Source organism: Narcine bancroftii, chromosome 8 (assembly GCF_036971445.1).
Source record: "Narcine bancroftii isolate sNarBan1 chromosome 8, sNarBan1.hap1, whole genome shotgun sequence".
Classification (NCBI taxonomy): Eukaryota; Metazoa; Chordata; class Chondrichthyes; order Torpediniformes; family Narcinidae; genus Narcine; species Narcine bancroftii.
The window spans coordinates 45,556,386-45,844,743 of NC_091476.1; the positions used below are offsets into that span (position 1 = coordinate 45,556,386).

General features: G+C 42.4%; 3 protein-coding genes, 1 long non-coding RNA gene and 1 other non-coding gene across 8 annotated transcripts in view; 4 read left to right on the forward strand and 1 right to left on the reverse strand.

Moving 5' to 3' along the window:
- Positions 1-15,028, forward strand: part of rbmx (RNA binding motif protein X-linked) — a 17,337-nt gene extending 2,309 nt beyond the window's left edge. For 2 of the 4 annotated variants that reach the window (XM_069893551.1, XM_069893552.1), the window contains exons 3-9: positions 675-781; positions 1,431-1,593; positions 5,108-5,236; positions 5,319-5,430; positions 6,734-6,862; positions 6,952-7,043; positions 7,636-8,300. In XM_069893551.1, the coding sequence (XP_069749652.1) occupies positions 675-781; positions 1,431-1,593; positions 5,108-5,236; positions 5,319-5,430; positions 6,734-6,862; positions 6,952-7,043; positions 7,636-7,943 (1,040 nt within the window). In that variant the 3' untranslated portion in view covers positions 7,944-8,300. The other 2 variants (XR_011343084.1, XM_069893553.1) reach the window with 2 other exon arrangements.
- On the forward strand, positions 6,175-6,246 carry LOC138742203 (small nucleolar RNA SNORD61). Its single transcript, XR_011343992.1, has one exon. It is a non-coding gene; the product is annotated as a small nucleolar RNA SNORD61 (small nucleolar RNA).
- A 41,619-nt stretch (positions 15,029-56,647) lies between the features above and the next one.
- On the forward strand, positions 56,648-215,285 carry arhgef6 (Rac/Cdc42 guanine nucleotide exchange factor (GEF) 6). Its single transcript, XM_069893554.1, has 22 exons — positions 56,648-56,916; positions 65,646-65,729; positions 94,741-94,828; positions 135,853-135,980; positions 138,027-138,228; positions 142,717-142,787; positions 153,014-153,108; positions 153,753-153,848; positions 158,671-158,793; positions 162,310-162,448; positions 187,837-187,896; positions 194,197-194,343; positions 199,880-199,966; positions 200,130-200,208; positions 203,330-203,463; positions 205,022-205,213; positions 205,658-205,678; positions 206,040-206,133; positions 208,186-208,275; positions 213,147-213,246; positions 213,344-213,398; positions 213,505-215,285. Exons 1-22 carry the CDS (start codon positions 56,752-56,754, stop codon positions 213,625-213,627), a joined length of 2,373 nt encoding a protein of 790 aa, XP_069749655.1. The 5' UTR covers positions 56,648-56,751; the 3' UTR covers positions 213,628-215,285.
- A 41,470-nt stretch (positions 215,286-256,755) lies between these two features.
- Positions 256,756-265,411, reverse strand: cd40lg (CD40 ligand). Its single transcript, XM_069893555.1, has 5 exons — positions 265,132-265,411; positions 264,167-264,262; positions 263,085-263,151; positions 260,696-260,785; positions 256,756-258,625 (listed from the first exon to the last, which is right to left on the reverse strand). Exons 1-5 carry the CDS (start codon positions 265,357-265,359, stop codon positions 258,213-258,215), a joined length of 894 nt encoding a protein of 297 aa, XP_069749656.1. The 5' UTR covers positions 265,360-265,411; the 3' UTR covers positions 256,756-258,212.
- Positions 265,412-268,396: 2,985 nt separating this feature from the next.
- On the forward strand, positions 268,397-275,075 carry LOC138740638 (uncharacterized). The gene is made up of 3 exons (XR_011343087.1): positions 268,397-268,499; positions 273,588-273,695; positions 274,882-275,075. It is a non-coding gene; the product is annotated as an uncharacterized lncRNA (long non-coding RNA).
- Positions 275,076-288,358: the final 13,283 nt, after the last annotated feature.

Sequence of the window (288,358 nt, forward strand, 5' to 3'; positions counted from 1 at the left end):
TTACTGCAGCTGTATGGGACCTTGGTGAGGCCATACCATAATTGTTTCTTGCAGTTTTTGTCTCCTAACTTGAGACAGAGGTTTCTTGCTATGTGGGAGTGCGTTGAATGATTCTGGGGTGGGGGGTAGGGGCAGGACTGGCTTATGAGGAAAGGATGGATAGATGGGTTAAATCCATTTGATATAGAAAAATGGAGGCAATCTCCTGGAAAATTCTGATATGTCTAGACAGGTTAGATGCATGAAGAATGTTCATGATGTTGAAGTCCACAACAAGAGGTTGAGGCATACTGTGGTAGCAATTTAGGATTCAAAAGAGGAGAAAATATTACCACAATTTTTGAGAGAGGTTGGATGATGCCCTTGTGGCCAAAGTGATAAATGGGTGTGGAGAAAAAGTCACATGATCATAGTGAATGGTGCTGCAAATTCAAAGGGCCTAATGGCCTACTCTTACATATATTTTGTGTTGCAAGATCAATATGGTTTCATTTGAAGTGATTGGATGGAGGATTGATGTTTATTCAGAAAATATCAATCCAGTTAGTTAAAGTATTTGGGGAACTGATGCACAGTATCAACAATGAACATCTCAAAGAGCAGATTTGGGGACTGGTCATTACAGGAATTTATTTGCATTGACAGCTTGTAACTAACTTGTATCTTCCTTTTAGTTCTGCTAATGAAAGACCGTGAAACAAACAAATCAAGGGGTTTTGCTTTTATTACTTTTGAAAGTCCTGGAGATGCCAGGGATGCAGCCAGGGACATGAATGGAAAGGTGAGTTGTTGCATTGTGTCATGGACAACATTTTAGGGCTTTGTATTTAACTGTGATGAACAAGTAGGAGACGGTTAATTCAAATGTTGATGGAACTCTTGTTGAATTGGAGGCTTTGAGCTTTGAATTTACCGTCTGCATGCTATGTTGGGTCATCTTGACTATAAATAGTTTACTCATAAATAATGGCGCATGTTTTTACGTTTTACAATTAATTAGAAGGCATGTTGACTGACTTTCAGTTGATGGTTTTCTTTGTGCTTGGGTTCAATTACCAGTACTTGATGAAATAGCAGTTAGGGTTAGCATTCTTGAAATGGGCATGTGCTTTATCATCTTATTCCAATACTCCAGTGAAAATGTTGTAATAATTTTTCAATAATTCTGGATTCTCCGCCATAATTGCAGTTTCTGGAATTATGGAAATTAAGGAAATACTTTGCCTTAATTTGCTTCCTTCTTTGGAAGGGATCATATCTTGTATTTTTCTCAATTTAAAAAAAAAAGATCTACATAGAAATTTGTGGCTTGCCTCCAATTACATGTGAGATCATATCTTTGAAGTGTCTTAATTCAAATATTGTAAAATTGAATCCATTCCTGAGTGCACAACAAACATTTTCATTACTCCCTCTTAATTTTTTTAAAGTCTTTGGATGGAAAACCCATTAAAGTAGAGCAAGCTACTAAACCTGCATTTGAAAATAGTGGACGACGTGGACCACCCCCACCCCCAAGAAGCCGTGGTCCTCCTAGGGGGATTCGAGGTGGAAGAGGAGGTAGTGGAGGAATGAGAGGCCCACCTCCCAAAGGTAAATCATCAGAATCTGACTATACAAGAGTTAACGGGCAAATCATTTGCACTCACTAGTCAAATTTCTAGAGATATTTTTAAAATTTAATAATTCTTGAAAAAAAGAACTAGTTAGGTTTTGAATTAATGAACAGTTTCAGACATATTGGGGGAATGTAAACTAAAATTAGTATTGCTGTGTTCATACTCTTGTTCTTGTTGAACTTGAATTTGAACATTTTGCATTGACTTGCTGATCACTAATCTTTTGCGATCCTGAACAAATTTGAGAGCAAAATGTTGATTTCCTTTCACGTGCATGTACTTTCTGCTCTAGAATTGCAATAAAAATATTAATTTACTTTATATTAAATTTCTTTGGAACTTTGCAAAAGTTATTAGTTGCAAATTTAATACAGCCTTAATAATACTGTCCAATGAGGTTCCCACGTCACTAAAACAATGTTTTAGTTGAAAATTGTTGGCATATGATCTTGGTACTTGGGAAATGGGTAGTAATAAGATGTAAAGAAGAATTAAGGCCTTTTGGCCCATTGAGTCTTCACCATTTGAACAATGGCAGTGTTTTTCCTCAACCCAATTCTGCCTTATCCCCAAAACTTTTGACATCCCTATTCAGAGCCTATCAATCTTCACTAAGTATATCCAGTGACTTGGCTTCCACAGCTCTGGATGAAGACTTTTCCTCCTCTAAAGGGGCATCCTTTTATTCTGAGCCGGTGTCCTTGGATCAGAGTTTATTCCCCCACTACTGGAAATGTTGTCTACATCCACCCCTTTCAATATTTGTAAGATTTTAATTAGATCTTACCTCATCCTAAACTTCAGTGAATACAGGTCCAAAGCTATTGAAGGTCATCATGGGTTAATCTGCATTTTTGGGGTTATTCTGATACCTTCTCTGGATCAATGTCTAGAGATGGGGCCTAAAACTGCACATAATATTCCAATAGGATCTCACCAAATCTGTTCTGTTAATCCTGCACTGGAACTCCCATGCCCCTTTGGAGTTCTGAATTATCTCCTCTTAGAAAATTGTCTTGTTTATTTCTACTAATGTGCATGATAATACACCCCTGCAACTTGTCCATTCTCACAACTCTACAAGTCTTTCTGCAGACTTCCTGCTTTCTCAATTTATCTGCTGGTGACCACCTCCACCTATCTTTGTACCATCTGAAACCTCGCCACAAACCCATCAATTCCCTCATCTGTATTGTTAACATATAATGTGAAAAGTACTGGACCAACACCTCCTCTGTGGAACACTGTTAGTCATTGACAGCCAGCCAGAAATGGCCCCCTTGGTTTCCACAGTTTCCATTTTTTTTTTGATCCATGCCTTTCAGAAGGTACCGTGGACTCTGATCTTTTGCAACCCATGCTGCATCCTGTCAAAGGCCTTCTGAAAATCCAAGTCCATTGAATGGATAAGTAAGCAGCATGGATTTGTGTGTAGGAAATTGCCACAAATTTGATTTTTTTTTTTAGGTGATCAAGAGGATTGAGGGCCAGGCAGTGAAAATGGTACTTGTGGGCTTTAGCAAAGCCTTTGACAAGGATGCAGAAAAGTGTGATAAGGAAGTTGCCATGATTGGAGGGAGAGATTTGATAGGCAGGGGCTTTCCTGCATGGAGTCCTGATGGTTGTGAGTGACCATAGAGGTTTAAAAATTCATGAGGGGTAGAAATATGGTAAATCATCATAATGGAGTCTTTAAAATCGACATAGATTTAAGATGGGGGAATTAAAAGGCATTTGAGTGGCAACTTCAGAGAATAGTGAGTTTGTGGAATGAGCTGTTGGAGGATATGGTTCATGTAGAGGTAATTGTTCTTTTAAAATATTTTAATTGAAAGAAATATTACATTTATATATTTAGATATGTAATGCAATACAGATTGAGTCATATAAATTATACATTGTTTTATATAATTCACAAAAAAGTGAAGCCCTTATGAGAATTTTACCTTGTATTCTAATATTGAGATATACATTTGATTATCTAAATAGACCAATCTCTTATAGTTGTAGAAAAAATAAAAATAGAAAGAAAAAAATCCATACTAATCTAGCCCTTCTCACTAAAGGTGGTCACCAGCAGATAAATTGTAAAGAATAGCGTATCTAATTATGTTCAAAAGACTTTCATTTTCTCCTGGGATTGTTTCTGTCCCAAGAGGAATATTGCCAAATGCAGGGTCAGACAACTTGTTGACATGTACGAGTGAGACTGAAGGCTTGCTTTCTGGCTTGTACATTGTGGTGGAGTTTGAGTGTAAGAAAAGATTTGTGAATATTTATCTATAGAGAGGATGATAACAAATTTAAATTGCTACATTTTTATGATCTGTATCAACTTAAAAAGTGCATGTAAACCAAGTTTTAGTGATTTTTTTTTGTTTTCCTCGTTCCCTCTGGGTGTTTGACTTCAGGCTCCTGTACCACCTCCCTGATGGTAGGATTGTGAAGAGGGCATGGTCTGGGTGGTGGGGATCCTTGATAAAAGTCACCAACTCTTGTAGATGTCCTCAATGGAATGAAAACAAATGTTCAAGATGGCACCTGCTGAGTTCACAACTCAGTATTTTTTTTCTGTCCTCCGTTGGCCCCTCAGTCAGAATGCTCTCCATAGTACACCTGTAGAAATTTGCAAACAACATTGATGACATACCAAATCTACTAAAACTCCTCACTTCCGAGCCTCCTTCGTGATTGCCTTCTCACGGAGGCTATAGGACTTGAAGTTTTTAACCCTTTCCACTGCTGACCCCTCGATGGGGACTGGTTTGTGTTCTCCCGATTTCCCCTCCTGAAGTCCTTGGTTTTACTAACATTGAGTGCAAGGTTGTTGTTGTGACACCTCTCAACCTGTTGATCTCCCACCTGTACGCTTCCTCACTACTGTCTGTGATTCTGCCAACGATAATGGTGGCAACAGCAAATTTTTAGATGGCATTTGAATTGTGCCTATCCACTCATGAATAGGTGTAGAGTGAGTAGAGCAGTGTGCTAACCTACTCGATCGTCAGTGAGGAGGAGGCGTTTCCAATTTGTACTCTGGTCTTCCAATGGGAAGACGCATTCTATTGTTTATTGATTAAAGTTTGTAAATGTACAGTCGCACCACCTATGGAGGGAAATAATATTTTTAATTTGATGGCCTCATATGAATGGTGTCTCCATGAATGCTGACTGACCCCATTGCTCCCAGCATTCAGTATTTATTCAGCATTTAGTTTTTTTTCTTCAAATATGATGGTGGCTTTTTTTCAAAGCCTGTTAAGATGTCATTTTGAATTTTTTTTAACTTTCAATGTGCCATTTGTAAATATTAAACTTTATCTGAATGGTGAAATTTAGAGCTTCATGAGAATAAGATGTGGTTGGGCTTAACTCTAAATGTATCAGGGCAGCACAACCACCTGAATTTGACACCACAAACCAAGAATGCAAATGCAAGTAATCCAATTTGCATAAACCAATAGCAATAAGTATTTTTTTATTTTAAGTCACCTCCAGAGGGCCACCATTGAAAAGGGGTCCTCCAGGCCGTGCAAATGGACCTCCACCAAAAAGGCCTCTTCCTTCAGGGCCGATGCGAACTGGGGGAATGGGTGGAAGAGGAAGTGGATCGAGAGGTAAAAAACATTATTCAGTAAGTTAAAATCCATTATCTCCTTTGATTAATGTGAAATTTATGTGACTGCACTTTATTGCTAGGACCTCCTTCACGTGAAAGGGACAGTTACGGGTCGCCTCCATCCCGCAGAGAGATGATGCCTTCCAGAAGAGATGAATATATTCCTCGAGAAGATTACTACTACAGAGACAAGTATAATCTTATTTGGTCTGGGGAACTAAATGGCTTTAAGCTACCGGTGTAGGTACATTTTTGGCAGAAGGATTGTCATGAACCTCAAGATGCTGCTTGAAACATAATTGTCTATTTCTCAATTGGGATATAGACGAGGGAAGTCGTAGGAGAAATTTACCAGCACAATTCGAGGCATACAGGAAAGAATTATCTGGATAAAGTGGGGAGAAATTTGCGGTTGTGTTCCATGGAACAAAGTTGAGATAAAATTATGGTTGTTTAACCTAGAGTATAAATTAGATGGCAACGAATTTCTTGTTCACAGAGGAGTTGAAAGCTCTGTCTTAACAGAGCTGTGAAGGCGGGCTTAATTGTTTTAAGTGGGAGTTGGGCACTCCAATCTGGCAGCATCAATATTGACTTCCACTTTCCAATAACCATTTCGCCAGACTCTTGCGCTTCTGTCGGAAAGGAAAGAATTGTACATGGTTACAGAAGAGAACATGAGATTAGATTGCTTTTAAATTGAGAATATGATTGTCTGCCTCTGATGTCTAGTCATGCAAAGAGCCCTGACTTTTTGCTGCCTCTGTTAGGATAAAAGTCCAGACTGCGATGCTGATCTCTCGGTCACCTCATTGAAATAGCTGCTGGTTTACAACATGCTTGGGGCAGGAACCTCCAGCCTAAATAATTAGCTTGAGTGGCATTTACATTTTTCATTTATCAATACATTTAGCATCTGCATTGGGTTTATCATAAGCAATGATGACTTCTTGAGCATTGATGGTGAGAAATGATATTGTTGCATCTCCTCTAGGAAGTTCTGAGCTTTTCCAGCAGTTGCTTTAATTAATTTCCACCTTGCAGTCACACAAATTGGGTTTATCACATGCCTAAATCATATTAGGTGGCAAACCTCTTGATGGGGTGTTCTATAATAATTGAACTGCTCTGCAAACATTTATGATGTGGAAAGAAGAGTTGGAGTGTCCAATCATCTTTGCTGTAAATTGCCAATGTTTAGACATTTTGTGGTCATGGTATCCATTGTTTGGCTGTTCACAACTGAACGCTGGAGTGAGTTCAACAATCATAGCTATAAGGAAAGAAGCTCCATTCTCATTTAACCGATTATGTTTGGATCTATCCTTGCTAGAATTTTGATCCTGTGGTTTGGATAATTGCAACGTACTTTTTTTTAAAGAAAAACAATCACAAGAACCATAGTCATTTGAGTGAGTTGATTGCACCCCACTCTACATAATGATTTGTGCTTTACAAGCTGCCATGCACCTTCTCATTGTTTTGTACATTGCAGTTACTCTAATAGAGATTACCCAAGCTCCAGAGATGCAAGAGATTATGGTCCATCACCAAGGGATTCGTATAGTTCCCGTGAATATTCCCACTCGGGTGGACGTGACGATTATGGATCACGAGGATACAGGTACGGCCAGGTTTGAGCCAGTTTTATGAAGCCATTGATTGAATTGGGCACTTTGTCTTAAACAGTTATGATGATTCATTTCCATCCAGTGATCGCGATGGATATGGTGGACGTGACACACGTGATTATTACAATGATCGCCCAAGTGGTGGCTCCTACAGAGACTCGTATGATGGCTATGGTAAGATGGCAATTAATTAGTGTCAGCTTTCCCATTGATGTAGACATTCTAATTATATTTTGGACAAGGGCATACATTTTCTAACTTGAGGGTTTCTTTGTCATGCATATGTCTTGAATTTTAAGCAATTTATTTCTACAGTGATAAAACCCAGTTGAAATCCACGGCAAATCAAATGAACTTCAAAAAAAAGAGCACAAACTTGCCGATGAGCATTATCCGACAAACAAAACGCCTAGTCATTTAAGAAAATGCATATTCAACTTGTAATCAAATAAAAATCAGTTACATGTGCATACCTAAACCTAAAGGCTGGAAATATTTCTGCATAACCTCCCCATCTGTTCCTGGAAGGATGACAATGTGAGACACTACCAAAATGAGTTAAGTCTTGCATTTAAAATCTTCATTACTTTGCTCAAATGATTCCCAATGATGGGAGCATCTCAATGCTGCATCTTTTCAAATGCTGCAAGTGCAAACAAGTTTTTAAAAATGCAAATTTCAACAAAGCTGCAGTAAGTGAGTAAATCTTATAAAATGTAAGGAATATTTCAAACGTTTCCATATGACCTGACCATTGACCCTGCAGGTAACTCACGAGGCGCTCCACCTGCACGAGGGCCACCACCATCTTACAGTGGAGGTGGCCGTTACGATGACTACGGCAACAGCTCTCGGGATGGATATGGTGGAGGCCGTGATAACTACAGCAGAAGTGATACTTACTCAAGTAGCCGCAATGATCGTGTTGGTAGGCAAGATAGAGGCCCAGGTCTTCCAATGGAAAGAGGCTATCCTCCGCGCGATTCATACAGCAGCTCAAGCCGTGGAGGAAATCGTGGATCAGGGCGTGGAGGAAACCGCTCTGACAGGGGCAGTGGCCGAAGCAGATATTAAAACTGAACTTCATATAACTTGGACCAAAAAGCCCTTGCTCTTAGTGCTGTTTTACTTACTGAAACACAACAAACAATTTGAGGTGAAAGAACTGTCAAGTGCTTTCCATGCAAGCGGATTTTGAAATTTTAATTTGGTTTGCTGTTTATTGTTAGTTTTTGTTTTTTTTAAAAAAAAAAGTCAGTTTGTACTTTCTAGTGGGAATGGTGCAGAGACTGGTTAAACATTAAAAAGGTTCATGTAATATTGGTGCTACTGTCTGTGGCTTTTCCAGAAATACATATGGATATATAGAACTAGATCTTGCTTTGTTGCACCAGTGCTATTGTGAAATAAAAACTGAAAATTTTCAGTGAATCATGTTCTGTTGTTTCACCAAACTCCTTGGGTGGGGTGGGGTGGGGTGGGGGGAGGTGATGCAAAGAAAATATTTTAGTTGTGTTTCCTTACAAAATGGGGAGGAAAAAAGTGCCCAGACAACGCAATTCAACTAACAGCAAGCAATGCCGATGAACGGTTCATAACTGCCCAATGAAACCTTGCAATTTCAAAATATACCAGTTGTATTTCAGTCTCCTCCAGTTACAGATCAACATTCAACCTCAAAAGCTCCAGTCTCAGCTGACTCTGAAGCAAGCTGGTTAAAAAATTTACAAACCATCAGCAGTGAGTATCTTTAAAAGTGATTGTTTTTAACTTCTGGCTTAAAGTGGATACAAATCTTAAAATTTCCCAAATGTCATTTAAGCACTTTTATGACTCCATTTTCTGCAAGTGTAGTATCTCACTTTAAAAGGATTTTGCTATGATTTTAAGCATTTGGCATCAAGATTTGCAAAGAATCCTACAAAGGCCTGTTACTGTTTAAAAGCTGGAGACTTAGCAAAGGCAGTTAAATCTAGGACATTATCAACCGAACCAAAGAGCCATTTTTATGTGAAAAGAGCAACTCCGTCTGGTAAGCAACGCAAACCTTTTTATATTAACCTACTAAATGAAACCCATGGTTACATACGGAAGCACTTCGCTCACCAATTATAACTCCATGTTGAATTAAAACAAAATGGAATTAACGTAGGTAATCAACAAACCATTTTAAGTTACCAACTAAATGAAACCCGATTACATAAGGAAGCCTATCAATCACCAAATATTGTCATCCTTCTGTTCAATTTAAATGAAATGGAATTCTGTACATAACGCAAAGTCAAACCTGCAAAGCAATTTTTCTGAACCACGTTGGACAACTGTTGAATCCTCAGCAGCATCAGTGGACTGACTGGAAAGACAAAGGGGGAAAAAAGTAAATTGTGATTTGAATGATTTTAAACTTTTTGAGTAGCAATTTAATGAATTGTAAATCACAAGTATTGAAATGAGTTCCTCTCAGTACATGTTTCAGTGTGTATTTTCTTACAGGATAAAGATATAGAAAATCGTTTTTGAACATTTTTGATGTGGCCATCTTTTGGGTGATGGTAGTAACCTGATCTGAAACAAGATGAAGATCATTTAATCAGGTACGCAATAATTTCCTTGTGTATTTTGATATGTGCAATTTATTTTATACACCTGCATATTTGTTTTGTGCTTGATTCAGTGCTATTGTAAAATAAAAATATCGATCCTATTAAGAACGCTTGAAATGTTATTGCAAGGGCAGTATCTTGGTTTATTCTAAGTGTTGCTGTGTTCTGAACTTGATTTTAGTGCAAAATGTGGAAAAACTGCATTCTTCTGGCAATTTCTGACTTGCCATGAAGTAAAGGTTTGCAGCCAGAACGATAACGAGTATTGTATTCAAACAAGAAATTGGCATGGTGTTTCTTGGTTGCTGCAAGGAAGAGCCCATATGGCTGACACAGGGTAGTGGTGAAGGGCAACAAGTGTGAAAGCAGTTTTGACATGTTGCACTTAAATTTTAAATTCTTGGGAGTCAACATCTTGGAGGATCTTTCCTGGACCCAACACAATAATGGCATCATGAAAAAAGCATGTCAGCGTCTCTAGTTCCTCAGGAGTTTGCAGAGGTCTGGTAAATGGGGACACCAATACCCCAGAGCATAAAAGTCTTCCAAAGGGAGTGGACACAGTCCAGGACATCACAGGCAAAACTCTCCTCACGAAAAGAACATCTACAGGGAATGGTGCCATTGGAGAGCAGCAGCAATCATCAAAGATCCACATCACCTAGCATATGTCCTGTTCTGCCATCAGGAAAGAAGTATAGGTGTCACAAGACTAGCATCACCAGGTTAATGAACTGCTACCCCTCCATCAGACTCAACAATAACTAATCAGGGACTCATTTGAGGATTATCTGTATTACATAGTTTACATTCATTATCTGTTTAGTCCTTTAATTTTTTTTAACATGTATGTATACTATGTACAGCTTTCCCCCCCCACTACCATTAAATGTTGATTCTGTCTTGCCTCCAGAAAAAAGAATCTCAGGGTTGTAAGTGATGGCATTTATGTACTCTGACAATAAATCTGAAATCTAAATAATGGTGAAATAAAAGTTTTGTGGGCATTCATGATCACCCAGTTGAGAGATAGATGAAGAACTTGAAAGGATGCAGGAAAGATGAAAAGATGTTACTGGAACTGGAGGGTTGAATGGGATAGAGTTAAAGGGTAATGATCCGAAAGGGTCCAACTTGGATAGGTATGGAATGAGTGGGCAGAAGGACCTGTTTTCTTTCTATACAATTCTCACGACAAGTTCAAGTTTAATGTATAAATAGAAAATTTGCTTGCAATCAGGTTAATGGACATGGTGCACAAAAGAAAATCCAAAATGCAGAGTTCGAGAATCAGAATGCCACAAATTACTGTGGTTAATTCAAGAGTCTTAACTATCCTTCAGTCTGGTGGTGCATGATCTTGTGCTAATCTTCCTTGCAGGATTAGGGAGGAGTGTGTGACGGGTGGGACGATCATCGGAGGTCTGGCTTTTGATGTGTTTACCATTTTGCTGGTCCACTTTAAAGTGGCTGTGCATTTGAATTTCACTTACTGCAGAGCTTTGATTCCTCTATACCTATCTGTTCTCGTCTCCATTGTCTTCCCTCGCTTGGATAACTCTCTATCTTTGCCTGGCTCATTTTCCAGAATTGTCCAGCAGTAGAACACTACAACATAGCTCAGGCACTTTGGCCCACAATATGGCCAATCTTCTTCAGCATGATGCTGAACCAAGCCATGAAAGACCCCAACAATGAAGACGCTGTTTACATCCGGTACCGCACGGATGGCAGTCTCTTCAATCTGAGGCGCCTGCAAGCTCACACCAAGACACAAGAGAAACTTGTCCGTGAACTACTCTTTGCAGACGATGCCGCTTTAGTTGCCCATTCAGAGCCAGCTCTTCAGCGCTTGACGTCCTGCTTTGCGGAAACTGCCAAAATGTTTGGCCTGGAAGTCAGCCTGAAGAAAACTGAGGTCCTCCATCAGCCAGCTCCCCACCATGACTACCAGCCCCCCCACATCTCCATCGGGCACACAAAACTCAAAACGGTCAACCAGTTTACCTATCTCGGCTGCACCATTTCATCAGATGCAAGGATCGACAATGAGATAGACAACAGACTCGCCAAGGCAAATAGCGCCTTTGGAAGACTACACAAAAGAGTCTGGAAAAACAACCAACTGAAAACCCTCACAAAGATAAGCGTATACAGAGCCGTTGTCATACCCACACTCCTGTTCGGCTCCGAATCATGGGTCCTCTACCGGCACCACCTACGGCTCCTAGAACGCTTCCACCAGCGTTGTCTCCGCTCCATCCTCAACATCCATTGGAGCGCTTTCATCCCTAACGTCGAAGTACTCGAGATGGCAGAGGTCGACAGCATCGAGTCCACGCTGCTGAAGATCCAGCTGCGCTGGATGGGTCACGTCTCCAGAATGGAGGACCATCGCCTTCCCAAGATCGTGTTATATGGCGAGCTCTCCACTGGCCACCGTGACAGAGGTGCACCAAAGAAAAGGTACAAGGACTGCCTAAAGAAATCTCTTGGTGCCTGCCACATTGACCACCGCCAGTGGGCTGATAACGCCTCAAACCGTGCATCTTGGCGCCTCACAGTTTGGCGGGCAGCAACCTCCTTTGAAGAAGACCGCAGAGCCCACCTCACTGACAAAAGGCAAAGGAGGAAAAACCCAACACCCAACCCCAACCAACCAATTTTCCCTTGCATCCGCTGCAGTCGTGTCTGCCTGTCCCGCATCGGACTTGTCAGCCACAAACGAGCCTGCAGCTGACGTGGACTTTTTACCCCCTCCATAAATCTTCGTCCGTGAAGCCAAGCCAAGAGAGAATGGCCAATCTATATATATATATTGTATCTACAAAAAAACCCTCCCTATCTCATAACCCACTATTTTTCTTTCATTCATTTGCCTATCTAAGAGTCTCTTAAATGCCCCTTTTGTGCCAGACTCTGCCACCACCCTGGAAATGCATTCCACACACCCAGAACTCTGGCGGGGGGGGGGGGGGGGGAAGAAATCTTAGCACCTAATCTTTCCTGAACCCACAGAAGTCCTCTGGTACTGCTATTAGCAAAAACATTGATTTTTCTGAGCTCACTTCAGAATTTCGTATTCCTTTGTTTCATTTGTTATTTTGAATCCTGTTTGCATTCAAGTAGTTAAATTCTTCCATTATCACCGCCTGCAACGATAATTTTTTGGTCTAATTCCTTGCCAACATAGCTCAATAATCTTTCCACAGTTGCCTGAGAAATATCAATTTTTTTTGTTGAGTATTCTTAGTTTTGCACTTGTATTCATTAACACTTTCTCCTTTCTGAGCATCTAGCCAGAAATCAAAAGCCAGTAGTTTGCTTTTTATAAAGTCTTGTTAGAATTAATACCATGATTGAGTAGCTACTATTTTTTCTTTCAGATCAAAACAAATCTGGATTTAAATGATGTAACTTTTGAACATGCAATGTGAAATTTTTGAAGAGGGCTTGAAATCCACTGGACCATTTCTCAAGAACAAAAGAAAGTTGATTTGAGGTGTATGCCACTATATGTTTAAAAGTGCATTCTGACTTTACATATTAAAGTGGCATCTAGGTTTGGATCCCATCCAGAAACCAGATGGGAATAAAAGCAGTATGTTTTTGTGCATCTGTTCTGCTGTTAATCTCACCTTTTCATTATCATTTCTCATGCCCTTCCTTAATCACCCTCTCTGCAGATCAGTTGACTGAGATATAATGGTAGAATTAATCTCATGAACACTTGTTTCCTTAGAGAGTGTTCAAAAGAGTAAAGTGGAATAGATGCTGAAAAATTAGATAAAATTGAAATATTTATTACTGTTTTCTCCTACTCTGGGCAAGCATTCACCCAATCTATTCCACTTTGTATACCCTATGAGATAGTTCCAAGGAATAAAGCCCCAGCCTGCTCTAGCTCTGGTAACACTCTGGTAAATCTTTGCACCCTCTTCAGCTTGATGTCATCTTCCACAATGACCCAAATGGGGCCTCATTAATGTTGTTCAACTACAACATGACTATTCAATTTGTATCCTTGAATCTTTTGACTGATAGTCAATGTGCTGAAAGCCTTTCTGAGTGTCCTGAGACTCCACTTTCAAGGTACTTTCCCTGTGCTAGATCCCTCTTCCACAACACTCTACCACCATTCAATGCATAGGTCTTATCCATGTTAGACCTCCCAAAATGAAACCCCTCATTTCTCTTAAATTTAGCCAATGGGCAGCACAGTTACTGCAGCAGTTACCACAATGTTTTTACTGTGCCAGTGACCTAGGTTTGAATCTGGCACTGTTTGTTATCAATGTCTACTTGGTTTTCTCTGGGAACTCTAGTTTCTTCCCACATTTGAGTGACATACAGTGTTAGTAGGTAAATTGATCACATGGGTGTATTTGGGCAGAGTGGGATTATGGGTTGGTAGGCCTTTTAACATGCTGTAGCTCTTTATTACCCAATCTACATTAGTGTATACCATGAATGGTTGAGGCCTGAAATAGTGGTGAATTAACTTGTCTCTTGGGATGCTGCATAACCTGCTCAGTTTCACCAGCAATTTTTTGTATTAACTCCCATCACAGTGTAGACTTGCTTGTGGAGCACGTCAAAGGTATCTAGTCCAAACAAAAAGCTTCAACCTTCATCCTCTGCTTTCTTCCATGAAGCTAATTTTCTGTCTGTTGTTTATCTCACCTAGTATTCCATGCAATCAAACCTTCCAGAGGAGGCTACTGTGGAACCTTCTCAAATGCCTTGCTAAAATTCTACATCTACACCTACCCTCACCAACCTTTAATCATAGCTTCAAAAATTTCAATCTGATGTGTGAGACATAACCTTCCACTTAGTAAACTGCATATTGCCCTGATTCCATGTACATCTCCTGTGTCTGCATGGGTTTCCTCTGGGTACTCTGGTTTCCTCCCACCCTACAAAAAAAACATACAGGGGTTGTAGGTTAATTGGACAACATGGGCTTGTGGGCTGGGTGGACCTTTTAGTGTGCGTATAGTGGACAACATGGGGTTGTGGGCTGGATGGGCCTTTTAGTGTGCTGTATGTCTAAATGTAACATTTTTTTTAAAATTCCAACCCCAGATGTACTCAGTGGCCTGCCATTTAAGCCTTTTCCCTGTAGCCCTTCTTGATAGAGGCCCTGAAGCTTCACACAATGTCTTTGGATTTATTTGATCAGGTTCAGGTTACATCAGGACTTTAAACGCCACCTTAATGTAATACTGAACTCAAATCACTCAAAGTTCCAAAGACTTCAATGGCTTTTTTCATAGTAAAAAAAAACTGGAAATACTCATTGAGGAAGAACCTCACCACTTGGTTCCACATGGAGTTCACTACTTTAATTCCAGAGTTCTATTTTTTCTCTGGTTATGCAAAATATATTGGGACCATCTTTGATGTTATCTGCCAGTACAATTTTTGTGTCCTTTTTTTTGCCAGTCTGATTTCTTTTTTTCAGCAATCCTGCACGTTGGTAAATGTAAAAAATAATGTCATAAATGTACATTTTTAAATGACTAAAGTTTGCAATAAATCCTGATTGCTTTGTTTGTGGAGTTCAGTTGTCTGATTGTGTCCTTTTCCATAATTCCTCGTGTCCTTAATGGCTTGGAAGATTCTGCCAAATGAGTTTGTGAGTAACTGCTGTGCTCAGAATTTGATTATTCTTGCAGGGTGATCTGGGTGGTAAGGTGAATAAGTTTATAGATCAAATAAAAATGAGTAGTAGATATTGAGGAAGATGCTAACTTCCTTAACTTGGTCAGTCAGCTGAGAAATTAAAATGCTGTATAAACTTGAGTTTTGAAAACTCATTTATATAGATGGGGTTCAGATTTCATGATTAATATTTTTGTCCAGCAGGTGTCATATTAACAGCATATTGATGATAACCCTCGAGCTTGTTATACTATGGTCATGGTGTGACTGGCATCGCTATCTGGAAAATTAAACTGGAGAATTGTAAATTTACTCAGCAATGCTATCTTTGCTGACTCCAGATTATGTATAAATTTGAAGCAGTAAACCAATACACTGATTTGCATTACATTGACTGCTGAACTTTAAGGTCAGTGTGAAGAATGATTGCAATTTCAATTATCAGGAAGTTCAGGAGGATGACGACTTTGGGAGACGGTGGCTCATTATTTTGCTTATTTTTAAAATTTTTGCACATTCATCTCAATAACATCCACAATATATACATAGTGACATTTTTCTTTTCCCCACTCTCCTCTTCCCTACCCTCATCAAAAATCAATAAATGATAAAACACTTAAAACAGAAATAACCCAAAAAAAGGGAAAAATTGCATTGTCTACTTTCACATATTTAAATCTTACTGTGCTCATAATTATGTTTTATGAGATGGAGGTTTGTGGTTGGCATTCTCTGACATTTTATGTATTCCCAAATTTCAAATAATGTACACTTGTCTTTCAGATTGTATGCACTTTTTTCTGTAAACCACTTGTATTTTAAGGTTTGTTTCCAATTTCCAAGTTGTCATGATGCATTTTTTGGCGACTGCGAGTGCTATCACAATAAATTTTGTTTGGGCAGTCTAATTTTAGTCCTAATTTTTTTTGTCTTTTATATTGTTTAACAGAATTTTTTTGGGATCTTTTGGTATTCTGTTTATTTGAAGAAGGGCTTAGGCTGGAAAGACCGGCTGAGTTATTCCAGCATTTTGGTGTGTTTTATTACAATCACATCTGCTGACTAATGTTTCACTTTGAAGTGATTGAATGCCTGTCCACTAACATTGTCCAGAGAAAATGAGGATTGAAGGTCACTTAATCTAGAAAAATGGACATCTGCCTACAAAACATCCAGATCTAAATAGTGTTCAGCTGTATGCAATTAATCTTAAATTAAAATGTAGGTTTTGATAATTAATTTAAAGATGTCATTCTAGTTACCATGCAGTACATGAAAAATGAGCTGGAGCTCTTCCTCCTCCGCCCCCCCACCTTCACAGCTCATGGGTTTTATTTGCTTGATTTGTTCATTGTTTCACAAGCAAGGGTAATCAATTTCCTCATTTAATAGAAACTTAACTTAAATTTAAGTTATGTGGTTATGGTATTTTTTACCAGAATTTAAATTTTAATATCTTTTACACCACAGTAACAGGTAATTTTGGCCCACGTCCATGCTGCCCAATTCGCATCCAATGAACCTACAGCCCCTGCTATATTTTGAATGGTGGGAGGAAATGGGAAAACCCACACAGAGTATGTATGAATTTAGACGGCCCTGCTACACATAAAGCCAGAAAAGTACCTTCTGCCTGATAAGTTCATTGCTACTATTTGCCCAGTATGTGGAAGCTGGTTTAATTCTGGTCACAATTTCATCCTGACATGATAAATTGCTGAAAGTCTGTGATACGCAGATTCACTACCACCTTTCCCATCAAAGAACCACAGTCGTAATTGTGACAAGTCCACTTTGACGTTATTGAGATGATTACCATTTAATTTGCTCTTGGTCATATTGAGGATTGGAGGATGGAAAACTATCAAGCAGATTCTTTGAGAGAAGGAATTAGATTTGATAAGAATTTGTTTACTGAAGTTTTAAGTTTACCAAGTAGCTGTATTTTCGATGAAAGGCATTAAAGTGAGATTATTTAAAATCAGGAAATTTTCTACTGAATGGTAATGAACATTCTGCTCCCATGTTTCCTGGTTAAAGCTAAGACTCAGCTGGAGGATGAAATTTTATTTTTGTGGTGGCTCAGGAACTGGATGTCCTCAGAATTCAAAGAATCCTGAGTCCCACAGCATAGAGACAGCCCTCCAGCTGTGTGATCTCAGACAGACCATCAACCAGATACTTCTACAAATCCCACTTAAAATCAGCAATGCAATGTAGATTTTCCTGAATTCAACACCATCCATGCAAGCTGATTCCATGTGTTTCATTTGACTTGCATTCTTCCAAGCATTTCTTATTCTGATATCTGTCTTAATGTAATTTGCCACTACAAGTTTTCATTTTAAATTTAATTTGGAGATGCAACACAGTAACAGGTCCTGCTGGCCCATGAGCCTAACTGCTTACATCCATATGACCAATTAACTTAGTTACCCCATTTGTAGCCTGGAAGAAGGCCCATGCGGAGACGGAGAACAAATACAGAGTGGTGGATTTGAACCCAGGTCACTGGTGCTGTAATAGCATTGTGCTGTGCTAACCATGCTATCAACCCCCTCCCCCATACTCTACTGTGCACTCACCAGTTAATTAACCTACCAACTTGCCTGTCTTTGGGATGTTGGTGGAAACTCGTGAAGCCAAAGAAAAACATACATACTCTGCATGATCAGACTTGACACTGGGTCTCTGGAGATGATTCGAGCTGCATTAAAATATCAATTCCAAAACTCCTGATGCCATAGCCAGACAACATTCACTATAGATTGCAGTAATACAGTGGTCTAACTTCCCTATGCTGACTAAAATATCCCAACCATATTAGTGGCATCTGCCTGCATCTGCATTTGGCCCATATCCCTTTAAACTATATATCTCCATTTTTTCCTTAAAAATTGCAATTGTACCTTCCTCAACCATCTCCAGCAGCCTATTTCAGACAAATAGAACCCTCTGTAAAAAAAAAAAATGATTACCCCTGGTAAATCTCTCCCCTCACTTTAAACCTATATCCTCTGGTTACTGATTCCCCTCTGGGTAAAAGACTGCATTCACCTAATCTACCCATATCATGATTTATGCACCTCTAGAATACCTTTCATGTTCCTGCATTCAGAGAGGTTAAGGCCTAGCCTGCTTCACCTCGTAGGAATGGCACCGTGCTCATGAATCTCGAGCTTGACATAGCATGGTGATCAATACTGAACAAATGGGGATGCTGCAGCAGCAAAATTACAACTTCTATTCTCAATACTCAGATGATGGTCAATGTGCCTAATGCCTTTTTGACCACCCTATCCACCTGTGTTGTCACTTTCAAAGTATGATCTACCTGGACTTTTAGATCCCTCTGCTGCAAACGCACTCTAGATCCCTTCCATACACTGTGCAGGTCCTACCCAAAATGCAACAATTCACATTTCATCAACCATTCACCTACCCACGTGATGGAGTAGTGGCCGGACGGTGAACTCCAGCCCTCTCCAGAAAAGTCGGGAAAAACAAAAGAAAACACAAAGGCACAGAAATAAAAGTTACAGAAAAGTGAGTATAAAGGTGGAAAGAAGATGGCGACAAAAAAAGAAAAATCGAAAGCAACGGTAAGAAGAGAGGAAGAGAAGACAAAGGAGGAAAAAGGTGAAGGCCTTACCTGTCCGAAGAGGCCCGCTGCGGAGAGAGAAACCCGCTCCCTCAGGTCGGTAAATAATGGACTACAAAAATGGCTCGCAGAGCCGAGTAAAAGTGCGCAACCGCGCATGCGCGAAGTATCGCGCATGCGCGATGCGAATGAAAAAAAACACACCGACGGGAGGGGGGACCAGCTGGGGAGTCGATCTCCACAGCCGGCAACGACAGCTGCAGAACACCTGCAGCAAGAAGAGACCACAGAAGACAATAGAAACAAGAAAGAAGAGGAGGAAAGGGCACCAAAGAAACAACAGATGGCCAACCCAGAGGAAGAAGAAGAGGAAGAGTACAGGGAAATAGAAGAAGAAAAGAAAGGCAAGGTAAAGGATATACTTGCTCTTATTAAAGGATACATGGAGTCATTTAAAGAATGGCAATCACAGGAATTTAAGGATTTAAGAAAAAGAATAAACAACATAGAAGAGAAAATAAATAAAATGGAGATGACCTTAACAGAAATGGGAAAGAAAATGGACAAGATGGAAGAGCGGGCAGTAGCAGCAGAAATGGAGGTAGAAGACTTAAAAAAGAAATTGGAGAAATCTAATAAAAAAACTAAAGAGACACAAGAACTACTAGCTCAAAAAATAGATACAATGGAAAACCATAACAGAAGAAATAACATAAAGATAGTGGGCCTTAAGGAAGATGAAGAAGGCAAGAATATGAGGGAGTTTATAAAAGAGTGGATCCCTAAGACCCTAGGATGTCCAGAACTACAGCAAGAAATGGAAATAGAAAGGGCACATAGAGTATTGGCCTCTAAACCACAACCACAACAAAAACCAAGATCTATTGTAGTAAAATTCCTAAGATATACTACAAGAGAAAAGGTACTGGAGAAGACAATGGAAAAAGTAAGAGAGGGCAACAAACCACTGGAGTATAAAGGGCAAAAAATCTTCATTTATCCAGATATAAGTTTTGAACTCCTAAAGAAGAGAAAAGAGTTCAATACAGCAAAGGCGATTTTATGGAAGAAAGGGTATAAATTTATACTAAACCATCCAGCGGTATTGAAAATATTTATTCCAGGACAACAAAACAGACTATTCTCGGATCCAGAAGAAGCACGAAAATTTGCAGAACAATTACAAAAATAGACTGAGGGAGGAAGACGGGTAATGAGAGTTAAAATGATCACGATTGATATGTATGTGGGTAAAGACAAAAATAGACTGAGGGATGAAGACGGGTAATGAGAGTAAAAATGATCACGATTGATATGTAAGCGGGTAAAGAGGTATAAGAGTGAATAGAGACAATGAGCATACATGAATGTATCTGTACTTAGAGGAAAATATAGATAGTATAGACAAGAATTAATAAGGGAAGGTAATGGAATAGAGAGAATAAGGAGGGAATTAAAAGAGTGACCTTTGTGACATATGAAAAGTGAAATCTTTTCTGGGGGAGGCGGGGTGGGGGGAAATAGCGGTCACTGCAAAATCAGTTGACGCTTGCGAGTGGATTCGCAAATCCAAATGGAGAGGGGAGATGTGGTTGTCCGACAAGGGATAAAGGACAACTCAGGAGGTGAAGGGGAGATTGGGGATAAATAAGATAGAAATAGGAGAATAAGGAAAATGTTGGATGTTGTAGGAATGTTGTCTTATAAAGAGTTGAAAATAAGAAAACAGAAATGGAAAAGGAGGAAAGGTAATGATGGAAAAACGGAAAGAGAAGATAAACAAAATATAAAAGGGCTACGCTGAACTATATGTCTTTAAATATTAATGGAATACATAACCAAATTAAAAGGAAGAAACTACTAAATTTAAATGAATAAATGTATTCCATTAGAAAAAATAACATATAGGTTAAAAAATAATATTGAAATATTCGAACAAGTATAGGAGCCTTACATTAAATACAATAGCGAAAACCTACCGGGGACAAACATTACCTAAGTTGATGGAAGGAGAACAAAAGAAAAGAATGGACTCAGTAGAATTTCTGGTGTAATTTTGTTGAATGACAACATTGTCTGACTGGCTTAATGCAACCTAGATTGTATACCTAAAATGGATGAGAGGGGGGGTGGGGGGGTGGTTTGGGAGGAAAGGGGGGGGGGGGAGAAAAAGTCACTGTATATGTGTGAAAAAGAAATAGTGTATATCATGGCTAATGTGATTTATGGTGTGAAAAATAAAAAAATTAAAAAATTAAAAAAAAAACCATTCACCTACCCAATTGATAAGATCATGTTGCAATCTTTGGCAACTGTCTTCACTACCTTCAGTAGTGTCATCCGCAAACTTGCTAATCATCTAAATCATTGATAGACATGGCCATGGCAAACAGCAATGGACCGAGCACCAAACCCTGTGGCACACCACTAGTCACAGGCCTTAAGTGTGATAAACAACCTAAAAATATAACAACAGAAGAAATAGGAGTAGGCCACCTGACCCATTGAGCCTGCTTCACCATTCAATCTGATCATGGCTGATCTGATGATAGGCTCATCTCCAGCTACCTGCCTTTCCCCCATATCCCTAAAATCCCATACTGTGCAAAAATCTATCCAATCATGTTTTAAATATGTTTACTGAGGTATCCACTGCTAAATTTTCCACTCTCTGGGAAAAGTTCTCATCTCCGTCCTAAATCTACCACCCTGAATCTTGAGGCTATGTCCCCTAGTTATCATCTCACTGACAAGTGGAAAATACATACTTACCTCTATCTTACCTATTCCTTTAATCCTTTTAATTTCCATAATATTCCTTCTCATTCTTCTGAATTCCAGCAAGTACAGTCCCAGACGATTCAATCTCTCTTCATAGATTAACCCCCTCATCTCTGGAATCAATCTAGTGAACCTCTTCTACACTGCCTCCAAGGCCACTATATCCCTTCTCAAGTAAGGAGAACTGCACACAGAACGCCAGATGCAGCCTCAACAGTATCGTATAGTTGCAGGAAAACTTCCCTGCTTCAAAACTCAATCCTCTCGAATCTGCTATTTTGGATCTGGTCTTGTGCAATGAGACAGGTAAAATTAGCGCAAGACAAAAAGAACACTGATGGGAGGGGGGACCAGCTGAGGAGTCGATCTCCACAGCTGAAACTGACAACCACAACAAAGCAGCAAGAGGAGAACATAGAAAATAATGAGAACAAGAAAGAAGAGAGTAAAAAGAAATCAAAGAAACAACAGATGACCAACCCAGAGGAAGAAGACCAGCAGCAAGACACTTCTAGTAAAAATAAGAAGACCAAAAATACCCAACAAGATAAAACAAACAACCCAACAAGAAAACCAGAAGAGACAGAGGTAAAGGACACATCCTGGAGTGGACTCAGAAGAAGAAGAGGAAGAACACAGAGAAATGGAAGAAAACCTACCAGGGACATCTACCACCTAAAATAACAAAAGGAGAAGGAAATGAAAAGAATTGACTCAGTGGAATTTCTTAATGACAACATTTTTTGACTGGTTTAATGTATCTTAGATTCTGTACTTTAAATGAATGGGGGGGGAGGTAGGGAGGGTGGGATGGGAGAAGGTGGGGGGAGAAAATGACACAATATATTTGAAAAGGAAAATGTATGTATCTTGATCAATGTGGTTTATGGAGTGAAAAATAAAAATTAAAAAAAAACATACTCAAGAATAGACCTATTCCTGTTATCAGCTCACATGCAAGAGAGAGTTAGGAAAACAGAATATAAAGCTAGATTATTATCGGACCACTGTCTTGGGTAAACTTATACCTCTCATTTTGTTCATTTTAGATTGGTCACAGTGTTTTAGCTACCGAAAGAAAATAGACACACACACCGAGAGCAGTTCAGTTTATACAAATATTTATTACTAATTCAAAAGCTGATTTCACACTACAATATGCAAGCCCTTCCCAACTATACTTATCAACGCTTGGACTGTCCCAACTGCCGAAGCGAGGCAACAACTGCACACTTGTAGTAGGTTGTCAGGGCGCTGGTAGCAGCTTCTCCACCTCCCCCGACCGGGACGTTGCTCGGACTCTGGCTGTTCTTCCTTCTTGACAAGGGGTGTTCCCACCCCTCGGAGAGTCTAAACTTCAGCAGCAGGACCACAGGCTTATATACCCCAAAAACAATTAATCATGCGCCTACTCCTTCTAATATTTGTCAGTCAAAATCAAAACTGAACATTACATTCTACAATTTAGAAGATTAATTATTATGGAACCAGGATGTTATAATTTCCTGGTTTATCTCGTAGATACAAAGACTTATTAAAACTTCTCGAGCAAGACAGGTTGTGACCAATTCGTCAATTTCAGAGTGTTGCATTTGACAACTGCTTTCCCTGGGCCTCACAGTGGAATTCCATTTCAAAGTGTATCTTCAGATAAGTCCCCATGGCTGAGTTTAATTACATCTGCTAGTTCTGAAAGTAAGGTGACCTGCGTGTGGACCCAGTGTCGTCAGTTCCACATAAGCAAAAAGCATCTGGGTACATGGTTTTAATCCTCCATTACATCCCACCCCTTGGTCACAATCTGTCATTTGCGAGGCCTAACCAGTATTTGAGTACAGAGGGAGCGAAAAAAGAGAAATCAAAACAACAATTACAAAGATAAGCAATGACGCGAGCAACCAACGGAGGATAGTGTGGCCCACCCCCCCAAATGTAGCAGTTAGCCATGAGAAAGGATTCCAACCAAGGCTCAAATTATCCTTGTTGGCCACAATACCCAGGTACTGGAGCTCACGAACAGATTTTGAAACATGCTGAACAATAACATATTTATATAAGCTGCACTTGAGGCTGGTGACCGAGGACTTCCTTGGTGTAATGCATCGGACCGTGTTTCCCACGGGTAACTCCCTTGGAACGTCCTCGACATTACAAATCCAATTGCTGGCTTCAAAGCAGCTGTTAAGCCAGATCACCAGGAGTGTAAAATGGAGAACCTGGAACAAAGAAGCCTGACACATGTCACTCATGATACCATAAGCGTTCAGTGTTTAAACAGACTAAATCATCCTGTCCCTCAATAGCTACCCAGTGAGTGTTACCCTGGGCAGGTGTCACTATTTCCCCTTTTACAGGAGGGCCACTACCTGGTGGTGCCACCCATACCTTTTGTCCAACATTCTCTAGTTCGGGGATGGGGGGCAATGACTGTTATTCCTCTGGAATAGGCTGTAATTCAGGAGCGTGAAGAAGTCGGTGGAAAGGTGTACCTCCTTTTAAAGGGCGATGATTCAAATTGTCGACTGCCTGCTGCAGCACATGGCACCATCCCTTCTGGGTCCCCAGTGATGTTTCCAAACGAATTTGTTCCTTCAGTAAGCCGTTCATTTGTTCAACTAACCCGGCAGCCTGCGGGTAATAAGGAATATGGTGGATCCATAAAATACCGTTGTCATTTGCCCAATCACAGATTGCTTTCCTGGAGAAGTGCGAGCCATTATCAGAGTGAATCTCCTCTGGAACATCATAACGATAAATCAAATGGTTTAGTCCTTGGATAGTGCTAGCTTGGTCAGCCGTCTTGGTGGGAAAAGTAAAAACCAGGCCCGAAAAGGTGTCAACCATTACTAGGATATAATATTTACCCATACAGTCTAGCATGGGGCCTATGTAATCAATTTGCCAGACCGCAGCTGAGTGAGCACCCCATTTTATTCGGCCATGTGGACCAGGTGGAATGGTATGGAACTTCACAAGCTGACATTCTGGGCATGTACGTACGACCATGCGGACATCATCCTGATGGACGGATAAAGCATGTGTACGGGACCACATAGCTGATCCCTTCTCCCCCAAATGACCACTCTGTTCATGTGCCCATCGAGCCAGGGGGACGGTATCAGCACAGCTGATAGTGGCAAGCTGATCTGCTACTGCATTATGTTGAGCCATGTTAGTCGCCATATTGGTATGGGCATCAACGTGATAAACGGTTATCTCACGATGGTGGGAAGCATCCCACAACAGCTGCCACAACTCTTTGCCCCATACTGGGCGGTCATGTATCATCCAGTTGTTCTTTTGCAAATCAGGCATCCATACCACAAGTCCATTAGCCAAAGCCCAGGAATCAGTAAACAGGCGAAGAGGGTGATCATGGGGATCTAGTGGTAAAGTGACTGCCTTCAACTCAGCATACTGACTGGAGCCACCATCCCCCTCCTCCGATAAGTGAGTTCCTGACCTGGGATGGTAAGCCACCTGTTCGTGTACGTGGCCCACCCCTTCAGGCCCTCTGGTCGCATGACTCTGAATATACCACTTCCATTTAACAATAGAAGACTGCTGAGCCCGCCCGATCTTTAGATTAGCATCATTAGCCAGGACCCAATTCATTATAGGAAGTGCAGGTCGCAATTGAACATCTGCATCACCTGTCATTCTTTCAGTCTCTAGCAGGGCCCAGTAACAGGCTAGTAACTGTTGTTCAAAAACAGAATAACGAGTGGCAGCCTCGGGCATGGTACGTGACCAGAATCCCAGTGGGACTCGGCGACCCTCTTGTTTCTGCCAGAGGCTCCAGGAGGCCACATCATCAATATAATGGCGAATTGAGAGGGAAGGCGATACTGGAAGGTGGATGAAGGTATACTGGCGCCCCTTCCAGGTAAAGGCGAACTGATCCTGTGAATCCTCAGCTATAAGAATACTGAAGAAGGCGTTAGCGAGATCAATGACAGCATACCATGTTCCTGAGTTCCCAGTAGCAATGTTTTCAATAAGGGTGACAATGTCCGGAACTGCTGAAGCAAGTGGTGGGGCATGTTTGTTCAAAAAACGATAATCAACTGTCATTCTCCAGGAGCCATCTGGCTTCTGGACCGGCCAAACAGGGCTATTAAAGGGCGACGTTGCGGGCCTCACTACCCCTTCTTCTTGCAGAGCATCGATGGTGGCAGTAATCTCTTCCTGCCCCCCAGGGAGACGATATTGTGGAATGCACACTGGTTTCATGGGGGCTGGCACCATCACAGGATCCCACTTAACCTGACCCACTACTAGTTTTTTTGTAATAGTTCGAATTCCAAATTCAAATCCCCCTTGGCTAGTATTAAGGGCCATACCGGCCAACATATTAATACCCAGGATACACTCGTCAGTAGCAGCCACCAGGGCATGTAACCAGACAGGGGAAGGGCTATCACCCACCATGGCACAGACTTTTATTTCCTTTGCCAGGGTGACCGCTCCTCCCAACCCCTCTATTTGAAAGGCCGGTCTAGTCCAGAGGTCGGGATTACCAGGAATCACCGAGTGCTCTGCACCGGTGTCGACCAAAGCCAAGTATTGGCGATCATTACCCCCACCCCAGTGGATTGTTAACGGTATGTAGGGCCGCGGATCCCCGTGTGTGCGCCGTGTCTCGATGGAGTAGACACGGGAATCCTGCCCACACCTTGAGGCTTCAGAAGGGTTCGGGGGCTTCCAGGACCACATGCTATTGTTATCTTTAAGAGCCTGTTTAACCCATTGTTTTACCTCATCATGAGTAACTGGAGCAGGAGAAGCCAGCTCGATAGAAGCAGCAGTGGGAGCAGAAAGCACAGCTGGGCCAGGAGGACTCAGCAGCTGGGGATGATGTTCCCCTGCTTTTTGCCTAAATCGATCTCCAATGGCAGCCAGCTCTTTTACAGAGAAATCACGGATCATTGACTCCTTCCGACCCCTGTTCCCACTTTGACTCACAGGGTCCTCCACCCAGTCTAGGGGAGGAGGTGGTGGCCATCCAACAGAGGGAGTAGGCCATAGAGCATAAGCAGGGGTTTGGGTATTTTCCCCTGGGTCCACATGGGAAACCGGGGTATCTATCCCTTCCATCTCTACCCTTACATCATCCCCCCTTCTGTCTGTTTGGGAAATCTGCTGCCTTATAGGGCGGGCGTGAACAGCAGATGGAGAGGGTAGTATGTTAGACACATGCTGAGGAGTATCTGCATTATTACCATTGTCATTCCAGATATTCCCATCCCAATCCTCAATTACATCAGGATCGTTACCATTCCTTATCATGGCATGAATACGATATGGATCGGGTTCTACTCCATGCCTTTCCTTATCTGCACAGAGCTGCTGCCGGAGTTTAATATTACGGCAAATCATTTGGACATGCTTATCTTCCCATTCTTTGGCTCTGTCCTGACTGGTGCGAACAATCTCGCTCATCATGGAACAGCATTGTCGCAGGACTTCTAGCTCCTCCTCTAATTGCTTTCTTTTGCACTGAGATTCTACTTCTCTTTGAATTAATTCTGCTTCACGCTGAACGGAGTGGCGTAATGCTGTGGCCAGCAACCAAAAACCATTCGTCAGCGTTCCCTTTTTATCAGGAAATTTACTTTCTCGAAGGAGAGTGGCAACCCGCTCTCCCAGAGGTGCACTTGATGAGTCTAACTTCTCATCCCAACTAATGGGTGGTCCCAACAAAGACAGGGTATTGGCCAACATGCCAAACCCATCGTCTTTGGAAGTCCATCCAGGAATCAAGAACTGCTCAGGGCTCACCTCTTTCTTTCGGCGAAACATCTTGAGACCAATCCTGCTCGCAGCGCCAATTGTCTTGGGTAAACTTATACCTCTCATTTTGTTCATTTTAGATTGGTCACAGTGTTTTAGCTACCGAAAGAAAATAGACACACACACCGAGAGCAGTTCAGTTTATACAAATGTTTATTACTAATTCAAAAGCTGATTTCACACTACAATATGCAAGCCCTTCCCAACTATACTTATCAACGCTTGGACTGTCCCAACTGCCGAAGCGAGGCAACAACTGCACACTTGTAGTAGGTTGTCAGGGCGCTGGTAGCAGCTTCTCCACCTCCCCCGACCGGGACGTTGCTCGGACTCTGGCTGTTCTTCCTTCTTGACAAGGGGTGTTCCCACCCCTCGGAGAGTCTAAACTTCAGCAGCAGGACCACAGGCTTATATACCCCAAAAACAATTAATCATGCGCCTACTCCTTCTAATATTTGTCAGTCAAAATCAAAACTGAACATTACATTCTACAATTTAGAAGATTAATTATTATGGAACCAGGATGTTATAATTTCCTGGTTTATCTCGTAGATACAAAGACTTATTAAAACTTCTCGAGCAAGACAGGTTGTGACCAATTCGTCAATTTCAGAGTGTTGCATTTGACAACTGCTTTCCCTGGGCCTCACAGTGGAATTCCATTTCAAAGTGTATCTTCAGATAAGTCCCCATGGCTGAGTTTAATTACATCTGCTAGTTCTGAAAGTAAGGTGACCTGCGTGTGGACCCAGTGTCGTCAGTTCCACATAAGCAAAAAGCATCTGGGTACATGGTTTTAATCCTCCATTACAACCACTCACCCCAGTTATTGACAATAGAGTTAGAGGACATCCCACCAAGAATGTATAGATGGAGATTAAACTCCATGCTACTTAAAAGGCATGATTTTAGAGAATTGAAAGACAAATTAAAATGTACTTTGAAATAAATACGGAATCAGTGAAAGATAAGTTTATACTATGGGATGCAATGAAAGCGTTCATCAGAGGGCAAATAATAAGTTATGTAACCAAGATGAAGAAGGTCTCCAATCAGGAAACAGAGCAGTTGGAAAGGGAAATAGTAAGTATAGAAAAAGAATTACCAATGAAGGAAGACACAACTAAAAGAAGAGAATTGGCAGATAAAAAAATAAAATATGAAACACGACAAACATATAAGGTGGAGAAGAACATAATGAATACAAAACAGAAATATTATGAACAAGGGTAAAAAACGCACAAAATTCTAGCATGGCAGCTTAAGACAGAACAAGCTAAGAGAATGGTATTGGCATCAAGGAAAAAAGACAAACAAATCACATATAATCCAACGGAGATTAATGAAAACTTCAGAGAATTCTATGAACAATTATACCAAACTGAAAATGAAGGGAAAGAAGACAAAATAGATGAATTTTTAACTAAAATTGAACTAGCAAAATTACAAATAGAGGAATAAAATAAATTAACAGAACCATTTGAAATAGTAGAAATACAAGAGATAATAAAAAAACTACCAAATAATAAAACACCAGGAGAGGATGGATTCCCAATAGAATTCTATAAAACATTTAAAGATTTATTAATTCCTCCCCTCCTGGAAGTAATCAACCAGATTGACAAAACACAAAGCTTACCAGATTCATGCAAAACAGCAATAATTATAGTAATACCAAAGACAGGGAAAGATCCACTCGCACCAGCGTCATATAGACCAATATCATTACTTAACACAGATTATAAGATAATAGCTAAACTATTAGCAAACAGATTAGCAGTTCATGTACCTAAAATGGTAAATCTAGACCAAACTGGATTTATTAAAAAAAGACGTACAACAGACAATATTTGTAAATTTATTAACTTAATTCATGCAGTAGAAAGGAGTAAAGCGCCAACAGTAGCAGTTGCTTTAGACGCAGAGAAGGCCTTTGACAGAGTAGAATGGAATTATTTATTCAAAGTACTACAAAAATTCAGTTTACCAGAGAAATATATTAATTGGATTAAAGCATTATATAAGGGGCCATTGGCGAAAGTGACAGTAAATGGATATATATCAAAGCAATTTAATTTAAGCAGATCAACAAGGCAGGGAGGCCACTATCACCCTTATTGTTCGTGTTAGTTATAGAACCACTAGCAGAATTGATAAGAACAGAAAATAAAATAAAAGGGATAAAAATAAAAGACAAGGAATATAAAATCAGTTTATTTGCAGATGATGTTATAGTATACTTAACAGAACCATAATTATTAATAAAAGAATTACATAAGAAATTGAAGGAATATGGAGAAGTGTCAGGTTACAAGATTAACGCAAATAAAAGTGAAGCAATGCCAATGAACAATGCGGATTTCTCAAAATTTAAGAAGGAATCACCATTCAGAAGGCAAATGCAAGCAATAAGATACCTAGGTATACAAATAAATAAAAACCTCGGCCATCTATATAAACTCAATTATTATCCCCTAATGAAAAAATTACAGGATGATTTAGAGCATTGGAAAGATTTACCACTAACACTAATAGGAAGGATAAACTGGATTAAAATGAACATTTTCCCAAGGATACAATACCTATTTCAGGCATTGCCAATACACTTGACAGAGAAATTCTTCAAGGAGTTAAAGAAAATAATAAGGAAATTTTTATGGAAAGGGGTGAAACCGAGGATAGCACTGGATAAATTAACAGAATGGTATAAACAAGGAGGCTTAAAACTGCCAAACTTTAAAAATTATTATAGAGCCGCACAATTAAGATACCTATCAGATTTTTATCAAACAAGGGAAAAGCCAGACTGGACTAGATAAGAACTAGATAAAATAGGGGAGAAGATACCTGAACATATATTATATAAATGGGATGAAAAATTGGTACAACATAGGAGTTCTCCAGTATTACATCATCTGCTCAATATTTGGAAGAAGATTCATGTAGAAAGGAATAAAACAAATTACCAATTTCCAAAACTAATACTGACGCAAAATCAGTTAATCCCTTTTACAATAGACAACCTTTCCTTTAGAGAATGGGAGAAAAAAGGGATCAAAAGAATAGAAAATTGTTTTTCAGGAAATAAATTACTATCCTTTGAACAAATGAAGGATAAATATAATATAACTCAAGATACAGTGTTGGCATACTACCAACTGAGATCCTACTTGAAGGACAAATTAGGAAGCAGTCTGAGTTTACCAGAGGGAAGTAACTTTGAATATGTGATTACAGATACAATGATAATTAAAAAATTTATAATAAATATGTATATTAAACTGCAAGAAAAGGAGAATGAGGAAACAAATGGTAAAACTAAACAAAAATGGGAACAAGATTTAAACATAAAGATAAAGAAGGAAACATGGGAGAAGTTATGCTCTGGAACTATGAGAAATACCATAAACACGAGGTTACGTATGATACAATATAACTGGATACACAGGCTATACATTACCCCTCAAAATTTAAATAAATGGGATCCAACAGTATCTGACAGATGTTTTCATTGTAAAAAAGTAGTGGGAAGAACAATTCATGCAATCTGGACATGTGAGGAAGTGGAAAAATTTTGGGAAGATCTAAACCAGATATTAAATAAAATTACAGAAAACAATATACCAAAAAACCCAGAGATCTTCCTCCTAAGTAACATAAAAAACAAAGAATTTGGACTTCATTTGGATGGTGCACAAAAAAGATTTGTTATGATAGCTCTAGCCGTAGCAATAAAATGTATTATGTCAATCTGGAAATTAGAAGATAACTTGAGAATAGAACAATGGTATATAGAAATGAATAAATGTATTCCATTAGAAAAAATAACATATAATTTAAGAAATAATATTGAAATATTTGAACAAATATGGGAGCCATACATGAAACACAATAGAGAAAACCTACCGGGGACATCTGCCACCTAAAATAACGAAAGGAGAAGGAAATGAAAAGAATTGACTCAGTGGAATTTCTTGTTTATTTTTATTGAATGACAACATTGTTTGATTGTTTTAATGTATCTTAGATTCTGTACTTTAAATGAATGGGTGGGGAGGTAGGGTGGGTGGGATGGGAGGAGGGAGGGGGGGAGAAAATGACACTGTATATATTTGAAAAGGAAAATGTATGTATCTTGGTCAATGTGGTTTATGGTGTGAAAAATAAAAAATTAAAAAAAAAACATACTCAAGAATAGACCTATTCCTATTATCAGCTCATATGCAAGAGAGAGTTAGGAAAACGGAATATAAAGCTAGACTATTATCGGACCATTCACCCCTGTTATTGACAATAGAGTTAGAGGGCATCCCACCAAGAATGTATAGATGGAGATTAAACTCCATGCTACTTAAAAGGCAGGATTTTAGAGAATTAATTGAACGACAAATTAAAATGTACTTTGAAATAAATACGGAATCAGTGAAAGATAAGTTTATACTATGGGACGCAATGAAAGCGTTCATCAGAGGGCAAATAATAAGTTATGTAACTAAGATGAAGAAGGACTACAACCAGGAAACAGAACAGTTGGAAAGGGAAATAGTAAGTATAGAAAAAGAATTAGCAATGAAGGAAGACACAACTAAAAGAAGGGAATTGGCAGATAAAAAAATAAAATATGAAACACTACAAACATATAGGATGGAGAAGAACATAATGAATACAAAACAAAAATATTATGAACTAGGAGAAAAACCGCACAAAATTCTAGCGTGGCTGCTTAAGACAGAACAAACTAAGAGAATGGTATTGGCATCAAGGAAAAAAGACAAGCAAATCACATATAATCCAACGGAGATTAATGAAAACTTCAGAGAATTCTACGAACAACTATATCAAACTGAAAACGAAGGGAAAGAAGATAAAATAGATGAATTTTTAACTAAAATTGAACTACCGAAATTACAAACAGAGGAACAAAATAAATTAATAAAACCATTTGAAATAGAAGAAATACAGGAGATAATAAAAAAAACTACTGAACAATAAAACACCAGGAGAGGATGGATTCCCAATAGAATTCTATAAAACATTTAAAGATTTATTAATTCCTCCCCTTCTGGAAGTAATCAACCAGATTGATAAATCACAAAGCTTACCAGAGTCATGTAAAACAGCAATAATTACAGTAATACCAAAGACAGGGAAAGATCCACTTACACCAGCGTCATATAGACCAATATCTTTACTTAGCACAGATTATAAGATAATAGCTAAACTATTAGCAAACAGATTAGCCGACTATGTACCAAAAATTGTAAATCTAGACCAAACTGGATTTATTAAAAAAAGACGAACAACAGACAATATCTGTAAATTTATTAACTTAATTCATGCAGTAGAAGGAAATAAAACTCCAACAGTAGCGGTTGCTTTAGACACAGAGAAGGCCTTTGACAGAATAGAATGAATTATTTATTCAAAGTACTACAAAAATTCAGCTTACCAGAGAAATATATTAATTGGATTAAAGCATTATATAAGGGGCCATTGGCAAAAGTGACAGTAAATGGATATATATCAAAGCAATTTAATTTAAGCAGATCAACAAGGCAGGGATGCCACTATCTCCTTTATTGTTCACATTAGCCATAGAACCACTAGCAGAACTGATAAGAACAGAAAATAAAATAAAAGGGATAAAAATAAAAGACAAGGAATATAAAATCAGTCTATTTGCAGATGACGTTATAATATACTTAGCAGAACCAGAAATATTAATAAAAGAATTACATAGGAAATTGAAGGAATATGGAGAAGTGTCGGGGTACAAGATTAAGGCAAATAAAAGTGAAGCGATGCCAATGAATAATGCGGATTTCTCAAAATTTAAGAAAAAATCACCATTCAGATGGCAAACGCAAGCAATGCGATATCTAGGTATACAAATAAATAAAAACCTCGGCCATCTATATAAACTCAATTATTATCTACTAATGAAAAAATTACAAGACGACTTAGAGCATTGGAAAGATTTACCACTAACACTGATAGGAAGGATAAACTGTATTAAAATGAACATTTTCCCAAAGATACAATACCTATTTCAGACATTACCAATACGCTTAACAGAGAAACTTTTCAAGGATTTAAAGAAAATAATAAGGAATTTTTTATGGAAAGTGGTGAAAACGAGGATAGCACTAGATAAATTAACAGAATGGTATAAACAAGCAGGCTTACAACTACCAAACTTTAAGAATTATTATAGAGCCACACAATTAAGATACCTATCAGATTTTTATCAAACAAGGGAAAAGCCAGATTGGACTAGATTAGAACTAGATAAAATAGGGGAGAAGATACCTGAACATATATAATATAAATGGGATGAAAAATTGGTACAACGTAGGAATTCTCCGGTATTGCATCATCTGCTCAACATTTGGAAGAAGATTCATGTAGAAAGGAATAAAACAAATTACCAACTACCAAAACTAATACTGATGCAAAATCAGCTAATCCCTTTTACAATAGATAACCTTTCCTTTAGAGAATGGGAGAAAAAAGGGATCAAAAGAATAGAAAATTGTTTTTCGGGAAATAAGCTATTATCCTTTAAATCTTCGTCCGCGAAGCCAAGCTAAAGAAGAAAAAAATTGAAGGATAAATATAATATAACTTACGATACAATGTGGCTATGGAAATTGTGGAGGCACTGGTTGACATTTTCCAAAGTTCCATAGATTCCGGGGAGGTCCCTGAGGATTGGAGAGTGGCTGATGTGGTGCCGGTTTTTAAGAAAGGAGGGAGGGAGAAAACGGGAAATTATAGACCGGTTAGCCTGACATCAGTGGTGGGGAAGATATTGGAGTCCATCATAAAAGGAGAAATAGCAGAACACTTAGTCAGTAATAATAGTATAAGGGCTAGTCAGCATGGATTCCTTAAGGGTAAGTCATGCTTGATTAACCTTCTGGAATTTTTTGAGGATGTGACAAAGAGGGTGGACTCGGGAGAGCCAGTGGATGTGGTGTATTTGGACTTCCAGAAGGCCTTTGATAAGGTACCGCACGGGAGTCTAGTGGGCAAGATCAGGGAGCATGGTATTGGAGGTAAGGTGCTGACATGGATAGGAAATTGGTTAAGAGATAGGAAACAAAGGGTTGGAGTAAATGGGTCTTTTTCAGAATGGCAGGATGTGACGAGTGGAGTGCCTCAGGGATCGGTGTTGGGTCCTCAGTTGTTTGTAATTTATGTTAATGATTTGGATGAGGGGATTATAAATAACATGAGCAAATTTGCAGATGACACTAAACTGGGTGGCGGTGTGGGGTGTGAGGAGGATGTAAGGAAAATGCAGAGGGACTTGGACAGGCTGGAGGAGTGGGCGGCTAAATGGAAGATGAATTTCAATGTGAACAAATGTGAGGTTATTCATTTTGGGGGAAGTAATAGGAAAGCTGAGTATTATTTAAATGGAGACAAGCTAGGGAGTGGGGAAGTGCAAATGGATCTGGGTGTACTTGTTCACCGGTCACTGAAGGCTAGCATGCAGGTTCAGAAAGCTGTGAAGAAGGCAAATGGAATGTTGGCTTTCATAAAGAGGGGATTGGAGTATAGGAACAGAGACGCCCTTCTGCAGTTATATAGGGCCCTGGTGAGACCCCACCTGGAGTATTGCATCCAGTTCTGGTCTCCAAACTTGAGGAAGGACATACTAGCTATAGAGGGTGTGCAGCGCAGATTTACAAGGTTAGTTCCAGGGATGGCAGGGTTGTCATATGCAGCAAGGCTAGAAAAACTGGACTTGTATCCATTGGAGTTTAGAAGGATGAGGGGGGGACATGATTGAGGTATACAAAATCATCAGGGGGATAGACAAGGTGAAGTCTGATTACTTGTTCCCAATGATGAGGAAGACGAGGACTAGAGGGCATAGTTTAAGAATACAGGGTAGGCCCTTTAGGACGGAGATGAGAAAGCATTTTTTTACCCAGAGAAGTGTGAATCTGTGGAATGCTCTGCCACAGAGGGTGGTAGAGGCGGATTCGCTGACTATGTTCAAAAGAGAGTTAGATAAGACTTTTGTGGGTAACGGAGTTAAGGGTTATGGGGATAAGGCTGGAAAGGGGTACTGATGGTAATGATCAGCCATGATCTAAAATGGCGGTGCTGGCCCGAATGGCCAAATGGCCTACTCCAGCTCCTATTGTCTATTGTCTATTGTCTATTGAAATCCTACTTGAAGGACAAATTGGGAAACAGTCTGAGGTTACCAGAGGGAAGTAATTTTGAATATGTGATTACAGACACAATTATAATCAAAAAATTTATAACAAACATGTATATTAAACTACAAGAAAAGGAGAACAAGGAAACAAGGAAACAAATGGTAAAACCAAACAAAAATGGGAACAAGATCTAAGCATAAAGATAAAGAATGAAACATGGGAGAAGCTATGCTCCGGAACCATAAGAAATATAATAAACACGAGGTTACATATGATACAATATAACTGGATACACAGGCTATACATTACACCTCAAAAGTTAAATAAATGGGACCCAACAGTATCAGACAGATGTTTTCGCTGTAAAAAGGAAACAGGAACAACAGTTCATGCAATTTGGACATGTGAGAAAGTGAAAATTTTTTCGGAAGATACTAAATAAAATCGCAAAAAGCAATATACCAAAAAACCCAGAGATCTTCCTCCTAAGTAATATAAAAAACAAAGAATTTGGACTCGATTTGGATGGAGCACAAAAAAGATTTGTTATGATAGCCCTAGCTGTAGCAAAAAAATGTATTATGTCAACCTGGAAATTAGAAGATAACTTGAGAATACAACAATGGTATATAGAAATGAAATTAGAAAAAATAACATATAATTTAAGAAATAACATTACAATATTTGAACAAATATGGGAGCCATACATGAAACACAATAGAGAAAACCTACTGTGGACATTTAAGAAGCATAAAGATAAAGAATGAAACATATTTAAGAAGGAAAATGTATGTATCTTGATCAATATGGTTTGTAGTGTGAAAAATAAAAAAATTTAAAAAAAAAGAAAAAGGGGGGCTAAAGTGAAGGTTGATCCCTTAGAAGATGAGAAGGGGGAATTGATATTCTGAATTGAGGAAAAGGCTGAGGGTTTGAATGATTATTTTGTGTTGGTCTTCACTGCAGAGATGTTGAACATGCCAAAGACAGATGTTATGGATGTGATGGTAGGTGAGGACCTGGAGGTAAAAGCTATCACTGAAGAGATAGTACTCAGAAAACTTGAGGGTCTATAGATAGATATCCCCTGGTCTTGATGGAATGCATCCCAGTGTATAGAAGGAAATTACAGGTTTTAGTTGAGGCTTTGGTGATAATTTAGCAAAAATCTCTGGTCTCTGGGCAGGTCGCAGTGGAGTGGAAGATGGCGAATGTCACTCCAGTACTGTATTAAAAAAAGAATGTGGGCAAAAAGAAGGAAACTATAGGCCAATTTGTTTAACATCTGTAGTTGGGGTAAATGCTTTTTTTTAAAAATTTTTTATTTTCAACACTATAAATCGCATTAACCATGATACACACTTCTTCCTTTTCACACATATACAGTGCCATTTTCTCCCCCCCCCTCCTCCCATCCCACCCTCCCTACCTCCCCCCTCCTGTCCATTTAAGGTATAAAATCTAGGATACATTAAACCAGTCAGACAATGTTGTCATTCAATAAAAATACACCAGAAATTCCACTGAGTCCATTCTTTTCATTTCCTTTTCCTTCCGTTAACTTAGGTAATGATTGTCCCCGGTAGGTTTTCGCTATTGTGTTTAATGTAAGGCTCCCATATTTGTTCGAATATTTCAATATTATTTCTTAAACTATATGTTATTTTTTCTAATGGAATACATTTATTCATTTCTATATACCATTGTTGTATTTTCAAATTATCTTCCAATTTCCAGGTTGACATAATACATTTTTTTGCTACGGCTAGAGCTATCTTAACAAATCTTTTTTGTGCATCCTCCAAATCAATTCCAAATTCTTTGTTTTTTTATGTTACTTAGGAGGAAGATCTCTGGATTCTTTGGTATCTGATTTAGATCTTCCCAAAATTTTTCTACTTTCTCACATGTCCAGATTGCATGAATTGTTGTTCCCATTTCTTTTTTACATCGAAAACATCTATCAGATACTGTTGGGTCCCATTTATTTAACTTTTGAGGTGTAATGTATAGCCTGTGTATCCAGTTATATTGTATCATACGTAACCTCGTATTTATTGTATTTCTCATCGTTCCAGAGCATAACTTCTCCCATGTTTCCTTTTTTATCTTTATATTTAAATCTTGTTCCCATTTTTGTTTAGTTTTACCATTTGTTTCCTTATTCTCCTTTTCTTGCAGTTTAATATACATATTTGTTATAAATCTTTTGATTATCATTGTATCTGTAATCACATATTCAAAGTTACTTCCCTCTGGCAAACTCAAACTGCTTCCTAATTTATCCTTCAAGTAGGATCTCAACTGGTAATATGCCAGCGCTGTATCTTGAGTTATATTGTATTTATCTTTCATTTGTTCAAAGGATAAGAATCTATTTCCTGAAAAACAATTTTCTATTCTTTTGATCCCTTTTTTCTCCCATTCTCTAAAGGAAAGGTTATCTATTGTAAAAGGGAGTAACGTCAATATTAGTTTTGGCAATTGATAATTTGTTTTATTTCTTTCTACATGAATCTTCTTCCAAATATTGAGTAGATGATGTAATACTGGAGAACTTCTATGTTGCACCAATTTTTCATCCCATTTATATAATATGTGTTCAGGTATCTTTTCCCCTATTTTATCTAATTCTAACCAAGTCCAATCTGGCTTTTCCCTTGTTTGATAAAAATCTGATAGGTATCTTAATTGTGCGGCTCTGTAATAACTTTTAAAGTTTGGCAGTTGTAAGCCATTTTGTAAGCGATTTTATGGAAGAAACGGTATAAATTTATACTAAAGCATCCAGCGGTATTGAAAATATTTATTCCAGGACAACAAAACAGACTATTCTCGGATCCAGAGGAAGCACGAAAATTTGCAGAACAATTACAAAATAGACTGAGGGATGAAGACATGTAACGAGAGTACAAAAGACTGAGAACTAAAAAGACACATAAGTTTTGAACTCCTGAAGAAGAGAAAGGAGTTCAATACATCGAAAACGATCTTATGGGAAAAAAAACACTATTCTCGGATCCAGAGGAAGCAAGGTAATTTGCAGAACAACTACAAAACAACCAGAGAGATGAAGATATGTAATAATAGTAAAAATGACCACGATTTATATGTATGTGGGTAAAGAGGTATATGTGTGTATATGTATAATGTGCATACATGAATGTATCCGTATTTAGAGGAAAATATAGATAGTATAGACAAGAATTAATAAGGGAAGGAAATGGAATAGAGGGAATAAGGAGGGAACTAAAAGAGTGACCTTTGTTACATATGAAAAGTGAAATCTTTTCTGGGGGGTCTGGGTGGGGAGGAGTTGCGGTCACTGCAAAATCAGCTGACGCTTGCGAGTGAATTCGCAAATCCAAATGGAGAGGGGAGATGTGGTTGTCCGACAAGGGATAAAGGACAACTCAGGAGGGGAAGGGGAGATTGGGGCTAAAGAAGTTTCAAATAGGAGAATAAGGAAAATGTTTGATGTTTTAGGAATGTTGTCTTATGAAGGGTTCAAAACAAGAAAACAGAAATGGATAAGAAGGAAAGGTAATGATGGAGAAATGGAAAGGGAAGATAAACAAAGTATAAAATGGCTACGTTGAACTATATGACTTTAAATATTAATGGAATACATAACCAAATTAAAAGGAAGAAACTGCTAAATTTACTGAAAAAAGAAAAAAATGATATAGCATTTTATGCAAGAAACACATTTAACTGAATTGGAGCACAAGAAATTAAAGAGAGATTGGGTAGGACACGTAACAGCAGCATCGTATAATTCAAAAGCAAGAGGAGTAGCTATATTAATTAGTAAAAATGTGCCATTTAAAATAGAAGAGGAAATAATAGATCCAGCAGGGAGATATGTAATGATAAAATGTCAGATATATTCGGAGTTTTGGAATCTACTCAATGTATATTCACCTAACGAAGAAGATCAAAAGTTTATGCAAGATATCTTTTTGAAGATAGCAGATACGCAAGGGAACATATTAATAGGAGGGGATTTCAACCTGAATTTGAATTCAAATATGGACAAAACTGGGAAAAAAATTAACAGAAAGAACAAAGTAACCAAATTTATAATTAAATCGATGGAAGAAATGCAACTTTTGGATATATGGAGGAAACAGCACCCAAAGGAAAAGGAGTATTCATATTACTCGGCTAGACATAAAACATACTCAAGAATAGACCTATTTTTGCTATCAGCTCGTATGCAAGATAGAGTAAAAAAAACAGAATATAAAGCTAGAATACTATCGGACCATTCACCCTTAATATTGACAGTAAAGTTAGAGGACATCCCTCCAAGAATGTATAGATGGAGATTAAACCCCATGGTGCGAGAAAGTGACAAACAAGATGTGCTCCACACCAGGGTCATGCCTAGCGCGGAATGCCACACTGACCACCGGCTGGTTCGCTGCAAGCTCAACCTTCACTTCAAGCCAAAGCCCAGGAACAATAAAGCCCCCAGAAAGAGGTTCAATGTTGGAAACCTGCAGTCAGACGAAGCGAGAGGAAACTTCCAGGCAAACCTCAAAGCAAAGCTCGACGTTGCAACCCGCCTCACGGACCCGTCCCCTGAAACCCTCTGGGATCAGTTGAAGACTACCATACTGCAATCCACTGAAGAGGTACTGGGCTTCTCCTCCAGGAAAAACAAGGACTGGTTTGACGAAAACAGCCAGGAAATCCAGGAGCTGCTGGCAAAGAAGCGAGCTGCCCACCAGGCTCACCTTACAAAGCCGTCCTGTCCAGAGAAGAAACAAGCCTTCCGTCGCGCATGCAGCCATCTTCAGCGCAAACTCCGAGAGATCCAAAATGAGTGGTGGACTAGCCTCGCAAAACGAACACAGCTCAGCGCGGACATTGGCGACTTCAGGGGTTTCTACGAGGCTCTAAAGGCTGTGTATGGCCCCTCACCCCAAGTCCAAAGCCCGCTGCGCAGCTCAGACGGCAAAGTCCTCCTCAGCGACAAGATCTCCATCCTCAACCGATGGTCAGAACACTTCCAATCTCTTTTCAGTGCCAACCGCTCAGTCCAAGATTCCGCCCTGCTCCAGCTCCCTCAACAGCCCCTAAGGCTAGAGCTGGATGAGGTTCCCACCCTGGATGAGACATATAAGGCAATCGAACAACTGAAAAGTGGCAAAGCAGCAGGTATGGATGGAATCCCCCCAGAAGTCTGGAAGGCTGGCGGCAAAACTCTGCATGCCAAACTGCATGAGTTTTTCAAGCTTTGTTGGGACCAAGGTAAACTGCCTCAGGATCTTCGTGATGCCACCATCATCACCCTGTACAAAAACAAAGGCGAGATATCAGACTGCTCAAACTACAGGGGAATCACGTTGCTCTCCATTGCAGGCAAAATCTTCGCTAGGATTCTACTAAATAGAATAATACCTAGTGTCGCCGAGAATATTCTCCCAGAATCACAGTGCGGCTTTCGCGCAAACAGAGGAACCACTGACATGGTCTTTGCCCTCAGACAGCTCCAAGAAAAGTGCAGAGAACAAAACAAAGGACTCTACATCACCTTTGTTGACCTCACCAAAGCCTTCGACACCGTGAGCACGAAAGGGCTTTGGCAAATACTAGAGCGCATCGGATGTCCCCCAAAGTTCCTCAACATGATTATCCAACTGCACGAAAACCAACAAGGTCGGGTCAGATACAGCAATGAGCTCTCTGAACCCTTCTCCATTAACAATGGCGTGAAGCAAGGCTGTGTTCTCGCACCAACCCTCTTTTCAATCTTCTTCAGCATGATGCTGAACCAAGCCATGAAAGACCCCAACAATGAAGACGCTGTTTACATCCGGTACCGCATGGATGGCAGTCTCTTCAATCCGAGGCGCCTGCAAGCTCACACCAAGACACAAGAGCAACTTGTCCGTGAACTACTCTTTGCAGACGATGCCGCTTTAGTTGCCCATTCAGAGCCAGCTCTTCAGCGCTTGACGTCCTGCTTTGTGGAAACTGCCAAAATGTTTGGCCTGGAAGTCAGCCTGAAGAAAACTGAGGTCCTCCATCAGCCAGCTCCCCACCATGACTACCAGCCCCCCCACATCTCCATCGGGCACACAAAACTCAAAACGGTCAACCAGTTTACCTATCTCGGCTGCACCATTTCATCAGATGCAAGGATCGACAATGAGATAGACAACAGACTCGCCAAGGCAAATAGCGCCTTTGGAAGACTACACAAAAGAGTCTGGAAAAACAACCAACTGAAAACCCTCACAAAGATAAGCGTATACAGAGCCGTTGTCATACCCACACTCCTGTTCGGCTCCGAATCATGGGTCCTCTACCGGCACCACCTACGGCTCCTAGAACGCTTCCACCAGCGTTGTCTCCGCTCCATCCTCAACATCCATTGGAGCGCTTACACCCCTAACATCGAAGTACTCGAGATGGCAGAGGTCGACAGCATCGAGTCCACGCTGCTGAAGATCCAGCTGCGCTGGATGGGTCACGTCTCCAGAATGGAGGACCATCGCCTTCCCAAGATCGTGTTATATGGCGAGCTCTCCACTGGCCACCGTGACAGAGGTGCACCAAAGAAAAGGTACAAGGACTGCCTAAAGAAATCTCTTGGTGCCTGCCACATTGACCACCACCAGTGGGCTGATAACGCCTCAAACCGTGCATCTTGGCGCCTCACAGTTTGGCGGGCAGCAACCTCCTTTGAAGAAGACCGCAGAGCCCACCTCACTGACAAAAGGCAAAGGAGGAAAAACCCAACACCCAACCCCAACCAACCAATTTTCCCTTGCAACCGCTGCAATCGTGTCAGCCTGTCCCGCATCGGACTTGTCAGCCACAAACGAGCCTGCAGCTGACGTGGACTTTTTACCCCCTCCATAAATCTTCGTCCGCGAAGCCAAGCCAAAGAAAGAAACCCCATGTTACTTAAAAGGCAGGATTTTAGAGAATTTATTGAAAAACAAATTAAAATGTATTTTGAAATAAATACGAAATCAGTGAAAGATAAGTTTATACTATGGGATGCAATGAAAGCATTCATTAGAGGGCAAATAATAAGTTATGTAACCAAAATGAAGAAGGACTATAATCAGGAAACAGAGCAGTTGGAAAGGGAAATAGTAAATATAGAAAAAGAATTAGCAATGAAGGAAGATACAACTAAGAAAAGAGAATTGGCGGATAAAAAAATAAAATATGAAACACTCCAAACATATAAGGTGGAGAAGAATATAATGAAGACAAAACAGAAATATTATGAACTAGGTGAAAAAACGCACAAAATCCTAGCTTGGCTGCTTAAGACAGAACAAGCTAAGAAAATGGTATTGGCATCAAGGAAAAAAGACAAACAAATTACATATAATCCAAAAGAAATTAAGGAAAACTTTAGAGAATTCTATGAACAATTATACCGAACTGAAAATGAAGGGAAAGAAGGGAAAATAGATGAATTTCTAACTAAAATTGAACTACCAAAACTACAAATAGAGGAACAAAATAAATTAACAGAGCCATTTGGAATAGTAGAAATACAAGAGATAATAAAAAAATTACCAAATAATAAGACACCAGGAGAGGATGGATTCCCAATAGAATTCTACAAAATATTTAAAGACTTATTAATTCTGCCACTCCTGGAAGTAATCAACCAGATTGATAAAACACAAAGCTTACCAGATTCATGTAAAACAGCAATAATTACAGTAATACTAAAGCAAGGGAAAGATCCACTCTCACCAGCGTCATATAGACCAATATCTTTACTTAACACAGATTATAAGATAATAGCTAAACTATTAGCAAACAGATTAGCAGAGTATGTACCGAAAATGGTAAATTTAGACCAAACTGGATTTATCAAAAAAAGATGCACGACAGACAATATTTGTAAATTTATTAACTTAATTCATGCAGTAGAAGGGAATAAAGCATCTACAGTAGCAGTTGCTTGAGACGCAGAGAAGGCCTTTGACAGAGTAGAATGGAATTATTTGTTCAAAGTATTGCAAAAATTCAGTTTACCGGAAAAGTATATTAATTGGATTAAAGCATTATATAAGGGACCGTTAGCGAAAGTGACAGTAAATGGACATGTATCAAAGCAATTTAACTTAAGCAGGTCAACACGGCAGGGATGCCCACTATCACCTTTATTGTTTGCGTTAGCTATAGAACCACTAGCAGAATTGATAAGAACAGATAATAATATAAAAGGAATAAAAATAAAAGACAAGGAATATAAAATCTGTTTATTTGCGGATGATGCTATAGTGTACTTAACAGAACCAGAACTATCAATAAAAGAATTATATAAGAAATTGAAGGAATATGGAGAAGTGTCGGGTTACAAGATAAACGTAAATAAAAGTGAAGCAATGCCTATGAATAATGCGGATTTCTCAAAATTTAAGAAGGAATCACCATTTAGATGGCAAATGCAAGTAATAAGATACCTAGGTGTACAAATAAACAAAAATCTTGGCCAACTATATAAACTCAATTATTATCCACTAATGAAAAAATTACAGGACGATTTAGAGCATTGGAAAGATTTAACACTAACACTAATAGGAAGGATGAACTGTATTAAAATGAACATTTTTCCAAGGATATTATACTTATTTCAGGCATTGCCAATACAACTGACAGAGAAATTCTTCAAGGAGTTAAAGAAAATAATAAGGACATTTTTATGGAGAGGGGGGAAACCGAGGATAGCACTAGATAAATTAACAGAATGGTATAAACAAGTAGGCTTACAACTGCCAAATTTTGAAAATTATTATAGAGCCGCACAATTAAGATACCTATCAGATTTTTATCAAACAAGGGAAAAGCCAGATTGGACGAGATTAGAATTAGATAAAATAGGGGAAAAGATACCTGAACACATATTATATAAATGGGATGAAAAACTGGCACAACATAGAAGTTCTCCAGTATTACATCATCTCCTCAATATTTGGAAGAAGATTCATGTAGAAAGAAATAAAACAAATTATCAATTACCAAAACTAATATTGACGCAAAACAAGTTACTCCCTTTTACAATAGATAACCTTTCCTTTAGAGAATGGGAAAAAAAAGGATTAAAAGAATAGAAAATTGTTTTTCAGGAAATAGATTCTTATCCTTTGAACAAATGAAAGATAAGTACAATATAACTCAAGATACAGCGCTGGCATATTACCAATTGAGATCCTACTTGAAGGATAAATTAGGAAGCAGCTTGAGTTTGCCAGAGGGAAGTAACCTTGAATATGTGATTACAGATACAATGTTAATCAAAAGATTTATAACAAATATGTATATTAAATTGCAAGAAAAGGAGAATGAGGAAACAAATGGTAAAACTAAACAAAAATGGGAACAAGATTTAAATATAAAGATAAAAAAGGAAACATGGGAGAAGTTATGCTCCGGAACGATGAGAAATACAATAAATACGAGGTTACGTATGATACAATATAACTGGATACACAGGCTATACATTACACCTCAAAAGTTAAATAAATGGGACCCAACAGTATCAGATAGATGTTTTCGATGTAAAAAAGAAATGGGAACAACAATTCATGCAATCTGGACATGTGAGAAAGTAAAAAATTTTGGGAAGGTCTAAACCAGATATTAAATAAAATAACAGAAAACAATATACCAAAGAATCCAGAGATCTTCCTCCTAAGTAACATAAAAAACAAAGAATTTGGAATTGATTTGGAGGATGCACAAAAAAGATTTGTTAAGATAGCTCTAGCTGTAGCAAAAAAATGTATAATGTCAACCTGGAAATTGGAAGATAATTTGAAAATACAACAATGGTATATAGAAATGAATAAATGTATTCCATTGGAAAAAAATAACATATAGTTTAAGAAATAATATTGAAATATTCGAACAAATTTGGGAACCTTACATTAAATACAATAGCGAAAACCTACCGGGGACAGTCATTACCTAAGTTAACGGAAGGAAAAGGAAATGAAAAGAATGGACTCAGTAGAATTTCTGGTGTATTTTTATTGAATGACAACATTGTCTGACTGGTTTAATGTATCCTAGAATGTATACCTTAAATGGACGGGAGGGGGGAGGTAGGGAGGGTGGGATGGGAGGGGGAGAAAATGGCACTGTATATGTGTGAAAAGTAAAAAGTGTGTACCATGGTTAATGTGATTTATGGTGTGAAAAATAAAAAATTTAAAAAAAACTTTCTTATTAGATTCCTCTAATTTCTTTTTTTTTTATTTTTTAATTTTTTTATTTTTCACACCATAAATCACAATAGCCATGATATACACTTTTTCTTTTCCACACATTTACAGTGACTTTTTCTCCCTCCCCCCTCCCTCCTCCCAAGCCACCCCCCCACCCCCCCCCCCTCTCATCCATTTTAGGTATACAATCTAGGTTGCATTAATTCAGTTAGACAATGTTGTCATTCAACAAAAATACACCAGAAATTCTACTGAGTCCATTCTTTTCTTTTCTTCTCCTTCCATCAACTTAGGTAATGTTTGTTCCCGGTAGGTTTTCGCTATTGTATTTAATGTAAGGCTCCCATACTTGTTCGAATACTTCAATATTATTTCTTAAACTATATGTTATTTTTTCTAATGGAATACATTTATTCATTTCTATATACCATTGTTGTATTTTCAAATTATCTTCCAATTTCCAGGTTGACATAATACATTTTTTTGCTACGGCTCGGGCTATCTTGACAAATCTTTTTTGTGCATCTTCCAAGTCAATTCCAAATTCTTTATTTTTTATGTTACTTAGGAGAAAGATCTCTGGATTCTTTGGTATATTGTTTTCTGTTATTTTATTTAATATCTGATTGAGATCATCCCAAAATTTTTCTACTCTCTCACATGTCCAGATTGCATGAATTGTTGTTCCCCTTTCTTTTTTACATCGAAAACATCTATCAGATACTGTTGGGTCCCATTTATTTAACTTTTGCGGTGTAATGTATAGTCTGTGTAACCAATTATATTGTATCATACGCAGCCTCGTATTTATTGTATTTCTCATCGTTCCAGAGCATAACTTCTCCCATGTTTCCTTTTTTATCTTTATATTTAAATCTTGTTCCCATTTTTGTTTAGTTTTACCATTTGTTTCCTCATTCTCCTTTTCTTGCAGTTTAATATACATATTTTTTATAAATCTTTTGATTAACATTGTATCTGTAATCACATATTCAAGGTTACTTCCCTCTGGTAAACTCAAGTTGTTTCCTAATTTATCTTTCAAGTAGGATCTCAGTTGGTAATATGCCAGCGCTGTATCTCCAGTTATATTGTACTTATCTCTCATTTGTTCAAAGGATAAGAATCTACTTCCTGAAAAACAATTTTCTATTCTTTTAATCCCTTTTTTTTCCCATTTTCTAAAGGCAAGGTTGTCTATTGTAAAAGGGAGTAGCTTATTTTGCGTCAATATTAGTTTTGGTATTTGGTAATTTATTTTATTTCTTTCTACATGAATCTTCTTCCATATATTGAGGAGATGGTGTAATACTGGAGAAGTTCTATGTTGTACCAATTTTTCGTCCCATTTATATAATATGTGTTCAGGTATCTTTTCCCCTATTTTATCTAATTCTAGTCTCGTCCAGTCTGGTTTTTCCCTTGTTTGATAAAAATCTGATAGGTACCTTAATTGTGCGGCTCTATAATAATTTTTGAAGTTTGGCAATTGTAAGCCTCCTTGTTTATACCATTCTGTTAATTTATCTAGTGCTATCCTCGGTTTCCCCCCTCTCCATAAAAATCTCCTTATTATTTTCTTTAACTCTTTGAAGAATTTTTCTGTCAGTTGTATTGGCAATGCCTGAAATAAGTATAGTATCCTTGGAAAAATGTTCATTTTAATACAGTTTATCCTTCCTATCAGTGTTAGTGGTAGCTCTTTCCAATGCTCTAAATCGTCCTGTAATTTTTTCATTAGTGGATTGTAATTGAGTTTATATAATTGGCCTAGATTTTTGTTTATTTGCACACCTAGGTATCTTATTGCCTGCGTTTGCCATCTGAATGGGGATTCCTCCTTAAATTTTGAGAAATCCGCGTTATTCATAGGCATTGCTTCACTTTTATTTACGTTTATCTTGTATCCCGACACTTCTCCATATTCCTTCAATTTCTTATATAGTTCTTTTATTGATAGTTCTGGTTCTGTTAAGTACACTATCACATCATCCGCAAACAGACTGATTTTATATTCCCTGTCTTTTATTTTTATTCCTTTTATATTATTATCTCTTCTTATCGATTCTGCTAGTGGTTCTATAGCTAGCGCAAACAATAATGGTGATAGTGGGCATCCCTGCCGCGTTGACCTGCTTAAGTTAAATTGCTTTGATACATGTCCATTTACTGTCACTTTCGCTAACGGTCCCTTATATAATGCTTTAATCCAATTAATATACTTCTCCGGTAAACTGAATTTTTGCAATACTTTGAACAAGTAATTCCATTCTACTCTGTCGAAGGCCTTCTCTGCGTCTAAAGCAACTGCTACTGCCGGTGCTTTATTTCCTTCTACTGCATGAATTAAGTTAATAAATTTACAAATATTGTCTGTTGTGCGTCTTTTTTTGATAAATCCAGTTTGGTCTAAATTTACCATTTTCGGTACCTGTTCTGCTAATCTGTTCGCTAATAGTTTAGCTATTATCTTATAATCTGTGTTTAGCAGAGATATTGGTCTATATGACGCTGGTGAGAGTGGATCTTTCCCTTGTTTTAGTATCACTGTAATTATTGCTGTTTTACATGAATCTGGTAAGTTTTGTGTCTCATCAATCTGGTTGATTACATCCAGGAGGGGCGGTATTATTAGGTCTTTAAATGTTTTGTAGAATTCTATTGGGAGTCCATCCTCTCCTGGTGTCTTATTATTTGGTAAATTTTTTATTATCTCTTGTATTTCTACTGTTCCAAATGGTTCTGTTAATTTATTTTGTTCCTCTATTTGTAGTTTTGGTAGTTCAATTTTAGTCAAAAATTCATCTATTTTCCCTTCTTTCCCTTCGTTTTCGGTTCGGTATAATTGTTCATAGAATTCTCTGAAGTTTTCCTTAATTTCTTTTGGATTATATGTAATTTGTTTGTCTTTTTTCCTTGTTGCCAATACCATTTTCTTAGTTTGCTCTGTCTTAAGCTGCCATGCTAGGATTTTGTGTGTTTTTTCCCCTAGTTCATAATATTTCTGTTTTGTCTTCATTATATTCTTCTCCACCTTATATGTTTGTAATGTTTCATATTTTATTTTTTTATCCGCCAATTCTCTTCTCTTGGTTGTATCTTCCTTTATTGCTAATTTTTTTTCTATGTTTATTATTTCCCTTTCCAACTGCTCTGTTTCCTGATTATAGTCCTTCTTCATCTTGGTTGCATAACTTATTATTTGCCCTCTAATGAATGCTTTCATTGCGTCCCATAGTATAAACTTATCTTCCACTGATTCCGTATTTACTTCAAAGTACATTTTTAATTGTTTTTCAATAAATTCTCTAAAATCCTGTCTTTTAAGTAGCATGGGGTTTAATCTCCATCTATACATTCTTGGAGGGATGTCCTCTAGCTCTATTGCCAATAACAGGGGTGAGTGGTCCGATAATAGTCTAGCTTTATATTCCGTTTTCCTAACTCTCCCTTGAATGTGGGCTGATAACAGGAATAGGTCTATCCTTGAGTATGTTTTATGTCTAGTCAAGTAGTATGAGTATTCCTTTTCTTTTGGGTTTTGTTTCCTCCATATGTCCACAAGTTTCATTTCTTGCATTGATTTAATTATAAATTTGGTTACTTTGTTCTTCCTGTTAATTTTTTTCCCCGTTTTATCCATATTTGGATCCAAATTCAGATTGAAATCCCCTCCTATTAGTATGTTCCCTTGCGTATTAGCTACCTTCAAAAAGATATCTTGCATAAACTTTTGATCTTCTTCGTTAGGTGAATATATATTAAGTAGATTCCAAAGCTCTGAATATATCTGACATTTTATCATAACATATCTCCCTGCTGGATCTATTATTTCCTCTTCTATTTTAAATGGCACATTTTTGCTAATTAATATAGCCACTCCTCTTGCTTTTGAATTATACGATGCTGCTGTTACGTGTCCTACCCAATCTCTCTTTAATTTCTTGTGCTCCAATTCAGTTAAGTGTGTTTCTTGGACAAATGCTATATCTATTTTTTCCTTTTTCAGTAAATTTAGTAGTTTCTTCCTTTTAATTTGGTTATGTATTCCATTAATATTTAGAGTCATATAGTTCAGCGTAGCCATTTTATATTTTGTTTATCTTCTCTTTCCGTTTTTCCATCATTACCTTTCCTCCTTTTCCATTTCTGTTTTCTTATTTTCAACTCTTTACCAGACAACATTCCTACAACATCCAACATTTTCCTTATTCTCCTATTTCTATCTTCTTTATCCCCAATCTCCCCTTCCCCTCCTGAGTTGCCCTTTATCCCTTGTCGGACAACCACATCTCCCCTCTCCATTTTGATTTGCGAATCCACTCGCAAGCGTCAACTGATTTTGCAGTGACCGCTCTTTTCCCCCACCCAGCCCCCCCCCAGAAAAGATTTCGCTTTTTATATGTCACAAAGGTCACTCTTTTAATTCCCTCCTTATTCTCTCCATTCCATTACCTTCCCTTATTAATTCTTGTCTATACTCTCTATGTTTTCCTCTAATTACAGATACTTTCACATATGCCCATTGTCTCTATTCACTCTTATACCTCTTTACCCGCATACATATCAATCGTGGTCATTTTTACCCTCCTTACCCGTCTTCATCCCTCAGTCTATTTTTGTCTTTACCCACATACATATCAATCGTGATGATTTTTGCTCTCATTACCCGTCTTCATCCCTCAGTCTATTTTTGTAATTGTTCTGCAAATTTTCGTGCTTCTTCTGGATCCGAGAATAGTCTGTTTTGTTGTCCTGGAATAAATATTTTCAATACCGCAGGATGCTTCAGTGTAAATTTATATCCTTTCTTCCATAAAATCGCTTTTGCTGCATTGAACTCTTTTCTCTTCTTTAGGAGTTCAAAGCTTATATCTGGATAAATGAAGATTTTTTGCCCTTTATACTCCAGTGGTTTGTTGCCCTCTCTTACTTTTTCCATTGTCTTCTCCAGTACCTTTTCTCTTGTAGTATATCTTAGGAATTTTACTACAATAGATCTTGGTTTTTGTTGTGGTTGTGGTTTAGGGGCCAATGCTCTATGTGCCCTTTCTATTTCCATTTCTTGCTGTAGTTCTGGACATCCTAGGGCCTTAGGGATCCATTCTTTTATAAACTCCCTCATATTCTTGCCTTCTACATCTTCCTTAAGGCCCACTATCTTTATGTTATTTCTTCTGTTATAATTTTCCATTATATCTATTTTTTGGGCTAGTAATTCTTGTGTCTCTTTAGTTTTTTTATTAGATTCCTCCAATTTCTTTTTTAAGTCTTCTACCTCCATTTCTGCTGCTATTGCCCGTTCTTCCATCTTGTCCATTTTTTTCCCCATTTCTGTTAAGGTCATATCCATTTTATTTATTTTCTTTTCTGTGTTGTTTATTCTTCTTCTTAAATCATTGAATTCCTGTGTTTGCCATTCTTTAAATGACTCCATGTATCCTCTAACAAGAGCAAGTATATCCTTTACCTTGCCTTTCCCTTTATCTATTTCACTGTATTCTTCCTCTTCCTCTTCTTCTTCCTCTGGGTTGGCCATCTGTTGTTTCTTTGTTGTCCTTTTCTTCTTTCTTGTTTTCGTTGTTTTCTATATTCTCCTCTTGCTGCAGGTGTTCTGCAGCTGTCATTGCCGGCTGTGGAGATCGACTCCCCCGCTGGTCACCCCTCCCGTTGGTGTGTTTTTTTGCACCTCGCGCATGCGCGGTTGCGCACTTTTACTCGGCTCAGTGAGCCATTTTTGTAGTCCACTTTCTACCGACCTGAGGGAGCGGGTTTCTCCCTCCACCGCGGGCCTCTTCGAACAGGTAAGGCCTTCTCCTTCTTCTTCCGTTGTCTTCTCTTCCTCTCTTCTTACCGTTGGTTTTGATTTTTCTTTTTTCGTCGCCATCTTCTTTCCACCTTTATACTCGCTTTACTTTAATTTTTATTTTTGTGCCTTTGTGTTTTCCTTTGTTTTTTCCGACTTTTCTGGAGAGGGCTGGAGTTCACCGTCCGGCCACTACTCCATCACGTGACTCCCCCGTTGGGGTAAATGCTTGATGCTATCATTAAAGGAGAGATAGGGGCATTTGGAGCGACACAAGCAGCATGGATTCAGCAAAGCCAGGTCCTGTGACAAATTTACAGTTCTTTGAGGATATACTGAGCATGGTAGGTAGAGGGGAGCAGATGGACATTGCTTACCTTGATTTCCAGAAGGTGGTCGATAAGGTTCCGCATAAAAGACATACAGAAGATAAGGATGCATAGAGTTGGGGGGGAGGTGCTGTATTAGCAGAGAGAGAGAGAATTGGTTAACCAATATAAAGGAGAGAGGTGGGATACAGGGGTGTTTTACTGGTTGGCAATCAGTGGTGAGTGGTGTGCCACAGGGGTTGGTACTGAGCTTGCAAATGTTGCAATTGAAGAGGGGGCAGAATGTAGTGCATCTAAGTTTGCTGATGACACTAAATTTAGTGGAAAAGCAAATTTTTCAGAAGATATGGAGAATCTGCAGAGAGGTAGAGATAGGTTGAGTGGGCAAGGATCTGGCAGATGGAATACAATATTAGTAAATGTGAGGTTATGTACTTTGGAAGGAAAAATGGAAGATCAGAGTGTTATTCAAATGGAAAGCAATTGCAGCATGCTGCCATGCAGAAGGATTTGAGAGTGCTTACCCATGAATCCCAAAAGTTTGGTTTGCAGGTGAATGATGGCCTTCATTGTGAGAGGGATTGACTTTCGGAACAGGGAGATTATGCTGCAACTATACAAGCATCGAGTCCACGCTGCTGAAGATCCAGCTGCGCTGGATGGGTCACGTCTCCAGAATGGAGGACCATCGCCTTCCCAAGATCGTGTTATATGGCGAGCTCTCCACTGGCCGCCGTGATAGAGGTGCACCAAAGAAAAGGTACAAGGACTGCCTAAAGAAATCTCTTGGTGCCTGCCACATTGACCACCGCCAGTGGGCTGATAACGCCTCAAACCGTGCATCTTGGCGCCTCACAGTTTGGCGGGCAGCGACCTCCTTTGAAGAAGACCGCAGAGCCCACCTCACTGACAAAAGGCAAAGGAGGAAAAACCCAACACCCAACCCCAACCAACCAATTTTCCCCTGCAACCACTGCAACTGTGTCTGCCTGTCCCGCATCGGACTTGTCAGCCACAAACGAGCCTGCAGCTGACGTGGACTTTTTACCCCCTCCATAAATCTTCGTCCGCGAAGCCAAGCCAAAGAAAGAAGATACAAGGTACCGGTGAGGCCACATCTGGAGTACTGTGTGCTGTTCAGCAGGGGACACCGAGCTTTCTTCAGCATTATCCTGTTCTCATCAAACTGTGCATAGATGTTCAGTCTATCCAGAAGAAAGACATAATTGTCCTTTATTTATTTACAAGGTTGACTTGTGATCTGTTTTCATCGTGATCCCTTGCCACGTGTTATCAGTGTCGCACAGCTGACTAGATCTTTTGTGTATACTCTTGATTGCAGGATTGCACGGTAGAGTTCAGCCCTGGCTAATCTCTGTGCCATCTACCTCCTGTCCTGAAGGCAGCATCATGAGCTCTGAGAAGGGTCCAGACCTCTGTTTAGGCACACTACACTTGTTTTGGGCCAAACTATTTGTATGTGGAACTCAAACACATTGTGATCACTCTTTCCAAGAAGATCCCTGACTACAAAATGACTAATTTGACCTCTCTCATTGCATAGGAAAATATCCAAGATGGCATGTACTTTGTAGGTTCAGTAACGTGCTGTTCAAGAAAGTTATGGATGCATTCTCTGAAGTCTTCCTCAAGATCAACCTGATTCCTCCAGTCAACGTGCATGTAAAGTCACTCTCAATAACTGCTGTTCCATTATTACATGCTTCCAATATTTCTTGATTTATTGTACATGCCACTGTAATATTATTGGGGGGCTTAGAAATCACTTACACCCGTGAATTTTTCCCTTTACTCTCCCTAATCTCGACCCACATTAATTCAACATTTTGATTCTTAGATCTTATATCATCTTGCATTATCATCCTGATCTTATTCAAGAGGCTCTAAAGGCTGTGTACGGCCCCTCACCCCAAGTCCAAAGCCCGCTGCGCAGCTCAGACGGCAAAGTCCTCCTCAGCGACAAGATCTCCATCCTCAACCGATGGTCAGAACACTTCCAATCTCTTTTCAGTACCAACCGCTCAGTCCAAGATTCCGCCCTGCTCCAGCTCCCTCAACAGCCCCTAAGGCTAGAGCTGGATGAGGTTCCCACCCTGGATGAGACATATAAGGCAATCGAACAACTGAAAAGTGGCAAAGCAGCAGGTATGGATGGAATCCCCCCAGAAGTCTGGAAGGCTGGCGGCAAAACTCTGCATGCCAAACTGCATGAGTTTTTCAAGCTTTGTTGGGACCAAGGTAAACTGCCTCAGGATCTTCGTGATGCCACCATCATCACCCTGTACAAAAACAAAGGCGAGAAATCAGACTGCTCAAACTACAGGGGAATCACGTTGCTCTCCATTGCAGGCAAAATCTTCGCTAGGATTCTACTAAATAGAATAATACCTAGTGTCGCTGAGAATATTCTCCCAGAATCACAGTGCGGCTTTCGCGCTAACAGAGGAACCACTGACATGGTCTTTGCCCTCAGACAGCTCCAAGAAAAGTGTAGAGAACAAAACAAAGGACTCTACATCACCTTTGTTGACCTCACCAAAGCCTTCGACACCGTGAGCAGGAAAGGGCTTTGGCAAATACTAGAGCGCATCGGATGTCCCCCAAAGTTCCTCAACATGATTATCCAACTGCACGAAAACCAACAAGGTCGGGTCAGATACAGCAATGAGCTCTCTGAACCCTTCTCCATTAACAATGGCGTGAAGCAAGGCTGTGTTCTCGCACCAACCCTCTTTTCAATCTTCTTCAGCATGATGCTGAACCAAGCCATGAAAGACCCCAACAATGAAGACGCTGTTTACATCCGGTACCGCACGGATGGCAGTCTCTTCAATCTGAGGCGCCTGCAAGCTCACACCAAGACACAAGAGAAACTTGTCCGTGAACTACTCTTTGCAGATGATGCCGCTTTAGTTGCCCATTCAGAGCCAGCTCTTCAGCGCTTGACGTCCTGCTTTGCGGAAACTGCCAAAATGTTTGGCCTGGAAGTCAGCCTGAAGAAAACTGAGGTCCTCCATCAGCCAGCTCCCCACCATGACTACCAGCCCCCCCACATCTCCATCGGGCACACAAAACTCAAAACGGTCAACCAGTTTACCTATCTCGGCTGCACCATTTCATCAGATGCAAGGATCGACAATGAGATAGACAACAGACTCGCCAAGGCAAATAGCGCCTTTGGAAGACTACACAAAAGAGTCTGGAAAAACAACCAACTGAAAAACCTCACAAAGATAAGCGTATACAGAGCCGTTGTCATACCCACACTCCTGTTCGGCTCCGAATCATGGGTCCTCTACCGGCACCACCTACGGCTCCTAGAACGCTTCCACCAGCGTTGTCTCCGCTCCATCCTCAACATCCATTGGAGCGCTCACACCCCTAACGTCGAGGTACTCGAGATGGCAGAGGTCGACAGCATCGAGTCCACGCTGCTGAAGATCCAGCTGCGCTGGATGGGTCACGTCTCCAGAATGGAGGACCATCGCCTTCCCAAGATCGTATTATATGGCGAGCTCTCCACTGGCCACTGTGACAGAGGTGCACCAAAGAAAAGGTACAAGGACTGCCTAAAGAAATCTCTTGGTGCCTGCCACATTGACCACCGCCAGTGGGCTGATAACGCCTCAAACCGTGCATCTTGGCGCCTCACAGTTTGGCGGGCAGCAGCCTCCTTTGAAGAAGACCGCAGAGCCCACCTCACTGACAAAAGGCAAAGGAGGAAAAACCCAACACCCAACCCCAACCAACCAATTTTCCCTTGCAACCGCTGCAATCGTGTCTGCCTGTCCCGCATCGGACTGGTCAGCCACAAACGAGCCTGCAGCTGACGTGGACTTTTTACCCCCTCCATAAATCTTCGTCCGCGAAGCCAAGCCAAAGAAAGAAGAAATCACTTACACCCGTGAATTTTTCCCTTTACTCTCCCTAATCTCGACCCACATTAATTCAACATTTTGATTCTTAGATCTTATATCATCTTGCATTATCATCCTGATCTTATTCAAGAGTGGTCCCCACCTCTTTTCCTGCCTGTCCTTCCAAATTACTTGATAATCATCTCCCTCTGGTTTATTCCATGAGGTCAATTTTCTATCCATTCTACAATCTTACTTTGGATCCCATGTAACTGAACCTTCCAGAGCAGCCTACTGTGCTGAACTTAAGTTGGGTTGTGGATATAAATGCAACCTAGAGATGCTGGAGCCTGTTTCTGTTACTCAGAGCAGTTTGTTTGGTGAGCTGGGCATTAAAGGGACTGCCACCACAAAATGGAAATCTGGGAGAGGATGGGGTGGGAGAGGGAGCTGGGAGAGGATGGGGTGAGTAAGAGAGGTGGGGAAGGATGGGGTGGAAGAGGGAGTTTAGGAGGGGAGATGGGGTGGGAGAGGGAGCTGGGAGAGGATGGGGTGAGTAAGAGAGGTGGGGAAGGATGGGGTGGAAGAGGGAGTTTAGGAGGGGAGATGGGGTGGGAGAGGGAGCTGGGAGAGGATGGGGTGGGAGATTGGGAGGAGAGATGTTGGAGAGGGAGTTGGGAGATTGGGAAGAAAGGAATGTCGGGTAGGAAATGGAGATGAAAATGGATGGGAGCAGGTTCTGGAGAAGATTGGGGAGGAGGAAGTGGAGGGAGAAGGGGCGTGGATGAAGGGAGGAAGAGGGGAGTAAATAGAGAATGAGGATGGGATAGGAGGGAGATTGCGGCGGGGGGTAAGGAGGGAGGGGGGATTGGGGCGCGGTGGGAGGAGGGGGAAATGGGGGCGGGTTTCACGCCGCCGCTCCGACTCTAGAGGCGGAAGCGAGGGCGGATTCGCCGCTGTGCGCCGCGGATGTGGACGAGCCCCAGCCCCGGTGACGGCTCCGACAGCCGCGTCCCGCCGCCTGGCACAAGCCATGACTCCTGCCGAGCAGAACGTCACCTGGCTCATCTCGCTCGGGGTGCTCGACTCCCCCAAGAAGACGCCGTCCGACCCCGAGGAGTTCCTGCAGAGCGCGCTGCGCGACGGACTGGTGCTATGCCGGCTGCTGGAGCGCCTGATGCCCGGCTCCCTGGACAAGGTGCGGGAGACCCGCGGGGAGGACCGGGGGAAGAGGGGTGGTGCGGGGACCCGGGGGAGGGGGAAAGGGAAAGGGATGTGGTGTTCCGGGCAGAGGGGTGCTGGGTTCGGTAAGAGGGGAGAGTTGTGCCGGGGGAAGAGAAAGGAGGGTACTGGGCCACCCTGAGGTTTGGTGGAGGTGGGTCTCTGTCATCCTCAATGCTGGTGTGGATCAGAGAGGGAGGGCTAGTATCTGGGGGCGAATGGTGGGGTGTTGAGTGAGAGGAGGGCGTGAGGTGTAGTGGGCTGTGGGGAAGGGTGGTGGACGGGAGGGTTATTGAGCATGGGCTGTGGGGTGTGGAACCCTCTAGCTTAGGGTCCTGCTGCAGGGACTGCTATTCTGGTGTCACCAGTTGGAAGTGAAGGTGCAGGGAATATGTGGAGTTCTTGCTAGATGCAATGTGATCCATGTTCAGATGCATCTGCTGCTCTTGGTCCACGTTTCAGCTTGGCCTTTGCAGCACATCTCTAATACTCAGCTGCACACATGAGGCTACTAACAAGAGCCCAGGTGGGTCAGGGAGCTGGTCCTAATAGAGTGATGCCCTTTGTAAGTGGTGTTCCACAGAGTTTGGTGTTGGATTGGGACTGCTTCTATTTATGTGGTCTATTAATAATTGGGATTATGGAATGATTGACTTTGTGCCCAAGTTTACAGATTACTTGAGGGAGGTTGAGGAACAAGGGAGGCTGCAGAAGGACTTGGATTAGGAGAATGGGCAGAAAAGTGGCAAATGAAATACAATGTCGGAAAGTCTACAGTCATACACTTCGGTAGAAAAAAAATAAACAGGTTGGCTATTTTTCTTAAGTGAGGAGAAAATGGAAAATACCCAGATGCAAAGGGACCTGGAAGTCCCTCGTGCAAGATTGCCTGAAAGTAAACCTGCAAGTTGAGTCGGTGGTGAAGAAAGCAAATGCAATGCTGGCATTCATTCCAAGGGGTGTGATGTTGAGGTTTTATGGGGCACTGGTGGGACCTCACTTGGAAGTATTGTGAGCAGTTTGGGCACCTCGTTTAAGTAAGGTTGTGTTGATGTTGGAGAAGGTTCAAAGGAGGTTCACTAGGATGATTCCAGGAATGAAAGGGTTATCATATGAGAAGCGTTTGACAGCTCTTGGCATGTATTTGTTAGAAAAAGAGGGGGGGAAAACTCATTGAAACATTTTGAATGTTGAAAGGCTTGGATTGAGGAGATGCAGAAAGGTTGTCTCCCATTGTGGGAGAGTCAAGGACAAAAGGGCACAACTTCAAGATTGAAGGGTCTAGGAATTTCTTCAGCCAAAGGATGGAATTTGTTGCCATTGGTAGATGTGGAGGCCAGGTCATTGAGTGTATTTAATACAGAGATTGCTAGGTTCTTCATGAGCCAGGACTAATAGGGAGAAGACTGGGCAGTCGGGCTGAGTGGGAAAATGGAACAGCTCATGATTAAATGCTGGGGCAGACAATGTTTCCTGCTCCTATGTTTTATGTAGTTGCAATGGGCTGTCCTGTCATTTCACCACCAACCAGATGCGCACAGAAAAATTCCACAGGCAGCAAAGTAATTGGCAAATTATCAGTCTCTCACATGTTCAAGGGAGAAATATTGGCCAAGGACAACTAGGAAGAACTCTGATCTATTTTTGCATGCTTCAGTTTAACATTGGCATCTTCAATACTGTAGCACTCCTGCAAAACTGGCCTGAGGAATGGATTTTAATCCTTGAGCGCCTGGGATTTGAAGCCATGACTTCATGCCTTCAAGGCAAATGCACACCTGACATCCAATTCCTAACAACAAAACATGTTCTGACGATACACACATAAATAGTTGCCCTGTAGATTTTTTTTTGTGAGCACCAGGCGTGCTCTATATACTGGTAATAGACATCAATGATCGAGGGTTGGATATATTTATTGATCAAGCTGTGTGTTATTGTCAAATTCAGGCTATGATCTCATTGTGTAGGACAGTGCTCAGTTTGTGACTTGATCCTTGGATCTATGCTGATACCTGCAACTCTTTGGCTGCGTGAATCTGTTGGAATCACATTTCCCTGGTTTCTTTTTCCATTCACCCATCACAGTCTACGGCTCTGATCGACACCAGCTGAGGTGTAGTTGGTGAAATTTCTCATATTCCAATCCTTACATTCTTCACCTCATCTTTGGAATCTCCATGGATGTCCTGACTTCTGGAGTTGCTTTTGCATGTCTACCTTCAGCAGCCAGGCTCCCAACTACAGCAATTCCCTCATGCAATCCTCTTCCTCCTTATCAGAGGCCTTGTTTGTCAGCAACATCAACAATTTGGATTGAGAATGTAGTTAGTATGGTTGGGAAGTATAGTGGAGAAGGTTATCCAAGGTAATCTGGGAAAGTGACCAAAGAATGGAAGGTGGAATTTAACATGGACAAATGCAAGGTGATGTACTTTTGGATCCAGGCAAACCCTGGAGAGTGCTGAAGAACACAGATGGAGAGGTTCGTAGTGTTCAGTATCAGGAAGTGGTGACACAGCTTTAAACTGAACTGTTTATTGTCATGTGTACCAAGATACAGGAGTAAATTTTGTTTTGTGTGCTGTCCATGCAGTCAACCTCCCTGTAATCAATCAGGCACTGCTTGAATAAAAACAGGGTGTTACAATAAAAGAACAGTGCAGTTTACAAAGATATGCAAGGCAAAAGCACTGAGTACTGTGTTAAGGAACAATATACTGTTAAACTGTGTGAAGCAAATTTGATACCAATGTTCCAATCCACATCTCTGAAGGAATGTTTCATTTTTGCTTTTCCTTGCAAGATTGTGCCAGAGCATGGTAACTCTTTGCTAGTCTCTGACTGGCACATAAAAGAAACTGTTACATGGTATCTCAGTACATGTAGCAGTAATTAATCAAAATCTGGGCGGTTCATTGAAGTCTAATGGCAGAAGGAAAGAAACTGAGGTCTTTTTTAAAAAAAAAATTATTTTCTGTCTGAAGGGAGAGGGAAGAAGCGAGTGGAGTGAGGTGGGTCCGGAGACGACAGCAGGTATGGAGTGGAGGTTGATTTGTGTAATCACCACAACTCTACAATTTGTTGAAGTCTTAGGCAGAGCAGTTACAGAACGGAGCAGTGATGCATCTGGAAAAGAAACTGCGTCTGTAAAATCTGGTATGGGATGCTGGGGCATTCCAAATTCTACTCTGAGAAGGTTGAGGCTTTAATGTGCCTTGGGCTGCAGTGTAAATGTGGCTGGATCAGGAAAGGTTGCGGTGATGTTTGTTCACTCCACAAAGCTTAAATCTATGCACCATCTCCGCCTCAGCACTGTTGATAGACTGAGTGTTCCACTCTGCCTCCTGAAACCAACAGTCAACTCCCTTGTTTTGCTGACACTGAAGGAGAGGTTGTTGGCCTGACACAGTGCCATCAGACTCTATCTCCTTCCTGTACTCCATATCGTCCTTGTTTAAGATCTGATGTTTGTCCTTGTTTGTTATCTGATGAAGGATTTTGGCTCGAAACCTTGACCATTCCTTTTCTCCCACTGATGCTGATCAACCCTTTGAGTTCATCCAGCAGAGTGTGTGTTAGGCACTTGGCACACTTGCCTTCATTGTACAGCGGCTGGGACATCACATTGTAAAACTACACTTTATCCATGTATTATTTATTTAGAATTGTCATGGGTACAGAGATGCAGTGAAAAGCTTTTCTTTATCTGCCATGCAAAGAATTGCTACACCAGAGATGAGATAGAAGGTACAATCAGTGAGGATCTCACTCCCTCCTCTGTGGCTGTCTCCATCGCCCTATGTCCAGTTGTTTCTGCATGTTGTCCAGCTGTGGGGCCTGAAGCCACTGAGCTTGAGCCCACCCACCCACTCCTCGCACTCCATCACACCTTCTCCATCCTTGGTCTCAATCCCCAAATGCCACCTGGGTCCTGGTGGTAGGCCTTCCATCTTCAAGCCAGAGCCTGCCTTATCCAGCCATGTTGACCAGTGTTGCCCCCCTCCCCATGTTCAGCTGTTTTCACCACATTGCCCTCCCCGGTGGAAAAAGAGAAGAGAAAACTGACCCAAGAGAGCAGCGTCTCTTGGGTTCAGTCCTGGCTGACCTAGTCCATGGCAATATCATACACAGATATGGAGGAAGGGTGTCATTAAACCAGAAAAGATTCACAATGACTTTATCAGGACTGGAGGGCTTGAATTCTGAGGAGAGACAGGATTGGCTGGGGCTCTTCCCTTGAAGTGACAGAGGCAAGGGGAGGACTTTATAGAGGTTTAAAATCATGAGAGTGTGGTCAAGTTGAATGGCCTCAGTCTTTTAAAAAGGTAGAAGAGTCTAGAACTGGAGAATATAGGTTCAAGGTGAGAGAGGAAAGATTTGAAAAGGATTCAAGGGACACCTTCGTCATACAACAGGTGGTAGGTTTGGGAGGAAGTGGGAACAATGACAACATTTATAAGACACTTGGACTAGTGCATGGACAAGAAGGATGAGAAGGATATAGGCCAAATGCAGGTAAATGGGACCAATCTTTGTTAGCTTGGCCACCACACACAGGTTGGGCTGCTGGGCCTGTAAAATTATATGGCTCTCTAACTCATCTGCAGCTTGGCCTGGAGTTCTGTGTTGTTGTGTGAAGATATTTGCATTGAGTGTTTGAGTGAACAAATCCAGGCTGAACCATGATGGAAAAAGTGACACAGGCAGGATCTGCATGTGGAAATGTCGCTCAGTAACAGCAGAATCAGATTGTCATGGAAATGTAATACTTGTATTTATGAAGTACTTTCATCCCACTCTCCATCTCTTGGTCTAACCTGACTATTACAGCTCTTCGGGCTCACCAGGTGCAGGGCCTTTGTATAACAATGATATTGGGTTTATTGTCATACACACAAATACAATGCACACATGCACTGAAATTCCTACTTGCTGCAGCTAAATAACCAAGATAAACCAACTACAATAGTATATATTAAATTACTCCACTACAGAAAGAGATAAAATAATATAAAGGTTAGATAGATGTATATTCACAGTTTCAGTTCATGACATTTCAGTAGTACAAATCGATCTCTTGGTGGTCCCAGAGTACCTCATTGTCAGGGTCAGGGTAGTACAGGAAGGTTCGAGCCTGGTAGGTGTTGGATAAAATATGTTCTTGAACCTTGGTTTGCTGGACTTCAGGCTTGAAGGTAGCATTGAGAAGAGGTTGTGACCAGGTGATGAGGGGCTTGAATGACGTTGGCTGCTTTTGCTACCTCCTGTGTTCCTGGGTATTCGAATTGCTAAAGGTGTCTCCCCTTCAAGACTCCTACCACTCTATTGATCAGAATAACCTCTTCTTAACTCATCTCTTGTCCTTCTACCAAAACCCCAAAATTGCTGAGAGGTTAGTATTATTTTTCTTTCCCATTATGTAGAAAGAACTCAGCAATTCTCTGATTTATTTTTTTCCCTGCAACCTGTGAACTCCCCAGAATTTATTGTCATGTGCCATGTCACAAAATTTGTTGTTGTAAAAAATATTTATTTAAAAAAATAGATGAATTAGTGCAAGAGAAAGAGAGATGGCATCTGTATTCAATGTCCATTTAGATATCTGATGGCAGAGAAGGAACTGGGTTTTTTTTTACCATTGGCTGTTTGTCTTCAGGCTCCTGCACTTCCCTTTTGATAGTAGCATTGATAAGGGGGGCATAGCCTGGCTGGTGAGAGTCCTTGATGATGGAGGCTGCTTTCTTGAGACACTACCTCTTGTAGATGTCCTTAATATACTGAAGGATGATTCGCATGATGGCACTGGCAGAGTTCATCACTCTCTGTAGTTGTTTCCTGTACATTGGGACCTCCATTCCAGACAGTGATCCAACTCAGCTCTCCATGGTACACTTGTAGCAATTTGCAAGAGTCTTTGGTAATGTACCAAATCTCCTCAAACTCCTCACGAAGTATAACTGCTGATGAGCTGCCTTCATGATGGAGGCCCCAGGATTGCTATTTGGAGATGTTGACACCAGGAATCAGTTCTTAAGTCTTTCCACTGCTGACCCCTCTATGAGGACTGGTTTGTGTTCTCCTGATTTACCCCTTCTGAAGTCCACTATTAATTCCTTGATTTTGCTAACATTGGGTGCAAGGTTGTTGTTATGGCACCACTCAACTAGCTGATCTATCTCACTCCTGTACACTTCCTCATTGCCATCTGTGGTTCTGCCGATGACTGTGGGGTCATCAGCAAATTTGTTGTTGGCATTTGACTTGCCTAGTCTCGCAATCATGGATGTCAAGTGAGTAGAGTAGTGGGCTAAGTGATGCGCCTGTGTTGATTGTCAGTGAGGAGGAGACGTTTCAATGAGGCAGTCAAGGATCCAGTTGCAGATGGAAGTGCAGAGGCCCAGGTTTTGAAACTTACTGGGTATCTGTGGTGAATGTCTGCCAAGCTGCCTTTATTAATTGAAGTGCCAATTGATGAAGTAGACAAAAACGATGTGGTCAAACAATAATCATGGCTTTTATTAGCAGAAACTCATGGTACAATAATTAAAGACAATAGATGCATATACAGTTATATCCAAGGGGAGTGTCCTTAACAGTAGAGATAATGCACAGCCAATATTAATACAGCAAGACTTGCCAGAGGGGAGACGGGCAGCTTGGCAGACATTCACCACAGTATCATTGACAAAACCCCACCACACATCACATGAGCAGACTGCCTGGAGCATGTTCTGCCTTTGTTTCAGATTTCCAGCATCTGAAGTTGTTTCTTTGATATCGTAAATCCATGCCCAGCCCAATTCCAGGTTCTCTGCTGAAGGAAAGGTCCCACCTGTTAACCCTGTTTGGCTTCTGCACTCAATTAACTCCCTCAGTCTCATAATTGTAACTCACCACCTTACAAAGCTATTGGAGGTCTCCTTCATGTCCTCTCCAGTGATGTCACTGGTCTACAGAAAATGTGTGACCAGAACTGTCCCCCTTAGTCCGGCTGTGGCTTCAGCATTGTTTATACAGGTCCAGCCTGCAATCCTGCCCTTCTACTTTATGCCTCGTCCATTAAAGACACAACATGGTTACCTGTCCTGCAGCCTCTGGGATTGGTGGGCAGGCACTCTGCGGTTGCACCATTCCTCTGCACACCTTGGTAGCTGACTAGTCACTGTAAGGTAGTGGAGTTGAACTTGTAGTCAGATCAGTCATGATGCCACTGACTGACTGGCAGGGCAGGCTCAAGGGGTCCTGTCCCCTCACCTCTTCGACATGTCAGCTTGCACTTACCCAGACTGGTTGTCGGGCACTCTTTTCCCAAACCGGACCAAAACTGCTGTTGTTAAACATCTTTGACACTTGTCATTGCCATGAGCCTTCACTTTCCAAATACACCACCCTCAACACGCTCCCTTCTCATAAATTTTATTTGTTACATAACTTTCTTTAAGGAATCCATCCTGAGTGCCCTGCTTAACCTTGAACCTCTTCAAAGGTGTACTGCAGCAGTGTTTAGAGAGTTGGGAGATCATGCAGTAGTTATTGGAATGCAACATAGAAACAAGAAGGGAATGATCACTCCCCTACCCCCAAATAGTTGACATGAATTAGAGGAGCAGATGTGCAGGGAAATTGCAGATGACAGGGTGGGAGAGGTTCAACAGAGCAAGTAGGGGATTGGAGAGGTTGAGAATGATTGACAGAATGGGAGGCAGAGACATTTGTTTGGCAAGCACCGATGAAGAGAGAGAGAGAGGTAAAAAAAAAGGGGTTAGGAGGGAGATGAGACATACAAGGTGAGATAGGAGATGGCTGGAGGGGGGTAATAAATGGAGACAAAGGCTCTAGATATTATGGATGAGGTTTGCAATTGCCATAAATTCTTCTTCAGGTTCCCAAGCCAACATTACCAAAGGTGCATAATCTCTGGGAGTAGGGATCTCTGGGACTTTTCAGATAATTTTGGTAGAGATTGGATCCCAAGCTGGGTCTAGATGAGCCATGCAAGGGTGTGTGGATCTGATGCAGAGGAGGGGGGTGGTTGCCAGAACTGGGGAGTTGGTGCCAAGTGGGGAGGATGAATAGAACCCTGGGACAAGGACAAGGGGTGATCCGGTGTTGGGGCAAGTGGATGTCCCGGGACGAGGGGTGATCGGTGTCAGTGCGAGTGGATCTCCTGGGACGAGGGGTGGTCCGGTGTCGGTGCGAGTGGATCTCCTGGGATGAGGGGTGATCTGGTGTCGGTGTGAGTGGATCTCCCTGGATGAGGAGTGATCCAGTGTCAGGGCGAGTGGATCCCCCGAGACAAGGGTTGATCCCTTGTTGGAGGCAGGTGGATACCCCTGGGGCAAGGGGTGATCTGGTGTCAGGTTGAACAGATCCCCTAAGACAAGGGTTGATCCCCCCGGGTGTCCGAGCGAGTGGATCCCGCAGGTCAAGAGTTGATTCTGTTTTGGGTTGGGTGGATACCATTACAAGGGTTGATCCCATTACGGGGGCGGGTGGATTACCCCCGGGGGCAAGGTTTGATCCGATGACGGGGCGAGTGAATCCCCCGGGACAAGGGTGGAGGCGGGTGGATCCCCCCCCCCCACCCCCCTCCGGGGCATGGGTTGATCCGGTGTCGGGCGAGCGCCGGGTGGGTGGTGAGGAGAGGCCGGGGATGACGGCCTGCTCCCGGCCTGTGTGACCACAGCCTCTGCTCCTCCACAGGTGTGCGCCGAGCCCCGCACCGACGCCGACAGCTGCAGCAACATCCGCCAGTTCCTGCGTGGCCTCAGCACGCTGCACATTGAGGTGAGAGCGAGGCCCGGCCGCTCCGGGCTCGGCCTGGGCGGGAGTGCGGGCCGGAGTGGGGGGAGTAGGGGAATGGGGTCCGGAGGAAACCGAGGACCAGCTTGGGAGGGGAGGGGAGTGGAGTGCGGGGCCGGGGTGGGGGAGTCCGGGTGCGGGGGAAAGAGCATGGAGGCCGAGGACCAGCCCGGGCGGAAGGGGAGTGCGGGTCGGGGGCCGAGGACTAGCCCGGGGGTGGGTGGAGTAGGAGCCGAGGTCTACCCCGGAGTGGAAGGGTAGTGTAGGGCCGGGGGGGGGGGGGGTGGGAAGAGAAGAGTCGGGGGCCAGGGGGTTGGGATAGGGAGTGTGGGGCTGCGGCGGGGGAGGGCAGTAGTGGCTGAGGACCAGCCTGAGGAGGATGGGAATGGGGGGATATGATTAGGGAGTGTGTTTGGGTGGGGGGGGGGGGGGGTGTGGCGTGAAGGCGGGCCGGGGCTGACACCGTTGCGGTTAAATTGCTGGTTCTGAGAGGTTGCTTGCTGCGGGTTGCAAGTTTTGCTGGTTATTGAAGTCATGTCTGACCCTTGCCCTCAACAACACTACCTGGCACTAATCCACTCCATCCATTTCACAACATCCATTCATCACTGCTCGAGCATTCTTGGTGACTGAACCCCCGCTGAACTTTGGAGTAGAGATGCCAAATATTCATCACTATCTGGGTGAAGAATTTTGTCCCCATCTTGAAAGGTTCGGCCCTTATTTTGAAATGTAAACTCTTGCGGATTCCTGCACCCATCTCGACTGTTCCCATTGTGGACCGATGGATCCGTCAGGAGTTCCCTCCAACAGTCCAATCTTTGGTGCTGAGGACATGAGAAGTCCAAGGGGTTTTGCAGGCTTGCATGCCTTCAGTGTGTTGTGGTGTCAGCCCCAAACTCTGGCCTTGCCTGTCGACTTTTCACAGTAGTTGCATCAACTTCAGCCTATCCCTCTGCACCTACATTCTCCAAGGAGTGGTTCTGTTAACAGGATTTGGTGGTCTTAAGATGGGTGATTTTTTTTTTTTTTTTAAAAAGTCCTTTCACCCAGTTACTTGTCTTTCACTAGTAGTTAATGTTTGTGTGAGCCCCTGGGAAATGCATGCTGAGTACAATCCTGTGGTGTGCAGCTGTGATGAAGCTCAGCATCTCTTTCCCAAATCTTTTGACAAATATGTTCTAGGTGGAGATGGATGATGGTTTTATTCTCATTGTTGCTGAGATAGCAGGGTAGAATGGAATACAATGTGAATTAAATAAAAGTCTGACGGAGGGCCCTTCTTTCCACCAGCTAGGCAAAGTCTTGATCTTGTTTGAAAGTTCTGCCAATCTAATCAGGAATGTGTGACCGGATACTTCACCTCTTCTCATATGGGGTCCCTGATGTACCCTGAAGACTACCCATTACCCAATTGACTTGTGGTCACAGTTATTCTTCTGCAGAAGTTTTCCATTGAGGGTCAGGTGCTGTGTCATGGGCCACAGAATAGATGATTATATAAGAACATTTTGAGGCCCATCCTCAGCCACACCAGGGGCAGATGGAACATCAATTCAGTGACATTCAGTGTTTGCATCCTGGCTTGATGCAGTCACATTCAATGGTAGCCATCAATATATTGTCTAGGTTTAGGGTAATCTTCCCTTTCACTGAGTTGTATATCAGTCATTTCTGATGACTGCAACAGTGAAGGAACTGGCTGGGCATCTCACCTGTGTCATCAATAACAATGTTATGCCTCAACACTACTTTCCCCACTCCCAGTATCTTGTGCTGTCTTTATGCTGCCTACCCAAACTAATTGCTTGCATTTGGCTCATATCCCTCAAACCCTTTCTTATAATGTACCAGTCTATTGTTTTTGTAATTGTGCCCACCTCCACAACTTGCTCTGGCAGCTCATTCCACACACCCACCACCCAGTGTGTGAAGATGGCCCTCAGCTCCCTTTAAAATGTTTTCCCTCTCACTTTAAATTTATGTATCTAGTTTTAAAACCAATCCCCTCCCTACCCATCCACCACAACATTAAAAAACGACAAACCATTCACCATTTTCATGCCCTTTATGATTTTATAACCCTCTAAATTCACTCCTCAGCCTCCTATGATTCAGAGAATAATGTCCCAGCCTGTCCAGTCTGCCCTTGTATCTTGAGCCGTCCAGTGCAACTGGCATCCTTGTGAACTTTCTCTGCGTATTTTCCAGGCTTGTTGAAATTCTTTGCATTGCCAAGGTGACTGGGATTGCATTCAGTACTCTGAGCATGACCACTGCCTCATGCACAGCTGTAACATGATGTCCCTGACTGATGAAGGCAAGTGTACCACGCACCTCCTTCGCCACTGTTTACCCATGTTGCCACTTTCATGGAACTGTACCTATGTTCATTCCTGACAAATGGGTCAGGCCTGAAATTTTGATTGCGTTTTACTTCCTATGGGTGCTGTGTGATGTGCTGAGTTTCTCCAGCATTTTTGTGGATTGCTCCTGTACCTCGATCTTTTTGTTCTGTGATACTCTGTAGAGGATTGCCCTTCACTGCCAGTCCTGCCCTGATTTAACTTCCCAAAATGCAACATTTTGCTCATGTCAGAGTTAAATTCTATTAGTTCTTGGTCCACTTTCCCAGTTCGTCCAGATCCTGTTGAAATCTTGGATCACTTTCTTCACTGACCCCTATGCCACCAATTTTGGTGCCATGCCCAAACTCACTAAACCATGCCCCTACACTCCTGGCCTGTGCCTTGTAGGTGACAGGAAGGCTCTTAGGAGGTGACTCACTTCCCACAGCATTTCCGCTTCTGATCACCCTTTGTATTCATGGGGCTGGGCCAGTTGAACTATTGATCATGGTGCCTGGAAGAGGGTGGTGATGAGAGGGTTCAGGAACAGTTATGCAATTGAATGTTGCGAATAATTGTTTAGACACTTTATGTAGAACTGCCCCTTCAGCCGAGGTGTCTGTGCCAAACGTGTCTAAATCAAACTAAAACTCTGTTGTTTGCACCTTTAGATATCCCTCCATCGCCTTCATATTCACGTCTATCAAGAAGCCTCTTAAATGTTACTATGGTGTCTGCTTCCACCACTAGTCCTGGCAGCCCATTCCAGTCACCCACCATGCTGTGTATATTTTAAAAAAAATTGCCTTGCACTTCCTCCTCCTCCTCACCATAAATGCATGTTACTCTGGGTAGGGGGTAGGGGAAGATTCTGACTGTCCATCATATTAGTGCCTCTCATGACTTTGTACACCTCTATCAGGTCTCCTCTCAGCCTCCTACGCTCCATAGAAACAATTCAAGTTTGTCAGACTTCGTCCCATAACTCTTACCCTCTAAACCAGGTTACATCCTTGAATGTGCTGCCACATACTTCCTGTAATGGGCCAATAGAATTTCACACAGTATTCCAAGTGTGACTGAAGCAAAGTTTTTTATATATAGCTGCAACATGACTTCCTTACTTTTGTACTCAATAATGCCCTGCCTCATGACGCCAAGTACATCCTATTCCCTCATCACTGTGGCCACATTTCAATATCTAGGGATCTGGAGCCCCAAATCCTTTTACACATCCATGCTTTTAAGAGCCCTACTATTAACTGTATACATTCCCCTTATACTTGATCTCCCAAAGTGCAACACCTCCAGATTAAATTCCATCTGCCATTTCTCTGCCCAACTCTGCATTCTACACTGCCCACAACTCCACTAATCTTTGTATCATCTGAAAACATTAACCCACTCACCTAATTTTTTTTTCATCCAAGCTGTTTACAGCAAACCCTGTCGAGCACAGCTGGTCAAAGGCCTCCTCCTGAATAACTCCCACCTCTAACCTCTGACTTTCTGGGCCAAGCCAGTGCTGTATCCAAACTAATAACTCATCATGGATCCGATTCATCTCCAGCTTCTGAATCGGTTGACCATGAGAGACCTTGTCAAATGCCTTATCTTCTGATCTATCCTTATAAACCACATTTGTCTCTCCCTCAAAAAATTCAATGAAATTGGGAAGATATGAGCTTCCCTTCTCAAAGCCATGATGACAGTCCTTAATATGGCAACGTCCTTCCGAATGTGTCTCAATCCTATTGTTAAGGATCCTACCTAATAGATTTCCTTCACTGATATGAAGATCACCAATCTTTGATTATCTATTTCCCTTCTTAAACAAAGGAACAAAATAGGCTATTCTCTCGTCCTCTTCGGTTTTGCTTGTTACAAGTGAGGACAAGCAAAAAAAAAAAATTCAAGGTTGTATTTTGATGACGTGTATGTACTCGAACAATAAATCTGAATGTTTCGACCCTGAGCCCTTCCTCGAGGTATGGGAAAAGTAATGTATCTTTTCCTTCTCTGGGTGCTGCGAGACCTGTTGAGTTCCTCGAGCATTTCTGTGTTGATACTGCAATCACAGTGTCTGCAAACTTTTGTGTTTTTTTTAGACAAAGATCCTCATCAAGGCCCCAGCAATCTCTACCCTTCTTTTGTTCTCATCATTTGTGTTTTTACATCCACCTCTTTCCTTATTTCAGATACCCTGTCACTTTGGTTTCACTGTTCTACTTGGTGAAAACTGATGCAAAATACTCACTACCTACCTCACCCACTTCCCTCTTTTATCCATAAATGGCCCTATCCTCTCCCTCTTTTTGATCCTCTTTTTTTTTTAATGTAAGTATCAAATGTTTTGGGATTTTCTTTAATCTTTCTCACCCAGGACATCTCGGCCCTTTGTTGCATTTCAAATGCCTGCTTGAGCTCTTTCTTGCAATCTTTATATTCCTCCAGGACCCCCGTCTGATTGTAGCTTCCTGAACCTTGCATGGGCCTCTTTTTTTCCTTCTTTTAATTGAATTTACAGCCTCTCTGGTTGTCCAAGGTTCTCTGACTTTGCCATCCCTGTCCCTCTTTGCTCGAACAGCCAGTCCAGCTGGGCCTTTAAGAACTTGCACATGTCAGTTGTGATCTTGCCTGACAACAGCTGCTCTTAATTAATGCCCCTCCCCCTTCCCTCAGCTCTTGTCTATTAATTTGTCCTCCCCCAATTTAGTATCTTCCCACAAGGTCCCTGCCTATCCTTGCATCTATGTTGAAAGTTAAGAAATAATGATCACCATTTCCAAAATACTCTTCGATTCAAACTCCAGCCACCTGGCCAGGGCTTGTTTCCCAGGACACTGACCAGTATAGCTCCTTCCTCGCGTGCTGTTTCAAGAGGTGCACCTAACGAGATCTTTCCCATCAAAGCCTCTCCCACTAAGGACATTCCAGTCAATATTGGAACAATTGAAGTTGTTCATGATGACAACACTGTTGCTTTTACATCTTTTCATATCTGTCTGCATAGCTGTCTCTCCTTTTCTCAATAGCTACTGAGAACTGTGTAGAATAATCCAGAGTGACTGCACCTTTCTTATTTTTGATCTCTACCCATGCTGCTTCAGTAGAGGAGCTCTCCGTCATACCCTCTCTGAGTGCAGCTGTTCCAGTAATACAGCCTACCACCTCTTTTACCTCCCTCTCTAGCGTGGCTAAACTGCCAAAACCCAGGAACATGGAGCTGCCAGCCCTACTGCCAGGTTTCTGTAACCACCACCACATCATATGTTCTTATGCAGACTCGAGAAGTTCATCTGCCTCATTCACAATGCCTCGTGTATTAGAATAAACACAGTCTTGACTATAATCTGGTGATTTTAGCCTTAAGAGCTTCCATTTTCTCTTAATATCTAGAGCTTTTTAAGGAATTGACTCAAATATCTGTTTTCCTTGTGGGGTTGGGTGGAATGATTGAGTGGATTTGATTGCCATGTGCTAAGGTGTGCCACAGTCTCACAGAATGTTGGGGGGGGGGGGGGGGTTAATTAGAAGCAGCTGTTGTCAGGTGAGGAGCACAGCCTTTTAAATTAATGTTAAAACTCTCTTCTTCTGAACTCTGCTACATTTTGTGCCAATAGAATGTTCCAAGGGCTCTGTAGTTACAGTGATACAGAAACACTGCTGCCAAATTGTGCATAGTACGATCCCACAGCGATATCATAACAAATACTGCATGAGGAGTACTTGAGATGGCTCTACTGTTCCATGAGGTCCAGGCTTGTCTCAGCAGTGTGATAATAATGGCTCACGTGATTTTAATTTTGGGGATGGTAGACCTATGGAATGTGTTCAAAATTTATGAATACAGGCCATCACCTGTCTTTTGTATATAGAAACAAGCTTCAGGAGTCTGAATGGCAGAATTAATTTTCTCTTTCCACTTTTAATAATTGTCTTTTTTTTTATCATGCTAATGTTCTATTGATGCCACAAATTCCAATGTTATGGAGGAATGATTATATTGAATAATTTTTGTGTATCTTTTGACTTGTGAATATCTGTTTTTTCAAAAAAAAACATGAAACCTGTTTATAACCTGGGCTAGTCTGTATATGAAAACTCAGTGGCTTTGCAGAATTGGGATTCCCCTTTTTGACTTTTTGGAGAAGAAGTTCAGCCATAGTGACAGTTTGTTCCCGTAGCAGGACTTGCTTCTGCTTCCTGAGTGCTCTTGCCACCACTTGCAGAGTCGGTGCTGTTAGCATCCAGCAAAAATATGGAAGCATTTCCACAGCAAGATACACATTCAGGACAAAGTCCTTCATTATAACAAGGAAACTTGACCTGCCAATTTATTCGTCTGTTTAAACCACTTGTCCAAGCCTTTGGTAAGTCTAGATTTGATTGTTATAAACCACAACTGGTGCAACTGTCAGAAAATTGTTGAGGTAATCAGTTGATGGTCGTCTATCCTAACATCGTCAAATCCTCCTCCGCTAACAACCTTCCTCCCATTCATCTGCTTTGGTTGCACATTAAACCGTGCCGTGTTTTAATATTCTCACCCCTTTGTTCATTCTGAACCACAGACTTACCATCTCCCAATCTCTGTAGTCCCCAAGGTCTTGGGCCTGCTCTCATTCTGGCCTCTGATCATCCCTGATTTCTGCTGCTCTGCATTGGTGCCCATACCAAGAACTGCCTGAATGGGCTCTGCCCCAGGATTGCTGCCCTGTCCTCCTTCAGGTGCTGTGTGAAATGCCTCTTGATAATCAGGCTTTTGTAGATTGGTGTCAGATATTGGAGCTTGAAAGCTTTTACTGTGGAGCTTGTAAAGTAGCACAAGGTTCATCTCCCACAGGATACACAGGAATTTTTTTAAAGGCCATCCTTCTCAGCAATAGCCTTCTGAGGAATAAGAGATTTTGCATGCAGTCAATTGGCTAGTTGGTGCTGAGGAGGAATCTTTTTAATGTCACAATGAATCTGCCAGTTGAAGAGGCTCGAGTAAAAGTGGCAACAAATCTTGTTGATTTTCAAATGAGAGACTGGAATAACTGCAGCTCTCGTTCTTGTTGTGGATGTGGATAACAAGATGTGTTACTGTTCTTTCTGGGGTGCTTTGATGTACAGAGCTCGATGATAAAACTGAAACTGTTAAAAATGTGTAAAGGAGAACAAACAATGTGTAAAGGAGAAGAGGCAAGGTAATCTGCCACTTCATGTGATGGCACTCAGTGTCGCATTTAGTTTCCTCTTGCAGGTTAATCATGCCATTGGATCCCCACAGTCTATTATTAATGTTTCAGAACCCAGGATTATGCAACTTGTCAGGTTGACCAACTTCTCCTTGCTCATTCCTTGAGGAATTTAGGGCACAGTCATGTTCACTGACTGTGCTCTATCAGGCTCCACCATTAACCTTCTGAGACGGTGAGGGGAAGAGAGCACACATGGCATTGTTTTCTGCCATGAGACATTTGAACGAGTCAGCAGTAGTTCAGAGTTGCATGAAAACCACCAGCTGCCCATTTCAAGTTGTGACAATTCTTCAACTGGGTCCCTCAACTGCTTCCCAATCTGAGGTGATCCTGTTTTTCAACGTTAACAGTGATGGTTGCAATATCATCCACAGTTTCTTGCCTGCTGAAGGTGGTGAGTTCCCCAGTCCTGTGTCCCTCTGCTGCAGAGTGATGCAGCAAGGGATATGTGCAGAACCCAATCAATGTTATGTTGACACTGAGATCATTTCCTGTTAGATCTGCAAATTCTTTTTGGATTTCTCTCCACACTCTGCTCTTGCTAGCTCCTTGTACCTCTGCAGGATTGGATCAGCCTCTGGGATTGAGTCAGAGTTTTGTACTAGGTGCTCATTGGTTACATGGTGTAGTTGAGTTATAGATCAGTTTGGGAGAGAGGGCAACTGTGAGTGAAAAGACTAATTCACAGAACACAGGAAATGGGAATAAAAATTATGACCTGTATTGAAACACAGACTTGTAATTATCTGTTTGGAAAGTGAATATGTGCTGACCATACAGTGGAAAAACCTAAGGACTTTTTTGCACTTTGAACATAGAACAGCACAGTACAGGAACTTCAAACCACAATGTTGTGTTGACCTACATAAATATACTCCATAACAATGTAATCCTTCCTCTCACTTAGAACTCTCTCTCTTTCTTACAGCCATATGCTTGTCTAAGACTTTTTTGAATATTTTATTTTTTATTTTCCATAAATACATTCATACAATCTTTAAACTTTTATACACGTCAAATATATTAAATATCTGCAAAATTCCCCCCCCCCCCACCCCCGCCACAAATACAACTTCATGTACTGTTAGAGCTCTCATTTTTCATAATTCTTTTTCGGGAATATCACATCATTACATACATTGAAAGATCAAATTTATAATTGGAGCCCTACATAATCCAAGTATGGTTGTCATTTATTTTTTAAACTTTATTTAAAAGATCTTTAAAAAAAACATACAGTCCAATTACAAAAAGAAATCTATTTTGTATAAGTATGAAAAAGAAAACAAAAACCCCACCCCATCAGCCAGCTCTCTTAAGGAGAGCCAAAGATGTGAATAAAAAGAAAAACTGAAAATATTTACAATAAATCAAAGTATTTCTTTCTTTCTTTCTTTCTTTTTCAATCTTTTTATTATTATAATTTATAAACACATACAGTTCAAAGAGATATAAAAAATACATAGTAAGTAATGAATTAATACAGAGATATTAAACAATAATATTACAGAATAAAAATATATCATAAAAAAATTTTAGATCAGTTTAGGGTGTGAACTATCTCTAAAAAAAAAAGATATAATTAATAACAATATATGAAAAAAGAAAAAAAAAAACCCCAAAAAAGAAGAAAAAAACAAATCTGAATTTAAAAAACTTAAAAAAAAAACTACAGATATAGCTAAACCACGCCGATCACTCCGATCTCATCTTACAGCCCAATTATCATACATAATCATAGAAAGAAATCAGAGCCAGATCAACTCACCACAAATGAAAGTATTGAATAAATGGTCGCCAGATTAACTCAAACTTAGAAGGGGATTCATAGACAGAGTTTCTAATTTTCTCTAAATTTAAACATAGTATAGTTTGGGTAAACCATTGGAAAACAGTGGGAGGATTAACCTCTTTCCAATTCAATAGTATAGATCTTCTAGCCATTAGTGTAAGAAAAGCAATCATACGATCCGCAGGAAGAGATAAATAAGTCACATAGGTAATCCAAAAATTGCAGTAATGGGATGTGGTTGTAAATCAATATTCAAAACAGTAGATATAATGGAAAAAATTTCCTTCCAATAATTCTGTAAAGAGGGACAGGACCAAAACATATGTGTAAGGGAAGCTATTTCCAATTGACATTTATCACATATAGGATCGATATGAGAATAAAAGCGATGGAGTTTATCTTTAGACATATGAGCTCTATGAGCAACTTTAAACTGTATTAGTGAATGTTTTGCACATAAAGAAGAAGAGTTTACCAGTCGCAGAATTTTATTCCAATTTTCATTGGAAATATGAAGGTTGAGTTCTCTTTCCCAATCATTTTTAAACTTTTCAAAAGTCCCAGAATTTATTTTTGTAATTATATTATATAATTTAGATATCACACCTTTTGGAGGGAATTTGGAATATAGTATATCCTCTAAAACAGTCGTAGTCTCCCGATTGGGAAAAGAGGGTAAAGTCGAAACTAAGAAACTCCTAATCTGCAAATATCGAAAGAAATGAGATCGAGGTAAATCATATTTCATGGATAATTGTTCAAATGACATGAAAGAGTTATCCAAGAATAAATCCGAAAAGCATGTTATACCTTTAACTTTCCAGAGTAAATAAGCTTGATCAATTAGAGAGGGATGAAAAAGGAAATTTAGTACAATAGGAGTTTCCAAGATAAAATGACTTTGGCCAAAAAATCTCCGGAATTGAAACCATATACGTAGTGTATGTTTAGCCATTGGATTGTCAATTTGTTTATATAATTTAGTAAGAGTAAAAGGGAGAGCAGCTCCCAAAATAGAGCTAATTGAAAAATTTTGTATCGGTTTAATTTCTAAATTTACCCAATGGGGATTTAGAGATAATTCTGAATAATTCAACCAATACCTTAAGTAACTAATATTAATTGCCCAGTAATAAATTCTAAAGTTGGGTAAAAAGTATTTCTAAATGCATATACTTTCCAAGTAAGGAGACCACTTATTAACAAAAAAATAATAATGGTCATGCAAGTTATATGTAATTTTTTCCATAGTAATACAAGCTCTCAATTCATTATGCCGGCGTACTATATTAATCTCTGTATTATCTTTCCAAGTACTAGCTACACACTTTTGTGCTACAGACAACACTAAGCATACAAATGCAATTTGAAACTTATCCAACCCTAATCTCCTCAAAGAGACCATATAATTCAATAAAAAAATTGATGGGTCTAATGGTAATTTAATGTTATATAATTTTTCAAAAATTAACCTAATTCCTTCTCGAAATGGTTGTAGTTTAACACAAGACCAAACAGCATGTAAAAAAAGTTCCAGTATATAAACCACATCTAAAACAAGAATCTGAATGACTAAAACCATATTTTTTCAATTTCTCCAGAGTTAAATATAACTGATGTAAAAAATTATAATTAACCATTCTATATCTTACATTTGTCAATTTAGTTACACTATCATAGCACATATCCTCCCAATTAGCTTCCGGAAAAATATACGTTAAATTATTTTCCCATTTAAGCCATTTCTCCCATTCCAGTTTATCCATACTATCTTGTAACACTTGATACATAACTGAAATATAACCCTTCTTTGGTATAGAGGAAATCAAAGATTCAAAGTTCGTCAATATAGGTAAATTCATCTCTTTACCATAATTATCTTTTACCAAAGCTCTAAGTTGGTAGTACACAAACAAAGAATTTACAGATATATCAAATCGTTCCCTCAATTGATTAAAAGAAAGAAACTGTCCTTCCTCAAAACAATCCTGCGTTATCTTTATACCCTTAGAATTCCAACCCTTTCAATGATTATTAAACATTGAAAGAGGAATAAGCTGGTTATTATATAATGGAGTTAAAATTGATAATTTACCTTTTGATCCTAAAACCATATTTCTTTGAATCCAGACCTTTAACAAATGTTTTAATACTGGCATATTACATTCCTGCAGCAAATTCATATTCCATCAAAATATAAATTGATGTACCTCAACTTTTGAAATACAAGCCATCTCTACTTTCGCCCAACTTGGGGGTTGATCTAAGTCTATCAATCTACTAACAGATTTCAACTGAGCTGCTTCGTAATAATTTTGAAAATGAGGTAACTGAAGTCCATCTAATGCATATTTCCATGTGAGTTTATACAATGCTACTCGAGGTAATTTACCTTTCCATCAAAACTCCTTCACCACTTTATTTAAATCCTGAAAAAAAACCCTTTGAAAGGAAACATGGTATCGACTAAAACAAACATTGAATTTGAAGAAAAATATTCATTTTAATACAATTTACCTTACCAATTAAGGTTAATGGAAGATTTTTCCATTTAATTAAATGTACTTTAATTCTTTTTAATAAAGGAACATAATTTAATTTATATAAAGATTGATAATCAGCATTTACAATTACTCCTAAATATTTAATTTTATCTGACCATTTTAATTTTATGATATTTTTATATTCTGAATAATCACCTTCTCCAACTGGCAAGATTTCACTCTTATCCCAATTAACTTTATATCTAGATAGCTCTCCAAATTGCAATAGTTATTCTTGCAACTGTGACAAAGACTTTTGGTTCTGTCAAATATATCAACACATCGTCTGCAAATAAATTAATCATATTCATCATCCATAACCCTCATCCCTTTTATCTTATAATTTTGTCTTATTGTTTGAGCTAACGGTTCAATAGCCAATGCAAACAAGGCTGGTGACAATGGACAACCTTGTTGAGGCGAACGTGTCAATTTAAATGGCAAAGAAACTTGACCATTTGTCACCACCCTGGAAATTGGGTTTGTATATAAAGCTTTAACCCAACCAATTAAAAAAAAAAAGGGCCAAATTTAAACCTCTAACACAGGGGTGTCAAACTCAAATTCACCGAGGGCCAAAATTAAAAACTTGGACTAAGTCGAGGGCCAAACTAAATATTTATTGAAAATTTTCAACAACATATGCATGTTTTCTCTCAACATATGTAATGTTAAACTTTTTCTTATTAAAATAAATGTTTAATAATAGTTTTGGTTAAACTCTTTCCATAAGAAGCATTAACAAATAAGAAATAAAATATTCAATAAATAATATTTCTCTCTAGCCTTTAAGCCAAGGATCGCTCGTTGCCGAGAAGCATGCCAGGGAGCGGAGGTCTGCAGGGATCCCTCCCCAGCCCAGCCAGCAAACCCGAGCGGCATCCCTCCCCTAACCCCCTCTCCCTCCTCCGCCCCTGCCTCCACCTGCCGCAACCGCCGCCAACAACCCAAGGAGTCCCCGCTGGTCTCGCCATCTCACCGGGAATACCGTGAGAGCGGTGGAACTCGTCCGCGACCTCCACCCCAGTGGAAAGTCCGATGCCCAGCAGCACCCGCTCACAGATGAAGCTCAAGGAGACGCAGAGGTGACCCACCATGTCCAGGCACATGGAGCTAGGCGGCGGGTCCGTTGCAGCTAGGCGGCGGGTCCGTTGCAGCTAGGCGGCGGGTCCGTTGCAGCGAGGCGGCGGGTCCGTTGCAGCGAGGCGGCGGGTCCGTTGCAGCGAGGCGGCGGGTCCGTTGCAGCGAGGCGGCGGGTCCGTTGCAGCGAGGCGGCGGGTCCGTTGCAGCGAGGCGGCGGGTCCGTTGCAGCGAGGCGGCGGGTCCGTTGCAGCGAGGCGGCGGGTCCGTTGCAGCGAGGCGGCGGGTCCGTTGCAGCGAGGCGGCGGGTCCGTTGCAGCGAGGCGGCGGGTCCGTTGCAGCGAGGCGGCGGGTCCGTTGCAGCGAGGCGGCGGGTCCGTTGCAGCGAGGCGGCGGGTCCGTTGCAGCGAGGCGGCGGGTCCGTTGCAGCGAGGCGGCGGGTCCGTTGCAGCGAGGCGGCGGGTCCGTTGCAGCGAGGCGGCGGGTCCGTTGCAGCGAGGCGGCGGGTCCGTTGCAGCGAGGCGGCGGGTCCGTTGCAGCGAGGCGGCGGGTCCGTTGCAGCGAGGCGGCGGGTCCGTTGCAGCGAGGCGGCGGGTCCGTTGCAGCGAGGCGGCGGGTCCGTTGCAGCGAGGCGGCGGGTCCGTTGCAGCGAGGCGGCGGGTCCGTTGCAGCGAGGCGGCGGGTCCGTTGCAGCGAGGCGGCGGGTCCGTTGCAGCGAGGCGGCGGGTCCGTTGCAGCGAGGCGGCGGGTCCGTTGCAGCGAGGCGGCGGGTCCGTTGCAGCGAGGCGGCGGGTCCGTTGCAGCGAGGCGGCGGGTCCGTTGCAGCGAGGCGGCGGGTCCGTTGCAGCGAGGCGGCGGGTCCGTTGCAGCGAGGCGGCGGGTCCGTTGCAGCGAGGCGGCGGGTCCGTTGCAGCGAGGCGGCGGGTCCGTTGCAGCGAGGCGGCGGGTCCGTTGCAGCGAGGCGGCGGGTCCGTTGCAGCGAGGCGGCGGGTCCGTTGCAGCGAGGCGGCGGGTCCGTTGCAGCGAGGCGGCGGGTCCGTTGCAGCGAGGCGGCGGGTCCGTTGCAGCGAGGCGGCGGGTCCGTTGCAGCGAGGCGGCGGGTCCGTTGCAGCGAGGCGGCGGGTCCGTTGCAGCGAGGCGGCGGGTCCGTTGCAGCGAGGCGGCGGGTCCGTTGCAGCGAGGCGGCGGGTCCGTTGCAGCGAGGCGGCGGGTCCGTTGCAGCGAGGCGGCGGGTCCGTTGCAGCGAGGCGGCGGGTCCGTTGCAGCGAGGCGGCGGGTCCGTTGCAGCGAGGCGGCGGGTCCGTTGCAGCGAGGCGGCGGGTCCGTTGCAGCGAGGCGGCGGGTCCGTTGCAGCGAGGCGGCGGGTCCGTTGCAGCGAGGCGGCGGGTCCGTTGCAGCGAGGCGGCGGGTCCGTTGCAGCGAGGCGGCGGGTCCGTTGCAGCGAGGCGGCGGGTCCGTTGCAGCGAGGCGGCGGGTCCGTTGCAGCGAGGCGGCGGGTCCGTTGCAGCGAGGCGGCGGGTCCGTTGCAGCGAGGCGGCGGGTCCGTTGCAGCGAGGCGGCGGGTCCGTTGCAGCGAGGCGGCGGGTCCGTTGCAGCGAGGCGGCGGGTCCGTTGCAGCGAGGCGGCGGGTCCGTTGCAGCGAGGCGGCGGGTCCGTTGCAGCGAGGCGGCGCTGTGAATATCTAATTAACTTTCCCGTTAACTATATCGGTGTACTGCTGTGCCTGCTGTGGAAGTGCTAAAAACTACTATGGTAGTGCTTGCTGCTGTGCATGTGCTATACTTGCACGGCGGCCAGTGGGCCAACTCTAATATATATTAAATATGATCTTGCGGGCCAAATATAATTTGGCCCGCGGGCCAGAGTTTGACATGTGTGCTCTAACACCTTAAATAAAAAATCCCATTCAACCCTATCAAAGGCTTTTTCTGCATCCAGCACAATCACAATTGGGTGGTTGGGCTGCTTTTGATATGCATTGACCAATGTTATCAACCAAAGAATATTATCTGACACATTCCTATTCTTAATAAAACCTGTTTGATCAATATGTATCAACTTAGGTAAGAACTTAGCAAGCCGATTTGCTAACACTTTTGCTATAATTTTATAATCTACATTTAATAAAGAAATAGGTCTATATGAAGACACTTTCAATAGGTCTCTATCTTTTTTTGGAATTACAGTAATTAAGGCACTTGAACAAGATTCTGGTAACACCTGTTCTTCAGTTATTTGTGGTAATACATCTGTATTTTGATACAGAAGATAAATCATAAAAGATTTTATAAAATTCCACAGAGAATCCATCATCCCCTGGTGACTTTCCATTTGGCATCTCCTGTATATCTTCCTTAATCTCAAAATCTGTAAATAGAGATTCTAATTCCATAACATATTCCTCCACTAATACCGGTAACGTTAATTTAGATAAATAAGATTCAATAAAACCATTGTCCTGCTTCCCCTCAGAAGTATATAATTTTTGATAGAATGAATAAAACTGGTCATTAATTTCCTGAGGTTTGTAGGTAACTATTGAATTCTTTTTAACAGCATTAATAGTCTGCAATACCTGTTCCATTTTTAATTGCCACGCAAGTACCTTATGTGCCCTCTCGCCCAATTCACAATAACGCTGTTTAGATCAATTAATTAAATGCTCAAATTGATAAGTTTGTAATATATTATAACTTAGTTTCAAATTCACTAAAGCAGCTTTTTTTGATCTTCTGTCACATCTTTCTGAAAATCTTTTTTTAACTCAGCAATTTGTTTTTCCAATGCTAAACTTTCTGCCATATATTGTTTCTTAACTTTCGTAGTATAACTAATAATCTTCCCTCTCATAAGCATTCAAAGCATCCCATAGTACAAAATGACTTTCTACAGAATTAACATTCTCAGCCAAAAACAAAGTAATCTGTTCTTTAACAAAAGTAACAAACTCTGTTTTTTTCAATAACATTGTATTAAACCTCCATCTGTAAGACGAACGTTCCACTTCCGAGGATACACAAGAAAAGAGCAATAAATAATGATCCGATATAACCCTACTTTTATATTCAGCCTGTAATACTCTAACCTATAAATGTGCCGATATATAAAATAAAATCTATTCTGGAAAATGAATCATGTTGAGATGAATAAAAAGAGAAATCTTTCTCCATAGGATTAACTCTTCTCCAAATATCCACCAAATTTAAATCTTTCATCAAGGCCCCAATTTGTATCGCCATCTTTGATTTCCTTATATTTTTCGGAGATCTATCCAATAAAGGATCTAAAACACAATTAAAATCTCCCCCGACTAGAATATATTCATTAGCTTGATTTAACAACAAAAAAGATTCTGAAATAAACCATTTATCATCTGTATTAGGTGCATAAACATTAAACAAAGTCCAAGATTTAGCAAACATTTTACAGTTCACCCTCAAAATTCTCCCAGCATTTCCTTCCAATGATTCTAATTCAAATGGCAAACTCTTATGAATTAAAATTGTTATGCCTCTCACCTTAGAATTAAAAGAAGAAAACACATGACCAACTCACTCTCTGTTCAATTTCAAGTGTTCTTTTTCAGTCAAATGTGTTTCTTGCAAAAAAGCAATATCAACTTTCATTTTTTTTATATATATATATATATAGGCTAATACTCGCTTCCGCTTAATTGTATTATTCAACCCCTGAACATTAAAGGTTGCAAATTTCAAATTAGACATTCCTACAAACTAATAATACACTACAAAATATCGCTCCCCTTATAAATCTTTAAAATCGTAAACCCTTCCCCTATAAAACGTCAAATTAAAAAAAATAAAGAAAAATCACCCCTAAAAAAAACTACCCAAAGGTAGTAACGCCCTAAAAATCTGTGTGTGGTAAAGCCCACTAGTGGCAGATGACTATCAAAGATTTCAGTGCTATCCACCCCTTCTCAGCCAGACATATATACATTGTTTAATTAAACACAGTCAAATATAGTAAGTATATTCAACTCAGTGATTCCAGCCCCAATGATTGTTCCGGGTACTAAATATCAAGAAGACTTCATGTCAGCTCTTCTTTCTTTTGATTCTTTCCATGCTTCCCATTCTTCCCATTCCCATTTGCCTTTCTTTTAGGTGACAACGATGAAGACTGACCATTCCTTTGCAAATCTGGCAATGAATTAGCAAAAATGAATGCATCATGATCATTTTCAAAAAATTAGGATTGAAAATTTCCATAAAGAAACTTTCAACACCACAGGATAATGCAAAGCTAATTTATAACTCTTCCGCCACAATACTTCTTGAGCTGAATTAAATTCCTGACATCGTCTAATAATTTCTTGACTCAAGTCCCCATAAAAGAATACTCTATTATTTTGAATTATCATTTGGAGTTTGACTTTGTCGCGCCTTCTGCTCCGTCAGTCGTAATATTTCTCTATCTTGGTATTTCAAACAACGAATTAAAACCACCCGTGGTGACTGTCCTGAAAACTGCTTCTTCTTTAATGCTCTATGTGCTCGATCCAACTCCAGACCTTCTGGAAAAAACTCATTGCCTAACACCTGAGGGATCCATTTCTTAAAAAATTTTATTGGGTCAGAACCTTCAATATCTTCTGGAAGACTCATTATTTTTAAATTATTCCTCCGACTTTGAAGAAGATTGAATCATTGAAAAATCAATAATTCCTTTTTCCATTTTTTCCCTATTACTTTCTACTTGATTTTTACATTAAAAAAAAAGCTGCTTCAATTTTTTTGAAATTATCTTGTACAGTGTCTACTGATTTTATACATCTATTAACATCACTTTTAACTATAGTCATATCTTGCTTCATATTTGTCATTTCTTCACACATAGTACACATTTTAGTTTACACTTCCAAAATTCTTGAGTCATTTGCTTCGAAATATTCTCCATTTGGTAAGCAATCCCTTCCAAAACAGTAAACACAGAATCCAGTCCAGATTCCATCACCTCCCTTTGAGGCCTACCTTCTCTAGTCTCAGCCCCTATTTCTTCCTGTGTACATTCCAGTAAAGTTAAATCCTCTTCTTCTTCAATCACAACTGGTCCTTTTCCGGTGCAGCTGCAGGTCTGGACACCCGAAGATGGCGCACCAACCTTGTCAGGTCGCCGTCGCTCAGGTTCCCCCACAGCCCACACCTTTTCCAGTAATTCATGCGCCCGCGGAGCACCGCGCATGCCTGGCAGAACCATCGATCGCGCAGGTGTGTCATCCAATGCTACACTGCGCGCCCCCGGACCACTAGGCAACATCACGGGCTCGAGGGCTTCTCTCTTGATGCAGGATTGGTGCCAGCATAATACATAACCGTGCAGAAGTCCTCTGAGGCCTGGAAGCTTCCATCGACGACTCCGTGGTTTCAACTTGATAGGTAGGCCTCAATTCTTCAACATTTTTATAAGGTAATTTCTTCTGTAATTGATCTTTTGACTTTTTCACATTAGTAGCCATTGCAATCCTCCACTATTCCAAAAACTGTAAATACTACTTTTAACCACTTTTATAAATTTTAAAATTGGGTATTTAAAAATCTAGCTGGGGGAGGGTGGAATTGCACATCTGCCTGTCTTCTATTCCATCTTGCCACGCCCCCATCATATTTATTCTTTAAGTTGTAAGTGATTTTCTCCATGGATGTACAACTACGCAACTCTGAGGTTCATCGAGCAATAAGGAAGGGAGAGTCAGATTTCCAAATGATCACTATACACTTCATAACCACAGCCACAGCTACTTTAACAAAGCAAATTTGAAATTTAGTCAGTTTTTAGATCATGTCCATAAGATTGCCTAGAAGGTACAGCTCATGGGAAAGTCACTCTTGTTACTCTTAGTATTTCAGCATTATCATACCAGAATGGTCCTACCTTTACACACGACCAGGTAGAATATAAAAAGGATCCAATTTTAATGCCACATCTGAAGCACATTTTGGATACTTCAGATTTTGATTTATGCAGCTTTTGTAGTTAGAGATATAGTTGATGTTAAAAAAAAAAAATTGTATTGAATTAGTCCATATCTCACATTGATCATTGATGTCATGCTATCAAACCAACACTCCACTGGTATTTTAACATCCAGGTCCAACTCCCACCTCTCCCTCAACCTTTGTAGGCCTTACTTAGTACTTTCACCTTGGAGAACAAAATACATCCTAGTTATAAATTTTGGTATATTTTCCAGCCTAACATCCCTTCCATTTCATTACTTGAAGGCAGGACCATTGCGGGACCCCCTCTTTCACGCCAGAAGAGCTTTAATTGAAGAAAGCAGTAAAAAGTTCCATGGATAAGTCATATTTCTGTTTTAGTTGTTTAAAGGACATAAGCAGCCCTTCCTCATAAATAACTTCAATATTCCTAATTTCTTTCTCATATCAAGTATTCTTTCTCAGATTCATGGGTAATAATTCATTCTGGCACAGTGGTGCTTTTGGTGATATCCCCACCTTTTTTTCCAATTCATTCATTAATCTCTTGCCAAATTTTAATCATGTATGTTAAAATGGTCTTTTTTAAATTAATTGAACATTCTATTTATAAATAAAATCCTTCACTGCCCCCTCCCTCACTGTACGTAATCCTATTTGGATCCATGAGGGAGAGCACTCCACTTCAAAAAAGGATGAAAGGAGCCATGTCTGGGGTACTAGATAATATTTTTTAAAAATCCGGCAGTCTTAATCCCCGCAGTTTATATTCCTACGTCAATTTCATGGAGATACTAGGCACTTTATTGTTCCAAAGAAATAGTCTTATTTGACCATTGAGTGTCTTAATAAATTCCGAGCCAAGGGAATAGGCAGCAACTGGAAGAGGTATTGCAGTCTCGGCATCACTTTCATTTTCACACAACCTTCCCAACTAAAGTTCTAGGCAGGTTTTTCCATCTTTTTAGATTATCTTCTATCTTTCCAAGCATAGGGAGATAGTTAAGTCTTTATAGATTTTGTAAGTTATTATATAACATTATTCCTAAATATTTAATTCCTTTCAATTTCTATTTAAACTGACTTTCTTTTTGGTATTTTTCATAATCAAAATTTATTAATGACATAACTTTTCTTTTTTCCAAATTAATTTTGTAACCAGAAACTTCCATATTTCTCCAGTATGGTCTGTAGTTTGGCCAAAGACTCATTGGGGTCTGATAAATACAACGGCTCATCATCTGCAAACAAATTAATTTTATGCTCTTCCTGGCCAACTTTAAATCCCTTTATGCCTGAATCCTTCCTTATGGTCTTTGCCAACTGGATCTACTCATAGGAAACATCATCATCATTAACCATTCATTATAATTTTGGACCATGCCTTATGATAGAGTTCTTATTCCAATTAATTAATATTCAGCCCATTCCAAACTTTTCTAATACTTTGAATAGAAATGGCCATTCTAACTGATCAAATGCCTTTTCTCCATCTAAAGATACAGTTATACCTCAGTTCACTTTAGACTTAGCCAGATGAATTATACTGAATAATCTGCCCAAATTGTCCGCAGTGCCTTTTTTTTTTTAAACGAAGCTTACCTGATCTGTATTTATCAATTTAGATAAATATTGTCCATGTCTTTAGCCAGAAATGGATCTATATGAGGACTATTTTAGTGGATCTGTTTTTTTTTTCCAGATAACCACTGTTGAGAAGGATTCCAGGAGAGCCTGAGTCTATTTATCCTTCAAATCCAATCTCCAGTACTCTTTCCACCTCTGTTATTTCTTTCTCCAGATGATTAACCTCTGTCATCTGTTCCTTTTTTCAGTTTATGAAATTATCTGTTCCCTTAAATAAGCCTTGAGTGTATCCCATGTTTTTTTTAAAAAAAAGACCATCATTGGTAGTGGGACAATTCGTTTCACAAAACAGTTCTAATTGTCACCTAATAAAATTACAGAAATCCGTCCTTCTCAACAGTGTATAGAATTAAGATGTCATCTATAAACACTCTCTTGTTTCTTTGGCATCAGTATCGTTAAGGTCAGCAGTGCATGATCAGATAGCAATCGAGTTAGGTTCTGTTTCAACCACTCTGTTTTCCAATTGTGCAGACATATATAAAAAAAGACCAATTCTTGTATAAGGGTCATGAACCTTTGAGTAGAATGAATAATCTCTCTCCTGGGGTATGACTGTCTCCATACCTCTATCAAATTTAAATGCTTCATAAAAGAAAAAGTAACCTTTGCAACTTTTGCTTTAGTCACTGTCTTTGCTGATTTATCAAGGATGGGGTCCAAGCAAAAATTAAAATATCCCCCAAGCAATATATTTTGTCTTCCTTTCACTGCTTTTAAGAAGACATTCTTCATAAAGGATTCATCATGAATGTTCAGAAGCGTCCAGGATTTTGTGTATATCCGACAATATGCCATTTCAAATCTTCTTGCTGCATCAATGGATATATCCTCAACCAACACTAGCATATTTTTGTTATTTAAAACTGCCACCCCTCTTGCTTTGGAGTTGAAAGAATATGAAATGACTTGTTCCCCACCCAGTCCCTTTTTAATTTATTATGTTGCAATATTTAAGGTGTGTTTCCTGTAGATAAACTATGTCTGCCTTTAATTTTTTTTATGCCAAGATTCTTTTTCCTCTTTTTAAATATTTTTAATTTTGTCAACAAATAATACCAAGTTATCATCACTGATAAGTAATTAAATGTGAATCATTAATACATGTTCCAAATATGACCCCTCTCCCCCCTCCCCCAAACAAAACTCCTAATGAAGAAGAAAAAAGTAAGAGAAGGAAACATGAAAAAGAAAGACGAGAGAAGATGAAAAAAAGAGGAGAAAGAAAAAGAAAAAGAGAAGGAGCTATCTTGATCTGAAATCCAATTCAACAAACAAGAGGCCCAATTATTTTTATCTAAATTTCAATAAAAGGAAGAAAAATAACTAAAATAAATGTCTTAACTCTTTTCCTCTTTATAGATCTCTTTAATCTGTTACATTATAACTAGTAAATTTTAATGTTTTATGTTCATATTTACACATATCCTGCCATATGACTCTTCTGTTTATTCATACAGTAAATAATTTTTCCCTTTTTTAAAAAAAAACATGTACAATGCCCCTGCATTAACATTGATGTAAACAAGAAATCCCAGAAGCCTGCGAGAAAAGCCCATGGTACTAACTAAAAGAAAACTCCTCCCCTAACTTTGGCACATTTTTGTAAAAATATCCCCTTCTCGGACACCTTTAACCCCCCTTAAATTGGGGTACCCGCCCTGCTACTTTTTAACTAAGTATTCACCCTCTCTTGAGCTCTTATACATTTCAATACTACTTTAATTAACCAATAATAGATGATTCAAAATATAACTCTCTTGACTTTTACTCAGATTTTTAAGTTCATAGCTCACTTTGTCTTTTTCTTATTTTTTTCCCTGGATTCTGTTCTGAGGTCCACTTTATAGTCCTTGTGTATATATCTCTCAACCTCCTTTGGAGATTTACAGAATTTTCGAGGTCCCTCCGACACGTCGATTCTCAATGTTGCTAGGTATAGCATCGAGTACTTCATGTTCTGTGTCCACAGTTGTCACTTGACACCATCAAATTCCTTTCTTTGTTTAACCTAGTTCACATTAAGGTCTTGAAAAAAACACTTTTCCACCTTCCAACTCTACTGGGCCATTATTTTCCCTGGCATATTCAACTGATGCTCTTAGTGATGCCTCCTGATCCCAATAACTCAAAAGTCTTACCAGGACTGGTCATGGTCTTTGATCATCAGGTCTTCTGGGCTGAGGGTCCGGTGGGCTTTCTCAATAAGCAGGATTTCTTTGAATATGCCTGTTCCCAAACCTTGTGGAATCCATTCCTCAAAGAACCCCACTGGGTCATTCCCTTCTTTAACCTGATAATATGGACATTATTCCTTCTGCTGAAATTCTCCCTATGATCGATTTTATCCAGCAGCAGTTTATCCATTTTCCATGCTGCTGCCTTTACTTTTAGGGCCATTGTCAGGTCATTTCGACCTGGTCCATCCGAGTCGTCAGGTTCTCGGGCGCTGTCGCCATTACCAATATTTTGTCTGCCATCTTTCTCAGTATATTTTCTACCTTGGAAAATCGTCCACTCAACGTCTCCCAATGTCTCCATTGTTTTCAGCAACTTTTGTAGATCGGGTGTGGACCCCCCTGTCTATTTGAGTGGCGGCACCTTCTTCACTACTCCCTTGTGGACTTTCTGTCAATGATCTCGATGACTTTTGAACTTCTTCGGCCCTAGGTTTTTTTAACCTGTCATTTTCTATTTTTAATGCGCAACATCTTTGGAATGATAACTTTGAATCATCTTTTTAATCACGGAGAGCTCTTCTAACCCACATCTGACTAGTTCTTTCGCATGGCCATGCACCCTGTCTAAGAGACAATATCCCTATTGTACCAGTCTCCTCCACCACCCCCCGGCAATGCATTCCAGGCACCCACCACTCTCTCCCTAAATTTTCCTCCACTCACCTTAAACAGATATCCTCTGGAATTTAATTTAAAAAAAAATCAATTTGATTTTTATTTACAACACGGTAGAAATCAATTCTAGCCATTGAAACCAGTGTTGCCCGATCGTACCAAATTAACCTACAACCCCATGCGTTTTGAAGGGTGGGAGGAAACCAAACCACCCGGAGGAAACTCATACAGACATCGAACTCCTGACAGGCAGTGGCAGATTCGAACCAGGTTGCTGACGCTGTTACAGTGTCACGTTAACTGTGCCACCCTGCAATTTGCAGTTGTCACCCTGTGGTTTAACAATTTTTGAAATTGTTCTGTGGTGATAACTTGATTTCCCAGCATAAAACATGCTGGAAATCATTTGCTGCCTGCAACCAAGTTGAATGCATTCAACTCCCATTCAATTTCCTCAGATTTCAGTTAGGCTAAATTTCTGGGACTCTTTTCAGAGAAGCTTGAGGGATAATTGATGGTGTGTACAAAGATTTACTAGGGTAGATGTAACATGGTGCAAAAGAAAGGACCATAATGGAGGATAGTCACCGATAAATCCAGAAAAGTTTGTTCAGCGTGTCTCTCCCACATGGAGTGGCTGAAATGAAATCCACGGAAATAATGGATTAACAAATGGGGATGGGATGAGAGGAGGCCCATGCATCCACTCTAAATTAAAATTAATCTGGGTACATGATTCCACACTGACCACTTTGGTTAATTATAATTATAGACTTCATCTCTTAAACCTTGTGCTCTGCAGACATTACCCAGGACAGTTTTATTTCCAGCGTTTCCGACACACTGCAGCAGCTTCATGCAGGTTTTACCACCTTGACAAAAGACCAACTTCTGAAGTTCATGAAAACAGCAGTAATATCTCCTTGTGTTATTTTTCTGGTTTTCTGAGGAGAGAAAGGCAACGGAGAAGTCCCAGCAGCAAGTGAGAGCGAGTCAGCCAGTGAGATGAAGCCCGCTGGGTTGGGCAGTGCATCAGGTGACATTTGGGAAAACTGCAACAGGTTGACCATTCCAGTTTTTGTGAAGTTGGTTGGCAAGGCCAGGAAAAGTTTGATGGAAATACAAAGACAACATTTTAATTAATACACAAAACTGCTGGAGAAACTCTGCAGATCTTGTAGCGTCTGCAGGAGGCAAAGATTATATAACCAACGTTTCGGGCCTGACCCTTCAAGAGAAAGTTCAGCATGTCTCTCCTACAGGGAGTGGCTGAGATGAATGCTAGGGAAATAATGGATTAACAAATAGAAGAGGGATGGAATGCAAAGAGACAACCACTTGAATAAAAAGGTGGGGTGAGGAAGGAAGAAGGTGCAGGGGGAGGAGCACAGGCCAACAGACAAGAGGCCACAGGTGGACATGGGTGGGAAGACAGTGGAGAAAAGCCAAGAATTCATTGGGGGAATGGGGTAGCTCTATGAGAGCTCCAGAGCTGGAGGAAAGGAGGCAGAGTGGTAAAGTGGGAGAGGGGGAAGAGACTGAGGTTGGGGAGCCAGAGGAAAGGAGACATAAGGAAAGGGAAAGAGAGAGACAGGGGGTGCTAACAGAAACTGGAGGTTGATGTTAATGTCATCTGGCTGGAGGATGGCCAGATGGAATATGTGTTGTTGTTCCTTCAATTTGTGCATAGTCTCAGTTTGGCAGTACATGAGACCATGAACAGACATGTCAACATGGGAAATGGTAGGGAATTGAAATGGGTGTCCACTGGGAATCCCAGCTTTTACAGTAGATGGACTGAATGTGCTCAGTGAAGCGATTTTTTTTTTTTTTTCTTTTTCCCCCCCCCCCCTTCCAATCTGCATCCAATCTCTGATGTAGTGGAGGCCACAACAGGAGCACCGGATGCATTAGATGACTCCTGCGGATTCACAGGTGAAGGGTTGCGTCACTTGGATTGTTTGGGGTCCTAATTGGTGGGAAGTGATGAGTGAACGACAATGAAAGCGTCTGCAGACTTTCTTGTTTCACGACAATATTTTAATCATTTTTGAAAGGAAATGTAATGGGTTGTTTCTGCATGAAGGAACAAGCATGAAGGAACTTGTGTACAATCCACAATGCCTTTCAAAAGGGGTTTAAAGTTCAAACTTTGGGCAGTGTCCAGGTAGATGCAAAATATCTGCAGCATTGTTCAATTTGCAGGCGAGTTCCCCACAGCCTGAGCAGATTTGATATGTTGTCCTACAGGGTGGCGAACTTCTACAACTGCACAATGGAATGGATACTGGCTGGTTGCATCACAGCCTGGTTTGGCAATTGAAGTGTCCAGGAACACAGAAGGCTGCAGAAGTTAGTAATGATAGCTAGGTCCATCACAGGCTCCAAATTTCCATCCACTGCAGACATAATGTGTGGCACAACCTCAAGAAGGCAGTGAACATCATAAAGGACCTCCCATCTCTCTGGTGACAACCTCTTCTCACTGCTATGTTCATGTGGAAGGTACAGAAGAATGAAATCCAGCAGCTCTAGGTTTAAAAACAGTTTCTTTGCAACAGCTATCAGACTCTTAAACCTTCCCTTGTAACACTAATCACAGACTGCTCTGTTAGTGCAAAAGGACTGTCTGTACTAATGCAAGTCATTTTGTTTTTGCTCAAGGATTACTGGGAATATTTATTACCTAATGCATTTATTGTCTTATAGTTTTTCTATACAAGTACCTGTTTGGCTGCAGCAAGTAAGAATTTCAGTGTACATGTACATTGTACAATGTGTACAATAATAAAACCGTCACCAATGATTACCTATTACACAACACATCAATAGGTTAGTAATTTAAATATTTAACATTAAATTTAAAATTTAGGCCTACAGCACAGTAACAGGCCCTTTCTTCCAACGAGCCCGTGCCACCCAATTACAGTACATCCAATTGACCTACAACCCCAGAATGTTTTGAAGGTTGGGAGGAAATTGGAGCACCTGGAGGAAATCCACACAGAGACCGGGAGAATGTACAGCGCCATTCTTATAGACAGCGCCAGTTTCATCCCTTCTTTATTTGTGTGCAAGCAATGCATACATTGACTTCATTTTTCTGCAATAATGAAAACTGTACTTCAGAATAATTTTTTTTGTTCTGGGGATTTGTGAAGATTTTAACTTGAGTTATGTCCTTGTGTTACTGAAGTGGATCTAACAAATCAGACTCCTAGTAGTTGTGGTCTCTGCTGCACACAATCATTAATCTCATGTGCACACATACTTTCTGCTGAGAATTTCAATTTCTGGCAACATTTAATAAAGAGGAAGGAAACTTGGGTCAGATGGAATAAAAAAAAACTCAATTGCTTCAAGCAGAAGGTCTTTAATTCCTGCCTGGTTATGCCTGCAAGTTAAATGGTTGGCTGGAATAGTCTGTTCTTATCTGGCGATTGAGTTGGATTGAATATTTAATTCTGAATATGTTGACTGTATGGAGGATGCTGCTTGAGCCACTGGCCACCAGCTTTTCACTGTTTGTATTTTAAACTTTCCTTGACCACAATGAGTCATACAGAGATATGCAGCAGGAAATAGGCCCTTCAGCCCACAGAATCAATGCCTCCCATTTACACTCATCCTACTTTAATCCTTTTTTTATTCTTTCCCACATTCTTATCAACTTTCCCCAAATTCTACTTCTAATTACACTTTGGGGCAACTCATGACACAATTCAATACCAACATGAGCATCTTTGGCATGTGGGTGGAAACTGGAGCATACAAGAGGAACCCACATGGTCACAGGGAGAACTTGTAAACTGCACACAGGCAATACCAGAGGTCAGGATTGAACCTGGGCCCTTGACGCTGTGAAATAGTGGCTCTCATGGCTGTGTCACTGTGCCATCCAGAGCTGTATAAAAAGGTAGAGCGCAGGTGAGAAACTTCCTGCACGTGGACAATGTCATTGTAGTCTGGTCATATTCACTGTTGGTCTACAGTTCAAGCATTCACAGCCTGTTCAAAGTGGCATCCAAGGCCATCGTTAGTCACGGCAAAGGAATGTTTTCATTGGCATTTGTTCCAGCCAATCCTTTGATTCCTTCATCATTATGTTTGATGGTGCCGTGAATATGGCTGCAAGAACTAGGGGGGGGGGGCATTTACCCAAAGTGGGGCTGATCTTGTAAGGCCTGTGCTCCTCATTCAATACAGGAAAGAACCTGGAGGTCAGGGTTAGAAGCTCTTTAGTTGCTCCATGCTGCAGAAGTTGCCCAAGCAATTCCAGTTTATCTGGAGAGTGAAAATGGATTATGCGCAAATCTTCAGAGAATATTTGGTGTGGTGTGAGTGGGAATGTATCCAACATGGCCCTCATTCTAATCCCTATCCTGTTTGTGACTGTTGAGCTTCATTTGGATCCTGCTGAGGTTATCTCTGACTTATATGGAGGCTATGGGATTACCTTCCATTGAACCAAGTAAGACATTCAGTTGAATTTATTTGACTCTATGCCATTCAGTAGTCTGCTTGGCATAAATTCAAATTCTGCAGGGAAGCTAACATGATGGATCCTTTTGGATAATTCCCCAGCAGACTGTTAATGTCATTTTGCTGTGCTTTATTGCCAGAACTTTCAAACAAGCAGCAAGACCTTGCTTAGCCAGTGGTGAGAAGGGCTCTCCAGTTGACCCTCCAAGCCCTCAAGTGTCAAATGACCAAATGTTGTATGTGATCCCACTAAGTCCAGACTAAGTGCTGAGGGATGCGCTGACTTCAGTGTTGGTACCATTTGAGTTCTCTGAGGAAACCCTTAGTTCAAGCCCCTCTGACCTGGAACCGGTGTGAAACTCTCCTGGACTGTTGGTTCAGACTATGTTTCTGAGGGGCAATTAATATCATACAATTATTGAAAGTGACAAAAAGTGATTCCATGTTAAATAGTTTTAAAAATAAAGGAATATATTTGGAATGGATTAAAGTTACTTGGAGGCTGTCATTTCACAGGAATGTTAAATCAGTGTGTGCAATGTAGTAGTGAGAGTTAATGAGATGGTGTTTGAATTCGTAACAAATTTAATGTCACTTATGGAGCTGAACTTGCATTGAAGAGTGTGTTCATCACAAATATTGTGGTCAGCATGTTATTTCTGATAATCTGAAGGCCAAGAGTAATAATCCCAGCAACAAATTTAAATCCCACTGTATGAGACGAGGACAATTTAAAAAAAAAATCAATACCTGTCATGAAAATCTGGTCTCAGTAAGGGTGACTGAAGTTGTTAGTATTGTAAATGCCCTGCAGATCCCCTTGTGTGCTGGGGGAGGAATTCTGCCACTCTGACCTAGCTGTGGCACTGTGTGGTTCTGAGTCCCCCTTAGTGGGCTGGGTATCACTCCTTGAAGTGGTCCAGGAGGATCCATCTTGCTGCCACCTCCTCTAAATGCTGGGCTAGCCAATTCGACGCACATCTTTCCAAAGTACTGATGTTCCTTTGCCAGTTTGTAATGAACTTGTTCAACTTTGTTTACAGCAAACTTTCGATGTCTATGACCTGTTCAAAGGCCAGAACTTCAACAAGGTTTTGACCACCCTTTCAGCACTTAACAAGGCGACTGAAGGTAGGACTTGGCTCTTTGACTCCCTGTCTGCTAAGTAATTACAGGTAGTGGTGACATGTGTCTGTCTGGTTGTACATTGTTGTTCTTGGCCTGGATTGCACAGTGCCTAGAAGCTCATTGTGTTTACTGTTGTGTCAGTGCTCGTTGAAGCTCAGTATAGTGCACGTGTTGCTAAAGCTGGTTCTGGAGGCACAAGCTGACAATGAGTGTGAAATCTACTTCCGATCTGGTTATGGGTTTGAAACAGGAAGTGAGTTGTTGATTCTCAGAACATCACTATTGGCAGAGCCAAGTTATTAAACAAAATGAACCGTTGTTGAAATGAAGCAAAATTGGGACCCAATAGAGCTTTGCTTGATGACTAGGTACGAGCGATTCTGCTGCTGTGTACGGGTTCTCCTTTTCTCAGCCCTTTCCTCCTCCACTCCAAAAACCTGTTGAGGTGGGCTGAACAAGACAAGCTGATCCAAGTAAAGAAAGAAATAAAATACAAAAGTAATTGAAGTAAAAATATAATGCAGGAGAAACTCAGCAGGTCAAACTGTCGTTTATATAGCAAAGATAAAAATACATAACCAATGTTTTGGGCTTGAGCCCTTCATCCATACATCTGAGCCCCTCAACAGTGGACCAACTATTTAATAAGATTATCCTGATCTGATTGCATTTTCAAGTTGGCATTCCCATGTATCCTCAGTAATCTTTTACCCTCTTGCCTGCCAATTCTAATCTTTATAACCAATAATAAGATTATTTTACTGCATCCTTTAAAATAGTGAAGCTTCTTCACCACTCCTTGATAATGTTGGAGCCTTGTTAAAAAGTACTAACTTGTGGGAGGACAAATGATGACACAATTAGAATGGAACTGGGGAGTAAAACAGGAGCATATGTTATCGGGCAAATCCTTAACCGCGTTGTTTAAGGACAAGTGATTCCAGGGCCAGCATGTTGTAGTGCAAAGGATGGGGATAGCAAGGTAAAGATGACCAGAGAGGTTAGGAACTTGGTCAAAAAGAAAAGGAGGATATGTATGGTTTAGGAAGCAATAATCAGTCAGAGCCCTATGGAAATATAAATACCGTAGTAAAGAGCACAAGTAAAATATTAGAAAGGGCAAAGGGTGCTGTGATATGTCCTTATGAGCAGCATTAAAGAAATCCTTGCTGATGATGAGAGAGAGGATAAGACCACTCAAGGATGAGGGAGAGAGTTTATACATAGAGTCAGAGTAAGTGGGCGAAGATTAAATGAGTTTGTTCCATTGGTATTTACCAGTGTAAATACATGGACAGTGATAGGGAGCATAAAGTGGAGAATGCTCATTGTTGGGGCATTTTGAGATCAAAAAGAGGTGGTACTGGGTCTTTTGAGGAACATTGAAGTGGACAGGTTCCATGGGCCTAATGGGATGTGTTCCTGGTTATTGAAAGAGGTAAGTGAAAAGATGAAACATGAAATAATATAAGCCTTTTGGCCTACAATATTGCCAATCTAATCCCTCCCTCACAACCCATACCCCCTAATTTTTTCTTATACACATGTGCTGAAGATTTTTAAATGTCCCTTTTAAATCAGTCTGAACCACCACCTCCCCTGGGACCCACCACTTTGTGTGTGTATATAAAAAAAAAACCTAACTCTGACATGGATTAGATTGTTAAGTAGGTTTACATAAGTCAGCACAACATCATGGGCCAAAGGGCCTGTATTGTGCTGTCATGCTCTATGTTCTTTCCTAAACTTTCCTCCAAATGGGTGTCCTCTTTTTAAATTTTAAATTTTTTTTTAATTTTTAAAAATTTAGACATACAGCAATGAAACAGGCCAATTTGACCCACGAGTCCATGCCGCCCAATTTATACCCCATCAACTTACACCTTCTATAAGTTTTTGAAGGGTGGGAGGAAACTGGAGCCCCCATAGAAAACACATGCAGATATGGGGAGAACGTACAAACTCCTTACAGACAGCACAGAATTTGAACCCTGGTCTAGTCCCGATCGCTGGCGCTGTAAAGGCATTGGGCTAACCACTACGCCAACCCTGCTGTGTATTGACCATTTCCGCCCTGGGGAACAAGCATTAGCTGTCCCCCTCGTAAGCCTAATCTTGTACATCTCGATTAATTTCCTCTCATCCTCTGTCTCCAAAGAGAAAAAGGCTGAGCTCACTTAACTTTTCCTCACCAAACATTGTCTTTAATCCAGGAAGCATCCTGGTAAGTCTCTCAATACCTCTTTGAAAACATCCACATCCTTTCTATCATGAAGTGATCAGAAATGAACACAGTACTCTATTGTGTGGTCTAACCTGCAACAATACTTCACTGCTCTTGAACTCATTCCCCTGATTAACGAAGACTGGCACATCATACACCTTTTTAACCACCATGTTAATTTATGTGGCAACTTTGAAGAGTCAATAGACTTGGACTCCGAGATCTTGCTATTCTTCCACATTGTTAAGAATTGTACTCTGCTTTCAAGTTCAATCTTTCAAAATGTGCAAGTTGACACTTTTTCAGATGGAATTCCATCTGCACTTTTCCACCCTCTCTGCGTCCTGTCTATAATCCTGTGTTAACCTATGACCAACGCTATCCACACCTCCAATCTTTGTATCATCTGAAAACTTACTGACCTACTCCTCCACATCCTCATTCAAGTAAGTTATAAAAATCACACAGGGCAGGGGGTCCTAGAACGGATCCCTGCAGAGCACTACTAATCCCAATCTCCAAAGTACAGTGCATCCACTACTATCCTTTGCCTTTTTCAGGCAAAACAATTCCAAATCCAAGCAGCCAAAGTTCTCGGATCCCATGCCTCATTACTTTCTTGGATGAACCGACTTTGTCAAACTTCTCATTGAAAGCAATTTTCACCACAACCACCTCCTTATCTTCATCAATTTCCATTGTCTTCTCCTCAAATCTCAGTGAGTCTCATGATGCATGATCTGACTCTCACAAAGCTATGCTGACCATCCCGGAGAAGACTTTACTTCTCCAAATGTTTGCAAATGCTGTCTATGAGAATCCTCTCTAATAGTTTGCCCACCACTGACGCAAGACTCACTGGTCTCCAATTCCCAGGATTGTCCCTATTACCTTTCCTAAACAGGGAACTACATGTGCCATCCTCTGGTACCACTCTTGTGGCCAGGGTGGCCACCAAGATAATCGCCAATGCCCCAGCAATCTCTTCCCTCACTTGCCATGGTATATTACATCTGGTTCCAAGAGCTGGTTTATCCAAATGTTTTGCAGAAACTCTAATACTACCTCTTTCCTAATCTTGACATGTAGTACATTAGCCTGTACTACATTGATCTCACATTCAGCGAACTTGGTCTCCCTAGTGACCACTAAAAAAAGTATTCATTAACGATCTCCCCTACTTTCTCCACCTCCAGACACGTTTCCATCTCTATCCCTGTGCAGTTCTACCCTCATTCCAGTCAATCACCTGGTCTTCACATCAATCCATCAATGGGATTTTCTTTGATCCAACTTGCCAAGGTTCTCTAAATTCCTCTTCATGCTCTCCTGATCCCTTCTTAAATTCCTTCCTGGGTACCTTATAATTCTCAAGAGGCCTGCCTGATTTTTGGTTCCTAAAACTTGAGTATTCTTCCTCTTGAGTAAATGTTTCCCCTCTTGATAACCATAGTTCCATTATCCTACTAGCTTTTCCCTACTTCAGAGGGACAAACCTCTCCACATCCCCTAAACATAGTCTGCATTCTGCTGTGCATTTTTCTGCAAGCATCTGTTCCCAATTAATGCTCCCAATGCCATTGCTTCCCAATAACATTGTAATTAGATCTCAACCTGTTGCTGATTGCTGGGATCTTGAGCAATGGGATAGTAGCAAATGTGGTACCTTTGTTCAAGAAAGGAAAAATAAATAATCTGGGAAATTACAAGCCAGTTAGCCTCCATCAATGGTTGGGACACTATTGGAAAGGATATTTACGGAGAGTATTTATGCACATTTGGTTGATCATGATCAGATTATGGACAGGCAACATGGCTTTATTATGTCTTACCAATCTGACTGTTTTGATGAAATGACAGAGATAGTTGATGTGTGTAGGGTAGTGGATGTTGTCAAGGTCCCCCATGGTTACTGACTCAGTAGGTCCAGATGCACTGGATCTAGACTGAGTTGATAATTTTGATATGGAATTAGCTTTCCCTTAGAAACAGAGTGATGGAGGCTGTTATTTGGGTTGAAGGCCTGTGACTCCTGGTGTTCCATTGGGACTTCTCTTGCTTGTAATATACATAGATGATTGGATGAAAAGGTGATGTGTGTGTTAATCACATTGCAAATGTTACAGAGATTAGTGGAATTGTAGATGCCATCTACAAGTTTGCCGATGACACAGTTGTCGGCAGAATCACAAGCAGCAATGAGAAAGTGGACAGAGTGAGATAGATCAGTTCTTTGAAAGGTGTAACGACAACAAGCTTGCGCTCAGCGTTAGGAAGGAAATCAGGGGAACACGACCCAGTCCTTATCGAGGGCTCAGTAGTGGAGAGGGTCAAAAACTTCAAATTCCTTGGTGTCAACATCTCCGAGGATCTGTCCCATAGCTTCTGCATTGATGCAGTCACAAAGAAAGCTCGCCAGTGGCGAAAATTTCTACAGATGTACCGTGGAGAGCATTATGGCTTGTTGCATCACTGCCCTGGTATGGAGGTGCTAACTCTCAGGACACGAATAAACGCCAGAGGGTTGTTAACTTGGCCTGTGACATTACAGGCACCAAACCACTCCATCGAGGACATGTACATGAGGCGGTGTCTTAAAAAAGCAGCCTTTCTCCTCAAGGACCCCCACCACCCAGGCCATTCCCTTGCCACTCTGCTACCACTCAGGGCACGCCTAACCTGAATATGCCCGGGATTGTCTGATCTCGGAAGCAAAGCAGGCACAGGTCTGGTCAGTACTTGGAGGAGAGACGGCCTAGGAACACCAGGTGCTGTAGGTTTCTGTGAGGGACGCTGGACAAAAGTGGCAACTCTGTCTGCCTTACGGTGGATAAAAGTTAAAGAATTTCATGTTTGTTACATTCTAAATGCAATATTACTTGACAACAATGGAACCTTTACCATCAGGAAAAAATACAGGAGCCTAAAGATGAACACTCAATGGCACAAGGACAGCTTCTTCCCTGCTGCTTCAGATTCCTGAATAATCAATGAACCAAAGACACTGCCTTACTTTTCGTGCACGACTATATCTATAGTAATGTTGTAAGATGGTTATAATATGAACGCTTGGGCTGTGATGCTGTCGCAAAACCCCGAATTTCATATCTTGTTCATGACAATAAATTCTGATTCTGAAAAGTGTAGAGGGCTATCAAATAATTCAATGGGATATTGTCTGGATGTAGAGTTAGGCCAAGAAATGGCAGATAGAATTTCATCTAGACAGGTGTGAGGTGTTGATCTTTTGGAGGTTAAGTGTAAGGGGACTGCATTCAGTTAATAGGAGGGTTCTTAAAAACATTGATGTGCAGAGTGATCTGATGGTCCAGAGCTCAATGAAAATGGCCACACAAGTCGATCTGGTGGTAAGGAAGGCATATGGTATGTCTGGCTTCATTGGGCATGGTATTTATTAAGTATAAAAATGAGGGAATTATGTTGCAGCTATATAAAAATATAGCATCAATGGTCTGCCAGGCTGGGAAATGGCTTCTTCCCGCTGGTTGTGAGATTGATGAGCAGTATCCTGTAACCATGGGTCTCTGTACATGAAATGAGTAAATTATTCCAAAATATTTACATTTATATTGTAGCTTTATGTATATTTATGATAATTACATGCCATGTATGTGTGTGCATGGTGGTGCAGAGAAACACTGTTTCATCTGGTTCTATATGTACAGTTAGATGATGATAAACTTAAACTTCACCTGCACTTGGAATACTGTGTGCAACTCTGGTGACCCCATTACAGGAAGGATGTGGAGGCTTTGGAAAGGAGACCGATTTACCAATATTTTGCCAGGTTTGGAGGGTATGAGTTACAGGGAGAGGTTGGACAAACTTGTTTTCTCTGGAGTGTTGGAGGCTGAGGGGAGACCTGATAGAGGTGTATAAAGTCATGAAAATAATTGATAGGGTGGACAGTTAGAATTTTTTTCTCCCAGAGTAAATATGTCACAGAGTAGATGTGTTTAAAGTGAGGGGAAGAAAGCTTAAAGGAGATGTGTGGGGCTAATATTTTGCATAGGAGTGGTGGGTGCCTGGAAGACCCCTGGCAGTGGTGGAAGCAGAAACAATAATGTTATTTAAGAAGGTTCTAATTAGACAATGAAATGGATGGAAGGCATCTATCAGGTGCAAGCAGTAGTTTTAGCTTGATTTGGGGTCATGTTTGGAGCAACATGTAGGCTGAATGGCCTGTTCTGCCTCTGTTCTGTGTTCCATCTCAAACACTACCATTCCAAAAGGGCAAGTATGCTTTTGTAGGCCATTGTGCCGCACACAGAGCCCATCACCATTCGGCTTGGCCTCCTGGCTGTGCTCTCACAACTGCTCAAACAGCACTTTTAAATGTTTCCCGCTTGCCGTTGATGGTTGTCTTCAATTTGGTCCACTTTTATTCTGTCAGTTATTTCTTTCTATTTATTTCACCGTTGGTGATTGATGCCTTCAGCATCTAACTCTAAAAAACTCATAAAAAGCAGAGAACACTCATCACCTCACGTCCCACCTGTGACAATACAAACCTTTCATTTTTTCATGTACAAGGAAGAACTCAGCAGGTCATTCCTCATACCTTGATAAAGGACTGAGGGCCAAAATGTTGGTATATATCTTTGCTCCCTGTGGACAGTGTGAGACCTGCTGAGTTCCTCTAGCACTTTTGTATATGAGCATCTGCAGACTTTAGTGTTTCACAGTGAGAGTTTATGTTTCCGGTTGAAGACCCTTCATTCACTTTCTAAATCTTTTTTTAATCAATCTCACTTCACAGAGCTTTATTGGGTTATCTCATGTTGGTTTTTGTCTCAGTGAGTGAGATGCTGATGTGTGAAACTGCTGCCAGGGGTTCAGGGAATTTTCACACCACCCCCTCAAGAGAGCTCAGCAAACAGAATGAATGTGGCATCCACAAACCAGGGATAAATGAGTGAGGACTTAGTTTGAAAGCAATATTGTTGTATGCTCCCAAATGCTTTTGAAGGGTTAAAATTCCTACTTTGTTAGTATGAAATGATTTAGAATAAAATCTCATTATTATACCATGAGTAGAGTGGAGATGAAAGCAAGGGGGAGTCCAGTTATGTGTGCTGGAGTCAGCTCTTCGACCAACCATTAATCGCATTTCTCTGAAGTAATTTCCATTATTGTCAGTGGGTGATCCAAGGTCAAACATGTCGATCTCTCCTGTTATAGTGCAAGATCCTGGCCATTTTCCAAGTATACTAGAAATATTAGGTTAACAATTTTAAACACTTACAAAGAATTTGCAGCACTGTTTGAGGAAAAATCCATGAGTAGTTCTTGGTCCAATGGTTAACCTACAGATGCTATCAGTTGGCAGGTTATTTGGCCATTACATCATAGTTGTCAGAGAGATCTTCATTTGTGCAATGCAACTGCTACTTTTCCAACTGTGTGATTGTAAATGCATAAAAAAACTTTAATTTGGGATGTGCTGAGGTCAAAGAATCAACAGTTATTTTAAATCTATCTTCTATCTTTAGACATGAAAAGTACAGATAATGTTTAAATAGAAAGGGAAAGTGTTGGTTATTGAGGAGAGAAAGATAATTTATTGAATATTCTCAGTGGGCAGTTATATTGGGGTGAAGCTCTTTGTCCTATGGTGCTTGCATGAGTAGTGTGGTGAAGGACAGTGACAAAGCTACTACTTGCTGATGGATTACCCTTGTTTGTTTCCACCTGATGAATCATACAAGAAAGCCGTGATGATCAGGAATTCAAGTGCAATTGTTTTACCTCCTCAAAATTCAATTAGGCTCGTTAGGTACAACCTGCCCTTCACAAAGCCATGCTAACTATACCTGATAGGATTTTGCTTCTCCAAAAGCTCATAAGTCCTGTCCCTAAGAATCCTCTGCAATAGTTTGGCCACCACTGACAAGACTCACTGGTTGATAATTCTCAAATTCTCCCTATTACCTTTCTTGGAGCCACATTTGCCAACCTCCCATTCTCTGGATGTAAAGATAATCATCAATGCCCCAGTAATCTCTTCCTTCATTTCCTGTAGTAACTTCGGGGTATATCCCCTATGACCCAAGGGATTTATCCTAATGTTTCTCGCACACCTCTTCACCTCAGCACATTAGCCTGTCCTACACTCTCATATTAATCAAGGCCTTTCCATTCTCAACGGGGGTCCTACCCGGAGCCATGGAACATTTACGTAAAATCGTTGTTTTTCTTTTCACCTCAGGTAACATAAATTTTTAAATTTTTTTTTAATGTAGTTGATAGGAGAGAATTACGGAATAAATTAAAATTTGATTCCTTTACGGGAAAGGGGCCATAAACTTCAAGCAGAATCCTGGGGACCATTGCCAAAAAAGTTGAAAATGGGCCATCAAGGTCCCTCTCCCTGCTGAACACTGAAGCAAAGTATTAATTGAAGACCTCCCCTCCCTCCTCTGCCTCAAGTTTAGTTTATCCCTGAGCAGTCCTACCCTCGTTCTTGTCGTGCTCCAGTTCTTCACGTAAGGATATAATGCCTTGGGGGTTTTCTTAATCCTTCTTGCAAATGAATTCTAGTGTCCTCTTTTAGCTTCATCCCTTAAATTTCTTCATGGCTACGTTATAATTTTCAGGTTCCCTGTGTGATCCTAATCCTTAAGTATGCTTTCTGCTTCCTCTTGACTTCTCTTGTCAACATGGTCCCTTTACCCTACCATTCTTTCCTTGTCTCAGTGAGCCAAACATACACTGAACCCCATACAAGTGGTCCCTAAATAATCTCTACATTTATGTTGTGCATTTCTGAGAAAATCTGTTCTGAATTTACTCTATCCTGCCATATCCCATCATAATTAGCCTTTTCCCATACTTCAATTTTGTTTGATCCTATCCTTGTCCAAGATTATACTAAAAGTAGGAAGTATTGTTCACCATCTCTGAAATGCTCATTGTGGAGAAGCTGGTCACCTGACCAGGTTCACTCCCCAGTATGAGATCAAGTATGGCCTTTCCTCTGGTTGGCTGGTCCACATACTGTGTCAGGTATCCTGACAAATCTTGCCCTATCTGAACTTTTTACACTCAGAAGGTGCCAGTCAATATTGGGAAAGTTGAAGCCTTCCTTAGGAACAATCTGATTATTTTTGCACTTTTTAAAATTTGGCCAACTTTTCTGCACCTCTGCCCAGGAGGCTTTTCAAGAGCAGATGCAATAATGGTCCCTTTTTGATTCTGACTTCCACCCATACTGACCTAGTAGATGATCCCTCCATAACATCATGCCTTTCTGCAACTATGATACTATCCCTGATTAGCAATGGTGCTCCCTCCCCTCCTTCTCCCCTTTGAAACATCTAATCCCTGAAACATCAAGCAGCCAAATCTTTGTAATGGCCACAACAATGTAATTCCATGTATTGATTCATGCTCAAGTTCATCTCCCAATTATTAATACTTCTCACATTAAAGTAAACACGTTTTGACTTATCCAACTGACGACATTTATGTCCCATTCACTGCCTAAAATTCCTCACTGCATATTGCATCTACCTTTCCACCAACTGACCTAAACACTCTGGTTCCCATCCCCCCGCCATACAAGTTAAACCCTTCTCATCAGCTCCAACAAACCTGTCACAAGGAAATTTGTACTCTCAAGTTGAAGTGTATTGAGTTCCCTTTGTACAGGTTATAGCTTCCCCAGAAGCAATCCCAATGATCCACAAATCTCAATCCCTGCCTCCTGCACCAACTCCTCAGCCACGCCTTCATCTGCCATAAGTTCCTATTCTTGCCCTCAAGTGACGTGGAGCAATCCAGAGATTACTACCATTGAGGTCCTTCTTAAATTCGGGACCTCATCCCTTTTTATATCAACATCACTGGAACCAATGTGGACCACAACATATGCCTGTTCACCTTCCATCTCAAGAATGCCATGGACTCGATCAGAGATGTCTCTGACCCTGGCACCTGTGAGGCAACCATCTGGGACTCTCGATCTTGTCCATAAAATCTCCTGTCTGTATTCCTGACCAATGCTATCGCTCCCCTCTTCCCTCCTTCCCTTCTGAGGCAGTAGGAAGACTGATTTTTTTTAAAACAGTAAGTGATAGAGGTCTTTTGGATACTACCTGAACAGGTGATGGAGGCAGAAATCGTTGTTACATTGATAAAGTCCTTAGAGCAATGTCATTCAAGATAACAGCGTGCTCAAAGGTGGAATAAGGTTAACTAGCAATTTTCAAACAGCAGAGTCGCAGTGCAACTCATTCTCGATCATAAGCTTTCTAAAAATGTATCCCTCTGAGGGAAGTGCATGAGAGAATAAAACAGAAGCTGCTGGGAATGCTCGCCATGTTGAGCAGTATCTATAGAGTGAGAAAATGTTAACATTTCAGCTGGAAATCATTGCTGACCTGAAAATGGTGAGTTTCTTTCTGTCTCTACAGATGGCCTGAGCATTTCCAGCATTTTCTGTAATTGTTTCAGATTTCCTGCATCTCTAGTAGTTTGATTTGACAAAAGGAGACAGGAATAGATGGATATATTATATTGAAAGGGCTGTGAGGAAGCTTGGATTTGGTTTTGCAAGTGCTCTCATTCCTGTGTGGACTCTCCTGATGTTTTTTATTGTGTGAGGCTTGGTCTTTAAAACAATCGCATCAGAATCTGGGAACAGTAGGCAGAGCAGAATACTGTTGCAGTGAATATTAGTGATCTCGGTGCAGAGATAAAAACCAGCCTGCAGAACTGCCTTGGGATATGAACATTCACCCTTTCTGAGGAACTCTGTTCCTCAAAGGGAACATCAAGCAGAGTCTTTCAACTTCTTAAGGCAGAGGTAGCTATTCTTGATAATCAGGGGGATGAAAGGATACTGCGAGTAGCCAGGAATTGGAAATGCACTTAGAATCACATTGAGCAGGCTTGATGGGCTGAGTGGCCTCCTGCTCCTCACTTGAAGTGCTCGCATGCACCGCTGGCAGATTCCATTCCCATCCTCTGTGATTCACAGTCCCTTCTGAAACTGCCCTATGGAGCTGGGACTGTCCACTTCCTGAGAACAGGTTTGCTGTGCTGCTGAGGAGAAGGTGGCCACCGTTGCTTTTCGATGACTGAAAATTAAGGAATGTTCTCCAGTGTGCAGGATAAGTTTCTGAACATGGGAGGAAAGAGAATCAGACTGTATAAGGGAATGTAAGGAGCTATGGCTGTTTGTGGTGTGTATTGTGCAAAGGACCATGAAAAGGAGCGCTCTGAGTGATGGGACATGTGAGCAGCCTGTCCCAGCTCAGTGATATGACAAGATTGGAACTCCTTGACCTCATTTACAACAGTTGTGAAACACTTTCCCCTCATATTGCCCATGTTATGAATAAAGTAATCTTTTTCCAAAAATTCAATCCATCTATTTACATATCAGTGACTCTAAAGTTTCATCCTTAAACTTTGCTGGAATCCATCCCCTTGGGGTCCAGCGATAGCAGGCCCTAGACTGACCTTCTCCACAGAGCCTTGGCAGTGGCTGCCCTGAGCTTTAGTATGTCCCTCAGCATGTCCCCTTGCCCCTTGGAATGTGCCAGTTGGCAGCATACCCTTGCATCTCTGAGGCAGAAGATCAAAGTGTTGTCCACAGCTGGCAGATCAAGTTGCTTTGAAATATCAGAGCACGAAAATGTGAAGTATTTTTCAACTTCATATTAAAATGGTTTCTGTGATCAACATGATGGTCCTGGTAAACTTAATCCAAGTTGTATAATCCTTTGATATTCATATCATTAGTCAACTAGTTGGAAAAACTTGACCAAAACTCTTACAACATTACTGGAGTACACTGCTGGACATTTCTGATATTATGCAGCTGAATAATCTTCAAAGGTATTTGATGATATCTGCTATTAAATGGTATCTGTCTTTATCAGTGTACCAGTGTATCAATACTGCCCATCCAATCAACTCTCTGAATTGCTGTTGGAATAACATTCTGATGGAAACTCCTTTGCACTCACTGCCTTGCCGGATGGGATGGGTCTCTGTCCTGGTTCCCTCCATACTGAGCAGAAGGTCACTCAAGCCTGAGCATGGGTTACCGATAGTTTGGACCAAAAGCTGTGTGGCTGTGGGATTACTGGAGGTGAATCCATGGACATTCAGTAGCCCCTTTTACACTTGCATCCCACTAAATTGGCCATTTAAGTCCCAGGATAGCAGTGGCATTTTTGTTGTTCACACTTGACCACTCTTAATTGGGATGCTGCACTTGCAAGGAGCCATCCCCGGGGTTAGGACCTTCTACTAGTGACGTCCTGATCCATCGAGCGATGGTGGACCTGCCCTAAATCCTTATCAATGTATTATGATCTTATATTTGAACAAAATTAATCATGCCTAATTACAATATAATTAAGTTTTATATACAGCACAGTATGAGCCCTTCAGCCTCTGTTGTGCCGACCTATATAAATCTTTGTAAGGGACTGTGGGAAAGTGCTAGCAATAAATAGCAATAGCGGACAATTTTTAAACAGCATGGGGAAGTTGGTAGCGCTATCGTGCACAATTTCTAAATACCATGGGGAAAAAGGAGATGGCGGACCTGACCTCCCAGAATTCTGTGCGGCAGAGAAAGGGCTGTATACACGACTGCATGCACAGAGCACTCATGGAGGGATTTTTCTGCCGCATGGCTTTCTGGGAAATTGGGTCCTCCCACAGTCTTTATAAATTGCCAAATTTACCAAATTTCCCATGCTGTTTAAAAATTGTCCGCTCTTGCTATTTATTTCCCCTCTATATTTTTCCCAATCACTGCGATTTCCCCACAGCAAAGTTTATATCTTCATTTTAATATTTTCTTCCTTCACATTCCTGCACTCACGCAAAAACTTGGGTCATTTCTGTCTTAGAATACAACTGCCTGTTCTTCACTTGTCGGATTATAATGCTAGCGTTTGCATATGCCTGGGATTGCACTAGGGGTTGAGGCAGTCATTTCATGCTGACATGTTTTTCATTCCATACTAGACCCTCTTTAGGTTGATTGGCTGTTAATTCCTGGGACCACTTGCAAGTGTGAAAGGAGCTAATGATTCTGGGGAATTCTCTTTTGCTTCTCTCTCTCTCTGACTGTAAGGGGCACCAGGCAATTTGAGCTGATGGCGAATCTTTGCCTTACGGTAGACTAAAGGAAATTTGCATTCTCTGTTTTATTACATCACAATAAAATAATTTTGAACTCATTGGGATGTTCCTTTAAATTGTGGGCAGGGGCAAATGGACTAAATTGTCTTCTAGATTAGAAGAAGATTTGAATTTTAAGATTTGGAAAAGCCAGAAAGATGCAGTTTCTGTGATCCTGGTGATAAAGATTTTGGTCAAAGAAGGGAGAAAACTGGAGAATGTGCGGACATCCATAATTAGCACAAGCTACATGGCTGATGCCCAAACTGTGATGAGGCTTCATTGAAAAAGACTCATCGACTGAAATAAGCACAGCCTTGCACTGCTTTGAGACTTTGATCAAACAGCAGAAATCAAAGGTTTTTAAATCAAAAGAAGTATGAAAATCCAGGGTCCCTCAGGGAGAGATTCCCTTGTAATGAAATAAATGAAAAACTTGCATTTATATAGTGTCCTTTATGCCCTGTGCCTCCCAATCTACTAATGATCAGCACTGTTGCTTCAACTTTGTAAATAATTAAGCAAGAAACGATGCACAGGCATCTCGTATAATTCTCATTTTAGAAAATTCTGCATCAGCCTACTATTCCCAGTATTAGGACGGGTTGAGGTGAAGACATGGCGAAAAAAGCAGTAAAAATAAGTGGTTTATATGATGAGTTCCCATAGCTCGGGTTCAAACCTTTTATCAATTGGTTTGTTGAGGTTGCTCGAAAGCCTCCTTGTGCAGAATATTTGTTAAAACTGGGATGTCCTGTAGTCATAAATGTGCTTTCTGATTACAGACATTCCTGATCAGAGCAGATTAGTTTTAGAATTTTTCTCAGCAGGTAACAGGCTTCCATTGTTAACAGGGTTTCTGTTTTTAAACCTCTGTGGATCAGGATTCCAAGAGCTCCATGTCCCCAACCTCAGTCTCTCCTCCTATGAAATCAGTATAGTCACCAGCTCCCCAGTGATGTCTCCTCTCTCTAAAACTTGCCACAGTCTTCTGCACCTTCAGATCAACCTGTTGGAGGAAAATAATCAAAGTTGGGGATATTTGAGCTCTGGGTTTCCTGATCCCAAGCCCCTTCATCCCTCCTTGTTGGATAAAAACGTGGCCAATAAATAAAGTGGCAAGCATTCTGTGAGCAGACTGTTCTGTAAACTGTGAAATTCTCTGCCCAAGGAAGCAGGAGGGGCTGCTTCATTAAATCTATTTAAGACAGAGATCAATATATTTTTTTTGGGCGTTGGGGAATTATGGGTTATGGGAAAGAACAGGTAGATGGAGCCAAATCAGCAAATATCTTATTGAATTGTAGAGCAGGCTTAGGCCAAATGGCCAACTTCTGTTCCTATTTCTTATGTTATTTTCTTATGTTCAGAAGCAGTGGAAAAGGTATAAGTAGCCAGCATGCGTTGATTCAAACAACAGTGGGATCCAGAATGTGAACCATTTGAGATGTATGTGCAGAACAAGTGAAGGAGGAACCTAGGGTGTTTTGGATTCTCTATCAGTAGGTGGTTCTTCTCTGCCTATCCAACATTTGCACATATTTGCATGTTATAGGAACTTGGATTATAAAAGCTGCACTCATTCGAGCTTGATTTCATTTTAATCCAGCAATTCCTTAGTTGGGTGCAGCCCATTAAACAACTGGGCACGCTCCAGAGTGATACACGTAGGTTTGATTGATTCTGCGATGCAAGACATTTGGTTTTGCAATTGCCAGTGACATCTTGATGGTGCAGTAAAATCCCTGGTATCTGGAATTCAAGGAACCGGCAAAAAAATTGACAAAAATTAATATTAAGAATTAAAATAAATAGGTAAAAAATACATAACTTTAAATTTATACATAAAAGTAAACGTTCTCTGAAATAATAAATGTACATTTGGTGAAGATGGGAGCAAATATTCAGCCAATGGAGTGCCACAATCATGCTTTGCTTTTCGAAGCTGTTTGAATAAAGTTTTTGTGAAACAGCAATGGCGTTGCTGAGGATGATGAATTAGTTGGTTGATGCTACTCACCATTTGGGTGATTCTATTAAAGTGTCTCTTTATCCCTGCTTAGTAAGAATCTCCCCATGCTTTATCTGTAAACTTTGGTTGGGAGGGTTAATTATTTATAATGATATTGTTCTGGGCAACTCTGGAGTGAAAGAACCTGCAGCTGCAGCGACAGTTAAATGTTTTCATAGGATGTGACTGAAAATAAAATAAAATGCTTTAAGGTTTATATATTCATGCAAGTGAAGTTTGTTCAGTGTAAGCACAGTATTGTCTTTGTCTTTTAAACTTTGTTCCTAATGTAGGTGTATTAATATTCAAACCAGAGGCCATGGTTTGAGATTGCAGGGGGAAAATTATGAGGGGAAATTTCTTCACGCAAAGGGTGGTTAGGATGTGGAATAAGCTTCCAGCAGAGGTGGTTGAAGCAAGAAGGTTATTTACATTTAAGGAAAGACTGGATAATTACATGGAGGGGAGGGGAGAGGATTGGAGGGGTATGGACCAGGTGCTGGTCAGTGGGACGAGGAGGGTGGGGATTTATTCCGGCCTGTTCTGTGCTGTATATGGTAATATGTGATATAATAATTAGGCATTGCAAGAGTAAGTCTCAAGCAACTGGAAATGACACCTTATCCAGCATCTGCCTATCCCCTTCGGTGCTGGATACCAGGGGTTTTACTGAATAAGATTCCAGGGGATCAACTGACCATGTCCTTGCAGCACCATCAGAATGGGAATGTCCAGCAATGCACAATAGTGCAGCCAACCATAGAGTTAGATTTCAGAGCAATATTTTAGCATTGATGAGAAGCAGCTTGCCTTCAGTCTTCTCCTCTTATCCCTGTCTCTGAATTTTATTTAGATAATAATTAACGCTATCCTCTCGAGGGAGGTTTGAACCGGAGATGGATCTCGAGGATCAAATTGAAAAGGAGAAAAGTTGAGGAGAAAATGAGTAATTAGAATGTTGACAGTGGAAGGCATGTGTGCTAGTGGTGGAGGGGAGCAGCCATGGTCAGGTGGTGTTAGAGAGAGGGTTTGAGCAACTTCCTTTTTGAGTGTGTATAGTTCTGGGTGATGAGCTGTTCAGGAACGGAGCCAAGATCGTCTTCCTGTGCTGCACATCAGAAGTTTGAAACTAATTAGCCTGTGTGGCGGGGATATGCAGAGTTGTACTTGCGCCCATAAGGGGGCAAAGGCACCATGAGACTAAACCACAGTGTCTGGATGTTTTTTTTATAATTTTTGTCATGGGATTTGGACGTTGCTGGAATGCCAGGTGAAGAGTCACCCAGGTTGGTGGGTTGACTCGTCAAAGAGACGAGCAACACCTTGATCCAGATACTCAAACCTGATGGATTTTACCATCATCAGAGTGAGGTGTTGTAAGTATGTCCACACTAGCCACATCACGACAGGAACTGATGACTGTTGGACCACATCCACTCTCAGATACCCTGAGAGAATGCTTTTCTCAGACAGTATCTCACAGACAATCTGCCAACTTCCAAACAGCAAGGGTTACATAATGCCCATCGTGCCCTCAGGTTCACCATAATAATACTGAAAGAAGCACCTTGCTTCACATCACAATTTGGTCCTTAACAATCCCACACCTCGCTATTCGTTCACTCGCTACACATTTCAGATTTATTCTCAGAATACACACATGACATCGCACATAACCTAGAGGTTCTTTTTCCTCCGGGCCAGACAGAATTTCGATTTATCGGTAATGCAGAAAAACTGTACTCAAGAAAATATATGTTTTCAAAAAAGAGAAATGTAATCAAAAAGAAATGTAACCAACTGGGCAATATAGAAGAAAAAAAATATTCAATAATAAATAATGTGCAAAGTATGAGTCTGTTGTTAAGGAGTCTGATGTTCCTGTTCCTGATCCTGGTGGTGCGAGTCTTGTGGCACCTCTCCCTCTTTGCTGATGACAGCAGCGAGAACCAAGTGTGTGCTGGGTGATGTGGGTCCTTGATAGTTGCTGCTGCTATTCTCTGACGACAGCGTTCCTTGTAGATTTTCTTGATGGTAGGGATAATTTTTCCTGTGATGTACAGGTCTTCTATCTTTTGGAGGGCTTTCCATTCAAAGGCATTGATCCTTCCATATCAGGTGGTGATGGAGCCTGTCAGCACACTTTCCAATACACATCTGTTGAGATTTGCCAAGGTTTCCGATGTCATACAGAACCTCCGAGCCTCCACAAACTCCTGAGGAAATAGAGGCGTTGACGTGCTTTCTTCACTATGACAGTGTGTTGGATCCAGGAAGGATCCTGTGAGGTAGTGGCTCCCAGGAATTTAAATTTGCACACCCTCTCCACCTGTGATCCCCTAATGATCACTGGATTGAACACCTCTGGCTTTGTCTTCCTACGCTTGGAATATTGCATACAGTTCTGGTTGCCTCATTACAGGAAGGATGTGGAAGCTTTTGTAGGGTGCAGAGGAAATTTACCAGGGTGATGCCTGAATTGGAGAACGTGTCATGAAGAAAGGTTGAGCAAGTTTGGGCTTTTATCTTTGGAATAACAGAGATGGAGGTGATGTAGAGTCCTTTGTTTTGTTCTCTGCACTTTTCTTGGAGCTGTCTGAGGGCAAAGACCATGTCAGTAGTTCCTCTGTTTGCGCGAAAGCCGCACTGTGATTCTGGGAGGACATTTTCGGCGACACTAGGTATTGGTCTATTAAGGAGAATCCTAGCGAAGATTTTGCCTGCAATGGAGAGCAGAGTGATTCCCCTGTAGTTTGAGCAGTCTGATTTTTCACCTTTGTTTTTGTACAGGGTGATGATGATGGCATCACGAAGGTCCTGAGGCAGCTTTCCTTGGTCCCAGCAGAGCATGAAAAACTCATGCAGTTTGGTATGCAGAGCTTTGCCGCCAGCCTTCCAGACCTCTGGGGGGGATTCCATCCATACCTGCTGCTTTGCGACTTTTCAGTTGTTCAATTGCCTTCCCGGGTGAGGACTTCATCCAGCTCTAGCCTTAGGGGCTGTTGAGGGAGCTGGAGCAGGGTGGATTCTTGGACTGAGCAGTTGGCACTGAAAAGGGATTGGAAGTGTTCTGACCATCGATTGAGGATGGAGATCTTGTCGCTGAGGAGGACTTCACCGTCTGAGCTGCGCAGAGGGCTTTGGACTTGGGGTGAAGGGCCGTACACCGCCTTTAGTGTCTCATAAAAACCCCTGAAGTCGCCAATGTCGGTGCTAAGCTGGGTTCGTTTGGCAAGGCTAGTCCACCACTCATTTTGGATCTCCCGGAGTTTGCGCTGAAGATGGCTGCATGCGAGATGGAAAGCTCGTTTTTTTCTCTGGCCAGGAAGGCTTTGCAAGGTGAGCCTGGTGGGCAGATCGCTTCTCTGCCAGCAGCTCCTGGATTTCCTGGTTGTTTTCGTCAAAACAGTCCTTGTTTTTCCTGGAGGAGAAGCCCAGTACCTCTTCAGTGGATTGTAGTATGGCCGTTTTCAGCTGATCCCAGAGGGTTTCAGGAGACTTGTCCGTGAGGTAGTTTGCATCCTCGAGCTTTGCTTGAAGGTTTGCCTGGAAGTTTCCTCTCACTACGTCTGACTGCAAGTTTCCAACATTGAACCTCTTTCTGGGGGCTCCACTGTTCTTGAACTTTGGCTTGAACTGAAGGTTGAGCTTGCAGTGAACAAGCCAGTGGTCAGTGTGGCATTCCGCGCTGGGCATGACCCTGGTGTGGAGCACATCTCGTTTGTCTCTTCCTCGCACCAGAACGTAGTCCAGGAGGACCTCACTAAAGTCTTTGACACCATGAGCAGGAAAGGGCTTTGGCAAATACTAGAGCGCCTCGGATACCCCCCCAAGTTTCTCAATATGGTTATCCAACATGGTTATCCAACGAAAACCAACAAGGTTGGGTCAGATACAGCAATAAGCTCTCCGAACCCTTCTCCATTGACAACGGCGTGAAGCAAGGCTGCGTCCTTGCACCAACCCTCTTACTATCTTCTTCAGCATTATGCTGAAACAAGCCATGAAAGACCTCAACAATGAAGACGCTGTTTACATCCGGTACTGCACAGATGGCAGTCTCTTCAATCTGAGGCGCCTGCAAGCTCACACCAAGACACAAGAGCAACTTGTTCGTGAACTACTCTTTGCAGATGATGCCGCTTTAGTTGCCCATTCAGAGCCAGCTCTCCAGCACATGACATCCAGTTTTGCGGAAACTGCCAAAATGTTTGGCCTGGAAGTCAGCCTGAAGAAAACTGAGGTCCGCCATCAGCCAGCTCCCCACCATGACTGCCGGCCCCCCCACATCTCCATCGGGCACACAGAACTCAAAACAGTCAACCAATTTACCTACCTCGGCTGCACCATTTCATCTGATGCAAGAATCGACAAAGAGATAGACAACAGACTCGCCAAGGCAAATAGAGCCTTTGGAAGACTACACAAAAGAGTCTGGAAAAACAATCACCTGAAGAAACACACAAAGATCAGCGTGTACAGAGCCGTTGTCATACCCACGCTCCTGTTCGGCTCCGAATCATGGGTCCTCTACCGGCATCACCTACGGCTCCTAGAACGCTTCCACCAGCGTTGTCTCTGCTCCATCCTCAACATTCATTGGAATGACTTCATCACCAACATCGAAGTACTCGAGCTGGCAGAGTCCGCAAGCATAGAATCCACGCTGCTGAAGACCCAACTGCGCTGGGTGGGTCACGTCTCCAGAATGGAGGACCATCGCCTTCCCAAGATCGTGTTATATGGCGAGCTCTCCACTGTCCACCGAGACAGAGGTGCACCAAAGAAGAGGTACAAGGACTGCTTAAAGAAATCTCTTGGTGCCTGCCACATTGACCACCGCCAGTGGGCTGATATCGCCTCCAACCGTGCATCTTGGCGCCTCACAGTTCGGCGGGCAGCAACCTCCTTTGAAGAAGACCGCAGAGCCCACTTCACTGACAAAAGACAAAGGAGGAAAAACCCAACACCCAACCCCAAACCACCAATTTTCCCTTGCAACCGCTGCAACCGTGCCTGCCTGTCCCGCATCGGACTTGTCAGTCACCAATGAGCCTGCAGCAGACCTGGACATACCCCTCCATAAATCTTCGTCCGCGAAGCCAAGCCAAAGAAGAAAAAAAAGAAACAGAGATTGAGAGGTGACTTGACTATCAGAGGCAAGGATAGAAGGGCAAGCCAGCACCTTTTTCCAGGTGCTAATTGGCCAATACCTGATGAATCTTTTCTACACCTTTGTTGGGAGGGCAGGCCTGTTCCTGCACTGTACTGGTGTTTGTTCTGTGTTCTACAGTTCTGGTGAGGTTACAGCTCACTAAAGCATGTAATATGTGGGCAATTTGACCATTTGAGTCCAGCTCAAAATAGCTGACCAAAATATTGTCACAGTGCAATAACTAGTTGTCATTGCAAAGTATTGCTGGTTTACTACATTCTTCAGAAAGAAATCCTGTCTTCCTTTCTGAGTTAGACTTGAATGTGAGTAGTCCAGGTGTGGGTGTAACCACCAGCATTGCAGGATAAAATTAAAGGTAGGGTCTTTTGGTCACAGACGTGAGCTGTATGCACCTGCCTTTAGCATTGTGTGGCCTGTGGTCTAAAAACTGTGCATGTTTCTTACACTGTTGGTGGCAGGAAATTTACAGAAGGTGTGTGTCAACTGGAAACACTAAAGATTGTTTTGAAAGAGCTAAAATATGTGCATTGTTGAACATACAATTGGAACCATAGAACACTACAGCACAGAAACAGCCCCAGTCTGTGCTGAACTATTAACTTGCACCCAGGCTATATCCCTCCATACCCCTCCCATCCATGTGTGTGTCCAAATGGTTCTTCATGTTCGACATCGAGCCCACAATCACCACTTCAGCTGCAGTTTATTCGACACTCCCACCACTCTGCATGAAGTTCCCCCTCAATGTTCCCTTTAAATGTTTCCCCTTCCACCTGTAACCCATGCTCTCTAGTTCTTGTCTCATGTGACCTCAGTGGAAAAAGCCTGCTTCCTCTGCCCCTCCATGTATTAATGGGTGGTTTCTGGCGCAGGAGATGTCACTGACATTACAGTAAGTTCCCACTTCTGGAAACATTGGTGATATGACTGAAGTCATTGAGAACCAGCAGGAAAGGTCTGCCAGAGGGTATAAATGAGACCTGTAACCAGCATGGGTCAGATGAGTTGAAATATCAAGCAAGTGTAACAAGGTTTTGTCCAGACTGGGATCAAGATACTGAGAGCCAGATACATCCAAACAGCATGCTGACTAGACTGGGTCTGTACCCTTGGAACCAGAAACTGCATGCTCAGCTTGGTCGTGGTGTCAGCATCTTCTGCTTTCTGAATTACATTACTTCAGACAGCTTCAAAATATGTGGCTTCATTATCAAAGTGTTGGATTTACCCTGACATTAGCTGACTGTGTCATCTTCGATGTACAAAGCAGTCCTGAGGCAGCTAGGAAAATGGTGTAGATGTTCAATTGCACAAGTTCAATACAGAAGACTGACAGGGAAAAGAATAACAGTTCAGCACAAACTAGAAGTGCCTGTTTGCTGTAATGTTCTGTGCTTCTAAGTCAAGGAATCAAGAGATTTCAATCGACATGGGATAGGCAATTTATTTCAATGCAAGAAGCCAGATGGGTAAGGCAGATAAACCTAGGGCCTGCTCAGTTCACAAGGCTAGGACATTATGGTCATGACAGAAACTGACTGAAGGAGGGGCAGGACTGGCCACTAAATGTTTCAGGATCCACAGGCTACATTCATGATTGAGTTGCAGGTAAAAGGCAGGAGAGCATTTTTAATGTTGGAACTGAGAGGATTTTATGGGGCATCATCCAGTGAGGTGATGTGGGTGGAACTTAGAGATAAGAAGGAGAGATATTAAAAAAAAAAGTGGCGGCGATGCCGACTGGCGCTGGTGCAGAGCTGGGAGAGCAGGGAGTGGTGGCTCAGCACTCCCTCTCAGAGATCTACCGCCCAGTCCTTCTGATGACAACTCCCTACAGGCTATAAGCAACATGTTAAAGGAGTCCATGGTGTTTTATTTAAAATTCTGTGACAACGAGGTCTGGGACCAAGAAGACGGCGCCTATGTACGGCAGAGGACTCGAGGGGTTGCCGACTCCAGGGGGAGCAGTGAGTTGGCGCAGGTCACCATTAAGAGGGAGAACACCTCCCACTGAGGAGGAGAAGCAGAGGAAACAACCCCAAAGATGGTGACCATGGAGGGTGACGAGCAAGGGGCTCTGCAGCTGAAGGATGCACACAGGCTGTGGGCTGCTGGGAACAAGGTCTACAGGCTCGCACCAGGCTGCATGCGATTGTCTTATAAGAACCAGGTATCAAAATCAAGATTTGAGAGAATGCTGAGGCCAAGAAGGTCTCCCAAAGAGCCCAAGAAAGGCCCTGGGCACTGAAGGCTTCCTCATCATGTTGGAGGTTTGGATCTGGGCTCAGGTTGCCAATGTTTTGAACTGAACTTGAGTCTTGTGAAGCAGCAGAGGCTGCGGGAGCACTGAGGGGAATTCTCTTTTGCTTCTTTCTCTGACACTGGATAATGCTAATGGTGAACCTTTGTCTGGCAGACTAAAGACAACTTCATGTAATATTGCATTTCTGTTTTATTACAATACAATCAATAATATCTCATCTGTCTTTGGGGTTGTGCTATAGGCCTCCAGTAGTCAACAAGAATTTGAGGAGAAAATGTGTAGGGAGATTGCCAATATCTGTAAAACTAATAAGGTTCTAATTGTGGGTGTTTTTAACTTCTGGGAACCAGGATGCCAGAATGTGAAGGGCTGGACAGGCTAGAATTTTGTGTCCAGGAAAGTTTTCTCAAACTATATGTAGGTGACCCCACTGGAGAGAACACTGGATGTTTTGGGAAATGAGATGTCAGTGGGAGAGCACTTTGACCATAATTTAATCAATTTATAAATAGTTAATGGAAAAAGATAGGATTGGTCGACATCAAAGTCTGAAATGTGGGCAAGGCCAGTATTGATAGTGTTAGGTACTTACAAAGGTTGACTGGCAGAGGTTGTTTGCAGGTAAAGGGATGTCTGACAAAGTGGAGCTTTCAGAGGTGAAATGGAGAGAGTTCGGGAACATTGTATCCCTGATAGAGTGAAGGGCAAGGCTGGCAGGAGCAGGGAACCCTGATGAGGGATGTTTGTGACCCTGCTCAGAAAAAAAGATGTTAGCCAGATATTGGCAGTTGGGATCAAACAAATCCCTCGAGGAGTATAAGGAATGCAGGAGTACACTTAAAATAGAAATCAGGATATAAAAAGAAGACAGAGATAGCTCTGGTAGACAAGGTCAAGGAAAATCTCAAGAGATTGTTCAAGTACATTAAAAGGAAAAATAGCTCAAATTTTCAGATTTATTGGCAGAGTACATACATGACATCGCATGCAACCCTGAAGCCCCTTTCACGTTGACATTTGAATCCAGTAATTAACTGGCAATTTACCAGTTCACCTGCCTAGGGAGGTCGTATCATTGCCAATCCTTTTTGAATTGGCATATGGGACATGAGATTTTTTTACATGTGGGCGAGGCAGAATTACCACTTATTGGTAGTGTGGAAAAAAAACTGTACACAACATACACATGTAAACAAATAAAGAAATATAACCAAACTGATTGTGCAATACAGAGAGATAAAAAAAACAATAAAGCGCAAGAGTCCTTAAATGAGTCCCTGATTGAGTTTATTGTTGAGGAATTTGATGGTGGAGGAGTAGCAGCTGTTCCTGAACCTGGTGGTGCAAGCCTTGTGGCACCCACACCTCTTTCCTGATGGCAGCAGTGAAAATAGAGCACGTTCTGGATGGTGTGGATCCTTGATGATTTCTGCTGCTCTCCAACTCCAGCATTCCCTGTAGATGGTGGGGAGAGTTATGTCTGTGATGTCCTGGGCTGTGTCGACTACCTTTTGGAGGGCTTTATTATGCTCGGGGTTATTGGTGTCCCCATACCAGACAATGATGCAGCCGGTCAGTACACTTTCAACCACACATCTGTAGAAATTTGCCAGGGTTTCCGATATACTAAACCTCCACAAATTCCTGAGGAAGTAGAGGCAATGATGTGCTCTCCTTATGGATCAATGTGGTCATCTATGTGTGTAGCCACAGGAGTTGGGAGAGATTGTGAATGAATTCTTGTCATAAATATTTACCATGGAGAATGTCATACAAGGCAAGGAATTGTAGCAAATTAGTTGTGCTACTTTGGACAATATCCAAATTGCAGGAAGATATGCCAGCTGTCGTCACATATAGTGCCCTCCATAATATTTTGGACGAAGACACATTTTCCATTATTTGTCCCTGTGCTCTGCAGTTTTAAATTTGGAATCAAACAATTCACATGCAATTAAAGTGCATATTTCCAGAATTTATTCAAGGTTATTTGTTTACATTTTGGTTTGACCATGTATAAATTGTAGAACTTTTTATACAAGTCCCCTCATTTCAGGCACTATAATGTTTGGGACATATGGCTTCACAGGTGTTTGTGAGTACTCGGGTATGTTTAATTGCTTCATTGGTGCAGGTATAAGAGAGCTTCAAAGCTTTTGATCACCTTTGGAGTCTGGAGTTGCCATTTTTAAATACGAGGACCAGAGTTGTGTCAATAAAAGTCTAAGAAGCTACGATGAGGCTGAAAAACAAGAATAAAACGGTAAGAGACACTGCCCAAACCTTAAGATTACCAAAATTAAGATTTGGAACATCATTAAGAAGAAAGCGTTCTGGTGAGCTCAATAATGGCAAAGGGACTGGTATCCAAGGAAGACTCCACTGCTGATGACAGAAGAATTTGCATCATGTGAAGAAAAGTCCCCAAACATATGTCCAACAGATCAGAAACCATCTTCAGGAGGCAGCTGTGGATATATCAATGACTATTGTCCACAGAAGACTTCATGAACAAAAATACACTGCAAGATGCAAACCAGTAGTTAGCCACAGAAAAGATGGCCAGATTAGTTTGCCAAGCCTGCAGAATTCTGGAAAAAAGGTCTTGTGGACAGAAGAGATAAGATTAAACTGAATCGGAGCAATGGCAAGAGTAAAGTGGAGGCGTAAAGGAAACTGCTCAATCCAAAATATACCACCTTTGTCATGGTTTGCATCTCATCGTGGCAATTTCTGATTGGAGGCCTGTGACCAGCAGTGTGCTGTAGGGGTCCATGCTGGATCCATTGTTGTTTATCATCTATATTAACAATTTGGCTGCAACGTAGTTAATTGGTTGCTAAGTTTGCAGATGACACGAAAATTAGTGGTGTAATGGGCAATGTGCTAAGTGGTCTAAGTATAGGATCGCGATTCATGGGGACCTGATAAATGTGTTGTGATGTATTTTTGAGGTAAAGTTAATGTTTCAGAATCAGATTTATTGTCATGAACATCTCATGAAATTAGTTGCTTTGCAGCAGCAGTATTGTGTAGAACAAAGTGAAAAATTATTATAAATTCCATAAATACAAGATTTTAAAAACTAAATAGTGCAAAAAAAGAGAAAGTGAGGTAGTCTGTCATTCATTGTCAGTTGAGAAATCTGATGGCAAAGGGGAAGAAGCTGTTTTGTAATGTTGGATGTGTGTCTTAAGTTTCCTGTACCTCCTTCCTGATGGTAGCAATGAGAAAAGGGTGGTCTGGGTGATGAGGTTACTTGATGATAGAGGCTGCTTTATTGAGGCACTGGCTCTTCAAGATGCCCTAAATGGAGTGAAGACTAATGTCCATGATGACACTCGCTGAGTTCACAAACCTTTGTAGCCTGGTCTTGTCCTGTGCATTGGCACTTCCGTACCAGACAGTGATGCAACTAATCAGAATGCTCTCCATGAGTTACGTACAGCTAAAAATATCTCCATTCCATCTTTTCTGGGATCCTCATTTCCGTTTTCTTCAGATAAATCTGTTAATAATCCAGTTGTTAGGCACACTCTAAGGATATGGGCCCAGTTTAGAAATTATTTTGGATTTTATGGTGTCTCTCTTTCAAGTCCCATTCTATCCAATCATTTCTTCCAACCTTCCTTACACGATTCTGCATTTCAATAATGGCATCGACGGGGGTCGTGGCAAGATGGCGTAGAAGGAAGATATGTGTTCCACCTCTCCCCAGCTGGATCATTAAATATCCGTTTTTTTTTAAAAGCATGAAAGTGATTAAAAATAAGATTTACAGTTATTTAAGTAACAGTGCTTTATGTTGGCATCTAATGTGAAATAGTTTAAACCTCAGCTTCAGAAAAAACTACCATATAAAAGTGCGGAAGAATTGAGGCCTACCTGCATAGCTGAATCCATGGAGTCATTGTTGGGAGTCTCCAAGCCTCAGAGAACTCCAGCCCATTCAAATTTGACTCTGGCGCCGATCCTGCATCCGCAAGATGGCGCTGGCACATCGGTGAGTTTGGCTTTTGCCGACCCGCGTCCATGTGAAGCTGTGCGTGCGGGTGGCACGACCGATAAGGGGACCCGTGAACCCGCGACCTCGCTGGGCAGCCCGGTGGCGCGCAGGGTAGCGTCGGAAGACACCTCTGCGCGTTCGACAGCCTGGCCTGGCCTGCGTGTGGCATCGCAGGCCTGGGAGCTGTTGGAAAAAATCGGCACTGTGGGGGAAGCCAAACGCCGGCATCCTGAAGATGTCAGGGTACCGACATCAGGTGTCCAGACCCATAGCCATTCAGTTAAAGGACCTGTGATGACTGAGGAAGATGAGGAACTTTACCTTATTGAAATATATCCAGGAGGAGGAGCTTGAAGTTAAAGAAAGTGAATCTCAAAAAGTGGAAGTGGAATCTGGACTGGATTCAGTGTTCACTGTTTTGGAAGGGATTGCTGGTCAAATACAGCAAATGCATAATATGTCAAAACAAGTATCAAGGATTTATGGAGATGAAAATAAAAATGAATACTTTGTGTGATGCAATATGTCAACTGTGAAACAGGAAATGACTGTAGTTAAAAGTGATATTAATAAATGTATAAAATTAGTAGACACTGTGCAAGATAATTTTAAGAAAATTGAAACAGCTTTCTTTGAGTGTCAAACTCAGGTAGAACGTAATAGAGAAAAAATGGAAAAGTGGAAGGTTCTTTTGTAGATTGGGGGATTCAGAAAAGAGATTTAATGAAGAAGGTTGATTCATTGGAAAATCAAAGTCAGAGGAATAATTAGAAAGTAGTTGGTCTTCCAGAGGAAATGGAAGGTGCTGACCCTATAAAAAAATTTTAAGCACTGTATCCCAGAGGTGCTGGGTAAAGAGTTTTTCCCTTAAGTTTTGGAATTGGATAGGGCTCAGAGAGCTCTGAGAAGAAGACCATTTTCAGGACAAGCACTGAGAGCAGTCTTGATTCGTTGTTTAAAATATCAAGATCGTGAAATGATTTTACGTATGGCAGTGCAGAACGCAAGACAGAATTGATATCCATTAATGGTTCAACATAATAGGGTGTTCTTTTATGCTGATTTGAGTCAAGAGATTATTAGAAGACGACGAGAATTTAATACAACTAAAGATGATGTTTTGTGGCGTAAAGGTTACAAGTTTGCTTTTCATTATCCTGCAATTTTGAAGGTTTTCTATGGAAATGTTCAATCTCAATTTTTTGAGAATGATCATGATGCTTTGGTTTTTGCCAATTCTTTGCCGGAATTGCGAAGAAATGGATCTTCTCCGTTATCTCCTAAGAGGAGAGTGAATGGAAATGGAAATGGACATGGGAATGGAAAGAATGGAAAGAAAGAAGAGATGACACAGTCTTCTTAATGTTGAAGATCCAGGGTAGTCGTTGGGCTTGAAATTATTGGGTTGAATATATGGACAATATTCGATTGTGTTTGATTATAATTAATATGTATCTGGCTAGGAGGGAGGGAGTGGATGACACTGAAAACTTTGACAGTCATCTGCCACTAGTGGATTTACCACACCCAGTTTTTGGGTGATTTTTTTGTTGTTTTTTAAAATTTTTTAATTTTTAAAAAAATTTTTGAGGGGGGGTTTTCTTTTTTGGAATAATTGTAGAGGGGAGCATTATTTTATAGTGTGTAACTATATTAGTAGTTAAAAAAGATGTCTCAATTGAATTTTGCAACTTTTAATGTGCAGGGGTTAAATAAACCAATTAAGAGAAAGAGAATATTGGCTTATATAAAAAAAAAATGAAAATTTATATTGCTTTTTTACAAGAAACACATTTGACTGAGAAAGAACATTTGAAATTGAAAAGGGATTGGGTTGGTCATGTTTTCTCTTTTTTTAATTCTAAGGCAAGAGGAGTAGCGATTTTGATTCATAAAAATGTACCCTTTGAATTGGAATCTTCAGAGGGGTATGCTGGCAGGGTATTAAGAGTGAATTGTAAAATTTTTGCTGAATAGTGGACTTTGTTGAATCTTTATGTCCCTAATATAGATGATGAGCGGTTTATTTCAGAAGCTTTTTTATTGTTAACTCAAGCTAATGAAAATGTTTTAGTTGGTAGTGATTTTAACTGTGTTCTCGACCCTTTATTGGATAGAAATCCAAAAAGTATGAAGAAATCAAAGATGGCAACACAAATTAATGTGTTAATGAAAGATTTAAATTTGGTGGATATTTGGAGAAAAGTTAACTCTACAGAGAAAGATTTTTCTTTTTATTCTTTGAGACATGATTCATTTTCTAGAATTGATTTATTTTTGGTATCAGCACATTTACAAGGTAATTATGAGCTGAATATAAAAGGAGATATATCTGATCATTCACTATTACTTTTTACTTGCGAAGGTTTTAATGTAATGTTATTGAAGAAACCAGAGTTTGTTACTTTTGTTAAGAGCAGATTTCTTTATTTTTGACTGAAAATATTAATTCTGTGGTTAGTCATTTTGTAATATGGGATGCTTTAAAAGCTTATTTGAGAGGGCAGATCATTAGTTATTCTACGAAAGTTAAGAAACAATATATGGCAGAAAGTTTCGAGTTAGAAAATAAAATTGCTGAGTTAGAGAAGGACTTTCAGAAAGGGGTAACAGAAGATAAAAAAAAAAGTTGCTTTAGAGAGGTTGAAATTACGTTATAATACTTTACAAACTTATCAGTTTGACCATTTAATTAATCGATCTAAACAACGTTATGATGAGTTGGGGGAAAGAGCTCATAAGGTACTTGCTTGGTAATTGAAAGCTGAACAGGTGTCTTGGACCATTAATGCTATTAAGAAGAATTCAATAATAACATGAACCTCAGGAACTTAATGATCAGTTTTATTCATTTTATCAAAAATTATATACTTCTGAGGGGAAACAGGATAATGGTTTTATTGATTCTTACTTAACTAAATTAAAGTTACCGGTATTAGACGGAATTGATATTCAGGAATTGGAATCTCCATTTATGAATTTTGAAATTAAGGAAGCTATTCAGGAAATGCCAAATGGAAAGTCCTCAGGGGACGATGGATTCCCTGTGGAATTTTATAAACTTTTTAATGATGATTTTTCTAATGAATTTGGAGAGGTGTTGAATCAAATTACTGAAGATTGGAAGTTACCAGAATCATGTTCTCTTTCGCTTGGCTTCGCGGACGAAGATTTATGGAGGGGGTAAAAAGTCCACGTCAGCTGCAGGCTCGTTTGTGGCTGACAAGTCCGATGCGGGACAGGCAGACACGATTACAGCGGTTGCAAGGGAAAATTGGTTGGTTGGGGTTGGGTGTTGGGTTTTTCCTCCTTTGCCTTTTGTCAGTGAGGTGGGCTCTGCGGTCTTCTTCAAAGGAGGTTGCTGCCCGCCAAACTGTGAGGCGCCAAGATGCACGGTTTGAGGCGTTATCAGCCCACTGGCGGTGGTCAATGTGGCAGGCACCAAGAGATTTCTTTAGGCAGTCCTTGTACCTTTTCTTTGGTGCACCTCTGTCACGGTGGCCAGTGGAGAGCTCGCCATATAACACGATCTTGGGAAGGCGATGGTCCTCCATTCTGGAGACGTGACCCATCCAGCGCAGCTGGATCTTCAGCAGCGTGGACTCGATGCTGTCGACCTCTGCCATCTCGAGTACTTCGATGTTAGGGGTGTAAGCGCTCCAATGGATGTTGAGGATGGAGCGGAGACAACGCTGGTGGAAGCGTTCTAGGAGCCGTAGGTGGTGCCGGTAGAGGACCCATGATTCGGAGCCGAACAGGAGTGTGGGTATGACAACGGCTCTGTATACGCTTATCTTTGTGAGGTTTTTCAGTTGGTTGTTTTTCCAGACTCTTTTGTGTAGTCTTCCAAAGGCGCTATTTGCCTTGGCGAGTCTGTTGTCTATCTCATTGTCGAGCCTTGCATCTGATGAAATGGTGCAGCCGAGATAGGTAAACTGGTTGACCGTTTTGAGTTTTGTGTGCCCGATGGAGATGTGGGGGTGCTGGTAGTCATGGTGGGGAGCTGGCTGATGGAGGACCTCAGTTTTCTTCAGGCTGACTTCCAGGCCAAACATTTTGGCAGTTTCCGCAAAGCAGGACGTCAAGCGCTGAAGAGCTGGCTCTGAATGGGCAACTAAAGCGGCATCATCTGCAAAGAGTAGTTCACGGACAAGTTTCTCTTGTGTCTTGGTGTGAGCTTGCAGGCGCCTCAGATTGAAGAGACTGCCATCCGTGCGGTACCGGATGTAAACAGCGTCTTCATTGTTGGGGTCTTTCATGGCTTGGTTCAGCATCATGCTGAAGAAGATTGAAAAGAGGGTTGGTGCGAGAACACAGCCTTGCTTCACGCCATTGTTAATGGAGAAGGGTTCAGAGAGCTCATTGCTGTATCTGACCCGACCTTGTTGGTTTTCGTGCAGTTGGATAATCATGTTGAGGAACTTTGGGGGACATCCGATGCGCTCTAGTATTTGCCAAAGCCCTTCTAGTGCTTTAATAACTGTCATTCCAAAAAAAGATACAGATCCATTAAAAGTGTCTTTGTATAGACCTATTTCTTTATTAAATGTGGATTATAAAATTATAGCGAAAGTATTAGCTAATAGACTTGCTAAATATTTACTCAAATTGATACATATTGATCAAACAGGTTTTATTAAGAATAAAAATGCATCAGACAATAGATTTCGATTAATTACTTTGGTCAACGCCTATCAAAGGCATAGATGCAGAAAAGCTTTTGATAGGGTTGAGTGGGATTTTTTTATTTAAGGTGTTAGATAAATTTAAATTCAGCCCTTTTTTTTATTGGTTGGGTTAAGGCTTTATATACAAACCCGATTGCTAGGGTGGTGACAAATGGACAGATTTATTTACCATTTACTCGTTCAACTCGACAGGGTTGCCCATTGTCACCAGCTTTATTTGCGTTGGTTATTGAACCTTTAGCTCAGGCTATTAGACAAAATGAAGTAATTAGAGGGATGTGGTTTAAGAATGAAGAATATAAAATTAACTTATTTGCGGATGACGTGTCGGTATACTTGACGGAACTGGAACGGTCGTTGAAACAATTGCAAGAGTGTTTGTTGAAATTTGGAGAATTATCAGGATATAAAGTTAATTGGGATAAAAGTAAAATTTTACCAGTTGCAGTGGGAGATTATTCTGAATTTAAAATAATTATAAAATTAAGGTGGACAAGTAAAATTAAATATTTAGGTGTGTTTATGGATATGAATTATCAATCATTATATCAATTAAATTATGTACCTATATTAAGACGGATTAAAGCAGATTTGATTAAGTGGAAAGATCTTCCATTAACTTTGATTGGTCGGGTTAATTGTATTAAAATGAATATTTTTCTTTGAATTCAATATTTATTTCAGTCACTACCTTGTTTACTTTCTGAGGATTTTTTCAAGATTTAAATAAAGCAGTGTGAGAGTTTTTATGGAAATGTAGATTAGCTCGAATGGCGTCACATAGAAGTATACACTGGGTGGATTATAATTACCACATTTTCAAAATTATTATGAAGCGGCCCAGTTGAAGTTCATTAGCAATTGATGGATTTAGATCAGCCTCCTTGCTGGGCTGAAATGGAGATGGTGTGTATTTCTAGGGTTGAAATACATGAATTTACATTTCGTTGGAATTTGAATTTGTTACAGCAACATGATATGTCGATATTGAAACTTTTATTAAAGATTTGGTTAAAAAAATAGGGTGTTGGGGTCGAAAGATAAATGAACTATTTTAACTCCATTGTATAATAATCAGCTTATTCCTTTTTCAATGTTTAACAATCATTTAAAGATTTGGGATTCTAAGGGTATAAAGTCAATGCAAGATTGTTTTGTAGGGGGCAATTTCTTTCTTTTAACCAATTGAGAGAAAGATTTGATATATCTGTAAATTCTTTGTGTATTATCAATTTAGGGCTTTGATAAAAGATAATTATGGTAGAGAGATGATTTTATCTACTTTGTTGAGATTTGAATCTTTGATATCCTCTATACTGAAAAAGGGTTATATTTCAGTTGTGTATAATTTGTTACAAGATAGTATGGATAAACCAGATTGGGAGAAATCTAAACTTAAATGCAGAGTGATTTAGTATTTATTTTCCCTGAAGAAAATTGGGCGAGTGTGTCAAGGCAATGTAATTAAATTGACTAATGTGCGCCATGGAATGGTGAATTATAATTTTTTACATCAATTATATTTGACCCTGGAAAAGTTTTAAAAAAAAAAATGTGTTTAGTAATTCGGATTCTTGTTTTGGATGTGGTTCATGTATTGGAACTTTTTTTACATGCTGCATAGAATTGTGTTAAAGTTCAATCATTTTGGCAAGGAATTAAAGTAGTTTTGGAAAAATTATATAATTTTATATTACCGTTAGGTCCAACGATTTTCTTGTTGGGAAATTTATATTCGTTAAGGGGAATGGGATTGGATAAAATTCAAATTGCTTTTGTACATTTGGTATTATCAGTCGTGCGTAAATGTGTTGCTAGTACCTGGAAAGATGATAATGAGATTAATATAGCTCATTGGCATAATGAATTGAAAGTATGTGTTGTTATGGAAAAAAATTACTTATACTTTACATGATAATTATTCTTCTTTTATTAGTAAGTGATCTCCATATTTGAAATATATGCATTTAGATATACTTTGAAATGTTATTAACATTAAAATTTTTAAAAAGATATATAATTAATATTTTAAATTTTTTTTGGCTGTAAGGGTGGGAGGGGGATGGGTATTAATGAAAAATTTTCTATATATTTTTATATTGTATGCTATGTTTCTGTTATCTTTTAAATAAAGTTTGAAAAAAATGGCATAGACTGGATATTAGGTGGTTTTTAAGATCTTTTTGTTGATAACTGCTTTGCATCATTTGAACAAATATCTGAAAAGTTCAATTTACCAAATACCCATTTTTTTCCGATATTTGCAAATCAGACATTTTCTCCACTCTTGGACACCTAACTTCCCTGGTGCACCTGATACGCACATTGTTGATGTGTTTTTTTAAATTCACAACCCATTCTTAAAGGTTTAATATCTGTTATTTATGATAAGATGGCAGGTTTAAGATCTGCCCCTCAATAAAATCTGCATGGGAACAGGATTTAAGCCTTTTATTGTCAGATGAGGATTTAATCTTTAATTAGGTTAATTCGATATCTCTTGAGTCTGAAACTGTTGGTTGCAATTTAAGGTTGTGAATGGGGCTCATATGTCCAAAGCTAAATTATCTCACATTTATCTAGATGTAAATTCTCGTCATGATAAATGTAAGAAAGACGAGACCTCTCTGATTCAAATGTTTTGGATGTGTCCTAGCCTCAAAAAATACTGGAGGGATGTCTCCTAAACCACATCCTTAATCCTTAATTTAAATTTTGAACCTAATCCTCAGATTGCCCTCTTTGGGATCACTGGAGAGGATGATGTTTGTTTGACCCCAGTTAAATCTCAGCTTCTGTCTTTTGGCCTCTCTTTGGGCCAGACGTGTGATATTACTAAAATGGAGGGATGCTGGCCTGCCCATCTATTATGTTTTGTTTAAATCTAGAAAAGATTCGCTATTCTGTTAGTAACTTAGATATAAGGTTTCAAAACTTACGGTGACCTTTCCTGATCTACTTTCAGAATCTCTAGTTTTATTATAAAACCTGTTTTCCAACACTTTATTGTATTACTCTAGATATAAAGTATTCTTTAATTAAAGAACTTTGGCTTGGTAACAGGCTTGAGACATGGGGAGAAAATGAAAATATAATATTCAGGATAAATATTGTATGATGTTCTATTACCTGATAGATGTACACTATAAAATAGACAAATTTATTGATTTCTTTATTTGACATCTCTGTTGTGTATTTTACAAATTTTCTGCATATATATAACTCAATAAAATATTTGGTTTTATTTAGAAAAGAACGCTCACCATTCGGAAATCTGTAGGAGCCTTTGGTGAGATATCAAATCTCCTTAAACTCTTAATGAAATATAGCTGCTGTCGTGCCTTCTTCACGATTGCATCAACATGGTGGCCCCAGAATAGGTCTTCAGAAATGATGACACCCAGGAATTTAGAGTTTCTTACCCTCTCCACTGCTGACCCCTTGATGAGGACTGGTTCGTGCTCTGCTAGTTTACCCAACCTGAAATTCACAATCAGCTCCTTAGTTTTGCTGACATTACGTGAAAGGTTGATGTGGATTAGATTAGATTTCAGATTTATTGGCAGAGTACATTCATGGCATCACTTGTATCCCTGAGATTCTTTTTTTCTTGCAGGTGCAGCGAAATTAGCATTAATTGGTAGTGCAAAAAAAAACTGTACACAGCATATACATGTAAACAAACAAAGGACTGTAAGCAGAAAACAAATGTAAACAAACTGCAATACAGAGAGAGACAAAGAGAAAATTAATAAAGTGCACAAGTAAGAGTCTTTAAATGAGTCTCTGAGTTTGAGGAAGGAGTCTGATGAAGTAAAGGTAGCAGCTGTTCCTAAACCTGGTGGTGAGAGTCTTGTGACCCCTATATCTCTTTCCTGATGGTGGCAGCAAGAACTAAGTGTGTGCTGGGTGGTGTGGGTCTTTGATGATTGATGCTGCCTTCTGACGGCGGCATTCCCTGTAAATGTACTCAGTACTGAGGATGGTTTTGCCTGTGATGTCCTGGGCTATGTCCACTACATTTTGGCGGGCTTTACACTCAGGGATATTGGTGGTCCCATACCAGACTGTGATGCAACAGGACAACACACTTTCTACCATGCCTCTGTAGAAATTTGCCTGGGTTTCTGGTGTCATACCAAACCTCCACAAAATCCTGAGGAAGTAGCAGTGCTGACGTGCTTTCTTCATAATGCCATTGGTGTGTTGGGTTCAGGAAAGATCCTCTGAGATAGTTACAGCCAAGAGCTTAAAATTGCTCACCCTTACCATCTCTGATCCCCCAAAGATCACTGGATTGTATACCTCTGGCTTTCCTGAAGTCAACAATCAACTCCTTAGTTTTGGTGGTATTGAGTGCAAGGTTGTTGTTGGTGCACCATTCAGCCAAGTTTTCAATTTCCCTTCTTTGTGCTGACTCATCCCCTTCCTTTATACTTGTAGATTATGTTATTGTCATACTGAACCACACAGTTGTATGTATAGAGTGAATGGAGCAGGGGGCTAAGAACAAAGCCCTGGGGTGCTCCAGAACTGAGCAGATTATGGAGAAGTTCTTACCAATCTTCACTGATTGTGGTCTGGAGGTGAGGAAATCCAGGATCCAGAGTGGGGTGTTAACTTGCAGGTCTTGAAGTTTGCTGATCAGATTTGAGGTGATGATGGTGTTAAGTGCCAAACTGTAGCATCCTGATGTATGCAACTTTGCTGCCTAGGTATTCCACGGCTTTGTGTAGAGCCAGTGAGATGGCATCCGCCATAGACCTGTTACTACGATAGGCACACTGTAATGTATTCATGTCACCGCTCAGACAGGAGCTGATATGCTTCATCACCCGCCTTTCAAAACACTTTATCACTGTTGATGTAAGAGCTACTGGTCATTAAGGCAGGTTACTATACTCTTCTTGGCCACCAGTATGATGAATGCCTGTTTGAAATAAGTGGGTAACACCCCTGCTGGAGTAAGATACTGAAGATATCCATGAACACCTTGGTAAGTTGGTCAGCACAGTTTTTTAATACTCAGCCAGGTACTCCATCTGGGCTGGATGCTTTCCTTGGATTCACTCTCTTGAAGGCAGTACATGCATCGCCCTCAGATATGGACAGGATGGGATAATCAGGAACGTGGGTGTGCAGAGGTGTAGTTCTTCGCTGTTACTGACATCAAATCTGGAGTAGAAGGCAGCAAGTTCCTCTAGGAGGGAAGCTTTACCATCTTACCAGATTTGGTTTTGTAACAGGTTATGGTATTTAGGCCTGGCCATAGCTGTCAGGTATCCCTTGATATTTCTATTTTCATCCGGAAGCTCCACTGACTGGGAGATAGCTTACTGCAGGTCATACCTGATTATCAACCATGCTGTTGAAGACGCAACTATGCTGGGCAGGGCACGTCTCCAGGATGGAGGATCAGTGCCTGCCCAAGATTGTGGCGAACACTCCACTGGCTCCCCATGACACAGGGGCTCCAAAAAAGAGGTACAAAGACTCTCTAAAGAAATCCCTTGGTGCCTGTCACATTGACCATTGTCAGAGGTCTGTTCTAGCCTTCGATCGGGTGGTCTAGCGATACATCATTCACCAGTCTGTCTCCTCCTTTAAGAATGCACGCAGAGGACAAAAGGAGACAGAGGAAGAAGCAGTCACTGCAGCACCTCCAAACCCAGAACAAAATTTCCCTTGCAGCCGCTTCAGCTGGGCATGTCTGCCCCAAATCAGCCACCAGCAAGCCTGCAGCAGACATAGACAGCCCCCTTCCTATATCTTTGTCCGCGAAGCTAGATCTGGATCTCTGGTCATAAATGCCTGTGATCTGGCTCTCAGCAGGTTCCGGATTTCATTGTTCATCCAGGGCATCTGGTTGGCGAAAACCCTAAATGATTTAGAGGGGACTCACTCATCCACACCCGTTTTGTGGCACCACTCAAGTAGCTGATCTATCTCACTCCTTAACGTGTCCTCATTACCATGGTGATTCTGCTGACAACCATGGTGTCATCAGCAAATTAGGAGATGGCATTTGAATTGTGCTACCCATACAATGAATCTGTAACAAGAGTAGAGCAATGGGCTCTACCATTGTTTCAATGCACTTGTAAAGTTGAGTATCAATCGAGAAAAATTGTGGGAATTAATTAAAATGTTTTGACAAAGATATTTTATTGATTTGGGATAGGTTTGAAGTAGAGTACTAATACTGTACAGGAGGAGGCTATTTGGCCCATCATAGTTGGACCAGTTCTTGGCAAAATTTCCTCGAGTAGCCTGTATTCCCCTGCTTGTTCCCAGAGTTTACAACACTGATTTTTGCTTTTGTGGCAAAGCAGAAATAACTTTGAGTCATGGCAATTTAAGCATAGCGTTGAGTGGCTCTTCCTGTCCTTTAGTTCCTCTTTAATCAGTAACTAGGCAGTTCATGAATATCAACCTTGTCATCATTTCCTCCTTTCAGGGGAGATCTGGGTATATGTGATGAAGTTCTATCAAAGCTCTGGAAAACTGTGTGCATACCTGCTGCTGATAAAACACAAACAACCTGGAGGGGACTGTGCTCTCAACAGAGTGTTTTGTAGACTCTTGCTGATGGTCACAAAACCCACCTTTCGCAACGGACCTTCATGAAGGGAAATCTGCTCAAGGTCACTGCCCTACACATGAAAAGTCATTGACCTGAAGCGTGAACTTTTTTCTCTCCACAAATACTTCCAGCACTTTGTTTATATTTCACATTTTTTACCAAATGTTTTCCCCCAATAACTTTTAACTTTTTGTTTGTGATTAAAATTAAGCAATCAGTTGTACAAAACTGGTGAATAGTTTTGGAGTTTGACACAAAAGTCTGCAGATGCAGTGAGTGAAGTAAAACATTGGAGCAGTTCTAGAAGGTAGTCTTACATCAGTGCAGGGCAAAGGCAACAGCGGCCACACACATTTTAAAGATGCTCGTGAAAGCTGTGCGTCGTCCCTGTGCCAGCACCCTGATGGGCAGTGTGTTCTGTAATATCTGTTCACGTTGTGGCACCACTCAATCCACCTATCAGTCATTGATGAAAATATACACCAAGGAAAAAGTACACCATCTCTATAAAATTTATTGCTGAGGAGGCGTGTTTACATAGAGGGTGGTTTGCCTGTAGGAAGATGGAAGAAGTTAGCTAGAATAAAATGTTCTGCCTGATTAGTTGAAGCTTTTTAAAGCAAAATCACAGTGTTGAAGAAGCTCAGCAAGTCTTGAGAGACCTGCTGAGTTTCTCCTGTACTTAAGTGTCTTTACTACAATCACAGTATCTGCAGACTTCTGTGTTTCACCCTGAAGCCTTTTAAAGCACCTTTTATTGTAAGTTTGGTAACTGTATAGGTCATATGTAGAGTGAAACAATGGATGTTTCATATCTGCTGTTTGAACTGCTGAGAATTTCCAGCTTTTCCTGTTTTTAAAAAAAATTTCAGCTTGCCAGCATCTGCAATTCATTGCTTTTAAATAATTGTGTGGCCAACAAGTTTATTTTCCACCAATTGTGAGGGCTCAACATGTGTCAGCTGCAGAGCACCGAGAGACAAAGCCAAAATGACACGTTGCACCTTTTCCCAAAGTAAATCAAGTCCTTTCGTGGTGCTTCGTTGTTTGGAAATCAAGTTACAATTTTGAACGAAGTTTCAATAATCAGTGATGCATCTGCTCATGATTGATCATCTTTTTCATAATGCATGTTGAAGAATGAACATTGCTCAGGTCACTTGGAGAATGGCTTGCACTCCATTGAAATAGTGCCATGGCATGTGAATGGGCAGATGGACATTGGTTCAACATCCTTGGTGAAAGACTGCCCTGTGACTGTGTGACACTCCCACACTTCTGCACTGAGGATGTGGAATATTCGCTTGTGTCTCTGATGGTGGGTGTGCACCCTCTGACTGAGCCACTGCTCAGGTGAAAGAGCAGCTATGTCAAAGAATGTGGTGTCCACAATAGGAACTGATTGGGAAGCTCTGCCATCTGAGGCCTCTGCTGAGCAACCATTCAGTTACCCATCTCTGACTTCTATTTACTGGTAGAAAAGTTGCCAGTGTTTGTACACATTTGTATAATTAACAAAGCTAGAAATGGCCAACGTTAAATGGGAACATTAAGCTCTGAGCTCTGCTGTGAGATTTGGAGAGTTAACAATAGTTCCTCTCCTGTTTAATCTCACTACTTCCCTCCAAAGCCAAATACCGATAGATCTATGAGTTCTAGTGAGTGCTTTGCTTCCATGTGCTGGTTCATTGTGTGATTTTTGAAGGAGGCCATTTGGCCTATGATTTTTGCAGTTTTCCTTTTTAAGAACACAAGAAAATAGGACAAATAGTAGGCCCTCAACCATTTTCAGCCTTTCAATATGACATTGTCTGTGCTGGCCTCACTCTTTATCTATGCCAGATCCGAGAAACTGGCAATTCTTCAGCTCAGATTAGAGATCTTCCAAAATTAAACTGGGATTCAACACATCGGGAAACCTAGGGATGGGGAGAAGTACTTCTTTCCTGGGAATCAGCCACCTCACTGGGCCACTTCAGGACTGCTATGGAAGTCCTCTGGCACATCGCGGCAGAGGGAGGCCGCCCCCCCCCCCACCCCCCCGGCAGCACCCACCCCCACCCCGTTCTCAAGTCTCGACAAACCTGATTCTTTCATGACTAGTTATTCTACTTGTAAATTATACAGCACAAAAGGCAAAATAGCGGCCAGCAAGGCCAGGTCTTGCAAGACTTCCTTGTCACTGTTTTGGTGAGCTCTGGCACCTAACGATTTACCACTGCACTCTTGCCAGGAATGAGAGGGTTAACATAAGAGGAGCATTTGATGGTTCTCGGCCTGTACTTGCTGGAGATTAGAAGGATGAGGGACAATCTCAAGGAAACCTACAGAATATTGAAAGGGCTGGATAGAGTGAACATGGAAATGATGTTTCCAGTTATGGGAGAGTCAAGGAACAGAGGATACAACCTCAGAATAAAAGATTGTCCCTTTAGAACAGAGATGAGGAGAAGTTTCTTCAGCCAGATGGTGGTGAATGTGTAGAATTCGTTGCCACAGATGGCTGTTGAGGCCGAAGTATTAGGTATATTTCATGCAGAGGTTCATGATTAGTTAGGATGTCAAAGATTACAAGGAGAAAGATCATGGGGTTGGGAGGAAATATACATTGAACATGATTTGAATGGCGGAGCAGGCTCAATAGGCCTAATGACTTAATTCTTACTCTACGTCTTATAGGCACACAACAAATTTAAATAAAATCTGATGCATGAACTTATAATAATTGCAGGTTAGCATTGGTGCAGAAAGAAAGAGCAGAAGCTATATTTTTTTAATTTCAGAGCCAAGCTGAGGCTATCTGGAAGAAATGTAAAATAAATGGAGAGGTAACTGTCCTCTGCTTGAGAGAAGTGAGTGATCTGCAGCCACATTCACCAGCTTTGGGTGTATTTCTTTGTTTCCATTTAGATCGAGGGAGTGGAAGGACATGCTCATCTTTCTCATACAATCACAGTAACTCGGCTAGTTCCTCGAGCAGCACACAAGCACCAGCCACAAAAACAGCCAGGACTCTGCGGAGGCAGTCAAAAAATCTGGTAATGTATTTCCTTCAAAAGCTGTGTTTGAAAGGAAGTTAGTGATGGAATCTCATTCTTAAAATGCAGCTTTCTTTTTGAAATGTATCAATTGTTCTAAAATCTTGGCCCTGCCAGTGTTTAGGCTTGAAACAAGCTTCCTTTTTCTCCATCTGAACACATTTCACTTCCCCTTTCCTTGTGTTTATCTAGATTTTCCCTAAAGGTATTCTTCTGTTTGCCCCCATGTGTGAGTTTTACACTATCCATGTTGCATGAAGAATAGTGAATCCCCTCATGAATCTCAGAGTGACCAAGTGTTAATTCTGTGACTTAAGTCTCCTTAGAAAGTGATGTATCCAAGTCTCCCATGGAATATACCACAGGTTTCATGCAGGCCTTCACCCAAATACATGCAGAAGGTAATATTTTCCTCTATCTCGCTCCTTCAGTGGGAAGTGGATAGTAAAATCCTTATTTTGGTGCAGTGGGCCTTGTTTTTATTTCTTTCCAGCCTGGTCATTGATACTGATTTATTCTCTCATTGTTGCAAATCGCAACCTTTCCTGAATAACATACGTGTATCACCCTGTACTTTAATCAGACCCAGAGCTTGTGCTGATTCAGAATTGCTTGAGGTTTGCAGACAGTTCAGTGATGCCTGCTGCTCTGGTAATGAAACTGATGTTCCCACCCTGCCCATCACGCTGGCTGTGTTACTTTCAAAAAGCCCTGAAAAGTGATCCTTTTCAAATGCAGGTTAAACTGGGGTTAAAAAGATTCAGTGGAATCTTCTTTGACTCAGCTTGGGATGTGTAGAAAATTCTCCCAACTAAGCCAAATTTAGTTCAAAATCGATTTGTAATTTTCAGGTGTGCCTATAATATTATCCCATTATTTGGAAAATATGATCATACTTTCCTAGAACCATCTCAGGTGCAATGGGGTGAATGAACTTCTACTCAGCAAAAAAAAAGGTGGGCCGGAGCTACTGTAATGTTAATGCTGCCGCTGGTACAACCTTTGTAAAGTGGGGAGCGGTACGACCTGTGTTAAATGTGGAGTGGAGACAGCGCTCCCCCGTGGGGATCACACTGCACAGTCCAACTGCAAGCAGCTCTGTACAGGCTTTAAATAATCTATTTAAGGAGCCGATGGTAATTTATTTTAAAATCCTGCAACCGCAGTGTCTGGGCCCAAGGTGGCGGTGCCTATGATTGGCGGCAGCCACCGAGGGGTTGCAAACTCTGGGGAAGAAGAAGATTGGCGTAGGGCACCAGAAAATGGGGAGATCACCTCCCACTTCAAAAGGAGGAGCAGAAGAGACGGCCCACTGGACAGTGAGAATGGTAGCGGACCAGTGAGGGGCTCTAAGGCTGTAGAGCACACAGGCAACGGGCTGATAGTGATTAGAGGCTGCAGACTACTGGTGATTGCAGTCAAGGGATTTGCACCAGACTGCTGGAAACTGGGTCGAGACTGGCTGAAGGAGTACTAGGTAACGGAACCAGGACGAGAGAGGGTACCAAGGACACTGAAGGCTTCCTGATTGTGTCAGAGGTTTGCATCTGGAGCTCAGGTTGCCGATAGTTTGGACTGAAGGCTGTGCGGCTGCCGAAGCTGCAGGAACACTGCAAATGAAGCCATGGCCAAGCGGTGATTCAGGGGATATCTCTTGCTTTCCTTTCTCTGACAGTAAGGGATACTGGGAAATTGCTGCTGAGAGTGAATCCTTTGTCTGCCTTACGATAGACTAAAGGAAGTTTTGTGTAATATCTTTTTTATTACATGTCAATAAGACCTAGACTTATAAAATCATTTTGCAACTTGATTCCAAATTTAAATTTGAACTTGAGTTCCAGTATTTACAAAAATGCTGTCAATACTTTTTGGAATTTAAACTTAAATTAATTAATTTAACTGAGATGTAAATTATGGGTAAATTGGCCATGGTCTCATAGAATAGCAGAACAGACCCAAGGGCTAAATGGTCTCTTTCTGTTCCAACTTCAGAGCACTGAGTCAAATATCCGTCTGATAGATAAAGTACTGTTCTGTTTGTTTCAGGACATGACTGAGAATGGGAGCCATCAGATGATGGTGAAAGCTAAGTTCAACTTCAAGCAGAACAACGAGGATGAGCTCTCATTCTCAAAAGGTGACATTCTTTATGTCACTCGAGTGGAAGATGGAGGATGGTGGGAAGGTTCATTCAAAGGAAGGTCAGGATGGTTCCCCAGCAACTATGTACGGGAGCTAAAGCCCACTGGTGAGTTCAGTTCCTGGTGATGTTTGGCCATTTTGGTGGGTTTTAAGTTTCTAAGTCACTGTACCCATTTGGTTAATTCTCAGTGTGAGAAGTGAACTTTTCCAAATTTATGTTTGCCATATGGTCTTTTTTTTTTCCTGCTATTTTTCGTCAAACAAAATGAAAGATTGACTAACTTGGTCTTACTCTCTGAGAGTTTCTCTCCAATTCTCTTTCCCTAATGTTGCTAATTTATGGGGTGCGGGTGTTACCAATCTTCATTAACCTTCACAGACTTCCCTTGGAAAGGTGGTGATAAGCTAGCACCTTGAACCATTACAGTCCCTCGGTGGAGATTCCCCCACTATGAAATTGCAGAGGAGATTCCACGATTTTAGATCCACCGATGATGATAGAAAGGTTTTGAAGTGTCAGGAGTCAACACCTGCCTAATTTCCAGTCTCTGACTGACTGTAGCAGCCATGACATTTGTGTGGATGGTCTCAGCAATTAGTTGCCTGACAAAGGGATAATTTATGTCTGGAGCCAGGGGATGAAGGAGAGATCTAAATGAATACTTCATATCTGTATTTACCATAAGCTGCTTTCAGGTGCCTCCTCCGCCTTGAGGACAGCTGCAGGAGCAGATCCAAGCCTGAAGACTCACCTTTCAGGTGGCAGCCCTAAAAGGCTGCTACAGTTCACCTGAAAGGGCCTGTTTTTCCAGAGGTGCCTCGTAGTGCCTCCTCATCTGAAGGAGGTGGGGCAACTGGTACCAACCATCATAAATATGCGGCATAGCAATGGCTGTCTTATGGCCCTACCCATAATCCCCCATGCAGGTGGAACCGCTCTGTACCCCACACAATTCCAGCTGCGTGGGTGTTTACGGGTAGGGAAGACCACCATTACTATGCCACATTTTGAGCAGCAGAGAGCGGCCCCAGTGCAGAAGCGGCCAGTCGGGCTGTGACAACCCACACCGGCCGCCCCTGCCCCGCTGCCTGACAGACCCTGCCTTACTGGGGAGGGAAGGTTGACGGTACGTCAGGGCAGGGGATGTCAGGGCAGGGGCACCTGGCGGGGGACGTTGGGGTAGGGGCAGCGGGGAGGGGGGCTGTCGGGCAGCAGGGAGTGGGGATGTCGGGTCATGTGGTGGGGGGCTATCAGGCAGCAGGGAGTTGGGTTGCTGGCTGAGAGTGTCATTAGCCTGCCCCTTAGCAGCCGTTTTCAGGAGGCTGCATTCAGTTGCGTCGGGGGACTTCGCCAATCCGCAGGTTTATCCCTCCCGGAGGAGAGTTGGTGAGTGTGCCTCGGAGATGCATCAGGCTCTTTCAGGTGGGTACCCCGACAGCTGCATAGGGGTAGAATATGCGGTTTTACAGCGGGCTATTCTGGCCACCTGAAAGAGCCTATAGAGATGTACAGCTCAATGAATTCAAAGAGAGATGTGTTTAAAAAGATTGGAGTGATTCAGTCTTAAGAAGGTGGAAGTGTTTGCTTTTGGAAAGTTTGAATAGATAAATTTCCAGGGCCAAGGGAATGCTTTCAGAAATAATTGCTGGGACCCTGACAGAATTTTTGCATCTTTGTTCGGCACAGGCAAAATACAAGAAGACTGGAGGAAAGATCATTTTATTCTTTTATATAAGAAGGTCAGCAGGCAGGAGTGTCTTGTCAGTGGTAAAGAAGTGAGTAGCGAAAATTCAAAGGGATGGGATTTATGCATATTTGGAAAAGCAAGGACTGATTAAGGATTTCAACATTTCTTTGTGCGTGGTGTAACCGCAAGGAGAGCTGGTGCAAACTTTGCGATTTGTGACGAAGTTAATGACTTGGATATGAATGTAAGAGGTATATATAGTAAACTTGTGGATGGCTTGGTGCTGGGTCCATTGTTATTTGTCATCTCTATCAATGATCTGGATGATAATGTGGTAAATTGGATCAGCAAGTTTGCAGAAGAGACAAAGGTTGAAGGTTCAGTGGACAGGTTTTCAAAGCTTGCAGAGGGACCAGTCAGAAAAACGAACAGCAAAATGGCAGATGGAATTTAATACAGACAAATGTGAGGGGCTTCATTTTGAAAGGGCATACACGATAAATGGTAGGGCACTGAGAAGTGCGGTAGAACAGAGGGACCTGGGAATACAGATACTGTACATAATCCCTTGAAAATGGCAGCACATGGTATATAGAGTTATAAAGAGAGCTTTGGGTATATTGGTCTTCATAAATCAAAGAATTTAGTACAGGAGTTGGGATGTTATGTTGAAATTGTATAAGACAGTGGTGAGGCCAACTTTATTTGAGGGATTTCTTGGGATGGTGTGTTCTAGTCACGAGGGCGCACTTGGTCTGCTCTCCCTGGAGGGGAGAGGTTAAGAGGGTTTATGATTGACTTGTATAAAATGATGTTGGGTATAAGTAGGAACCTTCTCCCCTTCTCAGGAGTGAAGAAAACCAGAGGTCATTGATATAGGATAAGTTGGGATTCGGGGGTGAGCTGGCCAATTGGATACAGAATTATCTTGAATTGGTGGTAGTGAAGGGTTGTTATTCAGATTGGAGGACTTTGACCAGTGTTGTGGCACAGGGCACTGTTTTTTTTTTGTAATCGAAGTTAGCAACTTGGTTAGTAAATCTGCACCAAAATTGGTGGTATAGTGGACAGTGAAGAAGGCTATCAAAAATTACCACAGAATTGAAATGAACTGGAATGTGGGCCAAGGAATAGTAGATGGCTTTTAACTCGGAGAGGTGAGGTGTTGCACTGTGGTCGATTAAAATCAGGGCAGGGTTTCTAAGATGAATGGTAGCACTCTGGGGAGTGTTGTAAAACATAGTTGAATCAAAGTGGTGACACAGGTTGACAAGGTGGTGAAGAAGCCATTTGGCACACTTCATCGGTCTGGGGATTGAGTACTGGGCAGAAATCTCATGTTAAAACTGTACAATATGTTGTGAGTTTGCACAAAATGTGCTGTTTTGGTCACTCAGCTGCAATAACCTGTAACGGTTGCAGAAAAGAGCCACAAGAATGTTATCGGGACTTGTAGGTTTGAATTATAAGGAGGGACTGGATAGGCTGGTACTTTTCTTCCTGGAACATAGGAGGCTTGGTGGGGGCTTGTTTACGAAATCATGATGAGCCTAGAACATGTAAATATTCTAGTCTTTTCCCCTGAAAAGGTGAAGCTAAAACTAGAGGGGCATAGTTTTAAGGTGAGAGGCAAAGGATTTAAAGAGGACCTTCTTCAAACAGATGGTGGTGGGTGTCTGGAGCGAGCTACCAAAGAATGTGATAGAAGTGGAGACAGTTATAACAATCAAAAGATGTTTGGACAGGCATTTCGATAGCAAAGGTTTGGAGGTCAAGGTCCAAATGTGGGCAAATGGGACTAGCTCGATTGGGGTGGATGTTGGGCCAAAGGGCTTGTTTCCATGCTGCAGAACTCTGTGACTCTTAAGATTTTGTTTCCTCTGGAAAAACTCAGCCTGTCAAGCAGGAGAGGGAGATGAACGATGTTTATTTCTCTCCACGGATGTTGCCCAGCTGCTGACTGTTTCTGGTATTTTCCCTGTAAGACTTGAATCAGACTTCATTCTTCACTCTCTGAGCCTTGATCCCCAACCATTGGGACAAACTTCACTCTCTCCATCCATTCAATCAAACCAGCCTAATTCTAGAAATAGAACCCCAGTTCATTAGATCTTTCCTCATGATGGTCCCTTGGTGCAGTCTGCCTGGCCAATGAGTGTTTCCTAGAATTCCTTTGGTGCATTAGATGCAGTGTCATCTGGATCTGAATAGCTGAGATGAATAAACTCCCTCGCACTGATCTCCATTCCTGGAGGAATAAGGCCAGGATCTAGAAACTTCTCTTTGCCTGACGATGAGATTTTAATGTTCAGCATACAGAGGCCAGCCAGCCTCAGTGATGACTGACACTTTCTTCCATTTCTATTTGCTTACATCCTTTTGGAAGCGCTTGTTGTTCTTCCCTTTTTTTTTGCTCTAAAGTTGTTGACCTTATATTTTTCTGCATTAAATTAATTCAATTCACTAAAACTTTCTAGAATCACAAGAAATTCACCTTTGTCCTTGCTTGTTCTGTCTTTCAGACATGTGGTGTACATACTTTTATGTTGCCATCAACCTGGGATGTAAGTCTTCCTGCAGAAAATAAATATAGTGAATGGTTGAGGGCCGAATGTAGATCGAGACTGGGACCCTACAATGCTCGTCCAGCCAGTTAGTTGCCCCACTATTCTCCAGCTCTCCTACTTGCTGCTCAGCCAGATTCTGAAGGAGGGTAGTCATCTGCTTTCAGTTCTGTGAGCTACCAGCTGTATGCTTCTGGAAAATGTCTTATGGCAGTTTTGATTCCCAATCCCTGTTCCAGTTGGTTACTATTTATATGGACCTGTTTGCCCTGTGTACTGTCCTGAATTGCTCATGATGCCTCAGATGTAATCTGATCACAAAATAATATTATTCATTTGTAGATAAGCCACTTTCCCCCAAGTCCCACAAAGGATTTGAAACACCTTCTGTTACCAAGAACTATTACAGTTTGGTAAGTAGCCTGGCCCGATGAAACACTGCACGTGATGTAATGTTGCTTTAATCTTGTTTGAAATTTGGCGATTGGACTGAACTATTGTAACTGGCATCATTTGCTCTTTTTGAAAATTCCCAGGAACAGGCTCACAGTCTGTTAACAACAGTTTCAGGGCTTCCACCATGTGATTCTCAACTCATACCCTCAGAACGGCTCGTTTTCTCTTCCTTCCTTGCCATTTTAATTGGAAATTGTGGCCCGTCAACATCATTCTCAACATCTGAAAGCATAAGTTTGATGTAGAACTCTCTTCAGCTTTCAGATTGTAGTCTGGTCTATTATTAGAATCTCTACTACAGTGCAGGAGGGGACAAGTGAATAATGTGTTGAATGTAACCTTCCTTTGGCACAGCAGCCTTGTTGTATTCCTTGGAGATAGGGGTGGGGTTCCAGAATTCTGGGCAATTTAACAAAGCATGGTCACTGCTGAGAAATGGTAGGTACTTGCACAGTAAGATCTCAAACTGAAGTAAATGCTCACTTAGTGATGCATATCATTAATTTGTCAGTCACTGACACCTTGGACTCTTTTATGTCACTTGGAAGGCCAGTGTCATTTCTGACAGACGCCAGCTCACAGACGGGCATTACACTCCATCCTGGCACTGAGTGAGTTCTAGGATGGAGTGTAATGTCTGTCATTGAACTGGTATCTGCCAGAACACCAGTCAGTCAGTACCAGGATGGAATGTAATGCTATTGGCTGGTCTCCACCACCAGTCTTCAACCCAAGACCTCTGACTTGGTAATGAGAGCCATGCCATTATCAAAAGGAAGCTGGCATTCTATTAATGAATTGGGTGACAATAAGTCTGATGCAGGTTCTCAACCCAAACCATTGATGATTTCTCCTCCACTCCTATACTGCTCAAACCATTTACTTCCTCCAACAGGCTGTTTTTGCTCCAGATTCATGTGTCTGTGACAGCCATTTGTTTTGGATATGGCCTGCTTAGGACTCTGGTTAAGGTTTATGGGCATCCTTCCCTGTGAAGCAATCAAATTTAGTTCCGTACTTCCTTCTACTGACTACAAAAAATATTTTATGATTTCAGTCTGTGGCACCCCCCCCCCCTTTTAAAAGTGCTGTGGGCCCCCAAAAGGGTCTGATAACCGTCATTGAGAATGGCTGCTCTTGGAATCAATACATCCTTGTATGGCATGACATTGTTGGCATGGGATGGGTTTTGGAGAACGGTCATTAATTGTTCAGGAAGTACATTCTTTATCTTCTTTCAATTGGCCAATCATCAGACACCTGACATGCGGGGTTTTCATGCGATGTTCTCTGAAATATCCAAAGGATAAATTCTGTGAGCTGTCCACATCCTGACATGTTGTGTGGGTCTTACAAAGTGAATGCAAATTAAGCCAAAGGCTGGCCGATTTTGGAAAGTAAATGTAAATGATCTCACCACTTTATCCATAGACTAGCAGGTGAACTATTGGAAGCAGCAAATGTAAAGATTGCTTAACACATTATTGTTTGTGAGATGTTGCTGTGTGTTTATTGGCTGTCTGGTCTTTACATTGTTATATCTGGAAAATGCCTCTGATCATATAATGCATTGGAACGTACAAATTCACAGTTTCTTTACCCATTTCCATTCAAAATGGCCATAGTATTGTTACTGGAATTCTCCAGGAAGGCACTGGACACAGTAAAAGCTATCAGGTTGGATCACATTGGAGCTGTAGGACAAGATGTGTGCTCCAGAACTAGGCTTGTCTCCAGACAAGTTGTTTAGTACTGTTACAATATTGGCATCTACATGGTAATATTTTAAATGGCCTCATACATATTGAACATCTGGCCTACCATCAGAGACCAGATCTCAAACAATAAAAAGTTAGCATATTTAAAAAAAAATTAAATTTTATTTAGAATACGCTAGAAGCTGATTCCGGCCATTGAAACCCATGCTGCCCAATTAACCTACAACCTCATACGTTCTGAAGGGTTGGAAGAAACCAGAGCACACTGGAAAAACTCAGACACGGGAAGAACGTACAAGCTCCTTACAGACATGTTGGATTCAAACCCGGGTCGCTGGTGTGGTAATAGTGCTGCAGTAACCGTGCCATCCTGATAGAAGGGGAAAGAGCAACAAGTGACTTGGTGGCAGGACAACAAGCTGTCAATGTCAGAGAGACCAATAAGTTGGTTAGAGATTTGCTGAAAAGGAATGAAGCTCACTCCCCGGTTTTTACCAAAGTCCCAGAGGTGGAGAAAGCTGACAGCTTTAAGTTCTGAGGGCTAAACATTTCCAACGACATGACTTGATCAATACAACAACTAAGAAAGCACACCAGTGCCTTTACTTCTTCAAAAGATTGAGGAAATTTAGCATATCGCCTGTGTCCGTCAACAACTTTGAGTGATGCATCAGGTGTTGGAACTACTCTATCCAAGACTGCAAGAAACTGTAGAGTTGTGAACACAGTTTAGACCATCCCACACACCCCCTCCCCCCCCCCCCCCCATCTACATTTCCCGCTGCCTTGGAAAAGCAACCAACGTACAAGAAGACTTACACCCTACCCTGGCCATGCTCTCTTCACCTCCCTCCCCCAGTTGGGAAGAAGATCACACACCACCAGATTCGAGGACAATTTCTTTCAGGACCCCAAGCAGTCATTTCAAGTAAAGCAACCCTTCAATTGGGAGTGATCTTCTGCATCCTCTGCTCTCTTTGTGGCCTTCTCTACATCAGAGAGACTGGGAGATCGCTTTGCTGAGCACATTCACTCTGTCTTCATCAGTGACTGAGATCTCCCAGCGGTCAACCATTTTAATTCTGTGTCCCAGTCCCATACTTGCATGTCTGTCCATGGCCTTGTGTACTACCCCAGCAAGACCACTTGTAAATTGGAGGAACAAAACTTGATTTTCTGTCTGGGCACCTTCCAACTGGATGGCATTAGCATTGATTTCTCCAGTTTCTGCTAACTTACTCTCCATTCTCCCTCCCTTCCCTTTTCCCTTAGTCTGTTTTTCCCCAACCCCTCCCCACTCTATTCACAGAGCCATCCCTCCTCCCCCGCTTACTGCTGTGCCCTCCCTCCCTTATCCACCTACTACCTCCTGCCTTTGAGTCTGTACTCCTTCCCCCCCCCCCTACTATTTTGCTCAGGCACCTACAAACAATTTTCCATACCTTGATGAAGGGCTCAGGCCCGAAATGTTGGTTATATATCTTTGTGACATAAATTATACTGTTTGACCAACTGAGTTTCACCAGCATTGTGTTTTTACAGTTTATTTCCTGCTGTTATCAGATTCCTGAATGAATCCCACACCTGTAAAATAATGTTACTTTAGTCAGTTCTCATTGATCTCCCTCTGCAACTGCATTTCTCTACTGCTCTACCATGTGTGGGTTGACTAGATGGACATTGCAAAATGAACTTTCTCACTGTACCTCGTTACACGTTACATTGAACTTGACTATGAACAGTCCACAAAGAGCAGGCCAAACTCAACCTGACTCCTGATGAGACCTCAACTCATCAGCAAATGGCTAATTGTTATAGTCAATAGTGTGGTTGTGGTACCTCTTAGAGCTTTGAGAATTAATCTTTTCACCATTGTTGTACAATCAGTAAGGACAGTTTCACCACCACTTTGATCCAGACAGATGGTTTCATCTAATTGTGATTCAATCTTGAGCTTGTAACCCCTGTTAACTATCGGGAGGAGGTGGAATCACATCAGTCCATCCTGTGTGACTCTCTCAGACCCGGATTCCTGGGATAGCTGTACGAGTTCTCTGATCCACTCCAGGTATGTGGGAGACAACTGTTATAGTGGACGGTCACAGCTCGTGTTCTATTTGAAGATGTGACGAATTATAGTTATACATTAAAACCCCTGGTATGTGACAAATATGGGGATTGATAAATGCCGGATCAGTGAACTTTCCGTTGCTTGAGATTGTGTTTTGAGTGATTGGTGAACTAACAGCGAGGTGCTCCAGTGTTTTTTTTGTAATTCTTTATCGCATATGAACCATTTCAACCAATATATTTACAGATGCATCTCTTTAATTATTCACAGTGACATTCTCTCTTTTTTCCCCCATCCCTCCCTTTCCCCTTCCCACCCCCTCCAAGAACAGTAAATCTTCTCTTTGCCCTTCTTTGGCTTGGCTTCGCAGACGAAGATTTATGAAGGGGTAAATGTCCACGTCAGCTGCAGGCTCGTTTGTGACTGACAAGTCCGATGCGGGACAGGCAGACACGGTTGCAGCGGTTGCAGGGGAAAATTGGTTGGTTGGGGTTGGGTGTTGGGTTTTTCCTCCTTTGTATTTTGTCAGTGAGGTGGGCTCTGCAGTCTTCTTCAAAGGAGGTTGCTGTCCGCCGAACTGTGAGGCGCCAAGATGCACGGTTGGAGGCAATATCAGCCCACTGGCGGTGGTCAATGTGGCAGGCACCAAGAGATTTCTTTAGGCAGTCCTTGTACCTCTTCTTTGGTGCACCTCTGTCACGGTGGCCAGTGGAGAGCTCGCCATGTAACACGATCTTGGGAAGGCGATGGTCCTCCATTCTGAAGACGTGACCTATCCCGCGCAGTTGGATCTTCAGCAGCGTGGATTCGATGCTGTCGGCCTCTGCCATCTCGAGTACTTCAATGTTAGGGATGAAGTCGCTCCAATGAATGTTGAGGATGGAGCGGAGACAACGCTGGTGGAAGCGTTCTAGGAGCCGTAGGTGATGCCGGTAGAGGACCCATGATTCGGAGCCGAACAGGAGTGTGGGTATGACAACGGCTCTGTATACGCTAATCTTTGTGAGGTTTTTCAGTTGGTTGTTTTTCCAGACTCTTTTGTGTAGTCTTCCAAAGGCTCTATTTGCCTTGGCGAGTCTGTTGTCTATCTCGTTGTCGATCCTTGCATCCAATGAAATGGTGCAGCCGAGATAGGTAAACTGGTTGACCGTTTTGAGTTTTGTGTGCCCGATGGAGATGTGGGGGGGCTGGTAGTCATGGTGGGGAGCTGGCTGATGGAGGACCTCAGTTTTCTTCAGGCTGACTTCGAGGTCAAACATTTTGGCAGTTTCCGCAAAACAGGACGTCAAGTGCTGAAGAGCTGGTTCTGAATGGGCAACTAAAGTGGCATCATCTGCAAAGAGTAGTTCACAGACATATAAAATACTATAAAACAATATCTTTATACAAAAGGAATACAAACAAAAAAGGCATATCATCTACTTATACACATTAAATCTGATCGTGTTTATCTTCTTATCATTTTAGGAGGCCTGCGTTTTCTGTTATGTTCCATATATGGTTTCCAGGTTTTTTCAAACATTGTAACTTTGTCTTTTAAATTATATGTGATTTTTTTTCCAATGGAATACACTTAAACTTAGTTATATATTTCGTTAATGTTTATAGTCATATAGTCTAACATGGCCATCTTATATCTTTATTTTCACTTCTTTTCTGCCTCTTCACCACCTCCATCTTCTTTTTTCCATTACTGTTTTTTAAGTTTTCCTTTTTAATCTCAATATATGACAACGCACTTAAGATATGAAATACCCCAACAATCCCCACAATCAATTACCCTTTAACCCCAAATGAACCTCCCCTCCTTGAATTGCCCCTTCTCCCTTGATGGCAACCAAAACTCCCCTTTCCATTCGGTTTGCGAACTTTCTCGCAAGCGTCAACCGATTTCGCAGTGACTTTTATACTCCCCACCCCCCCCCCAGTCTCCCCAGAAAACACTATTTTCCTATACATATAACAAAGCTCTCTTTTTTCCCTCTTCTTCCCCTTCTCTTATCCATCTTTAAATCTTTATATATACATTATCTTTACTTTATATTTTTACCTATTTTTGTATATTTTCTTGCCGGTCTTCCTTCTTGTCACTCCTCATCCTCTCTTCTCCTGTCCTGCAAATGTTCAGCAAATTCTTCGGCTTTCTTTGGGTCCGAGAACAGTCTATTCTGTTCCCCAGGAATAAATACTTTGAGTACTGCTGGATGTCTTTATATAAAGTTATAACCTTTCTTCCATAAGATTGTTTTCGCCATGTTGAATTCCTTCTTCTTCTTTAAAAGTTTGAAGCTTATGTCCGGGTAAAAAAATATTTTTGTCCTGGTGCAACTCACCACTAGGCAGGCGAACTGGCCCCGCTTGTAAGCCACATGGCAGGGCAGCTGGCCAAAATTGTGCCGTTGGGGGTTTCCCTTCCTTCCAGCACGGGGCTCAGAAGCCCGCGCTGGGGGGACCACGTGACGCCTGGGTGACATAAGCACCCTCCAGCGCGGTTCTCAGCCAGGTCCGGGCTGGGAGTATAAGTGCAGCCCAGCAGCCTGCAATAAACCAGTCTGCTCACTGAGCTCAACCCGTCTGGTTGTGTGTGTTATTACAGGAGCAGTGTAGCTGCTGCTATAGTCCCTTATATTCCAACGGCTTTTTGTCTTCTCTACTCTTCTTTCTTGCCTGCTCCATTATGCATTCTCTTGTCGTATATCTTAGAAGTTTTACCAATATGGATCTCGGTTTTTGATGTGGTGGTGGTTTCGGTACTAGTGCTCTATGCGCCCTTTTGATTTCTATTTCTTGTGAATCTGTCATTCCCAGCACCTTCGGGATCCATCCTTCTATAAATTTCTTCATATCTGACCCTTCTTTGAGACCCACTATTTTTATGTTGTTTCGCCTACTGTAGTTTTCCAATACGTCAATTTTTTGTGACAATAAATTTTGTGTCCCTTAATTTTTTTTTGCTCTCTTCTAACTTCCCTCTTAAATCATTTATCTCCATTTCTACAGCAGCATCTCATTCCTCCACATTTTCTACTCTTTTACCTATTTCAGTCATGACCAACTCTAAACTTTGCATTCTGTCTTCAGCTCTTTTCATTTTTCTTTTGATTGAACTAAATTCTAATGATAGCCATTCTTTTAATGACCTCATTTGTTGTTCAAAAAAGGCTTTATCGAAATTTTGTCCTTCTATTTTATCTTAGAAGAAGAATTTCCTTTGAAATTCTTGGTCTTCTTCCTCCTCTTCTTCTGTGTCTGTATCTATGTCTGTGCCTCCAGCTGCTGTGTCTCCTGCTGTTGGGCCTCCTGCTGCAGATCGACCCATTGTTGGGCGTTCCACTGCAAGTCGCCCTCTTCCAGCCCTTCATTCTCTTTCTCACCACTCTTTTCTTCTTTCTTGCTTACTTCCCCCAGCCGAACGCCTCGATACTGGGTGTCTCTCAGCTGGCTGCTCCGTACCTGGCCACTCCCCAGCTGAGTCCCCCTCCCGCCGGTGCCCTCCCCAGCTGAGTCCCCCTCCCACCGGCGCCCTCCCCAGCTGAGTCCCCCTCCCGCTGGCACCCTCCCCAGCTGAGTCCCCCTTTTCTTTTACTTGCGCATGCCCAACTCTTCTTGGCTCTGAGAGCCATTTTTGAAGTCTGTCGGTCAGGAGGACACCGCTCCTCTGGGGACTCACCAACATTGGAGATCGGCCGCTCCTCTCCACGGTGGCTCTCTGCTCTGACGTGCAGGTAAGGCCTTCTTCTTTCTTCTCCAGTGATTTCCCTTCTTCTCTTTTCTCTGTTATTCTTACTTTTTCTCTTTTAGTGCCATCTTCTGTCTCTTCCTGTATTTTATGTTTATTGAGCTCTGTTTTTTCAAACTTGTTTTTTCTTTTCTCTGGAGAGGGATGGTTTCACTCGACCAGCCACTACTCCATCACGTGACTCCCGCGCTCCAGTGTTAAATCTGTATTTTTTACCTATTTATTTTCCATGATTTTTTTTTTGCTGGTCGCTCAAGGCTGCTGGTTGCTTGAATTTCAGATAACAGGGGTTTTACTGTATTTGAAAATAATTGATCTTTATATTGAAATGTCAACTTATGGTAGGACAGTGACCAAATGTTATAGGCATCTTGGACTCTGATATCTGACATCCTTCGCCAGGTCTTGCACACACAAATATCTCAGTTTAAGGCCTCCTTCCATGGTGTGTCCATCTGTGTGTGTGGATCTCTGGTATAGCTTGGCATTTGTGATTCTGCCTTGTCCCTGGTCACAGCTGGGGCTCAATCAGGAACCAAAGAAGGACTGCTGGCCTCTGCAGAGGTTTAGTAATCTGCCCTGGGAGCTTTATAGATGATAATCATCTTTGCATTATCAGCATTGTTGTATCTAACATAGTTAGTGTAGCAGTTATTACAGCGTCAGTGACCCGGGTTCAGATCCAGCCCTGTGCGTAAAGAATTTGTTCATTCTCCCTGTGTCTGCATGAGTTTCCTTCAGGTGCTCTGGTTTCTTCTTATCCTCCAAAAACGTAGGGGTAATGTATTTGTTGGGCATGGCCCCGTGGGCCGGAAAGGCCTTTGACCATGCTGTATGTCTAAATTGTAAAACTCCACAGGACAAGGCTGATGTTTTCTGAGTGTTGTCTTCTCTTGCACAAGATAACTGAGTTCACCAGTCACTTTTTACTCATTGTTCAGGATGGGAGCACTGCTGGCAAGATCAATCCCCAGTTGCCTGTGCAAAGGTGGTGGTGGGCTATCTTCCTGAACTGATGCAGACTTGGTGAAGGTGCCCCCACAGGGCTGTTGGGTCAGGAGTTACAGTGCTGAGACCCAATGACAATGAGGGAACAGCGATATGTTTCCAAGTCAGGATGGTATCTAACGAAGGGCAGTCTGCAGGGAATGTTCTCCTGTACATGTGGCCTTTGGCCTTGATGATACAGGTTATGTGGTTGGAAGCTGCCTCGGCAAGTAACTACAGTACATTTTCAATACGGTATGCACTGCATCCACTGTGCCCCAATGGTGAGGGGAATAAACCAACTGGCTGCTTGTTCCTAGACTCTCACATTGTGCAAATGTTGTTAGGACTGCATCATTCAGACAAATGGAGTGTGTATTCCATCACTCATGTCCGGTAACAATCAAACACTGTAGATGATGGGAGGGTGCTGAGGTGTGTGAGGTGGGTCACTCATAAACCCAGTCTGTGGCCTGCTCTTGTCACCTTTGATTTGAAATGATTGGCACAAGAAGTGTTCTGATCACGGGGTAAAATGTCTATCGTTTGGGCTGTCATTTTCACGAGCCTGCAGCATCACTTCCAGACACTTGAGTCATGTCCAACCATCACTAAACATGCAGTGTGTGATGCTTTGTGTTCTTTGTATTTCCAGGGATTAAAAGCAATGCTCGATGATGGGGAGAGGGAAAAGCATTTGTAGAGTGATGGGATAAGGATAAGAGAGTAGGAGTAATTGGGTGCAGTTCACAAAGGTGCTGGTGAAACTCAGCAGGCCATGTAGCTCTAGGAAATGAAGGGTAACCAACGTTTCAGGCCTGGGCCCTTCGTCGGGTATGAGCAAAAAAGCAGGCAGGTGCCTGAATAAAAAAAGTCGGGGGAGGAGGGAGCAAGGGGCAGGAGGTGGAGCACAGGTTCAGAGGTAAGGTCGTAGATGGATATACCTGTAGGTGGGAAGACAGGAGAAAAAAGATGAGATGAGGGAGGAAGGGCAGCTCTGAATGGAGAAGGAAGGGGTGAGGAGCTGGAGGAAAGGCGTCTCCCTACCCCCCCCTCCCCCCCCCCGGTCTCCTCTCCTGCTGCTCCCCACTCCCTTCCATTTCTTCTCCTAACAGAGAGCTATCCTTATCTTTTGCCCTCTTCCCCTACTATGTCTCAGTGTCTCTCTTCTACCCACCTCTTACCTGTTAGCCTGTGCTCTTCCCCCTTCCCGTTCTTCCCTCCTCTCCTCCTTTCCTTCCATTTTATTCTAGCATATGCCTGATTTAAAAAAAAAATGTATATGACGAAGCGCCCAGGCCAGAAATGTGGTTGACCCTTCACTTTCCATATATGCTGAATGGCTTGTTGAGTTTCTGCAGTATTACAATCACAGCATCTCCAGACTTTCCTGTTTAACCAATTAATTAGATGCCTCTTTGAAGCTAGTATGACCACAATGGCTCAGATTGCTTGATTTGTGCTCAGAAATTCTTCATTGGTCAAAAATAATAATTTTTATGTCAAGCTATGTTCACCTTGTTTGGATATGTGATTAATTAAAATCTAACATTAATTTAAAAATAAGGAGAAATTACTAACTCAAAAGACAGTGATGTCAATACTTTGTGCTGTAATTTGCATTGCTGGGTTAACTAACATGTGGTAAATGTTCTTTTCTTCCCAAAGGTTATACAGAATATTTTGGACAATGAACGTGATTATGCAAAGGAACTACAGGTCCTGCTCAGCACATACTTGCGATCTCTGCAGGCCAACGACAAGTTCGTATCTGTTACCAACTCCCGGGCCCCCAGCACGAGCTTATTGTCTGATTGTACCTTGATATCATGTTTATTTAAAATCTCTTCCTGTTTCTTTAATGCCCCTTAGTCTACCACACTCCCAGATCTCTCACTATTTCCAAACCTGGCCTCACCATCATCCCCAAGTTTTAATTTGCCAATCAATCCTCCCAGCCTATCTTTCCCCAAGTGTATTCCTAAACCAACTTCAATGACCAAACATCTGGATGGATATCTGCAATAAGTGTTGGTCCAGTCAATCTGGGAGAGCTTTGGTGGGATCACATATGGAATCTTTGTGCATTTTTTGCCATCTTACCTCAGAAAGTATATGCAGACTGAAAATCTCTAGTCTGGCATTTTGTGTTCTGGTAACTCCTGATTCTGGCACATTTTGAATCTAGTCCAGATCCATAATAAATAACTTATTCAAAAGGGGCATCTCCAGCTGATTCTGCTGGGTTGTTGTGCACATTAAAGAATGGGAAGGATAGATTTTTAGTCACGATGAATCATAGGAGAAGGGGATTAGGCAGAAGATCAGTCATGTTTGCACAGATTGACCACCTGTGCAAGAGGCCAACTGGTCCACTCCTATTCTAACTTACGTTCCTGGTTTCTAGGTTATCTGCTGCGGACATTGCTGCATTGAAAGGTAACCTGGAGGAAATCGGTTCCTTTCAACAAAGCCTTTGCCAGACCTTGGAAGAATGTGCAAAGTAAGTTGAGAGCTGATTCATTGCCACTGAAGTTCGTAGGTGAATTTCACCATGCTTGTTGAACTTTTTGAGACAATGATTTAGTTTTTTTTGTGAGGCTCGGTTTACGATCTGTCAGTGGCTCAGGTTGGAGGTGCTGAGCATGTCAGTCTGTTTGAATGTGGACCACTCAGGCTGAACATTGTCTGGCAAGGGCCAAATATACGATTCAGAATCGCATTCACCAACGATGTGAACTGTTGACTGATCCCAGCAGTGGGACTCCTCAACAGACCCTGTGCTAAACGTCAAAGTCACTTACAGGATCCTAGGATATTACAGTACAGGAGGCACCCACCTGCCACCTTGTGCCTGTACCAGCCAGCTGAAGGAGTAGTCCTGTTTCCCCCAACCCCTCTGCTGCTTCCCCTTGCTCTCAGATGTTTATCCAACTCCCTTTATAGAGTAACTTTCTGTTGCTTCCACTGCCATCTCTGATGAAAGATTCCAGAAAAACACCACTTACTTTAAAATGAAAAAAGTTTCATTATCTTCTCCCTGGTAGTTTCACCAACACTCTTAACTCTGCTCTGTCAAAAGATCATCAGTTGATACATTAACTTTATTCATCTCACCATCAACTCTGCCTGGCTTGCTGAGTATGTATAACTTTGCTTCAGATTCCCATCATCTGCATTATTTGCTTTAACAATAGCTCAGTATCCTTTTATCACTGAGCCTTGTGTGTGTATATGTGTGTGTTTTTCAGTGCTGAAGATAAAGCAAGGAAGGCACAGAGCTGAGACACACCAGGCTGCAGCTGCAATCTCAGCTGAAACACCAGGTCAGGCAGCATTGGTGGAGACCAAGGGATAGTCAGTGTTTCAGTCTGAGAGGACTTGCACCTGATCCTATCTTTCATTATGTTAAGGTGGATGATTGACTGGGGCCACCTGGCAGTCTAAGGTGGGGCTTTATCAGTTGGGAAGTCCACCTGAAGACTTGGGTTAAGGCAGGATTTTTACTCTTTGTAAAGCATGCTTTTCTTGTAGCCCATTGACTCACATTTAAAGCTTGAAAATGAATGAGAGTTGCAATTTGTTGGAGTTCAGCCCTGCCCGTGGAGCAATGCCTGAGGCAGGAGCCCAAGAGAAAGCAGGTCTCAAAGCTGTCAGGAACACTCAACCGTACTTCTGAAGCACAAACTTATGAAATAATTCCTTCCCACCTCATGAACCAGTGACAGTGCTGCGCAAGGAAGGAACAGGGGCGACTGGACAATTGTAGGTGACAATTCCAAGGGTAACAAACCTGAAGAATTGTAAGGGTCAGAGATAGGAGTGTGAAGGACCTTCAGCAATGGGGTCTAATGGAAAATCTGTTGGCAATGTTGTTTTGGTCAACTTCCCTTCAAGAGCTTTAACCAATGGCCCCAAATCTGTCGCAGACACACCTGCCGGGGAAGACATTCCATTTCATTTGTCAAAACCTTTCATGAGTTCAAAAATTCAATTTCCTCTCGAATCATCTGTGACTTCTCGATGTCCTGGTTAATACCAAGAGTGTGCTACTCTTGGGAATGTGGGACTGCTTTCAGTCTGCAGCTGCCTCAGACATTTTGGTGGATCAAAACATGCATTTGATACCCCTCTCCCAACCAGTATAAACATCATACAGTTGTGTTTGCTGGATGTTAGAAATTTGTCGAATAGGTTGGAGTTGAATGGAATGGACATCTGGACAGTAAAGATGCATTCATCAGGATGCTCTTTATCGACTACAGTTTGGCATTTAACATCATCATCTCCTCAAAACAGATCAGCAAACTCCAAGACTTGGGACTTACACCCAGTGTATAATTGGATCATGGATTTCCTTACCCCCAGACCATAATCAATGAAGATTGGTAAGGACATCGCCTCCAAAATCTCCGTCACTATTGGTCTGCTTTCTTAGTCCCCTGCTCTACTCATGTTATACCTAAGACTGTGTGGCTCAGTATGACAATAACACCATCTACAAATTTACCCACAATACCACGGGTAGTGGGTTGTATAAAGGAAAGTGATGAGTCAGCAACTAGGATGGAGATTGAAATCTTAGCTGAATGGTGCAACCAACAACAAACTTGCACTCGATGTCCCCAAAACTAAGGAGCTGATTGTTGTCCTCAGGAAAGGAAAGCCAGAGATGTACAATCCAGTGATCATTGGGGGATCAGAGGAGGAGATGGAGGACAAATTTAAGCTCTCGGATGTCATCATCTCAGAGGATCTTTCCTAGAGTCAATACACAATGGCATCATGAAGAAACCACATCAGTGTCTCTTCTTGCTCAGGAGTTTGCAGAGGTTTGGCATGACATTAAAAATCCTGGCAAATTTCTACAGAGGTGTGGTGGAAAGTATGCTGACCGGCTGCATCACGGTCTGGTATGGGAACACCATTACCCCTGAGTGTAAAGCCCTGCAAAAGGTAGTGGACATCACAGGCAAAACCCTCCCCACTATCGAGAACAGCTACAGGGAACACTGCCGTTAGAGAGCGGCAGAAATCATCAAAGACCCACACCATCCAGCACATGCTCTGTTCTCGCTGCTACTATCAGGAAAGAGAGGGGTGCCATAAGACTCACACCACCAGGTTCAGGAACAGCTGCTACCCCTCCACCATCAGACTCCTCAACAACAAACTCAATTGGGGACTTGTTTAAGGTCTCTTACTTGTGTACCTCATTGATTTTTTAAATTCTCTGTATTGGACAGACAGTTCGTTATCTGTTTACAGTTCTTTGTTTACACTTAGAACAGTTTTTCTCGCATACCAATAAGTGGTAATTCTGCCTCACTTGCAGAAATGGAATCTCAGGGTTGTATGTGATGTTTTGTATCTACTCCGACAATAAATCTGAATGTGTTCACTGTGTGCACGGACTGGTAAAGATGTGTGGAACGTGTTTACTGTGTGCTTGGGCTGGTGGAGATGTGTCAAATGCATTTACTGTGTCTGTGGACTGGTGGAGATGTATGGAACGTGTTTGCAGTGCGCGCAGACAGGTGGAGATGTGTGGAATGTATTTACTGAGTGTGCGAGCTGCTGAAATTGTGTCCATTGTGTTAACTGTGTGCTCTGGCTGACGTGGACATTACCCCTCCATAAATCTTCGTCCGCGAAGCCAAGCCAAAGAAAGAAAGAAGAACATGCACATTAGAAATATCTTCACCAGTCTGCTCACACAGCAAACACATTCCACACATCTCCGTGGAGATATGTGGAATTTGTTTACTGTGTGCACGAACTGGTGGAGATGTGTGGAACGTGTTTGCTGTGTGCACGGGGTGGTAGAGATGTGTGGAACGTGTTTGCTGTGTGTGCAGACTGGAGGAGATGTGTGGAATGTGTTTACTCTGCGTGGACTGGAGGAGATGTGTAGAATGTGTTTACTGTGTGCATGGGCTGGTGGAGATGTGTGGAAAATGTTTACTGTGTGCATAGGCTGGTGGAGATGTGTGGATGTGTTTACTGTGTGCATAGGCTGCTGGAGATGTGTGGAATGTGTTTACTGTGTGCATGGGCTGGTGGAGATGTGTGGAATGTGTTTACTGTGTGCATGGGCTGGTGGAGATGTGTGGAATGTGTTTGCTGTGTGAGCAGACTGGTGAAGATATTTCTAATGTGCATGTTCTTCTTTCTTTCTTTGGCTTGGCTTCGCGGACGAAGATTTATGGAGGGGTAATGTCCACGTCAGCTGCAGGCTCGTTTGTGGCTGACAAGTCCGATGCGGGACAGGCAGACACGGTTGCAGCAGTTGCAAGGGAAAATTGGTTGGTTGGGGTTGGGTGTTGGGTTTTTCCTCCTTTGTCATTTGTCAGTGAGGTGGGCTCTGCGGTCTTCTTCAAAGGAGGTTGCTGCCCGCCAAACTGTGAGGCGCCAAGATGCACGGTTTGAGGCGATATCAGCTCACTGGCGGTGGTCAATGTGGCAGGCACCAAGAGATTTCTTTAGGCAGTCCTTGTACCTCTTCTTTGGTGCACCTCTGACCCGATGGCCAGTGGAGAGCTCGCCATATAACACGATCATGTGCATGTGGAACTGTGAAGAAAGGAGAGCAGCGAGTAGAAACATTTTCAGCTGTGTGTGTGTGTGTGTGTGTGTGTGTGTGTGTGTGTGTGTGTGTGTTGACTGCCCCCTTGTGATGACTTCAATCATAGAGAAAATAAAAGGCTATTACTTTGAGAATATGGAGACACAGGATGTGAGTTTCTGTGAGATATTCTCTTGCTCTTTCACAGCAACCAGCTGAAGATGTCTCTTTGCTGGTGACCGTAAATTGCCTCCAAGACTCAGGACAAAGCCAATTAATGGGCATGAAACAATGCCCAACAGAACTGCCAGGAGGTCACAAGCTTTCCAGAGGGTCAGTGAGTTCACCACCGTACACGTCCAGACACTTCACAGAAGATATTTGGAGCAAGACCAGTGATGACAATTTTTACTGACATAAGTTGAGACAAGGGCAGACAATCAAGGTGACCTTGTCTGCTCTTCTCCAATGATTCATTGATTCATTACAGCTGTACTTGTAGGGTCAGCCTGGATTACACAGCAAAGGTCTTCATCCAGTGATATACCGAAACCAATGTCTCAGCTGGCATCAAATGTTTGCATAGTGAGATCCCACAAGAATAAATTAGCTGCCAATTGGCCGGAAGCCAATCCTTTACCCTACCTCCTTCCCTAGTGAAGAAACCACACTGAGAAAGTAAGCAAAAGTAGTGTTGGCACATTCGGGAAGTTGGCAGAGTTTGTCAGTGAATCTAACATGTCGATATTTTGAATCCCAGGTTGCCGGAGTCTCAGCAGAAGGTTGGTGGCTGCTTCCTAAATCACATGCCTCAGATGAAGTCGCTGTACCTTGCATACTGTGCCAACCACCCATCAGCCGTGAGTGTACTCACAGAGCACAGGCAAGTTGTACCTTCCCACACAACATCACTCCGAAACTAATCATGAGGACAATCCCCAAAGGCTTCAGTTCCTACTTTCCAATTTTTTTTCTCTAAACCAGAATGTTTATTTACATTTAAGTTCATAATAACTGAAAATTGAAATTAAGCCTTACATGTTAATGGATTGTTGTCATAAATGATCCCCACAAAATGAACAGCAAAGTTTGGTGCCCATCAATGCATTTAATCAGATGTGTTAAAGGGATATTTATCTCGTGTGAAGAACATGACTAAATCATATTCACCTTTTGTGGAATTTTCTTCAGCCAGCAGGAGGGTGGAAAGGTGTTCGGTTTAGAAAATAGAACATGAGGTTTGCTCATTTTCTTGGGCATGTTGAGATGAAAAAGGTGGTGATGTCAGGGCTCTTGGAGAACATACATTTTTTCAGACATAAAAGAATAAAAGAGACCAGAGTGGACAGTGTGCTGTAGATGTGGTAATGGAGAACAGAGCAATGGCAGGTGAACTTAGTCAGTATTTTGTATCTGTCTTCATTGTGGGAGACACCCAGAGATATGCCAGAAATTCAAGAGGTAGGGTATAGAAGCAAATGTGGTCACGATTACTGAGGAGAAGATGCTGGAGGACTGAAGGTGGATAAGTCATGTGGATCAGATGGACTACACCCCAATGTTCTACAAGAGGTAACTGAAGAGATTGTGGAGGGAAGAGTTGCGATCTTTTAAGAATCACTGATCTGGAATGGTTCCAGCGTGCTAGAAAATTGTGACTGTCATTCCACTCTTGATGTAAAAAGTGGTTGCTAAGATGCCAGAGTCCATTGTTAAAGGATGGAGTTTCCAGGTACTTGAAAACACAGAACAAAATAGGCCAAAGTCAGCATAGTTTTCATTAGGAGAGATCTTGCTTGACAAATCTGTTCTTTGCAGAAATAATGAGCAGGACAAAGGAGAGTCAGCAATATTCTTTACTTGGATTTTCAGAAGGACTTCGACAAGGTGCTGCACATGAGGCTGCCAAATAAAATGGAAGCCTTTGGAATTATGGGAAAGGTATTAACGTGGATAGAACATTAGCTGACTGGAAAAATGCGAAACCTTTGCTGTCTGGCTGCCAGTGACTAGTGGTGTTCTGCAGGAGTCTGTGTTGGGTCCATTACTTTACATGTTGAATGGAAATGATTTAGATGACAAATTGATGGCTTTGTGGCCAAGTTTGAAGGTGATGCAATGATAGGAGGTAATGTTAAGGAAGCAGGGAGATTGTAGAGGGACTTGAACAGCTTGGGAGAATGGGGAAAGAAGTGGCCAGATGAAATACAGTGTAGAGAAGTGTATGTTCATGCACTTAAGTAGAAGGAATAAAGAAGTAGACTATTTTCCAAATGGGAAGAACATTCAGAAGGCAGAGGTTGAAATGGGCTTCAGAGTCTTAATGCAGGATTCCTGAAATGTTAACTTGCAGGTTGAGTCAGTAAGAAGGAAAACAAATGCAATGCTTTCATTTCGTGAGGACTAGAATATAAAAGTAAGGATGTAATGCTGAGGCTTTAGGTATTGATCAGACCATATTTGGAGTATTGCAAGCAGTTTTGGGCCCCATATCTTAAGGAAGGATGTGCTGGCGTGGAGAGGGTCCAGAGGAGGTTTACAAGATGGATACCAGGAATGAGAGGGCTCTGGACCTGTGTCACTGGGGTTTAGAAGGATCGGGGGAATCTTGTGGCAACTTACTAAACATTGAAAGGATTGGATAGAGTGAATGTGGAGAAGTGGCTTTAGCTGTGGAGAGTCTGAGACCAGCGAGCACAGACTTAGAATAAAGGATATCCCTTTAAAACAGAGATGAGGAGAAATTTCTTCAGCCAAAGGATGGTGAATCTGTGGAATTCATTGCCACAGAGGGCTGTGGAGGCGATCATTGAGTAAAATTAAAGTGGACGTTACGTTATTATGTTCTTTATCAGTATGGGTGTTAGAGGTTAAGGGGCGAAGGCAGGGGAATGGGATTGAGAGGGAAAGTACATCAGCTATGATTTGAATGGTGGAGCAGACTTGATGGGTCAAATGGGTCATTTTGCTCCAACTTATGGAATAGTGTTTGAGGCTCTGTTACAGGGCCTTTTTTTATCAACTCGCTTGAAACACTGTACCTCCAGCAATGCAGCACCAGTGCAGTGTAGCACTGAAGTAGTGCAGAGTGTCCTGGTTCAGACTGGAGCAGTCCTGATTGAGACAAGCTGATGGTCTAGAGACAAGGCACATGTTGCCACTATTGCACAGTCATAGCACATACCGAGAGGCTACTCCAATATTCAATGTAGCTATTTGCACACAACACACTAGATCCTCCTGTGTTGCAAGGATGTAGTGTATTTGGATTTTCAGAAATCTTCTGCGAAAGTCCCACACAATGGTCAACAAAATTGGAGCATGTAGAATATGAATTGAAAATTGGTTTAAAGGAAAAGTAGGTTTTTCTGAGTTTGAAAAGCTGCGAGTCGGGGGCCACAATGATAATCAGGGTGGGTCCCCAGCTATTTATTGTCTTCAGCATTTTGGCTAAATGGAACATAGGTGATACATCCCCATTTTGTTGAGATTGTAAACGGAGACCAGATGGGGACCAAGATTTAAAGGAACCTGGCCAAACTGAGAACGTGGTAGGTGGAATAGAGTCTGGAAAAATGTGAGGTCCCGTCCTTCAGGAGACTACACAGGAATGCTGAGTACTTTTTAAACACGTGAGACTGGAAATTATCAGTGTTCCAAGGGAATTGGGTGCCTTGAAACATGTAGATGAATCATGCAATTAAATATGGAAAATTGAAGTACTAAAATAATATTTTCAATACTACCTTTTTATTCAATTACTTTGCCATTTATTATAAGTGGTGACTTCTTGAAATAGGTATTTTCATTAGAAATGGTAAAAAATTGGAATTCTTTTGGCAGTCAGCACCTTGTTTTTGAGTCAGATATATTCTTTCCAAACCATTGGGTTTTCCAGAGCTCTTTACTACTTGATGCACTGGGGTGATGTGAAATAGTTGGATTGACTTGGTCATGGGCAAAGATAAATGGTACAAAAAAAGGTTCAAATGTAAATTACCTCTGGATCCTGTGCGTTTATGGCAGTGAGAAGAGTTGCATTTCCGCTTGTTGGGGATAAATAGTTTACCAGAGAGCACTGCGCTGTATTTCCCCTGTCTTCCTCATCATGCTGTCAGGATGGAAACAAGGAGACTGCAGTAATGGGAAACTTGAGCCACATAAAGTGCTAAAGGACATCAGTGAGTCAGGTACAGGTATTTCCAGCGAAGGGCTCTGGTCCAAATTATTGCTTGACTTCCCATGGGTGCTCTCTGACCTGCTGGGTTCCACCAGTGCTTTGTGGGTGCATGCTATCAGGCACCTTTAATTTTATAAAATAAGGTTTGGAAGCATTTATCTCATTTCGAGAGCTGGCACAGACTGCAAGGATTGAAATGTTTTGCGTTTGTTCTGGCAGTGAGGAGTTGGACAAATTGATGGAAGGCCAAGGAGGCAGCAGCCCAGGCATCTTGATGCTGACGAGCAGCTTGAGCAAACCCTTCCTGAGACTGGACAAGTATCCGGCACTGTTGCAGGAGCTGGAGCGGCACATGGAGGTAGGAGGTTCAGACAGTGTGGGATGCAGCCTGAACATGTAACGCTAGAACTAGACAGCAAAACTGAAAATAAATATAACTCTTCCCTTGGGGCCCAAATAGAAGGTTAATCCATTTCTTCCCTCTTCACAAGCCACTGAGTTACTTATGAATTTCTGCATTAGATTTACATTAATAGTTTCCTAAAGTAAGAGTTGAGATGTGCCTGGTGTCAGAAGCTTGTGTTTATTGCTAATCCTGGGCAGGTGTCTGTGAGCTGTTGCTTTTTTTCAGAGTTTTTCTCTTTCCAAGTGTGGAAACCTCTTCACATCTTAACCATCTTTTGGACATCTGTTTGGCCCATCCATCACCTTTTTGTCCAGTCTGTCAGGTGGATGCCTTGCTGAGACAGGGTTTAGCAATGGGTTTCAATGGTCCAGACCTGATAAGCCTTCAGTCATCCTTCCCCAGATGAAGTGAGTGACTGTCTGGGGATGCACACAATCTCGTAGACTCAACTCTCCATTATTACAGAAGTCAGTGCATAGACTGTCCTGTATCATTCTGATTTCAGAGCTTATCAGTGGCTGTAGTGAATTCAATCCAATAAATAGTCATTTGAAGACTAAGTGAGACACTTTATTTGTGATGCATTTCAATTATTTCCAATGCAAATCCAGATGTATTTAAATCCTTTATTTTTACACATAAACTTGAAACTACCTTCTTTAATGTTGAAATGTCCATAAATAACATCCTTATAAACATTTAATTTTGTGTTGAGCTTGTGAAAATGTGAATACCGTGAAAGCGGACAACGAAAATTATGAGCAACATGTTATATAAACTCGAAGTGTTCTTCATCTTGTTTGTTACATTTGATGAAATGCAATTTCTCTCTTTTTGCATTGTTAGTAGCTGATCTTCAGTCTTGATTGTTTTCTATCTTCAGCTGTTTTGCATTATTAGCCAATGACTTGTTCTCTTTCAAAATATGTATCTCTTCCTCCAACCTTTTACATTTTGATAATGCTGAATCTCATTCCTCAATAACTATTAATTTCTTAAGCAATTATTTTCTTCCGTTTTCTAGTTTTGCAAATTTTATCTACAATTAAATCTTTATGATGACTGTTTTCATGATTAGTCAATGCTTCTAAGTCCTTTTCAACATTTTGTTTTCTGTATGCAGTTGCACCAGTTTGTTCGTCACATGCTCCTTTATACCATCGGTGCAATTTTCTGTGTTCAACAGTTTCGCAGCATGTTGCGAGATTTTTTCATTGAATTTGTCTGCTGTAACCTCTGGGCTACTAAAGTTACTTTCAAATTTGTTCTCAGTCATTTGTTTGAGTTCTGGCTTTAAATTCAAATCCACAGGAATAATCAGCAGTTGTATTTGCAACATCTTTCATCCATTTCTGAGGAAAATAATTCCTTCATTGTCATTGCCTTTGATTTGTTTTCACACTGATCTGTTTTCTTCAGAAGTGAAATTCTTATTTATAGTCTTTTGCGATTCTCACAACTGAGCATATTTCACAACTGAAATTCTGTTGATACTTGTCGCTAACTGTTCCTGAGCAATATTATTATTTCTTCCTCTTTCTTCTTTGGCTTGGTTTCGCGGACGAAGATTTATGGAGGGGTAAAGTCCACGTCAGCTGCAGGCTCGTTTGTGGCTAACAAGTCCGACACGGGACAGGCAGACAGGGTTGCAGGGAAAAATTTGTTGGTTGGGGTTGGGTGTTGGGTTTTTCCTCCTTTGTCTTTTGTCAGTGAGGTGGGCTCTGCGGTCTTCTTCAAAGGAGGTTGCTGCCCGCCGAACTGTGAGGCGCCAAGATGCACGGTTTGAGGTGATATCAGCCCACTGGCGGTGGTCAATGGGGCAGGCACCAAGAGCTTTCTTTTTTATTTAAAACTTTTTATTTTTCACACTATAAACCATATTGACCAAGATACATACAGACATTTTTCTTCTTAAATATATAGTGTCGTTTTCTCCCCCTTTTTCCCCCCTCCCTTCCCTCCCTCCCTCACTCCCTTTCCCATTTATTTGAAGTTCAAACATAAGATACATTAAACCCGTTAAACAATGTTGTCACTTAATAAAAATAAACAAGACATTTTACTGAGTCAGTTCTTTTCATTATCTTCTCCTTCTGTCATTTTAGGTGGTAGATGTCCACGGTAGGATATCTCTATTGTGTTTCATGTATGGCTCCCATATTTGTTCGAATATTGTAATGTTATTTCTTAAATTATATGTTATTTTTTCTAATGGAATACATTTATTATATACCATTGTTGTATTCTCAAGTTATCTTCTAATTTCCAGCTTAACATAATACATTTTTTTGCTACAGCTAGGGCTATCATAACAAATCTTTTTTGTGCTCCATCCAAATCGAGTCCAAATTCTTTGTTTCTTATATTACTTAGGAGGAAAATCTCTGGGTTTTTTTGGTATATTGCTTTTTGTGATTTTATTTAATATCTGGTTTAGATCTTCCCAAAATTTTTCCACTTTCTCACATGTCCAAATTGCATGAATTGTTGTTCCCGTTTCCTTTTTACAGCGAAAACATCTGTCTGATACTGTTGGATCCCATTTATTTAACTTTTGAGGTGTGATGTATAGCCTGTGTATCCAGTTATATTGTATCATACGTAACCTCGTGTTTATTGTATTTCTCATAGTTCCGGAGCATAGCTTCTCCCATGTTTCATACTATATCTTTATGTTTAGATCTTGTTCCCATTTTTGTTTAGTTTTACCATTCGTTTCCTCGTTCTCCTTTTCTTGCAGATTGATGTACATGTTTGTTACAAATTTTTTGATTATCATTGTGTCTGTAATCACATATTCAAAATTGCTTCCTTCTGGTAACCTCAGCCTGCTTCCCAATTTGTCCTTCAAGTAGGTTTTCAGTTGGTAGTATGCAAACATTGTATCGTGAGTTATATTATATTTATCCTTCATTTGTTCAAAGGATAATAATTTATTTCCCAAAAAACAATTTTCTATTCTTTTGATCCCTTTTCTCTCCCATTCTCTAAAGGAAAGGTTATCTATTGTAAAAGGGATTAGCTGATTTTGCGTCAATATTAGTTTTGGTAGATGGTAATTTGTTTTATTCCTTTCTACATGAAACTTCTTCCAAATGTTGAGCTGATGATGCAATACCGGTGAAATCCTACGTTGTACCAATTTTTCATCCCATTTATATAGTATATGTTCGGGTATCTTCTCCCCTATTTTATCTAGTTCTAATCTGGTCCAATCTGGTTTTTCCCTTGTTTGATAAACATCTGATAGGTATCTTAATTGTGCGGCTCTATAATAGTTTGGTAGTTGTAAGCCTCCTTGTTTGTACCATTCTGTTAATTTATCTAGTGCTATCCTCGGTTTCCCCCCTTTCCATAAGAATTTCCTTATTATTTTCTTTAACTCCTTGAAGAATTTCTCTGTTAGGTGTATTGGTAATGACTGAAATAGGTATTGTATCCTTGGGAAAATGTTCATTTTAATACAGTTTATCCTTCCTATCAGCGTTAGTGGTAAGTCTTTCCAATGCTCTAAGTCGTCTTGTAATTTTTTTCATTAATGGATGGTAATTGAGTTTATATAGATGGCCGAGGTTTTTATTTAGTTGTATACCTAGGTATCGCATTGCTTGTGTTTGCCATCTAAATGGCGATTCTTTCTTAAACTTTGTGAAATCTGCATTATTCATTGGCATTGCTTCACTTTTATTTGCGTTGATCTTGTACCCCGATACTTCTCCATATTCCTTCAATTTCTTATGTAATTCTTTTATTGATATTTCTGGTTCTGTTAAGTATATTATAACGTCATCTGCAAATAGACTGATTTTATATTCCTTCTCTTTTATTTTTATCCCTCTTATTTTATTTTCTGTTCTTATCAGTTCTGCTACTGGTTCTATAGCTAACGCAAACAGTGAGGGAGATAGTGGACATCCCTGCCTTGTTGATCTGCTTAAGTTAAATTGTTTTGATATATATCCATTTACTGTCACTTTCGCCAATGGCCCTTATATAATGCTTTAATCCAATTAATATATTTCTCTGGTAGGCTGAATTCTTGTAGTACTTTGAATAAATAATTCCATTCTACTCTGTCAAAGGCCTTCCCTGCGTCTAAAGCAACCGCTACTGTTGGATTTTTATTTCCTTCTACTGCATGAATTAAGTTAATAAATTTACAGATATTTTCTGTTGTTCGTCTTTTTTTAATAAATCCAGTTTGGTCTAGATTTACTATTTTTGGTACATAGTCGGCCAATCTGTTTGCTAATAGTTTAGCTATTATCTTATAATCTGTGTTAAGTAGAGATATTGGTCTATATGACGCTGGTGCAAGTGGATCTTTCCCTGTCTTTGGTATTACTGTAATTATTGCTGTTTTGCATGAATCTGGTATGCTTTGTGTTTTATCAATCTTGTTGATTATTTCCAGGAGGGGAGGAATTAATAAGTCTTTAAATGTTTTATAGAATTCTATTGGGAATCCATCCTCTCCTGGTGTTTTATTGTTCGGTAGTTTTTTTAATATCTCCTGTAATTCTTCTATTTCAAATGGTTTTATTAATTTATTTTGCTCCTCTGTTTGTAATTTCGGTAGTTCAATTTTAGTTAGAAATTCATCTATTTTGTCTTCTTTCCCTTCGTTTTCAGTTTGATATAGTTGCTCGTAGAATTCCCTGAAGTTTTCATTGATCTCCGTTGGATTATATGTAATTTGTTTGTCCTTTGTCCTTAATGCCAATACCATTCTTTTAGTTTGTTCTGTCTTAAGCTGCCACGCTAGAATTTTGTGCGTTTTTTCTCCTAACTCATAATATTTTTGTTTTGTCTTCATTATGTTCTTCTCCACCTTATATGTTTGTAGTGTTTCATATTTTATTTGCCAATTCTCTTCTTTTAGTTGTATCTTCCTTTGTTGCTAATTCTTTTTCTATATTTGTTATTTCCCTTTCCAACTGTTCTGTTTCCAGATTGTAGTCCTTCTTCGTCTTCGTTACATAACTTATTATTTGCCCTCTGATGAACGCTTTCATTGCGTCCCATAGTATAAAAATATCTTTCACTGATTCTGTATTTATTTCAAAGTACATTTTAATTTGTCATTCAGTTAATTCTCTAAAATCCTGTCTTTTAAGTAGCATGGAGTTTAATCTCCATCTATACATTCTTGGTGGGATGTCCTCTAGCTCTATTGCCAATAACAGGGGTGAGTGGTCTGATAATAGTCTAGCTTTATGTTCCATTTTCCTAACTCTCCCTTGAATGTGGGCTGATAACAGGAATAGGTCTATCCTTGAGTATGTTTTATGTCTACCCGAATAATATGAATATTCCTTTTCCTTTGGGTGTTGTTTCCTCCATATATCCAAAAGTTGCATTTCTTGCATCAATTTAATTATAAATTTGGTTACTTTCTGTTAGTTTTTTTTCCAGTTTTATCCATGTTTGAGTCCAAATTAAGGTTAAAATCCCCTCCTATTAGTATGTTCCCTTGCGTATCGGCTATCTTCAAAAAGATATCTTGCATAAAGTTTTGATCTTCTTCATTAGGTGCATATACATTGAGTAAATTCCAAAATTCTGAATATATCTGACATTTTATCATTACATATCTTCCTGCTGGATCTATTATTTCCTCTTCTATTTTGATTGGTACATTTTTATTGATTAATATAGCTACTCCTCTGGCTTTTGAATTATATGATGCTGCTGTTACATGTCCTATCCAATCTCTCTTTAATTTCTTGTGTTCCACTTCAGTTAGATGTGTCTCTTGTACGAATGCTAAAGCAATTTTTTCTTTTTTCAGTAAATTTAACAGTTTCTTCCTTTTGATTTGATTATGTATTCCATTAATATTTAAAGTCATCTAGTTCAACATAGTCATTTCATACTTTGTTTCTTTCCTTTCTGTTTCCTCATCACCACCTTCCCTTCTTATCCATTTCTGCTTTCTTTTTTTGAACACAATATAAGACAACATTTCTAAAACATAAAATATTTCCACTATTCTCATATCTAAAATTCCTTTAACCCCAATAGTCCCTCCCCTTTCTGAGTTGCCCTTTGTCCTTGTCAGGCAACCACATCTCCCCTCTCCATTTGGATTTGCGAATCCGCTCGAAAGCATCAACTGATTTCGCAGTGACTGTTATTCTTCCCCACCCAGCCCCCCCCAGAAAAGATTTTAATCTTCATATATAACAAAGGTCACTCTCTTAATTCCCTCCTTACTTCCTTTCTTCCCTTTCTTTCCTTTCCTTACTCTTTTTTATATATACACATATATATATATACATACACACATACATATAGTTTGTTGTCATTTTTGTTCTTGTTACATCTCTTCATCTCTCTGTCTGTTTTGTAGTTGTTCTGCAAATTTTAGTGCGTCTTCTGGATCCGAGAATAGTTTGCTTTGCTGCCCCGGAATAACTATTTTAAGTACCGCTGGGTATTTTAACATAAATTTATAACCTTTTTTCCATAGGGTCGTTTTTGCTGCATTGAACTCCTTCCTCTTCTTCAGGAGTTCAAAACTTATATCTGGATAGAAAAAAATTTTTTGACCCTTGTATTCCAGTGGTTTTTTGTCTTCTCTTATTTTTTTCATTGCCTTCTCCAATATATTTTCTCTTGTTGTATATCTTAGGAATTTTACTAGAATGGATCTTGGTTTTTGTTGTGGTTGTGGTTTAGGGGCTAATGTTCTGTGTGCCCTTTCTATTTCCATTTCTTCCTGTAATTCTGGTCTTCCTAGGACCCTGGGGATCCATTCTTTTATAAATTCTTTCATATTTTTGCCTTCTTCATCTTCCTTAAGGCCCACTATCTTTATATTGTTTCTTCTATTATAATTTTCCATTATATCTATCTTCTGATCTACAACTCCTGTGTCTCTTTAACTTTTTTATCAGATTTTTCTAATTTCTTTTTTAAGTCATCTACTTCCATTTCTATGGCTGTTTCTCGCTCTTCCACCTTGTCTACTCTTTTTCCTATATCTGTCATGATCATCTCTAATCTATTCACTTTTTCTTCTGTACTTTTTATTCTTCTTTTTATTTCACTGAATTCTTGTGACTGCCATTCTTTTACTGTTTCCTTATATTCTTTAAAAAAATATATCTATGTACTTGCCCTTCCCTTCATCTTCCATTTCTCTGTGTTCTTCCTCCTCTTCTTCTGAGTCCACTCCAGGATCTGTGTCCTTTACCTCTGTCTCTTCAGGTTTTCTTGTTGGGTTGTTTGTTTTATTTTTTTGGGTATTTTTGGTCTTCTTATTTTTATTAGAAGTGTCTTGATGTTGGTCTTCTTCCTCTGGGTTGGTCATCTGTTGTTTCTTTGGTTTCTTATTTTTATTCTCTTCCTTCTTGTTCTCGTTATTTTCTATGTTTTCCTGTTGAGAGTCTTGCTGTTGTGTTGTAGTTGTCTGTTTCAGCTGTGGAGATTTACTCCTCAGCTGGTCCCTCCTCCCGTCAGTGTTATTTTTGTCTTGCGCATCGCGCATGCATGGTTTCGCACTTTTATTTGGCTCCGTGAGCCATTTTTGTAGTCCCGAGTTTGGGGTTTCCACTGACCTCAGGGAGCGGGCTTCTCTCTCCACGGCGGGCCTCCTCATACTGGTAAGTCCTTCACCTTCCTCCTCTGACGTCCTTCCTTCTTCTTTTCTTCCCGTTGTTTTTGGTTTTTCTTTCTTCGCTGCCATTTTCTCCACACCTTCACTTTCACTTCGTTATGGTTTCCATGTTTGTGCCTTTGTTTTTTTCTCTATCTTTTTTACTTTTCTGGAAAGGGCTGGAGTTCCCCTACCGGCCACTACTCCATCACATGACTCCTCCCTACCAAAATTATTATTGATGCAAAATCAACTAATCTCTTTCACAATAGATAACCTTTCCTTTAGAGAATGGGAGAGAAAAGGGATAAAAATAATAGAAAATTGTTTTTTGGGAAATAATTTATTATCTTTTGAACAAATGAAGTACAAATATGGTATAATTCATGGTACAATGTTTGCATACCACCAACTGAAAACCTAGTTGAAGGACAAATTGGGAAGCAGGCTGAGGTTACCAGAAGGAAGCAGTTTTGAATATGTGATTACAGACACAATGATAATTAAAAGATTTATAACAAACATGTATATCAAGCTGCAAGAGAAAGAGAACGATGAAATAAGCTGTAAGCCCAAACAAAAGTGGGAACAAGATCTAAACATAAAGATAAAAAATGAAAAATGGGAAAAGCTGTGCTCCGGAACTATGAGAAATACAATAAACACGAGGTTACGCAGGACACAATATAATTGGTTACACAGGCTATATTCCACACCCCAAAAGTTAAATAAATGGGACCCAACAGTATCAGACAGATGTTTTCGCTGTAAGAAGGAAACAGGAACAACAATACATTCAATTTGGGCATGTGAGAAAGTGGAAAAGTTTTGGGAAGATCTAAATCAGGTGTTAAATAAAATCACAAAAAGCAACATACCAAAAAATCCAGAGATCTTTCTTCTAAGTAATATAAGAAGTAAAGAACTAGGCCTCGATTTGGATGAAGCACAAAAAAGATTTATTATGATAGCCTTAACTGTAGCAAAAAAATGTATAATGTCAATCTGGCATTCAGAAGAGAGTCTGAGAGCACAGCAATGGTACATAGAAATGAATAAATGTATTCCATTGGAAAAAATAAGATATAATTTAAGAAATAATGTCACAGTATTCAAACAAATTTGGGAACCGTACATAGAACACAACAGAGAGGGCCTACCGCGGACCTCCACCCCCTAAAAAGACAGAAATGAACTGACCCAGTGTGTAAAAGTAGGTGACACAATTTTCTTGTTTATTTTCAATGTGTGATGACATTGTTTAATGTGTTTATTGTGTTGTATTTGTGGAACATTTAGTGGGTAGGGAGGGGGGTGGGAAGGAGGAAGGGAGGGAAGGGAGGGGGGAAAAGGGGAGAAAATGACACTGTATATTCAAGAGGGAAATGTTTGTGTGTATTTTGGTTAATATGGTTCATAGTGTGAAAAATAAAAAAAATTAAAAAAAAAAAGATAGGAACTTTGTCCTTATCTTTTCTTAATTATGATCATTTCCTTATGAGGAAAATCTGCTTCAGTATTTTACATTGTAAAACATAGACCAGATAAGGAATTGCCTGCAAATGTGACAATGATACTCCATAGCAGCACGTTATTTTGCCAACCCTTCCTATGTTGTACCTAATGCAATTCATTAAAAAAAACCTTAAAAAAAAAAATATTGCATCTAAAAGATCTGATGAATGTTGGTACTGAAGTGGATCACCCATCATAAGCTTGAATTTCCTTCTTGGCTAAAGAAGAGAGAGACTGCAGCTGGATCAATTATGCAGTGATTTTGTTTTGTCTTCCCATGGGTGATGGCACATTGCTCTGTTCACCGCCTCTTGGAGCAGGTAATATATCTGGACACCTTCTATGTGTGTAGGTTTGCCCATATTTCTGAGGTTTGACTGGAATGCCAAGGGATCTGCACTGTTCGACTGAACCCAAGCTGCAGCTTTGTCTGTGGATGTTACCATTGGTACATGCTGCTTGATAACACAGTGCTCTGGGAGGATTTGTCTATGTATATGCATGTCTTGTACCCGTGGTACTAAAATATCTGCCTTATTAAATGTTTTTTTTTCCTGTGGTTCCTTTTCAAAGTATGACTTCTTACAATCATATACTTGAGAAATTTACTTCGAACACCAGTCACCGTTGAGCATTCTAGTACCTCCATTTTAGCCCTGGTAATCGCAATGTTTGGTTCCAGCTCATGCTGTTCTTCTAAAACATGTTTATCCTTAAGCGATTTTTGTCATGTAAGAGGAGCTGCCATTTCAGCTTTAATCTTTATATGTGTAGATGTTGTACTGGAAACTCTGGAGCTTGAACCAGAATAATTTTGTTTGCTTCCCCTGCTTTCAACATTTGACACCCTGTCATTGCTTGTATTTCTTCTTGCACGTCAGATGTTGATTTATTACTTGACTCTTTCTCTGGTTTGAATTGTACATCCTTTGCATCCTCTTTGTTTTCTTCATCCTTTTCATTTTCTTCATCACCATTTGGTGACATACCATCAGCTGTCTACATATTCAATTCTTGTCTTCTGGAATGATTTTGCAATGTCTTCATTCCCATTAGCTGAAGTTGTGGCTTCTTCCCTTGCCAGCTTCAGTCTTGCAATGAGAATACTTTTATCTCCACTTGTCTATTTGCTCTGTTGCTTCAGTTCTTCTTTGAGATCCGCAACCTTCATGTTTTCAATACATTGCTCCTTAACAGCAAAGACAGCAACTGCTGTAGCCATTTTTACTTGTTTTGTTCCACTATCCGTTGAGCATAAGCCAAATCGACAGTCCCTATTGGACTAGAGCAGTGGTTCCCAACCTTTTACTTTCCACTCACATACACTTTAAGTATTCCCTATGCTATGTGTTCCGTGATTAGTAAGGGATTGCTTAAGGTGGTCCGTGGGTGGAAAGAAAAAGTTTGAAAATCACTGTTTTAATCGTTCCAAATTGATTCGCTATGTGCACAGTTTCATAACTCCAAAGGAAATGGGCCAATGACAATTTTTCTCAAGCAAAATATTTCAGTAATAATTGGGTCTAGAGCAGTGATTCTCAACCTTCCCTTCCCACTCACATACCACCTTAAGCAATCACTTACTAATCGCAGAACACTTATGACATAGAGAATTCTTAAAGTGGTATGTGAGTGGAAAGTAAAAGGTTGGGAACCACTGGACCAGTGGAAGCAAAATCCAAACTGTGTTCACACTTTCCACAAATACACAGGAGTCTACAGATTTGAGCCTAACATTTAAAAAAAATGTAAAAAAATTTTTTTTCACACTGTGAACCATATCAATCAAAATACATACAAACATTTCCCTCTTAAATATACACAGTGGCATTTTCTCCCCTTTTTACCCCCCCCCCTACCTTCCCTCCCCCCTCCAAACCCATTAAACGTTCAACATATACAATACAATAAAAACATTAAACAATGTCATCACACAATGAAAATAAACAAGAAAATTGTGTCATCTACTTTCACACACTGGATTAAGTCATTTTGTCTTCTCATTTTATCATTTTAGGGGGTGGAGGTCCGAGGCAAGCTCTCTCTGTTATGTTCCATGTACGGTTCCCAAATTTGTTCAAATAATGTGACTTTATTTTTTAAATTATATGTTATTTTTTCCAATGGAATACATTTATTCATTTCCATGTACCATTGCTGTACTCTCAGGCTCTCTCCTGATTTCCAAGTTGATGTTATACATTTTTTTGCTACAACTAAGGCTATCATAATAAATCTTTTTTGTGCTTCATCCAGTTTGAGGCCTAATTCTTTACTTATATTACTTAGAAGAAAGATCTCTGGATTTTTTGGTATGTTGCTTTTTGTGATTTTATTTAACACCTGATTTAGATCTTCCCAAAACTTTTCCACTTTCTCACATGCCCAAATTGCATGTACTGTTGTTCCTATTTCCTTCTTACAGCGAAAACATCTATCTGATAATGTTGGATTCCATTTTTTTAAAACTTTTGGGGCGTGATATATAACCTGTGTAACCAATTATACTGTATCATGCGTAACCTTGTGTTTATTATATCTTCATAGTTCCAGAGCATAACTTTTCCCATATTTCATTTTTTATCTTGTTTGTTATAAATCTTTTTATTATATTTGTTTCTGTTATCACATATTCAAAGCTGCTTCCTTCTGGTAATCTCAATCTGTTTCCCAATTTATCCTTTTAGTAGGTTTTCAGTTGGTGGTATGCAAACATTGTACCATGAGTTATTCCATATTTGTACTTCATTTGTTCAAAAGATAATAAATTATTTCCCAAAAAACAATTTTCTATTATTTTTATCCCTTTTCTCTCCCATTCTCTAAAGGAAAGGTTATCTATTGTGAAAGGGATTAGTTGATTTTGCATCAATAATAATTTTGGTAGATGGTAATTTCTTTTTTTCCTTTCTAAGTGAATCTTCTTCCGTATATTGAGTAAATGATGCAGTACTGGTGAGCTTTTATATTGCACCAGCTTTTCATCCCACTTATAAAGTACATGTTCCGGTAGCTTCTCCCCTATTTTATCTAGCTCTATCTTAGTCCAGTCTGGTTTTTCCCTTGTCTGATAAAAATCTGATAAATACCTTAATTGTGCTGCTCTATAATGATTTTTAAAGTTTGGTAACTGCAAATCACCTTGTTTGTACCACTCTGTTGAGCCTACCACTTCTAATGTCTGTAATGTGCTATTAACCAACGAGTTTCCTCCGCAGCATCATCAATAATATCGCTGACTTTCAAGAAATGGCTTCACCAGCATGTCTATAAAACACTTTGCTATTAGATTAGAAACTTTAAATCCCTCTCTGGTTATTACTCGTAGAGGATGGATGTGGATTACAAACTTCCCCCAACTTGAGACTTTTCCAAGATGGCTGCTATATAACTCAATATCAATCCAAAGCATAGAAATTATTTTCTGTCTTCTATCCTTCAATACAATAAAGTTTTGATTGACTAAATGTAGCGACTTCTATCCAATAAATTGTTGCTTGAAGGCCAGATGAAATACTTGTTCGTGACTCGTTTCAATGATTTCCAATACAAGTCCAGATAAATTTAAATCCTTTATTTTAACACATAAACTTGTAAATATCTTCTTTAATGTTCACTGAAACGTTTATAGATAACAACCGTATAAACTGTCCAATTACATCTGTGTTAACTCTCCATAAAAACCATTAAAACCAGTCAACGAAAATTGAGCATTTCACTCACTCTTTTCTATGTCGCCATTTTATATAATACAGTACAACTGATTATCCAAAATCAGATTCTACAAAATCTTCATTTATCCGAAAAAAAAATTAAATTTCAGATAAATGAGGAAATCTGAAACAAATCAGAAATCCTCATTTATCCAAAATTTTTTCAGTCAAACTGACCTCACAGGTTTAAAAAAAAATTCACATGACATGAAACTGGAACGATGGTATCCTGGTTTCAGGTAACTCCCTCCCCTCTCTTTTCCATTTCTTCTTTACCTTCCCCCTATTGACTTTTCTCTTCCTCTCAAACTGTATGCCACTGCTTCCCAGCCGCAAGTATTTTGAAGAATCCTTTGTCCTGGTGTCATCAAGGAGAGTGACCTCCCAGGTAGGAGCGGGATCAGGGATCTCGAGGCTCAGTGATGTCTCCCCCACTCCCATCCTCTTCCCTACCTCCCCTCAGTCTACTTTCTCAGTGTGCGTGTGATAGGCCAAGGGGAGGATTCAGAGTTGGGACTCCGGCGTCAGGAGCTCCGCTGACTGGAGAGACAGGAGCCTGCCGACTCACCAGTGAGTGTTTCTCTGGCCTGGGAAGCCACCTCGGGTATCAGCGGCAGCAGTAGGTTTGTGTCGGGGATTGGCAGCGGCAGTTAGGTGGTCTTGGTGATCAGCGGCTGCATTGGGTTCATCTCTGTGATCAGTGGCACCCACCAATCTTTGGAGAGAATTAAACATTATTTTAATACTTAAAAGTCTTCCCTTGTAGTTTGTTGTTGTCTAAACATTGATGCAAGTGATTTGCTGTTGCTACTGAGCTGTTTTTAAAAAAATAACTAGTACTCTGAATAAACCTTTTATCTGACATAAGCCCGGTCTCCACCATTTCGGATAATCGGAGTTATACTGTACTTTCTAGCTCCCAATTCCTGCCGTACATTACCACGCATGGTCCAACCAGCAATCCAATACACGAACCCACTGCGTATGCTCCATCCAGCACTCCAATACACGAGTGCACCACGCATGCTCCAGCCGGAAGTCATGCATGCACACAATAAAAAGATGGCCGCGACCTGGCTAACTGACCCCAGAACACTGACTAAACAAGTTAAGTGAACAAATTACACATTTTGGCTTCTAAAGTGGCATTATACTTGGTCTTTTTGTACATTGAGATAGAGATGATAGGAATGTCAGACAGCCCATTTTTGCCAGGCCGACAGTGGCAAAGACCAGAGGACATTTGAATAAAGTGAGGTGAGGAAAATTTAGGGGGACATCAGAGATAAGTTTATTTATACGGAGAGTGGTGGGTCCATGGAATGCATTGGCAGGGATGGTGGTGGAGGCTGTTACAATAGGGACATTTAAAAGGCTCTTGTTTAGGTACATGAATGCAATAAAGATAGAGGGTTATGGTTGTGAGGTCAGTAAGGAAGGTTTAGGTGGTTCAGTAGATTTAAATAGGTCAGCACAACATTGTGGGCTGAATGGCCTGTAACGTGCTATAATATTCTATGAAGCTTGTTGATGACTGATTGGTGACTGTTGGCATTTCCTGAAAGTTGATATGGCATCTAGGTCTGTGAGAAGGTGGAAGACTGTCCTCAGGGTTGCACTGCAGCATCACTGTCTGCCCTCTCACTATTCAGTCTGGTTAATGCTCCTGCATTCTGGGTAGTTCATTCACTGCTTGCATTTCACCTCCCTCCTCTTCATTGCTCATGTTCTAGATGACCTCGATTTCCCTTTTTACACCAGAATGCTGTGAGCTTCCTTCTGACTGTGCAGTATCTTGTGTTTGTAGCTTCCTGTGCCAGCATGTTGTGTTAGTGATGCTCTCTCAGCATGCTGCATTTTCATTGTACTTCACTGTCTGCAGAGGGACCGAGACTATGGGAGACGATGCCTCACCCATCAAAACCAGTTTGTGCTCAGGAACATAGGACCAGTCTTATCAGACATTTTTTTCACTTGTACATGATTGAAAACCTAATGAACCACCATCATTCAATTTATAGAAGTTGGAGTCTTTGCTAGATGCACCGTCTGCACAGTGCAAGGTATTAGGTTCTGCAATCATCTGCAGCTGTGAGTATTTCAGAAAGTAATACAATCCACCCTTCCTTTCCAGCAGTCAGGCCGCAAGACTGCCTCTGGTCAGGCAGTGGTAACATTCCTGTCTGTGCCCCATCCACAGCATTTCTCCTTCCCTGCCACCCCTTGCTTGCGAATAGGGTGCATAACCAATTAATTTCACCCATTTAAGATCCTGAATTTGGGTGTGACAACATTTGAGGTGAGAAAGAGCGCCAGAAGAACATAGAAGCAGTAGGAGTTCGCCATCAGCCCTTCCTGCCTCCTCCATCACTCATCAAGATGTGGGCTGACCTTCCACCTCAACATCATTTTCCAGCTCTGTCACCACACCCTGACAGCTTTGGTTCTCTGTTCTGAATGAACTCAATGGGGCTATGAATACCCCAGGTTCATCACCTTCTCAATGAAGAATTTCCTTACCATCCCAATCCTAAATAGCTAACCCTTTATTCTCAAATTAGTGATGCCAGGATAGGCGGCATGGTGCGAAGATTCAGGATTCCACTAAAATTGATGGTGTAGGGCAGCCATTCTCATTGAGGGCCATACAGCCCCTCTGGGAGCCACAGCACATTAAGGGGAGCCATGGACTGAAATCATAAAATATTTTGAATGTTTTTTATGTTGTCGGAGAGAAGTACAGAAGAAACCAACAAAACTTGACTGGTTCATAGGGAAGGTGGGCACATAAATTTTGAACAGAGTGTTAAGTGGAGGGTTGGGCTGCATAGCCAGAAAATAAGTTGAGAACAGAGAAGACTCCACTGGGATCATGATCGGCGAGATGTGAAGTTTAACTCGGGCAATTGCAAGTTGTTGCATTTTAGTAAGTCCAACCAGGACAGGAAATGTACAATGAATGGTAGGGCCTGCAGGGTGTTGTAGAATAGAGATGGTGGGGACAGCTCCCTGACCATGGTGTACACAGATGAGCAGCATGGTGAAGAAGGCATTTGGTATGTTTTATGTCATCAGATGGAGCACTGAGTGGAAACGTCATGTTACAGCTGTACAAGTTGAAGCATAGGAAACTATGGGGGACCTTCTAGAGATTTATAAAATTTTGAGGGGAATGGTTAAGGTGAATGGTGACAGACCTTTCCACAGGGTAAGGGAGTCCAAAACCAGAGAGTGGAGGTTTAAGGTGAGAAGGGAAAGACTTAAGGGAAACTTTTTTGAAACAGAAGATGGTGGGTGTGTGGAACAAGCTGCCAAAGGAAGTGGTGGAGACAGGGACAATTGCATTGTTTAAAACACATTTAGAGTGGTGCATGGATAGGGAATATGTAGAGGGGTATATGTAGACAAGCTTAGATGGGCAACTTGGTTGGCATGGACAGGTTGGCTTAAGAGCCTATTTGACATTGAACAGTCCAGCACAAGAACAGACCCTTCAGTGCAGGTTTGCATAGAACATGATGCCCAAATGAAGCTAAAACTCTGCATATGCCTGCACATGATCTATATCCCGCTAGCCCCTCCATTTTCATGTGTTTATCTTGAAGTCTCCTAAACACTCCTATTGTAAATGCTTCCCCACTACCCCATAGACTGTCCAGGTGCCCGCTACTCTGATAAAACACAATGCACATCTCATTTACACCACCCCCTCCTAAGTTTCTGAGTTGCACAACTCCATGTCTCTAAAACGGGAGTGGGCAACCTTTTATTAAAACTCGCATTACACCTTAAGTAATCCCGATGCCATCGTTGCTCTGTGATTAGTAAGGGATTACTTAAGGTGGTCTCTGAGTGGGAAGGAAAGGTTGAAAATTATTGCTGTAGGCCCAGTTTTTTTTATATTTCATAATTTTTCACACAGGCCTGTACAATCATATTCCGCGTCCCGCCAATGATGGCAGTTCACAATCTCATATACATGTACATATATTCCTTTTCTCTATGACTATATATACAAGCCCATGTCATTCCCCACCCCTCCCCCCACCTATAAAACTAAACAATTTGTTCATCTAGACCCAATTGTTACTGAAATATTTTGCTTGAGAAAATTTTTCATTGGCCCATTTCCTTTGGAGTTCTGAAACCATGCACATAACGAATCAATTAGGGACGATTAAAACAGTGGTTTAAAACTTTTTCTTTCCACTCACACACCACCTTAATCAATTCCTTACTAATCACAGAGCACCTATGGCATAGGGAATACATAGGGAATGTTTTTTAAAAAAAAAGGTTGCCCACCCCTGCTGTGCCCCTGACTCAATGAGTCCGCCCAGTTGACCCTCCAAAGAATTTTGCAGGTTTCAATGAAACATGATGGAATCCAGTGTATTTGATCTCTCCTCATGTGTGAGAACTTGCATCCCTGGACCCAGTGCAGTGAGGCTTTGCTGTACTCCCTCTGTGCTCAGTGCATCAATTATGAAGATCAAAATTGGATACAGTGCTCCAGGTGTATCTTACCCAAGAACTCTTATGGTTGTAATATAACCTCTTCATTCTTGAACATGTATCCTATCATAATAAAGGCTAACGTTGCCCTCCTGATCACCTGCTGCACATGTACATTGGCCTCCAGTGATTATGTACAAGTGCACTTAGCTTGTTCTCGTCAATTAACAAATGCTAGCTGCACTGAAGTAGATGAGCTCACCTTGCATTTCTTTGCCGGGTACTTGTCCATGCATTCACGGTGTTTCTTTACATCCTCGTTACTCATTTCCACCTAATTTGGTACCATCACCAAATGCAGTCTAGTGTCCCGAAGTAAAACACAGAAGTCTGCAGACACCATGGTTGAAGTGAAAACACAATGCTGGAGAAACTCAGCAGTCAAACAGTGTTCTATATAGAAAAAAAGATAAAGATACATAACAAATGTTTCGGGCTTGAGTCCTGAAGGGGAAAAAAAACAACCATGACTTCCACAATCACATATATATAAAAAAAAATCATACCTTGAGACCAGCTGAGCATCTCAGTGTTTTCATTGCAATCACAGTGTCTGCACACTTTCGTGTTTCACTCCAGAATAGGCACACTGATTTATTCTATTTGACCCGCTCCACACATCTATTCAGCAGGAAAGGACACAGAAATGATTCTCAGTGATGATACTAGGACAGGAGGGCTGAGTTATACAAGAGGCTGTATAGGCTGGGACTTGTGTTTTATGGAGTTTAGGAGACTGAGCAAATGACCTTTTTGAGGTTTATGAATAAGGCAGATAGTCACAATCTTTTCCACATGATCCAAAACTAGGGGATGTAGGTTAAAAGCAGTGGTTCTCACCCTTTTTCTTTCCTCTCACACTTTAAGTAATCCCGATGCCATCGGTGCTCTGTGATGAGTAAGGGATTGCTTAAGGTGGTATGTCAATTGTTACTGAAATGTTTTGCTTGAGAAAAATTGTTATTGGCCCATTCCCTTTGCAGTTCTGAAACTGTGCACATAAAGAGTCAATTAGGTACGATTAAAACAGAGGTTTTCAAACTTTTTCTTTCCACCCACATACCACCTTAAGCAATCCTTTACTAGTTACTGAGCACCTATGGCATAGGGAATAGTGGTATGTGAGTGGAAAGAAAAAGGGTTTAGAACCACTGGTTTTAAGTGAGTAGGGAATGATTTAAAAGGACCTGAGGGACAACATTTTCACACCGAGGATGGTGGGTGTGTGGAATGAGCTGTCAAAGGAAGTGGTAGAGGTGGAGTGTTTAAAAACGTGGATTGGAAAGGTTAATATTCTTGCCCTCACTGGCATGTGGCATAGGCAACAATCCAGAGATTACTGCCTTGAGGTCCTGCCTTTCAATTTCCTACCTAGCTCCTTGCATTCACTTTTCAGGACCTCCTCTCTTTTCTTCCCAATGTTGTTGATACATTATATACCACAACTTCTGGCTGTTCACCCTCCCTTTTCAGGATATTTGCCCTGACCCTGGCACCTGGGAAACAACAAACCACCTTTCATGTGTCTCTTTCCTGTCTTCCTCACTATCTGCTGAATCTCCCATGTCTACCACTCTCCTTTTTTCCCTCTTTCCTGTCTGAGCCACAGGACCAGGCTCAGTGCCAGAGATCCGGTCACTGTGGCTTTGCCCTGGTAGGTGGCTCCCTGTTCCCTGGATAAGGAATTGAAAGAATGGGATAGTAAGTTTGCAGATGACACAAAAGTGAATGGTATTGTGGATAATCTGAATGATTAACAGAGGTAACAAAGGAACATTAATAGGAGCTGAGCTGAGAAGTGGCAAATGGAATTTAACCCAGAAAAGTGTTAAGTGATTAATTTTGGTAGGTCAAATTTGAAGGCAGAATACAATGAGAGTAGCTTCGAAGAACTGAGAAATCTTGGGGTTCGTGTCCATAGGACATGGTGTAAAGCTTCTGTACAAGTTGATAAGAAAGTATATGGCATGTTGGCCTTCATTAACCATGGGATCGAGTTCAAAAAACACAAGGCAATGTTTCAGTTTCACAATACCTTGGTCAGACCACACTTGGAATATTGTGTTCAGTTCTGATCACCTTACTTCAGGTGGATGCAGAGGAGATTTACAAGGATGGTGCCTGGATTGGAGAACCTCTCTTTTGAGAATAGGTTGAGTGAACTTGGTCTTTTCTCTTTGGAGCAACGGAGGATGAGGGATGATCTGATAGAGGTGAACAAGATGCTGAGAGGTATTGATTGTGTGGATGGTCAGAGGCTTTTTTCCAGGACTAAAATGGCTAACATAAGGGGACATAGTTTTAAGGTGTTTGGTAGTAAGTACAGAGGAGATGTAAGAGGCAAGCTCTTCACACAGAGAGTGGTGGGCGCATGGAATGCGTTTCCTGCAATGGTGGTAGAGGCAGGTACAATAGGATCTTTTAAGAGACTAAGAAAAAAGTTACGCAGTGGGGAAATTGTAGGCAGTTTCGAGTACGTTATTAGGTTGACAGAACACTGTGAGCCACAGAGCCTGTACTGTGCTGTAGATTTCCGTATTCTTCATTTTAGCATGGAACAGCACATCTGTGCAGATTCTTTGGCCCACAGTGTTGTGCCGACCTATATAAACCTGCTCCTTGATTATGTTAAAGGTACATCACCAATGTTTCAAGGGCTCAAGCCCGAAACATTGGTGAGGTATCTTTACCTTTGCTACATAAAGGCACTGTTTGACCTTCTGAGTTTCTCCTGTATTTGTATGTTTTTTTTTTCACTTAACCATGGTGTCACAGAATCCTGTGTTTTACCCCTACTCCCTGATAATGGTCCATAACCCCTCATTTTTCTGATTTCCATGTCCCTATCAAAGAGCCTTTGATCCACAATAGAACATGTAACATTATAGCGCAGTACAGGCCTTTTGGACCTCGATGTTGTGCCGATCTATATATTCCTAACAAAAAATGCATAACCCTTTCTACCTCATAACTGTCTATATTTCTTTCATCCATGTGCCTGTCTAAGATTCTCGTAAATGCCCTTAATGTTTCTACCATCACCCCTGGCAAGGCATTCCAGGCACTCACAACTCTGTGTAAATAAAAAAAAGTACCCCTGATGTCTCCTCTAAACTTTCTTCCCTTCATTTTGTATAGATGTCCTCTGGTATTTGCTTTTCCCACCTTAGGAAAATGGTGCTAGCTGTCCACCTTATCTATGCCTCTCACAATCATGTAGACCTCAAAGTCTCCTCTCATCCTTCTTCACTCCAAAGAGCTCTGCTAACCTTGCCTCATAAGCAAGACTTATTTTCCATTCCAGGCAACATCCTGGTAAATCGCTGCACCCTCTCCATAGCTTCCACATCCTTCCTATAATGAGGTGAGCAGAACTGAACACAATACTGGTCTCACCAGAGGTTTGGAGAGCCCCAACATGACCTGTTGATTCTTTTACTTAATCCCATGACTAATGAAGACCAGCATCCGATAGACCTTCTTAACTATCCTATCAACCTGCGTGGGAACCTTGATAACTTGATAGATGAATGGATTTGGACCCAAGATCCCTCTGTTCCTCCACACTGTTAAGTATTCAATCATTAACCCTGTACTTGGCCTTCTGGTTTGACCTATTAAAATGCATCACCTCACACTTATCCGGATTGAATTCATCTGCCACTTTTGCGCCCAACACTGCACGCTGACTTTTTCCTTTTGTAACTTACCACAACCTTCAGCACTATCCACAACTCCTCCAACCTTTGTATCATCCACAAACTTACTTACCCATCCTTCCTCTTCTTCATCTAGGTCATATATAAAAAAAATTACAAAGGGGTCCCAGAACAGATCCCTGCGGAACTTCACTCGTCACTGACCTCCAGGCAGAATATTTTTCATCCACTACAACTCTCTGCTTTCTACATGCTTGCCACTTTTTAATTCACACAGCCAAGGTTCCATGGATCCCATCCATGCCTCAGGGCTTTCTGAATGAAAATATCTTGTCAAATGCCTTACCATGTAGAAAACATCTACCACCCTACCTTCATCAATATCTTTTGTTACCACCTTTAAAAATTCAATTAGGCTCGTAAGGCATGACCTTCCCCTCACAAAGGCATGTTACCTATCCATGTGTCTACACTTCTCCAAATGCTCATAAATCCTAACCTTAAGAATCCTCCAAGAGTTTGCACACCACTGACTTAAGATTCACCAGTCTATAATTCACAAGATTCTCCCTTTTCACCTTTTTTAAACAAGGGGGCCACATTTTCCATTCTCCAATGCTCCAGTACCTCCGCAGTGGCCAAGGAGGACTCAAAGATCATAGCGATTGGCCCAGCTATCTCTTCCCTCTCTTCCCACAATAACTGAGGGTATATTGTGTCTGGTCTCAGGGACATCAATGTTTTTAAGAAGATCCAACACTTCCTCTTCTCTAATCTCAACGTCATCCAGCAAATAAATCTGTTCTATTCCGACCTCACCATTATCAAGGTTCTTTTCTCTGGTGTATACCAAAGCAAAGTATTCATTTGGACCTTCCCAACCTCCTCTTCCTTGCAGGCAAATATTTCCTTCTTTATCTTTAAGTGCCCCCACCTCCATTCTCATCATCCTGTTCTTCACATATGCATAGAACGCATTGGGGTTCTCCTTAACCCTAATTGCCAAGGCCTTCTCATGGCCCCTAAATCCTTTCTTGGCTACCATAATTCTCATGAGCCCTTCCTCTTTCCTGCTTCCTAAATCTAATGTATGCTTCCTTCTTCCTCTTAACTAATCTGTTTTGTCAACCACAATTCCCTTTTCCGACCATCTTTTCCCTGTCTCAGTGGGACAAACCTATCCTGAGCCTGCGCAAGTGGTCCCTAAACATCCTCCACATTTTCTCTGCGCTTTCTTCCATGAACATCTGTTACCAATTTATTCTCCCTAGTTCCTGCCATATCCCATCGTAATTAACCCTTCCCCAATTAAGCACTTCCCCATTTTGTTTCCTTTTATCCTTGTCCATAGTTAAACCTTGTGGAGATCTGATCATTGTTACCGAAATACTTCCCCACTGAGTGGTTTGCCACTAAACTTGTTAATTACCCAGTTCTAGATCCAGTATGACCTCTCCTCTAGTCAGCAAGTGCACATACTGTGTCAGGAATCCTTGGATACTCCTGACAAATTCAGTCAAGAGATGCCAGTCAATACTGGAAAAGTTGAAGTCTCCCATAACAAACGCCATGAAATTTCTGCACCATTCCAAAATCTGCCTAATTATTTGTTCCTCAGTGTCCCGAGGGCTATTTGAAGGCCTATTAGACTACTCCCAGTACAGTGACTGCTCCCTTCCTATTTCTAACTCCACACACTCAATAGACCAATAGACACTCCCTCTGCATTTTCTTCTATTTCTTTAGCTGAGATACTATCCCTGATCAGTAATGCATCTCCTTCACTCACCACCACCCCCCCCCACCCCCAGCCTTGCATCCCAATCCTACTCCTTTTAAAACACCTGAATCCAGTACCTGCATCAGCCAATCCTGTCCTTCTGCCAGTCAAGTCTCTGTTACAGCCACATGATCATAATTCCACATCCTGATCTATGCTCTGTTTATCCCTTTTATTCCTAATACTCCTTGCATTGAAATAGACATATTTCATATCTTTTAACTACTACATTTCTGCTTCCTCCCCTGCCTGTCCTTCCTCACAAACTCACAACACATTGCATCATGCTTTTGACCTTCTGCCCTATTCTCTGCACTCATATTCTGGTTCCCATTCCCCTGCCAAACTGGTTTAAACCCTCCCCAACAGCTGTAGCAAACCTGCTCGCCAGGACATTGGTTTCCCTCCAGTTGAGTGCAGCCCGTCCTTTTTGTTCAGGTCAGTCTTTCTCCAGAAGAAATCCCAATGATTCACAAATCTAAAACCCTGCCTCTTCAGCCATGCATTCACCTGCCACAGCTTCTAATTCCTACCCTCACTGGCATCTGGCACAAGCAACAATCTTGAGATTATCATCCTTGAGGTCCTGCTTTTCAGCTTCTTATCTATCTCCCTATATTCCCTCTTCAGGACCCTACTCCTATCTAAGTCATTGGTACCAACATGGACTACGACATCTGGCTGGTCACCCTCCCGTTTGAGAATGTTGTGGACTCAATCAGAGACATCCATAACCCTGGCACCTAGGAGGCAATATAACATCCGGGAACCTCTTATCTGTTTGCCTAACCAAAGTTCTCAATCACTATCACTCTCCTCTCCTCCCCCCTTCCCTTCAAAGCCAAAGACTCTGTGCCAGAGATGTGACCACCATGACTTGTCCCTGGTAGTTTGTTTCCTCCCCCTCCCCCCTCCCCCAACCCTCCAACAGTATCAAAAATGGTATGCTTATTGCTGATCACTGAAATCAAGCGGTTGATTTGGAATGCACAGATAAACCTGGTCCAATTAAATGGATTTCAGATTTATTGTCAGAATACATATATGATATCACATAAAACCCTGAGATTCCATTTCCTTCAGGCCACCTATTGGTAGTGCAATAAAAAACTGTATATGATGTACACATGTAAACAAATAGAGAAATATAAACAGAAGTAACACCCAAAAATCTGTAGACACCATGGTTGAAGTAAAAACACAAAGCTGGAGAAACTCAGCAGGTCCATCAGTGTCCTTTATATTAACAAAGGTAAAAAAAAATATAACCGACGTTTCGGGTTTCAGCCCTTCATCAAGGTATGGAAAAATGTCGGCAAGCGTCCAAACAAAAGAGTAGGAGGGGAGATGTGCTCACAAAGGCAGAAGGTGATAGGTAGAGAAGGGAAGGAGGAGACAGCAGTGATTAAGGGGAGGAGGGATGGCTAGGTGATGGGAGGGAGGAGAACTGGAAGGGGAAGAGGAGAGCAGGTTAACAGAAATCAGAAATGTGATGTTAATGCCATCTGGCTGGAGAGTGCCCAGATGGAAAATCAGGTGTTGTTCCTTGGTGGTCTTGTTGGGACAGGACATAAGGCCATGGACAGACATGTGAGTATGGGAGTGTGACACAGAACTGACATGGTTGGCTACTGGGAGGTCTCCGTCACTGGTGTGGACATAATGTAATGTAAGAAATATAAACAACTTGACTTTGCAATGAAGAGAGGAAAAAAAATTAATAAAGTCCAAAAGCAAGAGACTTTAAATGAGTTCCTGATTGAGTTTATTGTTGAGAAGTCTGATGGTGGAGGGGTAGCATCTGTTTCTGAACCTGGTGGTCCGAGTCTTGTGGCACCTGTACCACTCTCCTGATGGGATCAGAGAGAACAAAGTGTGCTGGGTGGTGTGGATCCTTGATAATTTCTGCTGCTTTCTGATGACAGAGTTTCATGTAGATGATTTCAATGGTGGGGAGGGTTTTGCCTGTGATGTCCTGGGCTGTGTCCACTACCTTTTGCAGGGCTTTACCCTCAGTGTTATTGATGTTCCCATTACAAAACCATGATGCATCTGGTCAGCACACTTTCCACCACAAATCTAGAAATTTGCCAGGGTTTCTGATGTCATACCAAACCTCCGCAAATTCCTGAGGAAGTAGAGGCGCTGATGTACTTACTTTATGATGCCATTAGCATGTTGGGTCCAGCAGGAAACTTAAATTTGCTCACCCCTCCAATTCTGATCCCACAATGATCACTGGATCGTACACCTCTGGTTTTACACAATTTGTCACATTTGTTGGAAGTTGGTTTTAGTGTGTGAGGCCAGCGTTCTTCCTTGCGATAATCACTAACACATACGAGAGGGTTTGCCTTTTGTGGGATTCGTATAAGATTTAAAGACGATGCATTTGGTGCCCATCCTTTGTTCTCTTGGGAGTTGGCTAATACCCAGCAGTTGTGAGTCAAAGAATGTGGATGAGTTACAAAATGCTTTGAATGTCCTGTCACTATACAAGGTGCTGTGGACATTGAGTTAATTTGAAATATTTTATGTAATTTCTTTTTATATTTCAGGAATCTCATCCTGATTATCCCGATATTTTAAAAGCAACAGCAGCTTTCAAAAGTCTAGTGGTAAGTCAACATTTAATTTTTTTGGTTTCATCTCTCACTGTGCAGAAACCTTCATTAGGATGTAAGAGATGACAAGCCTAATCACTATTGATTTTCCATGGAATTCATATTGTTAATTTCATTGGATAAATTGCATAATGTCTTCAAGATTCAATTTATTATCAGGTAGTAAAAACAGTGTATTAATACACAAAATTATTTTTGTCTGCTGTAAGGCAGACAGATTCGCCATCAGCAGAAATTGCCTGAAGCTCCTCTTACAGTTAGAGAAAGAAAAGCAAAAGAGAGCTCCGCCCCCCCCACCCAAGTCGCCAAGTGTCCGTGAATTCCCTCCAGAGCTCCCGCTGCCTCCACAGTCACAGTGTCCACTTCAAACCCAAGCTCCAGATCCCAATTTTCAATACGATTAGGAATCCTTCAGTGCCCTCGGCACCCTCCTTCATCCCAATTCCGATACTTAGTACCCCTTCACCCAGTTTTGAGTCTATATCCAGCAGTCCACAGCTTAGTGCGAGTCTCCAGCAGCCCACAGCTTCCATGAGTTCCTTGCCTCGAGCCACCAGCAACCCACCACCTCTATGGGTCCTTCCACTGCAGAACCCCTCCCTGGTCCGCTGCTGTGGTCACAGTCCTGTGGGTCATTTCCTTCTCAGACGGGGGTATTCACCCCATTATCTGGTGCCCTGCGCCAGTCCTCCGCTTCCCTGGTGTCTGCAGCCCCTAGTGGCTGCTGCTGATCATAGGCGCCGGCATCTTGGGCGCAGACCCTGCGGTTGCAGGATTTTAAATAAAATTACAGTCAGCTCCTTTAGCAGGCCATTCAAAGCCCACACAGTGCTGACGGCAGTTAGACTAGGGAGTTGGACCCTGCGGGATTACTGTGTCTCTGCTCCCCTTCACCCCGGGTCTGCACCAGGGGCAGCGCTGCATTAACCACAGCTCCAATAGCACCTTGAAGCCATCTTGGAGACATGATCTGAATTTGTGAAGGGTAACCAAATGTACACTCCCATAGTTCATCAGTACACTAACAGGTTCTCTGACAGCCTTGGCTGAGTTGCGAATTCACTCACAGAGTGACGCTGTCACTAATTTCACTCGCTCCTTTGTGAGGTTATGGATTTTACTCGCAGAGTTGGGGGAAAATAATTGCAAAATGTAAGTTCACAGCATCAGAGATCCAGTCCTGAGGGAACACTGCACTGTCCAGTGAGGGAGCAAAACCAACAAAAATGCTAACCTAGACCAACCAGTCACCTGGTTTAAAAGAGCTTGGCATCTTGCATGTCTTTAATAGACTGTTCACCAGGCACCAGGGGTTGGGGGGGGGGGGGGGGGGAAGGGTCAACACTTTGTCCTACGCCCCTCACAGAAACCTACAGCACCTGGTATTTCCAGGTGGTCTCCCCTCCAAGTACTGACCAGTCCTGTTTAGCTTCTGAGGTCAGACTGCCAAGGAACACCGGGTGCCACAGAACCTCCAGTTTGTTCGGTGACTTTTTCTGAGATGTGACACACCTGAGAATGTGGCCCAAGTGATAATCCAAAAAATTGAAGCAGCAGTGAGCCAGCAACCCTTTCTCTGATTCGGCTCACTAGTCAGGGGACTTCCTTGATATATTTCATGTGTATTGCTTTCCTTAAAATCTTGTAATGAGGAAGACTTGTATTTTTCCTCTTTCTACAGTCAGGATTATTTGGGCAGCACACTGGTGCAGCTGATAGATTTAGTGAGCTAGGATTCCATCCTGACCTTGGTGCTTTCTGTGTGGAGTTTGTTTTCTTTCTCTGATTGTAGGGTTTTCCTCCGAGTGTGCTTATTTTCTTCTAGATTCCGTGGATGTGGGCGGTGAAGTTAGATAGCCACTGTAAACCTTATTACAGCACTAGTGACCTGGGTTCAAATCCGCTGCTGTCTCTAGTAATTTTGTTCATTCTCCCCCTGCCCACATGGATTTTCTCTGGATGCTCCGGTTTCCTCTAGCGTTCCAAAGACATGCATGGATGGTAGGTTAATTGGGTGCTATCGGGCGTTGTTAAAATTTAAATTTGAATGGCCCCTGTTGTGTTGGCATGTGGTAGAAGCCACTGGAGGAAGAATAATGTGTGGAGTGTAAAACTGGTGCTTATTGGTTTCTGTGAAGGGTGAGCTAAAGGCTGGTTTCCATGTTCGCATGTCTTACACAAGGTTAGTGCCAGCAAGGAAGTAGGGAAGCTAACAACATTATTCATTGAAATCAGCTCCAGATTTTATCCTGGATGACTGGTGAGATGTTACAGAGGGGTACTGCATGGAAGCAGCTCCACTGTGTCTGTGATGCTCATCAGTACCGATCTATACTCCTCAGCCTTTCCCCCCGTCCCCCCGACATTTGATGTGAGAGTAGCTGCCTCTACTGTTTCCTTCGGCAGAGCCTGGTCCAACCCTATCCTCTTTTTTTCCAAATGTAATTGCTTTGGAACTGGACTAAACCCTGGGATGGGCAGTTGTGATATGAGGAAGGGTGAAAGGTTTCTGATGTGTGAGAGGGGTCTTGGCTGAAACACAAGGCCTTAAAAACTGGAGTTACTGTTTCAATTTTTGCCCAAACTTGCACATTCATCATTGTCTGTGTAACATTTGGCATGGAATCTCCATCCACTAATTCAATATCCATGTTTACCTGTTCCAACAACTTGAAGATTTCCCCTTTATTCTTTTGGCTAATTATTTTGCATCTTTGGCCACCAATTAACAATCCACTTGGCGGAAGAAATTTCTTATTTATTCTGTTGAAGCACTTTGTATTTTACCTGCAGTAATCTGTAATCACAAAACTGAAAACCCCATCTCCATCATAATGTTAAGGTTGTACAGCACAGAAACAGACTCTTGGGCCATCTTGTCTCTGCTGGCCAAGTTGCTTGCTCTGCCTTCTCTCCTACATCCTCCTCCTTGGTGTTGCTTTGTCTGCAGTTTCTTCCAAACCCCACTTCATAACAGGGAATTACCAGTGAAGTTCAGTAGGATGCATGGAGGATGGGAAAGGTGTTGTTTCAATGTAGGTAGCTTCTTTCATGCAACCTTTAACTTTGCCTATGGCTGTGTTTCTCAAGAACAGGTGACACCAAATTTTATGAAAGATGCTCTTGGCCTTCTGACAAAGGCCAGAGAGTAAAGTGGTGCAAATAGAAATGCCTGATTATAGAACATAAAACTATACAGCACATTACAGGCCCTTCAGCCCACGATGTTGTGCCAGCCTATGGAAACCTACTCTACAACAATCTAATTTTTCCCACCTCACATCTGTTAATCGTGAACACATGGGATCTGGGTTGGGGTGAAGTGAGAAATGAAATCAGAGAGGCAAAGAGAGAGGGTGAGAAAAGGCTAGCGCCAAACATAAGAAGGAATTCAGAATAGCCGAGAGGCAAGTATACAGGAAGGGGAATGTAGGAGGTGAAGCTGATCACAGACCAAAACGGAAATAATTCATGGAGGCAGAGGTACTGAAATGAGTACCGTTAAACAAGAAAGTCTGTACATGCAGGGGTCAAATGCAAAACAAATGTGCTGTAAAAAATGAGTATTTGTGGCACTCCTTTCCAAATAGGGTGTAGGTTTGAGGTGAGAAGGGAAAGGTTGAAAGTGGACTGAGGGACAGGTTTTCACATAGAGGGGGTGGGTAAGTTGAACAAACTGCCAGAGCAAGAGTAGAGTGGGGGCAATTATAATGTTTAAGAGATGTTTCAACGTGACATGTAGAGGAAAGTTTCAGAAGGATATGAAGCAAATGCAGGCTAATTGGACTGATGGAACTGGCTCAGGTGGGCACCTTGGTCAACATGGATGGGTGGGCTGACTGTGCTGTACAACACCATGACTTGAGGGAAGAAGTTGTTGCTGGCATCTCAGAGAGAAAGATGCAGATATGATCCTGGATGGGCTAAAAATGAAGTAGAGACAGGAGGACTTTGTAATTGCCTGGTTCAGATAGAATGCATCCCAGGTTACCCACTGAAGCCAAGGCCATGGTCTCTCAAATGTTCCAGGCTGCTCTCTGAGTATTGGGAATTGGAAATTGTACACCTTTGTTGTGCTGTAATATGCTACGGTTCTAATGAAGGCCAGAATTCAAATTAGGGCACAACTTCAGGATTGGAACAGAAATGCGGAGGAACTTCTTCAGCTCGAGGGTGATAGATCTGTGGAATTTGTTGCCACAGGCAGTTGTATAGACCAAGTCACTGGGTGTATTTGAGACAGATTTTTTAAAAAAATTTTTAAAAAATTTTATTTTTCACACTATAAACCATATTGACCAAGATACATACAGACATTTTTCTTCTATTTGAGACAGATATTGATAGGTTCTAGATTAGCCAGGGCATCAAAGGTTATGGGGAGAAGGCAGGGCATTGGGGCTGAGTGTGAAAATGGATCAGCTCATGATTAAATGGCGGGGCAAACTCAATGGGCTCCTATGTTTTATGGTCATGCCATTTTTACCATCCCCATCTACTTGTGTCACCACCTTCAAGGAGCTGTGGAGCTAAACTTTGAGAGCTGTCTGTAGATCAATGCTCCATGGACCTACCATTTACTGTGTTCCTTCAAACATTTACCTCTGGATTAAACTCCATTTGCCATTTCTTCCACATATTTCCAACTGATCTATACCTTGCTGAATCCTGTAACAACCTTCCTCACTACCCACAACTTCACCAAGCTTTGTGTCATCTGTACATTTTATGTACATCAGAAGTCTACATTTCCCTGGGAAACACCACTAGACATGGACCTCCAGTCAGAACAACACCTGTCCACCTCTGTCTTTTAAAGTCACTTCAGTTTTGAATCCAATCTCCCATGTGTATTAATCTTTAGGATTATTTTCCCAAGAGGGACCTTGTTGAAAGTTTTAGTAAAGTTTATATAGACAACATTCTCTGCCTACCTTCATTATTCATCCTCATCGCTTCTTCAAAAAACTCAGGGAAATTTGTAAGTCATGATCTTCCCATGCAAAGACATGTTGAGCCTAATTTTCCTGATGCAAGTAGATCATATCCCTCAGCATCTTCTCCAATAATCCCTACCACTGATGTAAGGCTGACCAATTTATAATGTTCAAGTATGTCTCTATGGTAATTAAACAGGGAAAAATTATTGACTGCTCTCTCACTTCTCTGTGTCTGTACCTGTAACTAAAGAGGATACAAAGATCTCTGTTAAGGCCCCAGCAATCTAATTTCTTGCCTCTCTCTATAACCTAAGATAGTTCCCGTCAGGCCTGGGGATTTATCCACCTTGCTGTTCTTCAAGAGACCCAAAACTACCAGCTTCTTGCTACCAATGTACCCTGGACATCAGCATTTCCCTCCCTGATCTCACTATCCTCCTTGTCCTTCTCCTTGAAGGTACTCAACTTTACCTTGTCCTCTGGCTCCAGGCAGACACATCCTCCTTTGTCCCTGGATGGTCATTACCATCTCCCTCGCTATCCTCTTGTATATATAGTGAGAAGAGGAGTTATTTTCAGGTGGAGTGCACTGTTCTGTAGGGTGGTGGAGGGACACACAATTATAATAGTAAAGGAAGCTGGATAACATTTGAAAGAGATGAGTTTACAGTGGTGGGAGGACAGAGGTGTGGGCAAGCCTGGTTGCTCATTTATCAAACCGATATGGCCATAATAAGCTAAACGCCTCCTTATGTTCTGTATCCTTTCCGTTACTGATCCTTTCCAGGTTGCTGTCTCTAAACATCAAGTGAAACTAGCATTTATTGTTAATATTAATTAAACTTTACCTCAAATCCTTTGCATGGTATCCTTTAAAGTTTCAGAGAGGGTGTGTAAAGAAAAGTGGGATCCTTACAATTTTGTCTTGCCTTAGAGGTGCCGTTGTGATAACATCAGTGCCTCAACATTCAACATTTCATTGATTTTTGCCTTTGAATTACTCATATTACTTCAAAATCGCATCTACTCTCTAATCTTACACCCAACACCCATTTCTCATCCTGAATTCAATTGTTCAACTAATGGTGGTCATACCCTCAGATGCTTGGGCCCTAAGCTCTGTAATCCCGTCTGAAACTTCTTCCTCTCTGAAATGTCTCCCTGATCAAGCTATCTGTCCAAGTATCTCTTTTCTCAATGATTTTGAGATGCTATATAAATGAGTTGTTTATGCTAAAAGTGAATGAATAAAGATGGATGGTGCTGGCATTTTACTGCTTGCACTGCTAAGAGTGGTGTTTGGGAAACTTGCACACCGTGGGTTTTGACCATCCTTACTCTCTTTGTCACCCAGACTCAGAGTCAGGAACTGCGGAAGAGGAAGCAGCTGGAGTTGCAGATCCTCTCTGAACAAATTCAGGGCTGGGAGGGTGAAGATATCAAGTCCCTTGGTAACGTCATCTACATGTCACAAGTCATGGTGCAGTGTGGGGTAAGTGAGGTAAGTGAATGTTCGGACAAAACAGCCTTGTCTGCAAGTGGAGAGGGGTTTCTATTACTGACATCTCATTACTGGAAAGGAATCCATTGGTCTGAAAACAAGCCTGCCCACTCTGGTAGGTGGTGCATTGATTTCTAGGTTGTGTACTGTTGTGATTACGGAATCTATGCCAGTACATTACCCCCAGTTCCATGCTTGCTGAACTTTTTTGACCAATCATCTTACTGAAAGTAGCCTTTATACATCCATGTGGACTTTGCTTTGTAATTACTTCTAAGTGCCTTGATGTCACATTCTTTATCGTAGAACAAAGAACAGCACAGGAAAAAGCCCTTTGGTCCATAATGTCTGCATCGAACTGATGCCCAATTAAGCTAAAGTTCTGCTGCCTGCCAAGATAGATAACCACTGCATAATCATATGTCTATCTTGAAGCTCCTTAAACATTACAGTTATATCTGCTTCCACCACTACCTTGGCAGTCCAGTCGAGGCACATATATAAAACAATAAACAAATTAAAAAAACCTTGCCCCACACATCTCCTTCAAACTTTCCCCTCTCATCTAAATACATGTCCTCTAGCTATACATAGCCAGGTCCATCACAAGCTCCAGTCCTATCCATTGAATACATCTATGTGTGATGCTGCCTCAAGAAGGGAGCCAACATCATAAAGGATTCCCATAACTTTGGTCACAGCCTCGTCTCACTGCTACCTTTGAGCAAAACCCTGAACTCGGGTACCTTTAGGTTCAAGAACAGTTTGTTTCCAATACCTACTGGACTCTTGAACTTCCCCTTGTTACACTAGTAAATCACAAAATTCTGTAGACACCGTGGTTGAAGTAAAACACAAAATGCTGGAGAAGCTCAGCAGGTCAAACAGTGCAAAGGCAAAGATACAGAACTGTCATTTCGGGCTTGAGCCCTTCATCAAAGTATGAGAAAATGTCAAAAAGCGTCCAAACAAAAGGGTAGGCGGGGGGTAGGGGGGTGGCAAAAGCAGGAGATGATAGGTGGAGAAATGAAGGAGGGGACAGCAGCATTGAGGGGGAGGGGGAATGGTAGGGATGTGTGGGTGAAAGAACTGGAAAGACAGGAAAGGAGGAGGAGGAAGAAAAGGCAAGCAGGTTAATGGAAACCAGTGAAGTCAATGTTCATGCCATGTGGCTGGAGGTTGACTAGCCAGAAAATAGGGTATTGTTCCTCCAATCTGCAGGTGGTAGGGGTGGGACAATACACATGGACAGACATGTGAGTGTGGGAATGTGACCCAGAATTGAAATGGTTGGCCACTAGGAAGTCGCTGTGATAACGAATGGAGCAGAGGTGCTGAGCAAAGCGATCTCCCAGTCTGCGACCTGTCTCTCCAATGTAGAGAATGCCACAAAGGGTGTACTGGATGTAGTAGATAAGTCCTCTGGATGGGGCCCTGGACTGTGGTGAGGGAGGAGGATGTGGGCACAGGTGTGGCACCTCCTACGGGCACAAGGGAAGGTGCCAAGGGTGTGATAGGTAGGGAGATGAGTGCATGAGGGAATCGCAGAGGGAGCGGTCCCTGCAGAAGGCTGAGAGGGGAGGAGAGGGAAAAATGTGTCTGGTGGTGGGGTCCTGTAGTAAGTGCCAGAAATTCCAGTGGATGATGTTGGATGTGGAGGCTGGTGGGGTGGTAGGTGAAGATGATGGGGAATTCTATCTTTGTTGTGTCTAGGGGCAGAAGGGGGGCAAGGGCAGATGAGTGGGAAATGGAGGTGATAAGAGTGAGGGCTGAGTTGATAGTAGTTGAGGGGAAGCCACGTTTGTGGATGAAGTCAGACATTTCAGAAGCTCTGAACTGAAAGACCTCATCTTGAGAACAGATGCGACAGAGACGGAGAAATTGAAGGAAGGGGATGGAATCCTTGCAGAAGGCAAGTTGAGAGGAAGTGTAGTCCAGGTAGATGTAGGAGTTGGAGGGTTTGTAGTTTTCATCAATGGAAAGTTTGTCTCCCGAGATGGAGGCAGAGAGATCCAGGAAGGGGAGAGTGTTATCAGAGATGGACCTGGTGAATTTGAGATTGAGTTGGAAGTTGGACGCAAAGTGGATGAAGCTGATAAGCTCATCAGGTGAATGAGGCGGCCCTGATCTAGTCATCTATATAAGAGTTGTGGGGGGGGTGATTCTTGCCTGTGTAGATCACGAAACCTACAAACAGGCAGGTGTAGCTGGGACCCATGCGGGTACCCATCGCTACTCCTTTGATTTGGAGAAAGTGGGATGAGTTGAAGGAGAAGTTATGTAGAGTGAGGACAAGTTCCGCCAGGCAGAGCAGGGTGGTGGTAGAGGGTGACTGGTCAGGTCTTTGGTCCAGGAAGAAGTGAAGTACTTTCAGACCTGTGTGGAAGATGGAAGTACAAAGGGATTGGACATCCATCATGAAGATGAGGCAGTCCAGTTCAGGGTATCTGAAGTCATTGAGGAGATGGAGGGCATGTGAGGTGTTGCAGATGGAGGTGGGGAGGGACTGGACTAGGGGAGAAAGGATAGAGTCAAGGAAGGGTTAAACGAGTTCATTGGGGCAGGAGCAGGCAGAAACATTGGGTCTGCCGAGATGGTTGGGTTTGTTTATCTTGGGAAGGAGGTAGAAACGGGCAGTGCGGAAGTGGGAGCCAATGAGGTTGGTGGCCGTGGAGGGGAGGTGATCAGAGGTGATGAGTTTTGAAGACAGTGGCTTGATGTGTGGTGTTGGGGTCCTGTGGGAGGGGTCGATAGGAGGAGGTGTCTGAGAGCCATCAACTGGACTTGGCAAGTTAGAGGTCAATGTACCAGACCACAACTGCACCACCCTTGTCTGTGGGTTTGATGGTGAGGTTGGGATTATTGCAGAGAGTGGAGGGCAGAGCGTTCTGAAGGGGTGAGGTTGGAATATGGGAGGGGGTAGTAAAGTGGAGATGATTGATGTGTCAACAGCAGTTGGAAATGAAAAGGTCCAGAAAGGGCAGCTGGCCAGGACGAGGTGTCGAAGAGGAGGAAGGCTCCTTGAACCGGGTGAAAGGGTCTTTGGAGGGGAGGGGGTGGTGGGTAGAGAGTCATGGAAGTGAGCCCAGAGGTGGTGGAAGAAGAGTTCAGCATTGTGGTGTGCGTGGAACTCATTGAGGTGTGAGCGGAGGGGGATGAAGGTGAGGCCTCTAACTGAGGACCGAGCGGTCCATCAGAGAGGGAAATGTCAGAGAGGATAGTAAAAACCAAGCATGGATTAGAGTGGGGATCGGTGTTGGGGGAAAGGGGAGGAAGAGGGTTGAGGAGGTCTGAGGTGGGGGAGGTTGGAGGGAGAAGGAGGGTGGTGCAGGGTAGCCAGAGAGAGGGGAGGGGGCAGAGAGGAGATCTGGGGGAGGGGAGGAGGGCAGAGAGGGGGAGATGGGGGGTGGAGTAAGGAGAGGTTCAGATGGATGGGGAAGGAGTAGTTAGGGGGATAAGTGAGTGGGATCAAGTAGCAAGATCAGAACTCGTGTAACAGTCTGTGTCAGGAGCCATGAGGTGAGAGTCAGCAACTGAGGCTCCACGACGCTCCCGACACAGACTGATATGAGGAATGGGGTATTCTCATATCATACCTCACAAACTGACTGAAAGGAGCCATCATCATCCTTTGGGATGGAGAGCCAGAAGAAGAGACACCGTTATAGAAGCTGGGGAGAAAGACAGGTACATCTCCTGACAATTGATAGTTTGGCACAGTTAGCAGAGTTGGTTTTCACCTCCTCAGTGTCTTGGTGTGAACCTGTCAGCCCTACAGTGGTCCAGGAAAGGTTATTTCTTGACTTTTTCTTTGTGTGCTTGGGTGAGCTCCTTGTCCAGGCGGTATCTGACAGGCCAAGTGCATGGTTGAGTCAAATTGACGAGAAAATTGAGAACCATCAGTTTTTAATTCCTTGTTACTTATTTCCAAATGATCGGTTGAGCAAGGTGAAGACCAACTTTCTCATTGGGCTGCTCCCTTTGTCTTGCCACTAATTCCATTTGCAAAGCCAGTCTTATTTGAATAAACATAACGACTTATTTGGAGTGACATCCTCTTGATTAAAGATTTGATTAAATCTCTTTAAAGCATTGATGAATAAGACCACAAATTAATGATATTTTCTGCCCACTTTTTCCATGCACACATTTTCCATTTGAAATGTAAGTTAACCTAAATATCACTTATTTTTAGATGAAAAATGTAGTCAAATCTTCACTTCTCCAGAAAGGGGACAGGCACAACCTTTATTGTGCTGCACCTTGTGTGATGGTGTCTTCTCCATCTACCTCACTGTGATGGAAAGTGTGCGTGGATGTAAACCAAAACTAAAGTCTCCCATGCCACAACATGACAGAAAGCAGGTTTATGCAGCGTTTGACAACATCCTCAGGTTATTGCAAACTTAATCAAGTAACATGTACATTACTGCTTTAACTAATGCTGTCTCCGTAAAATGTTTTCAATAAATTGTAGAGCCTGGAAGTTCCAATCTTGACCAAACCCTTACAAAGTAGTCTTACAGGAGTTCTAGTTTCCAACCTAATGCCTCAGTGTTTGAAGCATTCCCAGGAGCCCAGAAACATTCCTAACAAAGTAGTGCACAGTTGATGTTTGACCAAACATCAGCTTCAAGAATCTACTTCCAGAATCCTCCTTCTGCCCCAACCCCCCCACATCCCACCCCTCTGGAGAATTCATGGAGGGTGAGTGGAGCAGTGAGATTCTAGAACATGTTCATATTTCAGCAGACGAAATGTTGGGTATACTCCCAGGTCTAGAATCAATGCACCCAAGCACAAGTAGGAATAACCCAGGAAATTACCAGCTTGTGAGTTCAATCCTGCCCCATGACCTTTTATGTTTTTCTTTAATTCCACTCAAACATGTGTATTTTGGTTTGTGTTGAGAATTAATGCAAATGCTCACTGACCTGAGCTTTGGATCAGGATAACTAGTGGCTGTGACAGAGAGTCGGGCGAGGCCAGAACCCTCAACCAACTCATTGAACAGCTGAGCAGTGTTGGCCAAAACTGCAAGGAACTAGAGCACCCATTACCACTTTGCTTGATCAATAACAAAGAAGTAGGCAGGTCCTTTCCACTGGGAGGTGACACGAGACTAGTGGACATCGCTGCAAGTTGCAGAGGAGTAGATTTAAGGCACAGATGAAGAGGAACTGCTTCTCCAAGATTCTCTGTCCAAGGAAGCAGTAGAGGCTGCCTCATTAAATGTATTTAAGACAGATGGATTTTTGCATCATAGGGGAATTGAGGATGATGGGGAGCGGGCAGGTAGCTGGAGCTGAGTCCACAACCAGATAAACTGTGATCTCATTGAATGGCGGAGCAGGCTTGACGGGGCGGATGGCTCCTACATCTTGCATTCTTTGTTATGTTTATGTTCTTGCAATAGAGAATAATGGAGTGGTTGCATAATGTTAAAATGTGGGTGTGTTAACCTTCTGAGCTTGTGTCTTATGGATGTCACCTGTTGATTGACACCTGATTGTTGCTGTTGTGAACTCATCCTTAGGAGAAGGATGAGAGGTACTTCATGCTGTTTCCCACTGTCCTACTGATGCTGACTGCCAGCCCTCGCATGAGCAGCTTCATATATCAGGTGAGTCCACATCCTGAAGGGACGACTGTCAAAAGGCAGTAACTACTGTTTCATTCTGTCTTTTACTTTCTGTATATTTTGCTTCTTAAGCTGGATGCACATCCAGCCCAAGTCGGGGATCTCAAATTTCTATCTTGATAAAGTGAAAATTGCTTTTCTGCAGGGGAAACTGCCACTGACCGGAATGACTATAACAAAACTCGAGGAGAATGAGAACTTCCATCACGCCTTTGAAATCACAGGTCTGCTGTTTAAAACCGGGCAAATTAATCAGTCCATCGCCACTCTATAATGAGGAGATTAGATGTTGGCCAAGGCACTGTTGTTCAATGAAAGAGAGTGATAGGGATCTACTAATATTAATAATTGCTTGAGGGTTAAATATGTTTTTGTCAGTGTATATCGTCTCCAAAAGGCTGCGATTCCAGCAATATTGAAATAACACTCTCCTTCCGATTTGCCTTTTTAACGGTAAATCAGTACTGCCCCTTTTATTATTATTAATCCAAAAGTTACAAGTTCTACAATTTAGGCTATTCACACAAAACACGTTACAAATTGAAACATATTTATCTCCATCGATACCTTCAAACCCTTGGGGGGGCCAACCATTTCCAGAGACCCTCCAAAGCTGCCAGTGAGCACTGAGTGCTCTTTCTCCAGAGATACACGGGCACACAGATGTCCTCAGAAGAGTGGCAGACAGTTAACCAGAGCTGAACCCTTGACTGCCCGTTGCCTGGACCCATGGATGGCCATCTTGGCCAGGCCCAGTATAAGACCGACAAGGACAATCCTCAACCAACCCTCTCTCCTTCATACCAGTACCCAAAGATCAGAATTGTGGGGCAGAAATGCAACTAGAATGCACAAACAGGGGCTGTACTCTCAAACACTCCGTATCTCCATAAAACATGATGTCATCCAAACGCAGAAGTGACAGATGGCTGGCGAGTCCATGAATTGACTCAACTTGTGACTAGACCCACCACCTTTGCGTTTCGTAGGCAAATCGTTGATTTCCCCTCCATTTTCACACTCACTGTAATCACTCCCCACCATTGCCTTTGTGCCTTTCCAACTGTGATAGTTGGGGACAGGTATCGTGACCTCATTCTCATCTTCCAGTGATGTGAAAGAATTCCTGACCACAGAGGTCATTGAAGTCGCAGGCCCAGTGTAACTCCTGTAGGGCCCTGGTCCTTCAGAAGACGGGTCTGACATATTAACAAGAAACAAACGAACTAGACCACTCTATAAACAATAGTTCACAACAAGGGAGGGACAAACTGATTGAAGTCATGCTAACTCAGTCCTCCTCAGAGCGCACAATCCAGTATTCCTCACATTGAAAATGAGATTCCAAGGTCTGAGTCTGTTATCCAAACGATAGCAATGAACAAAAATCCCCGGATCCAGGGAACTGGCTCCCTGGCAATCCGCCAAACCCTCCCAAACTCCTTAAAGGTGAGGCTGAGGCTCCAAGGCCTTCAAGATGTTACAGAAGAGTAATTGACAACCAACCACCAAGCTAATCAGTCACCGTTAAAACTTTTAACGAGCAAACTAAGCGAAAGATAATAGTTCTGTGGTGGAATAAATCCACCCTGGCAAACTGCCTGCTAAACTGTATGGTTGGAGACAACAGAGCTTTACAAGCAAGCAGTGGACAGCTTCTGAACAAGAGGTCTGCCTGAGTACACCCACACCACTCGCACAAAACCTCCTTTTGATTCAAATCCCATTTCAGCCGTTTGAATCGCTTATGTTTCTATGTACCTGGCAGTGCAGACTATGACCTGCCCCACTGCTCCCACAGTGTACCCCTCCCACAGTGTGACCCTCCTTCACTACTGCCTCTATACCGAGAACAGTGGGAAGAGTTCTTCTCCAAATAGATCAACAGGTTATTTCTAACATACATACATCCGTGTACAGAACTCAATTTACAGAGTGTGGGATTACATTGTGAAGCAAGATCGATTAACATCAAGCAAGGGCAGCGTGAGTGCATTGTTATGGGGTTCATTCAGGAGCCTGCCTTTAAGCATGTTTGTGTTCACTTTCACACTCTTGAGCCTTCTCCCCAATGGGTGGAGGGAGAAAAGAGTGCATATGGGGTGTGATGTATGTTGGCTGCCTTTCTCAGTCAGCGGGAAATGTAGATGGAGCCCACGGAGGGGAGGAAAGTTTGTGTGATGACCTGAGCTGCGTTCACCAGCTTCTGATCTGGAGTAGAGCAGTTTCCTTCCCTCACTGTGATGTATCCAGCAAATCTGCTTTCGACAATGCAGCAGTAGAAATTGCTGAGTGATGGGTTGGGATGGGGGGAGATGGTGTGGGGTGGTGGGTACATGCTGAACTTTCTCAGTCTTCTGAGAAAGTAGAGGTGCTGGTGCACATTGTGTCAGCTTGCTTGTCCCAGGACAGTTCTTTGAAGATATTCATGATTAAAAGCATGAAGCTATCTAAACTTTCAGCTTCACTGCCATTCGGTGGACAGAAGTGTGGACTCTGCCCCTCTCCTGAAGTCATCATCTTCATCTCACTGATGCTGAGAGAGTGGTGGTTATCTTAGCACCATGCCATGATCTCTTTGCTGTATTTGTTATTTGATGGGGTGTCGTTGATGAATTTGAAGATGGAGTTAGAATGGCATCTAGCTCTCCAGTGATGGGTGCAGAGAGAGTACAATGGGGACTGAGTGAACATCCTTGAACACCCCTGGTGTTGATTGTGATGGTGGAGGAGATGTTGTTCCTCATCTTCACTGATTGTGGTCTGTTGAACAGGAACGTACCGGGGGTGTAGGCTAATCAAATGTAAGTCGGGCAGCATGGACTCATGGGTTGAAATTGCCTGTTAACCGTGCTCTATGTCTAAACTTAATTTAATTTAAATTTAAAAATTTAATTTGTCAATGATCCAAAGCAGAGGGTCCTGAGGCCGAGATCCTGAAGTTTGGCAATGAGTTTGTTGGGGTCTTCTGTATTGTGGTAGAGCTGTGGCCCATGAACTGTTGTCCAACATCAGCGTCCTTGGCATCCAGGTGCTCTCAGGCCGAGTGTTGAGCCAGGGAGCTGGAACCTGCTGTGGATCTATTTGGCCAGAAAGCACATTAAAGTGGGTCAATGTTTCATGTGGACTCTGAGGAGTAGAACATGAAGCAAATGGGTGATATACCACCCACTGATTCTCGAGTGATAACACCACAAGAGTGATAACATCTGCAGAGTATTTCCAGCAGGTCGTTCATATCCTGCAGCCTTTTATGGACAAGCCTCCAAATTAAAATTCACTCCTATAAATCAACTGAGATTTCTTTGGGGTGACTGTGTAAGCTCTGCTTTTATTGTGCTGCAGGTAATATGATTGAACGGATCCAGGTGTCGTGCAACACCAGCCAGGAGCAACAGGACTGGGTGGACAGCCTACTGATGCTCACCAAGGGCACTGTCCCAGGGACAACCACTGCTAAGCCCGTGACCTCTCAACCGGTACTTTCCTGCCTGTATTTCTGTAATGCATGGACTCAATCTTATTTGTCCTAACTGGTTCCTAATCAGCTTAGGGGGATAGTTAATGCAATGAAAGGTTATATTTGAATTTCAAATTTTTTTCATTCTATTGTTAACACAACTGTAATTCTGAATTTGTTTGGGTAAATGAGATAACCGTTTCAAAAAATCCATGTTTGGTGTTGTGAATGTTACTGGGACTTCAGCCGGATGTAGAGGAGATGGGGATTTTATTTACTTTGGGTATGGTTGATTGAAGCTGAGGTCCAATTGTTTGAAAGTAACGGGTTCCGACCAGCCTCTGCTGCCCATGCCTGGGAAAGGTCCCCTATTAGTTTGAGAATTATGTGAGTTTGATGCAGCCAGGACAGAGACAACCTGGAACCACCCAGAGTGCTCAGGCCTTGGCCTCTGAACTTCAAGACCTTCAGCTACATGAGGCTGTCAGGAGGTAGGTGCTGTGCGTCGAGGCACAGCACTGTAAACAGAATGATTTGGAGGCTGAGTAGAAGGTAATAGACCATAGAGCAGTACAGCACAGGGACAGGCTCTTTAGCCCACTCTTCTGTGTCAAACATGATGCTCAATTTAAACTAAATCTCTGCTGCTTTGCACATGATGCACATCCCCCTATTCCTTTCATAGTCAGTCTCTCTAGAACAGAGGTGGGCAACCTTTTATAAAAAGTCACATTTCACCTTAAGTAATCCCTATGCTATAGGAGCTCTGTGATTAGTAAGGGATTGCTTAAGCTGATATGTGAATGGGAAGGGAAGGTTGAGAACCACTGCTCTAGACTCAATTGTTACTGAAATATTTTGCTTGAGAAAAATTGTCATTGGCCCATTTCCTTTGGAGGTATAAAACCGTGCACATAATGAGTCCATTAGATTAAAACAGTGGTTTTCAAACAATATCCTCAGCACAAGCCCAAGCTCTGACACTTGCCAAAAGTCTGTGACCATTCTTTTTATCCACACCCCTCATGGTTTTATAAACCTCTGTGAGGTTCTCTCTCACCCTCCGACATGAGTTCCAGCTTCTCCTTATTGGTTAAGCCTTCCAGACCCAATTACATCCTCAAGGATATTTTTGCACCCTTCCAGACCCAATTACATCCTCAAGGATATTTTTGCACCCTTCCCATGGATTGGCAATCTTCCTGTAGCAAGGAAGCCTGTTCACAACTATACACGGTATCCCAAACATGATCTTGCCAATGTCTTGCACACTAAAACATATGTTCCAGCTCCTGTATTTATGGGGATGATGCAGATTAATAATTATGGTAAACATGGAACTGAAAAGGACAGAATGCAGGGCCCTGGGGAAGAGGACCAATTTGAGTGCCTTGGAAACATTGATGCAGTCAAATGAACAAAAGATCTGTGTGGGGAGGTTCTAGCAATAGAATTTCAAATGCAAACTTCCTTTTGGCTTGGTTTTCCCTGAAATTGGTGAACCTCGTAAAGCATCGGTACACAATGGCTGAGTAATTAAAAGAAAATTCCCTTTCTGTCTCATTCCAACTCAACAGTACGGAGAGAGTAAGCAGCCTCCTGCAACTCCTTCACATCAGCCCCTCGCTTATTCGCCTCCCCAGACTTACAGCACTGCCGCGCAAAGCAGAGGCCCCTTGGAACCTCCCAAAGTGCCCAGGCCTTGGACTCTGAGCTGCCTGAGACCTGCACCCCCACTGAGACCTTCAGCTGCATTAGGCTGTAAGGAGGTAGGTGCTCTGTGTGCAAGGCACAACATTGTAAACTTGCAAGCTGAGTAGAAGATAACGTGACGGTGCCTCGTGGAACAGCGTGAATTAAATGAGTCACTACTGGCATCCATTTCTCCAGGATCTGGTCTATCTGCTGTAATAAACCCTCTACCCTGATGTTAATCTTTGGGCCCTGGTTAAAAGATGGTGCTATGATAATTAGGATAAAGACAAATGATCAAAATTATGCATGATATACTATTCCTGCATTTACATGCATGTAATGTAACCTTTAAGACTAATCTAAATTACTTGAATGGTGCACTGAGAGCACAATTAACACTAGAATTGATAGAATTTTAATAATCTTTTATTATAGTGAATGAACTTTTCATATAATCAATCATCAATTTTTTCTTTCACTTTCATCTTATCTTTCTTTCTCCATTTGTTGCATTGTAGAGGATGTCTTATATTTTAAAGGTAAGCTGTAGACACGTGACTTTTCTCTGAGTTTGTCTGTTATGTGCATGCTTGCGATGCAACAGTGCAATTGCTGTGTTATCACTTGCTATCCTTAATGCATTAAAGATGTTCCTCCGATGTGTTCGTAAACTGCACATGTTCACCTTCCATCAGTAAAAAGACCAACACGATTCTTCTGAAGAAAGGCTCAATGCAGAAACATGTTTGGTCTCCCAATATTGCAACTAACCAGATATATGGCAACGCTCTAGCATGTCTGCTTCTGATATCTTGTCAAACTCAACAGTTTAAGCAAATGTTCTGTAATAACTAAGAACCAATAACTGTAGTCAACAGTCGGGTGATTCCTATCCTGCAGGACTCCAGCAAGAGCCCCAAAGCAGTGAAAAAATTCCTCACAAAACGGAAGACTGAACGAAAAACTTCAGATGATGAATATATTTTGCGTAAAAGTAAGTCAATAAATATCAGGATACTTTCAGTAAAAGGTTGAAAGGTTTGAGTTAATAAAGTTTCTTAAGCTTCAAAGGTATTAGTGGGTTATTTTATGTCATGCTTAATATTCTGGTGAAATAAAGCAAAAGGCCACGAATTTACAGTGCACTTGGGGGCAGCACTACGGGGGTGATGCTGGGGGGGGAGTGATGCTGCAGGGAGCATCACTGAGGGGGTGATGCTGAGGGGGCTGATGCTGCAGGGTGCAACACTGAGGGGGTGATGCTGCAAGGGGCAGCACTGAGGGGGTGATGCTGCAGGGGGCAACACAGTGGTTGATGCTGCAAGGGGTAGCACTGAGAGGGTGATGCTGCAGGGGGCAGCACTGAGGGGGTGATGTTGAGGGGGTGATGCTGCAGGGGGCAGCACTGGGGTTTGGGCTACAGGGAGCAGCATTGAGGGGGTAGTGCTGCAGGGGGCAGCACTGATGGGGTTGGGCTTTAGGAAGGCAACTTTGACATGGTTGGGCTGCAGGAGGCAGCACTGAGGGGTTGGGCTGCAGGGGGCAGCACTGAGGGGTTGAGGTGTAGGAAGACAGCACTATTGAGGGGTAGGGCTTTCCCCTACTCATCCCGCTGACTCCCTCTGGCAGATTCTTTTTTTTAAATATTTTATTTTTATTTTCACACTAACTTGTACAGTCATATACAGCGTCCTGCCAACGATGGCAGTTCACAATCACATATACATATTCATTTTCTTTATGACTATACATACAAGCCTGTGTGCGGCTGATTCTTTTTGTCACAGATTCCAGCATCACGATCCTTAAATAATATCTGCAGTTGCTGTTCTGTCACACTCAGCACCTTAATTAGGTTGGCATGAGTAACTGCATTTATTTTGATGATCTTGTTGGTTGCTGAGTGTTTTAAAAGGTGTGGTTCCTGATTGCCAATTCATTGAACAGAGACCATCCAAGAGTTGCTTGGAAGGAAGTTGGAATTGTGCTCAGAATTTTACAGACTCTTAGACACAGATCGAAACGGAAACATTGAACTGCGTAATCTGTGTAACTGCTACCTAGTTGCTCGCATCACTCCAGTTAATAACATCTTTCCAAGATGTCATCAAACATTCTTTTCTAATTAATATCTGTCACGCTGAAAGATGCATGGAGCAGTGAAAAGTGACTGCCACTGTGAGGATTGGGAGTAGGAGAGGCTACGTAACCGCTCACACACCTGCTGCATTCATTCACTGTTCTTGGCTGATTTGACAATAATCACCATCAAATGAATGTTTTTTTTAATATAGAAAATATGTATTATGCTGAATTTAAAAAAAATTCAGAGATACAGCACAGCAGAAGACCCTTATGGCCCACGAGCCCCCACTGCCTAAGTACCCCCATGTGGCCACTGAACCTTCTATGGAACGTGGGAGGAAACCACACAGACATGGGAGCATGTGCAATTCCCTAACAGACTGCCACGATTCAGACCCTAGCCACTGCCATTCTAATAGTGTTCGGCTGGCACCTACACTAATTGTGCCACAGTTTCCCAGTGTAACCAAGGAGCAACCTGATCAAACACAGCCAGGCAGAGCGATGGTTTTCTCCGATCCGTGCAATGCAGATCTGCTTCAAGCAATTTGTGGCTGGACTGTAAAGGTCTTATCTCTCATCCAGAATTTGCAGTAAATGTTGCATTGAAGGCTTTCAGTTCTGAAACATTCAGGAAAGTTTCTCATGGTTAATGTCTTGCACATCAACCCCTCACAACCAGTGAAGTATTTTTCATAGTCCCCACAGTCATTACAGGAAATTGGCAGCTTTAATGCACCGCAAGCTCCACTGAGCTGTTGCACAGTAATCTGCTGAAAGAGGGGCTCATGTTTAAGTGAGAAGTGATTTCATTTTCACAGGTTGTTTCCAGTTACAATTTGGCGATCTTCCAGAAACAGCTGCCACCATTGGCAGCTGAGGGCAGGCTTTGGTCCATGTGTGGTCTGTTCATACCCTGTCCGTGTAAACCAGTCTGATTGCTTTATCTCCCCTCTTGCAGGTACAGCAGCCCTGGAAGAAGATGCACAGATACTGAAGGTCATAGAGGCTTACTGCACGAGTGCCAACCTCCAACAGGCTCATAGTTCAGGCAGGTGACAGCATGGCAGCTCACTGTTGCAGTTGCTGGCTCTGTGCCTCTCAACGCCTTACACTTCAAACATGGAATTATGGTGAAAAGGCTTAGTCACTTTGGAAGCTTTTGCACCTTTGGAAGCAGTGTATCATAAGTAGTTTGGAGCAGGTCAGATTGCAGCACTCCTTCATTGTTAGGTCCCAGGCCATGCACTGCTAGTATCTCACCATCAGCCCTTCGTTGGCGAGAGATGTTTTACCCATAACTGTCTCATCAATAGATGGCTTTGGGAAATTGTAGATGCTTCTGCAGCCAAGTTCAAACGATTGCCAACACTGGCCAACACTGAGAAATTATGTAATTCAGTGCATGTTTATTGTCACATATGCCAAGATACAGTCAGTGATAGACATGGTTTTGTAAGCAGAATGGCTAGACATCTCATACATAGTACAGCAAAGAAACAGGCCCACAGGCTCAGTTTGTCCGCTCTGAATAACGTGGCCTCCTGCTTTGTCCCTCTTGTTGCAATTAGACAAATCCCCTCCCATCCACAGAGTTATCCAAGTGCTTCTTAAAGGACATGCCTCCACTTCTTAGTCTGGCAGCTCATTCCACAGGCCTACTACCCTTCAAGTGAAGAAATGCACCCTCATCTCCATTCTAATCTCACTCCCTCACCTTATCGTTGTGCCATCTTGTAACTATTGATTGTATCAATGCCCCTCATGATTTAATAGACTTCAATAAGATTCCATCTCAACTTCCTACACTCCAAGGAAAACAGGCTTAGTTTTTCCACACTAACTCTGTTAGTTTTTCCTCCCTAATCCTGACCAAAACTGCCCTTAGTATTGCAAGTGTGGCCTCACAGTCATTTCTCTAACTCCAACATGACGCTGTAATAGTCGTATTCCATGCCCCAGGCAATGAAAGCAAGTGTCCCAAACACTCTTCACCACTCTGTCTACCTGTGCCACCATCTTTAAACAGCTAGGTACCTTCACCCCTAGCACGCTCTGCTCCACAGCACCCTTTGGGGCACTGCTGTTAACAGAGTAAGTCCTGCCCTAGTTCGATTTTCTTCCTCTCACATTTCTCTCAGTCGAACAGCATCAACCATTGTTTAGCCAGTACCCCATCTGATATAAATCTCGTTGCAAATTCAGGTAATCTTCTTCGCTATCCACTGTAGCACATATTTTTGTGCCATCAACAAACTTAACTTGCCACAAATACCTTTGTCCAAATAATTTATATATGTTATAAAATGCAAGAATCCCAGTACCAAACCCTGAGCCACTCCACTGGTCATGGTCTTCCAGCCTGAAAAACTCTCCTCTACACCCACTCCTCTCACTGAACTGACTTTCTATCCAGCTTTTAAGTTGGCGTCCTACCCTGAGCACTTTCCACACTCCACCTACCACGTGGGACCTTATCAAAAGTTGTATCTAAAATCTACATAAGAAGCATCAACTGCCTTGTCACTTACCTTCTGTCACTTCTTCAAGAAATTTTATCGTGAGACACGATTTCCCACGCACAAAACCATCCTGACTCTCTTTTAACTTTCCCCTGGCCATCCAAATGTTGATGGATTCTATCTCTCAGAATCCCTTCCAGCAGTTTCCCGACCACTGATGTTGTCTATATGGACTTTAGTAAGGCCTTCGATAAGGTACCACATGGAAGGTTAGTTAGGAAGGTGCAGTCTTTAGGTATAAATTTTAAGATAGTCAAATGGATTGAACATTGGCTGAAAGGGAGAGGCCAGAGAGTGGTAGTGGATAATTGTCTGTCAGGTTGGAGGCCGGTGACCAGTGGTGTGCCTCAAGGATCTGTATTGGGCCCATTGTTGTTCGTTATATACATTAATGATCTAGATGATGGGGTGGTGAATTGGATTAGTAAATATGCAGACGATACTAAGATAGGTGGAATAGTGGATAATGAAGAAGGTTTTCAAGGATTGCAGAGGGATTTGGGCTGCTTAGAAAAGTGGGCTGAAAAATGGCAGATGGAATTTAATGCTGATAAGTGTGAGGTCCTTCATTTTGGTAAGAAGAATCAGAATAGGACATACGTGGTAAATGGGAGAGCATTGAGGAATACAGAAGAGCAGAAAGATTTAGGAGTAACGGTACATCGTTCCCTGAAGGTAGAAACTCACGTGAATAGGGTGGTGAAGAAGGCTTTTAGTATGCTGGCCTTTATCAATCATTGCATGGAATATAGGAGTTGGGAGGTGATGTTGAGATTGTATAAGACGTTGGTGCGGCCTAATTTGGAGTTCTCTGTGCAGTTCTGGTCGCCTAATTATAGGAAGGATATAAACAGAGTGGAGAGAGTGCAGAGAAGGTTTACCAGAATGTTACCTGGGTTTAAGCATCTAGAGTATAGGGAGAGATTGGACAGATTAGGTCTTTATTCTTTGGAGCGTAGAAGGTTGAGAGGGGATTTGATAGAAGTATTTTAGATTATGAAAGGGATAGACAGAGTGGATGTGGATAGACTATTTCCGTTAAGAGGAGGAAAGATTAAAACAAGAGGACATGAGTTAAGAATTAAGGGGCAGAGGTTTAGAGGTAACATGAGGGGGAACTTCTTTACTCAGAGAGTGGTAGCCGTGTGGAATGAGCTTCCAGGAGAAATAGTGGCGGCGGAGTCAATTGTATTATTTAAGAAAAGGTTGGACAGGTCTATGGATGAGAAGAAGATGGAGGGTTATGGGCATTGTGCAGGGAGGTGGGACTAGAAAGGGGTGTTTGGTTCGGTGCGGACTAGAAGGGCCTAATGGCCTGTTTCCGTGCTGTAATTGTTATGTTATGTTAACTAACAGGTCTGTAATTACGGTATTACATTTCATTTGCCATCTTCCAGAACTTCTCCTGCCCTCAGAGCTGTCAAGTCCCCAACTAGTTCCTTCCTGCCTTCCTACAATGCACTTGGGCTGGATTTATCCGCATTGAGACGATCTAAGTCTGCTAACACATTCGTTGCTGATTAAAACATTGCTCTGGGCTGTCTCTCTGTGCAGCCTGTAGACAACTCTCACTCCTTATTTTTTCCCTTTATTCCTAATCTCTCCCCAAATGGACTCAACATTTTGTTCATTAGATCTTGCATTATCTCCCACTGTTGCCCTAATCTCATCCTTAACTAAGAGTGCTACCTCACCAGGCGGGGTGTAAGGAGTGTGCCCAGGGTGGGATGAGTCTTTGGATAATTTGGCTGCTTTTCTGAGGCAGCAGGAGGTACAGACAGAGTCGATGTAAGTGGGGGGAGGGGGGGCATGAATGGTGATGGTTTGAGCCACGTTCACAATTTCTTGTGGTCTAAGGTGGAGCAGTTCCTTGTCCCATGCAGTGATGCACTTAACAGGATACTTTAATGCTGCAGCAGATGAATTTCTAATAAGAAGGCACTGATATGCTTTCTTGGCCATTGCAGCAACATGGATGGACCAGGAAAGGTACTAGAGATGTTTACTCCCAGGAATTTGAAGATTATTCCACCTCATCACTGTTAGGTCAGACCAAGGAGAGAGCTTCGCCTCACTTCCAGAACTCTATAACCTGTCCCTTGATCTTGCTGACATTGAGGGTGAGGTTGTGTCCTAGCAGCAAACCACTCACCACTCTAACTTCCTTTTGTACTCCAACTTATTGTTTGTGATCCTGCTTACAATGGAGGTGTCATCCAAATAATTGTAGATGGGGTTGAAGAGGTGCTTGGCCACAGTCATGGGTGTTCAGGGAGTATAGAAGAGAAATGAGTACTCAGCTTGTGAGGCCCCAGTATTGAAGTGGTGACAAACTTCTGTCATCACTGGCCTTGTCTATACTCCCATTTCTTACTACATCCAACTCTGACCCCCTCTCCCAAAATCATCTGTATCCCCTCTCGTCTCCCAAAATCCTTTGTCCCTCCTTTGTCTTCCAAAATCCTCCGTTTCCCCCCTCTCCCAAAATCCTCATCCATTTTGTGTTTGTTGCCTGCAGGAGTCTAGTTGACACAGTTTATGCATCACCTCTGATTCCTGAGATCCTTGTCCAGCTCTACCCCCCCCCCCCTCGTCTCCCGAAACCCTTGTCCACCTCGATTCTTCCCTGTCTGCTGAAATTCTCATCCGTGCATTTGATGTTCTAATGTGACTGCTCCAACACACTCCTACTGGCCTTCCTTCTACCATGGGCCTCATTGGTTTCCAACCTCATTTGCCCTCATTGCCCTTTACCCTGGGACTGATCTGTATCAGCTTGGTTAAGCTGATCTAAAAGATTTTTAAATCCTAAGTCAGGCCCGTATTCCATATGCCTCCCTTCCATGTCATTGCCACCTTCAAAGATCTATGGACTTAGTCTGAGGTCTGTCTGTCTCTCAATAATCCTTGAGGCCGTACCTTTGTAGGTATCTGTGCTTGCCTCATTAGATCTCCCAAAATGGTACTCCTCACATTAATCTGGATTAAACTCCACCTACCATTTCTCAGCCCATTTCACCAAAATATCAACATTTTTTTGCAACCTATAACTACCCTCCACACTGTAAATAATCTCGCCAATCTTCATATCATCTTCAAATGTAGTGATCATGCTTCTTGCTTCCACATCCAAGACATTCACACAACTGGTGTCATGGCCCTGACTTCAGAATTATCGGACTCGTGGCTTCACACATTTTTATCCAGACGCAACAGCACAGAAATCTCTGTAGAAACAAGGTGGATGGCATGAATCCTGGCTGGGCGCCTTCATTTCACAACCATGGGAATGGAACCAGTCTTCATTGAGCTCAGAGGCTTGGCCTGCCCAACTGCAGAAAGTGGGGCTTCTGACTGGATAAAGCTGAGAGAATATTAAACATCTACCCTCCTCTTACAGTCTGTCGGAAGGACTCCGCGCCACAGGTTCTGCTTCCAGAAGAGGAGAAAATAATTGTTGAAGAGACGAAGAGTAATGGGCAAACGGTAATAGAAGAGAAGTAAGTGGGTTTATGTTCCTGATGGTACTGAAAATGGGGAGGTCACAGTTCTATTCTGGACAACTCCATGATTAATAATTGTGTTTGTTGCCTGCAGGAGTCTAGTTGACACAGTTTATGCATTGAAGGATGAAGTCCAGGAGCTGAAACAGGTCAGTCCCTGGCTGCTGCTGAGGGTTTAAAGTTGTTTAACTGAGCTTCAGAGACTCAGTCACATTTACATTGTGATAAACTGTGTTCCATTCTCATCCTACCCAGGAAAATAAGCGGATGAAGCAAAGTCTGGAGGAAGAGCAGAAATCCCGGAAAGAATTGGAAAAGTTGATCAGGAAAGTGCTGAAGCAGTTAAACGAGTCTGCGTGGGATGAGAGCAGTCATTAAAGCTGCCTGGGCCCTGCCGCCTTCACTGGGACTGCCTGGATTTCTCCGACTTGCATGGTCTCAGGGAGCCTGGTTATATCCATGACCGAGGAGTTGCAGAGTTGGTCTGATTGGAAATGCATGGGGGTTGGGCGGGAAGCTGGGAAACCACTGCCTTCCAAAAGCTGATGACCTCAGATCAGTTGCAACTCTTCACAAAACGGTGCCTGCAAATGACCTCTCACTGGTTCCGAAATAACTTGCTGCGTGTTCAGAACAGGGCATGCTTTGAGCTACAGGATAAGAGCTCCTTCTCTCAGTGGCTGAAACGCAAGGATTTCTTAGTGTTGCAGAGGGGTAGTGCCCGTTGATACTTCTGCACAATCATTGGGCATGAAGCCATACACATGCATTTCCAGGAGTAACTCGGGTTTTAATGAGGTTCCAGGCTTCGGTTGGTTTATTTATGTTTTTCTTTATAAAGTCACTCCCTGTTTTCACGTAACCTCTTCTCCCCACAATCAATGACATTGTTGCTGAGCAGATGCATTGGCTCAGAAGGGCCTCGATAATGACGTTGCATCTAATGCTTCCACTCACCTGTACAGTGTTGACATAGGAAGCTCTTTTTTAACATAGTCATAGCCTCTGTGCATTCCTGTATAATACAGGGTGTGTTTAATAATATACACTGTATGCAGGCAGCTCGTGTTACTTCTTCTGCTGTTCTGTTGAGTGGCTGCCTATTGACAGACTATACTGCAGGAGTTATTTATGCAAGCACAATCTTGGTTTCCATTTGTGAATCAATGACTGGGAATAACCACAGGAAAAATGAGGGTTGTTTGGGAACAACCACAGGATAATGAGCATGGGCAATGTCACCTGGACTGCTGAAGGTCATTCAGATTGTGCTGTGGTTACAGTGCCAATGCACTGATGTAAAAAGGTGAGATTCTGAGACGGTCCTCTCCACCACTGTGAAATGGAGCTTCAACCCAGCACCTGTTACATGTTGGTACAAAAGTCCCATCATTTTCACACCAGCACTGAGCATGGAGCGTGCCAGCTCACCATAAACGACCTCCAAATTCTGCTTTTGAGTCCATCTGTGAAGACATCCAAGCATTTGGATTTTTAAATAAGCAGGGCTCAGATTAAATGGGAGGGAACCTTGGAACTCTTCGCTGCTGCATCTGCAGCCAGTGCCTGCATTTGTGGAGATCCTTCGTCTCATCACACACAAACTCTCTTGTGTGGGTGGACACACGTGCACGTATACACACGTACAAACACTTCACACAAACTCACGTGCACACAGGCGGGCGTGCACACACACACACACACACACACACACACACCCCCATGTACACATCCCTGTGCACATAAACGTGCATGTGTGCACAAATTCACATGCACAAACACACTCCTACATATGCACACACCACACAGGCGTGCACATGTACACTCATACACGTACACACACACACACATTTTATTATCTTCCTCTTTTTATAAAGCTGAAGTTTTCTGTTCCTTCAGCAGTTCCGTGTAAATAAATAGCTCTTATATTTTGGCAGGATCTCACAACCCTGTGAGATCCACAAACTTCTTGTACTTCAGACTGAATTTTTTTTTCGCTGTTAGCTTCGATACAATTAAATTGATTTCTTGAAAAACTTGGGTGTATTTTTATTCCTTATGGTACATACTTTAAAATAGTGGATAGTTAAAAGTCAGTGAACTAAACTGCACTGCATATGGATCTGACCTGGTCGTATGTTGGACAGACCTGGTGATTCTTGTGAAACACACTGATCCTTGCAAACATGGACAATGTTTTCAAACATTTGTCCTCCAAACACACAACAAATCAGCAGTTCCAACTAGAAGCTTGAAGCCATATAGAAGTCCCACTCATCCACATGCACCACCACTGGTGCAGAATCAACAAAATCCACACCAGCATGGCCTGGCAACTGAAGATGGTGAGGAAATGCTGGCCTTGCCAGAGACATTGCACTCAAAGAAAAATTATTTCTTCAATTTAACAAATTTAACAAATTGGACAGGTATATGGATGAGAAGAAGATGGAGGGTTATGGGCATTGTGCAGGGAGGTGGGACTAGAGAGGGGTGTTTGGTTCGGTGCAGACTAGAAGGGCCTAATGGCCTGTTTCCGTGCTGTAAATTGTTATGTTATGTTATTGATTTTCAAACTACAGTGTTCTTCAAGCTGCTGTAACATAATTCAGATTCTTGCCCTCTAACCAAAGCCCCTGTTCTTAACCCAGCCTTGTATAAGTCAGCATCATGACACAGCAGGTAATGTTACTTCATCTGCTCCAGTCAACAAGGATCGGTTCTGAATATGGATGCTGTTCTGTCTGCACGTTCCCCCTCCAGCCCCCGATCTAGTTTCCTGCCACATCCCAAAGCCTCAAGAGTTGTTACGTGAATCGGCTGCTGCTCGAGGCAGAAGGTGTTGGTAGTCTGCAAAACCTGAGGCTCTCTGAGGGATGTGAAAAAGAAAATGTTGTAAGGCAAAAAGTGGAATTAAACATGGGATTGCTGTGCACAAACCTAGTGTGGACCTAACAGACTGAAGTATTGTTCCAATTCCTGATTAAGGAACTGATTCTCCCTCCATCTCATACCAGTCTCCAGCAATTTGACGGAACATTTTCTCAAGGTGCTCTGACTTGGAATATTTCACATAAATTCCCAGCACATCCCACCTCCAGTGTAAGATCAAACATGGATAGGACAAACCCAGGATTCTACAAAAGGTGAGCAGAACTTTTGACTGTTGGTTGAAAGGGATGAAGGGTTATCCATCAGGCACAAGCAGCAGTTTCAGTCTAACAGGCATTCTGTTCAACACAGGCAGGTGGCTACAGGGTCTGAACCTACACTGTGTTCACTGTTCAAATCCTTTCCTGGAGTGGGCATGTTATTTTTTATGGTTTTCTCCAAGTATTCTTCACTCATTGGCACATCTTCACCTTGTTTCTTTCTCAAAACAACTTGTTTATATTGCACCTCCTATCACAGTGATCTTCAAGGTGTCCCTGCTTCTTAGCCTGGTGTCATTAAAATGTGACCACACAGCCACACGTGCTCAAACTTCACATCATCAGCCTCAACTTCTTTCATAAATATCAGATGCGCACTCTTCACTGTGCCATCCCAGTGTGGTGATTCACAATTACAGATGAACACTGGGGTTACATGGTGAAGAGTGTGTATCTGATGAGAAGCAGGTGGTGTTGCTGGGTGTGTAAACTCCCAGAGGTGGGTTGATGAAGAGAATGAGTTTGAGAAAATGGCCTTAGATTTTTTGCACCATTTGTGTGATCATGTTTATTCTCACGTCTCATGATACATTTATAAAGGCCATTTTACGAACAGTTCAGTTACACATCTCATATTAAGTGCACGTTGAACAGGAGCATTTAAAAAGCAATCAGAAAGCTAAGTGCTTATTAATTTCCTCCATTGGCTAGTTAGCTGTAGCCAATAAAAGGAAGAGAAACTTCAGTGGAGTGACCAGTGTAGTGTGGGACTTGAAGGCTTTAGCTGGAGGATTGGTGAGGGTGAGGTAAGGACAACCCAGTCAAATAACTAAAGAATTCAGCAAGAAGACACACGTAAGAACAGGTATTCTTTTTCGTATTTCAAAGCTAGTGGGAATGGCAACCAGGGCAGTGACATACCCCTCTTGCAGAATGGGGGTCATCAGTGTCTCTATTGACACCATCGATGAAAAGTGCATCCCACTGCAGCTCCTTACAAACTGAATTATGGAACTGGAGCCGATGTTGGATGAACTCCGGATTATCCAGGAGGATGATGGGAAGGAGTTACAGAGATGTTATCAGACCTAGGAGGCAGGTGGAAGTGAGCTGGGTGACTGGAAAGGGAAAGGGCACAGGCAGGCAATACAGCATATGTCTGTGGCCATGCTCCCCAATAACATAAACCATTTTGGATACTGTTGAGGGGGCTGACTGACCAGGGACAAAACCACAGTGGTCAGGTCTCTGGCATGGAGTCTGGCCTGGTGGCTAAGAAGGGAAAGGAGAAGAGGCAAGCAGTAGTGATAGGGTTTTTAACTGGGAAATAGATAAGAGGTTCTGTGGAAGAGATCCAGGTGCCAGGTGTGGATGTTTCGGATTGAATTCATGGCATTCTCAAGAGGGAGTGTTAGCAGCCAGATGTTGAGGTCCATGTGGGGACCAATAACATGGGTTGGAAGGGTCCTACAAAGAGAGTTCATGGAATTAAGTGTGAAGATGAAGGGCAGGCCCTCCAGGGTTGTGATCTCAAGATTGCTACCTGAGCCATCTGCTAGTGAGGTTAAAAATAGGAAGATAATGTAGAATAACATGTAACTAAAGAGAAGGTGGAAGGAGGGCTTCAGGTTTCTGGATCATTGGGCTCTCTTCCAGGGAAGGTGGGACCTGTACCAACGGGACAGCTTGCATCTGAACTGGAGAGGGACTGATATCCTTGTGGGAACGTTTGCTAGTGCTGCTCTGATGGGTTTAAACTAGGTTTACAAGGGAATGGGAACCAGAGCAGATAGTGGAATGGGGATTGAAAAAGGGTTGTGGGTGGTGGGAAGTATTCTGAAGTGTGTCTGTTTCAATGAAAAGAATACTGTAGGAAAGATAGACGAGCATAGAGCGTGGGTTGGCACGTGGAATTATGACATTGTGCTCATTAGTGAAACTTAGTTGCAGGAGGGGCAGGACTGGCAGCTTGATGCTCCAGGCTTCCGTTGTTTCAGATGTTATTAGAGCTGGGGGAATGAAAGGGGAGGAGTGGCATTGCTCACCAGGGAAAATATCACAGTTGTGCTCTGACAGGATAGACCAGAGGGATCATCTACTGAGGCTAAAGGGGTGGAGCTGAGGAATGGGAAAGTTCTGACCACATTAATGGGGTTGTATTACAGAATGCCCAATTGTCAGCAAGAATTGGAAATGAAAATCTGCAAAGAGGTAGCAGATGGCTGTAGGAAACACAATTTTATGATAGTAGGTGATTATATCTTTCCAGATATTGACTGGGACGCCCATACTGTAAAAGGGCTGAATGTTTGTCATATGTGTTCAGGAAAGTTTTCTAAATAAATATATAGATTGATGTGAGTGTGATCAAGGCAGTTATTAATGTTACAAGCCCAGAGGACCCATAAACCCAGCAGCAATAGATATTCACCAAGACAAATGGTTACTTAAACAAAAGTTGCTTTTAATGATCTTTAAACATGAAAATAGAATCGAACTTTAACTTATCATTATTGACTTACTTAACCTAACTTAACCCCCTTCTAATTCTAAGCGCATGTGTATGTAATCTGTGTGTAAGTTGAGAAAAGTTCTTTGGTTCACAATCCAATCTCACTTCTCACTGGTTGCAGGCAATTCTTATACTGTGCATAGAATTTAATATTTATAAAGTTCACCAGGCTTTGGTGCTTGAAAGTTAAATGGTTACCCCTCAGGAAGGTTCTTGTCAGTTTTCAGAGAGATTTGTTGTTCCACGACATCCACAACTGATTCCTTTTTAATCAGCCACTCCAGTGTCTTACTGATGAAACTTGCCCTCTTCAGGGTTCTCCAGATGATAACCTTTTTATTTCAGGTCACCACAGAATTTTTTTTTTGTTTCTCTTATTCCAAGTGAAACATTAGACAGCCAGTCCTCTTGCATGAACCACAAGGGCTTTGACCAGGCTGAACAAAGCACTTACAATCTTCCAAATGGGGCTTTCCACAAGCTTGCCAGCTTGTCCTGTTCCAGTCCCAGCTGTTGATACTGACTATAACACTGTAGAAGTGATCTCAGAGAAAAAGCCTGTTCGACTCTCTGCTTACCAAACCACATGACCCTCATAGAACAGGTCCAGACAGAAGCGACTCCGACAAGCTTTTTCATCTGTTGCCTTTTTGTAAACAACAATCCATTAGTGAAGTCTCTTGGACATTCGCCAAAGCTCTTGCAAAAGCTGTGGAGCTGGTATGTCTAGCATTAGCAGAGCTCCAGTATTTCAAATAAGATCTGTTTTAAAGTGTTTGCATGTAACCTACTCTAACAAACCTTTCCCAATTTATCTCCCAAAAACATATCTATATACTCTGTCACATTAAGAAAGAAGTTGCTTTAAGAACCACCAAACTGCTATGAAAGTGTGAATGAAATGAATAGTGCCACTAACCAAGAGTGAGCAAAACCCCAAGACTGACACTAGGAAAATGTTCTGGAGAGACCATAATACTGCATCTCCTGTTAGGGAACAACATAGTGACAGAAGGGGAAGAGATTGGGTCCTGCAATCATAATGCCATTAGTTTCAAGATAATTATGGATAAGGATAAGTAAGTCTGGTCCTCGTGTTGAGATTCTAAAATGGCAAAAGGCCAATTTTGATAAAATGAGAAAAGATCTAGAAAGTGCAGATTGGAACAGGTTGTTTACTGACAAAGATGTGCTCAATAAATGGGAGACCTTCAAAGATGAAATTCTGTAAGAGCTTTTGGCACATCAGCCTTCATAAATCAAAGTACTGAGTACATGATTTGGGATGTTATGGTCAAGTTGTATAAGACATGGTGAGACCAACTTTGGAGTATAGTGTCCAGTTTTGTTCACCTAACTACAGATTGAAAGAGTGCACAGAAGATTTACAAGGCGGTTGCCGAGACTTGAAGAACTGAGTTACAGGGAAAGGCTAGACAGATTAGGCTTTATTCCCTGGATCTTTAAACATAGAGGGGAGGTTTGATAAAGGTATACAAAATTATGAGGGGTATAGACAGAGGCAAGCAGGCTTTTCCACTGACAATAGGTGAGAATCAAAGCAGAGAACATGGGTAAAGGGTGAAAGGAGAAAAGTTTAAAAAGAACATTATGGAGGAACTTCTTCACACAGAGTGACGGGAGTGTGGAACGAGCTGCCAGCTGAAGAGGTGAATATGGGCTCAATTTTGATATTTAAGAAAAATTTGGACAGGTACATGGTTGGGGGAGGGTATGTAGGTCTCTAGTCTAGCTGCAGGTCAGTGGGACTCAGCAAAGTAATAGTCTGGCACAGACTAGAAAGCCCAAATGGCTTGTTCCTGTTCTATGGTAAGAGTCTTTTAAATGCCCCTATTGTTTCAGCCTCTACCATCACCCCTAGCAATGCATTCAGGCACCCATAAATCTGTGTTTCTAAAAACTTTCCCCTGATGTCTCCCTAAACTTTCTTCCCCTCACCTTTAACCGATGTCGTGCTTTCTACTGTAGCCCTGGGAAAAAGGAGCTGGCTGACCACCCAGCCAGTGCCTTTCATAATCTTGTTGATCTCTATTAATTCATATCTTATCCTCCTCCGCTCCAGGGAAAAGCCCCAACTTTGTTAACCTTGCATCATAAAATATATTCTCTAATCCAGGCAACATCCTTGTGAATCTCCTCTGCATCCTCTCCAAAACTCCTATCCTTCCAATATTAAGTTCAAATTTATTCTCAGAGTACATACATGACATCATATACAACCCTGACATTCTATTTCCTGCAGGCCGGGCAGTACTCATGAAAAAGATATGAATACAAAAGAGAGAAATGTAAACAAACTATTATACAAAAAATATTCTGTAATAAATAAGGTGCAAATCAGAGTCTTTTAATGCTTCTCTAATTGAGTTTGTTGTTGAGGAGTCTGATGGTGAAGGGGTAGCAACTGTTCCTGAACCTGGTGGTGCGAGTCTTGTAGCACCTATACCTCTTTCCTGATGGCAGCAGCGAGAACAGAGCGTGTCCTGAGCGTCCAGAACTGCACACAATGTTCCAAGAGTGATCTAACCAATGTTTTATCAGGCTGCAACATTACCTCATGACTTAAACTCTATCGCCCAACTAATGAAGGCCAGCATACCATAAACCTTAACCACCTTGAGAGACTTATGGATTTGAATCTCAAAGTCCCCCTGTTCTTCCACACTGTTAAGAATCCTGCGATTAACCATGTACTCTGCCTTTAAGTTTGACCTTTAAAATGCATCACTTCACATTTATCCAGATTAAATTCCATCTACCACTTCTCTGGCCAACTCAGCATCCCGTCTGGAACCTATTGAAACCTAAGACCTACACCATTCATAACATCTCTAACTTTAATGTCAACTGCAAACTTACTGACCCATCCCCCTACTTCTTTGTCTAGTTCATTATAAAAATCACAAAGAGCAGAGGTCCCAGAATAGATCCCTGCGGAACTCCACTAGTCACTGAGCCCCAGGCAGAATACATTCCAACTACTACCCCCTCTCTGCTTTCTGCAGGCAAGCCCATTCTGAATCCACACAGCCACAAGCCGCTTTCAGGTGGAATCGCTAGGAGAATGTGGCTCCGGAGCCAGCTGCGGGTGTCTGTGAAGGGACATTCAGTGGCTACGCTGAAGGCGGTGTTCTGCCACCTGAAAGGTCTGCAGTGGGGAGAGGTGCCACGGAGCAAACGGTGTCTCCTGAGTCGGGGTAGGGGCAGCCGCCTGACAGCCCCCCTCCCTGCTGCCAACAGCCCCCTTCCCCACTGCCGATAGTCCCCAGCGTGGGACTACTGGGGCATCCCAGGTCCTAGAATTGCTGGACAAAGTATGGGCTGTGGGGGAGCCCGAACGCCTACGTCCCGAAGAGGTCGGGGTGCCGGCGTTGGGTGTCCAGACCGTTCAGCTAAAGGATCTACTGAGGAAGAAGAGGAACTTACCTTATTGGAATTTGTCCAGGAGAAGGAGCCTGTAGTTAAAGGAGGTAGACCTCAAAAAGTGGAGGTGGAATCTGGAATGGATTCAGTGTTGACTGTTTTGGAAGGGATTGCTTGTCAAATGCACAATATGTCAAAACACATATCAACTCAGGTGAATCAAGGATTTATGGAGATGAAAATAAAAATGAATGCCCTGTGTGATGAAATGTCAATTGTGAAACAGGAAATGACTGTAGTTAAGAGTGATATTAATAAGATGTTTAAAATCAGTTGATATTGTGCAAGATAATTTTGAGAAAATTGAAACAACCTTTTCTGAGTGTTAAAATCAGGTGGAACGTAATAGAGAAAAAATGGAAAAAGTGGAAGGTTCTTTTGTAGATTGGGGGATTGAAAAAAGAGATTTAATGAAGATTGATTCGTTGGAAAATCAAAGCCGAAGGAATAATGTGAAAATAGTTGGTTTTCCAGAGGATATTGAAGGTGCCGACCCTATAAAAATTTTTAAGCCCTGGATCCCAGATGTGCTGGGTAAAGAGCTTTTCCCTGAAGGCTTGGAATTGGATCAGGCTCACAGAGCTCTGAGGAGAAAACCACTTCCAGGACAAACACCGAGAGCAGACTTGCTTCATTGTTTAAAATACCAAGATAGAGAAATGATTCTACGTATGGCAGTACAGAAAGTACGGCAGGATCAGTCTCCATTAATGGTCCAAAATAACAGAGTGTTCTTTTATGCCGAGTTGAGCCAAGAGGTTATTAGAAGATGATGAGAATTTAATATGGCCAAAGATGTTTTGTGAAAGGCTACAAGTTTGCTTTTCATTAACCTGCAATTTTGAAGGTTTTTTATGGAAATTTTCAATCTCAATTTTTTGAGAATGATAATGATGCTTTGTTTTTTGCTAATTCTTTGCCAGAACTGCGAAGAAATGGGTGTTCTCCTTCATTGTCTCATAAGTGGAGGGTAAATGGAAATGGAAATGGACATGGGTATGGAAAGAATGGGAAGAAAGAAGAGTTGGCACAAAGTCTTCTTGATGCTGAAGATCCGGAGCAGTCGTTGGGCTTGGAATCATTGGGCTGAATATATGGACTATATTTTATTCTGTTTAATTAAATAATAAATATGTATCTGGCTGGTGAGGGTGGATGACACTGAAAACTTTGATAGTCATCTGCCGCTAGTGGGTTTACCACACCCAGATTTTTAGGGTACCTTTGGGTGGTTCTTTTGTATTTTTCTGTTGTGTTTTAAAATTCTTGTTTTGAGGGGTTTTTTGGGAAGAACTATAGAAGGGAGCATTATTTTATAGTGTGTAAATATATTAGTAGTTAAAAGAGATGTCTAAATTGAATTTTGCAACTTTTAATGTTCAGGGATTAAATAATCCAATTAAGAGAAAGAGAATATTGGTTTATATAAAAAACTGAAAATTGATATTGCTTTTTTACAAGAAACACATTTGACTGAAAAAGAACATTTGAAATTGAAAAGAGATTGGGTTGGTCATGTTTTTTCTTCTTCTTTTAATTCTAAGGCAAGAGGAGTAGCGATTTTGATTCATAAAAATTTACCCTTTGAATTGGAATCTTCAGAGGGGTATACTGGCAGGGTATTAAGAGTGAATTGTAAAATATTTGCTGAATCTTTATGCCCCTAATATAGATGATTAGCAGTTTATTTCAGAAACTTTTTTTACTGTTAACTCATGCTAATGAAAATGTCTTAGTTGGTGGTGATTTTAACTGTGTTCTCTTATTGGATAGAAATCCAAAAAGTATAAAGAAATCAAAGATGGCAACACAAATTAATGTGTTAATAAAAGATTTAAATTTGGTGGATATTTGGAGAAAAGTTAACCCTACAGAGAAAGATTTTTCTTTTTATGCTTCACGACATGATTCATTTTCTAGAATTGATTTATTTTTGGTATCAGCACATTTATGAGCTGAATATAAAAGTTGAGTTATATCTGATCATTCACTATTGCTTTTTTCTTGTGAAAGTTCGGAGGTAGTACATCCGTCATTTAGATGGAGGTTTAATGCAATGTTATTGAAAAAACCAGAGTTTGTTACTTTTGTTAAAGAACATATCTCTTTATTTTTGACCAAGAATGTTAATTCTGTAGATGGTCATTTTGTAATATGGGATGCCTTAAAAGCTTATTTGAGGGGGAAGGTTATTTCTACGAAAATTAAGAAACAATATATGGCAGAAAGTTTAGAGTTAGAAAATAAGATTGCTGAGTTAGAGAAAGATTTTCAGAAAGGTGTAACAGAAGATTAAAAAAAAGTCGCATTAGCGAGGTTGAAATTACGTTATAATACTTTACAAACTTATCAGTTTGAGTGCTTAATTAATCAATCTAAACAACATCATATGAGTTGGGGAAAGCTCACAAGGTACTTGCTTGGCAATTGAAAGCTGAACAGACATCTTGGATTATTAATGCTGCTAAGAAGAATTCAAAAGTTACTTATAAACCTCAGGAAATTAATGACCAGTTTTATTCATTTTATCTAAAATTATATACTTCTGAGGGGAAACAGGATAATGGTTCTATTGACTCTTACTTATCTAAATTAAAGTTACCGATATTAGATGGAAATGATGGTCAGGAATTGGAATCTCCATTGATGGATTTTGAAATTATTCAGGAAATGCCTAATGGAAATTCCCCAGGGGATGATGGATTCCCTGTGGAATTTTACAAACTTTTTTTTAATGATGATTTCTCTAATGTATTTGGAGAATTGTTGAACCAAGTTACCGAAGATCAGAAGTTACCAGAATAATGTTCAAGTGCTTTAATAACTGTCCTTACAAAAAAGATTGATTATTGAACTGTTAGCTCAGGCTATTAGACAAAATTAAGAAATTAAAGGGATGTGGGTTAAGAATGAAGAATATAAAATTAATTTATTTTCAGACGATGTCTTGGTATACTTGACGGAACCAGAATGGTGTTGAAACAATTACAAGAGTGTTTGCTGAAATTTGGAGAATTATCAGGATATAAAGTTAATTTGGATAAAACTGAAATTTTACCAGTGGAGTGGGAGATTATTCTGAATTTAAAACTATTACAAAATTAAGGTGGACAAGTAAAAATAAATATTTAGGTGTGTTTATGGACACTAATTATCAATCATTATATCAATTAAATTATGTACCTATATTAAGACGGATTAAAGCAGATTTGATTAAGTTTGGTCAGGTTAATTGTATTAAAATGAATATTTTTCCTTGAATTCAATATTTATTTCAGTCAATAACTTGTTTACTTTCTAAGGGCTCTTTTCAAGACTTGAATAAAGCAGTGCAAAAGTTTATGGAAAGGTAAATTAGCTCGAGTGGCATTGCATAGACTTACATGGAAGTATACATTGGGTGGACTACAATGACCACATTTTCAAAACTATTATGAAGCAGCCCAGTTGAAGTTTATTAGTAGACTGATGGATTTAGATCAGCCTCCTAGCTGGGCTAAAGTGGAGAAGGCGTGTATTTCTAGGGTTGAGATATATGAATTTATATTTCATTTCAGCAATATGATATGCCGATATTGAAACATTTGTTAAAGATTTGGATTAAAAAAACAAGGTGTTAGGGTCGAAAGATAAATTATCAATCTTAACTTATTCCTTTTTCAATGTTTAATAATAATTTAAAGATTTGGGATTCTAAAGGTATAAAGACAATACAAGATTGTTTTGTGGAGGGGCAATTTCTTTTAATCAATTGAGAGAAAGATTAGATATACCTGTAAATTCTTTGTTTGCGTATTATCAACTTAGATCTTTGATAAAAGATAATTATGGTAAGGAGATGATTTTACCTACTTTCTTGAGATTTGAATCTTTGATTTCCTCTATACCAAAAAAGGGTTATATTTCAGTTATGTATAATTTGTTACAAGATAGTATGGATAAGTCAGATTGGGAGAAATCTAAACTTAAATGGGAGAGTGATTTAGCATTTATTTTTCCCGAAGATGATTAGGCAAATATGTGTCAGGACAATGTAATTAAATTGACTAATGTAAGATATGGAATGGTTAATTATAATTTTTTACATCAATTATATTTGACCCCAGACAAACTAAAAAAAATATGGGTTTAGTAATTCAGATTCTTTTTTAGATGTGGTTCATGTATTGGAACTTTTCTACATCCTGTTTGGAATTGAGTTAAAGTTCAATCATTTTGGCAAGGAATTAAAGTAGTTTTGGAAAAAATATAGAATGTTATATTACCATTAGATCCAACAAATTTTTGGTGGGAAATTTGTATTCGTTAAGGGGAATGGGATTGGACAAAATTCAAATTGCTTTTGTACGTTTGGATTTATCAGTAGCGCATAAATGTGTTGCTAGTTCTTGGAAAGATGATACTGAGATTAATATATCACGTTGGCATAATGAATTGAAATTATGTGTTGTCATGGAAAAAATTACTTATAATTTACATGATAATTCTTCTTCTTTTGTTAGTAAGTGGTCTCCGTATTTGAAATATATGCATTTAGATATACTTTGAAATGTTATTAACATTTATAATATTTTCTTTTTATATATATAATCTATATTTTTTTTGCTCCCCTTAAGGGAGTTGGCTGTAGTGGTGGGAGAGTGGGATGAGTGTTAATGTAAAATCTTTTTTTCTTGATTATTTCTATACTGTATGTTATGGGTTTTTTACTATCTTTTAAATAAAGTTTGAAAAAAAAAGGACTGAGGCAAAGAGGAATAATTCAGCCACTGTTTCTCGTGCCATGAGGCTGAATTTGGCCCAATTTTCAGCCAGCCACATGCTGTTTTGCATGGTTTCATGGTCACATGACTGAATCGATCTACACTGGGAGTGTGGAATCTCAAAGGCTGAGGGCAGACCATGTTCAGGCATTAGCAAAGCATTTCTGTTGTCAGACCCCATTGTGAGTTGTATGGGGAAGCAGCCTTAGCTCAGTGATAGCCAAGTGCCTCAGTTTCATACATACACTCTGCCCCATCTTTGGTGCAGAATTCTCAGTGAGGATCGTGAGATCTGATTGTAATAATATTGTCACATTGGAGTGCATTAATGTAAATGGACTCCTGATTTCGCCATTCATATATCACTAAACACTCCCTTGTGGTGGAGGGTGACTGTATTCTGTGGGTTTTGGAGTGGCTGATGAATCCGATGCATGCATTGGTCATGGGGGGTGTTGGATGGGATGTCAGTGTCTTCCTGGAGCTGCCCCATCACAGGTCAGCATTCCAGACAATAAGGATGGTAGTCTAGAAAGTGCCCTGAAGCATTCCCTCTTCCCATAACAGAGCCTGAAATCCAGTGCATTGGGTATGAGGACGATGCTCTTGCCCTTCAGAGCTGGTGGAACACAACCTGTGCCCAAGGAGGTGTCTGCAAGAGGAGATTTCACCACTGCACCACCCCCTGACCTTTTGGGGAAAACGTGCACCTGAGGAATTCAGCCAGTCCTCTTGATCACCCAGACTTGGCTGGCCCTGGTTATTGATGTACATATTGTGAGGAAATTCTCCAGATTTCACACTTCCTGTCTTTTTACAAGAGAAAATAAAAGTATCTTCGCACCTCTGTCCGTTACAGGGAATTGATACTTTTTCTGCTGATAGTGTGAAAAACTTCTGTGGCTGAGTGGTTGCAAGAAATATTTTAAAACTGTGTTTTGCAAATTACTAGAACAGCAAGCCTGCCACACGAGCTAAGTGAAGAGATTTCACTGTAGGTAACAAAGCAGTGACGACGCGAAGTCCCATAGTCCACATGTAGGGGTTTCTGTTCATGCTGACCCTGTCAGTGTGATTTTAGGCTGTGTGAGCTTCTGATAACTGTTCCATTCAGAGGAAGTACATCAGTGTGTAGGTGTGACTTCAGGGTAAACCCACAGCAATGTGCCTGGCCCTTATTTACCATCTTCACTTGCTTGTTGATTCACCTCCTCTGTAAATACAATCCATTCTACAGCGTAACCTTTGCAAATAACTGAGAAATGTCACTGGGAGTTTCCAGCATTCTGGTTGTAGTTACGGTCAGAGACTCAAGCCTGGAGCTGGATCGTGCTGAAGATGGTGCTCTGCTGATGAAGGTGGATGACTTGATAGCTGTTGGTTTGTTTGGAATAAAGATTGATGGGAATCCAAAGAATGTGTTTAAAATTTTGTACATGAAAAGGCGACTGGAGTTCAGGCGATGATCTGGAGGAGGAGGAGCTTGGAGAGAGTGAGGGGGTTAATTGGTGAAGGGGCTAATAAAAGGAGGGTAAGTATAGGGGAGTGGTCAGTGAGGAGTGCCCCAGTGAGTGAGTGGCACAGCGAAGGAGTGGGTCTTTGAGGTTTTGGCTCGAGAGGCTTCAGCGAGCAGAGACTGAGGATGAGCATGCTGGACAAAAGGTAAGATATTCATAGTTAGTTTAATATATATCTGTTTATTTTTTTTACTTTGTAAGGTGTGAGGAGAAGGAGGAAGGATGAGTGTGAGGGCAGTTTTCTGCTCTCCGTGTCACATGTGGGAAGTCATGGAGTCTTCACGTCTCCTGTGTGCACAAAGTGGGCTGAACTGCAGCATTTAAGGGACTGAGTCAGGGAACTTGAGCTGCAGCTCAATGACCTCTCTAGTTAGGGAGAGTGAGGCCATCATGGACAAGGAGTGTGGCCTGAAGGACCGGGTCAAGGAACTTGAGCTGCAGCTCGATGACCTCACTCTGGTTAGGGAGAATGAGGCTATCGTAGACAAGAGCTACAGGCAGGAGCCACGGGAGGAGGGGCAGTGGATTACCATTAGGAGGAGGAAAGGGAGGGGTCAGGTTCATGAGCAAGCACCCGAGTCTGTAATCTTCAGAAATTGGTACTCCTCCATGAGTACTGAGGAGGGGGATAGTCAGACTATTGTGGGCAGAGGTGTGGTGTCAACCTCTGTGACCCAGAAAGGTAGGGATAAAAGGAAAATGGCAATAGTTATAGGGGATTCAATGGTTAGGAGGACAGACAGAGGTTTTTGTGGATGCGATAAGAAAAACCAGATGGTGGTTTGCCTCCCTGGTGTCAGTGTCTGGGGCACATTCAGAACATCCTAAAAGGGGAGGTGGAAGTCATGTTTGAGGTTGTGGTACATGTTGGTACCAATGATGTTGGCAGGAAGGAGGAAGTGGTTCTGCAGAATGAGTATAGGGAGTTGGGTAGGGAGCTTAAAAAGAGGACCACTAAGGGGGTAATCTCTGAATTGCTTGCTGTGCCACGTGACAGTGAGGACAGAAATAGAATTAGGTGGAGGTTAAACACGTGGCTAAAGGGGTGGAGTAAGAGACAGGATTTCAAGTTCTTGGACCACTGGGACCTTTTTTGGGGAAAATGGGACCTGTACCGTAATGGTGGGTTACATCTTAATCACAGAGGGACCAGTCTCCTAGTGGGGGCATTTGCTAAGGCTGTCGGGGGGGGGGGGTTAAATTAGTATGGTTGGAGACAGGGTTTCAAGTTAGGCAGGACAGCAGGGTGAGGGTTAGTAGGCTAAGGAAAGAAGCAAGTTTGAATAATTTGAGGGAGGAAAAGCAGGAAGTAGTAAAAAGATGTTCTAGTGAAAATTGTGAGAATGGAAGAGAGGAGGATATGCAGAAGGTAGGATGTAGGAGATCCCTGAGTTGTATTTATTTTAACGCAAGGAGCGTAGTAAGGAAGCTGGATGAGCTCAAGGTGTGGATTGACATGTGGCATTATGATGTTGTGGCCCTTAGCGAGACGTGGTTGAAGGAAGGTTGTGACTGGCAGTTGAATGTTCCAGGATTTCGCTGCTTTAGATGTGACAGAGTTGGTGGATTAAGAGGGGGAGGTGTGGCATTACTTGTCAGGGAGGATATTACAGCAGTGCTGAGGCAAGGTAGACTGGAGGGCTCGTCAAGGGAGGCAGTGTAGGTAGAGCTGAAAAATAAGAAGGATGAGGTTACTATTATGGGGGTATATTATAGACCTCCAAATGGGGAAAGGGAACTAGAAGAGCAAATGTGCAAGGAAATAGGTGAGATGTGCAAGAGAAATAGGGTGGTGTTGGTTGGGGATTTCAATTTTCCAAACATAGATTGGGAAACGCAGTCAGTTAAAGGGCAGAATGGCTTAGTATTTATGCATTTGTGTTCAGGATTGCTTTTTGCAGCAATATGTTGAAATGTCAACTAGAGGGGGAGCGGTGTTAGATCTGTTGTTTGGGAATGCAATGGGGCAGCTGACGGAGGTAAGCGTTGGAGAGAACTTCAGATCCAGTGATCATGGGTCCATTAGCTTTAGCTTAATGATGGAAAGGGATAGGTTGGGTCCGAGGTTGAAGGTATTCGAGTGGGGGAAGGCCAGATTTGGAGAAATGAGAAGGGATTTGCAGATAGTTGTGTGGGCTTATCTTTTTGCCGGAAAGGATGTAGAGTAAATTTGGGGGGCATTTAGGGGTGAGATTTTGAGACTACAGGATCTTTATGTTCCAGTCAGGCCGAAGGGGAAGACTAAAGGTTTGAGGGAACCGTGGTTTTCTGGTGAAATTAAGAAGTTGGTTTGGGACAAGAGGGAGGCCTATACCAAATATAAAAAACAAGGGATTGAGGAGATGTATGGTTGTTACTTAGATTGCAGGAAGAACCTTAAGAGGGAAATTAGAAAGGCAAAAAGAAGGTATGAGGAGTCCATAGCTAATAAGGTGAAGGTGAATCCTTAGTGTTTTTACAGATATGTGAACAGTAAAAGGAGGGTTAAGGATAGAATAGGTCCACTGGATGATGGGACCAGTGAACTATGTCAGGAACCATATGAGATGGGAGAAATATTGAACAATTTTTTCTCATCCGTATTCATGAGGGAAAGGGACATTGGGCTATACGAGATAAGAGAGGCAAAGGGCTTAGTTATGGAAAGGATAAGGATTAGTAAAGCGAGAGTTTTGGAGCTTCTCGGGTCAATTAAGGTGGATAAGTCTCCTGGTCCTGATGGGATTTTTCCCAGAACTTTAAGGGAGATCAGGGAACAAATAGCAGGGGCACTGACAGTGATTTTTCAAAGATCACTGGAGGAGAGGGTGGTACCACAGGATTGGAGGGTTGCAAATGTTGTTCCATTGTTCAAAAAAGTCAGTAGGTGTAGGCCAAGTAATTATCGGCCAGTAAGTTTGACTTCGGTGGTGGTGAAGGTTATGGAGGGTATTCTTTGAGATAGTATACATGCATATCTGGATGGGCAGGGATTGATTAGGGGCACCCAACATGGGTTTGTAAAAGGAAAGTCATGTTTGATGAACCTTGTTGAATTTTTTGAGGAAGTGACAAAAAAGGTGGATGAAGGTAGAGTGGTGGATGAGATCTATTTGAATTTTAGTAAGAGTTTTGATAAGGTTCTGCATGCAAGGTTCAGTCACTAGGAATTAGTAGAGAGATTGTGACATGGGTTCAGAGGTGGCTGGAAAATAGACAGCAGAGAGTTATGGTGGACAACTGTATGTCAGGTTGGAAGCCTGTGACAAACGGGGTGCCTCAGGGATCGGTGCTGGGTCCTTTGTTGTTTATCATTTATATTAATGATTTAGAGGAGGGTGTGGTTAACTGGGTAAGCAAATATGTGGATGATACGAAAATAGGGGGAGTGGTGGATAGTGAGGTAGATTTTCTTGGATTACAGAAGGATTTAGTTTGTTTGGAAGAGTGGGCTGAAAGATGGCAGATGGAATTCAATGTAGACAAGTGTGAGGTGTTGCATTTCGGTACAAATAACCAGAATAGGACATATACAGTTAAGGGGAGGGCATTGAGGCACGCAGAGGAGCAAAGGGACCTGGGGGTTATGGTACAGAGTTCACTGAAGATGGATTCCCATGTAGACAGGGTGGTTAAGAAGGCATATGGTATGCTGGCCTTCATAAATTATAGTATAGAGTATAGGAGCTGGGAGGTGATGCTGCAGCTGTTTAAAGCATTGGTGAGGCCAGGTTTAGAGTACTGTGCTCAGTTCTGGTCTCCAAATTATAGAAAGGATATAAATAAGGGTGCAGAGAAGGTTTACAAGGATGTTGTCTGGCTTACAGCATCTGGATTACAGGGAGAGATTAAAGAGACTGGGATTTTATTCATTGGATCATGGACGACTAAGAGGGGACTTCATAGAGGTATTTAAAATTATGAAAAGAATAGATAGACTAGACATAAACAGACTCTTTCCCCTAAGGGCAGGGGAGGTTGGAACAAGAGGCTATGAGCTAAGGGTAAGGGGGCAACACTTTAGGAGAAATATTAGAGGTGGCTTTTTCAGTCAATGAATGGTGGCAGAATGGAATGAACTTCTGAATGAGATAGTTGTGTCAGGGTCCCTTCTGACATTTAAGAGAAGGTTGGATGTGTACATGGAGGTGAGGGGGTCGGAGGGTTATTGACGGTGAGCGGGAGGTTTCAGCTAGTGGAGTTGTTCTAGTGAACCGGTGTGGACTGAAAAGGCCAACATGGCCTGTTTCCACTCCGTAAATGGTTATATGAACCTGTCTAGGAATTGGGATTAGAGTGGATGAAGGAATGATTTTCGGAGTTTGAAGAACGCCTTCACGCAGACGGTGATGGGAAATGGGACAAGATGCCGGGGAATGTGGCTGAATTCCAGCCTTCAGAGAGTGGAGACCAAAGTTGACCCAGTGGCCCCAACGAGGTCTCCCCACTCTCTGCAAAACGTCAATCAGGCTTTCTTCCTTCCTTCTCCCTCCTGACTGCAGGTGCTCCATTTTCTTCCCTCATTCCAGAGATATACGGAGTTAGTTGGTTGATTGGTCACATGGGTTAGTGGGCTGGAAGGACCTGTTACCATGTTATACCTCTAAATTTGAAAACATTTAAAAACATAGATGTCCACCCTCCCAGTTTCTTACTGTCCCTGATTATCTACTTCCTGGGTCTCCTGTTCCCACAGACCCCTCTGAGGATTGATATTTACCCCGTTTGAAAGATGGGTGCATTCTCATTTGCCTCTTTGCTGAGAGATTAAATTTATTTGTCTTTTTTTTTCAGATCCTTGTGTGTCCCCCTCACTGTTCCATCTCCCACCATGTGGGTGCAGATTGCCCATCATGCACCCAACCATCCTTGGGAAGTTGCTAATACCAACCTTGTTATCTTTGAAAGAAGCTTCCCAGGTCAGTCTAAATTAGAGGTGAAATCTTAAACATTTCCACAGCTGCAGAATTAGTTGAAGTATTACATGAAAAGTCTGACTTTATTGTCTGCAGTAGACAAAAGAGGAACTAGGGAGAGAGTAGGGGACCTGAAAGATCAACAAGGTCATCTTCGTGTGGAGAACCAGGAGAAAGATTCATATTTGTCAGCTGCACTTATTGTGGAAAAGGACATGAGGCCTAGGGAACTTGCAAACTCTCCAAGAGAATCCACATGACAGCACCAGAGGTGCTGGGGGTCTTAAAATGCATAAAGGTAGATAAATCCTGGGGCCTGATCAAGTGTACCTGGGGCATTATGGGAAGGAATTGCAGCCCTGGTCAAGATGTTTGTGTCACTGTTGAGCACAGTTGAGGTGCCTGGAGAATGGAGAATCTTTTGCTTTTATTTAAGAAAGGTTGTAAGGACAAACCAGGGAATGACAGGCCAGTGTGCATAATGTCGGAGAGCTATAGGAGAGGATTCAAAGACAGGATCTGCTCGTATTTGGAAAGATAGGAAGGAAATGATTGGGAAGAGTTAGCATGAATTTGTGTGTGGGAAATCGTCTCTAATGAATGAGTTTTTGAGGACTGATGGGTAGGGCAGTAGACTTAGCAAGGTCCTGTTAGTGGCATGGTCTGGAAGGTCAGTGCATTTGGGACATTTGTGCATTTGTGTCTGCAAGCCAACTGGTTATAGAAATGGCTTAGTGGAAAAATGTAGAGGGTGGTAGTGGAGGGTTAACACAGAACATTTCAGCACAGAACAGACCATTCATCTCCAGATATTTGTGCCAAACCCAAGTACCCCACACCTTATTTTGCTTACATTCAATTGTCTGTCTAAGAGGCTTTTGAATGTCCCTATTGAACCAGCCAACACCACAACCCCAAGCAATGAATTCCAGGAACCCACTATTCAGTGTGTATATATAAAAAAAGTACCCTTGGCATCTCCCCTAAACATTCCTCCATTCCCCTTAAATGGATGTCCTCTGGTACTTGCTGTTGTCATCCTGGGATAAGGTGTTGGCTGTCCTCCTGACCTCTGCCTCTTGTGTAAAGTCACCTCACATCCTTCTTTCTCTGGAAGCAGAATGTTCCTGAAGTATTTTGCATTAGTTTGAGAATGAGATCCTGGAGTTACAGAAAGGCAATTGCAAAGGGGTGAAGGCAAAATTGGCTGCTGTGAATGGAAAATAAATTGAAAAATAAGCGTCGGATCGGCAGTGATTGGCATTGAAGCTGAGATTTCATAAATCTGAACAAATATATATGGTATTGAAACAAACTCTGAGAAGAACAGTCAATCTATATGTTAAAGGAGTTAAGGGTGGTATCAAAATAACAAAAAGGTTCATAATATTGTTTCACAGAAGCCAGCAAATGCAAGAAGGGACAGAGACAACACCATAAAGTGTAAGATGTGTTCAGCCCATTGAATCTGCCCTGAAAACACAATGAAAAGTTTATTCCGGTGAACGAATTACTCTTTTCCTGCTGGGATTTGCACAGACAGGTTCAGATGATATGTTAAGGTTAAATTCCGTTATCGTCACATAATACTACATTTAGAATGTAACATACATGAAATTCTTTAACTTTGTCTACTATAAGGAAGTCAGAGAGTCTCCACTTTTGTCAAGCGTCCCTCACAGAAATGAGGCCCCAGCAAAGAACAAACTCATGACCCCTGGTTTACAAGACCAGTGCTTTAACCACTGAGCTATAAATGTTGGGTGAGGATTGAGGGGTAGAATGGCTTCTTCCTGTTCCCAAGTGATCACAATCACCTCCGTTCGGGCACCTGCCTTGTTCTGTTACACAAATGATCCACTATAAAGTAATATGAACTGAAAGCATGGTGAGTGCATATTAATGTGCTTACATATATACTGCACATAAGATAACAAAGTAAACAGACTTGCAAGCAACATCTTCTATGCACACCCTGCTCTGAAGAAATCAGGGCAGCCATGAAATGTGTTGCAATATGGCTGCCCCAATTCCTTCAGAGCAGAGTGCCTGTAAGTTCGTTAATTTTATTGTAAGCAGGTTAATATAACCTTGTGATGTTAGCAGTTTGTATTAGTTTATCATTTGTGTAATTATACAATCCCAGCATTTGTTGTTACTTATTTTGGATGAGCTACATGCTTCAAGGTTGTAACAGATCCTTTATCCATTCCTTGATGAAGGGCTCAAGCCCAAAACGTTGGTTATGTATCTTTTTCTTTGCTGCATGAAGTACCCTGACCTGCTGAATTTCTCCAGCATCGTGTCTTTACCCCAGAACCTTTTGATTTCTCTGTCATTGACCCTTTCTGAAACCCTAGAACCATCAGCGAGCATTTAATTCTTCCCTGAATCAAGGGAAGCCAGAGACTGAGAAAATCATTGTGTGGTGAATCCTCGACGATCAGGCTTTCCACCACAGTGTGAATGGAAGTGGAGACCCTGGTGGAACAGTTAGCAATCTGCTGCATACATCAGTGGCCTTCATGGTAACACCCCACAATACCACACTGACCCAATTTACAGAAATATCCCCCTTCATCACTACACTTCTTGGAAATGTTATCTATCACTTTTCGCTCCATCACATTTTGCTTGTGGTTCAGTTTCAAATATTTTTAAAATTTAAATCTAGACATACAGCACAGTAACAGGCCCTTTCAGCCAATGAGGCCGTGCCGCCCAATTACATCCAATTAACCTACAATCGCAAGTATGTTTTGAACAGTGGGTAAAAAACAGAGCCCCTGAAGTAGGCCCACGGAGACACAGGGCAAACATATAAACTCCTGACAGACAGCATGGGATTTGAACCCCTGTGTCGATGGCTGGCGCTGTAAGGTCATTGCGCCAACCGCTATACCATCCGTGCTGCCCCATGTCACATACAAAATGTGGGTTCTGGGCAGGAATGACCAAGTCAGCCCCTACTGACTCCGCCATGTAATACTGCACTTTCTCTGACCAAACCTTTGACCCACGTTCCCGACTCACTGCACTTGCCTCCCACCAACTTGCTAACCAAGAATCTTTCTCCCTCAGAGGGTTCAAAGATTCTTGAAGAAGACACTTCCAAACACTTCCTCCTTCTCATCCTGACCACCCTATGAATTTAAACAGTGAGCCCTGCTTCTAGATTCTCCCACAGAGGAAGCATCCAGTCCACACCCACCCTGTCAAAACATCCTAGTCCTCTCTCACCACCTAAACACCAGCAGAAACAAACTCAGCCTGTTCAACCTGTCTTTGTGCTTCTGGATAATACTCAAATCAAATAAAGAACAGAAAATGCAGGAACACTCAGCAGGTCAAACAGCATCGTCCGAGATATACAGGGAGTTGATGTTTTAGATCCAGGGCCCCCATCGGATGTCGGTTGCCCATTTCCAGCATTTTCTGTTTTCATTTCAAATTTCTAACCCCCATAAGTCTTTTCATTTTCATTTTTCTGATAAACCCCCTCCAAACTGCATGCAACGAAATAGCATCCTTCCATAAACACTGAACGCAGTACGGCTGTCTGTATACCCACACTTCACAGTACGCAGTCTGTATACCCACTCCCCACTGTACTCAGTCTGTATACCCACACCCCACTGTACACACTATGCAGTCTGTATACCCACACCTCACTGTACGCAGTATGCAGTCTGTATACCAACACCTCACTGTACGCAGTACGGCAGTCTGTATACCCACACCTCACTGTACACAGAACAGCAGTCTGTATACCAACACCAGGCTGACCTAACCAACCTCTCCCTCTAACACAGTTCTTTCACTCTCAATCTTATTGATATCTTTTCTAAAGGTAGGTGACCAAAGCTCAACACAATACTCCAAATTTAGCTTTATCAATGTCTTATACAACCTTCCTCATGGTCTAAGCAAATATCTTGTTGGGCCAGCAGGATTTATCCACACTTTATCCACACTTTATAGTCCACGCTGCTGAAGATCCAGCTGCGCTGGATGGGTCACGTCTCCAGAATGGAGGACCATCGCCTTCCCAAGATCGTATTATATGGCGAGCTCTCCACTGGCCACCGTGACAGAGGTGCACCAAAGAAAAGGTACAAGGACTGCCTAAAGAAATCTCTTGGTGCCTGCCACATTGACCACCGCCAGTGGGCTGATAACGCCTCAAACCGTGCATCTTGGCGCCTCACAGTTTGGCGGGCAGCAGCCTCCTTTGAAGAAGACCGCAGAGCCCACCTCTCTGACAAAAGGCAAAGGAGGAAAAACCCAACACCCAACCCCAACCAACCAATTTTCCCTTGCAACCGCTGCAATCGTGTCTGCCTGTCCCGCATCGGACTGGTCAGCCACAAACGAGCCTGCAGCTGACGTGGACTTTTTACCCCCTCCATAAATCTTCGTCCGCGAAGCCAAGCCAAAGAATAGTTTTGCCTCAAGGCAACAAGCACCACTTCCTCTGCAATCTGCTTCTGTCTCTATTTGGAGTCATATCTTCTATTCTCCAAATGACTGGACTCTTCTTGAATTTTGGAACTTTGAAAATTAAAACAAATGCACCAACTCCCTCCGCAGCCTCATCATTTCAGGGTGAAATGCATCGTCCCTGGCTGAGTCCCGCTGTCCTGATGATGAACCTTTGTACTTCATTTCATATTTTTGTCGTGCTTTGTAGCTCACAGTGGTTTGAATCTATGCCACCCCACACAGTTTCTGTCACCAGCTCATTCCAGTTTAGTTACCCTCCAGCTGCTTGATTGTTCCTTTCAGGAATCCCATTGATGAAGGATGTCCTGATGAAGAGTTCCAGCATGAAACAGAGTTATTTTGCTCTGATGCTGCTCAACCTGACGAGTTCCTCCAGTAGGTGTTGCTCCAAGGTTAACATGCCAGGGAGAGGTGTCCACAGATGGCAACATCTATTCAGACAGCAGAGGTGTGATCTACCTCTGGGGAAACTGTCCACCAGTCAGTGGAGTGATACACATCTGGGAAACTTTCCACCAGAGGTGTAATTTAGCAAGGAACATCTCTCCACATTTGGGAACCTTGTGTCCACTGCTGAGAACCTCTGACCACATGTAGAGATGTGGTCCACAGATGATACCATTCTACAATGCTACTGCCAGATTGCTGCAAAGCTAATCCTCTCTGCACTTCTTTTGAGATGTTTCTCATTTTTTTTTAGTCTGAGCCCAGGGAAACATCTGGGTCTCATGCACCTCTTCCTCAAGTTCATGGTTATTACCTGAAGGACCATCTACTGGGGTGCAATTGGTTGACACTTTATTTCAGCCTTCTTGGCAGCGGGGCATTGTGACAGCCACAGCTGCATTGTAAGAGAGGTAGAGCACAGGTGGGTTGTGAGAAAGGTAAGGCACAGCTGGATTGCGGGATAGTAAAGCAGAGCTTGATTGTGGGAAAGGTAGGGAACAGCTGGATGGAGGGAGAAGTAGTGCCCAGATGGATTGTGGGAGAGGCAGTGCCCAGCTGGATTGTGGGAAAGGTAGGGCACAGTTGGATTATGGGTAGATCACAGCTGGATTGTGGGTAGTGCACAGTTAAATTCTGAAGGAACCGAAGCTCAGCCTCCAAGGCATTCAGAGGCTCAGAGAGAATAAATTTGTTTGTAGTACCTCCCCCTATAGCTGGGTTATGGGTGGTACATTCCCCCTACAACTGGGTTCTGGGTGATACATTCCCCCACAGCTGGTTCTGGGTGGTAAATCCCCTACACCTGGGTTCTGGGTGGTATATTCCCCCACAGATGGTTCTGGGCAGTGCACCCCTCCCCACAGCTGGGTTGTGGGTGGTACAACCCCCCCACAGCTGGATTTTGGGGGTATATTTTCCTCCCCCCACAGCTGATTCTCAGTGGTACATTCCCCCCACAGCTGGGTTGTGGGTGGTATATACCCCCCCATCCCCGCAGCTGGTTCTGGGTGGTACATTCTGCCACAGCTGGATACAAGGGGATTGATGGAACCTATTTCTTATATTTTGTAACTGTGACCATGTTTCTTTCTCTGAACCTGCCTCTTTAGAAGAATTCAAATCTTTCCGTATCATTTACTCTTGTTTTAAGCCTTAAGGTAATTTCTAAACGTACTTGGCAAATTTCATCAATACATGACTCACCTTGCCCTTTCCCTACTGCACATTATATAAACAACAGCTGGCTCCAGATTCTCACAAGTGCTAAGCTATAAATAACTCACCCTAAATGTGGGCAGATTGTCCCACATACTTTAACCATCTTACTGCTGCATCCATTGTTCTGGCTTCCATTTCTGCCACTAAACTTCATCTGATGAACATTACATAAAACATCATTTTTGTTTGTAAGGCACTGCTCCAACCAAAAACAAGCAGAACACTCAGCAGATCAGGCAGCCTCCACGGAGAAGAGCAGTGGTGAGGTTTCAGGATGAAATGATTAATGAATACTGATTAGAGGTTATTGAGTCCAGTGGGGAATTCAGGGGGGGGAGGGGTGGGACTGACGGGATAGCATTGGGCAATCAGCAGCATTGAAACAAAGCGGGAGGTGGGAACGGTGGGGTGGAGGGAACAGGAAGAGGGTGAAGGGAAACGGATGACCTGATTCTTATCTCCAGCTGCAAAGAGTAAACTCGTAGTGGAGACACAAACACCAATTGTCCTTCTGCTTCCAGAGATGCTGCCTGACCCATTGAGTTCCTCCTGAGGTTTTTCTTTGAAAATAAATGCATAACTGGTTTCACAACCAGGAGTTAGGATACAGCCATTTTTGGATCACCCTGACTCTCCTGGCTAGTCTGCCTTCAGTTCACAGAGCCCTTGACTATCAACCTTTGAATTGCTGCTTGTCCGTGGAAACTTTGGTAAAATAACCAATGGTTGGATGTCCTTGGAGAAATTCTCCATGGTCCTTGTAGGAATATGGGCACCGACTCAAGGCTCAACCAAGGCAGGAGTGAGTCAGGTGCAGGAGCCAAGCCTTATCAAGAAGCCCATCTCATCATCAGATTCTGACCGACTGGCACACTCTGCCAACAGTATCTGGGTCAAGGGATTGGTGGTCACAGAAACTGGGAGTGACATTACAAAAAAAGGCCCTTCTGTCCATTGAGCCCATGCTGATCTCTTTAACCACCTACCCACATCAGATCTATATTCTACTCAAACTAAATTGATATGTTTGTAGTCAAGTGCACAGAGTAAAGGTTAAAAACTCTGATTGGCATGCTATCCAGGCTGTTCATAAAAAGTTGTCAAGATCTACCTAGCCTGGAGAAATGTCGTCCAAATATCTCTCAAACAGGGGCTGTATCTGACCATATCTGGCAGGCTCCAGTTAATGCAGAAGTCTCCGATACCGCCTCATACCTACCTCTGAAACACCAGTCCTCTCCATAGCATCCAATCTGATCAGGCCCCAACCCCACACTTTCTCTTACCCAAGATCCACAAACAAAACTGTCCAGTCAAGACCATTGTTTCTGCATTCTCTTGCCCCACCAATCGCATCTCCTCACATCATATATAACCATATAACAATTATAGCACAGAAACTGGCCAGTTCGGCACTTCTAGTCTGTGCTGAACACCTTCTCCCACCTCCTCAGTGGCCCGCACCCAGGCCATAACCGTCCATACCTCTCCCGTCCATATACTTCTCTAACCTTTCCTTAAGTACTAAAATTGTGCCTGCATCTGCCACTTTGGTCAGAAGCTCATTCCTCACTCCCACCACCCTCTGAAGAAATTCCCCCTCATCTTTCCCCTAAACCTTTCCTCCTTCAATCTCGAACCATGACCTCTTGCTTGAATCTCCCCCACTCTCAATGGAAAAAAGTCTATCCACATTTACTCTATCTGTCCCCCTCATAATTTTAAATACCTCTATCAAATCTCCCATCAACCTTCTATGCACCAGGGAATTAACTCTTAGCCTATTTAACCTTTCCCTGAATCTCTAACCCTGAAACTCAGGCCACATTCTTGTAAGTCTTCTCTGCACTCTCTCTATTTTGTTGATATCCTTCCTATAATTTGATGACCAAAACTGCACACAATATTCCAAATTTGGCCTTACCAATACCCTATACAACTTCAATGGGACATCACAATTCCTGAACTCAATACTCTGATTTATGAAGGCCAACATAACAAATGACTTCTTCACCATCCTATCTACATGTGACTTTCATGGACTGATGTAATAGAATTCCTAAATCCCTTTGTTCTACTGCACTCCTCAATGTAGCACTTCACATTTGAGCTCCATCTGCCATCTTTCAGCCCACTCTTCTAACTGGCCTATATCCAACTGCAAGCTTTGCAAACCCTCCTCACTGTCCACAACACCACCTATCTTAGTATCATCTGCATACTTACTAATCCAGTTTACCACCCTATCATCCAGATCATTAATATATATGACAAACAACAATGGACCCAGTACCAATCCCTGAGGCACTCCATTAGTCACTGGCCTCCAATCTGACAAACAATTTTTCATCACTACTCTCTGGCATCTCCCATCCAACCAGTGTTGAATCATTTCACTCCTTAACCATTCACGATTGAACCTTCCTAACTAACCTCTTATGCGGAAACTTGTCAAAGGCCTACTAAAGTCCATAGAGACAACATCCACAGCCTTTCCTTCATCAATCTTCCTGACTTCATCCTCTCTTCCCTGCCCAGTCCCTTCCATCTACAGCTAGGATACTTTCCATACCCCTCACCATTTTGACAACCTCCGACTCCCAGGTGCCCACTGCCTCACCTTCACCATGGATGACAAGTCTCTGTGCATCTCCACCCCCTCATCTGGATGATCTCAATGCCATCCGTGTCTTCCTGGAGCAATGTTCTGACCGGTTTCCCTGCACCAACACTCATTCGCCCAGCAGAACTCATTCTCACTCTTAACAAATTCTCCCTTGATGCCTTCCATTTCCAAATCAAAGATGCAGCCATGGGTCCCGGCTGTACCTACCCTTTCATTGCCTACATGAAACAGTTCTTGTTCTGAACCTCCCTCAGCTCAAAATGGCAGTCATTCTTCTCCCACTGATGCTGCTTGACCAACTGAGTTCCTTCCCCAGAGTCAAGAGTCCAGCATCTGCTTTGTTCCAGATTTCACCCACTCTCTGTGCAAAACCCTTCTTCCTCCCATCCCCTTTAGAATCCTTCCTCTTGTTTCATTTCTGTCCTCAGCCTCCCTTCCAGAGCCACCACTCACCCTAGTGACATAAATGTCCTGGAACTCCCTTTGTGAATCAGATCCATCCCTTCCTTTCTTAGAGTCACTGCTGGTCATGGAGACTCAGCCTTATGACCCCGAGAGTCTGCAGAATCCCTGCTCTCCACTCAGAACTGGCCCTGCTGCCCCTCGCTCTCTCCGTCTCCCATTATCCATCCTCCCTTCTTGTTTTATGGGTATATGTGAGAACTTATATCGGGTAAAATGTACGATGCACTCATATTCTTACTTGCTGTAGCCACGCAGGTACATTCAATACCAACAACAATAGCACATATTAAATGACCGCAATATGCCAAGGCAGGAAATCCACCATCTGCATTTCCTCTTCCCTCCTATTCATGGGATCCAGATCCCCACTCTCCTTAAGGAAAGAGTGAATGGATTTATGTGTCCGAATGTGCGAGCTACCTTACTCATACATGCACACTGACCTGAAAAATGTCATCAATTTGCATTAAAACATTTGCTTTCATTAAGTGCCACATGTTATTATGTTTGGAAAGTATCAGGTTCAGTAGGTTCACAGAGAGAGATGAGTCTGGACAAAAGTGTTACAATTAAAGGTAACTTTATTGAACATACAGGAGACAAACAGGGGAAGACGTCAAATGATGTTTAATTACTCTACTACTAAATAACTATATAGACATTCACCGGAGCCAGGATGGCCTCCAATACCACTACAAATACAGTGAATAAATGTTTTCTAAACTGTAAAAGTCTAGGGAAAAGGTTATAACTGTAAAAATGTGTCTAAAATGATGCAAATCAAGTGGATCGATTTATACGCAAGTGCCTTCCTTATGATGGACAAGGCACGTTACCAAGCTCAATGGCAATGTCTCATCAGCTTACTCTGGCCACCACCCCCCACCCCCCCCCCACCCCACCTGCCCAGCCAAACAGGGTCGTTGTGTTCCCAAAGGTGCTGGGTGCTGTGTGAACTGCTCCCCCGTGTGAAAGAGGAGGGAAGGGAAAGAAAATCATCTGTTTACTGACTCGCATGCCTGGATTCTCCAGTTTAGATGGCATATTTTTGCACCTTTACCACCAGCATCTGCGAGCAGGCAGTAAGTACAAGGTCATCCATAAGGTGCCCAAACCCTTTCTTGTCTCATGCATCCTGTGCCTTGGCTTCACATTTAGGCACTCCCTCGGCACAGAGATACATGGATGAGGTGCAGGGGACAGGCTGACAGGCATGTATCCAGGATATACCCATATTTTAGTTAGAACGCCTCGTTTATCTGGGCTGTCATCTGACACCAGGATGCCATTCCTGCTCGTGTTCCCTTTAAATGGGTGCAACATATGCCTGTAGTGGTTCTCTGTAACGATGGCCAGGAGGAGTCGAGTCTGAAAGTAAGCCAAATTAGTAGCTTTTAAATAAATACTGAAGCAGTCACCCCATGAAGTATGGGAGGATTGTGGGGAAGGGGTCACTGTCATTGCCAAGTGGTTATAATATAGTTACAAACAGTTCCTGATCTGCAACATTGTAATAACAAAAATGATGCTCGTTAGCTAAGCTGAAAGCCTTTAGTGAAAACTAAATACAGGTGTACCCCACTTTATGAATACTCACTTTATGCAAATTCGCTTTTACGAAGAAACCTGTGTTTGCCATCCAAAAGAAATTCAAATAGCCTTCAACAGTAGTGAATGGGTCTTTGCTTTACACCATTTTGGCTTATGAAAGGTTTCATAGGAATGCTCTACTCTCATAAAGTGAGGTACACCTGTACCACAGCTCAAGGTTCAATTACAAAAATGTCCATAACAAAGGCTGTAATGAAAAAATGTATGACAAAGGTTGTGGACATTGTTAAGCTGAATTTTCATGTTAATCTGTCCATAGCAACAGCTCTTGCCATCTTCTGAAAGTCTTCTGCATTGTTAGTGACATCAGTTCCTGCTGCTAAAACAAGCTGGTGTTGATGGCTGGAATCAGTGAGGGGATTTCAGCAGTCTGTTTTGATGACAATTTCATAGACCCTCAGATCAAAAAGTGGAACATCTTGAAGGGTAGTCTCCTGTGGGGAGAGGAGGAGTTGGGAGAGCTCACAAAATGGCGGAGGAGGGCCAGAGGGGAGGCTGGTCCAGGTCAGAGGGGGCAAGACATGGGAAGCTATGCACCCAAGGGGTGAGAGGGGGGTAGTGGTAGGGCTGAGCATGGTAGTGGCATCACTGAGTGGAGGGGGCCAGTGGTGGTGGCGCTGAGCTGGAGGGTAGAGGTGCCGCTGAGCTGGGGGAGTTAGTGTGAGAGTGGAGCGGGGTTGTGGCGGTGCAGAGCAGAGGTTAGTGACACCAGTGCAACATGGCAGCCACCAAGACAAGCTCTCATGAGAATCCCTTGTTGCCATTTATTTTGCTCACTACTGCCACCCCGAGTCTGGCCAGAAAAATTGCAGGTTTCTTCATTAAACTTTGCAGCGGACGAGTAATGGCAAGACCGAAGGTTCGGTTTGCCCCCTTTTCCCCCACCGCCCCCTTGAATCTTTCCATTGCCCACAGGGGGGCAGCAGCATCCATTTTGGGAATCACCAATAGAGACATTCACATCGGATCCAGGTTGGACTCCGATATTGGTGGCCACCTATCTTCTACATGGTACGAGCAAAAACTATAACAATGCAAGCGGGCACAAGGGACTCTGTCACCGGTGGCTGCTTACCCTACCACACACTCTTACTTGTGTCCATACTTCACAGACAGGGACTTTCAAACGCACACCTGATTCCCTGCACCAACGGGGGTGCGGCTCTCTGCAAGCATTGATCTATTGTAGTACTACGGCTCAATTCAGTGTCGTGCACACCTTACCTGCGACTCCTCCAACAATGTCCCAGTGCACTCTGGCATGGAGCGATGTCTAGGACTTGGACCAAGAGGCCGAGTGAGAGAAGTGTGGTATGAATCGATAGTTATACTGTTCTGAGCTGGGCATCTGGCAAATGATGACAGTGAATCAATTAAATGAGCTAATGGTAAGGTGTGCACTAATGGGTGGCCGGAGTCCAATGTTGATTGGCAGGTGATGCGACTTTCATATAAGTTTCAGACAGGGAGGTCACTGTAATCCACATGTAATACATGTAGAGTTCCTTGTGTATTTAATTCTGCATAATTCTGATTTTGTCCTGTGGATCCTAAGCCTCAAACCTTCAGGAACTGAAATCAAATAGGGAAGTCCCTTGCTGGGGTCAAAGGCAATGCACAAACCTGCTGGAGAAACTCAGCTGGTCACTCAGCACCCATAGGAAGTAAAGGGGAGCCAACTTTTCAGGCTTGTCCCCTTCATCAGGAATCTCCCCAGACCTGAAACATTGGTCACCTTTGACTTCCCATAGTTGCTGCGTGACCTGCTGAGTTTCTCCAGCATATTCGTGCATGGGAATAGCTGAAGTAAATCAGTTTAATGTACCTTGGCCCTGGGGACACTACACCCAGTGAGTCATTAATGTTATGCCTGTCCCTGAATGAAGGTTGGAGAGAGGGAGGAGGTGGGGGTTGGTTAGGGGATAGAGGGAGGGAGTGGTGGGAGGTTTGAGAGAGGGAGTGGGGAGGGTGGAAGGAGGGGTAGAGAGGGGGTGGGGAGGGAGGGGGAGGGGAGGGTGAGGAGAAGGAGGGAGGGGTGGGGAGGGGAGGGAGAGGGAGGGATGGGAGGAGGTGTGAGGGAGGGAGTGTGATTGAGGGAGGTGGAGGGAGTGTGGGAAGGGTGGACGAAGGGAGGGTACAGAGGGAGAGGGGGAAGGGTGGAGAGAGGGTGTATGAGGGAGGGAAGGGATGGAGGGAGTGGAGGAAGGGTGGAGAGGAGGGGTGGAGGGACGGGATGTCTCTGTCCTTGGCTGGAGGGTGGAGGGGGGGTTTCTGTCTTGAAGGCTCTCCTCCAGGTGATATTAAATCTGTACAAGAAGAAGGGTAAGTTTGAGAGAACCATAGGTCAGGCCACCTTACAACCCCACTGTCCACACCCACCACTGTGTTAGTAAAAGTGCCAGCATGTTAAAGGACCCTTTCTACCCCAGTGACATACTCTCCTCCTCCCTTCCCATGGATAGAATATACATATGCTTCAAAGCCCAACCTCCAGATTTAAGAACAGTTTCTTTCCTTCTGTTATCACACTCATAAATGGACCTCTCCTTGGTAAAAGATTATGCCCTTATTCAGTTTAATGGAACTTTCCTCTACACCCTGAAATCTCTGACTGACTGGAAAATGACAGCCTGCACTTTTGTTTCATTATTGCACTACACAATACCTTTACGTTTGAGTTGACTTGCCTAGATAGCACAGAAAACAAAGGTTTTAATTGTATCTTATGCACAGGACAACATGCAATTCACTTCAGTTCAAACTGGGCAGCACAGTTAGTGCAGCGATTAATGCAACGCTGTTCCAGCACCAGTGACCCGGGTTAGAACTGAGCGCTGTCTGTACGGAGTTTATATATTTTCCCCATGTCTGTGTGGATTTCCTCTAGGTGAATTCCTTCCACCCTTCCAAACCTATAGGAGTTGTAAGTCAATTGGGTGTCAAAGCTTGGCTTCACGAATGAAGATTTAGGAGGGATTGTGGGCACGTCCTTCGAGCCTGCATAATGGATTTTTTAGGTGGAGTGCAGTGTGTTCAGGGCTGGGCCTAGCTTTTACACCCAGGGTTTATCTGCCAAGGCCCAGCATGCTGGGATGGTGACAGCCAGGTCTTCAGGCTGTAGGTGTGGTGTCAGAGTTTCCTTCTCCCAGATGGATGGCCTGATGAGGCTAATGAGCCCCATCTGCCCGGATTTGAAATCAGTTTTCCTTCTCTTCGGTTGGCTGCCAACAAAGGCTAATGAGCCCAGCCTACCCATCTAGTTACACCGCTGGACATTTGATCATGCCATGACGTAGCAAACTCAGTGAAGATGGGGTACACCGACAAGAAGGTGTGGCTTCGGACACAGTAATGTAGAAAACAAGCCAGACAATGGCCACTGAAAAAGGAGAGGTGATGTATTACGCGTGCACATTGGATCCAGACCTCACCTGCACCTGCAATTAGGTGTAATTGGGCAGAAAGGGCACATGGGAGGAAGGGCCTGTTATCAGGCTGTATGTCTAAAAAAATCTCACTTCCAATGGGTACAGTCATCCTGCCACAGTCAGTCTATTTACAGCATGCTTCCACATATAGCAGAGATAAATGAACAATTAAACCCCCATAGGGCATTGATTATCTCTGTGATGAAAGTAAACAACTCAGGGAGTGAATGTAAACTCCTGCTCTCTGCCTCACTGCGAACGATTTAATAAACTTCACAGCTGTCTCCATGGAAAAGGTGTGCTGCCTCTCTGCAGTTTGATCTTCTCTCTACTGGAACCAATCTGATTGTTCTTACCGATGACATTTACTCTAAAATATTTATTGTTTTGTGGTTACAAAATCTGGAGTGATGGGAGGGAGCTCAAGAGGCTGGAGTATCTGAGCAATGTAGGTTATCACTAAACATTTTCCACTGTAGTGCTGTGAAGGAAATTATGATTGCAACGCTGTTCATGACAATACGTTCAAGAGAAAAATAGAAAGCATGCCTCAGCTGTTTAGAATGTAGACAAGGTGGAATTTGTACGTGGGTGAAAGTATTAATTACCTTTTCTACACATTGTTTCCAATGGATTTGTTAGGTGATGTATCATAGAATGTTTGCAGATTTTAACTTTGTCAGCACTTGCTGATTTTTCACCCTATTTGTCTGCAGCAACTCCATCCATTTTCAACGGCCCAGAACAACAGCCATCCCACCAGACAACCTCAGGCTGCTCAGACTAAGGCCCAAGATAGTTTTCTATAAGGCGGGAGTTCCCACTTACACTGGCTTGGCAAATGTCCTCAGTCATGTGTGTGTGTGTGTGTGTGTATGTGTAGGGAGGAGGAGTTATTGGAGGGGGAATTAGTTTTGAGGGTTCTTGAAGGGAGTATGGGAGTTATTGAAGGGTGGGGGTATATTGGAGGGGGTGTGGGGGTTATTGGAAGGGGATTGAGGTGTGGGAATTATTGGAGGAGGATGGGGGTTATTGGAGGGGGCATGGAGGTTATTGGAAGGGAAATGGGATGAGGGGGTTATTGGAGGGGGATGGAATGTGGGGGATATTGGGAGTAAGAACATGAAGGTTCTAGGCTAGTTTTCACTATCTGAACAATAATCCTGGGTTGCATTTTAATTCACTAGGTGTGCCAATGCCAGTATTTATGGCACATCCTGGAGAAGGTGATGTGAACTTCCTTCTTCAACCATTGGGTGAAGGTGCCCCCACTCTAACAGTGCAGGACAGATGCAGTGAAGGCATAGGAGCGGGGAGGCTTTTGGAGGCCAGGTAAGTGTGTTTCTGAGAGCACAGATGAAGTGGGTGGTGACCCTTTGTCTCTCTTGTTGGGGGTGGGGTGTTGTCAGGTTTGGGAGAGTGCTTTTAATGACACATGCAGATAATTGTCATCCACTCTAAAACTCATTCCTACACAGAAGGAAATTCACATCTACATCTCCTGCTGCCTGGGATAGGCAGCCAACACACATCACACCTCGGACACACTCTTTTCTCTCTGCTCCTATTGGGGAGAAGGCTAGTGTGTGAAACATGCACCAACAGGGTTGAAGAAAATTTCTTCCCCACAGCCATCTGGTTCCTGAATAAGCCCCATAACATTGCTGCTTTGCCTGGTGCTTTTTGATCTTCCTTTCATTGCCACCCCACGCTCAGTAAATTGTGCTCTTTACATGGCTGTATAAATGCTGGAGATAACCCAATGGGCAAGGCACAGAACCCTTCTCATTGTACCAGGTATCTCGTACCAAAAAATCTTTTCACATCTTTTGTGGTTCATAGAGATGATAAAAGCCACAAATAGTTCCCAGTTGTCAGAAGTGGATGAAGTCACTGAGAGTTGAGTCTGTCTAAGTAGCAAGATGCCTTGAAGATGTTTTTTCGATATCAGTCCTTTGACAAAGGGGTAGAATGGTGAAAAGTGCATGGGAACTTGCCCTGACCAAACAGCTCCCATATTCTCACAAGATCAGACGTGAGTGGTCCTTGGTCAATGGAGCACACACAGGCAGGTGAGACATGGGCAGGTCAGGCGAGGCATGGACAGGTCAGTCATGGGCATGTGAGGCATGGAGAGGAGAGACATGGACAGGTCAGGCATGGACAGGTCAGACAGATGTTTACAGGTCAGACATGGGCAGATCAGACATGGACAGGTGAAACCAGATCAGAGGGGCTGGCACTGCTCTCCAAGGAGAAGAGAAAGTCAGGAGGAACTTTGACAGAAAAGTTCCAAATGATAAATGGGCTTGATGTATAATAAAGAGAATTTTCTCCCTGTGTGGGGCCTGAGGAGAAATTAGAGGAAGAACAAAAATAAGTTTTCATGAAATTCCTGCAGGACCCATAGAGAATGAAACAAGCCCTTCAGCCCAACTCATCCATGATGGCCATGTTGGCATCCTGGACTGGTCCTATTTTCCTGAATTTGGTCCATTTCCTTTGAACCACATAATTGTGCACTTGTACAGCTTCCTCTGGCAGCTCAATCCAGATGCAGCCCTCCCTCGGAATGAAAAAGTTTCCTTTCAGGTCCCTCTCCCCTTAAACCAGTGGTTCTCAACCTTTTTATTTCCACTCACATACCACTTTAAGTAATCTCTATGCTATTGGTGCTCTGTGATTAGTAAGGGATTGCTTAAGGTGGTATTAGAGTGGGAAGGGAAGGTTGAGAATCACTGCTCTACACCCAATTGTTACTGAAATATTTTGTTTGAGAAAAATTGTCATTGGTCCATTTCCTTTGGAGTTAAGAAACCATGCACATAACATGTCAATTAGGGATGATTAAAACAGAGGTTTTCAAACTTTTTCTTTCCAACATCTTAACCAATGCCTTACTAATCACAGAGCACCGATGGAATTGGGATTACTTAAAGTGGTATGTGAATGGAAAGAAAAAGGTTGAGAACCACTGCCTTAAACTGATAACCTCAACTTCTCAGATCATCTGTTTTGGTCTTTAAGATCACCCCTCATGCTCCTCGACTCCAGGGAAAGTCCCAGCCTATTTAGCCTCTCCCTATAACTCAAGCCCTGCAGACAGTGAATCTCTTTCCAATGTCATCCTCTTTGGTGGATGACCAGAACTGACCACGCAGTTAATATGAGGGGAATTAAATTACACAGTATTAATCAGAAAATAGCAAATTGCCACATGCTGCATATTTTGTCAGAAAATGGAGAAATAAGGTGAAATTCATGAAACGCGTAACCTGAAATGTCACTGAAAAAGATTTATCCAGGTGATTAAACAATCGTGGGAGAAAAACATCAAAGCCAAGCTCCATTGCCAGTGCAGATCAGGATTTTTCTAGACTCTGGAGTTAAGGCTTTCAAGACACTGACTGACCCCACACTGGAGAAGATAGTGGTCCTCCATCAGAACAGATCTCAAGAGAGAAGCTGAATGAAGAACTGCTACAGGATCACTGGTCAATTGTCAGCAGAGGAACTGGGGACAGAGAGAACTGTCAACTCCATTAGAGGAAGATCTTTGCATTTTCCTTGGAACCACAGGAGAAGAACTATAGACAGGTTTGAAACAAATACAGAAATGAGGGTCAAATGGAAAATGAAAAAAGCCTATTGTCATTATTGAACAGACAAGGAAAAAAATGTGTGTATATATTGTTATTTTAAAGAAAGTTGGTTATGCCTGTTTAACAATACAAACTGAGGCTGGTTATGTATTTTATTTCTGTATTTTACTTATAATCTAAGAGAGGGACTGGAGGGGGTTTTCTCAGAGTAGGGGATTATACCTGATAATTTCTTTATAAATGTTCGGAATCCGAAAGAGGGATTTTGAGCAACCTCATTTTTAGTTCCAACCATCCAAAAAGTGGCCTCACAAAAAGTGAGAGATCTAGTGACATCGCCTCTGTGCAAGGAGCTGGCACTCCAATATGTTCTGGGTGTCTAGTTGGGTCGGTAAGTTAGGAAGTGCCCTTTTTTCTTCTTTTCTTGCATTAGGTTGTTTTGCAAATATTTTCTCATACATGGAGCAGTATCACCACAATGCAGTCCTATAAATTTTGACTAAGGTATTACAGTCATATACAGCCCAACCAAAACAAGAAGAACAAATAGGACATTGAGTCAATTTTAGAATACAAAATGTTGGATAATGACTAATTTAAAGATAGTAAGCTATAATGTTCATAGACTAAATCACCCAATAAAGCGGAGAAAAATTCTAAGCCAACCTAAAAACCTTGGATGTGGAGTGGCAATGATACAGGAAACTCATTTGGTGGACATTGAACATAAAAAGCTCAGGAGAGAGTAGGTGGGCCAGATATTTAGTCCCTCCTATGGGAAGAGGAGAGGGGTTGCCATCTTATTCAATAGGAGTGTAGTCTTCTCTGCAGAAAAAGTGATCCAAGACACACTGGGGAGATATGCCATGGTGATCAATACAATAGTGGGAAAGATATATCAATACTGAATATTTATGCTCCAACAGAAGATGATTTCTCTTTCTTTGGAGACATTGTGAATATAAACGTATGCTAATTATTGGTGGAGACTTTAATGCTGTTCTGGAAGGGAGGCTGGAAGATCACCGATAGTGCACAAGCAATCAAAAAGATCTAAAACATGTTAGGCGAGCTGGGGTTAGTAGACCCACGGAGACACAGAGACCCAAAGGGGAGGGACTTTAGTTCCTTCTCAAATGTACATGGGAGTTATTCACGCATAGATATGCTTTGATTTCCTAAACAATATATGTATAAAGTAGTAGAATGTAAAATAGACTCAATAACAATCAGTGACCACGATTCTATAATCCTCACCCTGGATTTAGAAATAGAAAAGTGTTTTAAATATTGGAGAGCACACATTGACTGGCCCTTTACTGAGTCAGGAAATTACAGTGTAGGGAGGCATATTTTGATATCATTAATAATGGTGAAGTTACACCATCCATCTTGTGGGATGTCGCTAAAGGGATAAAATGATTGAAATATCAAGTAGAATCAGAAAGAACAGGTTGAAGATCAATCACACCTGGAAAGTAAAATGAAAGAACTATAGTCAGTACATAAAAAAACAATAAAAATGAAAAACTCCTAAATGAATTAAGACAAAAAAAAAACCAGATGAATTAGAGGGGCTCTTGATGTACTGAAAGGGCCCTGAGATTTTCGTATCAAAAATATTATGAGAAGGGAAACAGAGCTGGTTGCCTCTTGGCATTTCAGTTGAGAAAAGAGCAAGCTAATTGAGTGGTCCTAAAGTCTTTTACTCAGCCTCAAGGAAGTTAGTTTCAGAACCAAGAGAAATAGCAGAAGAATTTGCATCCTTTTATGAAGAACTAGGTCATTCTCCTGAAATCATAGACAAAGAGGAGGAGATAAGAACATTCTTTTCTAGACTAAATCTACCCTCCCTCTTCCAAGAAGAGGCAGTTAAAAATGACAGCATGTATAGAAGAACAGGAAATAAAGGAAGCCATTAATAATCTAAAGAATAGTAAGTCCCTGGGAAATGGTGGGGTGCCAGGAGAATTCTACAAGGGTTATAGGGAGGAATTCTCCCTAATTCTGGCTAAGGTCTCCAACGATACCCTCCTAAATCGTGGGCAGAGGCTATAATCTCCGTTATTCATGAGGATGGGAAAGGCCCCACTAAGTGTTGTTATAGGCCAATATGTCTTTTATGTAATGATCAAAAGAAACTTAGCGCTATACTAACCAAAGAGATTTCAAAAGGTTATAACACAATTGATACACGCTGATCAAACAAGATTTATACCTGGTAGACAGGGAGCCAATAACATCAGGCAAGTGCAATAACATTATGTCATGTGCAAAAAAAGAAACATCAGACATCTGTGCTACTTAATGCACAAAAGGCTTTCAATAGAGTAGATTGGGTCTATCTCAACCATACATTAGATAAGATGGGGATTCACCTGAAATTTATAAATTGGGTGAAAGTACTATATTCAAACCCAAGGTCAAGAGTGAGGGTGAATTGATGTTGCTTTTGGCTTTTTAGGTTAAAAAGTGGAGTTAGGAAAGGAGACAATTTGAGTCCCCTGCTCTTCGATATACGCTTAGGGCCAGTTGCTGAAATGATCAGGCAAGGGGGTTATATAAAGGGCATAAAAGATGATAGAGGGGTGGAACATAAAATATCCCTATTTACGGATGATGTCATACTGTATGTGACCGACCCTATTTCTTCAGTGCCTTGCATCATGCAAGTTTTAAAGAATATGAAGTCATATCTGGTTACAAAATTAATGACTCAAAATTGGAAGCAATGATGCTCTCGGGTACATGTCTATCATAATTAGATAACCAGGTCAGTTTTCATTGGTCTAGAGAGGACTTCAGTTACCTAGGCATTATTATCACTCCTTCCATCTTAAAACAGTATGAAGGAGATAAAAGCAGATATGGTCAGATGGGAGATTCTCCCCTTATCATTGGTAGAATTGAAACTGTCCAAACAAATGTTTTGTCCATAAAAAAATATAGAGTTAAACTTAAGACTTTTTATTGTCAAAACAAAAAGGGGGCTTAATTCACCACACATTAAATATTAGTACTGAGCAGCGGAGCTGAGGACCCAATAACATGAATAACAAATGATATGGAAACGGGTTGGGTAATTAAAGAATAAAATTCATGCCCCACTATTTCTCTGGAAGGGCTACCATTCCTAAGGCAGGCAATTTGGAAGAAATTGAAAATGGATTAAATTCACAATGAAAACTTGGTTGGCTGTTAGTAAAAGAAAAACTAAACCTTTTCACTCTATATCCAGAGCATTAAAAATAGTCACTATCGCAGAATTCCCACCTGGAAAAGTAGATAACGGCTTTAGAAAATGGGCAGATAAAGAGGTAACTTGTGTGGATCAGCTTTGTTTTGTGGGGAAACTTTGAAATCATATGAACAGCTTCAGAAAGAAGTTGGTTTGTCAGGGATGGATTTTTTTTTTAGACTTCAAATGCGCCACTAATTAGGGACCCATGCAGATGGGGAGCAGATACGTAAAAAAATCATCTCCACTCGAAAAGATTTTCATGCTGACTATGGAGGGAGTGATAAAGAAGAACCTGATCACTTACACAGATGGCTTCAAGATAATGCAACCAGAAACACTATAGAAATAAAACAGAAATGGGGATATTTGTATTACGGATGAAATGTGGGAAAAGACATGCCTTGATGGTCACAAATTAACAAGTAGCCTGACCTGGAGGCAGTTTGAATGGGAAATTAAAATGAGAGTATTTAAGACCCCTCAGGTGTTGGCAGATTCAGTAACACCTGAGAATTATGCTGGAGAGAATGTGAGAAGATGGGCCATCATACCTATATTTTTTAGGACCAGATATTCAGGTGGAAATTAAGCGAATCATGGGGGCAGACCTACCTTTGGAGCCAGCATGTGACTCCAGAGTATATAAATACCAAAACCCAGACATGTTTACTTGGGGTGTTGCTGTTGATCGCAAAGAAGATGATGACAGTATTATGGAGAAATGTAAAACCACCAACTGTCCAACAATGGAGGGAAAGATTGATGGAAAGTATAACGGCTAAACTCCAACTAAGGGGTGATGATTTCAACATCAAGTGGTCACCAGTTATACTACAGTCACCAAGACTCTCTGCAATCTCAGTGGTGGGGAAGAGTTTGACCAGTGCACTTCACGTGTAATTGAAGTAATGTATAAAGATAAGATTGTGATTGTAGACAAGTGCATATATAGTGATGACACAGTGAGAAATTCAATAAGATTTATTCTGACCCTCTCCTCTTTAAGCTCAAAAGTGTCACAATGGGCATTTGAAGAAGTATATGGTTAAATATATAGGTGACTGCATATTGGTTAGAATAAGATTAATTTGGTGCTCAAATCTGTGAGGCTTCTATGAACAGAACTCAAGTAAGAGACCGATGAGCTGTATACATCTGTTATGTGAATTTTGTATTTTGTTTGTATGCTTACATAAGATGGAAATAAAACTTAAGTTAAAAAAATTAATCAGGGGCATTCCAAGGAAGCAGAAGACTTCTGTAAAGAGCCACTAACAGGCATAAAGGAGAAGAGTGGGACGAACTGAGAAGTTCTTACACAGAACAAGAACAGAATAGAGATGGGCTGCCCTGGCACTCTTTGTTCAGTCATCTATTCCATGAAGGAAGCAGGCAGGCAGGAGCTGCCTCCTCAATCCAATTTGTCGAAAACATCAACTTCAGGTAGATTCAAAACAGGTTGATCCTCAAAACACACAGAGATGTTGAAATTCATACAAGAAGACCACAAGACATAGGAGCAGAAATAGGCTATTTGACCCATTGAGTCTGCCCTGCCATTTAATCATGAGCTGATTCATTTCCCCACTCAGCCTCACGGCCCGCCCTTCTCCCCGTAATCTTTGATGCCCTGGCTAATGAAAAGCCTTAAATACACCCAATGGCCTCCAGAACTGCCTGTGGCAACCAATTCCACAGGTTCACCACCTTCTGGCTAAAGAAATTCCTCTGCTTCTCTGTTCTGCGGTCCTGAAGTCATGTCCTCTTCTCCTAGTCTCTCCCACCATGTGAAAAAAAACCTTTCTACATCTATTCTGTCCATGCCTTTCAACATTGATGATTCATTCTCCTTAATTCCAACTAGTGCAGGCCAAGAGCTGCTGAACACTCCTTATATAACCCTTTCATTCCCAGAATCATCCTTGTGAACCTCCTCTGAACCCTCTCCAAGGACAGCACATCCTTTCTGAAATGAGGAGCAGAAAACTGCTCCAAGTGATGCCACTAGTTGCCTTCTCAAGCCTGAACCTCACATCCCTGCTCCTATATTCCTTTCCTCTTGAAATGAATGCCAGCATTGCGTTTACATACACAAAAATAACAAGATCTTTATTTGTTTGCAGGTTAACAAAAATTAAAGTAACATAAATATTCAGAGGAACACTGTGAAACAATAAAATGTGAACGATCTAATCAAATAAATAGCTTAACAATAATATTAAATGGGGGTTAAAAAAAAAGACTTCAGGCTTTAAAAACAAGTGCAATGGAATGATCGTGGTCCAGAAAGCAACCTTCCGAATTCCCTTCACCTGCAGAATTTCGTTCAGGATTCTGACCGAGATTCGCGATGCTAAGCTCAGGTAAAGCTCGGAAACAGCGACATTGGCGAGAGGGTGGGGAACAGTCCGTGCTTCGTGCAGGAGGCCGAGTTGCCCGCCGCCTGCCGGCTCCCTGGCAGAAGCACAAGGTGACTCGGAGCCGGCCTGGTGGTTAACAAACAGCTCGAACGCATTCAAAACCGACGAAGTCGACCTGTGGCCATCTGGTCACTCGCTGCAGGCGGGGAGTCGGCGGTAAAAATGTACGCGGAACATTACTTTCCAATAACACGGTGCTCGGCTTTTCAGAAGAGCTCAGAGCTTCACTTCCTGAGTTTCTGAGCTTCGAGTCTCCTTATCAAAGACATCGCTTCAATTGTTAAACCACTTCATAATGGAATGGAGTCTCTTTAAAACGGTTTCATCTGCACAGCGACTGAAACACTTTAATCTTCCCCTTTCAAGCGCACCGTAAAGGTTACTTGACTGCCGAGACACATTCCACGTGCAGTCGGGACTCACGAAGAGAGGGTAAACCCACTTAAATAGGGCAATGAAACCCCAGTTCATCTTTGTCCTGACATTCACAGCCTCTACCTTCTCAGTGGCAAGTGAGACGCTGCTCACCAGACCAAGCCTTGCCATGATGCTGTGGGCTGCGGTTTTCTGTTTACAAGCTCTAAGGCTGACTTCGAGTTGCTGTACACAGGATGCATTTGTCAACCAATAAGTCAACATTTGCAAGCATTACTTGGAAAGAGCAGCGAAGTCAAATCTCAAATCCAATCAACAGAGACACTTCAACGGGCAGAATAGATTAACCCCTTTCAGGCCAATTGACGATGTCGTTAAAATGTTGCTGAGACAAGATCACCTGAGTTCACGGGCCAGCTGTGGGATAGGGAACAAGATTCACTCCGGCTAGTATTGCCCCGCATGGAGCTGTCATGGCCTCAACACTGAGTGGGGGCGGGGGTGGGTGAAGCCCCAGCTCTTGGCTGCGTTTAACTTTCTGAAAAGGCAGTTTGCAATTTCCCAGCGTCCATGGGAATTCCTGAAGACGAGACGCCCTGGTTTTCACTGGGACAGTGGGACATTGAGAGGAGTGAATGGTTTCGCGGTGGGTTGCCTTGTTGGGAGATAATTTACAACATTCACTGTAAAGATAACTGATTACTAAAGTTGAGAAGGTTCAAGGGCCTCAGTCAGAAGAAGGAATCAAAGCCGGAAAATGCCAAAGTAAGTGTCCTCATCGTAACTCAGTAAATCTGTGGTCGTCACTGACACGAACAACTTGTCTCCTTTCTTCAGTTGAAAGACTCCGCCCTGGTTCACCGAGTTGAAGCTGGAACCTTGGCTTATATCCACCGGCGTATTGGATGCTTTCATCAGCATTATCGAGCGATTCGGGTTTGTTTGCAAATAGATGTACTGAACAAATGGGTCATTGGAAACTCTTTCCGACTTGCTGCTGGTTAGTCGAAAACTAACCTGACAGTACACGTAGTAAAGTCCCGACTCGGTGATAACGAGTTTACCACTGGTATAGACGATGTTGTGTGTGAACGCATGTATTCCTGCCGAGATCCAATGTTCGATCGGAACTCCTTTGTCCCTTGGAAATTTGATCCCTAGAAAGAAAGAACAGCAACCGCCCGCAGTTAGGAGTGAGGTTCGGCGCTGCAGGAGGACCAGGGGGTCGGATGGAAGGCAGGCTGCAGAACCCAACAAGTCCCGAGCGGAGGTCTCGGGGGCGTCCCGAGGGGGTGGGGTGTGGGGGAGTGGGGGGAACCTGAGGGTGGATGTCCAGGGAAGGGTCCCAAAGAAGGACGACCCGGGAGTGGAGACTGCAGGGAGAGGGGTCGAACAGGAGGACCCTGGAGTGGATAGCTGTCCCCTGGGTCGTTCCTCTCTGTACTTGCTGGAGTCGGGTCACACAGGGGAGTCACCTGGATCCACAGCGAACAAGTAGCGCCTGACATCAAAGCAGCCGTTCACAGTGTAGGTGTCCACTCCGCTGTACTCAGGAACTGCCTGATCCCGGAGATGAACGGATTTGGATATAACGTGGATGCAACGGAGAGAGCCACTGCCCACAGCGCCGAGACCCGGATCCGACCTCGGCCTCTGTGCTGTGTACTTTGGATTTCAGGTCATGGAATTCGGGGAGTTCACACAAGAGTGTAGTCAGATCTTGGACCAAATCCACATTACATAAGAAACGTTGCTGGTTCTGGCAGCGTTAAAACGCGTGAAAGTGGATACATTATGGGAGGGGCCCAAGTGAATGATTGGACACTATTAACCAACAAAGGCGTTGCAGGAGCCCGAGCAGACACGTTTGTACTATTGCTGAGCATGGGTGGGGTACCGGGAAACTGGGGGGCGGCTAATGTGCCTTATTATGTCCCAGGGACCTAGGCTAATAATATCAAAGGCTTCTTCACAAGAGATACACTGAATCAGGAAAAAACACAAGGAAAGGAAATGTCCTGTCCTCTTGGGAAGGAAGGACAATCGGCCGAAGTTTGTTGCTGAAGACTGTAAGGTTAAGCTAGGGGTCTGCAGGCAGGCGACATCAGTCACGGATATTCTGAGGACCAATCTGCATTTGGAAAGGCAAGGACTTTTGGGATGGTCGGCATGGCTTTGTGCGTGAATTTGATTTTTTTTTATCAAGGTGACCAAGAGAATTGATGAGAGCAGGGTGATATACGTTGGACATTAGCAAGGTCTTTGTCAAGGTCCTTTATGATCTGGAAAGTCAGATCGCATGGGTTCCAATGTAAGATGATCAACTGGATACAGAATTGTCTTGGGAGAAGGGCTCAGAGGGTGGTAGTGGAGGCTATTCACTCTGATTGGAGGCTTGTGCTCAGTAGTGTGCTGCCGGAAGCAGTGCTGGGGCCGTCATCTGTATTAATGAAGTGGGTGACAATGTCGTTAGATGGTTGGTCAGTTGCAGATGGTAGACAGCGAAGGCTAATTGAGATCACAGCAGGATACAGATGAACTGGTCGAGGCACATAGCACCGGAGTTGGGGCATCACGTTACAACTGCACAAGACGTTAGTGATCCTACACTTGGCGTATTGTGCGCAGTTCTATGTACTGACCTCCAGGAAGGGTGTCATTATGCTGGAAAGGGTGCAGAAAAGATGAGAAAGGAGTTAACAGGACTGGAGGGCTTGAATTATAAAGAGAGATTCTGGGGCTTTTCGTATGGAGTTTAGGAACGATGTCATTATATGGGGCATGGATAGGGTAGGGGAGTTTAACGTGAGAGAAAATGGGTCCCTACGGGGCAGGTTTTAGACAAAGGGCCGTAGGTGTATGGCAGAAGTGGAAGAGGTAGGCACAGTTTGAACGCTTAAAAGGTGTTTGGACAGATAATGCATTGGAAAGGAGTGAAGGGATGTGGGGCCTTTGCAGGCAGATAGGACTAACTCAGGTAGGCTCGGTCAGCATGGAGTTGGCCCAAACGGCTTGTTTCCATGCTGTACAACTCCGGGACTCTAAGCGTTCGTATATTCTCCTTGTGACGGGGTGGATTTCTCCCGGTTGTTCTAGTTTCTACCCACGACTTTATGCGAGTGCATAAATTGGTCATTGTAAATGGTCTCTAAGTTAATGTCAATAAAAATAAAGTGGAGTTCACAAGGACTGGGGCTGATGGCATAGTTCTGGAACCCGGCCCTTACCTGGTGGGCTGTTTCCACCTGTGGTGCCGATGAGGTGAGCTGCTGTCCGCTGGGGGCTGTGATGAACACCGTGGCCTCCTGGCTGATCGCCTGCATAAGAAAGTGGACAGTGGTGAAGTGTCGCAGTGCACAAACGAGCGAGCAGCTGGTGCACAGAAAGATCCCACAAACTGCACTGGAATAAACAGCTGACAATCCACCTGAGGACTAATGTTTGTTGCAGGACATTGCCCTTGTCTTCGTTGGCTTTTGCCACCAGGCTTTGTAGTCACTTTGTGGCTTGAGTTGAATGTTTTACTGCAGAGTGGAGGACACAGGGCTCGACCACTTGTGGCTGTTGCATGTTTTCACATTCGACACCTGGAACAGCGCGAACCAGTCGCCGTTGGTGTGAAGCCAGTGAACCGAAGAGGACTGTGGGGAAAACAACGTCTCTCGGTGCACAAACATGAACCACTGCGGTATTCTGGAACGCAAGGGCGGCGTGGATGAAGCGTTGAAGCTGGGAGCAGAGACACGATGGCCTCGTGGCCCAGCGGCTGGTCACCGTTCACCCATCCAGTGGCTGGTTGACTCTCCTCTTGTGAACCAGACATCACACTAACAGATACTTCGGGCGTTTTATTTGGGCGAAGGCCAAATGTTCCGACCAGGAGAGCCGGAGGAGGCGTCAAACCCGCCTCCACACCCCCCATCTTTCCGTTGAAACGTCTTGGCATTGTTTAGAATATTCAGTCCATTACGTTGTTCCAACGAAGAGAAAACCCAGACCTCCCAGCTCCAGAGGCTTGGATTCAATGCCCTGTCTGTGTGGAGTTTGCAAGTTTCCCCCTGTGACCTTATGGGTGTTTCCCGGTCCAAAGGGTGCAGGTCGGTGGGTTAAATGGACATACGCCCCAGTTGTGGGCGAGGAATTGGGGGAAGAGGAGGGAATAAAAAACGGGGATTTCAGTTTCATTCTAATGAAGTAATTGTGGTCGGCAGGGATTCGGTGGGCCGAATTTCCGTTCTGTGTCTTTAATTCTTCAAGCAGGTCCGCGCCTCTTCCTCCTGTCCCCGCGGCCCCCCACGTCCACTGCCTAGGGAATTCTTACTAACCCCCGCTCTGCAGCCATTCCCCACTTCGCTGGGTGAAAGCACAGAAATGCAGAGGAGCCCGAATACTCCTTAAACCTTTGCTCTAAAGAAAGTTGTACACTTGACTGAACAAATAACCTCGAAAGTTATCCTTCACCGCTCGCTGAAATGTCAGCGGTGAATGGAGCAGGACAACACTGTCCTGAGGCGGAAAATTCTAACCCAGTCCCACATCGCGCACACACTGGGCCGTTACCTCGGTTATCACTAAGGAGGGGAAAGACAGCGAGGAGTGTGGGAGAGAGCACCAGCCCCTGGCCGCCAGCCAGCCTCTCAGCGGCCGTCTGCTCCTTGCAGATCATGGACGGACGCTCACATCAGCGGGCATGAGGATTTTTTTTTCCTATTTGGGGTTAATTCACAGTTCTCCTCGTTTGGGTCTAGTCCCGCACATGGAATGTTTGAATACACGGACATGTCTCAGGCAGAGTTTGTAAGTGTGGGAATGAAGAGCTTCCTCTGGCAAGTAAGTCACGCCTTGTAATTCAGTTGACCTGCTTGTGGGAAAACCCCTCCCCTGACTTCCCCTATCCATTCGCAGATTTAGTTCTGATGCGAAGTGACTGACATCCTCACAGATGTTTCTTAGCAACGAATCGATCAACGACTCAGTGAACAACTTGCTTTGTTTGAACACCTAGAAATGGGGTGGGGGGGGGGGGGGTTGGCGCAAAGTTGAGACAGCTCCAGCGATCAGGACAGGGGTTCGAAACCGGCGCGGTCTGCTCTCCTCATGTCTGCGTGGGTTTCCTCCAGGGTTGGGTGGGGGTGGGGTTCGTTCCCCCCCCCCCCCCCCACCCTTCAAAATGTACCGGGGTTGTAGGTCAATTGGACTTGTGGGCCGGAAGGTCCTTTTGTTTAACCGTATGTCTGAACATTTAGAAATACCTGCAGATCAAAACCCAGGAAGCAGAGGAACTCCACCTGCAGACCTGGACCAGGGCCCGCCCCATCAGACCCACTCCGCAGGTTAACCCTGGCGGGGGCGGGGAGATTGCGGAGATCAATGGGAAAATGAGCAAATGTGAGAGCTGAAGATGTTGAGCATCGCTGGAGGGAAACGGGTCAATCGACGTTTCCGATCTCTTTATCGAGACGGAAGTGGGATGGGGCGACAGCAAACATAAAGCGGGGAGAAGAGGGGACGAGGTGACAGGATACTGCCCAGGACACAGTGGGGGGAGGAGTGGGATGAAGACCCTGCGGACAGGAGTCGCTCCCACCGGCCGGGAGCGCTGCAGTAGACACCTACCTTTCCGTGCATTGAATGTGCCCTGTCTGACGTCGCCCTTCCGCTTCTCGGTCCCGGAGACAAGATACTGCAAGAACAAACGTACAGTCAGCGCCTGACATAACCAAGCCTCAGGCGCTTCGGCCCATTGACTTTACTTTCCCTTCCTGCCGTCACGGATAGACAATCCGCAATCACCAGAGATGTTGACGCCCATCACTGGGGCCCCACCCTTGCCTTGCCCCAAGGGAGCGACACCACCAGATTCACCCGAGTCTCCAGCAAGACAGGTCCTGCATTTCTATGGCAACTTTCTCTTTCCCACAAGCAGAGAGGTTGCCCACTGGGGAATGAGTTGCTCGGGGCTCCGGGACCCCTCTTTCAGCAGCTCTGCCGCTTCCCAACCCCAGTTCCAGGGCTCCTCGCCCCTCCTTGGCGTTTGCTATCTCTTCGGCCTCCCAGCTGACCTAGTGCTTAGCTCCCACGCCAACGCTCCTTCCATCACAGCAGGAGGCTTAGAAACCATGATCCCTTCACATTTTGATACAACATCTGGAGTGGTCTGGGCGCCGGCTGGTCACTACAGGGCCACGGTAAAGAGTGGGCACAGAGTTAGAGCCCATAGATCCCCCCGACACACTCACACACCCCTCCACACACACACTCTCATACACATACCCACACACGCACCCCTCCACACATACACACTCATACACACACACTCTCATACACACACACTCACATGCACCCCTCACACACACACTCACTCACACACACACACTCTCACACATATCCCACTCACACATACACATACCCCCCACACACCCCTCCACACACCCCTCACACACTCACATCCATACACATTCACACATCCATGCACAGACACACACTCACACACACACTTTCTCACACACACTCACATACACACACTTACGCAGACCCACACCCACCCACCCACACTCACCCACACACATATACATATTACAAACACACATATTACACATGCACCTGACTCATACACACACCCCCACATTCATAGACATAGACACACACATATACGCACACTATATTCATTCACAAATACACCAAGAGAAGACCCCCACCTGATGCAAGCACTGCTTGAACAAGGCGCTATTGACCCACGTTCGATTTCCAGCCATGTTGGATATGGGGTTCCACGGTTCCACATCTTTCCTCATCTGGGGAACAAAACGATGCTAAATTTTAACCTGAGACATGAGTAATGGGTGTGTGCCCATTGCCAGCAATGTATGAGTTGTGCCAAATGGCATGCTGTACAATTATAACCCCTTTCTATAACATCGGCAGAAACTCATTACAGATACGGATCCTGGAATCTGTAATGTTAGTTCAACATTGTCAGAGTCGATTTGTTCAACACGCAAAGCCAGTATACACACATGTAGGTAAATACACTTGGAGAAGGTGTCAGCACAAAGGACAGATATCTATACACAGCCTGGGTCATAACATAGCTTGTATACACACACAGCCTGATATACACACACAGCTCAGGTCAAAACTCAGCCTGGCACACACACACAAAATCCAGTAAACATACACAACCCAGTAAACATCACACAGCCTGGTATACACACACAGCATGGGTATACACACATTGGTTGGGTCAAATACAGACCAGGTCAAGTCATAGCCCAGTATATTCACCCAGCCTGGGTACACACGTGCCTGTGCACACACACTCCCCCCAGGTATACAGACACAACCATGGTATGCACATACAGCCTAGTATACACACACAGCCCTGGACAAAACACAGCCCAGTATATATGCACAGCCTGGATATACACATACAGCCTGGGTATTCACACACAGTCTGGGTCAAAGCACAGCCCAGAATACACATGCAGCCTGGGTATACATATCTTGAATATGCATAAAACCTGAGTCTATGGCAATAAAAGCAACCAACGTATCAAAAATGAAGCATACTTAAGAAATCAATAGGTTTAAATCAAAGGTCTTAATCAAATAATCAATGATGAATTTAGCACTGTGGTCCAAACGCCTTGTGAAGCTGTCTTACCTTCTCAAAATTGATAGAGAGATAGGCATAAAGTATGGTGCTTGTAATCATGTGAGCCGCCAGTAAGATGGTGACCATGTACAGGACTACTCGGACGGATATTGAATGTTGGTGCTCACAGCAGCTCTTTGCCTGGTCCGACATACTGGCTTCCTCAACTACGTTCTCCACCAGAGCAGACAGTGTCCGCACACTCCCCTCCCTCATAGTGTTGTCCGGGTGCAACATTCAATCTTTTGTCATCTCACACCTTTCAGGAAGCTAAATCAATTGTACAGCACATTTCTTAGAACCCCACACTTCCTGGAAAATATGTATCGCTTAGTCAAGTTTGTGGAGTAACCTGTAACGGCAAATTTGTGCCATCTCCTTGAAATTTCCTCATCACTTTTCCCAACTTACTTCTTAATGTGGGTTGCAGCTCCTCCCATCACTGCAATCTTTATACAGAAAGTTAAGTTTTTTTGTTGACACCAACTATCATGAATGCACCCTTTCTATCAATTCACATTTCCTGTAGCAACTGTTTCCTTTCCTTTTTGCAAGCAAACATCTCTTGCAAATTGCTTCTGAAATTGTTTCACTGGATGTTACCAAAATTATTTCTGTACCATTGTTTGTCATGCTGAGCCCCATAATAACTTGTGGTTAATGGTACACCTTTTCTAAAGGACAAAGAGTTCAGGAACAACAGACACAGGTACACCTTCACTCAAACACAAAACGAATCTTTACTCAGGAGTATGGGTGGATTGGTTGATGTGGTGACCATGCCCAGAGTTTGCTGTCAGAATGCCAATGTAGTGAATTATCTTGGTCAAGTTTATTGAGAGATATATTTAAGGCCATTGATATTGCAGAAACACCTTGAATTGTGAGGAATGTTATTTTTTAAATTATAATTAGCTGGGATTTTTGGTCAGATGGTATCCAACCAGATACAATGGCCCATTACATGAATAGAACAGAAATATTACATCTTGATGTGTATTTATAATGAAAGAACTCTGGTTAGTAGCTTAAATTTAATGATAGCCTTGAGAAAGAAAGTGACCATTTCAGATCTAAGACCCTTCATCAAATTATTCCGCTAAAATGTTAGCACAAGAGACTAAGGCCTTATTGAATGCCTTTTCCACATAACCCTTAGATCATGCAAAAATCTATTTAACTCTTTCTTAAAGGCATTCAATAAGGCAGATTCTACTGCTTCCTTGGCCAGGGAATTCCATGGATTCAGTCCTCTCTGGGAGAATCTGTTCCTTTTCATCTTTATCTTAAATCTATGTTTTGCAAATTGAAACCATGTCCCTTAGTTCGAGTCTCACCTGCCATTGGAAATGTGCTCTCCACTTCTATCTCATCTATTCCTTTCATAATATTAGATGTTTCTATATGAGCCTCCTTCGTCTTTCTAAACTCAAAGTATAGCTTGTTCCTTGACCATGTTGATCAGCCTTCTGCCTCCAGAGAAGCCGCTCAATCTGCTGAGTTCCTCCAGATTCCAGCGCCTTAGTCTCTTGTGCTAACATTGTGTACAAATGTTAATGTCCTCTTTTGCAATACCTTCTGTCTGACCCTCAGATCACCAAGCTGCCTGTCCCTTCCTCATATTGAACACCTCAGGAAATCTCTTTTAAATGTTCTTTGCTGCAAGGAAATTCAAAGGTTTTGGATAGGGAAGAATTTGTTTGGTGTCCCAAGAAGGAGTTGTGTTACAGAATGTGAATGGGCCAACTAGAGGAGATGCCACATTGGGCCTTGAACTTGGTCAGATGACAAACCCTGATGGGCGTCCAAAGTTCCCTGGCCTTTAGCATAGCCACGGACAAGGAGAGGGGTGGACAATATGGAAAAGTATTTGATTGGGGAGGGCGAATTACAAATGGTAGGAACTTGGGAGGGTTAATGTTTTCAGGAAAATGCATAGCAGAAATGTAGAGGTTTCTTTGGGACCACTTGCACGGGGTCTGAATAGATTTGTCCCACTGTGATAGGGAAAGGAATGGTAGAGCGTTCTTTAGTCTGGGGATTGAATTCATGAGCTGTGAGGTAATATTGCAGCTCTATAAGGCTCTGATTAGACAACACTAAGAATATTGAGTGCAGTTCTGGTCACCTCATTGTAGAAGTTTTAGAGGGGGTGGAGAGGAGATTTACCAAGATATTACCTGGATTAGATATTATGTCTCATGCAAAAGACTGAGCAAGCTAGATCTTTTCTCTTTGGAGTGACATAGGAGGAGAGGCGACTCAATAGAAGTGTGTAAGATTGGATAATCAGCACCATTTTCCCAGGGTGATAATGGGTGATACCAGAAGACATCTGTTTAAGGTGAGTGGAGCAAAGTTTAAGGAGACAAGTTTTTAAAAAAATTTACACAAGTGGTGGGTACCTGGAATGCATTGCCGGGGCTGGTAGTGGAGACTGGTGCAAAAGGGACATTTAAAAGACTCTTAGATAGGCAAATGCAGGTAAGAAAAATGGAGGGTTATGGGTGTAACGGGGTAAAAAATTAGATTGACGTGGAGTTAGTTTATTTAGGTCAGTTCAACACAGTATCATGGGAAGAAGGGCTGGTACAGTACTGCTCTGTGATCTATAAAACTACTCCTGCTCTCCACCCCACAACCCCCCCCCCCCCCATTCCCAGTATCATGCTGGATCACAATTGATCCATACTTCCAATCCACTCCCTTTGATCACTAACACAAAGGAAATGTACTTGTCATGTAGTTAAAGCTTTCCTTCAATCCAAGCCTCCAGGTTTTGGGAAAGTGGTCAGATTTCACTATAACTCTCTGAAATTTCTCTCATCTTCTACATACACCTGAACATAGAAGAAGGAAGTTTCACTGACAATGCAGCACACATTCAGCATTACCTAGCTAATTTTGTTAAACCGGTGGGGAGGTTTAATCAGCGGAGAAGGCCACTGATGGACTGAGAGTGGAAGAGATGGTCGGTGTCACTAAACAAGAGAGTGATCAGTGTCCAAAGATCCAAGGTTGCGTATTTAGGAAACCTACTAAATATGGAGGAGAGAGGGGCAGGGAGGAAATTCCAGAGCTCAGGATCCAGGCACTGATGGAGGAAATTGGGTAGAATCATAGGTAGAGGGGGCTATAGAGCTAGAGAAAATTGCAGAGATAGTGAGACATTAAAAACAAGGTACAGATTCTTCAGGTTTCAGGATTGAGATACTCTGATAACTGACAATGATACCTCTCCTCCAGACACTATCCACCATATGATTGATAGGAGTATATTTGCTGGTCCAATTCTTTACACTTCCTGTAAGGTGAGCAGGGAGATAGTATGAGAAGAAAAGGACTGAGCATGAAAGAGAAACCAAGCATCTCCTAAGGTAGGTAGACAGGGTAAGTGGGTGGTGAGGGAGGAGGGAACTGCTGGGGGCAATAGAAGGTGATGTCGAGAGCCAGAGCAGTGCTGGAATACTGAATGTGGACCTGATACCAGTTTGTGCCAAGGAAGAAGTCACTGCTAAGATCTCAGTAGAAAGGGACCTTTCACAGAAATGGACAGGATGGAAACTGATGAGCAGGCCCAATGAAGGTAGATGGCACTAGGATGGGATGGGTTGGGATGCATCTCCAGTTGTTTTTGGAGATGGGGAGGGACAGAGTCCAAACCTGCAACCAGGAGGTGTTACCTGGATTGTCCAAATCTCCATGGATGTGGGGAAGTGTCCCAGGTCTAGAAATAGCAAAGAAGCTGCCGGGTATCTGCAGTACAGGCCAGAGGGATTAAGCTCAGTTGTTGGCAAATCTTTAGAAGCAGCAACCAGAGGACATTAGGGGGCACCGAGAGTGCAGAAATGGCACAGACTTGTTAAAGATGTGGTGTTCTTATCCACCCTGACAGAATTTTGAGCAATCTGTAGGTTGATGAAGGGAATGCACGAGGCAGGTCCATGAGGACTTTCAGAAGTGGATTGATAAAGACCCACACAGAGGGCGGTGTTCCTTGGAACGCCAGTGTTGAAAGTACTGCAGAGAGGGAACAGAGGTAAAGGCAGAATGGTGGGAAATGGCTGCTTGTAAGGTGGAGGATGAATGATGGGAGTATCCCCAGTCCTCACATTAATCCACTCTGTTCTGTGACTGAATTAACCATCCCATGATCTAAACAAAGGGTAAGTTCTGTCTTAATTAATGATATGATCCTTGACAACTATGTTTGAACCCATAGTTAAAGAATTTATCTGTAAAAGAAAGTAAAGAAAAAAGAAAAAAAAACTAAACTAAAATGAATCTAACCCCTCGTTCCAAACAAGGTTGCTTATAACAATTGTACAATATGGATTGAGCAAAGGCCTTCAGACACTAGACAGAGAATCTTTGGAGCACCCAAACCTCTTAAATCTTCCAATTATGATAGTAATCTATGAATGGGCCTTGCATCTTTAATATTACATCTAATTTTCTCCAAGCTTAAACAGGACATAACATAACTGGGCATGAGTAGGTGAGGAATCGTCTATTTCATTAAAATTGCTTGTCTAGCTATCAATGAGGTAAAAGCAAGAATTCTCTCATGAGTTGAAATCAAATGTATGTCTCCTTCTCGAGAAAAGCCAAACAAAGTTATAAGAGGGCATGGTTCTAATTCGATCTTTAAAATCTTAGATAAAGTCTGAAAGATATCTTTCCAAAATTTTTCTAAATTAGGATATTGGCAAAACATATGAATCAATGAAGCTTCAAAGATTTTACACCTATTGCATAAAGGATATGCAATCTGGGTAAAAACAAGATAATTTAACTTTGGACATATGTAGCCTATGCACCACCTTGAATTGTAACAAACAATGTCAGGCAGAAAATGAAGATTTATTAATCAAATCAAGAGTGAAAAACCAAACTTGGTCTGAAAAAGATATATTCAAATTGCATTCCCAATCATTTTTAATCCCAGTTGTTGAAGCTCCCCTTAAGTCTAATACATTATTAGAAATAATTACTATTAATCCACACTGGGAAAACTGCAAGTCAAAGAGTATATTAATAATGTTTTTATCCAAAATCTGAGGAAAATCTGAAAGCTTAGACTGAACAAAATGTCTAACTTATAAATATCTAAAAAATGTCTATTGAGAAGTTGGAATTTAGCTTTCGATTGTTCAAAAGAAACAAAATTATTTTGAATAAAAGATCGCTATAATTTTTAATACCTAATCTAAGCCATTCCTTAAATCCCGCATCCAACAGAGAAGGTTGAAAAAGATGGTTATCTATAATAGGACTGGCAAGAGAGAAACTATTGAGGCCAAAAAGTTTCCTAAATTGTGTCCATATTCTTACCCTATTTTTCATTATCGGATTATGTGTCAATTTACAAAAGAAAAGGGGTAAAGAGTAACTTAAAATAGCTAACATAGATGAATTTTTAGAAAAATTCAATTCCATTTCTACCCAGGAAGGATGGTTCAATAGTTTATCAAAACGTACCAATAAAAGTAGATGATGTATGTTAACCATTCAATAATAAAATCTAAGATTTGGAAATGACAGTCCCCATTCCATTTGGTCTTTTGAAGATCAGACTTATGTATACGAGGTTGTTTTCCACACCAAATATATGAGGAAATAAATGGATCAACAGAATAAAAAAAAGATTTAGGAATGAAGATTGGGAAAGCTTGAAAAAGATATAGAAATTTAGGTTAAATATTCATTTTAATCAAGTTAATATGTCCAATCATAGTAATAGATAAGGGTGACTATCCCGATAGTAATTCTTTTATCTGATTAAGTAGCCAAAAAATGTTCTTCCAATACCTTTTTATGACTTCTTGTAATTGTAATTCCCAAATACCTAAATTGGTCTTTCACTATTGTGTTCAATTCCCTTTCCAGTTATTCCTGTAAAGCCCCTGCTTTCTCAAAAAGTAAAGGACTTACTGAGTTCCCTATATAGCCTAAAAAAATTCAATTGTTTTAAATTAGAGTGAATTGAAATGAAGCCATAGGATATGAATATGATAATTTAATTCATATAATAAAATCTGGACCAAAATTAAATTTTACCAATATGGCAAACAGATATTCCCATTCCACCCTTTCAAATGCTTTCTCAGCATCTAGTGAAAAACACATTCTGTCATTGGGGTGGAGGGTAAATATAAGATATACAATAATTGATATATGTTATAATAAGAATAACATTTTTTAATAAAACCAGTTTTATTTTCTAGTCTGCGAGCTAGAACTTTGGTTAATAACTTCATATGTACATAAAGTAATAAAATAGGTCTGTATTTAACACAATCTGTTAAATATTTCCCTTTTTAATAAATGAGAGATATACTTACCTCATTAAAGGATGAAGGAAGTTTCTCATCCTTAAATGAGTAATCAAACACAGAGCATAGATGAGGTAAAAGCCATTTGGAGAAAGATTTGTAAAATTCAATGGGATACCGGTCTGGCCCTGGAGATTTACCAGAATGTAATGAGGAAATAGGTAGGGATATTTCCTCCTGAGAAATAGGTGTCTCCAGACTTGTATGCTTATCCTGAGATAGAATGGGTAAATTGATTTGATCTAAAAATCTGTCATTGAAGTGAAAGTATTCAGCAAGGCATTTGATAAGGTTCCATACAGTAGGCTGCTCTGGAAGGTTTGGTCACATAGGATCCAAGTTGAGATGGCAGAATGGATAGAAAACTGGCTTCATGTTAGAAAGCAGAGAGTGATGGTGGAAGGCTGTTTTCAGACTGGTGGCCTGTGATTAGTGGTGTGCCACAAATGGACTTGAGGATCTTACAGCCTCTGTCCATACCTCAATATGTGACATGTTATCATTGGTCCTCCTCTATGTGCTGTGGATCCTTGACAATGGATGCACACCAGGAATGAACATGCCTACTTCTTCATAGTGAGCTCTGTGAACAGAACAAGTAGAGAGCCCTTAGTTCCCCATTGCTTATGGTTTAAATCCTGGAACTCTCTTGCTTACAAGGGAGCACCTTGGCTGGAAACATAGCAGTCATCCAAGGAGGTGCTAATCCTGATAGTCTCAAGGACAAAGAGGAATGTTGGCAATTCCAGCAATGCCCTCATAGCTCTGAAACAGGCCCACAGGTCCAGCTTGTCCATGCCCAACATCATGTCCTCCTGCTTTAGTCGCACCTTCCCATATTAAGCTCATACCCCTACAATCCTCTCCCACCCATGGTTATCCTTTTCTTAAAGGAATCTGCCTCCAACACTGTGCAATGCAGCTCGTTCCACATGCCCACCACACTCTGAGTGAAGAACTGTCCCCTCACATCCCTTCTAAATCCCACCTCATCCTCTCATCTATATCACTCTCCTATTCTAGGAAATTGACTGTCACTATTCACTTTATCTATGCCCCTCATGATTTTATAGACCTCAATAAGATCCTTCTCAACCTCCTACTCTCCAAGGAAAACAGGCCTAGATTTTTCAATCTCTCATGATAACTCTGTACCCTTTCCAATTTTATAATATTCTTCTTATTGTTGTCTGACCAAAATTACACACAACATTCCCAATATAGCCTCACAGCCATCCTGTAAAACTTTAACATGACTTCCCAACATTTGTATTCAATGTGCCAACTGATGAAGGTGAGCGTCCAAAATGCTCTTCATCACTCTGTCTACCAGTGCTGCCGACTTTAAACAGACTCTTCAGTCCCTCTGCTCCATATCACTCTCCAGGGTGCTACCATTAACAGAGGAAGTCCAGCCTTGATTTGGTTTACCCACATGCGGCACCTCATACCTCACTGAGTTGAAGTGAATCTACCATTCCCTAGCTCAGTTCCCCATCTTGTCTAGATCCTGTTGTAAACCTAGGTAACCTTCTTCACTGATAAACATACCACATACTTTCATGTCATCAGAAAACTTACCTTGCCACAAATGCCCTTGTTCTGTATATTACAAAAAGCAAGGGTCGCAGCACTGAACCCTGAGGCTCATAATCCTCTGGCCTGAGAAACTGCCCTCTACACCCACTCTCTGACTCCTCTCACTAAGACAAATTTATATCCATTTGGCTAGTTGGCATCCTCTCCCATGTTCCCTAACCTTCCATACCAATTTACCATGTGGGACCTTGTCAAATACTTCACTAAAATCCATTTAAATGACACAATCTACCCTGCCCTTGTCTCCCTTCTTAGTTAACTCTTTGAAACAATTTTATCTTACAATGCTGTGATAAGCCAGTAGCTTCTGAAGGGAGGGGATTGATAATTAGTATAGTGTTTTTTTGTTTTTTTTACTTCTTTTTAATGTAATGTAGGTTTCAACACCATTGTTATTACTATATAAGATTTGTTAATATTTTATTTTATTGTCATGTAAATGTAACATTTATTGATGAAACCAATAAAAATATTGCAAAAGAAATAAAAACAATTCTATCAATTTCATGAGACATGATTTCCAACACACAGATCCATGCTGACTCGCCTTAACTTTCTCCTGGCCATCCAAATGTTGATTGATTCTAATGCTCAGAATCCTCTTCAGCAGTTTCCCGACCACTGACGTCAGATGAACAGGTCTGTAGTTACCCTGATTATCCTTACAGTCTTTTTTAAACAACGATAGCCCATTTGCCACCTTCCAGTCCTATGGAATTCTCTTCTGACCAATGAGATAAAAATGTCTGTTGAGGTTCCAACAATTTCCTTTTTGCCTTCCCATAATGCTCTGGGCTCCACCTTGATACAATCTGAGACCACTAACATCTCCACTACTGATGCTCTTTGGTTACCAGCCTCCCCTCCCATTCCTACTTATTCTGCTTCATGGTAAGCACATTCACAAAATATTAATTTAAGTGCTTTCCTGTCTCCTTTTCTGGTCATTTTTTCTCTCTCTCTTTCATGCTATCTCTCTCTCTCTCTCTTTCTATCTCACTCACTCTCTCTTTCTCTCTCTCTCTCTCTCTCTCTCTCTCTCTCACACACACACACACACACACACACACACACACACACACACACACACACACACACATTCTCTCTCTCACTCCCTCTCTCTTCCTCCCTTTTCCCTTCTCTCACATTTTCTCTCTCTCCCTCTCTCTCTCCCTCTCCATCTGTCTCTCTTCCTCTCTCTCTCTCTCTGTTCCTCTCCATCTCTCTTTCTCTCTCCCTCCCTTTTTCCTTATTTCCTTCTCTCTCTCTCTCTCTCTCTCTCTCACTTTCTCTCTCTGTCTATCCCTCACTAACAATGTACCACAATCCTGATCACCCTTTTCTGGTATTTTGTTTGTATGATTGATTCCTCAGTTTTCCTGCTTTTCCTGTTCTGATAAAAGGTCTTCTGTCTTAGCTTGGTCTCCCTCCACATATGCTGCCTGCCCTTCTGAGATTTCATTTTTCATTTCAGGTTTCCAGCATCTGCAGCATTTTTCATTTTAATGAAATGTTATGCAATATGTTGATGTAGTTTCAGTTCCTTGCTGCTCTGAAATGCAACACATAATCATCCATTAACAGTTCTAGAAATTCAAGGCCTGTTTCCACACTGTATGACTCTATGACTTCTCAAATAATGCAAATTACATCTTTATGATATCTTCTACTGATTGTTGAATGTATCCATTTATTTGATTGTCATTGTTCTATTTTCTTTCAGACCAGGTGTTATAAAAGTTAATAGTAAAGTTTACTTTTTTTACCTATTGATGGCAACAAGAGGTTCTGTGATAACTGAGGCTTGTGGTTTGTTTATTTTTAGGTTGTTCAGTGTGCAAACTGTCTCTCAAGCTGGGTATTTTGGCATTCATAAATGAACTAAAGGTCTCCTGCAGTGCCTGGGAAATGGATAAATGCTACATTATTGCTCATTTATAGCTCTTGGGGAGCTCATATTTCCACACTGGTCCTTTTTACTAAGCAAGAGGGACATCAAAATAAATATAATCAACATTGTTCTCCAAAGTAGCAATTCTCAACTTTTTTTTCCACTATGACTCCCTTAGGACTCTGCTCAATGTTTATGGGCACCGGGCACCTTCCCCTGTGAAGCAGTCAAGATTAGTTGGTTTCTTCCGTACTTCTCTCCTAAGGACTGCATGAAAAAACATGAGAAATATTTTATGATTTCATTCCATGGCCCTCCACTTGAATGTGCTGTGGCCATTCTATATTTCCGACTGCACTTGAACGCAACATTAAAAAAGATTGTTGGTCGCTGAGGAGGACTGACCCAGAAAGGCAGCCCCTCAGTCCCACATCAGCAATGTTCACCACAGGGCTGTTGAGGTGAGTTCAGCCCAAACCAAAAGAGCACCAGACACAGAGTCTGACAACTGAGACCATTTGGCCCATTGCACATGTGCTGGCAAGGCCGACAATGATTGTTCTGTAGCGGCTTGCACACGGAGACATGGACTGGCCCACAAATGGCTGACGAATGCGGCGACTGTGCAGACCTGGGGGATGACACTGGCCATCGTCCCAGGTGACCTCCCACACAATGGGAAGATGGGGTACTCTGACAGGAATGCCGGCCAATCCCAGACCGGCGCTCCAATGACATGGGGCCCTGATGTCAGTGCCTTGGGCCCCTATAAGCATGACAGCCAGAGCAATAAACAAGTCTCAATTCCAAGGCTTTGGTGTGCATGTCGTTCTTCTCCATGCTCGCGCAGTGCGAACGCTACAGTTCATCCTTCCTTGTAATTAATTGTCTCATAGTCTGATGAGATTGCACATGAGTCAGTGTGTGGTTGTGGTCTCTGTGACTCAGCGAGGTTTAACAAAGCCCTGCGGGGCTGAATTCAGAAGACTGTATCGCCATATGGAACGTTGAGGTAGATAAAGCTTGTGCTGTTCGGAATCCAGAGAAGAGGAGAAGCTCTCATTGAGGTGCCGGGGTCCCAGACATGTTGCTAGGACATGCTGAGAGGCTTCTCCATGGAATGGGAGGACAAGGGAGAGTGTTAATTGAGATGAGATGAGGAGAGCTCCTGATCCCCAGAGGAACTCGAAGTGCATCGTTATTGGGCAGATCAAGGCTGAGGTGCAGAGACCTTTGGATGAAGGAGCACAGGATGTGAACATGTGCCCAGAAGGTGGTCATAACTTTAGGGACTGGAATGGCCTCCTCCTGCTTCGTCCACACACCCCCCTCTCCACCTCACCCATTGTTATTTGCTTCCAACCCAACAATGCTCGTGATCTTTTCACTTCTGATCTCACCAAGAGCTCTGACCAAAGTCCTGGAGCTGTAATGTTCACTGTGTTTCACTTACTATGAATGGATTGGACATTCTTTTGCGGTAGCAGAGGTTTCCTCTAGGTGCTCCAGTTTCCTTGTGTGTGGCTGAGTGGCAGAATCTAGGGAATTTATGGAAATGTAGGGAGAACAAATGAAGATCTGTGTAGGATTTGTGTGAATGGATGGTCAATAGCATGAATTTAATGAGGTAAAGGGACTATTTCTCTCCATGATTCAATGAGAAGTAATTTCAGTTGATTTCCTAGCATTCTAAATCTTTACTTCTTATAAAGAAATCTTTCCTTTGGTAAAGCGGCAGCACTGCCTCTGGTGGGGGACTGGGAAGATGAGATGTGCCTTCCAGTACTCTTTCATAGGTTCCTGCTGCCCAGTCATTATACTGATGGCCCATACAAGTTTAAATCATCTGAAGAGTGGCGCCAGCAGTATATTTTTACATTGGAGTGCCCATGGGGTTCAATGCCCAAGATGGCGATGTCATTGAGGATTGTGGGTTCCAGGGGATCAGTGGATCAGCATGGGAAAGGCAAACACCCTCACCCACCTTGTGTAAGAGACCCACAGTAGTGGACCAGTGAGGGGCTTGGTGGATGAAGGACTCATACTGGGACTTGGGGGTGTGGGAGGCCAGTTTGTGGGTACCAGGTATGGGGACTGGGATCCGTGAGGATGCTGATGGTGAGTAGGGTTCCCAATGGGCCTAGGGCATTTACAACTCCCTGATCACCTCGGGGGTTGGGAACCAAGGGCTGAGGAGGGAGACTCCACGTCTGGAGCTCAGGGTCACCACTGGTCTAGACAGGAGGCCACTCGGCTACAGAGGTTACAGGGGCACAGGAGGCAGCAATGGAAGAATTGGCAGTATCCATGGACGTGATATCTCTGAGGGGTGTTACATACACGACAGCAGCGATAAAAATTGGCCTAGATGGTGTGTTATTTGAAATAATATTTTAAATTATTGATCAACAATTATATAACACCTACTCTAATTTAACTAATTTATCTAAACTTAACTAAATTTATATACAATTATCTAATTTAAACTCTAACTATGCATGAATATATTGATGTGTGTGGAATATCCCAAGTCAGTATTGCTCAAGATTCAATTCTCGATTCTCGGAAGGTAATTTAAAGCTCAGTTTCAGAAATTCAGCGATGACACATGGGGTTGAAATTGATGTGACACGCAGGGCTTAGATAAATGTGATTCGCAGGCCTTAGATGAATGCGATATGCAGGCTTTAAGATGGGTGAGACATGCAGGCCTTCGATGAAGTTAGCAATGCCTGGAGTGGGTGAAAAAGACTAGGGGGTGACAGAATGCTGATTACATACGACACCCTGGTTGAGGTGCTTCAGAGAAATGTCCTTTTTGGAGTGCCTTCTTTAGCAGTCGAGTAGAGTGCAGTATTTCTTCTGCAATTTAAAACCCTTTTTGTGGGTCAGTCAAAGTGGTCTCTCATCCCTCTGTAAGCAAAAGGAGGAAATCTGACAATTCTGTCTGTAACCACACAATGAAGCCAGTGGGTTTCTCATTGCTACAAAGGAGGTTGAAGAGCTGTTTACTCTTGCACTGCTTCCTTAAAATGGCCTCTTTGGCAACATGTGTACTGTCTTCTTAAGGACCTGGTCACATGGCTTCTCCAGGGCTGCTCTCCATCGCTCTGCAAATGTATCAACTTTTTGAAACATGCTGTCTTCGAAACCTGCTGTCCCTGTGTGTGCTTTACAAGACAAAGAAAAACTACTGTGGTCTATTTGTGTAGATGACAACAGAGGAACCTTGGACCTAGGTACACAAGAGGTCTGCAGATGCTGAGGGCGAGTGCAGGATACAGAGATGCTGGACAAACTCACAGGTCAGGCAGTACCCATGAAGAGCAAAAGGCAGTGAAGTTTTGGGCCATAGCTGTTCTTCTTGAATGTCCACATTACCCGAGTCTGGGTGCAAGGTTGGGTTTGTGAGTTCTGACCAGGAGTAGAGGCGGTGCAATGCAGGGAGCACTCTCATCTTTCTCCTGCTCAGAGGCAAGCAGGGGCTTATTCAAAACAAGGCCAGGTTGTGCAGATGGAACTTTCCAATGGCGCAGGGCTCATTCAGTCCTGTCCCTCCATAAGACCATAAGACATAGGAGCAGAAATAGGGTACTCAGCCTTTCGAGTCCGCCCTGCCATTCAATCATGGACACAGTGGGGTGGTTCCTGGACCAGACATGCCTCTTCGCCAGTGCTCACAAACAAGAACCAGAACTTGGCCTGGCTGGCGGTGAGCGGGGCACTCCCAGTTGGATCCTTCCTGTACAACCAGAACATCACTCACCACGCATGTGGTCCCCAAGATGGCTGGGGTGGAATAGAGACAATCGCCCACCTCTGCAGAATGCAGATTTTCTAAGAGTGGGTGGAAAAGGATGCAAAATTCCTTGTCACAATTCATCCTCAGCAGCAGCATGACCAAGGGCTCCATGATTTATGGAGAGTCAGACATCCAGAACTGCTGGAAGTCCATAAGTTCAGTGAAAGATGCTGTTTGGTCTGCCCAAAACCTGTTGATCTTTCACTATAATGAGATGTCGGTGCAGGAACGCTGCCAACTGGCATTTTCCAGGCAGCAGGGATACGTGCTGAGGGACACACTAAGGCTTGGCACAGCCAACCTGGGGACACTGTGGAGAAGGACCACAGTCTAGAGTTTGTCCATTATAACCATATAACCATTTACAGTGCAGAAACAGACCATGCCGGCCCTTCAAGTCCGCGCCGGTTGACTTAAACAACTCCACTAGCTCCCCCTCCCTTACTGGGCACTGAAGGACTGAGACCAAGGGGAAACCCCTCAAACAACAGAGAGGGGAGTTCCGACAAGGTATCACAGTGGAGGCAATGAGGTAAACTTAAATGACTGTATCAATGTACAGTGATGGAAAGATATGGATACCAATCTAAGGGTAGGAAGAGACTTTGAATGGTTCTCCTTTTGTGATTAACTTATTGTAAATAAAGTCTATTTTTTATTTTAAGAAATGAGCTGATCCATTTTTCCACTCAGCCCCACTGTCCATCCTTCTTCTTGTAATTTTTGAAGCCCTGGCTGATCAAGAACCTCCTGCAGTGCAGGCCTTCCTTTGTACTGCCCCTCCCACAGTGGGGAACTTCTCAGTACTGCCCCATCTACAGTGGGGAACTCCCTCAGAACTGCTCCTTCTACAGTGGGGACCTCCCTCAGTACTGCCCCTTCAGTAGTGGGGAGCTCCCTCAGTGCAGTGTTGTTCGTTATTCAATTGGAATAGATGTTTATTGCGGGACACCATTATTTTTTCTTGTCCGCTTGTGGAGAGTGGCTGCATTCTGAGGGTGGTGTGGAAAGACTTGCTCTGGGCTTTGGGCATAAGTATAAGCCAGTACTCCATCTCGACCTCAAACATGTCAACACCAAGCTGTTAATAGGTAAAATAGTACAGGCAGAGGTTGACCCACACAGCTGGAGGGCAGAACTAACCACCAATACTGGGTTTTGTGAATAGACGTGTGTAGCGGGGAGCATCCCAGACCGTGGGTTACCCTCCCACAACCTGGCTTTAGTTTTTCCTCCTGATGACTTGCTGAATATTTAGTGGAAAAAGGTCACAGTTTTACTAAATATTAATATGGTGGGGGGAGTTTTGGGTGATGCTGAAAGGATCCAGCAGACCTCTGCACATGTGTGTGAGCCTGAGTGGTGGGTGCCCCTGTATCGATTCCATGTATCAGCGTGTCTTCCAAAGGGAGTCCATGCAAGTCCATGTATGTGCTTCAATGGGAGTGCGTGTGTATCCCTGTATCTGTGTGTCCTCCAATGGGAGCCCACGTGTGTGCCAATATTAGCTTGTCCACCAATGGGAGTCCATGTGTGTACCAATATCAGTGTGTCCACCAATGGGAATCCATGTGTGCACCAACATCAGTGCGGAGGTGCGTGAACATTTGTTTCCGGGAAACTGCACAGGATTGACCTGGCTTCAGTGAAGATTATAATACTCACCCTCCCAGAGAGTGAACCTTCACCACAAAGAAATTTCAGGGAGAACTCCAAGAGAGACTCAGACAAGGACATTTCTATCATTTGGAAAGAGCTGGAAACTGATACTAAATTAAGCGGTGGTTGGTTGCTGACAGATATAATTAGCAAACCGCAGAAGTAACACAACTATTGCAGGAAGACAATGCAGTGAAACTGTTGCTTCATTTGCTGCAACAGCAACTTTTACAGCAAAGTTCAGTTTTTGGAGTGAAAGGAATTTGGTTGGACTGAGGTGCCAGCTGAAGATCTGAGATACGTTTATTCTCATAAAGTAACATAACTTTATGTGTGTTCATTCAGGTGTCTGATAACAGCAGGAAAGAAACTGTCCTTGATTCTAGTGGTGTGTGATCTCACACTCGTGCATCTTCTTCCTGATTGGGGGTGGGGGGGGGGGGGGTTTGATGAGAATATGGCCGGCGTCTTTTAATATATTGGCTGTTTTCCCAAGGCAGTGGGAGTTTCAGATGGAGTTGATGGAGGTAAGGGGGGTGTGTGATGGACTGAGCCACATTCAAAACACTCTTGGACAGAGCAGTTCCCGTCCCACACAGTGATGCACCATTTCAAATCATTAAGGGATGCACATGACATGCCAGTTTCCTTACGCTTCCCCTGCACTTTCTTGGCTATTGAATCAATGTGGTTGGACCAGGATAGTCACTGGAGATGATTTTTCCAGAAATTAAAGCTGTTGACAATCTTCACCTCAGCATTGATGATGCAGACTAGGGTGTGATCTCCACCCCTCCTCTGGACGTCTATACCTGCTCCTTGGTCTCACTGACAATGAGGGAGAGCTAGGCCTGCCATCAAGCTGCTAGCCCCTCAATTTCCCTTCTGTACTCTGTCCCATTGTTGTTGGAGATCCTCCTATGATGGAAGTGTCATCCATGAATTTATAAAGCTGGAATAGTGTTTGGCCACACAGTTGTGTGTGGAGGGAGTGTAGTAGGGTGCAGAGAAGAGCCTTATGGGGCCACGTTGGAGTGTTGTTGGGCCATGCAGTCATATGTAGAGGGTATCTAGTAGAGGGGGAACAGTACAGCCTTGTGGGGCCCCGTGGTTGAGGATGAACATATGGCAAGTGCTGAAACTATTTCTCATTGATTGGGGCCTGTGGGATGGGAAGTTGTGGATCCAATTGCAGAGGCCTACAAACAGGTGAGATGATGCAAATTTATGGTTATACACAGAAATACAATGCACAGATACACTGATATTCTTGCCCACTGCAGCTAAACAAACACATACATGAACAAGTATAAATTAAATTACCACACAAGAGAATAAAAGATAATAAATATAAGAAGATCGATAAATGTTTGGACAAAAACATGATGTTACAGGTACACGATCCTTTATCTGGACTTCTAAAGTCTGGAAAGCTCCAAAATCCGATAAGTGAGGAGAGAGGTACCTGCCACTTGGGGGAGGCGGCCTGGCAGCCAAGGGACCGGCACTTGGGGGAGGTGGCCAAGGGACCGGCAGCTGGAGGAGATGGCCGGGTGACTGGAAGGGGTGGGGGGTAGATATGGCAGCACAATTTGGGTGGGCTTTCTGAAATCTGGAAAAATCTGAAATTTGGAACACACTATACCCCAAGGGTTCCGGATAAAGGATCATGTACCTGTATTACGTATTATATTAGACCCATTGGTTGTAAATGTCAAAACCTGCTACATTCCAAGAGGGTACCAGAAGACTGGAAAACAGCCAATGTGACTCCCTTGTGCTGATGACAACCTCCTCACGGTCACTGACCCCAATGACCTGCGGAGGATGCGTGTGTGCCTGGAGGTCTTCTCGACCGCATCCTCTCCAAGGGTCACCAGGGTGGTGTTCCAGCCTTCTGGTAGGATAGTGGCAGGTGGACTCCCTGCCTGAGGAGATGAGTGGAGTACTGCACTTCTCCACCACCTGGGGGTCTACCTGAGTGCAACTGGGGAGTCCTGGTTGGACAACTGGCGTGGCCTGGAGGCAGAGGTCTCTGAGAGGTTGGGGTGCTGGTCGTGTCTCCTCCGTGTAATTTCATACCTGGGAAGGGCATTGGTCATCAACCAGCTGGTGGCCTTGATGCTGTGGTATCGGCTATCCACCTATGTTTTTTGTTGCCACGACCCAGAAAAAGTTGATGGACTTCTTCTGGGAAAATAGGAAGCACTGGATCTCTGCTGTGGTTCTGAGTCTGTCGATCAAAGAGGGAAGTCAGTCGCTGGTGTGCATCCAGACCCAGCTGGAAGCCTTCCATCTCGGAGGCCTGCAGAGATACATGTTCACCAAGCACCCTTCATGGTGGTACATGCTGGCCACCTACTTCCTTCAATGGGGGTGCTACCTATGGGAAGGCATGTGGTTCACAGTGGTGAAAATCAGTCGTTCTTTTATGGTGGAACTGCCTGCGTTTTACTGGGAGCTCATTCGGGTCTTGGGCCTGGTGTCTGCTGGAGAGGGCGGTCCCCATCCTGTAGTGATGGGTGACGGGAGGGTTCCGGGTGGCGGAGCAGTCCCAGCCGTGCTGAGCCCCGATCAGCCTAGGGGTGTTTGTTGGACTCAAAGCCTGACAGGTTTTGCAGGAGCTGGTCTGGCACAATGTGAGACGCCTCACTGTGATTCATGCTGTGCCGTTCCAGGATGCACCAAAACGGTTCCTGTACAGGCTGCTCCTGTACACTTTTCACTTCTTCGCTCTCATTAGTCGTTCGGACATGCCTTGGTAGTCAATTTTACTGCCCGGCATCGAGGGGAGTTCCCACTGTACATAGGAGTCCTCCCCCTTTACATCGGGGACCTGGGGTGGAGAGTGGTGCACTGAGCATTGCTGTGTAACCGATTCCTATGTCAGTTCACCGACACCCTGGCCACCTGTCACTTCTGCATATCTTTGTGGAGTGTGTGAGGTTTCAGCCCCTCTTCGTCTACCTGAAGGGGCTGTTCCTTTAATTCTGGTTGCACTTCAGCCCCAAGCTCCTGATCTACGGCCACCCGGTGAGGATGGGGACTGGGCGTTCATCGATCTCCTTGTGGGGTTGGTTTTAGGGTTGGCCAAACTGGCTATTCACAGACCAAGGCAGTGGGCGGTCGAGAGTGTGGGGCGAGCTGACTGCCTGCCCATCTTTCAGGTTTACGTTGGGCCTGTGTGTTGTTGGAGTGGGAGCACATGGTGTCCAAGGGAGTGGTTGCTGAGTTCCGGGAAAGGTGGGCCTCACCGGGGGATTGCGCATGTGCTTGATAATGAAAATTGCATTTTGATGTGTATACTGTGAAGTAGAGAGGCGGTTGTGATTACTGCCATTTTAGTTGTAGTTCTCTGTGTGTGTGTAATGTAGTTTGAATAAAGTTTGAATGTTTTTAAAAATGGCCAGTTGACAGAGGGGAACCTGTAAACACAGTACACTTAGATTTCCAAAAGACATTTGACAAGTTGCCACGTGGGGCCAGTGCATAAATGAAGAATTGAAGATGTAAGCATGGACTGAAAATTTGGGGGTCACGGATAGTTGGAGTAAATTGAACCTTCTCATTTGGAGTGATGTAAGTGGTGGAACAGCCCAGGTACCTGGCCCTCACTTGTTTTTTATTTACATTGATGTCCTAGGGGAGGGAATGACACAAAGCCAGGTGTGAAGAGGACGTGGTAGTTTCTGTAAGGGAATATCGATAGGTAGAGTGAGTGGCCAAAAATCGTCAAATGCAGTTTAACATCAGGAAGTGTGATGTCTTCAAGATGTGGATTGTCATCTAAATGGAGAGAGACTGGGAGTGGGTGAAGGTCAGAGGGATCCAGGCATTCTGGTGCATGAAGCACAAAATTCTTGCAGGGTGCAACAGCATAGTTAGGAAAACAAACAGTGGCCTGAAAACTGATGTGGAGGGGGAGTTACCTCATGGGAATTGGGTCTTTGGAATGTCCACCGAGAGAGTTGTGGATGGAGGGAGCCCCTCATTGCCTTTGAACTGAATAGATTTGTAGGCTACTTCACTGGTGGTCTGGAGTGCAGCACACACGACTCTCCTCCAAGTGAACAGGGTGGATTTACAACAATCCATTTTGCAGTTATCATTGTCAATTAAAAAATACTTTTTAAAAAGTTCCAGATGATTTTCATAAATTGCTGGATTTGTCAGAACGCTGGATCATCAGTCTGGTAACTCGACTATTCCTCGCTCTCGATTGGAAGCTGGATCAAATGCTAGTTTCAGTAAAATTCAGTATTATTTAATTGAAGTGCTCAGTGTTAACTGAAGACCTCCCTTCCTGCTTCAGTTTTAAATATAGAATAAACCCAGCATGTTCAGAACACACCACAAATAGGTCACTGCGCTCCCACTTCCTATCGACAGCCTCCCCTGCCCTCTAACTTTTTGCCTCCCCTTCCCTCTTCCTCCCCAACCACCACCCCATCCTCCCTCCTTTCACTGTGTCCTCCACCAGGCAGTGACGAGCTGTTTCAGTGGAACCCTAACTATACATCCACAGGGCACTCCAGGGAGAGATTAGGCTGATATGGTCACCTCGGGAATAGGTAGAAATAAAATCCACCAATTGGTTGGAGACACGTGTGATCGGTGTTCGCTAGTCACGCGTGATCAGAGTTTGCAGGACACATGTGGCCAGTGTTCGCAGGTCTTGCATGGTAAATTTTCACAGATCACACGTGATCAATGTTCACAGGTCATGTGTGGTCAGTGTTCATAGATAACTCATGATCAGTGTTTGTAGTTCAAATGTGATCAGTGCTTGTAGGTCATGCATGATCAGTGTTTGTAGGTCACATGTGGTCAGTGTTCACAGGTCACACATGTTCAGTGTTTGCAGGTAACCTGTGGTCAATGTTTTCAGGTCAGATTGAAATACAAGGATCATATTCTGATCAGCAGCCAGTTGCTAGTGGTGTTCCACAGGGGTCGGTGTTGGGAAACTTATTTTTAGTTGAATATTATTGATTTGGATTATAGAATGAATGGCTTTGTGGCCAAGTTTGCAGAAGATGCAAAGGCAGGTGTAGGAGCAGGTAGTGCAGAGGAAACAAGGAGGCTTCAGAAAGGCCTTGAATGATTAGGAGAATGGGCAGAGAAGTGGCAAATTAAATATAATGTCAGAAAGTGTATGGTCATGCACTTTGATGGAAAAAAGAAATGAGCAGGCTATTTTCCAAAAGGGGAAAATACCCAGATGCAAAGGGACCTGGGAGTCTTCATGCAGGATAGCTTGAAGGTAAATTTGCAGGTTGAGACGATGGTGAAGAAGGCAAGTGAAATGCTGGAATTCGTTTCAAGAAGAATCGAATACAAGAGCAGGGAAGTGATGTTGAGTCTTTATAAGGCACTGGCGAGACCTCATGGAGTACTGTGAGCAGTTTTGGGCTGAAGTTGGAGAAGGTTCAAAGGCGGTTCACTAGGATGATTCCAGGAATGAAAGCGTTATCATATGAGAAGTATTTGACAGGTCTTGGCTTATACTCTTGGAATTTATGAGAATGGTGGGGGAGGGAGGGGGGCAGTGGAATTTTGAATGTTGAAAGACATGGACAAAGTGCAGTGAACTGGGATTCACTGGTAGTGTGTTGTGCTGATGGCTGGCCCGGCCTCCTGGCCCCGCCTCCTGGCCCCGCCCCATCTGCTCACTTATAACCCTGGTTTCCCGCCTAAACTCAGAACCCTTCTGAAGACTACTGTGAGACACTACCCTTAGTTATAAGCTAATAAAAGCAGCTGTTCTCCCTCCAGTCGTGAGAGCTTTTATTCGTGCTACAATTTTATTAGCTTATTCCCCAAGCCAGGTATAATGCTGATCGACCCTCTGTCCCCCAGTGCAGCTGAGGAGTTCACGTACTGGCTAGACTGCTTCCAGGCCTACCTGAACGTGACTGGAGACATCTTCCACACCGATGAACTCAGGAGTTCTGCACTCGTTTCGAGGGTAGGAACGAAAGGGTATGCACTTATCAGGGACTGCACTACATATGATGCTGCCATCAAGGCATTAAAGGCTAGGAACCTGAAGTCACAAAACAAGGTTCTAGCGAGGTACTGACTCACTCTACATTGCCAGTGGCCAGGAGAGACCATTGATGGCTACCTGTTGGATCTGTGGATGCTTGCCAAGAAGTGCAGGTATGAAGCGGCTACGGGCCATGTTCGTGAGGAAGTACAGATCCGGGACACTCTAGTCGCAAGGATCCGCTTGAGGTACACGAGGCAGCAACTCCTTGAGTCGGGAAAGAAGGACCTGGCTAGCCAAGTTGAACCAGTCAAATCGCTGGAACAGGCCAAGCTCGAGAACAACAACCTTGAAGCCAGCCAGCGAGCTCACCCAGGTGACCCCCTTCCAAGGACTGGCTGCTCCCGCTACCCCAGCTCCAACGGCTGCTGCTTCCTGTGCTCGGGAGTGCTTTTTCTGTGGTGAGCCAGCATCCCAGATCTTGTTACCCAGGTAAAGACTCAGTGTGTACCACCTGTGGCAAGAAAGGACATTGGGCCAGGGTTTGCCATGCGAGGGGAAGTCTGCGACCTGCACTGCTCTTGGATCCAATTCTAGCCCTAAGCTGTCTGCCCCAAATTCACCCGAGCCCACTCGCTGTGCTACACGCTGATGGGGGGGGTGGCAGTGGTAGTGAGAAAACGGCGCGAAAAGGCATGGCAGCCATCTTGCCATGACCAAAATTCAAATTCAACGCCATCATTGTCAGCGGAGGAAGGAGGGCGGCCATCTTGCCACACCATGATGGCAACACCATCTTACCCATGCAGGGAAACCCAGGACAGTGGGGGCCACTTGAGTGAGGAGTATGGAGTCTCCGGGGACCTAGCCTCAATGGTCCAAGATCAGGACAGACATGACTAGCTCAGCAACTCCATAGTGACTGTGAAGGTAAACAGACATCCCACTAAATGCCTGATCAACACAGGCTCTACTGAAAGCTTCATAGACTCATGGACTGTGCAAAAATACAACCTGAAGATGTATCCTTCCAATTATCGCATATTCCCTGCGTCTCATTTTCATTTTACACATATTCAACAACATTATATAGAACATCTGTCATTTGAAGGGGGGATTCTGTAAATTTCACCTGTATATACTTGATGAATTGTGTGCTTTGGTGTTGTTGGGTCTGGACTTCCTGTGTCACCTTAAAAGCATGACCTTGGAGTATTCTGGTCCTCTCTCCCCTGTAGTGGTTTGAAACGGAGGGCCCTTAAAATCAGAACCCATATGCAGCCTCTCTATACTGAATATTGACCTCTCATCTCTCTTCAAACTGTAAACCCATTGCTACCAAGAGCAAGAGGTACAGCACAGCAGACCAAGATAAAATCTGAGACACAATGTCTGCTCGACGAAGGTATCATCAAGCCTAGCACCAGCCTGTGGAAAATGCAAGTGGAGTTGGTAAAATGGGAAAACAAGTCTAGGCTAGTAATTGACTATAGCCAAACTATTAATTGGTACACACTCCTGGATGCATACCCCCCCCCCCCCCCTCGAATTTTGCACATGGTGAATGATATTGCGCAGTATCGGGTCTATGCGACCATTGTCCTGAAAGGTGCCTATCACCAGCTGCCAATCCGTTCCGAGAACCGTCCACATACGGCATTTGAGTCGTCTCTATCAATTCTGGAGGGTCCCTTTTGGTATCACTAACAGGGTTTCTATCTTCCAGAGGCAGATGGACAGAATAGTGGATGAGTATGGGTCGAAGGCTATTTTCCCTTCCCTTGATAATGTCACCATCTGTAGTCTCACCTTGGAAGACCATGACACAAACTTCCAGAGTTTTCACCACACAGCGAAAAGGCCTGAACCTCACTTATAACTCTGACAAGTGCGTGTTCAGGACTAAATGTCTGGCTATCCTTGGCTGCATGGTGGAGAATGGCATAATTGGCCCTGATCCC

Bases quoted from the DNA above. Each gene is read 5' to 3' on its own strand.
- cd40lg (XM_069893555.1), bottom strand. From the start codon at position 265,359: ATGTTGCACCCGGACAACACTATGAGGGAGGGGAGTGTGCGGACACTG. The intron at 260,786-263,084 runs GTAGGTGTCTAC...TTTCTTATGCAG, and splicing joins CACATTCAATGCACGGAAAG to GCGATCAGCCAGGAGGCCAC. The intron at 258,626-260,695 runs GTAAGGGCCGGG...CTTTCTTTCTAG, and splicing joins AGGTGGAAACAGCCCACCAG to GGATCAAATTTCCAAGGGAC.
- arhgef6 (XM_069893554.1), top strand. From the start codon at position 56,752: ATGACTCCTGCCGAGCAGAACGTCACCTGGCTCATCTCGCTCGGGGTG. The intron at 135,981-138,026 runs GTAATGTATTTC...TGTTTGTTTCAG, and splicing joins GGAGGCAGTCAAAAAATCTG to GACATGACTGAGAATGGGAG. The intron at 153,109-153,752 runs GTTCGTATCTGT...CCTGGTTTCTAG, and splicing joins TCTCTGCAGGCCAACGACAA to GTTATCTGCTGCGGACATTG.